The 269,835-nt window shown below is 49.4% G+C and overlaps 3 protein-coding genes across 5 annotated transcripts; 2 read left to right on the forward strand and 1 right to left on the reverse strand.

Annotated features, from left to right (window-relative positions):
- The first annotated feature begins 2,291 nt into the window (after nt 1-2,291).
- Card19 (caspase recruitment domain family member 19) lies at nt 2,292-12,301 on the forward strand. 2 transcript variants are annotated; one of them, XM_027950943.2, is made up of 6 exons: nt 2,293-2,391; nt 7,326-7,468; nt 9,513-9,666; nt 11,012-11,071; nt 11,256-11,327; nt 12,012-12,301. In XM_027950943.2, exons 1-6 carry the CDS (start codon nt 2,385-2,387, stop codon nt 12,125-12,127), a joined length of 552 nt encoding a protein of 183 aa, XP_027806744.1. In that variant the 5' UTR covers nt 2,293-2,384; the 3' UTR covers nt 12,128-12,301. The 2 variants fall into 2 exon arrangements, with proteins under 2 accessions (XP_027806746.1, XP_027806744.1); XM_027950945.2 differs by lacking the exon at nt 11,012-11,071 and having other exon boundaries at nt 2,292-2,391.
- Ninj1 (ninjurin 1) lies at nt 2,546-32,943 on the reverse strand. Of its 2 annotated transcripts, none has more exons than XM_027950948.2 (4): nt 32,794-32,943; nt 24,981-25,209; nt 23,754-23,917; nt 2,546-2,629 (listed from the first exon to the last, which is right to left on the reverse strand). In XM_027950948.2, the coding sequence occupies exons 1-3, from the start codon at nt 32,866-32,868 to the stop codon at nt 23,763-23,765; spliced, it is 459 nt and encodes a 152-aa protein (XP_027806749.2). In that variant the 5' UTR covers nt 32,869-32,943; the 3' UTR covers nt 2,546-2,629; nt 23,754-23,762. The 2 variants fall into 2 exon arrangements, with proteins under 2 accessions (XP_027806749.2, XP_027806748.2); XM_027950947.2 differs by lacking the exon at nt 2,546-2,629 and adding an exon at nt 21,337-22,256.
- Nucleotides 32,944-73,091: 40,148 nt separating this feature from the next.
- Nucleotides 73,092-192,779, forward strand: Wnk2 (WNK lysine deficient protein kinase 2). The gene is given in 30 exon segments (XM_027950983.2): nt 73,092-73,766; nt 112,302-112,474; nt 113,685-113,905; nt 119,186-119,343; nt 122,634-122,722; nt 123,678-123,897; nt 131,052-131,343; nt 136,279-136,478; nt 139,144-139,299; nt 139,558-139,749; nt 141,373-141,918; nt 144,047-144,340; nt 144,858-144,907; nt 145,637-145,805; nt 145,874-145,990; nt 150,179-150,349; nt 150,489-150,534; nt 151,108-151,227; nt 165,607-166,336; nt 166,338-166,461; nt 166,785-166,866; nt 168,584-168,672; nt 168,772-169,442; nt 171,529-171,743; nt 172,736-172,906; nt 173,721-173,819; nt 179,459-179,503; nt 181,084-181,322; nt 189,906-190,017; nt 192,615-192,779. Coding segments are annotated over 30 exon segments (6,492 nt in total). The 3' UTR covers nt 192,641-192,779.
- The last annotated feature ends 77,056 nt before the right edge of the window (nt 192,780-269,835 follow it).

A 269,835-nucleotide genomic window follows, 5' to 3' on the forward strand; every position in this document is an offset into this window, starting at 1 on the left:
AGACTGGCACTGAGGACAGCCTCCTACCTGCCCTGAAACTGCTCTGCCTTGTGGGGAAGCTGAACAGGGCTCTTCACCAGTTTTTGGGGAGGAGTGTGTACAGTAACCACCACAACTCTGCCCCAAAATTTGGGGTTCCTGGTGATAACTGCAACCCAATCTCAGGGTTACCCTATAAGCCCCCTTTAGAAAGAGAGACTGAAGCACAGAGGAGAACTGAGGCACAGTGATGCAGGTCACATGGACCGGAGAGACCGTTGTGCTGTCCCAGAAGTGAACTCTGAGCTTGGGCCCCCATTCCTGGTCAGCTTCCAACACATCAAATTAGTGTGCTCATTCGGCACAGCTGGCACAGGAAGAGAAGACAAGTAAAACCAAATACTTGTCCATTGTTGATGGCTCTAAGGCCCTGGTCACCACCTCCCTACATAACAGGTGTCCATTTCATAGCTGGGAAAGGGCCCATTTGCATCATATGGGGTTAGGGCTTCCTGTGGTGGGCATCAGAACTGGAAAGGCCAGGCCTATGACTGAGGGGGTAGTGGGCAGGAAGGTAAGAGATTTGTCCAAAGCCACCCATTTTATAGGTGGGGAAATTAAGGCTCAGGCAGGTTAACTGACTTCCTTAGTGTAAGGATGTCCTTAGGCCTGAGCAGACAACTCCAATTCAAAACTCCAGTCTGAAACCTGCAGTCTCACCAGGCACCCCTAATGGAGCCCTCCAGTGTGGCCCTCAGGCACAAACAAGTCACTTCATCTCAACCTCAGAGTGAAGTCTCTGGCATGTTGTCCTCGCCCCATAAAGGGGAAACTCAAGAAAATCAGGGTGGGAACCACCAGATCAGATACTTTAACCCCAGGGTAAATGACATTGCTGAGAGATCTGGTGGCAGCTGATAGGGATTGAAAGGGTGGTCAAAAGTCCCAAAATTTAGTATAAATGAAGGAGCAAATGAACAGACATTCAGCCAGCTGACACTGATGCCTTCATGCCAGAGAGCCTAATGAGGACCTGGACCGACATCTCAACTCTTCTCATCCTTTGCCTGATCCACTGCTCTCCAACTCTACAGCCACATCTTGACCCTGGTGAAAATGGTGACTTTTCCCTACAATGACCCTTTCTTCAACCAGCCCAGGAGAAGCCTGCCTTGGTTCCTGACCTGATCACCACGGTCTGAGTGAGTGTGCATCTTCTGGACTTAAAGCCTAAGGCATGAGATTTTTGATTTGACACTTGAACTTAGCATGCAGAGGGAATGCCTGTCATGAGCTGTCACGATTAGGTGTGTTTGCAGTGCTTAGAATTAATCTACAATTGTTTGCTGTGAATTGATTATGTCTATTGCAGTGCCTAGCATTAAGGATTGTAATTTTCTTGCTTAAGAACCTGTAGAGTGAAATTGTATTGAGTGACTTGACAAAGGCAAAAGTGCGTGGACATTCTTTATTTCTCCCCCTCGATTGCATAAGTCACACCTATTGCCATCGCGACACCTAGTTAGGGCCACAATGCCAGGCCAGTGTTTTCTTTTAAAGATGGGTGCCCCAATGGGAAACCACCACACCCAGGCCACACTGTTGAGTCCCAAGTCTCCCCTGGACTGGAGGAATGTCACTGTTCAAGCCCTACTTACTTTGGTTGACCTCTGGGGGCTACTGGATGCCCACTGGACTTTTGCCCATGGACTGACCTCCTGCTTGACCTTGGGTAAATCTTGTCTTCTCTGAGTGTCAGTTTCCTCAAGTCAAAGGTAGGTGCGGTAGTCCGGGGCGGAGCTGAAAGGCAGGAGACTGGCAGCACCCAGGCCTCCAGGATCTCAACCCGGCAAGCAGGCGGGGCCGTCGGGGCGTGGCCAAAGACTCGGAGGCTCGCGGCCTGGGAGGGGCTCTTGGGCTTTGGGAGAGGCTTGTTGGGGGCGGGACTTGGCCGAGGGGCGGGGCCAACGGGGGCCGAGATTCGGGGCTCCTCGCGGCGTCAGAAATGACGCTAGGGGAGCGGGACTCCGGGCGGCGCCCTCAGGGGCGGGCTTCGGCGAGGGGTGGGGCTCAGTGGTCCCGGCGGCGCCGAAGCCCAGGACCGCGAGGGCGGGTCTCGGATGAGGGGCGTGGCTTAGAAGCCAGGCGGTGCGCAGCCGGCGCTTCCTGGGCGTGGCCCATCTGGAAGGGGCGGGGCTAGGAGTTCCTCGCGGCGTCGTAGCCCAGCCCGCGAGGAGGCGGGGCAAGTCGAAGGGCGGGGTTTAGAGCTGGCGGCGACGTCGCCGTCGCATTCGGGCGGGGACTAGCGGGAAGGGGCGGGGCTTAGGGCCCGACCTGCGGGCGGCGGTCACCGGAGCCAGGGGGCCGGGCGGCGGACAGAGGGGCGGACAGCCGTGCCGGCCGCCATGACAGGTGGGCGCAGGGCCAGGCCAGCGGCAGGAGCCGAGTGACCTTGGTCGTCAGCTGTTGGCGGCCACTCGGGTGCAGCATCGCGCGTATCGGGGGTTTCCCTGGGCTCTGCGCGGTGGGGCGGTGGGCGCCGGGGGTCTTCAGGCACAGAGGGCGGGGCGCCAGGTTCGGACCGAGGAGGCAGAGATCACAGGTGAGCTCGGGCACAGTGCAGTACCACGGTCGGGCTCTGCCGCTGCATCTGTGGGTTGGAGAGGCGTCCCGGGATGGGATTGGGTCTGGAAGTAGGAAGTGGTACTCACTGCGGGGCTGCAGTGATTTGGGCAAGGAGATAACCAAACTCATCCCAACCACCTGGAGGAAGGGGCACCGTGGGCGTTGCGTTCCTGGGCACTGTGTGATACTCTTCGGACTCTAGCACTTCCTGCTCGCTCGGGTTCCAGCCGCACCCCTTTACCCCAGACAGGCTTGGGGAAATCGGAGACACCAGCTGGACTCTCCTCAAGACATTTGTGCTCCAGACTTAGTGGCTCCAGCCTGCCTACCCCATTCCCCAGGGCCTCTCTGGTTGGGGGAGCCACCCACCTTCTTTCCCATCTCCTGCTCTGTGGACTTTTCCCTGTGAAAGAAGTTCACGGGAGTGATGGGCCAGTGAGGGACCCCATGGCAGAGCAGTTGGGGGAATATGGGAGCTCCCAGATGCCACACCTTGTTCCTAAGAGTCTCACTTTTCTGCCACATGAGGTGACCCAGGGGGTCAGAGTGGCTCCAGAAGTCTTCACTCCCCTCCTCTGCACTCATTGGAGTCTGGGCCTGAGTCCTGCACAAAAATAGGAACTCATGAGCTGGAACCTAGTAACTTCCAGGATACCAGGCCAGAGGAGATCCCAGCTGCCACCTGCTCCCTTTTGTCATTGCCACACACCCTTCTTATTTGTGGTTGCCATTTCTGAGTACCTAGTATGTACTGGGTCCTGCATTGGGCACTTCCTGGGGAATGTTATGTCTGTATATGATCCAGGAAACAAAGTGGCGGAGACAGAGTGAGAGCCCTGGCCCCAGCGCCTTCATGCCCAGCTCCTTTAGCAAGTTCATCAGGATGCCTGAGACACACAGCTTGCAGCTGTGTTGGCCTTTAGGGGCTACGATAGGGGCTGGGCTCGCTGAATATAGAGGTAGCTCACTCCAAGGGGAACAGGGGGCCAGAGAAGGCTTCTTGATGAAGGGACCCTCCAACTGAGAGGCCACAGCCAGGCAGGGGTCCTCAAGACTGTGGAAACAGTGCACCCTTTCTTCCTCCCATCTCCTTGCTAGACCTCTAGACATTTCTCACTCCAGCAAGCATGCATAAGCAGGTGTCTGGAGAACACTGAAGACGGTGTCTGCCAGGGCAGGTGTTCAGCTGAAGTTCCCGGTGTGCTGTGGAGTTAGCTTAGTTAAACTGGGTGCTGGGACAAGAGGGGCTTCTGGAAGAGATTTGGGAAGACGGTTGATGCCTAAGGGTCTGGACCTGAGTAGGGTGGGGCTAGAGGAACTCAGGAGGACAATAGGCTGGGTACCAGTTAACTAGTTGTTCTCAACCCTGGCATGGTTGTGGGCTCTTGGCCCAAGCAGGAGGGCTCTGGGGCCTGTTGGGGTCTGATGAGAACTGCCCCAGGGCCCTAGATGCCAGGCTGAGGGCTTTGGTCCGGGATGAGGAGAAAGAATTCAGACTGGGGTGACAAGAGTGGCATCCATTTGCTTGACATCAGCTGGGCAGGAAGGCGAGGGCATGGGTGGGTCTTGGCAAAAGTATGTGTGGGTTTTTCACAGGGCAATCCATTTTCCTTTATCCTATGAAAACAGTCCTGGCCTTGTTTACCAGGGCCTGGCTCCGAGGCGGGGCCCTGCTTCTGTCTTTTGGTGCTTCCCAGTGGCTGTGTATGTGTGGTTTGCATGCATAGCTCACAAGAACCACAGGAAGCCCAGCCTGGAGCCATGCAGCCAGCCTCAGCCCCTGGGCTGTGCTGCCCGTGCCAGGTGACTCAGGGCTTCTATGACTCATGGCTTGTGGGCAGCAGAAGCCCTGCTAGGGTAGCGGCTTGCAGGGTGGGAGGAGGCTGCTAGAGGATGCTGGCCACTGTCCACCAACAGACCTCACCCGTGGGCCTTGGACCAGTACCCATTTATTCCAGAACTCCTTAGTGAGCGCACACTATGCTTGGCTTTGTGTACATGGCATAGTGCACCCTGGGGAGACAGCACTGGATAGGCAGCCTGGGGCTTGCTCCTGTTTGGCAGGGAGCAGACTCATATAGCCAGTTACACCATTGATTTGTATGTTAATGAGAGAGGCAGAACATCTGGACGCCAAGAGGTGGCCCCAATGCAACTATACCCAGTTCCTGACCTTGCAATTGTTACTTCCCAGCTGACTGGAGTCTTGAGCAGATACCTTATCTGCTTTCTGTGCCTCGGTTTCTCTGAAAACAAGAGCAGGGGTTGTGTAGAACTGGTGGAAGGATGGAGGGTATGGCTCACCCAGCATGGGGGATTGCTTCATGCAAATAGTTCATCTTCACTCTGCAATGAGAGATGAGGCCAGACTGCCCAGTACACCTGGCCATGTGACTTTGGTAGGTCATTGGATGACCCTGTGCTTAGGGCGACCCCTCACTGTGGCTGGGCTGTTGGCAATCCATCTTCCACGCAAGATGTTGGGCCAACCAGGCTTCCTAGTCCCCAATTGCCTTCGGTGTGGCCATGGTGATGGCTTAGGCAAATGATGGCATGGCTGATGTGCCAAAGCATGGGCCTGGCAGAGGCAATGGCTGTGAACCAGAGCAGGTTCCTTCCCAAGAATTGAAACTAAAGAAGGGGCCCACTTTTTCCAACACTATGACCCTATTTTATAAAAGATCAACCTTACAGAAGTAAATCTTATTAGTAAATGCAGTAGTTTTTAGTGGGTAGTTGGATAAGTTTTGACAAATGTCCATAGCTGTGTAACTATCAGCCTGTACAGAATCAAGACAGCTCATTTGTCACTCTGATCTTTTGTGCTCCTTCTTAGATAATCTCCCCTAAATTAGGGGTTGATCTGCTTTCTGTGACCCCCATTTTTTCTTTAAAATTTCTCTTTATGGTTTTGAGGAACTGTTATGCTGTTTTACACAGTGGCTGCACTATTTTGCATTTTCACCTGCAGTGAAGTAGAACTTGAACTTCTTCACAGCTTCCCCAACACTAGTTCTTTTAATATTTAGCTATGAGTATGTATATAGTGCTATTTTAGCATAGTTTTAATTTGCATTTTCCTATCAGTTAGTAATGTTAATCATTTTTATTTGCTTATTGTACATCTCACAGTGTCTGCTCAATTCTTTTGTGTGTGTGTATGTGGTGTGTGTGTGCGCGTGTGCATATGGGGTGTGTGTGTGTGTGTGTGTGTGTGTGCGCGTGCATGTGCGCACATATGTTAGTTATTGGGGATTGAAGCCAGGGGTACCACTGAGCTACATCCACAATCCTTTTTTATTTTGAGACAGGATCTAAGTTGCAGAGACTGGCTTCAAACTTGCAGTCTTCCCCCTGAGCAGCTGGGCCCAGCTTAATCTGTGCCTTTTTTATTAGAGAGATTAACCTATTTACATTTACATTTAAAGTAATTGCTGATAAGGAATGACCTATTTCTGCCATTTTGCTCCTTGTTTTCTGTATGTTTTGTAACTTTTTTGGACCCTCGTTTCCTCCATTATTGCTTTTGTGTTTAGTTCATTTTTTTTTGTTGTTGTAACACATTTTTTATTCCCTTATTACTTTTTAATTTTAATTTTTGGTGTAGTAGTAGATGGACAGAATGCCTTTATTTTATTTGTCTTTATGTGGTGCTAAGGATCAAACCCAGTGCCTCACACATGTTAGGCAAGTGCTCTGCCCCTGAGCTACAGCGCCAGCCTCGCTTATTTCCTTTTGTGTACGTTCCAGATACACACAGAAACATGAAGATTACCTATAATATCCTCAAGTTAAGTGGCCACAGTCCCCACAGGGATCCTGTGCTCTCTGTGCCTGCCCACCTCCCACCACCCCTCAGCTTTAAAGACCTGTCCTTCTATGAAGCGTTCTTTTTTGTTATGAGTTCATTTCAGTTATATATAATATTATGGGATGTAATTTGCTCTAATTCATCCCCTTTTCCTCTTTTCCCTCCCCTGTTCCTTTTCCTTTATTCTACTGATCTTTCTTTTATTTATAGTTTTTTTTAAATTAGTGCCTTATGGATATACATAAAGGTAAGATTCACTGAAGTGTATTCATATATGGAACATAATACAGTTTGGTCAAGTTCTTAATGGAGAAGACAATAGAACAATGATGATTTTAAAAAGATTCTGTAAGAGAAGAGACAAAGCATCCCAGCTCCCTGGGAGGGCTTGTTGTTGGTGGAAGCTTCTCAAGGCCTTCTAGACATGCTCTATGCCAGGGTGATGCCAGCACAGGCCCCTGAGCCCTGCATTTCTGCATCTGCGTGGCAGGGGAGCTGCACAGCCCCTGGGCCTTCTCTGAGCTGCCTGCAGCCTCCCTGGACCCGGACTAGTTCCAGATGGCCCCATGGAAAGAGGCTTTTTCATTTCTCTGAGTTTATTTCCTGTGATAAGCCCTTGGGCATAGAAAAGGGGCAGAGAATGCAGCCCCCCCCCCCCCCCCCCGGGGTTCCCACTGTGCTTGCCCCCATCCATCTCTGGCAAGCCATGTTGGTGGGCAGGGCACAGTTCTCCCTGCACATGATGCCCGCTCTGCAGCATAGGGGACCTGTGAACCTACAGGTGTGTCCCCTAGAGCGTGTTGCCTTCCCAGTGGGTGTGGGGCATCCTACGACCAGAACTAAGGGCGCTGTCTTTGGACCCCGTGGAGCTGCGCTGGCTCATGTCCTGTGCTACCTGCATCTGTTTCAGATCAGACCTACTGTGACCGCCTGGTGCAGGACACGCCTTTCCTGACAGTCCAAGGGCGCCTGAGTGAGCAGCAGGTGGACAGGATTATCCTTCAGCTGAATCGCTACTACCCACAGATCCTCACCAACAAGGAGGCCGAAAAGGTGCTGAGGAGGTGAGGGTGGGGGTACCCAAGATGCCTCTTGATCCCCTTCCTTTCCAGACTGGGGGGAGCAGGCACTGTGGTCATCTTCTCAGGGGATGGCACACCAAATGTTTCAGGGTAGCTCACAGTGACACCCCTGGGCCCGGACACTAGAGTTGCCTAAGTCAAAACTCTGTGGAGTGACCCCAACAGACCCAGAACATCAGCCTGTCTCTTCCTATGTCCTTACATCTTCTGCCCCTTCCAGAGTTGTGGAGGGGCTACAGGAGGTGACAAATGACAACATACAACAGCAGAGGACAGCAGGAGATCGGGAGGGAGAGCAGAGAGGGGCTGAGGAGGGAGGGATGGAAAGTTCCCCTGGCGTCGCCCTGGAGCCCCACAGCCGCTCCTCACTGCATTTCCAAAGGATGAAAGGAGGCGAAGACTTGCTTCCTTGCCTGTGTGAGGCTGGAAGCCCGGCCCCTCAGAGGTGGGCAGCGAGGTTCCAGGCCAACAGGTGCTGGCCTGCCTCATAGCCAAGCTCACTCTGCCCTGTTCCGCAATGCTGAGGGAGGTTGGTCCACTGGGACCTTAGCTTCCCATCTGGGAAGTGGGCATGAAGCCCTGGGTACTCACAGGCCATGGGGGGGACTGGCTCATATGTGTCAGGAAAGTAGTTCCTGGGTGCTCTCCATCCAGAAGGGTCCCTGCAAGTAGCCACCATCATCACCCTTTTACAGAAAAGGTTGCTGCGGCCCAAGAAGCTGTCACATGCCCTGGGTCATCCATCACAGGAGGTGAGGTCACACCCTGGCTTTCTCAGAGCTGTAGATGCCACACTGGCTGCACTGAATGTGACATTTGAGATGCAGTTCCTGAGCTCTGTCCCAGGAGGTCTAATCCTGTCCAACTCCTATGGGGCTAAGGGACACTAAAGGGTGCCCCAGGGCTCAGGGACACTGGATGAGAGAGTTGAGCATGCCCTGACCCAAGCCCCAGCTCCTCCCTAAACGCCCGTTCCCTGGCAGCAGTCACCAGGACTGGAGGGCTGGGCAGCTGGTGCCAGAGACCCACAAGATCTTTGGAGTTCAGGTCCTGCCCGTGGCCTCACCACTGGGTGACCCTGAATGAGTCCCTTCCCAACTTGGAGCTGTAATTCTCACTTGGTGTGAGAGTCACAATGCCACTTACAAGGCTGCCCTGAGGGGTGGGCTCTCCTGGAACAGGCAGGATTGGTCAGGACAGAGCTAGACCCAACGTGGGCTGCTGCAGACTCAGGTGCTGCTCTATTTTAAAAGTCACAGAAGGATTTAAAATGATCAACTCAAATGCATCTCAGGCCGTAACTAAAAGTCTAATTCATACCCATCTTTAAAATTTTGAAAGCTTTTAGGTGTTTTTACAGTGGAAAGGGGAACCACTCTACACCAGACACTCCTGTTGGCTCTTGTCACGCTGTGGTGGTTCCCTATAGCCATGTACGTCACCACCAGGGGGAAGCATCAGGCCACAGCCTCCTGGTCCCTGTCCAAGCCCTCTGTCCACTGACCTTTACAACCACATGTTCACCCATTACGCTCGTCAGAAGAGCCCATTCATTTCTCAACTCATTTTTAAATACTGGAAGCTTGTTTTCAGGGACTGCAAATTCGCAGAAGTTGTCACTTATGCCATGACTTCATTGATACCCTGTAACGATCTTTCCATGTGGGTTTACTATTCCCTTTTTATAAATAAAGAAACCAAGACTGAGAGGGTTGAAGAAACTTGCTGTAGTCCCACAGGAAGCCACATTACGTCCATTAGTGGCTGCAGGATGCTGTCCTCTGCCTGTGCTTTTTCCCCAGAATGTTTTTCCCCCACCCCCCGACCCAAAGAGTAAGGATTGGCAGCAATGCCCATGACTGTGGCATTGTCAGGGCCACGTGATGTGGCTAAGAGGCCATGGGTATTGCAGGCACTGCCATCTGTGGTGGACCCTGCTGCTGGGGGCTGTGAACCCAGCACCCTGCCCTGACCCACCTTCACCCCTTCCAGCCTGCTCTTTCTTCCTTTCCCAGTTTCGGAACCCCAAGGTGTCCCTGCGCCTACGACTTTGTGACCTCCTGAGCCATCTGCAGCGGAGCGGGGAGCGGGACTGCCAGGAGTTCTACCGAGCCCTGTACATCCACGCCCAGTCCCTGCACAGCTGCCTGCCCAGCCGCCACGTGCTGCGTAAGTCCCCCCTACTAACGCTCCACGAGGGCCGAGCAGGACATCCTGGCTGGCTGGTGATGGCGTGTACAGCATCAGGGCCATCTGAGTCTGCGGTGGCCCAGGCCTGGGCATCCCTCCTTCCTGCACCTCCACCTTGGGAGAGTGTCACCCCAGCAGGGATCTCTCTGCCTGCCTATTCCTGTCTTCCTGCTCCCCTCTCTCCCTCTGTCTCCCCACTTCTCCTTCTCTGCTCTTCTCTCTCCTCCTATCTCCAGGTCTCTGTTTCTCTCTTTCTCTCCCTACTCTCCTCCTTCAGTCTGTCCCTCCTACTCAGGTCAGTTTTCAGAGGCCAGCCTCCCCTACATCTGCTCCTCCTTCCTTTCCTAACTTCACTCACCACGGGTCTCTCCTGTCCGCACTGATGGCAGCCCTGTCCTACGGCTGCATGGTGTTCCCAGGCCATCCCTTCTTGGAGTGACCTGATTCATGGCAGACACTGACGTTGTCACCTTCTGCCACAGCTTGCCTGAGCGTGCGGGGGTTTCTACAGGGCATCCGCAGGCATGGATGGCCAGTTAGGGCTCGCACATTTTGATTTAGAGAGTTTTGTCTCAAAGACAGTGTATCCCCAGGCCCTGGAAGGTGTGCAAGTCCCAAGGGTATGGGGTCCTCTGAGCTTCTGGGACCAGGGAGGGTACAACAACGCTGGAATGGTGGCTCCATTCTGAGGCCACTGTGCTTGGGGCTGGAGGAGGAGGGGCTGTTGCCCCCGACCAGAGTGATGATGTGGCTCAGCCCAAGCTGCTCAGGCCTGTGTCTTTGCTCCCTAGAGGCCTACTAGACCTCACAGGTTCCACGCTATGGACACTTGAGGGCAGAGTATGCAGGCCCTCTCACCCCAGCCACACGTGTTCCTGGGGTCCTCAGAATGTAGCCAGGGCCTGTGCCATTGCAGAAAGTAAAGCACCTTCTGCGGCTCCTAGAAGCCCCCAGGGCCTGCTCAGCAGACAGACTTCCTGGAAAGAACCAAGGCGGGGCCTGGGGAGAAGCCCCAGCCCAGCTGCCCCTAGTAAGACCGTCTCCACCTGCCAGTAGCTGGCTGAACGATGGATGCTGCATTTGGTGTCTTGTGGCCAACAACAATGATGTCACAGCAACTGGACCAAAGAAGACCCCAAACCACAGGGCTCCCTGAGGGGGCTGACTTGCCAAGTCCTGGCCTGGCCAGAGCCACACAGCACGGTGTGGCCATGGGAGGGCCTAGTGGCCTCAGGAGGTGGCATTGCTTGCATTTCCCATGAGGTGACCACCTTGCTCTCGGGCTCGGCCCATGACTAACTGTGCTCTGTGATTTTGTTTCCAGAAAACTCAGATTGCACAGAGCTCGACTGGGGCAGCGAGAGCCATGAGCTGAGTGACAGGGGTAACGCCCCCCACCACCTCTCCCCCCCTTGCTTTCTCTCTCCTCCCACCCTCAGGGCTCCGGCTCTGTCCCAGGGGCTGCTCCATCCCAAGTCGGGCTCCATTCCTGGCTTTCTTTCGGTAGACAGGCCCCCTAAGCTGCTCTGGCTCGGGGCAGGGGCCTGTTCACACTTGTTTCTCCCCAGGACCCATGAGCTTCCTGGCGGGCCTTGGCTTGGCCGCTGGACTGGCCCTCTTCCTCTACTGCTGCCCTCCAGGTGGGTACAGGTAGGCCCTCAAGAGACCCCAGGAGAGCAGGGCTGCATCCCAGGCCTGCCTGTGCTCAGCCTCTGGCCTCTTCCTGCCTCAGTTTCCCCACCTGTGCAGTGACATGGTTTCAGGACCACCTGGCAGGGCTCATAAGGGATTGAGTGTGTGGAGCCACCACCCCCCAGCCCTTGGTGGCTCCTGCTTCCCCCCAGCATCAGAGAATGAGGAGCCTTGGAAGGAGGGGGCAGCTGCAAAGCCCTGCCACACCTGTGAGCTCGAGCCATGTGGGGCCCTTGAGCAGGCCACCTCCCCAGAGCCTCCAGTCTTTCTGCCCATGGTGTCACAGGCCTGGCAGGCAGGAGACCGCTGAGGGCCAACAACTGCCATGCAGTGCGGATGGCCCCGCCTCCTCTTTTCTGTGATGCCTGAATTTGTCGCCCCAGGAAGGGTGTGGGGCCCAGGTGCACATCCCCAGAGCCCTCACACTGAAGGCCTGTGGGTCTCCTAGGGAGCCCTGGGCTCCAGGGTCTGCCTAGATTCTTGTCTGTGAACTCAAACACCCAGACTGTGAATGAGAGGGAGTGACAGAGTGGGAGAGAGTGACGGTGGCTCCAGTTCTCTGTGACCTGGCCAGGCACAACAGAGTCCCCTTCACGGCTGGCTCTTACATTTTTCCTTCCTGTGTCTTCCAGACCCCAAAGTGCTGCCAGGGGCCCGGCGGATCCTTGGCTTCTCACCTGTCATCATCGACAGGCATGTCAGCCGCTACCTGCTGGCCTTCCTGGCAGATGACTTCAGGGCGCTGTGACAGACCCAGACCTGGAGGATCTTGCCCTCTGCTCAACCAAAGAATCCCGTGGCTGCCCGCCCCGGGGCCGGCACTTCTTTTTCTAAATGCTATTTTTCATTATTTATAATTTCTATATGAAGAACCTTTATCCCACAAGGTGCTTAATGATATTAAACGTTCAAGTCTGCTCAAGCTGTCTCTCTCCCTCGTCTCAGGATTTCCTACATGATTCTGACTGTAGCTGCTCCAGTGTGGGCTGAGTCAGAGGGTGCTCCTCGTACCTGAGTCCAGCCAAGGCCCAGGGCAAGGTGCCCCCCACCGAGGCTCACCATGTCAGATGTCCTCTGATGCTGTGCCCCACACTGTCCCCACTCTTGCTCCACCTCTGAGCCTTTCTGACTCTTCCTGCCTAGTACCCTTGGTAGTCCCCATATCTGGTCTCTGTCCAGCCCCATGGGCCTGGGTGGGGAAGGTGGACTTGGGCCGCTGGCCTAGCAGCTCTGCTGCTGACGCTGTATCCCAGGCCTGGCCACCATGGGTTGGGGGTAGCAGTGGGCTCTGTAGGCCTGTAGTGGGGGTATCAGCTGCTCTGAGCATTCACATGTGTTAAGTCTGATTCCTCCAACATACCTGGAAGGTAGGGGCCATTATCCCCACTTTCCTAATGAGGACACTGAGGCCCAGAAAAAGTGTCACTCAGGTAGTAAAGGGGGAAAGAGGATATTAGGCTCAAGTCCACCTTGTCCCTGTGCTTTCCTATGATTGTCCAAGGAAACACCCAGCATCCACCCTCCTTGCCAGGTCCTCTTCCTTGGCCTCTTGGACACTATCTAGCCACCAGAGCCTTAGCTCCTTCACACCCCAGGCCAGCCACTGTCACCTGGGAACAGAGGTCCCAACAGAGTTAGAACCCTCAAGCCCACCCCATCCATCATTAGGGTGAATGAGTAGTCGGTGCTGCCAAGCATGGGTTGGGCAGGTGCAGGGACCAGGCTTCAGCCATGTCAGATACATCTGTGGTCACACCTATGGCAGGGAACCACCCTGCCCACGGGAAGAAAGCTAGACTTTGGGAACAAAGCAGTCCACGGAATCTTTTAGATCTTTAAGAAGTGAAAAAGGCCACTATGCATCTGAGGTCCTGGGAGCTGGCTCCTCATGCCCTGCCCTGGGCCTGGAATTTGGCCACAGCCAGCCTTTCATGTGTCCTGAAACTGGGGCCCCTGTGCCTCTGGAACAGGGTCTGCTCCTGCGACTGATGGGACTGCCCATCTTGTTTCCACCACTGGCCTCAGCCTCAGGACCCATCCTGGAAGTATCCTTGTGGACACCAGGAGGGTGAACACAAACCAGGGGCCTGGTGCTCTGCCCTTGTTTCCATGAGCAGACACCCCCCGCCAGGGCCTCTTGCCTTAGGCGGTGTGAGCCACATTGACAGGCATCTCCTCTGAGGGATCCCCAAGGCTGAGGCCAGTGGACATTCCCCTGACCCTCAACTGCAACTCCACCCAGTCACAAGCTCTCTGTTGGGACATTGCTGCCCTCACTGTGCAGAAGAGAAAGCTGAAGCCCAGAGCCAAGAGGCCAGCATGAGGGGCACCCCTTGTGCCCTCTGCCCACACCACTGCCTCTCACCACTGCACGCTCATACACACAAGTACACACACGTGCACAGTAGTTATGCACATGCACGTGTATGCACACATGTGTCCTCACATATTGCACAAGTGTACACACTCCTTAATGTCTATACAGCATGCACACACATACACACGTGCATGTGAACACAGATGCATGCAAGGCCCTGGCTGCGGGACCTGAGCCAGGGACCCTGATGATTTCACCTGATTGCCTCTCCCTGCCGGCCCCTCCCCACCAGCCTTTTTTGGGGAAACAGTAACATTTGTCAGCACACAGAATCATCGTGAGTGTGCATTTTCCACAGGGGGTTTCCAAAGGCACGTGGAAGGGGCCATGGCAGGCCTTAACTCTGGGATGACACCACAAGTGGACACATGGGCACAGGGCCAGGCTCCTTTGGGAGAGGGGGTGCTCAGGACTCAGGATCATGAAGCACGTGAGAGTGGCAAACATGATCTGTGGGCGGTGCTCCCAGATGCCTCTTTGCCAACTCCTGTGTTCATTCAAGAGAACTGAGGGAGGGTAAGGGAAAGCCACACCTGCAGGGCTTCCCACCTGCCAGGACGCCATGTAGCCAGTGATGAAGTGGTTTTGGGGACAGCCCCCATTACCGTCTTGCTCCCCTACCTCCAAGCTGCAGGGCCAAGGCGTGGATTTCCCAGTCTCCGAGCCTCTGTTTGTCTGTCTGTCACATGGGAACCTTGCTCCGAACCCTCCTTGCTGAACACAGCTGGTAGAGCAAAGCTGTTACAGTGCTGTTCCCCGAGAGAGCTTTATGAATTTACCACTATTTACCACTGGAAAGCACCCCTCATGTTGCAGGGGACAGATGTGGCAGGGGACCGAAGATAGCAGGAAACAGTTTTATTTGGCTGCAGATAGGATCAGAGGGTTCAGCTTTCGCTGTAATCAATTAATTCCCTGAACCCCAAGTCTAGGTAGTTTCAGAACTTTATACCCAGCATGTAAGGGGAGGGGCTCAGAAGCTCACAGTCTGCAGAAGTTCACACAAAAGCAGCTCTTCCTTTCGCTGTTCTGGGCAAGTTAACCCTTCAAGGACAGCACCTGAGAAGGGGAGAGCTGCTCCTCCCCTTTCTTTCCTCCCCTGCCAGCTGTTACCATGGTGCCCAGTTGGTAACTTCTCTAATCTTAGAAATGTAGACATCTCCGTGAAGCCCAGCTCAAGGCCAGAGGCCTTGTTAAAGGATTTGTCTTTTTATTAACACACTTTGCATTTGCAAACACACTTCTACAAACTACTCTACTGGATAAATGTTTGTGAAATACTAGTAAAGGGGCCTTTGGCACCTGGAGTGCTGATTTCTTCCAGGCCAGTGGCCAAGTAAAATAGAGCAACAGGAAAACAGGAAGTTTACCCACATTGAACTCTTTTGTAGACTCTTCTGCTGACAGTCCTAAAATCTTCACCATAGTAAAGATTTCTGGAGAAGCTTAGTTAAGATTTTCTGTGGGGAAGGGGGTGCCACTACACTCACACTTGGGTAAAGGTAACAAGCATTTAGTGAAGGGACAGAGACACATGCGTGAAGGTGACACATACCTTGTAAAGGGCACAGACACTTGTGTCCAGCATGTGCACAGGCTGGACTTGTCCCTGAAGGTCCAGAAATAGGCAAGGCCACAGGCCAATGGCCTGGGAAGGTCCCGGGCTAGCCCCACCTGAGACTATAGAGAACATACCTCCTCAGGACTGTGAAAGGGCCTAAGGCCATGATTCCCTAGGCCCAGAAGGTCCCCAAGAGGACTTGAGTCCACCTGGCCCAGGATTGCTGACTTTCTGCTTCCGTTTGAGACCCACAGAGGCCCTGCCCTGAGGCCCAATCTGCCAGTCCCTGGGCTCAGATGGTCCTTGGCTGCCTCTCCCAGCCTCTAGTCACCTGGGTCCCACTCCTGACCCAGGTAGCCTCAGAGCCTGTGACTGTGGCCTTCAAAGACCCTCACTGCAAGCCCCACCTCCCATCTGCCACCTCCCACCTGGCTGGTCCTCCACAGGCCTCCCATCCGAGCCTGGAGCCCACGGAGCAGAGGACAGTGGAAGGGTTCTTGTATAGGCGTATGCACGCCCCCTGCTTGGAGATTCCTCCCCATCCACCAACAGACTCATCCTGGTCCTGAATAGAATGTCACCTACTCCAGGAAACACTTTTGACACACAAGTAAGAACAGTGGCCTCTCCAGGGACACTATTCCCAGAACTGTGCAGGGGCTGGTAGGGACATCCAGGATGCGGGGAGAGCTCCCATTACTAGAAGTTTGTCACAAGGGAGAGGAGGCGCAGCTGCAGAGGAGAGCAGGAGGCTTGGTGGAGCTCTGGGCTGGCTGAGCCCGGCCAGCGAGGACACAGGGCACATGAGCCCAGGGCAGGAAATGCATCTGCATCTTGCACAACACAGGGTTGATGACTGCACACATGTGCAGGTGCAGGGTTGGATTTGGGGGTGCACTGACACTGCTTTTCTGTAGTGTCACCATTTCCATTCCCACTGGGTCGGCACCTGCTAGGTGGGGTCTTCTCCCACTGCAGATGGTTCACAGGGGCCCTGCCAATGTCCCCTAGCCCCAGGTCCAGCCAGACACAGGTCACGGCTCACTTGGGTCTTGGAGGGGGTTAGCCTGTCGTGGTCCACATGGCTTCCAGCACCTGAGGGGTGCTCAGGAGCTGGAAAGAGAGAGGGATGCTGTTCTGTCACGGGGTCACCTCACTGCTGAGCCCCATCATTGATCAGAAGCTCCACCTCCTCACCTGTAATGTGGGTCAGAGAACAAGGACCTCTTTTGAGGCACAAGAGGACTGGTACATGTCCCCCTTTCTGACAGATGGGGCCTGGATTGGGGAGGCTCTGGTCAAGTGACCATGGGACCCCCAAATTTTAATCTGACCCTGAAGCATAACCCACATTATAGTGGAGCCTGAGGGGAATGGCCATGTCTCGGGGGTCCTCACACCCCACTTCCCAGAAGACCCATTTGCAGCCACAAGCATTGGGGGTAGGGTCTATCCTGGCCTGAAACTGGCCTGGCAGCCTCCATAGGCTGGGGGAAGGAAGAGGTGCTGGGCTGGGGACACCTACTCAGGCCACATCCAGATCAACAACCGGAATTAGTATCTCCCCAAAAAGTGAGAGTTTTTTGTTTTGTTTTGGTTTTTTTGCACCGGGGATTGAACCCAGGGGTGCTCAACCACTGAGCCACATCCCTAGCCCTTTTTTATATTTTGAGACAGGATCTCACTGAGTTGCTTAGGGCCTCGCTGAGGCTGGCTTTGAACTCATGATCCTCCTGCCTGAGCTCCCAAGCCTCTGGGATTACAGGTACGTACCACGGCACCTGGCCCAAAATGAGTGTTCGAGAGCTAAAGAAGAACACCATGAAAGCTTTGGACTCCCTGATTTCCAAAAGCAAAGCAGTTGAAATTTGCTTTGAATCTCACCCCTACTAAATCCCCATTAAACTCAGTGGGGAGAGAAGGCTCCTGGGAAATGGAGAGGAGGCTGGGCAGAGTGGGTGTGGGAAGGAGGACGACCCCCCCTGGGTTCAGCAGGAAAGGGCCACCTTCACACCCTAGATCAGGCCTTCCTCCTAGCCTACCCCATTCCCTGGTCCTGGCCCTGCTACCCATGTCAAATGGCCCAGGTCCTCAAAGGGTAAACAGTGGGGTCAGCAGAGCCACAAGGAACAGACAGCATGTGTATCCAACAAGGCTCAGAAGATACATCCAATGTTCACAGCCAGGTAGGAGGGCAAGCAAGGGCACTGAGCAATGAGAGACTGCACACCACTCCTGTAAGGGAGGAGGAGGCTGAGCTGGGGTTTCAGGCTGGCCCAGAGCTAGTTCCTCACTGGGGACACTGTCTGGGGATGGGCTTGGGATAACCTACTGAGCCTGACATCTGTTTATCTATCTATCCATTATATCTATCAATCATCTATCACCCATCTACCTATCAATCAGTCCATCTATCAATTATCATTCTATCATTCATCCTTCCACCACAGATATCTGTTAGCTTTCCATCACTATATTGAGATACCTGAGATAATTAGCTTATGAAGAGAAAAGGTGTACTTCAGCTCTCAGTTTTGGAGGTTTGGCTCCATGATCAGCCTCTGGTAAGGCTGTAAACATGGCAGGGATGCACAACGGAGCAAAATCACTCGCCTCAAGCTGGATGTGGTCCCAGCAACTCAAGAAGCAAGGGCAGGAGGGTCACAAATACCAGCCTCAGTAACTTAGCAAGGCCCTAAGCAACTTAGTGAGTCCCTGAGCTGGGGATGTGGCTCAGTGGTTAATAAGTTCTCCTGGGTTAAACAAACAAACAAACAAACAAAAGACTCATTTCAGGAGCCAGGGAGCCAAAAAGAGAACAAGGAAAGTTCTGGGGTTCCACAGTCCCCTTCAAAGCCCTGAACCCAATAGCCTAAAAGACCCCCACTAGGTCCCACCTTTTAAAGGCACACCACCTCCCCATAGTGCCACCTTGGGGACCAACCCTTTAATACATGACCTTCAGGGGATACTTATCCAAATTATGGTGCTATCATAACTATCATCCATATTATCTATTGTCCATAGATAATGTGGACAATAATATTGTCCACCCACTCACCCATCCACCTGCCCACCTGCCCACCTGTCCAACTATCTAACCTCTCCATCTATTATAGGAAAAAGACAAAAGAAACCAGCCTTCTGCCCTCAGCGCTTCATAGCCACTCCCAGTTCCAGGTGACTCTCACACTGTCACGCCCCCACCTTGCGGTTCCTGCAAAGCCAGGTGCAGCTCCTGCTGGCCTCAGGGCTCACTCCCAGGCTGGACCTCTGCCTAGAACCTTCTTCCCCATCCAACCTGACCTCCTTGCATGTCCCTCTGTGGGGTCTCCCTGACTCAGTGGCTCCTTCTCCTTGCTTCTCACACACCCTGTTCACTCTCCTGACACCCCACCCCTACCACAGCACTGTCCCTGGGCTCCTGGGTAGGGCTGGCTGCACAGATGAGTACAGGGAATTAGGACACATTAGGGACCAGCAATGGTGCTCACACGCACCTGGGAGCTGGCTCTAACAGTCTTGGGCCTCAGTTTTTCATCTGGCCCTCTGCCTCTGTGACATAGGGTCCAGCACCCTTGGAGGAGTGAATAGGTTCTACCCCAGACATTTATGGAACACCAACTTGTGTTCCAGACAGTGCGGGGACACAGGCTGCTTGGGGAGAGGACAGAGGCTGGTGGGAGAGGCCCAGGTGGTGGGAGAACCAGGCAGACCAAGGGTCTGTAAGGACAAGCACAGGCATGAATTGAGGGTGCCCACCTCCCCCAGCCCCAACAGAGCCCTTGGCCCTCAGGAGACCCAGGGGGCAAGACCTCTGTTCTCCCAGTATCAGCTCTGAGCTTGGGGCCAGGCTCAGACACCAGCTCAAGGGATTCTCTAACCACCTATTGACCTCTGCTGATGTGGATGGTGACTCGAATCCAAAGCATAAACCCAAATAGGGGCCAGGATAGCGCACAGGGAGGGCAACCTAGGACAGTGGTCAGGGAAGCCCCTAAGAGCCACCCGGAGCTGAGCTCTGACCGGCCCAGCCATGGCCTGAAGGCACCAATACACACTGGCGGTGAGGCCAGACTGCTCAGGAGTGAGGGGACAGCTGGCACTGACCGAGCTCAGGGGATGCCACCTGGGGATAGAGATGTGGGGGAGCCAAGAGCTGGCACCTGGGATGGCATGGGGCTTGGGACACACCAGGGGATGGGGCTGTGGATGTCCCCACCTCCTCCCAGGCATTGAGCTGCCTTGTTAATGACCAGCCTGGACCACCGGGCTCCAGACCTGTAAGCTATGCCCTGCCTGCCAGGACCCTGTACCAGGGAGGGGTGATGTTGTTGACAGTCCAGCCTTACTGCAGCCATGTCCGCACCTCATGCAGCCCTGTCTTGGTGAGTTTCCTCTCCTGGCAAAGGAGGAACTATGCGACGTGTTGGCCAACATCCGGCTGCTGACTTGGGACCAGGCACACGGGTGGCTGTTTGCCAGCCCACACCAGGGCCCCACCAGAGACTCAGCACCTGAGCCAGGCCCTTGTCACAGACAGTGCCACCTTGTCTCTGACCGAAGCACACTTCAGGCCCAGGGCACATCTTCCCACCTTGCTTTTTCATCTGGGAACAAATTCCATGCCACGACTACCTTTAAAAACTCTCTTTATAGGACAGACATTAACAAAAGCAGAAAGGGCAGTGTCTGAGCCCCCGGGTCTACAGATGTCAGCACAAATCCATCGGGTTCCGTCCATTTCCTCTACTTTGGGTCCCCGGGAGTATTTTAAAGCCAAGCCCAGATTCAGACCATTTTAGCCATAAGCACTTTCACTTGTCAGTCATTTCGGGACCTGATTGGTCAATCACACCTGAGACTGCTGGGGGCTTATGTGACCGGGTTAAGGCACCAGATGCTAGAGTCACTCCAGGTTTGACACGCAGATGGACAAGGAAAGAATGGGGAGTGGGGGCGTTGGGAGAGGCTCTTGCCCCCACCCTGTGTCTTGGGGAGGCTGCTTGGAGGAGAGGACAGAGGCTGGTGAGAGAGGCCCAGGTGTCTCATCTGGAGGGAATCATGATGGGGTATCCCGTAGCAGGGTGCAGGGGCAATGCCAGAGGGAGGTGGGGGGCAGAGGGGCTGGGAGATACAGTGGGGTGCTGGGGGTGGTGAGTGAAGGGCTGGGGACCTGGAAAAAGAGAACAAGGGCTAGGAGCCAGTTTCTGCTGGGTAAGGGATTCTACCAGGCAGGAGGCTCCAGTCTAGGACAGGATCCTAGCTTGTCTCCTCCCAAAGAGGATATCCCTGCTGACCAGGGCAGTGCTGGACACCACTGTGGGGAAGTACAAACAGACTTGGAACAGCAGAAAGTGGGCTGGCACAGCACAGACATGCATTAAATGGAGAGAGTGCTGGAATTCCATGAGGGGCCCCTGCCCAGGCCATAGATGACAGTTCCCCATACTCATTACACAGGCTGCCCCTCCCCCACTCCCTGGGGAGGGCAGCCGTCATCCAGCACCAGAGTCCCCAAGTTAAAAAACACTTTGGGGCAATCCTGATGAAACCACCCTCCAGTCCCCGACCCCGTGGTCTTAGAAACACTTCACCTGAGCAAGACTGAGGGCCATCGCAGGGCCTGGGAGAGTTCAAGCACCCGCTCTGAGCTCAGATGAGGTGGCACAGGCCATGTGGGATCCAGGCAAGGTTTTTTTTTTATCTTATGTTGCTACAAATGACACAGCAGGGTCCCTGGGCATGGGGACAGGGTAGTGTGCACTTGTCCCACACATCAGAGCTGATGGGACGGCTCTGGTAGGTCAGCAAAGGTCCCATCTCTACCACTTTGCACAGAAGCACTCGGCAGTCCAAGTACATCAAGCTGCTGGGACCCCAGGACCTATGGCACTCAGGCCCCACACCCTGGAGGCCAGCCCACCCTCTGCCACATAGTAGGTACCCAGTGTGGGTGGGTCACAAAGGCTGTGGAGGTGCAGGTTCTGGGACAGCTAAGGACACACTTGGCAAAATGTTCACAAGTGTGTAAGGGGATTCTTTATTCTTGCAAACTTCCTGGGGATTTTGCCTGTGCACAAAGAAATGAAGGCAAGCAAGGCCTTGGGGCTTCAAACCCTGGCCTCTCTGCCTCTAAATCTCACCCTGAGTCGAGATGGGAGCCAAAGAGCTCCCCAAACCCAGCGTTCTGGGGAAGGCAGCCCTGGCTGAAACTCAGTGCTCCCAGGCCCCTGCAAGGAGAGGGGGCCGTGGCAGGGTCCCACCCCAGGAGGGGGAGGATGGTGCACGGAGCCCAGCAGGGAGAAGCACAAGCTTTATTAATCATTCCTGATTAGAAAAGTGGGGTTTGGACCCCTGAGGAGGGGCTGGGCTTTGCAGGGCCACTGCTGGTTGGAGGGCACGGGCAGGGTGATGGCCCACACAGGCACAGCTGCCTTTTGATGGCCACTAAGCCCAGGCACTGAAGCCAGAGCAGTGGCCACCACTAAGGCCAACAGGTGGTGCTGGCTATCCAGTGTCCCCAGTTAGGAAATGGAGGAGGCAGCAGTCACCAGAGCCACCTGGGAAGGCCCCATGGGAAATAGGTCTGCTGGTGCATCAGCAAAGGGAGGGGAATCGCCTTGTCTTTCGCGAATGTCCTGAGATAGAGGCCACTGCTGGCCCCTCCATCCGGCCCATCCACGGACCTGCTGCATGTCTGTGGGACTGTCCAGTTCTGACCTTCTGGGCCTTACATCCAGGCCCCACATGACAAGAGTAGCCTTCTATGGGGCAGTCACAGTCAGAACAGAGGCTCGTCCCAGGACACAGACTAGTCGAGAGCAGCCTGGGCTCTGGCAGGTCTGGGGAGTGCTCCACACAGTGGTGGACATCTCAGGGCACGGTGGCTCCTGGGCTCTGGGCAGCCAGGCTGTGGGGCAGTTGCCATTCAGGGTTCTAGACAGAAGAGAGAAGAGGTGTGAGTTTTGCCTGGCCACTCAACAGAGCCCCGGGTTGGGGGGGCGGGGGCTCCAAGCCCATCCTGGTGACCAGCCCACAGGCACCTCAGGGCCACATACTTGGTGACTCAGACTCAAGAGGGAGAAGGTCACGTCTGGCCTGGCTGAGTTAGCACCTCTCTCTGAGCCCTCGATTCTCCCTCTGAAGTACAGTGTTCCTGGGTCCCTGTCAGGAGGTAAAGGCCTGACCCACCAAGGTCCAGCAGCAGTGACCACAACTACCCACCAAGTCCAAGACTCTGCTATGGCTACTTGCGGCCCAGTACATGCAGCAGTCCTGGACTCTGGGCCCATGAGGATACCCCAAGGATACCCATGGAGGGCGGGGACCAGGAAGAGTAGGCCCTTAAGTGCCCATAAGCCCAGAACCCAGCAGATGACCAGTACTCAAGGAGGGTCAAGGACTGTGTTCAGGCTACACAGCAGATGATTACTAAGGGGCCTGGTCATGCCATGTGTAAAGGGTCAGGATGGCACACAAGGCGCTCTGTGGAAGGACAACTTATAACCAACCAGGCAGCGAATCAAACCCTACCCAGTTCCTAGCCCAGAAGAGCAACCCTAGGCTCATGACCAAGAGAACTGGGGCCAGTGTGTCCCCCACAGGGAATATGGCTATCTCTGGCCCTCAACCATGTGGACTCTGGTGTTGACAGTTCCGGACCAAAGCAACAAGACTGTGGTGTGCATGGTCCCAGCCTCAGACCAAGTCACCTGGCCTTCCCTGCTCATCCTGCTCCCTGGCTAGGTGTCCTCGGGCAGGTGCTCACCCTCCCAGGGCAAGGACAGGGGAGGGGGAACATGGTACAGGAAATGCTTCTTACACTGCGTCCTATATTCCAGGAGCAGGGTGGCTGCAGTCTGCCCTGAATGGAGCCAGGGTCTGCCCTGAGCAGGGGTGACACAGACCCTCCAAGGCCCAGCAAGGGTAGATGAGGTGTCACAGGGCTCCACGTCAGAAGACCCTGAATACCGCCGTGGTGAGGCAGCCGGGTAGGCAGAGGCCATTTTCTCAGGTGAAGGCTCATATTAGGCACCACCTGCTGGGTGTGGCTGACATAGGGACAGAACCCCCGGGGTTCTCAAAAGAAGCCAGAAAGATAGATTTTCACATGAGCTCTCTGGGTATGTCAGCGGCAGCTCCAGGGGCCAGGTGTTTGGCCGTGGTAGAGCACCTACCTGCCCACCACCCATGAGGCCCTGGGTTCATCCCCAGCACCACAAAAACACACCAAACCAACCTGAACAGCGGCTTCAAAATGTGTCATACCTCAGCACTGTGGTCACTGGACCCCAGCGGGGGGGGCCAGGCCTGGATCAAGGTGGTGACCATGGGGAAAAGGGTGACCAGGATAAGCCAGCTGGAGGCTCACCTGCCCTAAGAGACTTCGTGGCAGTTGACAGCTACGGGTCCCACGCTCCCCTCCCGGCTCACCTGGCTGCCCTACTGCCGGGGTGCCACGTCCATCACGGGTTTCTGGACCCCAAAGGCCGTGATGAAGATGTTGACCACCACGATGATGAACACCAGGCCCGTGGCTAGGTTGTTGAGGAAGTCCAGCTTGGCGTGCTTGGCCGGATTGTTAAGGTCGTACTTGACTGTGGGCAAGAGGGAGCAGATGGTGTCCAGGGCGGCCCAGACCCAGGCCAGGGGAGAACCGACCTGGGGACCATGCTGTGTGGACATCACAGGGTCTTCAAACACACATGGGCTAAGTTTTGTCCCCAGAAAAAGTAATGTTTTGCTAAAACTCTGATAGTGCATCCCCTGGGTTTGGGGGTCCTGTCTTCTGTAGCCACCCCCCCCCCCCCCACTTTCTCCATGAGGAACTGAAGCCCAGGCCAGTCAAGCACCCAAGATCATGCTTCTCCTGGTCATCAAGCCAGACCAGGTTTGGTTTCTAAGGCAAATGTACTGTGCCCTCATGTGCCTTTCTCTATGGACTCTCCCTCCTGCCTGCCTGCCTCTGGTCCACCTGTCAGTCCATCCGAGGAAGTTGGTCTGATTTTGAAGGAATATTATTTAGTGACTCAATTTGGGGAAGACTGGAACACCAGAGGTTACAACCTACAATTTGGGTTTTTGCTCAAAACCAGCAGGATGGCTGGACATTCTGGCCATGGAGATAGTGGTCAGGGTCCAGGGTTCCCCCTCGCCTCCTGGGCCAGGATTTCCTTCTCACGTTGTGGGCCCAGTGTCCTTCCACACCTCCTGGTCCAAGGCCCTTCCTCACCACCTTGGGTCTGAATTCCCTCTACACCTCCTGTGCCTAGATTCCCTCCTCACCTCCAGGGCCAGGGTCCTTCCTCATTTCAGGGTCCCCCCCTGCCTCCTGGGCCCTCTTCACTTCCTGTGTGACTTGGCAATTCTTTTCTCACTGGACCATGTCACCAGGGATGGGCCTGGCTGATGCCAGTCTGTAAGAGCTGGCTGGCACAGGTCACCCTGTGGAGGGAGCTGGAAGGGCCTGGCGGGGGACAGGCCCCAGCCCTGAGGACCCGACCCTGCCGTATTTCACAGTGCAGGGTCTGGCTGGGGGTGGGGGATCAAATCCTGGACGACGTGCCCTGCAGAGGAGGGCTGGGGAAGGGGCAGCTCCGTGAGAACCAGGCGTGCAGGGTGGCAGGCGCCCAGGCGGGGAGCGGAGAGCCAGGCTCCTACCGAGGAAGATGAGCAGCACGCCCACGCCGATCTGCAGAGCCAGGGAGATGGAGATGAGGACCACCAGGGGCACGAAGAAGGCAAAGCTGGGGCCCTGCTCCACCACGGCCTTCAGCTGGGACGCATTGGCCATCAGCAGCGCGATGTCCAGCATGCTCTCGGCTGCGCTCTTCTTGTTGGCGTAATGGTTCATGTTGATGGGCTGGTTCCTCCGCCCCCATCGCGGCGGCTGTAGGGAGGGACCGTCAGTGAGCAGGGGAGGGGCCGGGGCCAAGTCCCCCCACAACTTCTGCTGCCCTGGCCATGGTAAGTGCGTCACTCCGAATGTGTTCAGCCGTTACAAAGGGGAGCCCAGGAATAAAGTCCCAGAGGGAGGGAAAAATGGCGACCTCAGCACAGGCACTCTGGTGTTCCAGGCCCACACCCTCCCACGGCAGGGGTGCTCCTCCCTGGCTGCCTGTGCCCAGGGCTCTCCCCACTCAGGGCCTGGGCTCCTGTTGGGTGCCAGGAAGGGAAACGGTGTGTGGGTGGACAGGTCCCTGAATACTGCCCAGGCCTGAAACAAGCCCTTCCTGGGCTGGGCCCTGAGGCCAGTCCTGCCTCGGTCACCTCCCCTCAGGCTCCTCAGTCCCCTGCCCCCACCCCCCACACTGCCCTGCAGAATGGCTTGGCCACCCAGCCTAGCTGCAAGCTGCTCAAAGACACAGGGCACCAAGAGTCTGCCAGTACACAGCAGGAGCTCAATAGATGCCTTGGCATGCTGCATACAGTCAAACTTCGCTGTGTCAACTTTCATAATAAGAACACAGGAATACACGTCCTGATCTCTTCTCTATGGTGCGTATCTCCTGGTGACGTCACTCTCCTATCTTAGGGCTGGTCCCAGTCCCCACTCAGCCCCATGCCATTTTCCTGCTGCCTCCTACCCCTCAACCCAGCCAGTCACAGGGGGCCTGTACTTCCCTCCCTGTCCAGCACCCTTTCCTGTTACCATGGACCCTCACATTCTGAGGTCCTGTCTAGAGGCCCTTGCCTCCAGAGAGCCTCCTGTGACCTCTACTAGTAGGAGAGACCTCTCCTACCATGGGAGGTCACCTCTTAAGCCAGCCTGTTTTATTCCAGGGCCCCTATAGGTACCTGGCTTCTTCTTTCCATGGAGCCAGGCAGCCCCCCTCAAACTGTCTTGGTCAGATCCCTTCTCAGCCACCACAGAAATCCCCGCCACCCTCAGCCCTGGTCCTCGGTCCAGGGCTGCCTGGCCCTGCTCTGTAGCTTCCAGGGACTGGGCACTGGATTGGAGGCAGTGGCCAGGGCCAATGCTGGTGGTGGCCTCCTGGGGCTACTCTGGGAGGGAGATCCTGTTTCCAAACTCATGAAAGATGCAGGGGTGAGAGGCCAGTGCTGCAGGTGTGAGGGAGGTGGACACAGGTGTCACATGGCCAGGGTTTTGTTCTGGTGGTATGTGTTTTTAAGTTGAATGTGCCCAAGAGGAAGGCAGGGTGCGTGCAGATACGGCTGGGCTCTGCTGCCTGCTCCTGGGCCGGAACATTCCAACCGCTTGCCTTTGGCATCAGCTGCTGTGTGGTACAGTCACTCAGGTCAGTCCTACACTGCAGAGCACAGAGCAAAGCTGTCTCCACCTGGGCTGGCCACCAGCACCAGCCCCCTGCCCAGTGCTGCTCGGGAATCACTGCAGGTGTGCCACGAGGCCCCTCTGGGGTGGCTGCACCCCTTGGACCCCTCCCAGGCTGCATGGGTCTGGGTGTGGGCAGTCTGTGTTAACTGGCCCATGTCTGGCACTGAGGTCACCTCCAGCTTTGCTTCCACAAGGCCATCCAGCTGGCCACACCCTGCCACACACATGTGCTCTTCTGGGTACAGAGCATCCAGGGGCTGCTGGTTCACAGTAGGCAGGTGCTCCTAATTTCTTAAACCCAGGGTACCAAAGTGCTTTCCCTCCAGGCTGCCCCCGGGCTTAGCCACGTCCCAGCCCAGGAGCTGTCCTTAAAAGAAAAGGCAAATATAGATCCTGTGAGAACCTTCCATAGACATAGACACAGATGCACACAAACATACAGCCCACAACACACACAGACAATATGCGCATGTGAACATACACAATATACATGTGCACAACCACACATATACACATGAAATGCACACATATAAACACACACACATAAACATACCATGCATAACACAAATACCCAAAATATACAATCATTCCAGATTGTACACAATACACATTCATACAATACAGCATGTAACACTTATACACACATGGACCCACACAGGCACATACATGTGCAATTACTTATATACCACTTAGAGGCACCCACATAAGGTGCACAGACACATATGTAACACAACACATGCATAAACACACCCACACATGTACACAGTATATACACAATAGGCTCACATAAGCACATACACACATACATAGCACACATACACATCATACATACATATGCACACAACACACATGTGCACACGTGCATGTACAAACAACACACACAACATACATTCGTCATGAAGGAGCACTGTCAGCAGCAGAGTCCCATGTCCTGGCCCCTGGCCTCAGCCCTCAGCAGCCCCCATCATGGGAGTCTGTGTCCCTGCTGTCCTGTCCTCATACCCACTTGAGTGGGGTAAACTGAGGCTCAGGGCAGGAGGTTCCTTATTCAAAGCTACACAGCAAGAAAGGACTGGCTGGAATTTGAACCCAGGCTCTGGGGTTCAGAGCCCTAGAGGATGACAACACTATCTCCATAGTCCCTGTCAAGGTGGGCCAGAGTATCCATGAAGCTCCTGGGGGACTCCCTGCCCCAGGCTCAGGACAGTTAGTCCCACTCTGAGCTTGTCTTTCATGGGATTGCGAAGCAAACACCCCGAATGGCTCAGAGCCCTGGGGCCAGCCGGGTCCCCAACCCAGTGTCCCTCCTGGTGAAGAGTACTTCTGGCCCACCCAGCCATCTGCTTCCTGTTCACTCTATGCAATGACAAGAAGCACAGGCTGAACTATGGTCAAGGCTGGGGAGGCCTCTGCACTGGCTCAAGCCCTCATTCCCCCCAGCCTGGCTCTAAGGCCCTAACCACAGCCTCCCTCTGCTGCCTCAGTCTCCCCACATGCACAACTGCCTACCCACTGGATGGGAGGGAGCATTACTTTCCCTTTCCATGACCAGGAGATTGAGGCTCAGAAGGGGCCTGCCCAGGGCATCTCAAGGAAGGAGATCAGAATTCAAGCCCAAGACGAGTACCCTAAGCCCAGGGCTGCCTTGGGACACACACTGGTGTCCATCCTGGGCAGGGGAACCACTAAGGCTATGTGGGCTGATGGGAGCTTCATGTGGTTGGGGAAGGGGACAGCACACCAGGCCTCCTGGGGCTCCCTGGCCTTGGGCCTGCACAACGGTCTCAAGATGGGCAGGCAGATAGACCTATCAACCATAGGTCAGGGAGCCCCACAGGCCTGACCAACTGCCAAGAGCATGCCAGAAAACTCCTGCTGGAGCCTGTGCCCGTGACCTGGGCAGTTCAGGGAACAAACACCCTGGTTAATGTGTCCCTGGGGCCAACAGGAGTTCCCTGAAACCTCAGCAGATCTGGGAGCTGGGGTGATGCCCGTTTTCCTGTAAATACTGGGAAAAAAACCCCAGGGAGAGTCAGCCCCATGCAGGGGGCTGCCTTCTATGGTCACATGGTCCTGGGCCACCTGCCTTCCATAGCTCAGGTTCGGGGGAAGCTGGTCCAGAGAGCATTTGAATTAGCCCTGCTGCACCCATAGCCTGGCTTAGTCATAGTGCAATGGGTGCTATGGGTCCCCCAGAACTTGCCTGGGGGGCCTGTAGCCCAAGCTGGGCCCATTATACCAGCTGCTGCCACAGAAGCCTTGCCCAGAGCTGGGCTGGGGCTGCCACCACACCTCCTCTGTCATCCCCATCCCAGTGACCAGAAGTGCCTCAGTTTTCTCATCTATAAAACAGGCAGACAGGGATGTGGAGAGGACTGTATATGGCAGTCTCAGAAGTCTTATGGCCTGTTACAGTGCCCTGTAGTGGGTGACAGGGCTCTGATGTTCCTCCACCCAATATGTGGCTGTTCCCATCGTGACAGGCTCTGCCTCCTACCCAAAAGCTCTACCAGCTCATAAATAATGGCACACAAATAAAACGGCAACCAAGAAAAGAAAGGACAGTTGGGCTTGGGTCCCTCTGGGCTGACCAAACCCAAGGGAGGCATCAGGTCAAGTTGCTGCCCTGGGTGACCGATGTCCAAGTCTAGTTAGATCCTGGCTGACTCCAGCCTGGCCTGCTCCCAGGCCTGCCTCTTAGGCTTAGCTAGGCACCAATAGCTAGTGGGGAGACCCGAGAATTCGGTTCCCACAACCTCCATGGACCGGTGGGCTTTGGGCATCTCTCATCCATGCGGGGGTAGGACTTCTGGGTCCATCCCCCCAGACCAGGACTGGCATGAAGCCACCAGGGCTGGCTTCCAGGTCTAGCCCTCTGAGGCCTACACCTGTGCCTCTGCTGTTCATGCCTAACCAGCTCAGGAAGCAGGGCCTGAGGGTCTCTGGGTTCCACATCTGCATTCCTGGCAGGAAACCCTAGCCAGACAGCAGGAAGTACAGGAGGCGGGGTCCTCCTAGCAGCTGGGCTATGGCTTGGGCTGGGCAGTACTACTTCCCCTAAGCTCAGTACTGACCAGGAGTAACCTCGAGGCCCATCAGGGTCGCCTTTAGAATTTAGCTAAGATCCTATCAGTCTCAGGACCTGCCAGGCAAGCAGAAATGAGAGAAAGAGGGGCTGGGGAGGTGGCTCAAGCGGTAGCGGGCTCGCCTGGCATGTGTGCGGCCCGGGTTCGATCCTCAGCACCACATACGAACAAAGATGTTGTGTCCACGGAAAACTAAAAAATAAATAAATAAATAAATATTAAAAATAAAAAAGAAAGAAATGAGAGAAAGAGGGAACTTCCTCTGGCAGCTGAGGCTGTGCAGTGTGAGTAAAAATCCGTGTCCTGGAGGCTAGAGAGGTGGCATTAGGAACCTCGCCCTAGGGACTGTGAGTGGCAGGGATATGGATTGACACCAGAGGGCTGTGACCCAGCCATGCTCCAGTCACTTCTTGGCCATCTCCCTCCTGCAGTGGGCAATGCAGTACTGGGCATGACATCACTGTGGGGCATTTCCACATTCAAACTGATGTTTACTCTTCCTGTGCTGCCAGCCCAAAGTGAGTCGAGGTACAGAAGGAGCGGGCTCAATCCCTGGACACTGACAGGGATCCTCATGTGAAGGGCCCTAGGGATGCCAGGAATGTGGGAGGAGGCATGGCGGAGCTGGAGAGGACCCGCCTGGGCACCCCTGCAGAGGAGGTACAGCTGTGACTCTGGCGAGCTTCAGCCATCTAGGAAGCAAGCAACAGTGCCCAGTGTTATAGAGGAGGGAGGCCCTCCTGAAGGACCCACCCTGGGGAAGGTGCTGCTCTTTTGGAGCCACACAGCCTGGTGTCACCACAAGGAAAGGGTCTCTGTGGTAGAAAGTTATAAGTTGCCAATGCCACTGTGTGCTGGGCCCTGCTCCACGCATTTCCTGTAGATAAGCACATAGGACTCACCATGATGTCACTCAGGGGGAAGAACTGTTATCTACAGATAGGAAACTGAGGCAGAGTGCTAACATGGTGGCTCAAGAAATGGCACCGCAGGGTCCCCACAGTAGGGGGGACAAGGCATTGAGCCATATGAGTGAGCAGAAAAGATTCGTAGGCTGACCACTCCTCATGGAAGCCTCTTGCTGGGGACCCGAGGTTCCTGTGACCTCGGATGGGCCTACAAAGCTTCTTCAGGGCCAGGCTTTTCAGCCCACCGCCTCAAGATGCATGTCTGTGGAGGTCTGGCCTCTGGGACTTTGCTTGTACTGTTCCCTGAGCCTAGGTACCCTCCATATGTAGAGGGTCAGACCTGTCTGCCTTCCTCCTCACCCTGGGGCTGGCGAGGACATCCATCATCATCTCCACAGGAGGCCTGACATCCCCCACCCCACAGTGTGGTGGCCCTCTAGCTCCTGGAATCCTACACCTTGGCCTTCATTTTTCCACCTGGTCTGGGCTGCTCTCTGATTTCTGAAGGTAGACTGAGATAGGGGTAGGAGGTTGCTTCTCTCTCCCTTTGGTCTCTACCCAAAATAATGACCCCTGAGCACCCAACCAGGTCTCTCCTGAGCCCAAGATACACCCAGAGCCCCTGGGAGGCAGGACCCACCCTAATGCCTACAGAGCTGAGCAGAGATGGTACTGAGTAGAGGGTAGAGTCTAGGCAAGGCCAAGGGTGGGGGGCGAGCAGAATCCCTTCCTTTAAACCAGTTTCCAAGTCACCTGCCTCTTTATTGACTTTATTTGCTTAAGATATATCCTCGAAGGCCGCCAGGGATCATTTGTACTCCCTTTTTTAGGTGGTGGTGGGGGGGGGAGTACCAGGGATTGAACTCAGGAGCACTGGGCCACTGAGCCACAGACCCAGCCCTATTTTGTATTTTATTTAGAGACAGGGTCTCAGTGAGTTGCTTAGCGGCTCGCCATTGCTGAAGCTGGCTTTGAACTCGCCATCCTCAGGAGCTGCTGGGATTACAGGCAGGCGCCACCGTGCCTCGGGTTCTCCCTTTTTAAGACCATGTATAGAAGGCCCAAAAGATGAGTGCCCCCCCCCATCCCCAAGGACACACAGCCAGGGTCTCCTCTGCCAGCTGCTTCAAAGTGCTCACACACTGGGGCAGAGCCAGGTCTCAGTCCTGCACATCTAGGTGAGTCCCAAGACTCCTCTAAGTCCTGTTTCCTCATCTCTAATCCAGGGACAAACATGTGTGTAACCCCAGGACTGACCCTACTTCCTGCTGGTGCCCTTTCTCCCAAACATGGCCTATCCCCAAGGAATACTCCTAGGACTGGTCACTCTGCCCCAATCATGCCTAAAGCAAGCCTGGAAAATCCCAACCAGACCATAGTTCCCCACCCCCATTCCTGGGGGGTCGGAAAATGAAAGGATGTCCAAAGTCAACAAGTCACCAGAGGGCCAGGCCAGGACGGCTCCCTGGCCGGCTCAGCCCTGGCAGGAGCAGGGGCTGGAAGGTGGGGAGGAGGTTCAGGAAGAGGGTGTACCTCCAACACAGGGGCAGGACCCTGCTAAGGCCTGCCCCATGCTCACAGCCTTCCAGGGCCCTGCAGGGCAAGCTCTGGGCAGGCCCCACTAGGGCCCACCAGTGGACACTCTGAAGGCTTTGAGTGGGTGACGTTCATTTTTCAGGGCAGGTGAGTGGAGCCTGGGGTTCCCCCATCAGGGCAGCATCCGACAGTGTGGTCACCCTGTGACGTAGCCGTCTGCTTACTGCTGGCCTGGAGCCCAGATGCCGTGACTCTTCTCCGCCCACCCCGGGGGCACGCAGGAGGAGATGGGGCGGTGAGGCTGAAGTTAGAAGGGCGCTGTGGGAGGCCGTCCCTGCTGGAGAGCGGCGCCCCAGCTCCGCCGCGCAGCTGAGCGTTGGTACGGTCCATGGGGCTGCGGACCGCAGCACGCCAGTCCTCCCCGCGCCCCTGTGACCCTGCAGGGGCGGCCAGAGCCTCCAGGGCCACTGCTTGGGTCCCGGATAGGACGAGCGGGACGTCGTTCTGGCGCATCGTCGCCCACCACCACCACACAGCATGGGGAGCTCACCAGGCGACGCACACAGGTGCCCGCAGAGCCGCGGGTGCCGGGCCCAGAGAGGGAGGTGCCGGCCAAGGTCACACAGCAGCGGGGGTGGGGGTCTTACCGAGGCATCGGGGGAGCCGGGCGAGCCCGGGCGCAGGTCGCCGTTGAGCTCGTATTCCTCGGTGCTCGAATCCATGGTGCGACCGCGCGGGCCGCCTAGCTCCGGGCCTGAACCCGCCCGCGCCTCTGCCGCCGGGTCCGCGGCTGTGTGCCCGCCCCCGCCCCGCCTCGCCTCCCGGCCCGCCCCGCCCCGCCGCGCCGCGGTACCGCCCCCAGACTCCGCCTCCGCTGGGGCGGGGCCGGGCCGGAGTCCCAGGGCAAGCGGGCCTGGACAGCGCCGTCTGATGCGACGCGGGGTCCCGGGCAGCGCGGCGCCGGGTCCCGTAATGGCACCGGAGGGCCCCCAAGTGCCCGGCCGCAGCAGCCCTCTGGCCCTCGGTGATGGCCACTTTATGACGTGAGGTCAAGAAAACCAGCCGTTCCCTGGCCACTTTGCAAACTGCAGGGCGCCGCTGCAAGGCGAGCGGGCGTGGCCGCCGCGGCCCGGCCAGGCTTTCCCGGGCGGGGCTCGCCCTCAGGCTGCAGGCAGCTCCGGCTCGGCGCCCGCTGCCCGCACGGCAAGTGGGTGCACGTGGCTTCCTACTTGTGGTCATCAGCTGTCCTACGTGGGAAACTGGGGGCCGAGGGGCCTCCGGCACAGCCTGATGGCGGGGACGGGGCAGAGTGCAGATCCCGGAGCGCGCGCCGCTCTGCCCGGAGGCGGCACCCTGTGCCCGGCCCGCAGAGCTAGTCGGTTCCCAGCCCGTGCTCTGTCGGCTTTGTTTCCCGAGACACCCTGGAACCACCTCTTCCGGGCGTGGGAAGCCAGGTGGGGTGGAGGGGAGAGGGAAACGTCATCTTCCAGGGCAACGCGGCGCTGCAGAAGCCTGGAGGGCAGGGGTGAAGGCCAGCTGCCTGTCTCCTCCGTCCTGGCCCTGACCTCTCCCAGATTCAGCTGCCTTTTGCACCCTTTCACTGGTTGCACCTCAGACTGTGCATCTCCTGGGGTTCACACAAGCCTCCCCTAAAGCCTTAGGAAGTAGTGAGCAGACCCTGTCACTGCCCCCAGGCCAGGCGCTGCCCAGATCTGCCACCTTACAGCCCTGTAGTCTCCAGTGGGTGGCTGGTCTCTGTGCCTTCACCTCCAGCACTGGCTCCTGGCCTCAGGTTAGGGCTTGGTCAAGGCCATGTGAGCCTGATTTCTTTTCTCTCTCCCCCAAAGAAATGAAGGGGCCAGAGGTTCAACAATGGCACCCAAGCTCACATGTGTGCCGGATCCTGCTGGAGACACTGGAGGCTGGACCAAAGAAAGCAGTGGGCCCCTACCCTATGGAGCTGAGAGACAGTGGGCAAGTCACAGAGGTCAGCACCGTGTGGGGCCTGGTGCCATCACTTCTGGTGTTACTAAGGGTCCTGGGGAGAGGCCTTTCTCCTCCCTCACTGGTCAGGGGAAGAAAGTGAGGCATGGCTGGGGAGAAGCTCAGCCCAAGGCACTCAGCCCAGGAGCCATGCTGTCCCCCAGGAGTGTGGCAGCCTGTCTGTCCCGTCCCCACCTCACTGGACATTCTCAGGCCGAACAGGCAGCCTTCTGGTGGCCCTGGGACCCAACTCCTGCCTAACCCACGAGGCCCCAAGCTTGTCTTCCCTGTTCCCGCCCTTGCCTCTGCCGGGGGAGGGGGCGAGTTTTGTAAGTGAAACCGAAGGCACAAAAAATGCAAGTCACCCTGAGGGATTTACCAGAAAAAGGGACTTGTCCCCTCACCCCAGGTCCATGCCCTGTTCCTGCCCCACGGCAAGTCAGCTGAGAGGAGGGGCGGGTGAGGGCCAGCGAAGTGGCCAGATTCCAACGGGGCCCCCACTGGTTGTGTGATGAGGGCTGGTTGCTTGGTCTCCGTTTCCTGGTGTATTCATTCTTCAGCCCACGAGAGGCTTCTGGGGGTCAAGGGCACTTTAGAGCCACCCTGGGAGAGTCAGGCAAGCTCACTCTGACCGCAGCCCCTGAGTCCTATGGCCCACAGGCGGACTGCGGAACCCCCACTGGACTGAGGCGGAGGGGAAGGGTGTGACAGGATAGCCAGGTGGTGCCCCTCCACCGGAGCACAGCTGAGGTCCAGCATCGAGGAGCTGTTTGGCCTCCTTTACAGCTGAGGAGACAGGCTCAGAGATGGTGTCACAGCCTCGACCCCGCCTGGTAACCACTGTTCTTACCTGACCGGGTCACTGTCGCCTCACTTGACCGTGCACGAGCAGGGGGAAATCCACGTCTTCAAATGTGGGCTCCATCCACACAAAAACTGCCCCCTGTGGCCACTGTATGGGACAAGCTCCACCCTGTGGGTGGCCCTGGCCAACACGGGGTGTGTGTAGGGGGTCCTGGAGAGAGGGAGAAGACACAGAGAAAACATGTTTCTGGTGGTCCAAAGGTGGCGGGCGGGAAGGCCTCCAAGGTATTGGGCGGAACCAGAGCCTATTCTGTGCTTTGGGCCCTTTGGTGGCTCCAACCTGTGAGATCCGTTAGTCCTGATTTCCAAGAGAAGACAAGAAGACTGTATTGAATGCAATTGAGAAATCAGACTCTGGGTTTGTAAACCTGCTCTGTGATGGTGGCCCCCAGCCTCAGTTTCCCCAGCGGTCACTGCATGTGAGTGGTGCATTCGCAGGCTGCCAGAGCATGGCCTCACTGGGGGCTGTCCTGCATGTCTGCACTGAGGGTTTTCCCTGGTGTCTGCTGTGTCATCCCACTTGGTTTCCCTACTGTGCTTAGGGCTGCTTACCAGGCTGTCCTCTGCTGGACCCAGCCCAGGACACATCTTAAAGGGACCGTGCCCCGTATGTCCCAGCCACCTCCCTGCTTCCAGGGTCTCCTGGAGATGCTGAGCCATTGAACTGTATACTCAGCTCCAGATGCTGGCCCTGATCCCAGGGTCCATGGGAATTGTCCCCAGGAGGGACACAGAGGAGGAGGGGCCCAGCAAGGGCCATGGCTGAGCCCCCTGGCTCTAACAAAGAGAGGCTGTGCGTGTGTATGACCAGTTCACATGAGGGCTCCAGGCCTTTCTGAGCACACAGACCTTCGTGCCTCGGCTTGTCATGTGGAGGAGGTCTTCGCAGGGCACAGGACGTTTTTGTCAGCCCTGAGGGAAGGCAGCCAGAGCCAGGGCCCTTCTCCCCCACCCCACTGCCAGGGCTGAGCACCCCTGTCACCAAAGGGAGTGTGGAGGTGCCACTGGGTTCCCAGAGAACATGGTAGAAAGCTCCAGTTGTTAGACAGCTCACACCGACTGCACGTTCCTGCAGGGAGCCTGGGAAGCAGTCCGTGCCTGCTCTGCACTTCTCAGGGCCTGGAGGCAGAACACTGTCTCTGTTCCACAGGGAGAGAACCAGGTTGGAGAGGCGGCATGACACGCCCCAGGCTACACAGCTGCAAGAGGCAGAGTGGCTTGCACAGCAGCTCCTGCCTCCTCCCAGGCTGCCCGCACATGCCTGCTGCCAGTCCTGGGCATGCCTGCCCACTGTAGGAGCCTGTGACCTGGCCTCATGGCGGGTGGGGGGCTGCGTGTCTGGCAGGTGTTTCCAGGAATCACAACTCCTGCAATATCACGCACAGAGGGAGGCGGCGTGCAGTGGCATGAGCTCTGCATTCCAGGACAGAGGAAGGAGGGGTGGAATGGTGACGAGGAGCTGTGCCATCTGAGCATGACAGGAGGGCTGAGGATCAGAGCACCAAGAGGTTTGCCGAGGTCACCAGTCGGGGTCCTGTGGGAGCAGGGGACACAGGTGGGTCAAGGATGATAACAGGCTGGTGATATGCAGGTGCCTGATGATGTTGCTCTGTTCTCCAGGGAGAAGTCACATGCCCAAGGCCACGGGGCAAGGCATAGCTGCCCCAGAAGTCCCCTGGACACCAGGAACCTAGTGGGAGTGACTGGTCATGGCCATGTGCCATCTGGCACATTGTGTGGCCATTCACAGAGCTAACAGAGCAGTCCACTGCCTGGTGGGACGAGCTGGTCCTTCACGCAATGGAATGGACAGGGAGAAGCGGGAAGCCAGCCCCCGCCTCCTCTGTTGAGTCTGGTCCTTTGATCTAGCCCTACCTGCTTGGACAGTGGACTCTCCCCCAGGGCTCCCCAAGGCCAGGAGGACACTGATGCCACGCTGCACCTATGTCCAGCAAAGCCCTGGCCAGCTGCCAGAGCACAGTGGCAGGGGGAGCAGACAGCTCCGCTCTCTGTCCCCAGACCCCAGCCACAGACTCCTGGTTTTTAAGCTTTTGTTCAGAGCTGCACTTCCCTGCAGCTCCGTGTCCTACAGCTATAATCTGGCAATGAAAGAGGTGCACACAACATCGAAGAAGGGGCCTTAAACAGGGAATATTCATTAGTTCTCCCTTCCTGCTGGCTGGAACATGGGTGAAATGGCTAGAGCTCCAATAGCCACAGGGGACCACGAGGAGACCTTGAGTATGGAAGCCTTGCATAATGCAGCCACTGATGGAAGAAGCCTGCATCCCCAGTGCTTGGAGCTTAGGCCCTCCCTAGGCTATAAGGCAAAAGAACCCAACAACAACAACAAACTATCTCATTTTGAGGCTGCTATAATTTTGTTTTCTTCTGATACTCGTAACTAGTTTGAAAAAATAGATTATGCCACTGGCATAAAACCCTCCTGGGTCCCTTCTGGACCCTGTATACCTCAGGCCCTGTGCTTCCCTCTCCCTCCTCTGGTCCTTTCCTCTCTAGTCCCTCCCTTCTCTTTGTCCCACTGGTCCTTTCTACCTCCAGGTCTTTGTGCTCCCAGTTCCCTCCACCTGAATCTCCCACCCCCCAGCCTCCACGTGGCTGGCTCCTTCCTGTCACCTGACGGCAGGACACCTGTCCCTGCACCTGAATCAGGCCCTCGTGGGTATGTTTGTGTGAGTCGTCTGCTGCCTCCCCCGGCCCAGCCAGAATCACAGCCCCCACGTGGGGAGGGAGGAAAGCCAGAGCCAGGTGCCACTGACCCTCTGGCCACTCTGGTGTCTGCCAGGGCACAGCCTAGCCACGTCCGCTTTGCTCTGCCTGCAGGCATAGTGCCCAGGTGTCCCTTGGCCCAACCCATGCTCAGCAAACCACTAATGACAGGGGCTGCTGGGCTCCTTATTCTTGGTCCCAAGAGTGACCGTTCACTCGGGCCACAAAGCCACTCGGCCAGAGAGTGTAGGCGTGAGGGCGGCCGGCTGGCGGGGCAGGTGGTCTGTGGTTTGGTGGAGACACATCCTGTGGCAGCCAGCTCTGGCCCTGACCTCCCCTGCCCCCATAGCCCTGGTCAAGCTGGGCCTTAGCTATTGACCTTGGTTCGTTTGGGGAGCTGTCTGAGGAGCTGGCCAGGCTGGACACCCAGGGTCTAGATGAGATGCCATCTCCTCCTTAGTGTCCCCTGGCCAGCAGTCCCCCTCCCACCCTGTGCACCAGGGTCCGGGGGGCCCCCCCTCAGCCTTCTCTCCTGAGACCCTTCCCTACAGAAGTTCAGGAGGTAAAGAGGGTCACCTGCATCTGGGACACTTCCCCACCAGTCTTGGGCCATTGGGGGCCCAAAGCTGTGAGTTACAGTTGCTTTCCTAAAGAACAGGAAAAATGGAGACTCACCGCCCAAAGGCCAAGTGCAGAAAGAGCTGCTGATGCCAACCAACACCAAGGTCATGGCTTGGGGTGCAATTTCTCGGAATGGGATTGTTGTGTCTTTGCAAGGAGGGGAAACCGAGGCTCTGAGAATGAGATGTGAGTCCACGTCACCTGAGTCCTCTACAGGGGCCAGGAGCCACCTCTTGTCTTTGGAGAGGCCGAACCCTTCCCTGTCTCCCTGGGGAAGTGCAGCCCATCTCAGATCCCAGGCTGACCCCAGCTTTGCTCCTCCGAGGCAGGGATTGGACAGCCCTCAGCCTGTGCCCTTTGACCCTCATCACAGTTCTATCCGAATGTCATCAGCCTTTGCTTGGAGGGGCCTTGCTACAGGTCTCAAATGTGGACACACATCAGAACCCCCACAGGGCAGGGAACCAGTTGGCAGGCCCAGCCTGGCCTCTCTCCTGAGGTTAGAGGCAGGTTGGAGGCCCCTCTGTGAGTCTGGGCAGGGCCGTCCTCAGCAGCCCTGAGGTCAAGATTGGGCCACATTGGACCAAGGGAGCTGGGCAGAGAAGTCCCTGTCCTTGAGCCACCGCCACTGGCAAGCCGTGCCCAGCGCCTCGCCTAGACCCTGTCCATTGTCCCTTAGCAGGAGGCAAGGGGCCCTCTGCTGTGGACAGTCAGGATTCAGAGGTGTGGCAACTTAGAGGTGGCCGTGGCTCAAAAGCACCATTTTTCATTTTCTTATTTGCATAACTGGGGAGGAGGAGGATGAAAGGAGGATTCTGTTAGGAGGCCCAGGGGTGGGCAGGCTCACTGTGCTCTGGGAGGTACTGGAATGGGCTGATGGCGACCACTGTGGCTGGCCAGAGCATCTGAGGGCTAACGCGTTGTGCTGTCTGGCAGGGTGAATGAGTGACCGATGGGCTGTGTGCGTGGTCAGGGAATGGTGACCTGGGCGAGCTAGGTGCTAGGAGTATCAGGGCAGAGTAGCCCGTGAGGGAGCCGGGACTCCATTTTCTCCACACCCTTCACCCTGTGCCCTCTGTCCATTGTCACCTGTTCTGATGGCTCCATCTGAACACGTGGGGCCCTTCACGTCTTTCCTCCCTGTTTGCCCCAGCTCTGGCCACGGCTGGGGATTCTGTCTCTTTCTTTTCTTTTCACCAAGGCTGATAGGAAGGACATGGATTCCACTGGAAGGAGGTGGATGGGAGGCCGAGGAGTCTCTTGGCCTATGAGGACAGGGTTCCCAAGTAGGCAGCCAGCGTGCCCTCGGGGCTCTGCTCAGGGGGTGCCAGAGGATTCTGGGGCCAGAGCTGCTCTGTTCAGGCAGATCCCACCAAGAACCAGGCCCTGAGCATGACCTGCTGGCTTCTCTTGGGGCAGCTGCCCAACCAGCCTGTGGGCGTTGCCTGTGCTCTTCAGACACAGCCTCTGGGGCAGTTCCCCCAAATGCCACGTTTCCTGTCCCCAGGTCAGATGGCATCTCGGCAGGCCAGAGGCCCAGCCCCTCAGGCCCGTGGCTGGGCAGAGCCCTGGGCAGCCTGCAGTTGGGCTGGGCGGAGGGTATCTCACGAGTGGATGAAAACCCTTCCAACACAAAGGGGCATTTATGGGATGGCGGTGGCAGGTCTCCATCTGAACACAGGCAGGACAGAAATAGCCTTTCACGGAGCGCCAGGAGGGCTGGGCTCGCCTGCTTGGGAGGGTGTCAGTTTTCCAGCTCTGTCTCCAAACTGGGCAGCCTGTCCATGTTCACAATAAGCTACTCACCCTGTCCTGGGCAGGGGACTCCCTGAGACTCTTCTAGCTGAAAGAGAGAGAGAGAGAGAGAAAGAGAGAGAGAGAGAGAGAAGGAAGGAGGAATGGAGAAAATTACATACAGAAAGACAGAGCCCAGATGAGGGGGAGAAACTAGATACAGGTGAGTCGCCACTGGGACACCCGCCTTGGAGGTTCCGGTGACGTGAATGCCATGACTTGAGGTCTCACCTGCTGTCCGAGGATCTCCAAATATGGCTTCGCCTTCCTTCTCTCAGTAAGGTGAGAGCAGACAGCCCCGTGCTCCAGGGGTGACCTAGGAGGCCCTGACGATCCCAGCCCCTCCAAGCCTGCAAGGCTTGTGTTATTTCTCCTGCTTATAATAATGTCCTTCAAAATATGCAGACCAAAAAAGAATCAAGTCCCCTGCAGTACCCCGTACCAGTCTGTTTTCTGTTGCCAATAACAGTACTACACACGGGGTACGTCACGGAGAAGAGAGGTTTATTTGAGCTCACCGTTCTGGCCCAAGGTGGAAGACCTGCATCTTGTGGTGGCCCTCTTGCTGCAGAGTCCCAAGGCAGCACAGGGCGTCAGGTGGCAAGAGACAGGGTGTGTGCATCTTCCGTTCTCTCCCTCTTCTTATGAAGCCACCAGTATTCTGTCATGGGGCTCCACCTGGGGGATTAACTTTCAACACATGAAACCCTGGGGACACACTTGAATCCCATCCCTCACATACCTACACACAGCTTTTACAATTTAGTGCACTAAAACCAATGCTGATGACGTTTTGGAGATGAGAAGTGCCTTAGTTGTGTTAGTAACAGAGATTGAAAAGTCAAAGGCTTAGCGAATGTAGACTTTATTTTTCTCAACATGAAAGAAGGATGGAGATAGGCAATCTAAACCTGGTTTGCCAAGTCCATAATGTTATTGGGGCTCTTTCTTCTCTGCTTTGCATAGTCTGTAGCTCCTTACTTCAAAACAACCTTATAATCCAAAATGGCTGCTGAAGAGCCAACTATCACAGCAAGAACTAAGCATAGAGGATAAAAAGGAGCTCATTTCTAGTTGTTTGTCCCCTGTTAAGGAGCTTTCCAGATGACCCAGTCAATTAATTCTGCTTACTTCTCATTGCTACCCCTTGCCGGAGGTTCAGCTGGGTGCATTGTCCCTCAGAATAAAATCAGGGCTCATTTTCTGAGACCTGCATTACCTGCCCTAGAATGTCACTTATAATTACAGCTTGGAGAGGTGTGTGGCTGGTTCCTTCTAAAAGGCAAATTTTCTAATATATACCAACCGGGATTCAAATATTCGTTTCCTCTCTTCCAGTTCCATCTGTGTCTTTATATTTGGGAAACAAAGAAGGGGGGGAAGACACGCGCAGGAGGATACCCCTTGTCCCGTGATCGTTGAGTATGACAATTCATGAATAACGGAATTTCCAATCGTGGGGAAAACATAAGCACACTGTACGGTATTTACCTGTCGGGATGGTCTGCCAGTCCCTGGAAGTGCCGGTCATCAAGGTTGCTATCCTCCTGGAAGTGTTTACGACGTAACTCTAAAGACAGGGCATCCAAACAGGCCTCCTGTGATTACCCCTAGATGACCACACGTCTGGGTGCCTGGCGAACAGACACAGCCCAGGGTTTCCTTTTAAACTCCCCCGAAGCTTGTTTTAAATACATGTATGCTTCAGTGAAATGTTCCTATTATAAAAATATGTTCAATGTAGAAAATGAAGGTAAGAAAAAGAAAGAAAAAAATTATTTTGCCCCCAAATCAAAACTGTCCCTGTTTGGATATCATATCATCAGTGGCAACGAGCACGGTGCCCTCAGGGGCATCCAAGGGGACTGTTTATGTCTGGCTCATGCACCTGCAATTTGGCTGGCATTGGGTTGACCTTGGCGGACCAAGACCCACGCTGCTTGTCAGTTTCACATCTGCTCTAAATGTGTCTCCTGTTCTCTTGGGACTGCCCTGTCCTTCTGTGTTCCTCCCATCATGAGTGTCAGAAGCTCCTGGTGCTGGGCACAGTGACACACGCCTGTAATCCCAGCAACTGGGGAGGCTGAGGCAAGAGGATCTAAGCTTGAGTCCAGCCTCAGCAACTTAGTGAGATTTTGTCTTGAAATAAAAAATAAAAACGGTTGGGAATGTAGCTCAGTGGTAGAGTCCCCCTGGGTTCAATCCCAGCAACCCAAAATAAATAAGTGAAAAGGAGGAGGGAATAAAGAAGCATTAGCTCCCAGAAAGGCAAGCACGCATGTTTTCTGAGAGTATAATCTTGGACCCAAGGGCTGACTGTTACCACTTTCCATGGATAAGCAAGATCGGCGTGGGGGGAAATGTCCTTCCCTGATAGTGGGAGGGGAGGGCAGCGGACATTCACTACCTGCAGCCAGACTAGCCTCATAATACCCACTAGCACCTCTCCTAGACTTTCATATGAAAACATGTTACCCCACTCAAGTTCACTACCCTCCTTCCAGAAGGTCATCAGCTCAAGGGCAAGTTGTTGGGGCCGGGCAAATGATTTGTCAAGGAAAAAGATACATTAAGGGAAAAGAGTTATTTGGAAAGCCAGCAAACCAGAGAAAACTGAGGCTGTGGTCAACGAAGACCATCTCAGGGGACTCAGGTCTGCGGAGGGCTGGAGGGAGGGGACGGAGTGGCCTGAATGGGTGACCGTCTTCAATAGTCTTATCTGTTAGTCACCCATGAGACACCTGCAGGTCCAAGCGAGGAGTCAGTTTCTTTGACAAAAGCGACCTTTAAGTCCCGAAAATCAACGCAGGAAACCCTTATCACCATGGCCTCACGTCAGAGGGGTTATCTACAGCCAAGCCATCGGGAGGCTTACGGTGGCTCGCTCAGCTGTGTGACCTCCCAAATGAAGGATTTTTGAAGTCAACTAAAAGCACATGAAACTAGAGGGTTTATTTAGGTTTTCCCTCTGTTCCAGACACATTCTGTACTGCTCAGAATCGTTCCACATGTTATGTCACTTACTGACATGGTTCCATGTTATAAAAATGCTCCTATGACAAGTTTAACTGCATGCATTTCTACTTTATGGTCATATCACCATTTATCTAATGTGATGAACTTTTATTTTGATTTTTGCTTTTTGGTACTGGGGATGGAACCCAGGGCCTCATGCATGCTAGGCAAGCACCCTACCACTGAGCTACACCCCAGCTCCTCCTCCTCCTCCCCTTCCTCCCCCTTCTTCCCCCTTTTCCTCCCCCCTCAACTCCCCCTCCTCCTCCTTTCCCCCTCCTCCTCCTCTCCTCCTTCTCCTCCTCTTGGGTTTGAACCAGGGGTGATTTACCACTGAGCCACATCCCCAGCCCTTTTTATTATTATTATTTCTATTTTGAGACAGGGTCTCACTAAGTGGCTTAGGACTTCACTAAGTTGCTGAGGCTGTATTTACCTTTCGGGATGGTCTGCCAGTCCCTGAAGTGCACCGGTCATCAAGGTTGCTATCACTGGGATTGCAGGCATGCACCACCACGCCCAGCTGTTTTTCTTCTTCTAAAAACAATGATACAATGGCCATCTTCTCTTAGTAGCTAAATCTTGGCACACAACCTTGATTGTTTTAAAAGCTAACTTTTAAAAAGTAGACTTACCGTGTGGGTGGCCAAGGGTCCTCAGCCGCTCAATGATCCTTTGTGGTCATACCCCACTCATTGTCTCCCCTCAAGGTAAATCAGGGCTGGTCTGTGGGGACAACAAAGGACAGCAGAGGTAGTGCCATGTGACTTCAAGGGCTAAACCATAAAGTGCCTCGTGGCTTCTGCCTTCCCCTCCTGGACCACTCTCTAGGGAGAACCGGCTGCCAGGTCCTGAGCATGCTCAGATGTCCCTGTGGAGAGGCCCATGTGGGAACAGCTTAGGCCTCAACCAACAGCCAGCACCCACTGGCCATGAATGAGTCAATCACCTTGGACGTGGATCCTCAGCCTCTGTCAGGCCTTCAGATGAGACCGCGGCCCCGGCCACCACCAGCCTGCAGCCTCATGAGACCCCCCACCCCATCCATCTTGCCAAGTCTCTCCTGAATTCTCCACCCACGGAAACGGAGACAGTAAGTGCTTCTTTGTTCAAGCCACTAAGTTAGGACAATCTGTTGCACAGCGAACAATAACTAAAATGGCAAGGACTTTGGTGAAAAGAAGCCAAGCACTGCTGCTGCATCAGGTCAGCCCAGCATCTTGGTGGCAGGCACAGTCAGGTTTATGTCTCACTCATGTGCCTCTGGGGTGGGTGGGAGGAGCTCCCTGCCTGTCAATCAAGTCCCAGCAACCCAGAGCATTCTCACACAGTCTCAGGGTGCTTCTGGCTTGTGGTGTGGGTAACCCCCCTGGCCTCAGGCTGGGTTCTTACTTGGACACCAGGAGCCCAGGGCCACCCCGTTGTCCCCCTAACATGCAGGGCGTGACCCAGGGCTTTCAGTGTGTCACTGCATGATTCCAGATCCTCAAGGAGAGAGAGACCACAGTGTGAGGTTTCGGCCTCTGCTGTGGGGTGTCGTCTGGTCAGCGGGCGGTGGCTGTCAGCATCACTACTGAGGTGACTGAGGAGAGAGGGGCCCCCAGACCGAGTCCTGGTCCTGGCGTAAAGGGTCCCAGGATTTGAGCCTTTTCACAGACAGGAACCTGAGGCAGGTTGACCTTTGCTCAAGGTCTCATGGCTGTGAGGGGCTGGGGTCCTCTCAGTGCGGGGCCCATGTCCCTAACTGTCACAGGCACAGGGAGGACCCGTTGTTGTGGCCTCCTCTCACAGCTGAGGTTGGCCACCAAGGATGATAGGAAAACAGAAAGAATGAGAGAGAAGACAGCTCGGGTGAGGCTTCCAAGGAACAAAGAAGGAGAGAGTGTGGCGGGGTGGGGAGGCGGGCAGCGGGCGAGACTCCCAGGCTGTCCCCGGGCAGGGCAGCGGCAGGGTGGCCAGGAGCTTCCTGGAGCAGGTGGAGCCCCTCAGGGCGGGGTGGGCCTGTACCCCACCAGGGGCTCCTGTGGTGACAGGTTTTCTGGGCTGGGATTCATCCTCTTCCTCTCCCCCAGTGGCCACTGGACATGGGAGTCCAGCTCTCCCACCGGTGTGGCAGTTTGCACTTCATACAGAGCACATTGTCACAGGTCGGCCACCCCAACCATCTGCCACCCAGTGCCCAGTGGCTGAGGTGGGGGACGCTCCTGGGATGCAGCACCGGCCTTCTAGAGGTGTTGGGGTCAAGCAGAAATGCCATCTCTGGTGGATGCTCACAACTGGCCCTTTCTCCCTGTGTCCTGCTACTGCCCCTCGGTGTGGTGACGGGCCAGGAGCTGTTACTGTCACTAGGGTCTGCTCCAGGTTCTGCTCTTGACCTGGGTGTCCAAAGGATGTTGGGACTGGAGATTGCAGAAGCTCTTTTTGGGGGCGGGGGTTACTGGGGATTGAACTCAGGGGCACTCGACCACTGAGCCACATCCCCAGCCCTATTTTGTATTTTATTTAGAGACAGGGTCTCACTGAGTTGCTTAGCGCCTCACTTTTGCTGAGGCTGGCTTTGAACTCATGATCCTCCTGCCTCAGCCTCCCAAGCTGCTGGGATGATGAAAAGCGGAGCTATGTTATAAAGTAGCCGTGTTGGTTTCTCTTTTTTGCCTCTTACAGTTTCCATAAATCTGCTCTAGAAATGCCTGCCAGTTTTAGTGGGCTAAGATGGTCCTCTCTCTTCCTTCTCTCCAGACTCGGCTCATGAGCCAGCCCAGCTGAGGATGGAGGGAGCCACCCCACTATCCCTGGGGTGGATTCCAAGAGCAATGGGAAGCCTCTGGTCATGGAAATACCCCAGGTCAGGAAGGCAACAAGAGGGTATTATTATTATTATTATTATTATTATTATTATTATTATTATTATTTTGTTACCCATGGATGCTTAACCACTGAGCCACATCCCTATCCTTTTTATTTATTTATTTTGAGACAGGGTCTTGCTAAGTTGCCTAGGGCCTCTCTAAGTTGCTGAGGCTGGCCTTGAACTTGTGATCCTCCTGCCTCAGCCTCCCAAGCTGCTGGAATTACATGCGTGCACCATTATATCCAGCAAGAGGGGGAATATTTTTAAGGCAACTGGTGCTATCAAATGTGTCACCCCACCCAACCCCAGGTGTCCAGCCTGACCTTGATGACCAGAGACAATGCTGCACTTACTAGGTCCCCAGGACTCATGCCTGGGCTGTCTGCCAGAGAAGGCTTATAAGCTAAACATGTCCACCCCTCTAGGAATAGGTGGAACTTCATTTCCTGCCTCCCATCACTGGATCAAACCTGGGCAACTGCTGAGTTGCTCAGAGTCCTGATGTGGTCGGGGCCATATCTCTGGGATGCTCCTGACTCTGTCCTTGGGGATACTGCCTCATGAGCTCAATATGGCTGCCCCGGTTCCAGACATGTCTGAGTACAGCCAGGGAGAAGCCTACAAGTTGTATCGCCCCCTTTGCTCTTCAGAGCAAAAGCCCCATGTTTCCCAGAAAACGACCCTTTAGGTCTCAAGGCCAACCACGGCTGCAAGGGAGGCTGGGAAATATGGAACAGCCTTGGTGCGGTCCTGATCTGTCACCTGGGCTGAATATATTGTTTTCTGGGTCAGAGTCTGTCACCATATCCATTCTTTCCCCCTTGATTTAGTAGCTGAATCCCCATTTTTTTCTTGGGCCCATGGTAACCCCAAATACAGATTACATTTCCCTGTCTCGGATTTAGCCAGGCATACCCATGTGACTACCTTTTGTCCAATAAAATGTGAGCAGAAATGATGCGTGTAACTTTAAAGGAAGGAATGCACCCTTCAGTTCCCCTTCCCTGTTCTTGTGTCTGGGAGGAAGGCACTGTGGCAGGAATAGAGGCAGCCATCTTGGATAACCTGGAGGCAAAGCAAGAACTACAAAGCCGGAGGGGAGGCTGGACTCTGAGACCATCAGCTCTTTATGTGAATAAGAGTGACTTCTCTGTTATTTCTCTTATTTGGAGAATTTTGCAAGAGTAGTGAGGGTTGAACCCAGGGCATTCTACTACTGATATACAACCCCCGCTGTTTTTAATTTTTATTTTTTGGTTGGACTCTGTTTTGAGACAGGGGCTTACTAAATTGCTGAGGCTGGTCTTGAACTTGAGATCCTCCTGCCTCAGCCTCCAGGGTTGCTGGGATTATAGCGGTGCACCACTGCACCTGGTTGACTCTGGGATCTTTGCCAGAGCCCTCAAATGATATTCTCATTCACAACCTCAACACAACTGGACTTTTGTTAGCAAGAAAGAGGAAAGGAGTGGCGGCTGGGGGGCACTCCCCTGGTGTTCTACTCAGTCAAGGGAGTGAAATACTATTCCTACCTTCCCTTCTTTCCTTGTTGGAGGATGTTGTGGCTGCTTCTCCTCTCCACACAAAACCTTCCTATTGTCCCTGAAAGAATGAGCCCCTCTGGCTTGTGGCCCCCAGGGGGTGAGGGTGGAAGCCCTCAAGGCAGCAGAGGGTATTAATGGCAGATTATAATGAACACACAATAAAGGCACCAATCAATCCAGGAGGGTCAGATGGGTGCATTTTAACAACTGTGGACAGACGGGACCATCACAAATATTTAGACTTAGTCCCCAGAGGGGCCCCTTATGCCCCACCCCACCCCCGTCAATTCCTCCCCCCATTGCTGATTTTTTTTCCCCCAGTAGAGACTGATTTTGCCTCTTTGAGACTCACGAATAAATGGGATGCTGTCTTCTGTGTCGGCTTCTTTCACTCACTAGTCGTTCTTGATGCTTCCCTGTTGCTATCAGGGCCCCTGTTGTTTTCCTCTTCACCCCTGAACAAGGTTCCTTTGTTGGGGTGCATCAGTGCATTTATCCACTCGCCTGGCAATGAGCTTAGGGTTGCCCCTGGCTCGGGCTGTTATGAACACAGCTATTTTTAAAACCCTTGTAAGTACTCGTGTAAACATGTTTGGGTTTCCTCTGGGTAAACACGGTGGAGGTTCTGAGTTACGCTGTAAATGTATACTAAGTTTTAAAGAAACTGCCAGGCGGTTCTCCAAGGAAGCCGAACCGTTTTACACCAGCAGGGCATGAAGGTTCCAGTTGCTCCATGTCTCGGTGCTGGCCGTCTTTTACAGTTTGAGCAGTTCCACTGGGTCTGGAGTGGCAAGACATCAAAGTGTTCATTAGCACTTCTCTGACAACCGGGAGCACAATGGCATGCTCACCAGGGGGTCTTCTGTCTTCTTTTGTGAAATATCTGTTACAGTCATTGGCTCATTTTGAAATTCAGGCTTTTCATCTTTTTCTCATTGAAGTTCTTGATATATTATGGATACATATATTTACATGTTTATATTATTTTTTGGAAGTTTTTTTATACATTATGGATACATGTATTTATATTTTTTATGACATAGGTGTCATAAATATTTTTCCAGCTCTATGTTCTGTCTCTTATTTCCTTCCCCCTTCCTTCTTTCCTTCTTTCCCTCCCTCACCGGGTCTTGCTATGTTGCCCAGGCTGGCCTTGAACTCCTGGGTCAAGCCATCCATGAGTACCCAGGACAACAGGTGGCTGCCATGCCTCACTTGTCTATTTTTCTTTTAATGGTGTTTTTGATAAACAGAGGTTTTAAATTTTATGAAGTCCAGTTCACCAAACTTTATGGTTATCTCTTATGGCTTCTTCCAAAAGCTCTTTTATGGTTATTTCTTCTGGCTTCTTCCAAGAGCTCTCTCTTCCCCCTAAGGTCACCGTGCGGATACCTCCTCTGTGCTCCAAGCCACTTCCATCAATGCAGCCCGGGAGAAGGTTTGTCCTTCCCAGCGAGCGCCATGCCGGCCTTCCCCAGTAGAGGGCGCTGGGGGCCGCGACAGGGGCAGGGGCTCTTTGGCTTCCCGGGGCGGGTTGAGACGGGGCAGGGCGGGTGCAGGGTGTCCACCAGGCCCCGGGATGCGCGCCCCCTTGCGACCTCGGCTGGAGATCCTTTTGCACGACCTGAGCGATCTGCTTGCAGGCCGGGCTGGCCCAGGCAACCCAGGGGACCTGACCCGAGGTGGGAGGTGGGCTCTGAGCACACCTACCCCCTTCAAGTCCGCCCTCCGGGGTGACTTCAAATCCGCCCTCCTGGGTGACTTCCTTAGCCCAGGATGCCTGTGCAGTTTTCTTACCTTTAATCCAAGGGGTGGCTCCTGTGCCCATGGGCGGGCTCCAGCGGTGCACAGACCCATACAGTCACAAAGTCCTCTTCTGCATGTTCTTTAAAACTTTTAGGGCTGTGATCAAGGGGACACATTTTTTGAAGTGAGCAATTTTCAAGCAATTTTGATCATATATCCAGACTGTCAGACGCACTTCCAGGCCTTTTTCATCTTCCCAAACTGGACTCTGTCCCCACCAGCCACCAACTCCTCCCCCCACCCCCGCAGTCCCCTATGTGTCTATGAACCTGGCCACTCTAGGGCCCGAATGTCAGTGGAGCCACACAACCTGTGGCCTCTGTGACTGGCTTCTTGTGCACGGTGTCATGTCTGTGAGTCATCTGCATGTGGCACGTGGCCGAATTTCCTTCTTTTTTTAAAGGCTAAGTCACGGCCGTGTGGAGAGACCACCTGTTTGTCAGCTCCTCCGCTGAGGGACACCCGGGGTACAGCCACATCCCGGCTATTAGGAATGACGAGGCTGGAAACGTGGGCGGACAGGACGCGACATCTCTGTGAGCGCAGCAGGGGACCATACGGAAATCACGACTGGCTCAGTGCCAAGGGGAGGCTGGGAATGGAGCCCTCCAAAGCTTGTAAATGAGAGGACAGGCCTGCTGGCCCTGTGCCAGCCAGCGAGGTCGGGAGCGCAGCTGTGATGAGGACCCCAGACTAGGGCTCTGACCCTGGGCTGGGAAGGGGGGTGGGGGACACTTGTCTCTGTGCATGCTTCCCCCCACATGGCAGGAGGCTGCAGCCCAGCGTCGGGCCTCCCTGCAGTCGCTTGTCTCTCTGCTGGCAGACGTCTGTGGAGCCTCTTCCATTCTGGGCTGCCATTCCGTTGGCACCCAGAGGGCTTTCCTGCCACCCAAACAGCAGATGGCCAGGAAATGAGGACTCACGCTAACGTCAACCAGAGAAAATCTAATGCAATTGGCAGAATATACGGTCAGAAAAGCATGTGTCCCAACACATGCCATCTTGTTTGGGCACCACCTCTGCCAGCTGAGATATTTAGTGTGGGGAACCACAGGCAGGGTGGCCTTTGAAGGCCAGGGGCCAGCCACTCAGCTGGGAGGGGCTTGCTGGGATTTTTGTGTTTACCGGTCAGTTTCTCTTCCAGGTTCACAGGAGTCTCAGGGTTTCAGACCTGGAGTCATTTCTCCCCAACCTTGGTCACAGCTTTGTGACCGGGTCCAGTGCTCAGCTGGATCCCAGTGCTCAGGATGGATGCCAGGGACTTTATATGCTCGTCAATCAGGGGCACTGAGACTATTGGTAACACCAAACCAAAGTACCAGTTCTTAAACAAAACAGAGGTTTCTTTTTTTAATCACAAAAATCATGTCCTGAATCAAGTAAAACAGGTCTGGGTGGCAGCGTCACATTCTGAGGAGTACAGTTTTGTCCTTTCTTCCGGCTCTGCCATTCTCAACATGTAACCTGCACCTCATGCCTTATGCCCAGGATAGTTGCTTTTGCTCCAGCCATCAAACTTGCATCCCAGCAAGCAGAAAGAAAGAAGGGAACTGGAAGGGTACACTCCCACTCCACCGGATATTTCTCAACAGGCCTGCTGTTTGGACATTTCCACTCACATAATAAAATAAATAAAACTTACTTTGTGGCCCTGCCTAGCTACAAAAGAAACATTCTCAATGAAAGTTCAGGGTTGCCATGCCTGAGGTAGAAGAGAAATATTAGTGAAGGACACTTAGCCCTCTTCACCACACAGGCCTATTTTCAATAACTTCTAATAATTTTTGGAGCTTAAATCTTGCTTGTGTGTTTTTCTTATAGTTTAATTACACAGTATGAAGTCCAGATGGTGTCCAGTAAAACTCTCCCTCCTGTTACTGGCCTCTGGCACCTGGTGTGACCAGAGGCTGTGTAGACCAGTTTGTTTGGTTTCTTTCAATGCTTGGATTCAACTTGAGGGCACTTTTATCACTGAATTACATCCCCAGACTTTTTGTTTTTAATTTTTTACTTTGAGACAGGGGTCTCACTAAGTAGCTGAGGCTGGCCTCAAACTTGCAATCCTCCTGCCTCAGCCTCCAGAGTTGCTGGGATTACAGTTTATATCACCAGATCCGGGTAGAACAGTGGTTCTTTTTTTTTTTTTTTTTTTGGTATTGGGATGGAACTCAGGGATGTTCTACCTCTGAGCCACATCCCCAGACCTTTTCATTTTGAGATGAGTCTAAGTTGTTTAGGGCCTCGCCTAATTGGTGAGGCTGGTTTGGGGGCTTCTGAACTCGTGGTCCTCCTGCCTCAGCCTCCCAAATCACAGGGATTACAGGTGTGTACCCCCGTGTCCAGCTAGATCAGTGGTTCTTCAAGTGGGCGCAGATCTGGCAGCACTAGCTCTATTGACAACATGTCAGAAGTACCGACTCTTGGGTCCCTGTCCAGACCCTCAGATCCAGAAAGTCTAAGACCACAGCCAGTGGTCTGTGCTCAAAAAGCTCCCCAGGGGCCCTGACACCTGCTGAGGACCGAGAGCCTGGTCTGTGCAGGGTCAGGCCAATCCACCTGGGTGTAGGCCTCTCTGTCCCCATCACAGAGTGGAAACCCACTGTTCATGCTGTCTGCCCCCAACTGTTGCACTAAATATAATCAGCACCAGAGAGAGCTTTGTCCTCCCCTCCCCTCCCCTCCCCTCCCCGTCCGCCCTCACCCAGGACTTAGCTCCCGTTAGCCAAACACTTTACCGCTGAGCTAGATCTCCAGCCCCCTCCTTCCTTTTAGCACAGCTGTATTGAGATAGAATTTACATACTACACAATTCATCCACGTAAAGTGTACAGTTCAATGGTTGTTAGTGTCTTCACCGAGCTGTATGTCTATCACCACAATTTTAAAACATTTTCAGCATTCCTTGTAATTTAAATTTTGGGGGGTGGGTACCGGAGGGACGCTTAACCACTGAGCCACATTCCCAACCCTTTTTATTTTTTATTTTGAGACAGAGTTTCACTAAGTTGCTTAGGGCCTCACTAAGTAGCTGGGGCTGGCTTTGAATTTGTGGTCCTCCTATCTCAGCCTCCCGAGCCTCTGGGATTACAGGCATGTGCCACCACGCCCAGTTTGTTTTAATTTAATTTTTGAAGAACTATGTTAAATGACTGTTCAAATTCTAAAAAGACCGTGCTGCCACATGAGACCCCACCTCCTCAGGCCCCCACTCCACCCAAGGTGACCACTGTGACTTATGGATGTCTTTGCTTCCTTTCAGAATCTCTCTTTGCAAATATGAACACGGTCTCTCTCCCCATGTGCACGGATGAGAGGAGGCCCTCCTCAGTCTCCCTCTGCTCACACTGTTCCAGTTCATCGCTGTGGAACCCTGGGTTTTCACTTTCCTTCCCAGAGCCTCAGTTTCCTCCACTGTAGAATGGGGATGAGAATCTTCCTAGTATTGGGTCAAAGTGAGATGGGAAATGGCCTGTGGTCAGCAGTGTCTGGGACTGGGGACTCAAACACTTTCCTTTTCTTCCCTTCCCAGAGCATGCCCTCAAATGTATCATTCCTGAGTTGGGGTCAGATGGCCTTGATAAGAAAGGACACAGAGGGTGGCAGGTGCCACTCCTAGGATCTGCAATACCCATGGTCACCAGCAGGGGCCGCAGTGCACAGGGCTCAGAGCAGGTCTGACAGGTGGGAGCCCCAGGAGGTGACCAGGGGCTGGGACAGGAAGCCTGGCTGGAGGGTGGGTGGATTGGGTCAAAAGAAAAAGTAGTTAAGTTGGACTTCCTCAAAATCAAGAACTTTTGAAAAGACAACCTACAGGATAGGAAAAAATGTTTGCAAATCATAGAAGGGATTAATATGCAGAATTTGTAAGGAACTCTCAACTCCAAAAAGATGACAAACAGTTTGGTGGTTCCTCAAACATGGACGTGGGATCACCTTTACACCCTGTAGTGCCACGTAGGCATCTACAAAAACACGGTACAAGAAGTCGGCGCGGTGTTAGACGCCTGTCATCCCACACACTTGGGAGGCTGAGATAGGAGGATTGCAAATTTGAGGCCAGCTTGGGCAACTTAGCTGAATAGCAAACAAGTGTGCTGTCACAGCCTGCCCTGCTGCAGGGTCCCCCAAGGTGTGACCCCGTCTGAGGCTTTGTCAGTAGCAAGACATGCTCCAGGACAGGGTGAAGCCTCCGTAGGACCAGCCTCCTGGACCCCTCACTGAGGAGAGCGCTCCCAAGCTGGGTGGTGAGCTGCTGAATCGTCTCCTTCCTCTGGACGCTGCAGGAGCATGGAATGCAGGCTGAGCTGTCTTCTCCTCTGTGATGACGGTTTCCATCTTGCAATGCAGGAACAAGGACTCAGAGAAGCTGCCCAGGGTCTCGCAGCCCTCCCATCGGGGGCCGGTTTCCTATTTTATATCCTGAATATGTTACTTTCTCTCCTTCTTTTCTTCTTCCTTCTGGTCTTGCCTTTTCGAGCCGACTGTACATCCCTGCAGCCCCCTGCCCTTCCCCCCTTGCTGATGGGCAAGGAGGCTGGGGAGGGGGTCACAAGGCCTGCCCAAGGCCTCCGAGCCTCGCTGGCAGGGCTCCCTGCGAGGGAGAGGTGGGTGGGGGCTGGGACCTGGGCCTCCTGAAGCTCTCCATTAGCTCTAAGGTGCTGATTGGCAGGTCAGGGGTGCGGCGGGGACACAGAACTCACTGGGGATCAGATTGCAGTTCGTGCTTCTCCTAGTGACTGACCCAAGATGGGCCCTGGAGACAAGGTGCCTGGGCCTTGTTCAATGCTGTGTCCACCCACCCCTACCCCAGCTCAGGCCTGCCACTCAGCAGGACCCAGGTTGTGAAGAATTAGAGAATACACTTGGAAAAGATGCATGCCCAGGCTAAGGGCGAGAGGAGTACCTGTCCAAGCATGGTGGCTGGTGTGCCCAACAGCTCAACCCACAATAGTCAAGCTACGGAGCCAACCAAGGTGCCTTCAACAGATGAACGGATAAAGAAAACGTGGTACAGATACACAATGGAACATTACTCAGCCATGAAGAAGAATGAAATTATGGCATTTACTGGTGAATAGATGGATCTGGAGACTGTCGTGTTAAGTGAAATAATCAATCCCCCAAACCCAAAGGCCGAGTATTCTCTCTGACATGTGGATGCTGACACACAACAAGTGGGAGCGGGTAGGGGAAGTTCACTGGATTAGACAAAGAGGAATCAAGGGAAGAGAGAGGGGCCAGGAATAAAAAAAAAAATGGTAGAATGAACCGGCAGAACTTACCTACGTTCATATGTGAATACCCCACAATGAATCTCACCATCATGGACATCCACAAGACCGGGATCCTATTTAGAATAAGATGCACCCCATGTTTGTATACATATGTCAGAATATCTCTACTGTCAGGTATAACCAAAAAGAACCGATTTTCACAAAGCATGGTGGCTGGCACACTGGGGTCCTGGGGTTGGAGGGGATTCCCCCTTCTCTGAACACACATTTTAACAGGGACAAGGATGTCTCAGACATCATCTGAAGTGGCAGAGATGAGCTGGCGAGCCAGGAGTCCCTGGGGCTTGCCCCTGGGATGTGGTTGTCTCCTCCCTGAGGCGAGATGAAGCCTCCCCACCTGGCCCCTTCCCGCCCACTGCCGCTCCCTTGGGACCCCATGAGGGACCACAGGTGCAGGTTCTTTGCCAATGGTGACTTTTGTGCACCTCTAAACCAGGTGCTCTGTGAGCCTCAAGACATCTGAGACTCCTGGATCCCAGTTAGTGCCATTTACAGTCATTGCCCCATGGGGCTGGGGACTCTGGCCTCCATTACTAGTGCTGGGCCTGGGGAAGGCGGGGGCACTCTGGGGGGCCCCTGATAACCTCTGCCTGGAGATAGGCCTCTTGGAGGTGCCTGGTGGCTATAGGGTGTGGCTGCAGCCCACAGGGACCCAGGCATGGGCTATGCCATCCCCCTCCCCTCCCTGTGGCCCAGGGCACAGCAGGGAGATGCCAACCCAGTCCCAGAGTTCTTGCTGTCTGGGTTGTGGGATTGGAGGACTCGGGGGATGGCTCCCACTTCACAGAGGTGGCACAGGCTGAGCCTGGGCGTGACACCTGGCTGTCCCCCTGTGGGATGGTGCCACATCCACACTGTGGATGCTCAGAGGTTTGCGTGTACTGGCTGAGGCTCTCTGGCCAGGGTGTATGCTAGGGCCCAGGTCACAGTGGGGCAGGGAGACGCCAGCGTGTGTGGGCAGTTGGCAGAGAGGAGAGACGTAGGAAGAGGCTGTGGCTGGCTCGTAATAAGAGACAAGGAAATTGCCACTCTTCTAATCCCAAGTACAATTAATGCACTCCGTGGCAAGACTATGGGAACGGATGCTCCCGGCCTCACCGGTGGGAGTGTGAATCGGTACAATCTCTCCCCGGGGCAATTTGGCAAAAAATCTATCAAAATTATGAATGCAATACAGTTTTTGACTCAATCACTCCACTTCTGGGAATTCCTTCTACAGGTGGTTTTGGCACGAGCAGGTCACAGGGTCACTGCAGCCTTGTTTACTACTGCCGAATGGGCTGGTGATATAAATCATGGTCTTGATGGACAAATGGTATATTATGCAGCTGTCAAAAGAACCAGGGCCCTCCATGTTGACCAGAATGAAAGGATCTTCAGAACCTCGTGTGGGGCTGAGCAAAAGGCCTAGATTAAGCACTGCCCCTTTCTCTCATATAAGTTGCAGAATCTGGAGATGGTATTGTCTTTGGTGAGGAACTGGGTTTAGGAGGCAAAATAGACATTCTTTCTTACACCTTTTCATATTTTCTGTCTTTGAATCATGAAACTATAATGCCTATTAGGCATTGAATGATAATGATAGTAATAATTAAAATATTTCTCCCAACCCCTCTCAGGCCTTGGGACAGTTTCACAGCAGATGTTCAGGATGTTACCTGAGCAGGACACAGTACAGCTGTGGCTGGTTATCTGCAAATATCAGAATAGCACAAAAGAAAAAAAATTTTTAAAGAATTTGCCCAAGTAGAAAATAACCACTGCTAATTTGCTGTATATTTTCTTGTAGTCCTTTTCTCTGAGTGCATTTCTTTTTCTTTTCTTTCTCTTTCTTTTTTAGTTGTTGGTAGACTTTTATTTTATTTATTTAAATGTGGTGCTGAGAATTGAACCCTGTGCCTCATACATGCCAGGCAAGTGCACTATGGCTGAACCACAGCTCCAGTCCTCTGAGAGCATTTCTTTATCTGTTCTTTCAACATTTTTTCATGATCTTCTATGACTTGCCAAATTCTCTTGCAGTGCCAGGAATCTAATGCAGAGTGTATCTGTCAGCACTTGCTGCATAACAAATGATCTCAAAGCTCCAATGGCTTAGGATAAGAAAGGTTTACCTCTGGTGCATTTTATATGAGGGCCATGGAACAGCTGCCCTCCACTCTCTGCACTTTCTCATCCCAAAGCCCAGGCTGAATGAAGAGTGGCCATTATTCAGAGGTGAGCAGGCACTGAGGTCAACCAAGATCCTATCTGAAGCTGTTGACAGGTGAGCTGCACAGCCCACATGACACAGGCCACTGGGCAGAGCCAGTCTCCTGATTGCTCCTTTTGATGGGTGGATTTGGGAGCATCTGCCCTTGAGAGGTACAGGTGGGGGACAGATGACAAGGTAGAATATATGGCCCCTTATAGCAGAGTGTACAAATGAACATCAGAACACCAGGACCTACCTTAGCATGCAGAAGCTAGTAGACGTATTACCTCTTCCCAAATAGAGAACTGGCACTGGGACCCATGGATTTCTTCATGACTGTAGAAGTTTCCTCATGCTGTTCCATCTGATAAGGGTTAGGATGTACCATCGTCTTCTACCCAGGCCCTTCTGCTGGAACCCAGGGTCACTTCCAACCTTTTCAGCCTTTAAATACTTCAAAGTCCAACAACTTCATGCCTCCAACTTTGCTGTCCTGGAGGTAAACTCCTAGAAGTGGAACAAAGAATTGGCAAGTGTGTGACATTGGCCAATGGCTCTCCTGACCAACTCGCTCTCAGGGACCCGTGAGGGCACGTCACCTGGCCTGTGCCCACTCCAGACCATGTTAGAACAGGAACGTTAAACTCCTATGTGAGGATGTTGATGAACTTCATGGCCTATTACCCAGTAGTGTCTGGCCAGACAGAAGTAGAGTCTCTGGGGTTTGGTGACCTTTTATGACAAGTCTATGCCTGTCTTTCTTTTGGTAATTTGGTCTTTCCCATATTGGTTAATATGAATTTTTGTGCATATTAATGATCACATCTCTCAGGTTTCATATGCTGATTGCAAGTAGATGCCTGCCTTTTAATATCATTTTGTATTTTTATTTATTTATTTAATTTTTGAGACAGGGTCTCTCTGTTGTCCAGGGAGTAGCTGGGACAGGTCCATGTCACCACACCTGGATAAATCATGTTTTTTTATTAGGTCAGTTTTCCTTGTCCCTTTTTAAGTCCTGCTTCACCCCCACCCCCATGGCTCTTGTTTTTTGGATTCACCCACAGATCTGGTCACCTCCGCTCATGAGTCACAAACTCCTCTGGGCTGAAAAGGGGCCTGCTTTGAACCTGGAGCCTGGAGCTGGGTTCTGCAGTGACCTGCTTATGGGACGCCCTGGGGCAGCTCCCTTATCTTCTCCAGGCTCCAGTTCTCCGCCTCCTAAGCAGGCCTGACGTCCAGCCCAGACTTTTGAGGAGAGCACCGTTGGAGGGACCGAGGGCTCTTTGCCGCCTCTCATCTCTGCAGTGTGTCCCCCTCTGCACCTGCTGGCTTTGCTCTGGACGGTGCAAGACCTGGCCTGACCTCTGCCCTCAGCTTCTGGCCCAGGGCCCCCTCAACACCCCAAAACCCAGATCCTCAGAGACACAGTACTAAAGCCACTTCCTGAGGTGGCAAATGACCAGAGGCGGGTGGAGGGCACGGGGGCATAGCCTGCTGGTGACCTGTGACACCACTGTAGTTCAGGTCTTTATTTAACAGAGAGGATGCTTCTCTCTGTCAGTGACCAGTTATCTTGCCAAACAACATGCTTTCTGTAAGATCAATATGTATTTCCTCAATAGAAGGGTCACCGTTGTGGTTTATTGATCAATGACTTCTTTCTTGCATTTTCAGTTCGCATAAAATCTTCTAGAAAAATAGAGGCTCCCTTTCCCATGGCCCCAGGAAGTGGCGATTTCCTCAGTAGACTCCTGCTGACTGTGGAGTTTGGGAGGACAGAGCCACCACTTGACGGGCACCCTGGGGTTGGTAGGTCCTTGTCTCGTCTGGGGACCTTTCTGGCACCCGCCTCTGCGAGCTATTTAATAGAACGAGCAGATTGAGGCCAAGAGGGTGAGAGCCATGCTGGGGACCCCAAGAATTAGTTCAGATCTTTGGGGTGAGCACAGCCCAAAAGGATCAAGGCTCTGGTCCAGTGGAATAGCAGCACCACCCCTTTCCTTGGGGCCATGCCCTCCTTCTATACCCAGCCATTTTATCCAAGTCTGCCCTCCAGTCCTGTCCATTGTGACTGGCTCAGGGGTGACCACCTGACCTAAGTCAGCCAATAAGATTCCTTCCTGCTGCTTTCCCTGGGGCTGTAGAAGTTGAGGTCAACCCAAAGCTTCTGGCAACTGTGGGAACCATCTCTAGGAAGAGTCAATGGGGCATGACACCTTCACAGAGGAAATGGAGCTAAAAGAAGGAAAGGGAGAGCTGGATACCACCCTTGGGCACCTGGATCCAGCCACACTTGAAACTGTTGCAGCTCACCAGATTTTCTATTAAATAAACCAGTAAATTCCCTTTTGGGCTTAAACCAGTTTGAGCTAGCATTTTGCTACTCCCAAGATATGCACGCTGCCAGACAGGGGGACACAGAATCAGCGGTGTCTCCACTTCTGAGCCCCGAGTCTGTGAGTGAAGAGAGGCCAGCCTACAGCTGTGTGCATGCCACTCATTAGGGGAATAACCCAGGTCAGTCAGGGACACAAAAAGACAGGCAGTGACATCCAAAGGCAGTCATTGCTTTGCAGGGATTAGGGTGCAATGTGAAGACGGAGAAAGCAAAAAGGCAAAAAATCCTGTCACTTTTCTTGCAGGCTTGAAACTCCTGAAAATAAGTTGAGCCAAACAAAACCCCAAACCCACCTTGTGGCCCATCCTGTGGAGAATGTTGGGGAGCTGCTACTTCGGGAGCTCTGCCCTGCCCTGCCCAGGCGGGCACCCTTGAGCAGCCCTGGCTTGTCAGAACTCAGCCTCCCAACAGCAGGACCTGAGCAGCTGGGTGGCCTGTTTGGCCCGCCTCGAAGCCACAGCCTCAGTTTGCACCTGCTTCCTGGGTGCTAGCAATGACCTTGACAGGTGACAGATGGTCACAGAGCCTGGCTTTTCAACTCTAAAATGCAGAGTCATGGTTCTTACTTCTTAGGGTCTTTGTGGCACCTTCAATGGGTACATGTGCATTGGGCCTGGACTATCCCAGCCCAGCCAGTACCCGTGGGATGCTGGGAGGTCAACTGAGTGTCCAGGGAAGACCACTGGGGGAGTTAACCGTGTGTGGTACCTGCAGGTGCTGGGCCTGCCGACGCTGTGTCTCCCCCTGCAGGCTGGGAGGAGGCACGCCTGTCGAGGTTCAGGGCAATGAGCTCACAGCACGCAGCTCCTGTCTGGGACTGGCCCCTCCCCAGCCCCTTCTCTGTGGTCCCTTCCACCCAGAGGAGACCCCCGTGAGGCAAGTGCACACCACAAACAGGTACTGGGGACTCCACTCGCAGATGCTATGGCTTGACTGTGTCCCCCCAAGTTCATGTGTTGGACAGTTAGTCCCCATGCAGCAGGGTTGAGACTTGGGACCTCTGAAGTGTGACTCGACCACCGGGGCTCTGCCTGCCCCATGCCTGGTCTGTTCGTGGACTGATGGATGAGTGGACTACTGGGCTGTGGAGAGAGTAGCCTTGTTATAAAGGTGCTCTCTGTCACGCTCGCTCTGTCCTCTGTTGTGTTACGTGCAATAAGGAGGCCCTCACCAGATGCCCAGCCTGTGATGGCACCCTGCTCTTGAACCTCCCAGCCTCCAGAACCGTGAGCCAAGTGAGCTTCTCTTCTTTATAATTACCCAACCTCATGTATTTTGTTACAGAAAATGGACCAAGACACCAGACCTCTGGGCATGGATATGGAGATAATGCAACTCCTGTACCCAGAATTCAGGGAACAGATTGAGCCCTGTGGAAATCATGGAAAGAGAGATAAAAGACATCATTGGTAATGAGACACTCTGTCCTTAAAGCTGGCGTGCAGTAGCTCAGGTGGACGTTGCAGCGCACACCCCTAGGGGTGGGGTGATGGACTTGAACTCCAGGGGATGTTCAGCACAAACAGCTGATTGCTGTCCCCCAACCCCCCAGCAAAGAATGGGAGGGTCTCCTCTGGGTGCACTTTCTCACTTTTGTCAACCTGATAGGTGGACTGTGGTGTCCTGGGAGACTCCCATTATGATTTTAATCAGCAATTTATTTTTTCAAGAGCAAAGTTGCATTTTTTTCTTTTTTCATATTTAAGAGCCATCTGCGTCTGTTTTTTTTTTTTTTTCCCCATGTGGATTCTCTCCTTCTATTGTTTATTTCTGTGTTGGCTTGTTGGTTTCCTGGGTTCTATTTAGTGCCACACTTTTTGCGCTATTAAAACGGTCCCAGGCTCAGTCCTGGGGTGCTGTCCAGTGTTCCCGAGTCCCCAAAAAGGCAGAAACCTGACTTGGGGAGAAAATAGTTAAGTAAACTTGGGTCTGGCGTGAGTGGAGGTGCTGTGGACTGTCGGTTCCATGTTGCTGAGTCAGCAGTCAATGCAGAGAGGGCAAGAGGAAATTGGCTGATCTGTACATGAGCTGATTGCAGTGCCCTGTTTCCTCCCCCGGGAACAATAGTTCTGAACTCATCCCTGTGAATAACCAGAATCAACTGTCTAGACTGTGTAGAGCTAGCTTCTGTATTATGTGCCATTTTTAAAAGGCCTCCCTACTTTGGATCTAGAAATTCACACTCCCCCCTGCCCCGCCCCTTCCTCTTCCATCTCTTAATCTGGGCCTCCTCTGGTCAGCCTCCTGGCTGCTCCAGGTAAAGATGCCTACCATGCCATCTGGCATGTGATATGGGTATTTTCTGGTATGAGCACCTGATCAGTTGCACAGTGGGCCCCACGGGTATCTGATGCTGCCCTAAGGTCCACGCGGGCACATCTTGTGTTTAAATGAGCCAGGTAACTTCCAGAGGCAGTGTCACAAGCAAGCTATGTCATTAACGTAGACCAAGCATGTTTGGTGTCTTTCCACAGTGTCAGAATTTATTGAAGAACAGTACTCATGGATCACCTGAGAGTCAAAAGCCGGATAATCACAAGATCTCTTATTCTTTTCTAATCTTAACTTCTGATATCTATGACCCTCAAGTCACATGTACTTCCTGACAATGATATAGAGAGATATAGGGCATGGAAGACAAAGAAAGGATTAAGGTGGCTTTGAGGTTACAGGACGCTGTGCCAAGAACAGCACAGAGATGTGAAGTCAGAGTCAAAGAGTCACTGCAGGTGGTCAGATAAGGATTTCATTATTTATTTATTTATTTATTGGTACTGCGGATTTAACACAGGGAACTCAACCACTGAGCCACATCCTCAACCTTTTTTTTAATTTTTCATTTTGAGACAGTGTCTTAGCTAAGTTGCTTAGGGCCTTGCTAAGTTGCTGAGGCTGGCTTTGAACTAGCGGTCCTCCCGCCTCAGCCTCCCAAGCTGCTCGGATCACAGGCGTGAGCCCCATGCCAGGCTCAGATAAGGATTTTAAGTAGTTTTGCAGAGTCTCCAAGGCAGAAGGTACAAATGGCAGCTTTTTTCAGAGGATCAGCTTGGAATGGGCTGGTGGTATTGTCATGGGCAGGAGAAACCGCACTGTGCTAAAGCCCAGAGGGACAGGATCAGAGGTTCATCACTGTGGCAATTTTTCCTGGGCAAGGCTCCTAACAGGTGACCAGGTGACAGGGGTCAGGGACCCACTGTGTCCAGTCTTGGGAATTCTTCTTTCAGTGAAGGGGTTATGGCTCAGATGAAATTGATAAGCTCCCGTGTCTGGTGCTTCTGATATGACTTGGGGTGCCCACATGGTTTAGGAGCTCCTTGATTTTGTTTGATAAGTTGGCATGTGTAAGTTATCTGTCAATTTTGTGCCTTAGAGTTGGGCCAGGCAGATGGTGATTTTTCATTTGTACAAACAAGGTGTACAAATGAAATCTGCCTTGGTACCTGGACTCAAAACGGAGTGACTCATGACAAACGACTGCTTCGCCAAGAGGAGTAAGCCAGGGTTAGGCACATGCTAACTGCTGCCATTCTATACATCATGGAGTAACTCAGAGCAGGCATCGCCTGCTCTTCCCCAGACAGGCACAGGCAATTCAGACTGACACTCCTGGGAAAAAACAGAAGTCAGGGAGGCCGTGTTTATTGCAAAGTGGAAAAAACCCTCATCTGCATTCACATGGCAGATGACGCAGCCCCTGGGGGTTCTCACGGGGACTCTGTTGCTGCAATTGCCAGGTGGCCTGGGGTCCTGCTGGGTGCAAATTGGAAACTCTGGGCACAGAGACCCCTGCTTGCCCAGGTGTGAGTCAGCCTACCCCAGTCAGGGGAACAAGCCAAGGCTGCGGTCAGAGATGTCCTGGGCAGCGGGTGTAGGCTCTGCTCAGAGGACCCTGCTGCAGGTACTGAACCCAGCCACTGCCTGGTTCCTTTCTACCCTGTCCACAGCCCCTGCTAGTATGTCACTGATCCCCCATGCACCTTGGTGTCTCCTTATGAAACAGGGAGATGAGAACTTGCCCTTGGCAAATTGAGTGGTTCTTCCAAATTGGTGGCTGTTCTCTCTTTCTGGGTAGGCCCTGCAGGCAAGGCAAGGGCAAGGAAACTGGGGTGTCCCAGCCAAGGTGGGAGTTTTTCCAGAGTTCACTGAAAGCAACTCAATAAACCTGCCCCCCCCCGCCCCCACCCCCACACGATGTCATCTCCGCAGCTGTAAAAGCCAACTTGCTTTGCATGCTTCCTGGGCTGCTGGGAACTTCCAGGGGATTTGGAGAAGTTAACAAAGGGGCTGGGTTCGAGTCTCAGCACCACATATAAATAAATGAATAAAATAAAGGTCCATCAACATCTATAAAAAGAAACAAATTAACAAAGGCAGATGGTGCCAGGACTCAACTGGGATCCATGACTCTCCACATGCTGCTCACCGCTGAGCCCTTGGCTCCTCTCCTAGCCTTGTTGGGGGCCTATCAGCAACCCCTTTTTAAAGGGCTTGATAAGTTGGCACGTATAAATTATGTAAGAGATACAGCCTGGATATTAAGTAGAGCTGCCTCTTCTACAAAGCACAGAAAAACGCACCAGATCGGAAACATTCCCAGGTGTTGAATTGGTGCGTTTCCTTCCGGTTTCTCGCCCGTGCGCTGTCACTCCCCATTATCTCTTTTTTTTTTGTATATTTATTTTTTAGTTATCGGCGGACACAACATCTTTGTTTGTATGTGGTGCTGAGGATCGAACCCAGGCCGCACGCATGCCAGGCGAGCGCGCTACCGCTTGAGCCACATCCCCAGCCCCCCCATTATCTCTTATTCCTTCCTTGTGCTGTTATAAACCTACAAACAGCACTTGCGTGGCTTGATCCTATTTGATTATGTGGGAATAACATGGTTTGCTTAATCATTTTCCCGTTGCAGAGATTTTAGGTGATTGAAGATGCTTATTCTAAATAATCTTTCAGCGAACATCTTTCTGTGTCACGATCCACATCGCTGGTCACCTCATTCATGCAAGTTCTCCAAAAGGACTCACTGACTTACACAGTCGGAGCAGCGTGCAGACTCTTGCTCCAGTCACAGACTGTTTTGCAGAAAGCCTGTGCTAGGCTGCACGGCTGCCTCCATTTAAGGGCAGGACAGGACGAGCCCTGGCCGCAGGAGCTGTTGGGGCCGGGAGGAAACTTACACCCAAATCAGGGCTCAGCGGTGGCAGCTGACCTGGAGGGCAGTGAACTCATGGGCTTGGGCTTGGGAATTGAGGGCAGGCCATGACTCACCTGGGGCCCAAGAGGACAGAACCCCAAGGGAGAAACCTCACAGGACCTGAAGGCTCACCCCAATGGCCTGAGGACACCAGATGGCAGCTTCAGGGTGGAGACGTGGCCAGTCCTCCTGGGCTCCCTTCCAGGGGCTCAACCCGCTGGGTGTGGCAATCGGGCACTATGGATGCCCTCTGCAGGTCATGGGTTCCCACCTGACCGATACCAGCACCACCTCAGGGTGACATGAAGGTATTTCCGCAAAGCATTAGCTTTGTCCAGTCACAGACCAAGTGCCAAGTGTTGGTTGTGATTATTATTATCGCCGAGTGCAGTGGCACACACCTGTAATTCCAGGGCTGAAGCAGGAGGATCGTGAGTTCAAAGCCAGTCTCAGCAACTTAGTGAGGCCCTAAGCAACTTAGCAAGACCCTGACTGAAAATAAAAAATAAAAAGGACTGGGGATGTGGCTCAGCGGTTAAGCACCCCTGGGTGTAATCCTGGTATCAATAATAATAATAATTATTATTATTATCATCATCATTATTATCAATATTATTATTAGCAGCAAGCTTTAATGGGGTTACACCACTCCCCAGACTTAGGACCCATTCCTAGACTCTCAAGATCTGTGGTTTTGATTCCTGGGGGCAAGAAGCTGCCCAGTGAGTGCGGTTTGGGAGACTGGTCAGTGGAAGCTGGGGCATTGGTGTTCTCCATGCCTGGTTCCTCCTGGCCCCCAGCAGGGCTCCTGGGAGGGAATCTCAAATACCTGCTCATCATAGGACATTTGAAGAGCTAATGCCTAGTACTCTAGACCAAAACAAAATAGGATACATGATCTTCTCTATTTAGCATATGCCTAATCAGGTAAAATTAAATAATAACCCTGTGCTTAGCAGAAAAAGATTTGAATCCCACTGTGTTCTTAAAAAGTCAATACGAGGGGCTGGGGCTGGGGCTCAGCGGTACAGTGCTCGCTTAGCACGGATGAGGCCTTGGGTTCCATCCTCAGCACCACATAAAAATAAATAAGTAAAATAAAGGTATTGTGTCCAACTATAACTAAATTTTTTTTTTTAAATTTGAAAGATGGGTTTGTATTTTATTTTATATTTATTTTTTTAGAGAGAGAGAGAATTTTAATATTTATTTTTTAGTTTTCGGTGGACACAACATTTTTGTTTGTATGTGGTGCTGAGGATCGGACCCAGGCTGCACGCATGCCAGGCGAGCATGCTACTACTGCTTGAGCCACATCCCCAGCCCCAACTAAAAAATTTTTTAAAAATTAATATGTCTGCTGGGCATGGTGGCACATCCTTATAATCTTAGGAGCTTGGGAGACTGAGGCAGGAGGGTCACAAGCTCAAAGCCAGCCTCAGCAACTTAGTGAGGCCCTAAGCAACTTAGTGAGATCCTGTCTCTAAATAAAATATTTAAAAAAGGGCTGGGGATTTGTTTCAGTGGTTAAACACCCCTGGGTTCAATCCCCGGTACCACCAAAAAAAAAAAAAAAAAAAGAAAGAAAGAAAAAAATCAATATGTCACCTGTCTTTAATCCCAGTTACCTGGGAGGCTAAGGCAGGAACATTGAAATTTTGAGGCCAGCCTTGTCTAGCAAGACCATGTCTCAAAACATGAAAAAGGCTCGGATGTACTGCCAAATATATATATGTCAAAATGTATAGCCAATGAAATATTATTTCCTATAAAAAGGAATCTCACACAACATGCAGAAACCTTGAAAATATTGTGCTCAGTGAAAAAAGACACAAAAGGTCAGATACTGTGTGATTCCATTTGTTTGAAGTGTCCAGAATACAGAAGCCCCTAGAAACTGAAAGGAGGTTAGCGGTTGCCAAGGCCTGGGGTAGGGGCAGGGACTGCTACCAGGAATGGGGTTTTGGGGGGGATGATGACATTTTCGGGAATTAGAGGTGATGGTGCTACAGCATCGTGAATGTACTTAAAACCACTGAATTGCACACTTTAGAAAGGGTGAATTTTATGATATGTGAATTATATCTCAATAAAGCTGTTATTAAAAAATCAACACGTTTTAAAACTTGGGGGCAAAGGAAATGATGTGTCATCTTTTTAATTATAAAAAGAGAAGAAAGGAAATAAAGACAGAGTTCTGCAATGTGCCTCCCTCCCTCCTGTCCCCCAGACTCCATGTCTAGCTCCGCCCACAGGCTGGCCCTGGTTGTGACAAGGACACATGTTCACATCCTCTCTCACAACCAACCTGCTCCCCAGCTCCCTCTTTCCCTGGGGGGGGGGCGCCACGGTCTCCCCCTTTTCTCTAAGCACAAGTGAAGAGAAATAGCTGGGTCACCTCTCAGGAAGGCTATACCTGGCAGAAACAAAATCCGGTCACTGGGGCTGGCTACAGTCCTCCTGTCACACACCACACGTGGCTTTTGGAGATATGCAGAAAGCAAACGTCACTCTGGCTGGTTCTCATCCCAACCAATACAACTCCCGATGTTTCCAGTCAGCCTCGATCCTTACAAACACAGCCTCAGCCCTGATTCTTGCCTCCTACGCCTGGAGATTTGTATGATCCCTGGGAATAGGATAAGCCTGAGATGCTGCAGAGTGTCCGTCATGAACAGTGGGGTCAGCTCAGCAACTGTGCTAAGCCAGTCTTTGGGAATCGTGGCCCTTGGAACACATTTTTTTTCTCAATGCTCTGTCTTTGAGGGACTGTCGCCACCCAGTCCTGCGCCGACAGACAGGCCAAGTGTGGCCCCTGACACTTGAGCTGTCCACACATCTTACTTTCTCCCAGGGGGTACTGAGCCCCTTCCTCCCTGCACTTTGCCAGCTCTGGGCCTGCATCTCCAGGGCCAGCAGGGCAGGGTTCCTCTGAATAACGGGTGCTTGGTGGCCCCTCCCGGGCCCCTATCATCTGTCTTCCCAGCTACATGGACTGGCTTGATTGGCCAGACCCACAGTAACTAAATCTGAGGTCTTCTGTGGGGCCACCTGGGAGCTGGGATCAGCATTCAGCCCCCACGATGTATGGGGTTCCAGGAACTCCCTCCCCACAAGAGAAATGAGCAACCCGAGAGCTCATGGCATGCTCCTAAACAAACACCAAGAAACAACCTGACCAGACAACCCCAGAGCTCTATCCAGGGTCTGTCTGTTCTGTTGCTTGTTCTGTGCAAGCACTCACCTGGCAGGTAGGCAGCTTCTGTTGAGCACCTACTGGAGCCACATGGGTATCAGGCATCACACTAGGATTGCTTGGGACCTTCCAAACTCTTGAGGCCTGGCCCACCCAGGCTCACAGATTTAGAATCTTCAGGTGGAGGGGGCTTCTCAAGCCTCAGGTTGCCGAACTGCAGGCACACGTGAGACATACTGGGATGCAGAGAGTGAGACAAGGTCACAGGTCTGACCTTGGACTTGGTGAGGCCTCCCCTCCAGGTGGGGAAACAGAGGCAGGCCTGTTGGGCTATGTCTTCTTCCAAAACTGTGTTCTTTTTTTTTCTTTCTCCTCAGTACTGACAATTTTCCTTCCTTCCTTCCTCTTTTTCTTTCTTTCTTTTTTCCCCCCTTCCTTCTTTCTGGGGTGCTGAGGGTTCATCCCAGGACCTCATATATGCTAGGCAAGTGTTCCACCACTGACCTACACCCCAGCTGGACAGTTCTACTTTAAACTCTATCTTCTGTGTTACCAGATAAACTCTATCTTCTGTGTTACCAGAATTGAGGATCACTCTGAAATTGACTTCCCTCTAGAATCACAAAGAAGGTTCTACATAGTAACCAGTTTTACTTAGGAGACTGGGGCCACTTTCTGATTCATGTATTGTACTTCAGAACGCTTCTAAGGGAACCCTGTTGTGGAAGGAAAGGGGGCTCCTTACCCATTCATCCCCCAGAGCTAGGTCACCTGGAAGTGTTGCCTCATTCTTCCCTGCCCTTCCTGTCCACCCGAGGCCCTTCCTGTCCACCCGAGGCCCTTCCTGACCAGGAGCTCCCATCTCACTGGGGAGCAAGACCTAGGGCTAGAAGATGCTCTGACTCGGTGTGACTCCGACACCCACTGCTGTCTGCCTCCTATGACCCACCAGCCATGCACCTGTCCTCTGCTCTTGACCACCCCTTGTGGTCTGGCTCCAACCTTCTCTAGGTCTCAGAAAAGCCTTCCTGGGTCCCCCAGGACACTCCCCCACCTCCTGGGGCTCTGTTCTCCCAGTACTATCCCCACCCATCTGCTGTCCCACTGGGGTGTCCTCCCTAAGGGGAAACTCAGAGGGGTCCTTACTGTGCTGGCCCTGAGCACTAGAGGGCTGATGAGTCCCTCAGAGGAAGACCTACCTGGGCAGTGCCTGGGGACCAGGCTCCTGAGAGGCAAGGTCAGACCCTCCTTCTAACCAGTAGCTCCCATGTACCCTAATGTGAGCAGAGGCAATGGAGCTGGCCCTGTCCTTCCCTACCACAGACACTTGTTGAGCACTTATTGTATACCAAGACTGTTGGGCACGGCCACTGTGCTCACCTCACAGGTGAGTAAACAGACCACATGGTCCTGGAACTTTATCTGCAGAGGCAGGTGTGTTTGCAGGTGCTCTGCTAGCTCAGGTGGGTCTTGGGGAAACTTGTCTCACGCAAGGGCTCGGGATTGGGGCACTGGGGGCCATGGGGCAGAATTGCTGTCTTCATTCTGTGACCTTGAAGAGTTACTTAAAAGTTGAGAAGTCTCTGGGCTAGGTCTCAATGTACACATCTGTGAAAAGGAGGTAATCACGCCTACCTGGCCTGTCAGCCTTCAGGATGGCTGTCCTCAGCATCAAAGACAGATGCTATAACATGACCCTGGGACATGGGCTTTGCCCTTCTACAGTCTTAGGTCATCGAGCCTCAGGACAACCAGCAAAACAGCAGGCAATGCTTATTCTCCCTATCTCACTACAAGGAACGTGGAGGCTCAGAGATGTCCAGTTGAACTGGCTAGGGCACACAGTGTGTCTCATCAAAGTCCTGGCTTACAACTGGGCACAGTGATGCATGTCTGCAATTCCAGCAGTTTGGAAGGCCAAGGCAGGGAGATTGCAAGTTCAAGGCCAGCCTCAGCAACTTAGTGAGGCCCTAAGTGACTCAGCAAAACCCTGTCTCAATTCTTTTTTTTTTTTTGGTACTGAGGATTGAATCCCTGGGTGCTTAACCACTGAGCCACATCCCTAGCCTCCTTTTATTTATTTTTTTAAATTTATTTTTTAAAATATTTTTTTAGTTGTTTATGGAACTTTATTTTATTCATTTATTTATATGTGGTGCTGGGAATCAAATCCAGTGCCTCACACATGCAAGGCAAGTGCTCTGCCACTGAGCCACAACCCCAGCCCCCACTAGCCTCCTTTTAAATATTTTATTTAGAGACAGGGTCTGGCTGAGTTGGTAAGTGCCTTGATAAGTTGCTGAGGTTGGCTTTGAACTCTCCATCCTCCTGTCTCAGCCTCCCAAACAAAATTAAAAAGGATTGGGAATGTATCTTGGTGGTAAAACAGCCCTGGGTTGAATCCCCATTACCAATAAATAAATAAATAAATAAATAAATAAATAAATAAAAATAAAAAATAAAAAAGTATGGCTTCCAATTTCTGATCAAGGAACCCTGAGACTCTACCTGCTAGAATCCCAGGAACTGCTCCTGAGGCTAGCTTGAGATTCCTTGTCCCATAGCTCCTGAGCTGGGGACTGTAGTGGTCATGAGCTGGCACAGGGAATGAGTTCTCCATCATGAGAGGCCTGTGAGCCAACTGTGAAATCATCCTCAGGGGGTCAGAGCACACACAGCCCTAGATCAGGAGCAGGATCTCCCTTCCCTCTGCATCCTGGGTTGTTCTCCCTGCTTTGCTGGTGTGACCACACTTCTCCACAAACATCAACACATGTGTGAGGGCAGTAGATGCTGGAGCTGATGAGAACTTCTGGCCATTTCCTCCATCACCAGGCAGGCATGATGCCACAGGCTGCCAATGCGACCTGTCAGAGCAGCAGGAAGCCAGGCTGGTGGGCATCAGCTCTAGAACTTGCTTAGCTCCATCCTATGTTGGTTTTCCCTTGGATAAGCCTGAACAAACTGGTCATGGGCAGGCTGGGACTCAGGATGCCCTTTCTGGACTGACCAAGTCCAGGAGGAACTGGCAGACCTTTAATGTGGCCAAGCCAGGATGATAAGGTCTGTTCTGCAGAGTGGATACTGAGGCTCAGAAAGGGCTGGACTTGCCCACGTCCTTCAGAACGCGAGGGGCCTGTAGCCTGCACAGAAAGACAGAATGCTTCTCATCAGCTCTCTACCTCTGCTGGAAGCTCCCACCCCTCCCTGGCCTGGGAGGTGCGGCTCAGATCACTGTCTCAGGGCTGCTCAGACCTGTAGAGCTGGCATCTGCTGATCTGCTTCCTGCTTGTGTGGGCTCTGTGCTCTTGCCTGTCCTGCAAGGTAGGTGTGGGATTAGATAACATAAATTAACAGGCATATGCCAAAGCCTAGCCCAGTGCCAAGCACACCGAACCACCAGATCTCTGGAGGGAAAGTCCTGATGGGAGATGTTTGCCAATTTCCATAGTGTAAATACTTCCAGTATTGCGACTTTAGGCTACGGTGTGGCATCTCGGAACTCAGAGCTGGGAAGACATTGAACGTTGGCCTTCATAAAGTTGTTTCCAGTTGGCACCAGCACCTGCTGCTAGCGCCCAGCAGGGCCCAGGAAGTCCTGCTGTGCTGGGTGACAGTTGGATTGGAACATGCTTCCCTCTAATTGTGAATGCTTGGTATCTACTCTGCTGGCTTTTATGCCACATGAGTTGCTTTGTGCCAAAGGCTCCAGGGCCAATAGGCCATGGTCATCCATCTCTAAATGGTTGTGCAGATCTGACCTGGTGCCACACCATGGGGGTGGATACTGAGATGAGAATACTCTGACATCTCCCTTGCGCCCTGGTTTCCTCACCTGGAAGCAGGTGCAGTGACTGTGAGATACAGGTCTTGGAGGATTGGGTGAGGGTGAGGTGCTAGTTCAACATGGTGCCTGGAGCAGTACTTAGAAATAAGTACAGTCTAGCCATAGTCTACCCGCTGCAGTGAGATTCAGAGATGCCCACAAGTGGGGCTTGCCTGTGGGAGCTGAGAGGAGTAAGCTGGAGGGAGAGATCATGCCCAGAAGAGGCAGCATTCTGCAGAGGTGAGAGATGAAGAGAACTTTGGGTCGACGGATTTCTGAAAGTCTCTCCACGCCCCCAGACACGGTATTCTAGCGCAGACTCGGTATTGGGAGCTCTGGAATTTAGAGTAGGTAGCTTCTGCCTTTGGGGCCTCTGTTGCTCCAGGATCACTGCTATCCGTCTCCCTGGGTGACAGGGACACCCTCGTAGACCGTGTAAATACAGCAAGGGCGGGAAGGACACTCTCATCCCTGATTGTGTTTAGCCCGGGCTTGGGCTCCTGAGGGTAGGGTACCCTGATCCTCTTCCTAAATACCCATTTTGTCGGGACACAGGTTCCCAGGTCTGTTGCTCTGGCTATGGTACTGTGAGGCAGGGAGCCTGCTATCGCCTCCCAGGGAAAAATGGGGGCCCTGCATGGCCAACAGCCCTGCGGAGTGTTCTAAAGAGCTTCACAGGTCAGGAGTTGGCCTGGATGCGGCAGCCGCCCGGGAGGCAACAGGAGAGGTTCCGCAGGTGTCCGCGCGCGCCCGAAGCCAGGTGGGCGTGCCAGGCCCCGCCCCGCGCGCCAGCCGGGGGCGGGACGAGCGGACGCCCCGCCCTCCCCGCGCGCCGGGTCGGAGCCGGTGCGGGAGCGGAGGCGCGCTGAGCCGGCAGGAGCACGCGGGAGCGCGGTCCCGCAGTGGCCCGGCCCGAAGGGAGCAGCGCGCAGGAGCGGAGCAGCGCTACGACCCCCGCCTTAGCGCGGACCCCGCCCCAGCGCAGACCAGGCCCCAAGCGCGGACCCTGGCCCTGGAGCGCGGCCTCGCCCGCCTCGCCCTCTCTGGCCACCCGGCCGCGGGCATGGACGGCGCCCGCTCGCCCTGTGAGTGCCGAGCCCTCCCGCCCGCCGCCTTTGTGTGCGCGCCGCGCCGCCGCAGCCCCTTCCCCGCGCGCCCCTCCCGCGCCCCGGGCCCGCGTCCTTTGTGGAGCAGCCGCCTGACCGGTGCCTCCCCCCGCCCCGGGCCTCCCTGTCCCCTTTGCAGCGTCCCCCTGGACAACCCAGCAGGCCCTCCTCCCGGGCCTGGGGGCTGGGCCCCTTTTCTCCGGCCTCCTGGTCCCTTTGCAGCCCCTCCGGGCCCTCAGGGACATCCAGCAGGTCCTCCCTCTCAGGGTCCCAGTGACAGCCCAGGACAGGCCTTCTCCGCAGCCCGGGGCTGAGCAGGGCACGTCCCCCCTTCCAATCCGGACCTCCCAGTGCAGTCTGCAGCCCCTTTCTCCGAAGCCCCCAGGGACAGCCCGGCAGGCCCCCTCCGAGGTCGGGGCTGGGCAGGGCGCGGGCCCCGGGGCGGCGCTGTCTCATCCCGTGGCTCGGGCAGGTGCGGCGGGACCGGCGCTCACGCGGGCCTGTGTGTCCTTGGCCCGCAGAGATGGACCGCGATGGCGGCCGCCGAGACGCCCCCGGCGCGCTGATGGAGGCCGGGCGCGGCGCGGGGCCCGCGGGCATGGCGGAGCCGCGGGCTAGGGCGGCGCGGCCCGGGCCCCAGCGCTTCCTGCGGCGCAGCGTGGTAGAGTCGGACCAGGAGGAGCCGCCGGGCCTGGAGGCCACCGAGGCACAGAGCGCACAGCCCCCGCAGCCCCTGCAGCGCCGGGTGCTTCTGCTCTGCAAGACGCGCCGCCTCATCGCAGAGCGCGCCCGTGGCCGCCCTGCCGCCCCCGCGCCCGCCGCGCCTGCAGCGCCTCCGGGTGCCCCGGGAACCCCCTCGGACCCCGGCCCGGAGCCTGCGGGCGCCCGTGAGCCCAGCCCGGACCCTGCTGCTGCGGCAACCGCGCAGGTCCCCGACGACGGCCCGCGGGAGGAGGAGGCGGCGGCAGCGAGGCAGGAGGACGCTGGAGCCACCGAGGCGAAGCCCGAGCCCGGGCGCGCACGGAAGGATGAACCGGAGGAGGAGGAGGACGACGAGGACGATCTCAAGGCCGTGGCCACCTCTTTGGACGGCCGCTTTCTTAAGTTTGACATCGAGCTGGGCCGGGGCTCCTTCAAGACAGTCTACAAGGGTCTGGACACCGAGACCTGGGTGGAGGTGGCCTGGTGCGAACTGCAGGTGAGGGCTCCCTGCCCACAGGTGGGCTGTGTGAGAATGCGTCCTTGGGCGCGTCCTTGCTCCTGAGCTGGCCTTAGGCAGCCCTGAGGATGGCGGGGGCTGCCGAGTGTGTCACCTTCTGTGTGGGTGGCCTGTGTGGACAGCGCACAAGAGGCCGATCTGTGTCTGTGCTGACTGGGGCTTGTCAGCCCACTTGATGGCAGAGGTCAATGTTGGGCTTTGTACTGTGTGTGTCCACGCTGTGGGGGGCGTTAGAGAAGGGGCACTTGGGGGCTGTGTACTTTGAAGAGCCCTCCTAACCCACTTCACTGTTCCAATAGAGCCTAGAGGCTGTGTGAGGGCGTCCAGACCTCTCAAAGGGTAGTTTGGGGCCTCTCAACTGCCCTTAAATTAGTAGCTTCCTGTGTCCTGGAAGGTGTAGGTGCCTCAGCCTACAGGCTACAGGACTTCCTCTGACCCAGGGATCTGTGACCCAGGGATGGTGCCTGGTGCTGTCCTGGGACCTGCTGAGCAAGCTTTGGAAGCCCTGTGCATAGCCTCTAGGTGCTCCCAGGACTCCATCTATTCACCAGTTGGATGTGTGAGAGCCCTTAAATCCAAGTCATGCAAAACGCTAGTGGGTTTTTTCCTTCCCTTCTTTTTTCTTGGATGCAAAGGCTCTGGGCGTGCAAATTTCTTAACCTTGCCCTCACGTTCGCTGTGTCAGCCCAGGCCCTGGAAGATTATATAAAAGGCAACCCTAGGCCAGCCTTGGAAGAGGAGGCAGCTCCTGTCACAGGGGGTGTTTACAGGCCCTCCCTCTTTGGGAGGGGGCAGCTGTCAGGCAGAGGCCGGCCTGGGAGAGCGCTGGCTGGAGGTGTAAGCCTACCCCACTGGCCTGTAAAGTTAGCTGGCCTTCCAGGCTGACGCAGGCTGGGCGAGCCAGGGCAAGCTGGGTGCCAGGGCCGCAGGCCACACTGCAGGATGCCTGCATTTTTGGCCCAGAAATGGGATTCAGTTACTGTGTCCTCCAGCCCCTGCAGAGTGACCTGCCGGGGTGTGCAAGCGGGGCTCATGTGGTGGGTGTTGACCTGCCGTGAGCCCTTCCCCCAAGACGAAGAGCTCCAAGGTCTTGCCTCTCCTCCGTGGTTCTGTGTGGCTTTGTGTGATGGGGGTCTGTGGTATCCTTCAGGGTCCTTCAGGAGGGGCTGAGGAGATCCTCTCTCCTCCCACCTGCACCACAGATTCTAAGCCTCCCCAAAAGGTGGCCTTGGTGGCAAGAGGTGGCCTTGATGGAATAGAATGGACATGTGGGTGGGGCAGGTTCCGAGGGCTGGGGTCCTGGGGTGTGTGCACCGTGTGTTCCTGCTACCTACGTGAGAGGCAGAGGGGAGGGAGGATCCAGGAAGGGGAAATGAGGATTCTTGGTTCTGGAGCCTGGTAGGAGCTTTGGCTCCCCACCTCCCTGCTCTGGCTAGATGACCAGCATGGCTCTCTGAACACGCACTGGTGCTGTGGCCTCAGAATGCCACTGCGGGTGGAGGGCAGAGGAGTGCTGCAGCAGGCTGGATGTGAGTTAGACCTCTGCAGCCTGAGCCTGCTGATCTGGCTGAGGCAGTGCAGGAGCATATGACTCTGGGAGCTTGTTAATTCTCCTTCCCTTTAAGGAAAGGCCGTCCGTCTGTTCAGTGGCTGGGTCTGCCTGTGGTGAGCAGGGCAGCGGGGTGGGGCTTGGCCTCCATCCAGGGGTCTTTTCTCCTTGGCTCTAGATAGGAGTGGAAAGGTTGGGGGTAGTTTCTGGACTAGAGAGTGCTGTTCCTTGCCCTGGGGTTACTAGGCACCCCCTCCCAGCTGGTGGGGAAGCTGCCCCACACTCCCCCAACAAGAGGTGCCTCTCCTGTTCACCCAGGCCGAGGTACATGCCGGGAGGCCACCTCCCTCTGCCTGGACTGATCTGGGAGGGTTTTCTCTGGCAGAGTTCTGAACCTACTTAGAAGAGCCCCTTTATTGAGAACCTCTTGTGTGACAGGTTTAGCCTGGGACCTCCTCATCACAAACCATGGGGTCATGGGGTCATGGAGTAACCTCCTGAGGCCACCCAAGAGGAGTTGGCAAGGGGCATTTTGGGACCAGGGAAGAAGGACATCAGCCTGGAGTGGAGGATGGAACCCACCCAGGGTCCCCTGTGTGGTGACTGGGCTGTGGGGCAGGGCTGAGTGGGGTGATGTAGGCAGCAGGGGTTCTACACGTAAGAAGCCCCTATGTCAGGACGGGGACTAGGGCAGGGGTGTTGGAGTCCTTGAGAGAGGGTCACTCCTGGGTGTGGTATAGAGTCAGGCCTCACCAACCAACAGTGCAGAGGGCCTGCCTGGCTGGTGGAGGGCGACAGGTGGCCACTCTTGCTAGCCAGGTTGGCTTTGTGCCAGGGGTGGGTGCCTTCTCGTTGCACAGTGTGGTGAGGTTCATTTTGCCTCCTGGTCCCCCGTGTTTCTGGGCACTGGGAGAGGGGCCTCCTGGGAGTCCAGGTTTGCATGGTGGAGGGACAGTCTGTCAGAGTGTTGCCTTCAGTCAGGGTGGCCTTGTGGTCTCTGGGTCTCTATTCCTCTCTTCTGGCCCAGAGTGCCTCTTTGGGAGTGGCCTCCCTTTGGGTACGCCGGAGTCTGGCTGGTGGCTGTTTCCTTTTCGTGACCTGGTTGGGCTGGGGTCTTCTGGGCCCCTTTCCCCCCACTGGAGACCAGAGAGGTGCATTGCTTGCTGACTCTTTCCAGGGTTTCCTGCTAAGGGGCAGAAATGTCCCAATCTTGGACCTAGCGAGTAGCTTAGAGGACATCTGATTTCCTTCCATGACTTGGTGTTGAAAGAAGTTTGCAGGGAGAACTGTGTGTGCTTATCTCACCTCCAAGGGCAAGATGCCACACCTGAATTCTCTAGAGGGCCAAAGCTGAAACTGGAACTATTATTATTGTCGTTGTTGTTATTGGTGTGGGGAGTAAGCCATTTAAAAAATAGCTTTTGAGTGAACTTTTAGTTTTGGCACCAAAGCGCGTTACAGTGACCATGAAGGAAGTGGAAATACTGTCAGACTCCCATCTCCTTCCCACACCCCTTCTCTTTCCTGGGACTATCCCATGTGGCCTTGGCCCTCTTTGGCCAGCTCTGGTCCTGTATAGATCCCTTTCCCATCAGACAGCCTGCGAGGCAGCTTAGGACTCCCCATGGCTACCTGGTTGCTGGGGTCTCACCTGGGCATTGCTCAGCCTCCATCAAGGCTCACCTCTGTGGTGTGGGAGACACGTGCCTGGCAGGGCAAAGTCACAGCACAGGGATGACAGTGCCTAGAAGCGGGTGGCACTGAGGGGCTCCTGGCGTGTTGTGGCCACAGAGCGGTGATAGGGAACCTGGTGCATCCCCATGGCTGCCTCTTGGGGTGCCTTGTGTTGGTGAGCCTGTTCCCGCCTCTGGATGTTGACTTTCATGTCTTCCTTAACTCTTGACTACATGGGTGACCGAGCTGACACTGTCCCATGTGACTTAGAAATCCCTCTTCCCTTGTTGGCCAGGGGTCCTGGGAAAACGCCCCGGCCACTGTCCAGAACCTGTTGAAGTGGCCTGCTGACTTTTCCTGGCCCTGCCTGCTTCTGCTCTGTCTCTCGGGGACCCTGGGGAAGGGGCGGAAGGGGACCCTGTCCGTGTCCTCTACTTTCAGGAGACGCAGGGTCTCAGACCCTTTGTAACCCTGCCTTCCACAGAAAGCCACTGTGCCCTGTTGGTCTGGGACCTGTGTTCCCTAGATGGTGACCGGGGCCCCATGCAAGGTTCGGGGATCCATCTGCCTTGTGGAGACCTTCATTTCTGACTCTCAGCTCAGCACTGGCTGGGCCCTGGCAGAGCAGGGCCTAAAGAGAATGGGGGCTGGGGCGTCCAGTTCTGCCCTGCTTGAGTCTTGCCAGCTGGAGAATCCGGTAGAGAGGTCCCTGGGCCACCCAAACATGAGAGGGGTCCTCCTGCGGCACTGTGCGGTGGTGATGGCCATCTCAGAGCTCTGTTCCCCCCTCTCAAGAGCCTGAATGCTTTGCATCGGTGGCCTTGTGTGGGGGGCCCTACTGCTGCCTGGCCTGCCTTCACCCCCACCCTACTGATGCCCAGAGGGGTGGGGGCAGGGATAGGGGGGACACGAGGAAGCAGTGGTGTTCCTCACAGAGACCAGACTCTCTGCAAGGGCTCAGGCTGATTTGACCGGTGGTCGCCTGCCTGTGTGTGTGTGAAACTTCCTGTTGCTTCATTCTGTTGAGGGAGCTGGGATTTGGCACTAGCGGGATGGCAGCGCTGAGTTTATGTTCTTGGGTGAGATGATTCACGCTTCACCCTGACCGAGGTTTTGTTTTGATTTGTGAGAAAGGCTGGTGCTGGGTGTCCTTAGGCCTGTGGAGATGGCTGTCCTGCCACAGACTCAAGGTCCCCTCCTCCCCCTGAGTGGTGTCGTGAGGTGTGTGTGGTCAGCAATGACTACGAGCAGCCTAAACTGTGGCTGCCATCGTGGGGGGGGGGGGCAGAAGAGGGTGTGGCACTGTGGCTTGTCCCCCGTTGCAAGCCATTTCTGGGCAGTTGGACATGTGCTTTTGAGGTGTCCTCAGAGGCCCTGGACTTCAGAGGTGCCCAGATGAGCCTGGTTTAGGGCCAGGTTGCTGTGTGACTCAGAGTAAGCTGCATTGCCCTTCTGAGCCCTGACAGAAAGGCCAGGATGGTCTCCCACGTGAGGGGCAAACCTGCATACGCGGCGTGTTTTTCCTGCTGTCCCTTAGCCATGTCTTCTCAGCTCTGTGACCTGTGAGGAAGCCTGAGAGGACAATCAAATATGCCTCCTGCAGCACCAGCACCAGAACTCTCTGTGGCAGTAGAGATGGCTGTCTCCGTCGTCTCTCTACATGCCCTGCTGAGCACCCCGCGGGGGCTAGGGCAGGTGGACATCGCATCCTTGATCTTTCCTACAAGAAGTGGGCAGAGCGGCCATGAGATAAAACTGAGGCCTGGGTGACCTTGATGCGGTCATAAGGATGCCAGCCAGGCAAGGCAGGGACCAACTGCAAACCAGCTAACGGAAAGGGGCCCAAGAGGCCTGGGGACCTGTTAGGGCTGCACGAGGCCCAGGCGGTGTGTGACTGTTGCTTCATTCTGTTGAGGGAGCTGGGACTCGGCACTAGCTGAATGGCTAAACAGCACTCCGGGGCGAAGGACCTGGGCTAGGTGATGGCTGTGTCAGCCTCAGGCTCCTGGAGTAAGTGTTGGCCGGGGATGCTCCCAGTCACTTGGTCACCTGGAAGGTTGGACCGTTCCTGAGGCTGTCGTCCCCTAACTTGCTTCATTGTTTCGAGGGGTAGCTCAAAGGTGGGGCCAGGCACTGTGGATGTGGGGCCATCTCTCTGCTAGCTAGAGGTGACATCAGAGGAAGGGGCAGGGTTCGGTGCAGGCTGAGCTCCAGACCTGGGAGCACTATAGCGAACAGGACAGATCGTGACCCAGAACACAAGATGAGTAGATGTGAGAACATATCAGCAGATCTGGTGGATACCATGGTGGGGGCAGTGCAAGGTACTTAGGAGAAGGCCCCGAAGAGGGAGGAGCGAGCCACTGAACAGGAAGGCAGAGAACAGACGTGCAAAGGACCTGAGGTTAGAGCCATTTCAGCACAGAGGAGAGCTCGGCCGGTATCAGCCATATAGGGAGATCTGGAGGTATGGCCAGGACTTGGTTTCTTTGAGGGTGGGAGCCATACTGGGGGCTTCTGAGAGAAGAGGAGGGGTGAGAGCAGACTGAGGTTTTGACAGGGTTCCTTGGCTGATGTGGGGACAGGTGGGGGACAAAGGTGGGGCAGGGGGCCAGCCAGCAGGCAAGGCAAAGGGTTCTGCACCTGCAGAGTGGGCTGGGGTGGGGAGCAGGGTCAGATTCTGGGTGTGTTTGAAGGAGGAGAGCACAGGATTTGCTGCAGGTTGGAACTGAAGGTGGGAGTTGGGGTAACAGCAGAGCTTTGGGCTGGCGGGGTGCGATAGCTGTCCTCTGAGAAGGAGGTGGGAAGTGGATCTGGAGGAGGATCAGGTCCTGGCTCAGAACGTGCTCGACTTCAACCTGACCATCCTGTAGGCAGTGAAGGTGCTCCTCTTGGGGAGCAGGCTCTCTTAGGCAGAACCTATCTTTGGGGGTCTGGGTAGTCAGCTCAGGAGCAAGACTGAACCCCAGAGGAGGGTGGGCCTCAAGTCAGGCCAGGAGAGAGGGGCCAGTTGCCGCAGCCCTGCCCGGAGTGGCTGTCATGAGGTTGGAGGGAGTGCCGTGAAGGGCCGCCTGGGCTTGTCCTGAGCCTGCCACTCAACCTTCCAGAAAGCCTGGATTTGCTGAGAGCGTGGCTCTTCTGCCCCTGTGGGTGTCTCTTGGGGCTTGTGGCTTAAGCCTGGCTTCAGGCCACCGCTGGAAGAAGCCCAAGGTGACGGCACGGGGCTCTGCGTTACTGCTGTGGCGGAGGAGAACTTGACCCAGTCCAGCAGAGTTCTGGGCTGTGTGTCTGGTCTCCTTTGCAGTCTACGTTGGTTGAGCGATTGTGGTGGGATGCGGGGCATTGGAGCCCCACAGCTGGACCAGGAAACTCCACCAAAGATCCTGGCCACGGGGTCCCTGTACAAGCTGTCGTTCCTGGGGAGAAGGTCTGCCCTGGTACAGCATGGGAAGGGCCTGCCTTTCTGAGCCTTGGTTTGCTCCTGTGTGCAGGGGGATGGTGCTAGCTGACCCTATGGCCACAGGACAGTTGAGAGAAGCATCAGCCAGAGCGTACCCTCTTCTCACCTCCTGAAAAAGGTCCGGATGAGATGTGCAGTGGAGAGCAAGCAGCTTGAACCTGGTGGGGCTGGTTGTGCCCCTGCCCTTGTGTGATGCAAGGGGCAGCAGAGCCTGAGGCACCTGGGCTGCCGTTGTCTTACCATTTGAGCTGCAGATAAGGAAAAGTGTGTGAACGGCACTTTTGAAAAGCAAGTCAGGATCTGCCTCTGACCATGGAGAATCTAGGACTATGAGTTGGGGGAACCCTGTCTGGGTAGAGAAGCCCTGAGAGGAGAGGATGGTGAAGTTTTCAAGTGTGGCAACCGGAAGGTTGTTGAACTAGATCCAGTGGTGAATACCTGTAATTCCACCTACTCAGGAGACTGAGGCAGGAGGATCGAAAGTTAGAGGCTAGCCTCAGGAACTCAGTGAGACCTTGTCTCAAAATATAAAAGGTTGTGATGTAGCTCAGTGGTACAAAATTAAAAAAAAAAAAAAAAAGATTGTTGTAAGTTTTCCTGTGCTTCCAAGAGTTTTCCCATCCAGTTCTATTCCTGGAGGACCGAATTCTAAGAATTTCTTTAAGTATTTGATTACTACCTCTGATTTAAGTTAGCTTCCATTAAATATATCCTAGAATTTTTTGGAAAAGACTAAAAGTGTTCAGTGTGGTATTGGAGGAAGGGTGGATGGATAGATCAATGGAACAGAATAGAGAGCCCAGAAATAGATCCACACAGGGAAAGCCAAGTGATCTTTGATAAAAGAGCAAAGATATTTCAACGGAGCAAAGATAGTCTTTTCTTTTTCTGGTACCAGGGATCGAACCCAGGGGCACTGCACCACTGAGCCACATAACAGCTCTTTTTAATTTTGAGACAGGGTCTCGCTGAGTTGCTAAAGGCCTCACTAAGTTGCTGAGGCTGGCTTTGAACTTGTGATCCTCCTGCCTTAGCCTCCCGAGCTGCTGGGATTACAGGTGTGCACCACTGTGCAGAGCAACATGGTGTTTTTCAACAAGGGGTCAATTGGACATCTATATGCAAAACACCAAATCTAGTGCTGGGCATGTACTGAGCAGTAAAGCACTCACCTAGCATGTGCAAGGTTCTGGATTCAGTCTCCAGTACCAGGAAAAAACAATCTAGACAGAGACCTTACCTTCTTCACGAAATTAACTTAAAATCGAGCACAGACCTAAGTGTGAAATTCAAAGCTGTAAAGCTCCTAGAAGATAATGTAGGAGAAAATCTAGGTGACCTTGGGTTTGGCAATGATTATTTTAGATACAACACCAGAGGCACAGTCCATGAAAGAAATGATTGATAAGCTGGATTGCATTAAAATTAAAAAAAAAAAAAAAAAAACTGGTCTGTGAAAGACACTGTTAAGAGAATGAGAAGACCGGTCCCAGACTGGGAGAAAATATTTGCAAAGGGAACTTCTGATAAAGGATCCTTCCAAAACACACAAAGAACTTTTGAAACTCAACAATAAGAAAACAAACAACCAGATTTTAAAAAGTAGGCCAAAAATGTGAACAGACACCTCACCAAAGATGATATCCAGATAGCCAATAAGCATATGAAAAGATGCTTAATATCATATGTCAACAGGGAAATGCAAATTAAAGCCACAGTGAGATACTGGTAGACCTCTAGTAGAACGGTCCAGCTCCAGAACTCTGACAACACCAAACGCCGGTGACGACGTGGAGCCAGTAAACCCTCCTTCATGCATGGTGGGAATTCAAAATGGCGCAGCCACTTTGGAAGACTGGCAGTTTCTTACAATATGAAACATATTCTTACCAAACAACCCAGCAATCTCTTTCCTTGGTATTTACCCAAACATGAAACATTGAAAACATGTCCACACAAAAACCTACACACGGATGTTTATAGCAGCTTTATTCATAATTGTCAAAACTTGGAAGCAACCAAGATGCCCTTCAGAAGACGCATGGGTAAATAAACTGCGGTACATCCAGACAATGGAATGCTACATAGCACTGAAAAGAATGGCGCTATCAAGCCATGGAGAGACCTGGAGGAATCTTCTACGCGGATGCCTAAGTCAGAGAAGTCAGTCTGGAAAGCCCACGTGCTGTATGATGGCAGCGATCTGACGTGCTGCAAGGAGTGAAGCCACCGAGGCAGTAAGGACGAACAGTTGCCAGAGGTCAGGGAGGACAGGGATAATGAGGTGGAGCACCCACCCGGGATTTTTAAGGCAGTAAAACTAGTCTGTGTGATCCAATAGTGGCAGCTACATGTCATTTCCATTTGTTCAAACCCACAGACTCTCTAACCCCGAGAGTAAACTTTGGACTTCAGTGAATAATGAAGTATCTATTTTGGCTCATTGATTGTAATAATGTTACCACATCAAGGCAAGCTGTTAACAGTAGGAGAGCCTGTGTGGGTGTGTGGGAGTGCAGGGAACCCTGTACTGTCTGCACAACCCTCCCGGAAACCTACAACTTCTCTGTAAAGGAATGAATTGATTTTTAAAAAGGAATACAACTGTGTGAAAGAAGTTAAGTTTGCAAACACTGGGGAAAAAAAAGTCACCTATAATTCTTGAATACAGTTACTTTTTTTTTGGTACTGGGGATTGAACTCAGGGGCACTTGACCACTAAGCCACATCCCCAGCCCTATTCTGTATTTTATTTAGAGACAGGGTCTCACTTGAGTTGCTTAGGGCCTCACTGTTGATGAGGCTGGCTTTGAACTTGCGATCCTCCTGCCTCAGCCTCCAGAGCTGCCGGGATGACAGGCATGCGCCACTGCACCTGGCTGAATACAGATGCTTTTATTTTTCATATTATATTCTTGTTCTTGTTCACATATATCTCTCTATATTTTTTAAAACAATGCAGCTGCAATGTCAGCTTTTAAAAATCGATTTTTTTTACTTGTTTCTAGATCATCTTTTAAAGCTGTTGGCTAGTGAGGGGGGGAGCAAGGATTCTGGGTTTGCTCCTGGTTTTTGACCTACTATTCTGGCCCCATGGGTTCTTTCTTTTTCAGAGAGGCCAGCCCTGCCCTGCTCTCGGGGAGGTGGGGGCAGAGCTGGACAGAGCCTTCTGGTCATGGGGAGGTGGTCCTGGGTCAAGGGCTCCCTGAGCATGTGCTTCCAGGGCCTCTGAGTCGAGGGTCTTTGTGTCCTCATGGAAACGCTGGGGGGCCCAGGTAGATGGCCCCCTCCCACCCACCTCCCTGAGCACCTGGGCAGCTGGCCATGAGAGTATTCAGGGTGCATTGTATCCAGGATGATTCTAGAGGTTAAAGATGTGGACAGGAATACTGTTCAAACGTGAGGGCCAGCAGGCCAGCAGGGTGGAGACGGGGTGGGCAAGAGGCTCGGTGACCTGAGTCCTGGTGAGTTTGCCCAGGGCTGCTTCTGTGTGGGGCCCCAGGGACCTCTTGGAGGGAGGTCCAGGCCTGGAGCCCAGACCTGTAGGACACCCAGGTGTAGCCAGGACATCCATTGGCCAAGGGCAGGAAGGGAAGGGAGGAAGTTCTGGTTTGCTGAGGACTTTCTTGGGTTCTGAGCTCATGTGTGAGCCCATTGGTCCTTAGAATTCTGTTTTCAGTGAGGAGAAAGGAGACCCAGAGGGCAGCTCACGTCCAAGCCAGAATCGCGGCTCACGCCCCTTCGTGCGGGCCCTTTCTCCTGCTATGTCCCATGTGTGTTCAAGGGTGCAGAAAGGGCGGCTGTCGCTAGATAGGCTTGAGGAGCGTTGGATGAGGCACCCCCACGGTAGACTTAGCAGAGTCTTTAAAACGCCCCTGTGTTGGGAAGCTCTGCGGGCGGCTGGGGGATAAGGGTCCCCACATCTTCTTTTCTTTGCACAGGTGTCTTGTGAGATCAGAGTGGGCTCTGAGGAGGGGTGTGACTGTGGGGATTTGCTAGAGGCGAAGATCTTCCTGCTGTTTCTCAGCACCACTGCAAGAAATGGGGCCTCCTGAATCATGGGTAACGGTGCCGTGGGCAGTGCTCGGAGCGACACAGGGACGGTTTGCTCTGGAACCCCCACCTGTCTCAGGCCAGAAGCTGCTCTGGAGGGACCATCCTCTCTCCAGTGTCCTTGCTCCCCTGGTTCTTTTGTGCTTGCTCATGGTGGATGGGCTGAGAAAATTCTCAGCTGTGAGGCAGTGGTGCTGAGCAGTGCCAACCTTTCCCTAGAAACTGAAATCTGGAGATGGCAGCCAGTTGAGGGCCCTCTAGGCAGCTTAGCAGTGTCAGCAGGGACATGGCATTTTCTCTTTCTCTTAAACTCTCCTCAGATGTCTTGGCAGTTGGTTGCCACCTAGTTACAAGAGGGCTGCCACAGCTCCAGGCTTGTAAACACTTTGAAGGCAGGAAGCAAGTGAGGAGCTGGTTAGGTAGGGGCTAGTAGAGTCTCTTTCTCAAATGACTCTGCCCATATTTTAATCCATAAAATATTTATCCATGATCCTACTTGATTTCTCTGGTTAGAACTGGATCCTATGGCCTCTCTAGCTGCAGGGGTATCTGGAAAAGGCTTGGTTGGTGTCGCTGGCTTTGATCTCTTCCCTGGGCTGGGCAGCATGGATTCCGGTTGGCTAGGAGGGAGTGGCAGGTTGTGTGGTAGGGAGGTGCCTGCCGTCTGTCTTGGTTAATTCCTCCCTCCAGACTCACCTGGTGCCTGTGAGCGAGGGCACCTCCTCTGCCCGGGCTCATCCCCCACACAGAACATCCTGCACCCCAGCACGCCTGAGTACTCCTCCCTGCCCACACCCTGACCCCCAGGCACCTACAGTCCTTTCCTTCTTGTGTGGGCTGCTCCCAGCTCGCCACCTGCCACCCCAGCCCGCTGTCACAGCTTTCTCTGCCTTGCCACCGTGCAGGCTTCTTTACCTGTAACCATTTACTCTGACAAACTTAAACCCAGGAGCCGTTGGAGTCACCGTCGTATTTCACAACATCTCCTCTACGGCTGCATCTCTGTGTCCGGGTTTTTTCTGACCTAGTTTTGATTCCCCCTGAATACTTCAGCAGGCGTCTCCCGACAGGAACGAGGACACGTCCCAGCAGAGCCAGGACACAGCCTCGCGCTTGGGTCTGGCTGGACAGATCCGATTGTGTGTTGTCTGGTGTGTGGACCATGCTTCCGGGGGGGGGGGGGCTCTTCCTGCTTTTCCCTGTTGGGATCTAAGAAATAACCAGGGGTTCTGTGTTGGGTCTGCTTGTCGTGTCTCTATTCACCCAGTGGTTGTTTTTCCACCTGTTGGCATTGTGTCTGGAGGGCTCAGGGCCAAGGGTCTCATAGAGACCCCCATCTGGTCTGCATGGAGCCAGTTCATGCATTTCTGGTGCTGGTGCTGTGCATGCAGGTCGCAGAGGCAGACAGGCCTCTCCTGCAGGGGACCAGAGTGCTGCAATTGCAGAAGTAACCATGCCGAGCCCCCTCTGTGCACTGGGGACAGGTCACTTCCCGGGGTCGGGGGGAGTCCTGCCATTTTCCCCTTTCTGAGGCAGAAACAGGAACAGGGAAACCAGGACGTCAGAGCGGGGACCTGCTCCAGCACAGGGCCATGGCGCAGCCCGAGGAGGCTGACCTCAGGCCCTGGCTGTATGGGCTCGGGCCTCAGCTTTGTCTGAAGCGGAATCATTAGTGCTGCCAGGACACAATGTCCTGGGGTGCTCTGAGCAGCTGGCTGGAGGACACTGTCCAGGAGACCATCTGCCACCTGTCCACCGGCTCTGGGTGGGGCCCTTGTGGCTTCCTCAGGCCTCACCGGGTGCCTGTCACCTAGGGCAGGGCTGTGTGTGGGGTCTGGTTGTCCACCCCACCTGCCAGTTCTGGGCCTGCTCCACAGAGGAGGGGTGCCCCGGTGTGGGGTTTCACAGGGGCCGAGGGTGTGGCTACCGTTGGAGGGGCTGTCCCTAGGGAGGTGATGGGACAGATACCAAAGAGCTGCAGGTGGAACTGTCCAGAAGCTCTCCTCCGACACAGCAGTTTCCATGCTGGTCGAAGCCCTTCTTGTCTGATTTGGATATTCTTGGGTCGTTTTTCACAGTTGTGGCATCTTTGCTAATGTGTGTGGTGAAGGTAAATGGTGCCAGCCACCCTAGGGTCCTCCCTCCCCTTACCTAATCCTGCCCAGCTTCTTGAGGCCTGGGCACTGAGCTGGGCAGCTTGGGCAGAGGCTCACCACGTTGTGAGTCGGGCCTGGGGTCAGCCCCGCCTGCCATCCCCTTACTGGTGGGTTTGAGGTAGACCAAGACCTAGCTCAGCTCCGCCTGGCTCCCTTTCAGCTGGACATAGACCTTTGCACCCTCTTGGCTGGGCCTGTGGCTTGCTGCCCTTATGTGGTCCTGATACTCATCCTCCATTGGGTGCAGCTTCTGAGCTTGGCTGTGCCAGGGCCACCCACACGTCCCAGAAGGTGGTGGCCAAAGCCTGGAGTCTTGGGGGAGGTGCCTTGGCTACTCTGATGGTCCCAGGGCTGAGCTATGATGCTTCCCGCATCCTCTGGTCTGGACTGGAGACCTCCCTGCAAGTATCAGCCAGGGTCAGTGACTACAGACGCTCCCCAACCCCCACATACCCCCTCGTGGTCAGCAGGGCTCATACCCCTGGTGGCCAAGCGGTGCCCTGGGCTGCCTTCTTGAGTCCTCACATCAGGAAACCCTCTGGCCAGGTCAGCCAGAGCAAGGCTGCTGACTTCTGCCCGGAGAAGTCCAGGGAATTTCTTCTCTTAAAAGGAGACGTTTGAACTGGGGAGTGAACTTGCCTCTTTTGAAAGAAATGGAGAAAGTTGATGTTGGCGGAGAGTGAGGAGGCAAGCACGCAAGGGTTTCAGAGTCCCCTCCTCCCGAGGCCTTTGTAGCCCAGTGACGGACCTAACCTGGTTATCCCTGGGCGAGAGTCCCCTGCCTCTGACCTTCACAGGCCACCAAAGCCAGAAGAAGGATGTTGTGCGCAGCTGGCTGCCTCATCCCAGGCCTGGCTGGGGTGCCTCCCGTGCCCACTGTGAGCACCCGAGTGCACGGGTAGCGTGTTTGGAGACGGGAGGCAGGGTCCTAGCACCACCTCTCTTTCTGCCGGCTGGGCAGTGTCCCGTGTGCAGGCTAGCCCCAGCTGGTGTGCTGTCCCTGTGTGCATGGCAGGGGCTGCATGGGGGCCTCTGATTGTCTCTGACCCCCAGGAGTGGAGATGATGCTGTACCCAGGGGTAGTCTCACTTGGGTCAGTAAAGATGGTGGGAGGGGCCATGATACACACCCTAACGGCTTGTTCTGGGGTCTCCCTGCTGCCCAGCCATGCTTGCTGGCTGCTGTGTCCAGAGTTGAGGTCCAGGGTGGGTCTGCCTGATGGCTGCCTGTACCCTCTCCCACCTGACTTAACGGCCATTCAAGTTCAATAGGAACACAAATGGCGGAACGGGGGCGATAGCATGTGGCATTAGGGTGCAGTGGCTGTGCCTTTGCCATTTGTAAAAAGAGGCACAAAGTGAATCCGCTGAGATAGCCGCACTTAGGAGGAGGGTGGGATGGGGTGGAGGGAAAAGGGTGGAACGCGGAGACCAATAGCTCGAAGAGAATGCAGCAGAACGAGGAAGAAGGAAAGCAGAGAATCAGGCTTTCAAGCTGAAAGGACCAGGCGATAATCTCTAGAAGTTTAGGAAGATAAGATGCCACAATGACAGAAGGGTCATTCTGTCTTCCCCTCTCTGGATCCTCAGGAACAGTCCCCATGCGTGCAGCCCCTCCCCCACCTGTGGACCCCTGTGCTCCTTGGGATGCTGTTTGCTGCCCACAGAGACCCTGAGCAGCAGCCTATTCATGGATGAACCTGCCCTAGCATTCCCTGGGGGAGGTGGGTGGACACTGTCCTGGTCCTCCACTGCCCAAGGCTGGGCACGCACTGTGAGTTCTCTCGAGAGGCAGCATGGAGGATGGGCCGGCATGTGCTGGCCCAGAGCTCGCGGGAGCAGGGCCAGGGTCTCTACCCAGCCGCGCTGGCTGCTAGCCCTGGGCACTGGGTCCAGACACCCAGGACTTGAACCCCTGGTGGGATGTGGTCGGAGGCCCTGGGGACAGTGACTTCCCCTGCAGGAAGCAGTCTGGCCTCTGGCCTGGGCCTCCTGGGCCTCCCACAGCCTTCCAGGTGTTTGGGACCGGCTGTCTCACCTGTGCCTCCCTCCCCACCCCCTCATCCTGGGAAGAGCCTGCTTGGCTCTCGACTGGCTGAAATGACCTGTCAGCCTTTGTAAATATTTGATGACGGCAAGGATAGAAAGACAAAGGCATGCTCTGTTCTCCGAGGGGAGCGAGACGAGATGGTGACATTGGAACGTTCCAGCCCTGCTGGCTGCTTCCCTGAGCAGTTTATGGAAGGTTTTCAGGAAGGCCCTTTGTGTCTCTCCGCTGCAGGCCACAGCACAACCCCCCAGGGCTGGGGGGGGGGTGCGGTTGCCAAGTCCCCACCTGGAGACCTGGTCGGAGGTGCCCCAGGTCACTGTGGGGTCTTGCCCTCTGACTCCACCTACCACATACTCTGGGCTCTGGGGGCGTGGGGGATAAGGGGTGATCTGGGTGTGACACTGTCCCCTCATAGTCCAGAGGGCCCAGTGCTCAGCTGTACTGTGGACCTCTGGTGGGCTTGGTTGTCACGGGTGCAGCTCACGCCCCTAGGCCTTGTCCTGTGGCCTACTGTGTGTGAGGGCTCCCTGCTGGCCTCTGCTGGGTGCTGTGCACACGTGTGTGGGTGTGTCCCCTTGGCTCTTCTGCCAGGGAACCGGTCTGTCCTGACGGTGTTTCTGTGGGAAAGAGGAGCCCTTTGATGGGGACTTGGGGGAAGCACCTGTCCTGTGGGCCTGGGGACACCTTCTGCTGGGAAGGGATTGGAACTACTGGGGGCCTGAGGGCACCACACTGGGAGGGCTGGGCATTTGCATGGCCTTTCGTCCCGTTGGTGCTGGATCAGGAAGGTGGATGGTGGCTGCAGCTGGCCAGTCCTCCCGTTGCCCGTGAGGTTGGCAGGCAGCTTTTCCAGGGCTTGGGGACACTGAGGCCTGGGTGGGTCACGCTTGCTATGGCTGGCTGTCCTCGTGGGGGTCCTGTAGGGTCCCCCTGGGTAGACATTGCCCTTTTCCCTTCAAGGACCACATCTGATGATGTCTGTGAGGCTGGTGTCCAAGTGGCAGCTGTTGGGGCTGGGAAGAAGGGCTGTCCAGGGTCTGTGTCCACATTGGCAGTGGGAGGGTGGGGCTGTGGTATGCATGGGCAGCCATGTCCCTGCTGGAGGGGCCCGGCCCAGGGCCTCCTGGGGGATCAGAGAGGCCCTTCCTGGGGGCTGTGGTCTGACTGAGCCTGGAGCCTGGGTGTCCTTTGCTGAGGGGCCCTGGTGTGCCAAGGGTTTGGCCCAGGGGGTAGTGCGCTGTTCAGGATTGTGGATGGACAGGGACTGCATGGGCAGGTGGCCTGGGGAGGCAGTGAGTGTGGTGACCCTGGAGGATGCTGGGGAGGTGGGGCTGGCTGGAGGGAGGTGCTGGGGGAGGATTCTTTCTTTCAGTGAAAAGCAAATTAAAGCGGAGTCACCTCCTGGCTGTCGGCTGGCCATAGAGGAGGGTGGGAGGGGAAGGAGTTGCCCAGGAGAGGGTCTGGTGGGGGCGGGGGTGAGGGAGCCCAGTCAAGGAAGCAGCCACGTCCTGGTCCCCAGAACCTGTGGACATGATATCATATGCAGTGAAAGGGACTCTGCAGATGGACTAAGGGTGTTGATACGGGGAGGTTGTCCTGGATACTGTGGGGCCTGGTCTCCTCGGCAGAGTCCACACAAGTGGGAGATGGGGGGCGGCCAGGGTCTGAAGGAGGTGTGAGTGTGGAAGAGGGAGCAAAGGGTCATCAGACTCCGCTCCTCTGGAAGGTGGAAAGGGGTGGGAACAGCTTCTCTGCAACCCCCCGGGGTCGTCACCTCTGCTAACCCTCGGCTTTGCCAGGTGAGACCAGCCTCACCCTCTGGCCTCCACGGGTGTGAGAGTAAGTGTGTGTTGTTGTGAGCCCAGTTTGTGGTGGTTTGTTCCTGAAGCTGGGGGACATTAGTGCAGCCTGGATGCTGCCCCTGCTGGCCAGCACCGCAGGCCAGTGGACAGAGCACAGCCCAGGGATGGATGCCTAGCAGAGTGGGAGTGTTTGGAGGGCGTTCTGAGCAGGACCTGGAGCCATGTGGGACATTCTTGGGAGGGAGTGTCGGAGGATGGCTGACTGGTGTGGGGGATGTTCTACTGAGTGCTGGAGAGGTCAGCAGAGAAGGCAAAACCTCACTCAGGGAGTGTTCGAACAGGCTTCCCAGTCAGGTGGGTAGTAGGGAGCCCTTGAAGGTTCTTGGGGGAGGGTATATGAAAGCAGTTTTAGGGACGTGTAGCTGTGTACAAGGTCCTGAGAGGCAGAGGGCGGGGAGCCCATTCCTCCTTCCCCACAGCTCATACTCACGGTCCTGCAGGGGAGGCAGACAGTAGTGGGCAGATGTCGAGGCCCTGCAGGCTGGAGGGCTGGTGGCACTACAAGCCCCAGGGCAATAAGCTAACAGAGACCAGGTGTGGACTGGGCCAGACCGGGGGTCAGTGAGTACAGGACTCAGGGCTCTCTGCAGGGAGTTCACATCAGAAATGTGCTGACATCTGAGAAGGACCCTGCTTCTTTCCTGCCAGTGACCACAGATTTTACTGCTGAGCAAACTGTCTCCACGGCTTTATCTGCTGATCACTTTCACCAATCCCTGGGAGAGGCACTGGAGGCCCGGAGGGCTGTGGGTCCTCCCTATCCCAGGGTCAAGCAGAGGGCCACTGTGTCCCCATAGTGTCAGCAGGGGGTCAGAGTCAGCCCCTGGTCGGGGAGGGGCGGCCATGGGGAAGAGTGGAGCCGGCCGGGCCTGCAGGTCCAAGGGCAGTGGACCAAGGCTTGGCCTCAGACCCCCATTGCCTGGAGAGGACCCCAAAGGCCAGCCCACTCTTCTCTCCCATTCCAGCTGCCCCCCTCCATCCACCTTGGCCCCCTTTCCACCTTTCCATTCCCCCAGTCCCTCTAGCTGTCCCCCTTGCAGTCCCCCACCAGCTGACCGGCCCCCTCTCTGTCCGTCTCTGTGCCCTGTCTGGAGCCTGGTCTCCATAGCAACGGTTGCTGCTGTGGAAGCTGGCGCCTGCTGAGCCTCATCCCATGGGGAGGTATTTTTGGCACTGCTGAGGGATTTTATTTTATCTTTGGTGTTGACTTTTACTCTTTGAGTGGCATAGAGATGGGACAGCGCTGGAGAAGACTCCTGTGGGGTCACCTGCTCCTGCAGGCCTTTCCCGCCGTCCCTGTGAGTGCAGGGCCGCTCTGTGATGTGCATACTTTTTGGACAGCAGGTCTTGGCTCCAGTCACACTAGAGGCCCTGGTCAGCTCTAAAATGGGTGTGACCAGGAGCACCCCAGGGCGGGGGCGGGGATCTGAGACCCCATGCTGAGCCTCAGGCTGCAGTTTTGCAAGATTCTGCCCTTTGCTCATTTTACAGATAAGGAAGTGGCTGTTGCTAAGAGTGGGGCCACCAGGGCTTCTCTGATGCCTTCCCATCTTCTCCCAGGATCCCCTGAGCACCATCTGTGTTGGGGTCAGTATTCTTGCCCCAGCAAGGGCCCATTTCTCCCGGGTCAGGGCTGTCCCTTTAGCTCTTGGTGCTGCTGGGAGATTTGGTGGATGGACCAACAGCAGATGTGAGTGCCACATTCTGAGTCACCTTCAGTGACTGGATGTATGTGGATCAAGGGCATGGGGAACTGCCTCCCTTTCCATTCTCCTGGCCTGCGTAGGTGAGGACAGGTGACCCTCTCCTTTACTACCTTGAGACTCCAGGGATGAGCAACAGCCCTGCCCTGTGGCCCCTGTTGCCATGTGGCCATGTGGCTTGTGGCCATGTGGCTGGTAGGAGTGGGTGGGGTGGGTCCTGGGAGCCAGTGCTGGGGGCATGTGTGCCTGCTGACCCTGAGTAGCACGTGCTGATTGTGGTCCATCCTGCACCTGTGCCTCAGGGTACCTACCTTTGGGGGAGATGGTGGGAGGGGCTGTGCCCTCTGGGGAGGCATCCTGGGTACCTCCTGTTTCCCAAGGTCCTTCTTGTCTCTTGGGGGATGTGCCCTGGCAGTGACTGGGTGTGTAAGAGCCAGGATAGTGAGAGGAGTCCTGGGTCCAGGAGGAGGCAGCGAGTTCACTCTGCCTTTTCCCCTCCACCTGCAAAGGCCCAGGGACTCCCCACGCCCCCACATCTCATCTGGTGAGTAAGAATGACTTGCAGCTTGAGGGAGCCATGAGCTGCTCACAAAACCCACCCTGTGCCAGGCCCTCTCTCGACCCGAGAGCCTGTCCCCAGAGGGTAGTGCCTGGGGTGCCCGAATCAGGCTGACTAATGACCAGAACACACAGTGACCACCTTGTTCTCAAGGGAAATCTCAAGCAGCTTGGCAAGAAGTGCCTGACTAACCTCAGGGCCCGCCTTCACGTAGCTACCAGGTCTCCCGGTGACTTTTATTTCTCACTCAAACCCTTAGGCCTAGATAACATCAGGTGGCAGAGACCTGTGTCAGATCTCTCATCTGCCATTTCCCCACAGGCAGGAGACGGACCCCCAGCTGTCCAGCTGCACTCAGGACCCTGGCACTGGGCAGGCCACGGTTGCTCCGTGCCTGCTTAGGGTGCTGGGTGGGCCTCCCAGGAGGAGACTGACAGGTGGCAGAAGCCCAGGGAGAAGCGGCCAGGGTTTTCCAGCGTTGGTAATTCTGTCTCCAGCAAGTGCATTGTGCAAACCCTGAAGCCATTTATAGAGCAGATGCCAAAGGGAGCACTTGAGGAATTAAACTCCATGGTAACCTCGCCCTGGAAATGAAAATAGCCTCGCTGTAAACACTCGGCTGCCGCCTAGGTCACGAGCTGGTCCCGGCGCCCATGTGGCCCTGGACACTTACTGGCTGGCTTGCTAGGTGCTGTCTTTTTTTGGTTTTGTGAAGTTCAGCAGACTGCAGAGAATTGGTGGCATAGAGGCCAGGAGAAAGCCCTGTGGGTTCTGGAGGAGCGAAGCGACCATACTTGGCTTTGGTTTTGCTCTGGGGTGTGGAGTTGGCGTGAGAAGCTCTGTGCCCTTTCCATATAGCACCCACTGCCTTCTTCCCTGTCCAGGGGCTTCATGACTGCCCCCAGGGACCCTTGTTTCTGTTGCCAGGCCCTCTTGGGTGTCCGGTTTTTCTTGCTGTTATAAATAGCAACACAATGACGATTCCCAGATAAGACACACAGGCTGCTCGGTTTGGGATGGTTTCCCCATGGAGGCGACCGAGGTCACATTCCCAGGTGAGCCAAGACTTTGGAGATATTGGGTGTCCCTATGATGGCGCCCTGCCGGAACAGGCTTTTACTGCTGAAAGGGGCATTTTGGGGTTAACATTATCTGACACCCTCTTACTCTGTATTCTAAGAAAAGTTGGAAAACAGTAGAGAAATACATTTTTCTAGAGAAAAGAGAACCACCCACACTGTTTCACCAAAGTGAGCCCTCGCTTCTGTGTGTCCTGCCACTCAAGTGGCTCTTCTCCCTGTGTGTGTGTGTCCTCTGAATGCTTGTGTTCCCCTTGTATGTGTCCGCATACACGCACAGGGCTGCTTTCCCTCTGACAGTGTCCGTGGCTGCCACAGCAGCCCCAGTGCTTTCACCATGATGCTTCCAAGGACACGGCGGCTGGGTTATGGGACAGTGGCCTTTAAACACTTAGGAGTAGCTTTTCTTGTTCCAAAACATTCCCAGAGAAAAGCTTCTGGATAGCTGAGCAGGAGGACATAGGCCTGTGATCTGTGGAGACTGGCCGTGGGCCACTTCCATCTGAGGTGGGTGCAGGGTCCTCTGGGAGCTGGGGATTTGGCACCGATGTTGTGTCTGCCTCTTGGTGGGGGATGACTCTGGCTCAGGGTCAGGAAGTGCTGGTCCCTACACCCACTGCCCAGCTGTTCAACTGCCAGGCGTGGACAGAATGGCTATCAGACCAGAGCCTGCTGGTCTCTGCTCTGGATGGCCTTGGGGGATAGGGCAGGCCACATGGCCCAGGGGTGTGGCTGGCATGCTCCTGCCAGCCCAGTCTCTTCCCTGAGGAAGGCCTCAAGTACCTTAATTTGGGACATTGTGGGTCTCTCTGGTCTTGGTTTATTACCATCACTTCCAGGGATTTGTAGGGCTCATGGTGGCATCTCTAAGGACAGCTGAGTGGAGAGTGGGGCAGCTCCTAGAGTTGTGCTCAAGTAGCAGGGACACATTTGCATTGTGGCAGAAGGGGGGCTCTGGTGTCCAGCATACCTACAGTTGGCCTTGGCTGTGGACCTCAGACTGGCCACCTGCTAGCCTTCCTGGGCCCCTCAGGTGAGGGTGGAGAGAGTGCTGGTGCCTTCCCTGACCTTACCAAAAAGGGGGGGGTCACTAACCATGGATCAGGAGGCCACGATGTGACATGATGTGACGTGTGACACAAGACAGCAGAATGCCATGTGCCCTAAGATGGCTATCGTGATATGACAGGATGCGTGGGACATAACACTGGTGTGATGGGTGATATTGTGTGCTGTGTACTGTGATGTGACAGTGTCGTGTGATACATGAGACAGGACACTTGACACAAGGTGTCATGATGTGTGATTGTGTGCTACCTGCTGTGTGGCATGCCATGTGTTGTGATAGGACATAGCATGAAGCATATGACACACTGTACATGTCAGGTACCTGACATGTGACATGAGCTGTGTGTTGTGATGTGTGACATGTGTGTAGCTTGTGATGCATGATAGGACAGGAGATGAGGGACCCCTGAATGTCCAGGTGCCTGAGGTTCAAGGATCTTCCACCTGTGGGACCTGGAGACTCCCCAGAGGGAGGAGGTGGCTGGGATTCACTTGCTGACCAACATCTTGAAAAACCAGCCTCTATCTCAGAGCAAAGCCTGTCCAAGGAAGGGACATGGCCTTAGTCCTTGGAAAAATCCAAAGAGTACTCCTAAGCACATTCCCACCCTGCTAAGTGGTTTATCTACAAATAACAGGAGAGATCTGCTGCGCCAGGTGTCCCTGACTCAGTCAGGCTAGGTGGGGATCCATAGCAGCCCCCTAGCAGCCACAAATCAGCATGAGACAGGGAAATACCTGGGATGCCAGATGACCCTCCCAGTAGTTTATGGTGGTTGATAATGTGTTGGGAAACCATGTAGTTCAGCACGTACACCCCTCGTGGCCTAAACCAATCAGTTCAAATGAATACCCCTTTTGTACTGACCAATCACCCCTACCCAACTTGTTCCCGCCAGTGAATGTGCTAATCATGTTTTAGAGTTGTTATTTGATTTTCCCGTGGTGTGTGATGATTTGCTAAGGGATGCTATGATGTATGTGAAGTCCCTGCCTTCTCCAAAAAATGTATAAAACTGCTGCAAACCCTGGGCTCGGGGCCTCTCAGCGTCACCAGTTGCTGTGTGTGTGCGTGGAGGACCGAGCTAGCTCGCAATAAACACCTCTTTGCTGCTTACATCGATCTTGGGTCTCTGGTGGTCTTTGGGGGTCCCGAATTTGAGCATAACAATCTCACCTCCCTCTGCTTTTGGGGAGGGTTGGCCTCCTCTTTTCATTCCATTACACGTTCACCCGCTCATTCATTCACTCGCTGACTTGTTCTTTTGCTTTGTCACTACTCATTTACCCATTCATTCATTCACCCATTCATTCATTCATTCACCCACTCATTCATACGTTCACCCACTCATTCATTCACCCATTCATTCGCCTACTCACTCACTTATTCGTTCATTTATTCACCTACTCATTCACTCATTCATTTATTTACCTACTCATTCACTCATTCATTCACTCATTTATTCATTCACCTACTCATTTACTCATCTACTCACTCATTCACTCATTCATTCACCTACTCACTCATTCACTCATTCCTCATTTGCGCTTCATTCATTCACTTGCTCTCGTTCATTAGACGGTCATTCACTCATCCAGTCTCACTTATTCTCTTTGCTCACTCATTCACTCATCATTCACTCACTTTTCACTTAGTCTTCATCTGATAGTCACTCATCCCCTCATTGACTCACTGTTCATTTGCTCTTTCACTCATTTATTCATTCACACTCATCACTTAATCATTCTTCATTCACTCCCCAGTTACTCCTTCACTCGCTCTCACTTATTCATCCACGCCTTTGCTTACTCTTTCATTGTATTTGATCATTCACTCATTCATTTTCATATCTAGCTCCCTCATTCATTGATCACTTAGCATTCAGTCTTTCACTCATTGTCATCCACTAGTCATTCACTGAGTACAGTTGGCCATTTGCTATCTCATTATGCTTCACTCATTGATGTTTGTTCACTAGTTCCTTCATTCATTGTTTACTGATTCTTGGGCTCTTTTGCTCATTCACTTGCTGTCTCTTTTTCCTTGTGGGGATGCCCTTAGGCCCTGCAGGGAATTACAGAATGGAGTGGGTTCATTCCCTTTCCTCCTGGGCTAGCTACTCTAGTTTCTAGCAAAGTTGGCAACTGGGAGATGCGACAAGGAGAGGTTGGCTTTAGGCATTAGAATGGATCCTGTTGTCCAGGCTTGGTGTGACTTGCTTGCCTGGTGGGTCACATGAGTGAGGATGGCCCCCAGCAGGACAGTATCCTAGAGAGACTGGCCTCTGCCCCATAGATTCTGCCTGTCCCTGGCAATTGCAGACACTCCTCTCCGGAACTTTCCCAGATGGCCCTTGGCTGTGCCATTTCAGTCAGGAATGCTCCCCACCCCAGGTCCCCCAGAGCTTGGTTGGTGCACACAGGCCTCTAGACTGGCCTGTGGTCCAGGCCACATGCTGTGGAGATACTGGAGTCAGGCTGTCAGGGCTCATGTTCTGCAGGCCACCTGCTAAGCTGTTGAGCCTGTTCGAATCTTAACTTCCCTCTCTATAAATAGGGAGCAGCATGACAGGCATAGCCCATAGTGCTGAGCTCCCAGGGCAGGGGTCCTCCCTCAGGGCCATCGTTGTGGGCCTAGTGCATGGCTACAAAGCGGGTCATGGTTGTCAGTGCCTGAAGGAAGAGAAAGATGAGGTGTGGAGGAGGGGAGGTGCTTCTCATTGTCTGGGATGTGAGTGAGGAGGAGAAAGACTCCCCAGACTCAGGTTCCCCGACCTGCATCCACAGGATGCTTACCCTGAGTAGCTCCTGGACCTTGGGGTTTTCTCTACTGTTTGAAACGCCCTGGGTAGACATGGAGAAGCACCTTGTAGGGCACCAGCCCTACACATTTCTAGGTCTCCGCCTTGAGGTGTGGGGCTGACTCTCTTGTGACTGGGTTACCAGCTTCTTTCTAAGAGGGGGCTGCAGGCTGAGCTCGAGTCACATGTGGGATTCCCTTCTGATCTTGGGAAGTGAGACCCACACTGTCTTCCCAGAGGTGATTGGAGGAACAGGGACGGCTGTGCTCTTGTAGTGCTGGGAAGGCCTGGGCTCTAAAGCAGGACCAACCAGGAGAGCAGGGTCATTGCAGTGGTCTGTGAGGATGTGCCTATTTCATTTGTCATATTTCATTTTGTTGCATCTTTGTCATTTTGTCCATTATTTTGTCATATACTTGCATATCCATGCAATGGTAATTTTAGCAATTAAGTGTGTTTGCAGAAGTAGCTGCCTTATAATTAAGCCATTCCTGGATCTCTGGGCTTTGGGCAGTTTTGAGTTTACACTTAGAAACTTTATTATGCATTCATTTATACATTTTTTATTGGGTAGGCTGGAGATTACAACATGTATCTATGAGTTACTGGAGTCTGATCTAAACTAGCACCTTTTCTGCATCCTAGGCAATACAAGCATCTGAGAACTTTTGAACTGTTTACCCACTCCTCTCTGCTTTATGTGATTTTGTAATTTAATCCCCCATCTGTTTTGTAACCCACACGACATTGTTATTATAGTCAGTATTGAGAATCATGGCTAATCCATTTATTCATTCCAGTGCTTTCTTTCTTTCCTAGAGTTCCATCTGAGATCATTGTTCCTTTATCTGAAGATTTCCCCTTTATGTTTCATTTAGCACCTGTTTGCCAGTGATAGCATCTCTGTCTTAAAACAAAAACAAGGGGCTGGGGATGTGGCTCAAGCGGTAGCGCGCTCGCCTGGCATGCGTGCGGCCCGGGTTCGATCCTCAGCACCACATACCAACAAAGATGTTGTATCTGCTGAAAACTAAAAAATAAATATTAAAAATTCTCTCTCTCTCTTTCTCTAAAAAAAAAAAAAAAAAAAACTTTATTTGAAGAATATTTTTGCTGGCTATGGAGTTGTAGATTGACGATTCTTTTTTCCTTTTCTAACACTTTAAAGATGTTTAAAAATGTTACTCCATGGTCTTTTTTTTTTTTTTTTTTTTTTAATGGTTTCTATTGAGGTCAGTTGTCAGTCTACTTATTGATCTTTTGAAGGCAGTACGTCTCCTCAACTCCTTTGCTGCTTTTAATATTCTCTCTTTTTGTGTTCAACTTTTAGAAATTTTTAAATGTAATATGCTAGGTGTGATTTTCTTTGTATTTAATCTGCTTTGGGTTTCTAGTATTTTTGGAATCTATGGATATCTTTCTTTAGTTTTGGGAAATACTTGGTCATTAAAGATAGATAGGACCTTTCCTTTGTCTTCTAGAGTCTACTTTTGTCTTTCCTGTTTCCATTTATCCATATATATATATATATATATATATATATATATATATATATATATTTTGTGTGTGTGTGTGTTTGTGTGTGTGTGTGTGTGTTGCTGGGAATTGAGCCCAGGGCCTTGTGCATACAAGGCAAGCACCCTACCAACTGAGCTATATCCCCAGCCCAATTTGTCCATGTTTTAATGTGGGTGTTTTCTATATCCTGTCTTCCAGTTTGCTAATCCTTTCTTCAACTATGTCTAATCTGCTGTTAAACCTGAGCTCCTAATTTTAGTTTTTAATTTTAGATTTCCACTGGATTCTTATTTTGTAGATTTCAGTTCTGGTGAAATAATTAATTTTGCTTTCTCTTTTCTTGACCACAATTATCCCGGTAATGTAAAAGTCTGTCTGATTATTGCAATATTTGGATCATCTAGAGATTGTCATTATTTCCTTTCTTTCTTTTTTCCTTTTTCTTTTTCTTTCTTTCTTTCCTTTTTTTTGTCATTTGGTTTTGTCTTCTGATCTGCCTGGTCATTTTTTATTGATGTTCTTAAAAATTGTGGAGATGATTGATGCTCTGGATGATTTTATCTATCTTTAGAGATTAGGAGGCAGTTAGATTAAGATCAAATCATCCTAACCCATTCTAGAATTGAGATGATTCAAAGCTGTGCTTCAGCCTTTGTGGGGGTTATTCCGTTCTGTTTTAATCCACTCTTCTAGCATTTAGCCCTTCTGGAAGGGCTGATCTGAAATCCTGCATATTTCCTTAGGCCTCTTTTCTTTGTCAGTCTCTGGGCTCGGATTTTTGTCTTCCAGCCTGGTGAGACTGTCCAAGTTCTGCTCAACCTCTCAGCTTTTAACCTACTGCTTAGTGCTGATGCCCTTAGGCAGCACAGTCTTGTAGAGATGTAATGTGAGCCACAAATGTGAGCCATATCTGTAATTTTCAGTTTAACAATCACATAAATGTATAAAAAGCTCAGGTGAAATTATTTTAAATTATACATATCCAAAATTTTGTTTTGTTTTGTTTTGTTTTTGGTACTGGGGATAAAGCCCAGAGGCACTCTCCCACTGAGCCACATCTACAGCCCTTTTTATTTTATTTTTTTTTTGTCTTGAGAAGAGGTCTCACTAAGGTGTTTAGGACCTTGCTAAATTGCTGAGACTGGTCTCGAACTTGTGGTCCTCCTGCCTTAGCCTCTTGAGCCACTGGAATCACAGGTGTGTGCCACTGTGCCCAGCCAAAATATTCTCTTCTACACATGTAATCAGTATAAAATCATCAATGAGATTTAAGAAATTCTTTTAAAACAATACTGTGTCTTTGAAATCTGAGGGACACTTACAGTACATCTCAGTGTGGACTCACCTCTTTTCAGGCACTCAGTAGCCACCTGTGTGGCTATTGTTCCGGGCCACATTGCTTTAGGTGGAGAAGCAGTGACACATATGGAGAGTGAGAACTGGGACATCAGGATGAGTACAGCTGGAGCTTCACCTGATACACACCTGTGCTGTGCCCCTGCTGTTTGCATTGTTGACCCCAGGGTTCTGCTGTTGGCTCTGGGAGGTGTTGAGGAGTCAGCAGAATGAAGGGGCAGACATGGGCGATGGGGCCTTCCCCCACTGCTGAGCCCTCCTGGAGGCCTCAATTGCATAAGGGGGCCATCTGTCCATGCTCGTCCACCCGCTGTCCCACAACCTGGCACAGTGCCTGGCACAGAGGATGTTATCTCTGGGAGGAGGTGTATTTGGCAGACACCCCAGCTGAGGCCACGTCCTGGTCTTGGGCTCCTGTAGACCGGCCTCTGAGGTCATCTTAGATCTTGGTGGGATCATTTGGGCTACCCAGGGGAAAGGGAGAAAGTGAGTTTCGATGACTTCGTTCTAGAGGTGTCATAAGAGGAATGAATCAGACATGGGGCCTCGAAGAGCAGCGGATGTCACAACCCCTCCCCTCCTACGTGCCCACAGCTTGGGTTGGGGACTCTCCCAGGGCTGGAGGTGTTGGGGGCAGGCGTCTGCTTTCTCAGGGAGGGTCCATAGCATTCAGTAGACTGTTCAGGCCCTGTACACATGGCCGTCTGTAGTGCCCTAAACCTTTATACCCTGTGTGGGGTGGAGCAGCTGCAAGGCAAGGTGGTGCCCCCTGAGTTCAAACCCCAAAGGGGTGGTGACCCCAACAGCCCAGCCTCTGTAGCCATGTGAGCAGAAATCCACAGGCCTTACCCTCAATTGTCCTGCCTGCCCCTCCCCATAGGAGCTGTTCTCAGTGGTTGAGCTGTTAATCCCACTGATCCATGGTGCTGTCCAAATCTATCTTTAGATGTCCCTGTAGGGAAGTGGCCATGGGTGGGGCTGCCATCCAGAAACCAGATACGTGGTGTGGTCAGGTGTGTATGTATATGTGGGAGGACTCTGCCTGGTGTCTGCCCACTGGGCCCTGGTTATCTCAGGTGTGCATTCAGGGAGGAGCAGGATGGGCTGTTGGGAGGGATTGCCAGGACAGGATGCTCCTGTGGCAGTGTCTCTTTCTGGCTTGTGTACCCACTGGGACCCCCTGCTCTCATGACCTGCTGGTCTGTGGATAGTCTGGGAGCTGGTGCAGATGCTTCTCTATAAGGAAATAAAATCAGCGTTCCCGCGAGGAAAGCCAAGGCCTCTTCTGGTGCAGCCCACCCTGCGTGGTGCTTGCCATGCTGTGGGATGTCCGTCTGTGGTGGTCGAGCTGGTCAGGGCCAGGGCTGCCCTGGCCTTGGGAAGTCTGTAATCTCAAGCTGATCCTTCTCTGCCCCAGTTGCCCCATGTCTGGGTGTCCCTATCTGTCCACCACTGGAGGTGCATGGCCAGGTGTCAGGCACCTGCAGTGTGTGCCAACACTCAGGGTACAGAAGCAGGATGGACAGCCCTGCTGATTTTGGCCTGGCCTTGGAAAGGAGGGTAGCCACCAAGTGACCATGCTGAGCCTTCCACTGGGTCCAGGACTGTGCCCAGGGCATAGTCCCTTACTTGACTCATTCTGGAAAGGAGGGGCAGCTGGGCACCTGGAGAGGCATAGGACAGCCCCGCCCCCTCTGTCTGAGGGCAGGTGCTCTGGGTGGGTGACCCCCAATGAGGCATATTTATTTCTCTCAGCCATTGCCCCAAAATGTAATGGCCTGTGTCCATGACACCCCAGTCCCCACTGGCCAGTGTACTGCAGGTGGGGCTGGCCACTGTCCTGGAGGGCTAGCAGTGAGCCTTAGCAGGTCTGGGCTTATGTTCCCCCCTGCCCACTATTTTAACAGTTGTACACGGACTCACAGTCGCTTGTCGGTTTTTCCAAGTGCAGGAGGGATGTGTTTCTAGAAGGTGTGGCTGTGGATCCTAGGCAGCAACCCCTTTTCCTGCCGAGGACCCCGTGGATTACACGCGTGACACTCCCAAGCGTGTTCTTGTCTTTTAGCTTGTGGCCGTCATTAAGGATGCTGGTCCCTGGGAAGATGGCCAGGTGGCACCTGCTCAGGGCCACGGTGTGGGCTGAGGCTCAGCCCATTTGTGGGACTGCAAGGTCAAGATGGGACCCCCCCCAGGCACCATCCTGCAGAGTGCCAGAGGCCGTGTGTAGACCAGTGCCTTTCCCCTGGAGTCCTAGGTCAGCCCTGAAGACTTCACAACTTGTTTGGGGATAAAATACCCGCCTGCTTCGTGCCCAGCTCCGCCTGCTGTCATGGCTTGCTCCCCTGGGCCTCGCTTGGGCTCCCCTGTTTTTTCTGAATTAGATGAGCATAGGTGTGCAGGGTCCCCACTTGCACTCCCAAGCACGGAGAGTCCAGACCCCTGTCTGCCTAGCACATAGCTCTTCCTGGTCAGGACTTCACTCTCCACCACCTGACACTGGAGAGACAAGGCCCAAGGGGTGTTACTCCTCATCTCTCTCCTGGACAGGAGTCCCTGCCCTGAGGCTCTGGCTGTGGGGCTGGGGATGGTTTAAGGCCATTTACCTGGGCTGTGCATGAGCTGGCAGGTCCTGCTAGCTGACCTGCTGGCGGGCCATGAGGGATAAAGCCTCCTCCATTTTCTTCGTGGGTTAGTTGCATGGTCCAGAGCCCACGGGGTTGTATTGAGGGTGCATCCCATCGGCTGGGGGCTCTGAACCCTTGGCAGAGCATATACTGTGGTGACTCACGTGTATTTAGTCACAAAGAAGGCAGCGAGGCTCTTTCGGGTGCCGCCTGGGCTGGCCACCCAGCCTTCCTCTCACGGGGTCTGTGAGCACCGGGATGTGGTCTTGCAGAGCCACCCCGTGGCTGTGTGCACTCTGAAGACAGTAGGTGGTGAGCCTCTCACTTGCCCTGTGTGCTGTGACCACCACCAGCCATGTATACGAGTAGACCACAGTGAAGCTGTCGGGCCCTGGCCACGGGGGCCTCCTCTCAGCCTTGCTGGGCAGCTCAGACAGGCCGCATCCTTGTCGCCGAAGGAGCTGCTGGACGGTGATGCCAAGGACCCTCTGGCCGCTCTTCCCTCACTTGCCATTCAGTGTCTTGCTGTTGCTCGTTGTAGCCCCATGGACGTGCTCCTGGGTGGTCCTGAGGCACACACTGGTCTGCAGGAAGCTGGGGCTGCTCATCGGAGCTGGCGTTGCTGTTGGGAGGCCTTGGGGTGTCCTCAGGGACTCCTGTCTGCCATTGTGTCACCGTGCTACCCAGCATTTGGTCCGGGTGGCTTCTGGTCCCATCAGCCATGCCCGTCATGGGCCTCAGGGGAGCTGACCTGTTGTGCCCCCACCCTCTGTCCCTTCTCCACTGTCCCCAGTCCTCTTCCTTCTCTTGCCTTCGTGAGTCCTTCCCCCGCCCTGTCCCATCCCTGCTGCATGGTGACACACAATGGCCCTGTCTGTGCCTGAGATGGTTTCTTCCTTGTGGGAGGTGGGCTCCTGCAGGGGATGTGGGGTCCCCCTCAGATGGCTGGCCCACAGACTGAAGTGCCAGGCCAGACGGCAGGCCCCACCGTGCCTGCTCAACAATGCCAAGGAGGCCCTGTGGGTGGCTGGCTGTCCTGATGGAGGGCGCGTGGGGAGTCCGTGCTGTGGTCTGGTGGACTCCCTCCACCATCTCCCAAGTGCAAGAGTTGTCAGAGTCCATGGATGTAAACCAGAGGTGGGCACCCGCCGCTGGGCCCGGGCTCTCTCCAGAGGTGATTAAATTCACCCTGGGTGCCTGTGGTAATTGGGAAAGAGCTCATGCAGCTGGGTACAGGAAGCGTTTTGGGTAAAATTTGTTCTCTTTGTTTTGGTCATCTGTGCATTGCTAATTGGTAATGGTCACTCAAACCAGAAAAAACATCTTTGGCCCCTCAGGGTCTTAGGATCACAGGAAATTAAAAAAAAAAAAAAAAACAGCTGTGTTCTAGAATGTATAGATTTATGGCAGAGAGGTGTTGCAGGCCGTCAGAAAAGACTTTTGAGAAAAAGGCACACCATGTCATTTTGTCTGCAGGAGTGGAAATATGGATCTGGACTGGAGTGAGAAGCGATTTTGCTGACGTGTTTATGAAATGGCTGACGGAGGTGGCATTTGTATTCTGTGAAAGACATTTCAAAGAACATTTTAAAAAGTCAACATTGCCAAAATACTGGAAATGGAGAAGGACCTTGGTGAAGCTGGTCAAGCCACTCCTGATATCCAAACCTCTGGCTTTACCGCTTACCCGAGCAGTTTAGAATAAGTAAGCCAGAATGAGTTCGTGCTTTTGATGTTTACATTCAGAATTAACCTAGATCATTTACTCCATGGCATCATGTGCTTCTCCTGTGTGTGGCTGCCTGGGGCCCTGTGTCTGTGTGGTGTATGTGTGTGGCAGGGGCTTGGGGGGTGGCCTGTGAGAGAGTGAGGCTTCCAGTCACCTGACACCTCCACCTCCTCCCCCTGCCCCGTCCCTCCCCCTTGAAAGAAAACAGTATTATTTACCAGAGAAGAGAGGGCTAGTCATTCAAGTTCAAGTTTCTGCCTCAGGGAATAATGGACTCGTGGGCACTCTTGACAAAGAAGACTGAGCTTTGGAAATGCCCAGCTGGCGACTTGCCACGAGCCCCTCGTCCTCAGCACGTGGAGAACTCAGCAGCTGCTGGACTTGGCGGACCGGCTGGGGATGTGCACGGCACTCGCGGCTCCTCGGGGCCAAGTCCAGTGTTGGCCACTTTCTCTTGGGAGTGGTGGGGAGCACGTCCAGCTAGATCATGGTGCCCGTTTTAGAAATTGCCTGGACCGGGCTGGGGTTTAGCTCTGTGGCAGAGCGCTTGCCTAGCATGTGTGAGGCACTGGGTTCGATTCTCAGCACCACATACAAGTCAATAAAATAAAGGTCCATCAACAACTAAAAAATATTAAAAAAAAAAAAAAAGAAAGAAAGAAATTGTGTGGACCCGCTGCGTTGCTTAGGACGGAGTGGAAGGGGGACTGGGGTTTGCACTGCGGCGTTAGTGGGAGCAGGCCCAGGAGCTCTCAGGCCGTGCCAGGGCCTGGTGTGGACAGTCGGCCTTGAGGAATACCATGACGTCTCCACTGAGCCACCCAAGTCCAAGGCCTGCCTGATGCCCAGGGCCTGTCCCCGTCCGTCCCTGTTGTGAGACACCAAGGGCTGCCTGAACCCCAGTCTGCCTGGAGGCCTCTTCCTGCACTTGGGGTGGGTGGGAGCTGCCTGCCGGGGGCGCTTCTCCTGGAGGCCAGGGTGCTCTGGCTGGGGCTCCTGCCCGTCCCTTTCCCCTGAGATCGGGCACAGTACATAATGACATGTTCATTTGTTTTCTGTCTGCTGCCTGCCATCTCCTGAGGTTTCCTCCCGGCCAGACGCCAGCCAGGAGCAGAGTGTGGGGGTGGGGTGCTCCCTCTGCCTGGCCGCTCCATTCCCTGCTGCTGGCCCAGCCTGATGCTCAGACCCCACAAGCATGAGCAGCGTGCACGCCTCCTGCTGGGGTGCCCTGTGCAAATTCTGGGGGTCTGGAAGTGGCAGGGAGGCCTGTCCACCAGAAAGGCATGGAGCAGGCAGGGTCACTGGAGTAGTGGGGACTTCCCCAGGAGGTGAGGGGGATAGAAGAGGCACATACATCAGTTGCAGACGTGAGCCACCTGTCCCAGGTGTCTGCTGTCCCTGGGATGGTGGCATTTTTGTGTGTGAGCTGAGTGAAGTGAGGGAGCTAAGTCTTTAGAGAGAGAGGCCTGAGCTTTTTTTTTAATTGTTTTAGGTGTTGATGGACCTGTATTTATTTATTTGTGTGTGGTGCTGAGAATTGAACCCTGTGCCAGGCAAGCGCTCCACCACTGAGCCACAACCCCAGCCCCAGAGGCCTGAGCTCTTTCATGGGCCTGGGGACCTCACAGTCCCTCCCACCCTGTCCAACCCTGCATCTGGGGCTCTGGCTGGGCCTATTCTCCACAGAGGACGGTTCTGGATAAGACCCTCAGGGCCCTTTTGTTTGGACATATGATCCTGGGGAGACTTCTCATAAGGACGCTGGCCTTGCTGAGGGGTTGTCCTTTGCTTGAGGGACTCGGGGTCCTCAACAGTTCTGATGCTCAAACTTGGCCCCAAGCTTTGCTGAAAGGAGGGTGCTGTGGCGTGCTACCTCCGCTGCTGTCGGACAACTTCATGTGGTCCTCGTGGGTCTGACGACATCAGCCACTAGGGATATTCCAGCCAAGCTGTGGCCTTGGGTATCACTGGAAAGGGCCAGAGAGAATCTCTGATCCTCCCAATCAACACCAAAAACGTCCCCCGAGGTGTGTCCCCAGGTGGCCCTAGGGTGCTGGACAGGCCTGTCAGGGCCAAGGCTTTGTTCTGCCTTGGCCATCTGACTCAAGTTCCCCTGAGTGGCCCCTGCCCAGCTTGGAGGCTGCTGTCTTGCTTCATCTGTTCCTGGAGTCCTGAGGCCAGGGTGGCCTCAGAATGTTGCTGTTGTTTACCCTCTGGTGGATTTTCACCATGAAAGAGGGAACCAGAGCTATGCAGACCCAGTGGGACGAGATCAGTGATCTTACCCTCCCATCCAGGTGGGACGAGATGTCTGTGCAGCCCCCTGGGGTGAGGGCCAGGAGCTCAGCCTTTAGCTCCCAGACCTTTAAGAACAGTGCAACTCTCATAGGATTTGGAAACCTCCTCATAGAGACGAGGTGCTTTCTCCCTGACCTTGCTTGCTGTCTTGAGCCCCCCCAGTAGATAACTGAATGAACTCGTCCCACCAGAGGGTACAATGTTTCACTAACTGGGTTGGTTCTGTATCAGGGAGTTACCAGGCTAATGGGGCTGACCATCAGTGGAGGAACATTTGAGGGTGACTTGGACAAGCTCTGTGAGGGACAAGGCCATGCCCAGAGGACACCCTAGCTAACCTTTAAATGACCAAACAGCACGTCACTTTGGGAAAAACAGCCCAGTGGCATAGAAGATACAATGAGGTCTCCTCCCCACTTCCAAGCCCATCCCAAGGCACCATGGCTGATAACTTCTGACCTTTGTGTCTTTAATTTATCAACTTTAACCTGGACCTGACCTTAAAAAATGAGGACTGCAGTGGTCAGGGGTATAGCTCAGCGGTAGAGCACTTGCCTAGCATATGCAGGTCCCACATTGGATCCCCAGGACTGAGAGAAAAAAAAAAAAAAAAGACTGTGGCCTATACAGAGTACTTTCCTCTACGTCTCATTTTTGTTAGTTATGTTTACAACAAGAACATTTTGCTTAGAAGCCACAAGGAAAAGTTTCACACATTGCTGTTGATTGATGCTGTAAAACACTGGCAAAAATAACTCATGTTATAAATGACGTCTCAAGTCTGTGACTAGGCCCACAGGAAGGGACTTGGAGAGGGAAGGTCGTTGCCTTGGGAAGATGTTTTAGTCAGCTTTTTTGCTGCTGGACCAAAAGACCCGGCAAGAACAATTTTAGAGGAGGGAAAGTTTATTTGGGGGCTCATTGGTTTCAGAGATATCAGTCCACGGATAGTTGGTTCCATTCCTCAGGGTCTGGAGTGAGGCAGAACATCGTGGCAGAAGAATGTGGTGGAGGAAAGAAGCTGGGGACATGGTACCAGGAAGGAGGGAGAGAGAGAGAGAGAGAGAGAGAGAGAGAGAGAGCGAGCGAGCGCCGGCCAGCACACTATACCCTCACCAGACAAAATATATATCCCATAGCCACATCCCCAATGACCCACCTCCAGCCACACCCCACCTGCCTTCAGTTACCACTCAGTTAATCCCTATCAGGGGATAAATGCACTGATTAGGTTAAGGCTCTCCTAACCCAATCATTTCACCTCTAAATCTTCTTGCATTGTCTCACACATGAGCTTTTGGGGGACACCTCACATCTAAACATCACATCCAAATAACAGAAGGCTTCCTGAGCAAGCTGGCCCAGCTGAGGGGCCATCTTCTTCCTGTGGCCTTCATCTTCAGGACTAGAGGTCACCTTGGCTGCCTCCTTCCTGCTGCATCGCTCTGTATTTTGTGACAAGTTATTCCAGGAGCTTGGTTTGCTTAGGGCATGTGCAAAGTAAAGTTTTGAGCTCCTGAATATCTGAAAATGAGTCTTTTTTTCTTTCTTTCTTGATACTGGGGATTAAATCCAGAGGCACTTAACCACTGAGCCTCATCCCCAGCCCATTTTTATATTTTATCTAGAGACAGGGTCTTGCTGAGTTTCTTAGGGCCTTGCTAAGTTGCTGAGGCTGGCTTTGAACTTCTGATCCTCTTGTCTTAGCCTCCCAAGCCACTGGGATTACAGGTATGTGCCTGATTGAAAATGAGTCTTGATGGTTTGGCTAGATGTATGTCTGGCTGGGTATAGAATTCCAGGTCAGCACTTGGACGATGCTGTTCCTGTCACCTGCACAGTATGGGCTGTTCCTTTGCAGCCCAGACCTGAGGATTCTGAAAATCCACTGGACCAGGTCCAGAAGTGGGTAATTTTTCATTTATTCTGATCTGGCCTCAGCAAACCTTTTTATCCTATTTTTTTTCCCTCCCAGTTTGGAGAAATATTATTCTGCTGTTTATGTAAACTTCACGTCTGTTCTTAGAACTCCTCTTACACAGTTGCTCAACTTACAGGTGATTCCTTCGTATCTCTTAATATTTTTTCTCTCATTTTCTTTCTTTCTTTTACCTTTCTCCTTTGGTCTTTGGATACTTTCACTTTTTTTTTTTTTTTTAACATTTGAAAAGTTGAAGTGTAATTTACACCTTAGTGTGATTTACACGGAGTGAAACACAGAGATCTTCAATATGCGAGTTGATGATCTTTGACAAAGGCAGGCACACGTGCAGCCCACATTCTCTGCTATGATGTAGAACATTTTCTCGCCCCTGTGTTCTCTCAGAGACTGACTTCTGCCCACCCAGAGGCAACAGATGGTGAGCCTCCTTGCCTTAGTTCCATCTCTTGCAGAATCTTACATCAAAACGGGACCAGACTGGACATATCCTTGTGTCTGGCTTCTCTCATTGAGCTTAATGCTTTCATCCGAGGTGTGGTGAGAATCAGGAATTGTTCCCCTTTGGCTGCTGAGTCACATTCCCGTGGCGATGGGGATACCATGGGTCGGCTTTCATGCATTTGCCCACAGATGTTTTGGCTGCTTCCAGTTGCGGACACGGTGAACAAACGCAGGTGCTGGGAACATCCTTGTGTCCGTCTTTGTGGGCTTGTTCCCATTCTCTCAGTTGGCTCTCCAGGAGGGGAACGGCTGGACACAGCAGGTGTAAACCTCCCAAGGGCTTCGCCCAGCAACTTGTGTGAGCAGGACTCAATGCCTCTGGGTGCTTCCGACTTCATCTCCCCACTCTGCAAGACCATCTCACCTCCAACCACCCCAGCTTCACCTCCTGGGCCTGGTCCAAGAGGCCCCCAAAGCACTTGCCTTGCCTCTTCCTGGTTGCTCGGAAGCTGGAATTATCAATCTATAAATCTGGCCCCTCTGGGTGGGTGTGAAGTGGCATCTCAGTGTGGTTTTAATTGGCGTTTTCCTGATGACTAAGGAGGCTCAGCACCTTTCAGGTACCATTGCCATCTCTGCACCTCCTTTGGTGAAGGATCTGTGTTCTGTTTTGTTATTGTTATAGGAGTTCTCTATATACGGGGTCCTGGTCCTTTTTGCTAGATACATGTATTAAGAATAGTTTTGCAAAAAAAAAAGTAGTTTCTCTATTTTGTGGCTTGGATTTTATTTTCTTAGATAAATAATCATTTTAATGAGTGGAACACGATTTCCCTTTTATTATCTGAAAATTAACTTTTTTTATACTTAATGGTTTGTTGGATTGTGGAATATCTTATTTTTAAAATAGATTTTTTTTTTAATTTGCAAGAATCTCTCTTGATTATTCCTTTTTAAATAGAATCTTGCTGTTCTGTATGCAAGTCTACTTCTTGGATCGTTATGGGAACATTAATTAATGTTGCCTTTGGTCCCTGAATTATTTGTTTTTCTGGGTTTGGCCACGTTGGTGGTTTCTCTTGGCTGCTTGGCACTGTTGGTGATGGTTGCTGTCTCGACTCACTGCTGAGTGAAGGGGCCCTTTAGGGCTTGTGTTGCAGGGGATGGGGTCTGGCAGGGTTGTTAATGGGTACAGCCATCATCTGGGATATGACTCCTTGACAAGACGACTCTTATCATGACCTCATAAGCCACCTCTCCTCCCATGCTGAGGTCCAGCTTGATGTTCTTCGAGGCCTTCTGGAAGGATTCCAGGGTCTTGGTTTGTGTTTCCGTTCAGCTCTGATCTCTCCCACCATCTATCCAAATTCACCTGCTTTCCGTCTCCCTGGAGTTCCTGGGAATTTCTCTGTTCTGTGTTCATTTGTTTATGGTTGCCTTTTGAAAATACACGTCTTTTTTTCTCACATTTCCGCGGCTCCTGGGTGGGAGGAGGCAGGCATTGCTTTGGGGGCCTCTTGGACCAAACCCAGGAGGTGAAGCTGGGGGGCCTAGAGGTGAGAAGGTCTCGGGGTGCTTGCAGAGTGGGGAGATGAAGTTGGAAGCCCCCAGAGGCCTTGAGTTCCTGTGTCTTTGGGTTTATTCTGAGGGCTTGGTGGTAAGAGTCCTGTGAAGGGTTTCGGGAAGGGAAGGGCCAGGTCTAGTGGGTCATAGGGGACAGTGAGGCAGGAGACCAGGCGGAGGAGTCCAGGAAGGGATGGTAGCTGCTGGGACCAGTGGGGGCGGGGTAGGCGGTGCTGGGGTGGTTGGACCTGAGGCAGTTGAACGTGGGGCAAGGTACTGGTGCCCTACCCCGGCCGTGGGCAGAGCTTCTGGACAGGGGACACCCAGCTCACACACCTGATGAAGGGCCCTTTTAGGCAACGGTGGTGTTTGTTTGCTGTTCCCCATTTTAAACTTGAGGCCAGTGGATTAGTTCTGCTGGGCTGGCCAGGCAAAGTGGCCTGTGGCTGGGGGGGCCGAGCTGCCCCCGCCTGCCCCAGGGGCCCCCGCGGCGGCTCCGCTGTGTTGCGCTTGTCACGGCTCCTTCCTCACATGAGCTCTGGTCTCTGGCTCTCGTCAGTGTCTCTTCTGGTCCATATCCTGGTCTCGAGCCCTTCCTGTGAGTTGTGTATACACGAGGAGCAAACTGATGTTTCATTCTCTTAACAAACACTCAGGAAGTAAATGATGACTGAGGGGACAAAGGTCTCTGAGGTGTTTTTATGGAAAAAGCCCATGGGCTTGGCAGTGGGGGTTGTGAAGCGTCTCAGGCTTCCCGGGACTTCTTTGGGTGGAGGTCCCTGTGCAGGGACTGTGTCCAGGGTGGCGGGCCTGATGGGTCAGTTGTCATGGACTGCTGGTGGCTCTGGGTAGAGAGGAAGATCTGGTTCAGCAGGGGAGGTGTGGCCGAGACGGGCTGGGCCTCCAAGGCCTCAGCGTGGCCTCCACCTCCTCCTGTGCCCCGGTCCCCACACCTGCTGCACTCCCTGAAGAGGCTGCAGGCCGAGGTCCACTGCGCTGCCCGCCTGGTTCTGTCTGTGTCTCACTCTAGGACCGGAAGCTCACCAAGCTGGAGCGGCAGCGGTTCAAGGAGGAGGCGGAGATGCTGAAGGGCCTGCAGCACCCCAACATCGTGCGCTTCTATGACTTCTGGGAGTCCAGTGCCAAGGGCAAGCGGTGCATTGTGCTGGTGACGGAGCTGATGACCTCGGGGACGCTGAAGACGTAAGTGCAGCCTGCTCTGGGCTGGAGTGGTCTCTGTTGTGAGCCAGAGTCATGACTGGAGGGTGACGGAGGCCCTGGACTGCCTGGGGCTGTCCTGGCTGGTGCCTGTGGTCCAGCGACCTGCCTCTTGGGTGTCCTTTGGGGTGGTAGGTCTTTGTCCTCTGGGCAGTGGGAAGCAAATCAAAGGCCCCCAATGGTTCTTTCTGCATTTGGCTCCCTCTGGCTTCCTCTGACAAATGGGACCTGTCGCCAGGACATAACTGGAAGACTGTCCCCTGCGTGGACATGGGGAGGTTGTTGACTTCCCAGGGAAGTGGTTCATTGTCTGCCCTTATTGTGGCTGACATCCTGCTTCTGCCTGGGAGCCATCGGCACATTCTGGTGGCTCAGTGTACACAGGTGGGCTTTAAAACCGGCTGGACAGCGCTAGGCAGGGCTTTGCAAAGGGTCCACTACTTTTAGGGTGAGTGCTGAAGCAGGTGTCAAGCACTGGACAGAGCAAGGTGGGGGTCAGGAGCTCCGTGGCCAGGGGTGGCCATGCGTGGCCATGCCAGTCTGTTGCTCCTCCCTGCGGCCCTGCCCTGCACTGTGGGCACAGGAGACCTTCCCTCCACAGCCTGGGTTCATCTGAATTGTTCTGATCCTGTGGTCTCAGACAGGACCTCAGTGTCCCTGTGCCACAGGACAGTTTCTTTCACAGATGAAGGCATGGCAAGGGAAGAGCCCGTTTGCCAGCCGTACCTGCTGCTGTCTTCTAGGGACACCCTAGAGCAGATCACACAGGTGGGGAGTTGCAGGGAGGCCTGGCCTTCTTGACCTCTGGCCCCCGTGGTTCCTCTCACCCCAGCCCTCACTCTGAGCATCCAGTGGCTGAGACCCTGACCTATCATGGTGGCTTCTATGTCAACCTCGGCCCCTTTCAGGGTGAGATCAGGGTTGTGCTTGGCAGGGGCTTTAGTAGCAAAGTCTCCAGTGCAAGGAGCAAGTGAAGGGTCACAGTCCTGGCCTGGCTGCCTCTGTCCTGGGCCTGGCTCTGGCTGCATAATCCTGGAACATAACTGCCTAGCCTTCCTCTGTCACCCTAAACCCATCACAAGTGAGTACTGAGTGCAAGTGGACGGGATGTGAGATAGGCTGGATGGTGCCAGGTGAGGCTTTGCAGAGGGGCCTCTGCCTGGGAGTTGGCTGGTGAGCCCTGCCCCCATCCCAGGTACCTGAAGCGGTTCAAGGTGATGAAGCCCAAGGTGCTGCGCAGCTGGTGCCGGCAGATCCTGAAGGGCCTGCTATTCCTACACACGAGGACACCACCCATCATCCACCGTGACCTCAAGTGTGACAACATCTTCATCACTGGGCCAACTGGGTCTGTAAAGATTGGTGACTTGGGCCTGGCCACCCTCAAAAGAGCATCATTCGCCAAAAGTGTGATAGGTAAGCCCATTTCTCCTCCCCAGGCCCTGGGAGCCCACGTGGGACCGGGCAGCATTCGAGGGGCCACCTTGGACTTGTGCAGGAGGTCCTGCACAGGTAGGGGGCATCTGGGCATGAGGCCTCAGGCTGGGTGTCAGAGCTGTCCCTCCCAGCCTCTGGTGCTTGGACAGGAGACCTGCCTGGTAGGGAACACACTGCCTGCTCCAGCTGGACATGCTGACTCTGATCCCCCATCTCCACCCTGTCCAGACTCGGGGCCTGGCTGGTCTCTGCAGTAACTCCCTGGCTGTGTTAGGTAACAGCTCTGATCATCTGGTGGGGTGGTGGGCCAAGTGCCAACTTCCTGTGGTATGTGTGGGTGTTGTGGTCACTTGAGGGAGGGGAAGGGGCACCACCACAGAGGAACTAGGGAGCTTGTGACAGTGATGCTGGGGCTGGTTTTGGCAGCGGGGGAAAGAGGACTCCAGGCTGTGGGGGTGGGGGTTCACATCTTGCTCTGTGTCCACTCCTGTTGGTCCTGGCACTGTGGTGCTCACAGTTCACCAGACCCCAGGAGGGTCCTTGTGGACTTTGGGAAGAATGTGCCTGGAGGGGCCGCAGGAGCATCTCCTTCTGGGAGTCAGGATGCCCGAGGGATTGGGAGAGTTCACTGCGATCCGTGTTAATCAAGACCCAGCCTGTCCCTCCTGCATGAGGGCTGGCTACACAAGGACAGTGAGTGGCTGGTCTCTGGGTTTAGTGAATTCATGATATTTCTGCACATTTGGGGAAAGAACTTAGCCTATTTGGGAAAACGAAACCCCGGATGATCTCTAGGAACTGCTTTGGTTGGAGTAGTGTGTTAGGACACCGGGGCAGATGCATCTGTCTAGGCGGAAGCCCTTTGGGCACAGGGTCTCTGACGGCCCCAGGGGAGTCGAGTTGTAGGAAGCAGAGACGGACCCAAATCTCAGCTTCTCTGACTGTGAAATGGGTGATACAGGGGAGGGTCTAGTTTCCATCCTGGAGGGGGCAAGTGCTGGGCTGCAGGACTGTGGGTGGCTCGCACCCCAGCTAGTTGGAACCTCTGGGCAGTTCCCAGGCTGGTTTGGCTAACTTACTCTTGGAAGTGACTCTGGTCTCAGACCCTGGGCTGTCAGGTGGCAGGAGACTGCTCTTGGTGACTTGCCTCAGAAGTAAACATTTGTGACAAAGGACATCCCACTGGAGGAAGCCAGGGCACCAGCGGGCTCCTGGGCCTCCACTGACCCGTGAGCTCGTCGCTGTCCTGGGAATGGTTTCACGTTGCCAGCTTGGATGGCGTGAGGCAGTTGAGAAGGAGTCTGGGTGTTTCTGGCAGGGGCAGCGAGGCCCTGTGCACAGTGGCACAGCTCTGCAGGGTATATCCCTCGTCACCCCGGCTCTTGCTCAGTTGGAGCCCAGGAAGCTTTGACGAGAGGGGCTGGGACCAGCAGTGTCCTTGGCTGCCTCTGCTCAGGGAGAAAGAGGCTCGGTTCATGGGACTTTCCTGGTCCCTGGAGGGAGAGGGCCGTCCTGAGCAGGGGCCAACAGCTGGTGAAGGGCTGTGGGCAAGTAGGGACCCCCCAGTCCTATGAATGGAATCCCTCCCCTGGGTCTGTTAGTAGGGACCCCTGCCTGTGAAGAGGGGTGTCAGTTCAGGCAGCCCACCAATGTGCTGCCCTGGTGGCAAATGGGCCAAGCCCTCCTGGAGTCTGTCATCCTGTTGGAAGGACAGGCCCCCTCTCTTCAGGATGAGGCCCCCCGCTAATTGTACGTCTGGGGCACCCGTGGGAGCGGTTGATGCTGTGGACCTATTTCTGCTGTGGCCATCAGGTTCCCCTGGAAGGCTGAGGTTTGCACTTTAGATGTGGCACATGTCAGGGTGGGGGTCAGTGGTCCTCTGGCTGCTCTAGGGGCGAGAGCATATGGTTTCAGGAAGGCACTGTCCTCATGCCACCCTCAACATCATGACCCCTGCTGTTCTGTCACCCTGGTCTCCATCTTTGTGTGCTCTTAGCTGTCCCCAACAGGATTTGATTGCCCGGATCTCACAGCCTCACTGTGTGTGTGTGTTTTCTGGTTTATATGAGCTAAACCAGGCTGGGTGAGGCCCTGAGGGATGGGGGACAGGGATGCAGTTGTGTCTGCTGTCTCCATCTGTGCAGGTGGCCACGTAGCGAGCAGAGCCCTGGGACTGCTGAGGTGCCTGGCTCACCTGGGAGGGCTTCCTGGAGGCAGTGACGATGGAACCAGGCCTAGAGAGAGTGAACTGAGTAGGCGGCCAAGGAGAACTGAGGGTGGTTATTCCAGAAAGAGCCAAGTGGATGGGCTTGATGTGCCGGGTAGAGGGTGGGAGAGGGACTGGCTGTTGGGCACCTGTGGCCATTACAAATAAGCACTCAGGGGCTCCAGGCTGTTGAGGACCCCGTGTCCATCTTGCTGGGGGAGAGGGACGGAGATTCTCCCTGTCCAGTGAGAAGATGGGTTAGTTTGGTTTTGTTCTAACATAAACCTTGAGGACAGATAGGGCTAGGATTAGGGCTTCCATTTCCATAGAGGAAGTCATTTGTCATTCAGGACAGTCCCAGAAATAGGCAGATCCTAATGCAGAACAGTTTCCACAGCTATAGTCGGGCTCCCTCCTTACCTCTCCTGCCTCATAGCCACAGAGCTACAGCCACTTCTCTGTTAAAAAGCAGAAGAGAAACTGTGGCCATCACTCTTCCTGCCCTCTGTAGGAGGGAGTGGGAGGGGGCTGCTCCAGGCGCGGTCTCTAGTGCCTGGTCTCACGCCCACAGCGGGGTTCGGGGAGGAGAGATGGGACCCAGAGTCTTCACTTGATGCAAAGTTTCATCTGTAGAGACCTGGGGGTATGGAGGGTGTGTAAGGGGTCTGTGGGCCTGGGCTCCTTGGGAGTGGCTCTGCAGCTGATGGCAAAGCACAAAGTAGGAGAGGGAGTGGACTATTCACTGGACCCATGTGGGTATGAGCACACACACCCCTGCACACACACACTCTTGCTAAAATTCAGATTTAAATGGCTGCTGTGTGAAGGAAGGAGAAGAAAGCCCCGGCATCCAGGTGTGTAGAATCAGGCATTCTCGGCGCCCAGAGTTGGTCCAGCCCCACCCCACCCTCAGAGCCCATTCCCTGGAGCCAGGCCGTCTGGGGTCGTGACGTCTTTCTTGAAGAACAAGGTTCTCCATTCCTTGAGGTCTCAACGGAGACCGAGACCAAGGACCTCCTCGTAGGCCCTGGTGCTGTGTGGGCAACTGGGTGAATGGGGTCCCTGCAGGTGCCAGGGAGTGGCCAGCTCCGCTCCTGGCTTCCTTCCCGCAGCCCTGGCGACCAAGCTCCCCTCAAGCTCTTCCCCGTGGTCCTGCGGTAGAGGTGGCCAGGCCAAGGCCTGAGGGTCCACCCCCTGGGCCTCCTGGCCGGCTCCTGCAGCAGGAAAGGGCTTTGTTGTGGCTTTTCTCTGCCGTCTCTGTGTGTTGTCCACTAGTAGCGTGGGTGGCACTGTGGGCAGTTGAAGTGGCCCCGCAGAGCAGGCCCTTCCTTCCTGCAGTGTGGAGCTTCCTGCTGACTCAGCGGCTTCATCTCTTGCATGTTGGGCCCTCAGGGGTCAAGATGGTCCAGGCCCAGGCAGTTGGTGACGAGCCCCTCAGATCTGCCAGGGCACCCCAGAGCATGTCAGGGGGTGGGAGGAGCCTGAGAGCAGGTGTTCATGTTGTCACCAGCCCCAAGGCTCAGGCCAGTGCTGTCTGTGACCTCCCTGCTGTGGCTTTTGTGGAGTCCTTGCTTACTGCCCCGGCCTAGGGAGCACATTTACTATTCTGTGACAGGCTTAGGGATGGCAGGAAACATAAAAATATTAACTTAATTAGCAGTGCAAAAACATTTTCAATGTAACCATGTGGTTCAAAAACCCAAGAGGATCAAAATTCCAGTGTCAGGTGCCTCTGACTCCATTCAGCCCCTGCTATTTCTGGTGGATTCTTCTAAGTTCTGTATTCCTGCATATACACTTACATATACATTCTTGTTTTACCCAAAATGTTAATGGTTTTGAAAATTGAAACAATGCAGAAGAGAAAACCCATTATGTGCTTTCTACTGCAATTAATAGGTTTGTATGATTTTACATATGCTTAAAAAAAAAACAAAACCAAGGGGCTGGGATTGTGGCTCAGCGATAGAGTGCTTGCCTGGTGTGTGCGAAGCTCTGGGTTCGATCCTCAGCACCACATAAAAATAAATAAATAAAATAAAGGCATTGTGTCCAACTACAACTTAAAAAAAAAAAAACAAACAACTAGAATGTTATGAAAAATCTTCCAGCAAATCTACAGATGTTCCAAGCAGCCTTACTCTGATGTCTCTTATCCTATATCAGCTCAACACTTAGTAGGACTTGTTTTAATGAAAAGCTTTTGTGATTATTAAAGCAAAATCTCATTATAGAAAAATTTGAAAACCCAGAAATCAAAAAAAAAAAAAAAATGAAAATCCAGAAATAAGTAAAAGGAAAATCAACCCCCCTATCCCCACTGAGCCATCTGGCTGGGAGTGCTATTTCACACAGGTGAGGCCCTGAGCAGTTTATTTTACAAGCCTGTCCTGCATTTCTAGATCCTTACAGACTCAGTGCCAATACTGTTTGGATCTTTCGTGTTTAATACACTGAGCAGTTCCCGTCTTAAGGACTCTGTGGACCATGCTAGGTAGTTGCCATTTTGCTATCTTTTGCCACAATAGCCACAGGAGCTATGTGGCACTCTGTTGTGAGGTGTGCCCAGCAAACCTAGCCATTCCCCTGTTTGGGAATACTTAGGGCCTCCTGGGTTTTTGCAGTTACAAGACATTCTGTGGTGACCACCAGGGTTTGTCTGTTCTGGATTAGTGGGTGCTGGCCAGTGCGGAGCCTGTCCTCAGGGGCACAATATCCACCCACAAGTGAGGGATGTGTCCGGGGTAGGGACGTGTCCTCTGGGAGGTCATGGTCTCTTAGCTCTGTGGGCAGCAGGTATGCTGTGAACTGATCACAGTGCTGGAATTAGAAGGCTCCAGGTGGAAGTTTTGGAAGCTTCTTCTGTACAGTATACCTGTTTGAATCATGGGGGCCAGAATGGACCTGGTAGAGCTGGGTGTCCTGAGAGTGCCATGGGGCGAAAGGGGAGGAGGTTGGGTGGCTCTGAGAGGCTGAGGGGGCTCCTGGGCACTGGCTCCTGTTGCTCTTGGGCTGTGGCCACCTGACCACTGCATCTGTTGCTCCTGGCACAGGTACGCCCGAGTTCATGGCGCCCGAGATGTACGAGGAACACTACGATGAGTCTGTTGACGTCTATGCCTTCGGGATGTGCATGTTGGAGATGGCCACCTCGGAGTACCCCTACTCAGAGTGCCAGAATGCTGCGCAGATCTACCGCAAGGTCACCTGTGTGAGTCCATCCAGCTCTTTGATAATGAGGATGTGGCCGTGGGTGTGGACCATAGCCTCAGCTGGCTCTGCGGGCTTTGGGAAAGTCCCCATGGTGACATAAGAAAAGGAGAGAGCATGGCCATCCTCCAGATGGGGACACTGAGGCTTGTCTCCTAGCAACCATGATGGTAGTGACCGGGCACCCTGGGCAGCGCTTTGCCTCAGAGGCTACCACACGTGCAGCATTGGGAGGCCCAGGATGTCAAGGAAACTGAGGCTCAGGAGGCTGAAGCTCCACCAGGGCCCCTGCAGGAGGTGTGCCTGGCCAGGCTGGCTGTCCCTGGGGGCCCGCTGTGGCTGACCAGGGTTGCTGGCTTCCCCATCTTCTTTATTTTGGAACCACAGTTTGTTTTCCTTTTCACCAAGCCATCACCCCTAGTGAAGCGTGTCTCTGGGCGGCTGTCACCATTGGCTAGCCTGGGAACTTTAATCCCTGTTCTGCTGTCACTGTGATTTTTGAGTTGATCAGATGGCTTCAGCTGTACAAACAGATGGGCCTTGTTCTCCCTCTGTGGTGGCCCCACTGGACAAGGGAACGAAAACAGAACCTGTGGAGGTGGAGTGGCCAGGCCAGGGCTTTTCTGTGCTGATTTCCGTGCTGTCCCATCTTGATTCTTGTGCTGAGGCCACAAGGTCCGCAGAGCCGCCCCTGACCTTGGCCACAGGTGTTGCTGTCCCTAGAGTCCTCACTGCCTCCGCTTCAGCCTGGGAGCACACAGCCAGAGCAGCCCACGTCGGGCATGTGACTTGTCCATGCAGCTGGGTGGCCGGAAGGTGGTTCAGCTTTGCCCTGAGCCATCCCTGCAGCTGAGCCCTCTTCGTAGATGGTCCCTGCTTTTCTCCTTGGGCGGTTAGTTCTAAGTCATCAGTCACTTGATGGAGCTCCTCTGGTGTGTGCTGTGGGCAGCGGCGGGGGAGAGTCTTTGGCTGGCAATCTCTTGGACCTGGCACAGAAGCCCACATGCTGGCACAGAGTTCCTTGAGGGGAGCGAGGGTGGTCTGCAGTGGGTGCTGGGGAGGGTGGGGGGAGGGGCCTCTGGGCTTCTGGTTTGCACTGTGGTGGACGGTGGTTTGTCCTGGGAGTGGGGATGGAAAGGCCCCAGGTTCAGGGCTGAGTGTGCTCCTGACTCTGGGCCAGTGGGGTGTGTGGCAGACTGGGGTCTGAGGTTCTTCACACATGTCCACGTAGCTGGGGGCTCCAGGAGCTGGGCTCTGTGTGCACATCTCTCTCAACCTCCTTGCCTTCTCCTCCCTCCCTGCTTCAGTCTCTTTGGGCAAATTCATATTTTATGGTCTTTAAATCACACACACACACACACACACACACACAAAGAGCCAGGACAAGGCTTTCAAAAGAAGGCTAAATCTTGTTGTGATAATGTTTTAAAATACTTTTTAATTCGTTTTCCCTGCCCCGTACCCCAAGAGCAGATTGCAGATGAACCCTTGGGGGCCCTGCTTCTGAGATCCTGTTTCTGTTGCGGGGCTGCATTTATGGTCCCTCGGCATAGGAGCAAGTGAGCATTGGCTGGCCGAGGAGCGACTGGCCTCAGCCTGGCACCACCTTCCCCTGCCCCTCTGCCTGAAAGTCTCCTGGCCTGGCCCTCAGCCAGCAGCAGTGACCACAAATAGCACTCGTGCCCCCTCAAGGAGGGGTTGTGGGGAGGAATCCCAGGTGTGGTTACAAAGGCTTGGTCTGTGGGAAGCGTCAAACCTACCGCGTCGCTGCGGTTCTTCCTCCCAGATGACGGGGCAGCTGGTGTGGGAGGCCCCGGAGGCTCCACTCAGGGGAGGCTCCGCAGCCAAGCTCTGATCAACACCTTTCCAGAAACTGACTGCTATATTTGAGGTGTCAACCCCAGTGTCAGATTCTGCAGCACAGGTGGAAGCTGCGTTGTGTGTTGTTGCCAGGGTGATGGTCACCATGGAGATGGGGATTGGGGCCATCAACCTGGGTGTGAGGCTGGGGGGCTGGTGTCTGTGGTGGCTGCCACATACTTCAACAGATATACGGTAGCTGGAGAAGGTGTCCTCCATACAGAGACCTAAATGGTAGGAAACCAGGCTCCTGGCTTCCCGCAGTGGGGGCAGAGATTAAAGAGTGGATCTCTGTGGCTTCACACAACTCTCTGATCTCTTCCCTGTTCTGCTTTGTGTCTTGCCTAGGGCTGGAGTGTGCTTCATCCTTGGGCACAGAATTTTCATCAAAGTTGGAAAATCTTTGGCCAGCATTTCTTCAAATTTTTTTTCCTATCCCAACCCCCATCCCTTTCTCTTAGTTTTATATGTGTCATGTGCCTATTTCATCCTTGCTATAGTGTCCCAAATTCTGAAATGAGCAGAACAGAGCCTCTGTGGCCATCTCTCTCTGTGCCCTGTTTCTGATGGATCTTGCTGCCGTGGTTTCCCCTCTGCGCTGTCTGATTGGTGGTTGATCTGCTCCAGTGAGACCTTCAATTCAGATGTCATGTTATTCATTTCTGGTCCCTCCCTCTTTTTAAATTTTATTTTAATATCCATCGTTTCTGTTCCTCATAATATACATTTTCCTTTAAGATTTGTATATGGCTGCAGTGAGTTTTAACCTCCTTGTCTGTAGGCTGTAGCACTCTCTCGTTTCTGTTGACTGTTTTTCCTGCCTGGTCTTGGGTCACATTTTTCTGCCTCCCAGGGTATCTAGTAATTTTCGATGGCGTGCTGTACATCATACGCATTACATTGTCTCTGCTCTGTGTGAACTCTGGGAATGGCTCTGCCTCCAGCTCCCCGGTAGCTCTCTAGCCAACCCTGTGGTGTTGACTATGCATTTGTGGTGTGGTACTAAGCAAAGACTCAGGGGGACCAAATGCAGACATCCACCTCTTTATTCTGCAGAGACCCTCTCCAGAACTCTGCTTTTGGCCTTCTCACCCTCCTGATTTCTGAGCTCCACCTTCAACTCAGCGGGACCCCTGCTCTACTGGGTTCTGTGCCTTACTTAGTCTGGGAACTGTCCCAGGCAGTGAGCTGGGCTGTGAGAGCGAGGGCTCCAGGGGTTTCTTTCTCTGAGCCCAACATCCTGCACCACCTGTCATCCAGTGTCCAACCGTGGCCATTTGGCCTGTTTTGTCCAGTGTCCTTGTAGTCTCTGTAGGGTGAGCCCAAGACTGGTTTTGCTATCATGCCTGGAGGCAATTTCTCTGCAAGGGGTGGAGATGGCGCCTGTCAGCTCCTGAATGGTGTCAGGTGACTCTGCTTTATCCTTCTCAGGGCATCAAGCCAGCCAGCTTTGAGAAAGTGCATGATCCTGAAATCAAGGAGATTATTGGGGAGTGCATCTGCAAGAACAAGGAGGAAAGGTGAGTTCCAGTGCGGTGTTGGGTTCTGGGTCTTTCTCCAGCTGAAACCACTCCAGCTGGTATTTAGAGCCACATTCTAACAAGAGAGAACTTCAGAGGCCAGATGGATTGGCTCAGGCCACAGCGACACCAGGCTGGGGAGCTGGGGAGCTGGGGGAGGGGGTGGGCCACCCTCAGGCTCATGTCCTTTTCTGCTGTCTGGGAACACATTCCCATCCCAGCCTATAGTGTTTGAGAACCTGGGACTTTCCTCTGCTCCTTTTTTTTTTCTTTTTCTCTAGTTGTTCCTAGAAGTTGTGTCCATTTCTCCAACTTCAGCGAATACCTTTGTGCCTGGGGCTTCCAGATCTGCCTCAGCCCCTTCCCTCCCTTCTGAATTCTGGGCTGCCTATTTTTTGTAATCAATTGTTCAGTCTATCTCTAAGGCGGCATGCCCACCTCGGGTGGGTTCAGGGAGGCCTGAACCCCCTCATGGCATTTGGGGGGAGTACATGGGGGTGGGGTTCTGACTCCTCTGGTTCCACCCAGCACCAAGTGGGGATGGAAGCTCAGTGCATATCAGGAGGGGCTTTGTCTGTATAGTGGACGGATTTAAAAAATGAGCCTGTTTTCTTTTTATAATGGGGGAGAAGATGGAAGTCTTAAAATGTAGTGCAGTAAGGTCGGTTCAGATATGGATCTGAACATTTTCTCATCTCCTTGTAGTCTCTTGTAGGAAGGCAAATGAATGCTGTTGGGTGCCATCCTCAGGGCCCACCAAGTAGTAAAGTCAGAGAACTTTCTAGTACAGCCTGCCCAGTGCCCAGCTGCAAGGGGTGGCAGCCTTTGCCCATGTTCAATATTATGTGTGAGTGTGTGGCCACAGCCCTTTTGTGGATGCAGGCACTGCACAGGGAGCCTGGGCACAGAAGCCCCTTGTCCCCGAGCCCCTGCCTGTGAGCTGTTCTCCCTCCAGGTACGAGATCAAGGACCTGCTGAGCCACGCCTTCTTTGCAGAGGACACTGGTGTCAGAGTGGAACTTGCAGAGGAGGACCATGGCAGGAAGTCCACCATTGCCCTGCGGCTCTGGGTGGAAGACCCCAAGAAGCTGAAGGGCAAACCCAAGGACAATGGTGCCATAGAGTTCACCTTTGACCTAGAGAAGGAGACCCCTGATGAAGTGGCTCAGGAAATGGTAATATGTGGGTACCTTGTGCAGCCTGATGTGCCCAGAAAGTGGGCTCAGACAGGCCATGAGCAAGTCTGGGGTGCAGGTGTGTGAGGGGCATGTGGTTTCTAAAGACTGGAATGAAAGCTGCCCACAGGGAGTTTCCCTAGTAGGAGCTGAGCCCTGCAGGGACAAGAGCCAGACGGGACAGAAGGAGCATGGGCAGTCCTAAGGAGGGGCCTGGGAACCTGGCTGCTTGTGTGTGTGTTCAGTGATGGAGAAGCTGGGATCCTCCTCTGTTGCCTCGGGAGAGGGGAGGCTGAGATATAGCATGAGGGAGGAGTCCAACAGGAAGGGAGAGAGTGAGCCAGGAGCTGGGACTCTCCAGGAAGGAAAGGCCTTGCTTGCTTTGACAAGATTCTTGCCAGATTTGCTTCCATGGTGATTCTTTTGGGATCTGGTATTTTCCCACCTAGAAAGGTAATAGAAGAGCTTAGTTCCATTCCTGTTTCCTGCTCCCTCCTTGCCACCATGCCTCTGTCTGCAGGGGAGGGAGAGTGGCCTCTTTCTTCCTGGGGTTCAGGGCTGTGCCTCAGGAACAGGCCTTGAGTCTGCAGGGGGTGAGGGCAGGAGATGGGACCAACAAGCACAGACAGCAAAAGTGGCAGTCCAGGCAGACACAGGGGGGCCACACAGACTCGAGCTGGACATAATGATGTACTCATGATTATGCAGAATGTATGGGGCGGGGACAGGTGATAGGGTTTAGAGCCATGAATGCCAGGCTGAATTATTCTGACTTGATTCTCTAAGCCTATGACATCAAGGCCTACGACATCCCAAATGGTAGCTCACATGTGCCTGCTAAAATTGTAGTTTATTTGAAATCTAATTGATTTCTTTTTTTTTTTTTTAGTCTTATTATCATAAGATAGCATCCCAACCCATTCTGCACATAATTGTGTATCTGCTGGGCAATTGCGAGTTACTTTTAACATACAAATACGTTAGTCCAGGAAGTATTCCCTTTATGTAGTGAGAGAGTGTATATAAAAGGAACTAATTTGGCTTAATCCATGAGCTCTTTGATGACCATTAAGCTTCTATATTGCATGTCAAGTACTTTGAATTGTTTCTAAAAGAAACTGTAATACTTTAAAATTAGATATTTTCACTTTGGCAGGGCCCTGGGTTCGATCTTCAGCACCGCATTTAAAAAAAAAAAAGTGGGGGGTGGGCTGGGGTTGTGGCTCAGCAGTAGAGCACTTGTCTAATTAATTTCATTAAAATGTAAAATTGACTCTCACTGGCAACATTTCAAGTGCTTCATGCACACGGAGCCTGTGACTCTCACATTGAACAGACAGAATATTTTTATGATCGGTGCTGGGAGGGGCTGTTGAAGTTCATGGACAGGAGGGGGATGGTCACAGCCTTGTCCAGTTAGGGCTTGTTTGCTGGGTGTTGTGGGCAGCTGACTTCCCAGAGGCAGAGAAGTGGAAGTCTTGTCCTGCCAAGGCAGCTATGGGCTTCTGAGAGCCCTGTGTAGGGCCAGGAGATGGACAGACGTCTGTGTTATTAATAAGATGAACTGACTTAGACAGTAAATCAGACAGATAGACAAGAAGGACATGGAAGTCTGTACCAGGAGGAGCAAAAGCAAGGAAGTCACCAAGGGTCAAACACATAGAACAGAGCCCAGAAAGGCCTTGGTTTTGCAAAATAAGAAAGTGGCACATTAGAAATAAACGAGCCACTAATATTTAGCTGGAAAACTGAGAAGGAACGAACCCATGCAGGAGACCCATCAGCTTGACATGTCATTGCCCCAAAGGCCTTTGTCCCTTTTAATTTGTTTTAAAATAAGCTTTTCACTGAACATAACACCTTGTTGAAAATGTCTGTGAGTCACAGGTCCTCAGGCTGGGGGTTCCTTGCTCCTCCCGTGAGCAGAGCTGGACATGTCCCTGGATGGGGTTAGGGATGGTGGAGGGGACGCCACTCTACACAGGTATACCTGCTACAATCCTTGAGGCCCTGCTCAGATGGGGAACCTGAGGCTTGATAATGCCATGGAAGGAGGGGGTGAGCCCTTGGAGCTGAGAGGGTGGCTTTGGGAACCTTCTGTTCATCTACCTGAAGACTCTGCTCCTCACGTCCATCTGCCTGCCAGAGCACACCAGGGGTCCGTGGGGCAGTGGGTTTGGGTTGTGTAGTGAGGTCAGGGTTCCTGTAGCCATGTCCCCTGGTGAGGGAAATGGGGTGGGACGGAGCTGCTCCTGGGGTTTGCCACATGTCTCTGGGGTCAGGGTGAACTAAGATCCTGCTGGGGTCCCAGGCTGCTGGGCTGCTGGGGGTATATCTGTGCTACCCTGGCCTTGCCACAACTGCAAGAGGGATTGCTTCCGGCACACCCCCTGCCTGAACGGTGTGCCCAGAGTGCAGGGCCTAGGCATCCAGGGCCTGGGGCAGAGGCACCTCCTGGGGCTGCCTGGGGCCTGGCTCGGGCTTGACCTTCCTTGTCCAATGGCCCAAGTGCACGACTGAGGTCTTACAGTGAGGGTGAGGGTGGGTGTGACGTCCCACTGCTGGGCTGGAGCCCAGGATGACTTCTCTGGGGGGCTGGCTGCTCGGTCACCTCCAGATGCTGCAAAGTAGTCACCTATGTTCCCAGGCCCGCCCACCCTCACCTGGCTTGCCTCTGCTCACATCCCTGCCCCAGACACAGAAATTGCTGCTGTGAGTAGATCTCAGGGAATCCGTTAGCTCTGTGACTGCTGGCAGGAGCTTTGTGATAGCGCTGCTCCGACGTGATGTGCAGAGGTTCATTTTCCCATTTAATGGTCCAGGTGTACTGTGCACTGCGTTCAGATGACCACAGCCTTACCCATCCTGGGCCTTCAGGGACACAACTTCTATTCACTAATGTGGCACCCCCCCCCCCAATGCTTTTTATTGCAAATAATATGGGTTAAGTGAGCTGCATGCCCGGCGTGTGTGGTGTGAGAGCTAAGCTTTGGTGCTGAGGGCCTATGCTGAGATTGCCCTTCTAGGGACACTGTGCTGGCTGTTGGTGCTGGGCTGGTGGTGACAGAAGTGGGAAAGCAGCCTTTTGGAAGGGCAGGAGGGAGTCTGACAGGTTCTCGAGGTGCTACACTGGTTCTGGCCTTGCAGGGACCCTCTATCAGGACTACCAGGGGCAAGAATAAGGACTGTGAGTGTCCTAGCTTTACTGGGGCCCAGGAGACTCAGGAAGAGCAGGCTCACAACGTTCTCTCGTTCCTTCTGCAAGTGAGCCTGTGCCCGGCTGGTGCTGGCCAAGGTGGGAGGGATTTGGGAGCAGAGCTGGGAGGTCAGGTACACAGGATGGCCAAGGTGTGACAGGGGTGTCGGGGTTCAGTACAGTGATTCCAGTGTGGTTGGTGCATCCTGGAAGGTTCCCAAGATCCCACACAAGTGGATTTTGAATGTCTGGGCTTCAGCAGGACCTTAGCCTCCCAGTTTGGCTTTGATTGTCTTGTAAGACAGCCATGTCCCAAACCCAGAAGTGCCCTGGCGTTCCTCCCCAGGCTCTGCTTAGCTGTTCCTAGATCATGTACTTCTCAAAACTCCCCTCGTCTCTGTTTGTCATCAGAGAGTGACATGGCGTCCTGCAGGACAGGGACATTGTGCACGTAACTGTCACCTCAGCCTGTCCCTGGCACTTGGCTGGACCCAGAGGCTCTGCCCCTGTGTCGGCTCCAATGAGGCCCACCCGCTCCTCTTCCCCACTCCCTCCCTCCCCCACCTCCTGTCTCTTACTACATATTTTCATCATGAGACCTGCCATCCGTGAAATAGCGCATCCACGCAGAAGGGCATGACTGCGTCCAGTTACTGAGCAATAACAAAGCCACACACACCCCACCCTGCCAAGGAAACAGAACAGGCCCAGCCTGTGACCAGCTGGAAGCCACCGTTCCCACAACAGCCCCACACTAGGCCTCAGGGTGGGTGCTGGACCCCAGGAGGCCTGTCCGGCTTCCAGTCCCAGCCTCACCCTCCTTTACACCCACCAGAGAATCCAGAATCATCACTGGGGGTCCAGCCCCCACCCCTTCCTGGGTTCCTGCCACCAACCCCTGCCTGGGCTGAAGCTGGAGGGGAACTTGCCATGTGGCATTGTATCATGATTTGGGGACACACCGGGCTCTGAGACTGCGCTTAACAAACCGAGGTGCAGAATCCAGATGCAGTCTCCTGGAATGACCTCCAGAGGAGCGAGGATAAGATGGGGACATGGGGCGGGGATGCAGATCAGCCTGGCACAGGACGGGGCTGAGGGAGGGGTGCATTCTGTGAGGCCCCCAGGGAGGAAGCAGAGAGGAAGGGTACCTGGCCCAGCCCTTCAGAACCCCAGTAACGGGGACACGCCAGCCCAGTACTGAACCTGGATGCATTCTTTCCTGTTTGGGAGGAAATAGAAATGCTTTTGTGAGGAAGGCTGGGAGACCCCAAAGACAGGTGGGGAAAGGCAGGCTGTAGCTGTGGTGTCACAGATAACAGAAATAACCTGGGGCAGGCAGTGGTTTCTTTGTCAGCCTCTGGTCCCATGGGTCCCACTGGCTCTGTGACCTGAGGTTACCTGAGGCCTGAGGAACAGCCTCGCCTATGAGCTCTGGGTCCTGCTGAACACTGCCCTGAAGGATCGATGACAGAGACGCCACCTGCTGATGGGGTTGCCTACTGCAGCCCACATCTGACCTTAGTCAGGCCTGTCCGTCCTCAGCCTCCCCATGAAGGTCCCTGTGGTGAGAGTCTGGGGTCCTTGGAAAAGTCCTCTCCTGACTCTAAGGCCAGAAACCGACCCCCAGCTGGTGCCCTTCTCTGGGAGTAAGGAATGTCCTGTGCCCAGGGAGCTTCCCAGGTAGATTGAGGACACTGTGCCCACCTCTGGCTTCCTGTCCACTGACCCTCCCCTGGCCATGTGTCTGGCTTGCTCCTGCCTCTCCCGAGTCACCGAGGTCTCTCCTGGGTGTGTTCGTGAGGCAGCTTCCTTCTCTCTAGCAGAATTCTCTTTGGAAATAAATTGTTTTGAAATTATCACAAACTCAAGGAAAAGTTGCACGAGCACTCCAAAGAACTTTTTTCCATGTAGCGTTTGAGAACAGGTTGCCAACCCCCTGCCCGTTGCCCCAAGTACTTTTATTCCAATTTCCCACAAAACAGAACATTTTCCTGCACAGCTACACACAGTGGTCCCCGTCAAAAGGGTCATCAACATGTCACCACTGTCCCATCATTGGGTTGCTCAGGTCCCCAGTGTCCCAGCAACACCGCCACACACAAGAGCTTCAAACCAGTGTCACATGTCCCCTCAGCCCTTTCTGTCCCTCGACTTCTGTGGTCTGATCCTCAGGAAGGCCCAGGCAGCCCTCAGGGATTGGCCCTGCCGAGTCAGGCCATCGTGCGTCTGTAGCCATCTCCCAGAACAGGTCTCCTTGCCACAGCCTGCCCGGGGCACACGGTTCTGACGGTCACATTTCCCAGGATGCCGCCTGTGACTTCTCCACGTGGGGTCTCTCTCATCTTGTGTCCCTGGTGTGTGACCTGTGGGGAGGTTCTTTGAAACTATGTAAATGTTATTGTCCAGCAGACTGTCCCCTCGTTTGTCTCTCAGAGACGCAGCCCAGGGTTCGGCTGGACCCCCTAGCTCATCTCCCACGTCTGAGCTCTCTTCGCAGCAGACTGCCCCAAGGCCGTGCTTGAAATGCTCTGTGTGGTCTTGAGATCAGGGCTGGGGTGGCTCAGGCGTCAGCCAGGGCGGTGGCTCAGACCTGATGGGCTTTCACAGACCCCGGTTGCCTGCCGTGGGGGCCTCAGCACGGAGCAGCTCTTGCTATGGCTTCAGCTGGAGCAGCGATGTCCAAGGGAAAGGGGGGGAGGGAGGGAGGGAGGACAGGGACACACCCCTGTGCCCCCAGTGCTGGCAAGGACACTCTGTCCCTCACACCCCACAGATGATTTGTACCAGCCCCATAGATAAAATGTGTGTCAAAATTTGAGGAAATGTCTTTCAAACCATCATTGTATCGCTGTTCATTTGTCCCAGATTTGCCAGTGAGTGACCCTGGCACAGGCGCCTGTGTCACTTTGCACGTCCCTGTCATCCCCCGAGCACGTACCCACAGTGGCTCATTCTCATTATTTTTCTGCCCCGCCCTGAGTCACCGGTCCTTGCAATGGCTCTGGTTTCCTATTGGGCTATGGGTGTTGCTCCCAGGCCCTCACGGTGGACAGAGCTCACAAGGACATACACACACCCACACACACACACACACTCTCTCTCATCCTTTGTGCATGCTTGTGTCTTTATGTCTGTTGTATAGTTGTCACCAATAGCTCCAGTTCCCACCAGCACCACCAGGTCCTGTTCCGGATTCTTGCCTTTCCATGGTGAGGAACCTGGCTGCCCTTGTTCCTTATGTAGGTTCTTGTGGGTCAGCGCTGCATGGTCATAACCTTCAGCCATGCTGCCCACCACATATGTGCTTCCGTCCACACTGCCCTGGTCCCTGTGCCAGGAGACCTCTGTGCACACTGCTCCCTCTCTGGGAGGCGCAGCTTGCCTAGCCCCACTGGTCTCTTCAGTGCTGAGGTCTCAGGAGGGGAGAGGGGGCCCCTATGGACTTGGAGTGTTCATGCTGATATGTGTCGTGTGTTGCAGTCACCACCCGCAGTCCAGCCAGCAGCCCCTTCAAAAGGAGTCTCTATTTTTGGAAAGTGGCTTTGCTATGAATATTCTCTGCAAGCTCACGATGCTTCCTGGAGATCTGGGGGCTCTTTGACAAATGTGCTCAAACACTCTGTGTGATAAATGTATCTTAGGATTTTGCCAAGCATCAGTGCACACTATTCCGCTCTCAAGTAACAGAATAGGCCTCTGCCTTCCAGTTAGAAGGCAGGTCAGTGCACCTGCTCTGCACTAGCTGTGGTTCAGAAAGCAGGGCCCTGCAGATTCGTTTCAAAGCTGGGTGATTATTCACGGGAAGACGAAAGCATCCTAAGAGGAACCACTCAGGTGGGAGGTGAGGGGACCCTCGGAAGAGCACCCCATAAGCAGGAGCCCACAGTGCAGGTGGCAGGGCACACGTGGGGGTCAGCTGGTTCCCAAGGCACTGACAACGTGACTGCCTCTGCAGATCGATTCTGGATTCTTCCACGAGAGTGACGTGAAGATTGTGGCCAAGTCCATCCGCGATCGCGTGGCACTGATCCAGTGGCGTCGGGAGAGGATCTGGCCTGCGCTGCAGTCCCAGGAGCCTAAGGACTCAGGCAGCCCTGATAAGACCAGGGGTCCGCCAGCCCCCCTGCAGGTCCAAGTGACCTACCATGCGCAGGCCGGGCAGCCTGGGCAGCAAGAGCCCGAGGAGCCTGAGGCTGACCAGCACCTCCTGCCTCCTACGCTGCCGGCCAGCGCCACCTCTCTGGCCTGTGAGTACATGGAATAGGGTCACTGCAGCTAGCTGTGAGACCAGCTGTTGGGCGGGGAGTCCTCACCCTTTATTAGCAGGCTTTGTAAGGAAATCCAGGTCGGCATAGTGGCAGGCTAGAGTGTGGTCTGGTGAGCTCCATACTGTCCTGGTGCGGCTGGATTATTGCTTCCAGCTGCAGGTGGTCCCAGGAGCTTGGCTGGAACCGTGTCCATGCCAGGCTCACTTCCTGCCAGCCTTCCTGGCTCCTGGGCACATCATGGTATTTGGAAGGGGTACGTCCCTGGGTGGTGGCAGATGATCCATAGACTCTGGGACATGCAGGCCTGATTCCTTGACCTCTGTGAGCCTATTCCCACCGCCTCCCCTGTGGGCTGCGGAGGGCAGATGCAGGTTTGCACTGTTCCAGGGGAAGGGTTTGTGGCGTTTCCTGCGTTTCCCAGTGACCTGTGACCTGAAAGGCTTTAAGGCTCCCTGGAGACTTGCTCCTCAGGGCAGATGAGGTCAAATCTGCCCCAAGCCAGTAGACCCTGATGGAGCCAGTTCAATCCCAGCTCCCCACTGCGCACTTGTGGACTGCCTGAAAACAGTCTGGGCCTCATGGGGGGTTGTGCACAGTCACCTGCTTCTTGGAGAGGACGTCTGTACCTCACCTGGAGAGCACAGCTGTCTTGGCTTGGGGCCTTTGATACCAGGATTATCCGATGTCTCTGTTCCAGGGGTAAAACGGTAGCTCTTTTGTGTGTTTTCAAGCGAGCATTACCAATGAATTTGGAGTCCCTTTGAAACAGGCTTCATCAAAGACCATTTTGAGAGGATCTAGTGTATTCTGCATGACAGGCAGACAAGTGTCCTGTGTTCACCGTCAATGTCTAAAAACTCAGCAGTGAGCTAAGGCGGCGGGGATGTGGCTTTGTCCACTATGTGAATTGGCCTGGAATAGAATTACAGAGTCCAATGACCTGCCCAGGCCAAGATTTCAGGTTGCTCATGTGGAAAGACAGAAAGTCTGTGTAATTTGTTTAACATGCACATTCTTTATCATGAAAATAGCTAAAAATTCTTCTAAGTGGGCTGTTTAAACTCACTTTGAGGGAGTTTTCCTACTGCTGACTTTAACCTGCTCAGGTTTGCTTTGGAGAATAAAGTAGCTACATCATTGCTCCATTTTCTGATAAATCTAAAAAAATTAATTTAAAAAGCACCATTTTCTGGGGGGAGGGGAGGTCCCCCGATCTGATACACCACCACAAGTGTCACACACTTTACAATCGTAGTTGGGTTAAAAAAATTTCTAGGATGGGAAATAAAAGATCCCCATTTGTCACACTTTGAAAAGCCTCAGATTGGGACCTAGAAATATGTTCCCATCTGCTATGAGAAAATCCATCAGAGATGTTGAGGGGCTGGTCAGTGCACATCAGGTGCAGGTCAGTTTAATGCCCTGAGCACCTCTCAAGGTGCTTGTACTCAGTTACTGTGATTTCTTTAAAATAGGTGATATGGTCTCGGAGTATAGAATTCAGAAATTCTTTTTATTGATTGATTAAAAAAAATTAAATAACAGGGCTGGGGTTATGGCTCAGCAGTAGAGCCCTCGCCTGGCATGTGTGAGGCCCTGGGTTCAATCCTCAGCACCACATAAAAATAAATAAAATAAAGGCATTGTGTCCAGCTACAACTAAAAAATAAATATTTAAAATAAATATATAAATAAATGACAGCGGAATGCATTTCAATTCTTATTACATGTATATAGCACTATTTTTCATCTCTTTTCTCTGATTGTATATAAATTATGTTGACACCAATTTGTGTCTTTATACATGTACTTTGGACGATGATGTCTATCACATTCCACCATCATTGCTAATCCCCTGCCCCCTCCTTTTCCCTCCCACCCCTCTGCCCTATCTGGAATTTATCTATTCCTCCCATGTTCCCCCTCCCTATCCCACTCTGAGTCAGCCTCCTTATATCAGAGAAAACATTCGCATTTGTTTTTTTGGGGGGATTGGCTAACTTAGCATTATCTTAGCATCATCTTCTCCAATGTCATCCATTTACCTGCAAATGCCATGATTTTATTCTCTTTTATTGCTGAGTAATATTCCATTGTGTATATATGCCACATTTTTTTTTTTATCCATTCATCCACTGAAAGGCATCTAGGTTGGCTCCACAGCTTAGCTATTATGAATTGTGCTGCTATAAACATTGATGTGGCTGTGTCCCTGTAGTATGCTGTTTTTAAGTTCTTTGGGTATAGTCCTAGGAGAGGAATAGCTGGGTCAAATGGTGGCTCCATTCCCAGATTTCCAAGGAATCTCCATAATGCTTTCCGTATCGGCTGCACCAGTTTGCAATCCCACCAGTAATGTATGAGTGTGCCTTTTTCCGCACATTCTCGCCAACACTTATTGTTGTTTGTCTGCATAATAGCTGCCATTCTGACTGAAGTGAGATGATATCTTACAATAGTTTTGATTTGCATTTCTCTAATTGCTAGAGATGATGAACATTTTTTCATATATTAGTTGATTGATTGTATATCCTCTTCTGAGAATTGTCTATTCAGAATTTAGAAATTCTAAGAAGATGTATACTAAGTCACCTAATCATCCTCCCCAGGCAAGGGATGCTCCAAGTCTTCTGACTGTCCTTCCAGAGATAATCTACACGTGTAACCCACCACACATGAGGACACACAAATATCCATGCAGATACACACATATGTGCATAGTGTCATACTCACATGCATATGCACGTATGTGCACAAAATGCCTGAGTGTACAGACACATGCATGGCCCCCATATGCACATTGACACGTGCACACACACGCAGACACGGATGCCTACCCACCCCATATAGAGACACACAGGTACATAGATGCAAACATGTGTACATCCCTTATGTGCCCTCTTACATATACATGTGCACATACAGGACCACTACACATGTAGATATGCACGTGTTTATGTGGACATATGTGAACACACGCACACCTCTGGGTCTCCCTCTGTCCTCCAGTGGATGGCACCGTCACATACTCTTCTGCATTTTGTGCTGGCTGTCCTGTTTTCGTTCTTCCTTTGGGCCACAGAATGTTCCACATTGGCCAAATGTGTTCTGCATGATGGGCAGACAGGTGTCCTGTGTTTGCTATCAATGTCCAAAACTTCCACAGCGAGCTGAGGACAAGGGGATGTGGCTTTGTCCACTATGTGAATTGGCCTGGAGTAGAATCATAGCATCCAGTGACCTGCCCAGGCCATTTGTTTCAAGGGGACCTGACAGGGACACCAGACAACCTGAATATCATCTGAGCAGAACCTGCAGGTAGCAGGATTGGTAAACAGATGCTCATTTCTGTGCTGGAATGTACAACACCATGTCACCTTTCACGATTCTCCCGCGTGTCTTCCCTTAGCTACCCACCAGTAGTCCTGATCAAACTCAGTGGGAGGGATTCTGCCATCACGAGCCGCCTTGGAAGCCGAGGACCATAGCAGCGCCATCTGTCAGTGGGCCCCAAAATGATTTCTAAAATTAATTTTTTGATTATACAAGTAATAAACACAGTCACTTTCAGAATCTAAAACGTTACACACATGGTTAAAGTTGCTTCGGTTGCAACGTATCAGGCTGTAACGGCCTCCTCCCTCCCCCTCCCTCCTCCTCCTCCTCCCTCCCTTCCTAAGTGGCAATGACCACTTTAATGACCAGTTGGCTCATTAAAAATCAGAGCTGCTTGTCTAATTGGTTTTGCCTAATTAAACCTCAGTGTTCCTCAGGTCTTCTTAAGGTTAAATAGATTCTAAGCAGTCCCTGGGAAAAATTGCAAAGCCAACCTGACTTCCCCTTTATAATGTCAGTGGTCACTCCAAAATGTGGCTTCTGGTGAAAGTAGCTGTATCTCTAGGTGGCATACCTGCGGAATCTGGAAGCAGTAAATCAAAAGTGCCATTTTCAGACCGTTTTATTTTAAACAGTTTATTTTTTTCTTATTTATTTTTTTATGTGGTGCTGAGGATCGAACCCAGTGCCTCACGCATGTGAGGCGAGTGCTCAACCACTGAGCCACAGCCCCAGCCCCCTTCAGACGAGTTTTTGATCTCCACTCCTGACCCGGGTGACCCTGCAGCAGGCTGTCTTCCCAGGCACGTCTTGGCGAGATGTGCTGGTGGACCTGCCTATGCCATCTCGGGCATCCAGGGTTGACGAGGCCAGGCCAACCTGACCCCCATGAGGTCAGCCTCTGGGTCGCCCAGCTGGAGCACTGGACTCCCCGTGCTGCCCCTGCCTCCTTGTCTCCTGCATGGCGGGTAAAGCCCCCTCTCCAGGCCTCTCTCTGAGACGTGGAGGGTTTTCAACTCCTGTTTTCCAACTAAATTAGATATGGTCTGAGACCCCCGTGTTCCCTGTGCAGCGCTGGGGCCTGTGTGTGAAGGTGATCAGTCTGGAAAACCCCAGCCCCTTATAAACACAGTGAGAATCGTTTTCCTCCACAATTAAAACATTAGCTTTTTTTTTTACAAGGACATTAGCTCAACCTTCTAAGCCACCTGGTGCTGTTGAGGGCAGGGATGAGCTAGTAAAGCGTGACAGGGTCTGCATCTGTGGGACAGGGTGGGGGTGATGGTGTCTGCTTCACAAGAGTGTCGGTGAGACATGCCCAGCCTGGCATCCGTGCTGTGTTGATAGCAGGCCATGTCAGGGTCAGGCACAGGTTCAGCCCCTATGGCTCTGTAGCAGTTGATCATTTAAACAATATGCAAGTATTATGTATGTAACCTGGAACAACCACCCTTTGAACAAACCACAGCCTTTGTCTTGTAGAGGAGAATATACAGATGAGCCACCTTGTGCATGGGTGTAGTGCTGTGGAGGTGGCATTCAGAGGGTCCTTCTAAATCCTACCTTTGTCTTTCCCAGCGGACAGCACCTTTGACAGCGGCCAGGGCTCCACGGTGTACTCAGACTCCCAGAGCAGTCAGCAGAGCATGGTACTGGGCTCCCTTGTGGACGCTGCTCCACCCCTGGCCCCATGCGTGTGCAGTCCCCCTGTGAGCGAGGGACCTGGCCTGCCGCACAGCCTGCCCTCGCTGGGGGCCTTCCAGCAGCCCACTGCCACGGTGAGTTGAGAGCCACCCCTGCCCTGTCCCCTTGGCCTCCTTGTCTGAGGGCCCTGGGGGATCCAGTCATGAGGGCCATCTGGGCTGCAGGGACTCTGGTCAGGGTTAATGTGGCCTGTGGTCAGTTCTCAGCCATGTTTTCCCTGGGGAGACCCCCAGAAGCCAGCCATAAAAAGCCCTATCTTTTCTGGGAGCAATGGAACCATGGCCATATAGCCTTTGACACACCCACATTACCAGGCAAGAGGGACATAATGTCTGGAAACAGACCCCAGCAGGCACCAGGGCTGAGGGAGCTGTGACCGAGCTGACAGGCCGCACCTTGGGGCAGGTGCTGGTGGTGATGAGGCGGACCCACCCCGGGCCTGGGCCATCTTCTCAGACTATGCCCCAGAGGTGACAGCAAAGCCTCGTTTGTAATAATGAAGCCCTAGACTCGGCCTCGCTGTCCAGCCTCCCAAGGGGATGTCCAGTAGTTCCTGGCATGTCTCGCCCACGGCAGCCACTGAAAATCAGCTATGAAAACAGGGTCGAAGTGTGGGGAACACTGTAGCCAGAGTGTTTGAGAAGGTAGGGCCTCAGGCAGGCAGGACGGCTCTGATGTGTAAGATCTGGGAAGCTGAACACCAGGGGGTCACACGGGGCATTTATTTTTGATTCTGATTTTTTTTTAAAACACTTGAAGGAAATTAAACAATCGCTTGCTTCACAGCCCAAGTGCTCAACCGAGGAGAATTTGCCCGTGACCTGGGCAGCGGAGCCAAGTCCTCAGAGGGAGCCTAGGCCCCTGCCCTGTGCGTGGGCTGTGTCTTTGCCCCTCCCCTGAGAGCCGCCTGGCTGGTCTGTCACTCCCTCATACTAGTCTGCCACCACGTCGTCCTCTTGGCACTGGCAGAGCATGGGCACTGCAGGCTCTGTCCCCTGCACATGGGTTCTCCCTGTTGGCTGCGGCCTCTCTCTCCCCTTTCTGTCCACGCGGGGCTGGGCTGTCAGAAGGGCCCAGATCGTCCCTTTGGAACAGCAGCTGAAGCTGTTGGGCGTGCCTGCCTTGGCTGCCGGGAGTCCCAGGGCTCACTGTCCATTTGCATTTGCAATTTTGTTCAATTCACAAAATGAAGTATGATTTTAAAGGGCAGAAAGAGCTCATTGAAGAGAAGACTCTTTGCAGCTCCCGAGGGTTATTCTTGTGAGTGTTGCTGAAGCTGGGGCTGAGCCAGAGTGTTCCATCTGGCTCTCATTCCTTCCTGCCCCTGCTAGGGCTTCCCATAGCCATAGGATACACTGGCTGCCTAAGTCCCCGCTGGGCTAAGTCTGTCCTGTGTGTCCTTGGTATGGCAGCTGATCACTGCTTCAGTGTGTAAGCTGGGAGGCCCGAGTGGGGAGGCCAGAGCTTGTTCTCCTGCCTCCCTTCCTATTGACACAGAGATACCTAGCAGAAAGAGTAGGGCCTGGAGGGGTTCCTCCTGTGTGCCAAGGGCTGGCCCCTCCCTGCTGGGCCTTCCTGGGGATGGTTGCTGTGGTGATGTGCCCTGGGACCCAGTAAAGAGCAAAGAGAGAGGAGGAGGAGGAGGAAGGGAGGGCCACCAGGAGTGAAAGGCTGCTCACCCCTCCATGGCCAGCAAGCCTGCCAGAGCTCCCAGGCGGTATACCGTGGCCAGGGCTGCAGGACAGTCTGGCCCAATTGGGCATGCTCATCTGCTCTGTGAATTCATCTAGCTGAATTCAGATTCGAGGCTTGATCCCAAGTCAAGCTGCTCTTTCCACCGCACCCCCCCACTGCCTTGCATAAAGCCCTGGCTGTGAAAGATGAAGCCAGGGAGGGCAGCTCTGGAAATCCCCGTCCTCCTGCCATCCAGAGAGTCGCAGGCGACATTCTGCAGAGAGGAGCCTTGCTGGTCTCGCATTCAGACTTCCTGTAGCCCCACCCGCTTCCCCTTCCCCTGTGGTGGAGGAAGTCCAGGCAGTGAGACTCTTTCCTTATAAATATTCCAATCTCTCTCTCTCTCTGCACAATAAGGACTCTTAGAGAACAAACTATAACAACATCATGACGCCAAAAAGGAAAAAAAAAAATTAACACATTAGCAGCAACTGCTTAATGACACCCAGGGGCTCAGGTTTCTGACCCTTTTGCTGACCCATCTAGCCAGCTGGGCTGACATCCTGTGTGCGGCCTGTGTGTTCCTCTGCTCCTGTAGCCCAGTCTAGAGGACCCTGCTTTGCTGAAGTCCCCACTGTACCAAGTGTGCTGCGGGCACCTGGATGGCCTGTTGCCTTCCACAGCGAGCCAGCACTATTTGTTTTCATTGCTCCATGTTCTATCTGAATTTTCTACATGAATTCATTTTCTGTGTGCTGAGCCAAACAGATGAGACGCTTCCCCACCCTATGTCCTAAGGGGCCCTTCTCTTTGCTTCTAAAAAGCTTCTGTGCTGATCTTTTCTCATGGTTGTGTAATACTCCATGGGGTTAATGTTCCAGAACATTCCCTGGCTGAGAGCTGTGGCTCTCCACGGCTTTTCAGTATCGTGAGTGACCCTGCAGGACTGGCACACCTGGTTTCTGCTGAGTCACCTTCCTGGAAGCAGGGTCCTTAATGGGGCTGGGCACCAGGATGAGAGGACTGAGGGGCAGCCACCGAGTGTGACCCTGGTGCTCTCCACAGCCGGGCCTCTCCGTGGGCTCTGTCCCAGCCCCTGCCCACCCTCCACTCCTCCAGCAGCGTTTCCCAGAGCCTGCAATGAGCTTCGCCCCTGTGCTGCCGCCACCCAGTGCCCCTGTGCCCACAGGCCCAGGCCAGCCTGCACCCACCGCTCAGCAGGTGAGTGGGACTCCCCCTCACAGCCCTGGAAGCGTCCCTTGTAATAGGTGGTGTGTGTGTGTGTGTGTGTGTCTAGGAGTGTGTGTGCGAGTGTGGCATGTGTAGACGTGACTGTGTGTCTGTATGAGTGGGAGTATGGGCGTGGAGTAGTGTGTAAGTGAGCGTGAGGGTATGCGTGGGCTGCTGTGTGTCTGAGTATGCAGGGTAGGCCCTGCCTCAGCAGGCTGGTGGTCGAAGGCCCTGCCTCTCTCCCTCCAGCCTCCTCCAATGGCCCAGCCGCCGGCCCTGCCACAGGTCCTGGCCCCACAGCCTATGGGCACCATGCAGCCCGTGCCCCCCCACCTGCCTCCGTACCTGGCTCCGACCTCCCAGGTGGTGGCCCCTGCTCAGCTGAAGCCCCTCCAGATGCCTCAGCCACCCCTGCAGCCACTCGCTCAAGTCCCTCCACAGGTACTTCTGGGCTGGTTATCTGCAGTGTCTTAGGGCCTGTCCATCCTGGGTGGGGTTCCAGGGCACCTGCAGGGCCCGTCTGCATGCGATCCCTGTCTGCACGCCAGGATGGGGAGGCGGGATCAGAAGGGTTGGATACGAACTCCACATGCATCAGCACCATTCTGGTGACTAGCGTGGCAGACCTGGGAATGTGGAGGCAGCCTCCGAGGGCAGGTTGTCCTCTGTGCCCTCTGGCCTCACTTTCTCCCCATCCTATTAGGCCTTCCTTCCAGACTGAGATGCCTCTGGGCTGTGATTGGCCAGATAAGGGGTCTCTCCAGGAGGGGGAGGTGGCCCTCACTGCACCACCACCTAAGACCCAACAGTCTTAGGTGCATCCAGGTTCTGGAAGAGTTTAGTCCAAAATCAAGGAAAGGAGTCACAATATGGCTACCAAGTGGATACGGAAAGCAGATGGGCTTGCTGCAGGTGACTGTCCATCCTGAGGTGTTACCCAGGGCTGGACTAAAGGTGGCTCCTTGGAGGTCTAGTGACCAGCTGGATGGCACCACTTCCTGCAAGGAGGGCTGGTTACTAAAGTTCAACCTGAGGAGCAGAGGTGACCTCTGGTGTCTTTCTGTAGGGACATTGTCTGTAACGAGGGGCTCATGATAGCATGGCCAGTACAGAGTGTAATTGGGGTTGGGCACCATTGCTCAGGCTACTGGACTCCATGATCCCAGTCATTCTAGAGACCCTTGGTGGTGATGGGCTATGACCTTGGTGGTAGGACAGGAAGTGGCCTTTATTCTGAAGATGGCGGTTCCTGCTGGGAAAGGGGTATTCCTACAATTTGCCCTCCCCCTGAAGATTCTTTTGTCTCGGGTATCTTTGTGATACCATGTTAGAGCTGGCTTAGGGTTCTAGTTAAATCACCTTCTTGCTCCTTGGTGGTTTGTGGTGTTAAGTTGCTTTTCAAAATAGAAATTGATTTATTCCTATTTGCTGCCTTCAAATGAATTGCAAGAAGGTGCTCGTTGTGTGATGCAAGAAGGCACCACTGTGGAGAGAGCTGTCAGGGACTGAGGGCTGAATTCCCGAGATCAGATACCAGCCCTCTCTGGGAGGTGCCAGAAGACTTAGAGGATGTTCCGGAGTTACTGCTGGTGTGGGGGTGTGGCCTCCGCCCGCCATAGGGGTCTGGAGGATGATTCCACTGAGAACCCTCCAGAAAGTTAAGTTTCCATTGGAATTTTCACAGTTGAGGCATCAGCCTGTGATTCCCGACTTGTGGAGCCCGTCTGTGGCTCTGATAGTCTCTGTCCTTCTGAGTGAAAGATTCAGGGTCCGTGTCCATAGATCAGGGTCACTCTTGGGCCCCTCGTTTCTGAGCCATCCCTGATTCCCTCAGAGTCCCCTGTGGGGCCCATGGACAGTGTGCACACAGGGAGGCCCCCGTGCCAGATTTCATTTCTCTTTGGCGTTTCCCGTGCTTGGGTTTCCCTTGCCGCTGGGTGTGTTTTGGGGAGCCCTTCCAAGCAGCTGCAGGATTGCGCCTGGGAGGCGGGGCCTGCCACCATCCCAGCCAACGGTGCGGGGCCCCTGGCAGCCCTGACTAACGTGTTGTCCTGTCTCTTCCAGATGCCTCCGATGCCTGTGGTCCCCCCCATCACGCCCCTGGCAGGAATCGACAGCCTCCCTCAGGCCCTCACTGACCTGCCCACTGCTAACGTGGCTCCGGTGCCGGCCCCTCAGTATTTCTCTCCCGCCGTGATCTTGCCAAGCCTCACCACGCCCCTCCCCACGACCCCGGCCCTGCCCCTGCAGGCAGTCAAGCTACCCCATCCCACTGCGGCGCCCCTGGCCGTGCCATGCCAGACGATCGTGCCAAACACGCCAGCCGCCATCCCTCTACTGGCTGTGGCCCCACAGGGGGTGGCCGCCCTGTCTATCCACCCTGCTGTGGCCCAGCTCCCGGCCCAGCTCCCCACCCCGCCCGTGTACCCGGCCACCTTCCCGCAGATGGCCCCCGGAGACATCCCGCCTTCCCCCCACCACACAGTGCAGAGCTTAAGGGCGACCCCAACCCCTCCGCAGCAGGCACCAACAGCACCCCCTCAGCCCCTCCAGCCTGGTGTTGTCCACCTGCCCGAGCAGGCTGCCGCAGTGCCTGCCTCAGGGAGCCAGGTAATACGCCCATGGGGCCTCGGTCTGCCTCCCAGTGCCTGGAGGCCCTCGGGACACTCACTTCACTAGGCCATGGCTTTCTCTTGGCATTTGGACTGAGGGGCAGGTTAGGGCTGGGGGAGGAGGCATCTCTGAGATGTGTTGGAGAAGGAGGCTAAAGACATCATGGGGCATCAGTTGTCACCTTGGGAGCCACCAGCATCAGGGAAGCATGTGGGTTCCTTTGTCCTACCTGACCAGGAGGTGGACAGCTGCTGCTCATGTGGCCGAGGACGCCCTTGCCCTCCCATGCTGGTCCTGTTGGCCCTCACCGGTTCCTCTATGGGCACCAGGGCTCACATGCATCTGGGGTCAGCCCCTCCCAAAGCACCATGTCAGAGCAACACAGGGCAGATGTGCTTCTGCTAGCAGAGAGGAAGCTGGGCCAAGAGGTGAGGGGTCTGGGGTCTGACAGGCTACCACCTGAGAGTGAAGCTGATAGGACCCAGTGTCAGGTGGGGACCCCTTGCAACCAGGCTATCCGCAGAGAGACCCTGTGGTACACAGGGACACAAGCCCTGCTGTGACCTGGGTGGCTTCACAGATCTGCACAGCACACTTGCATGTGGAGCTTCTGGGTTATTCTGTTCAAATCCAAGTGAGGGGAAGAGCTGATATGGGTGCATCCACCTGGGTACCCCACCCCGTAGCCCCAACCTGGGAACCCCTCACCTGGAATCCTCCTGTGTGGGACCCTCACACACACGGGCACCTCTTACCTGGGCATCTCCACCTAGGTGTCTTCCAGCGCAGCCCCATCCTAGCCCTGAGCCCTGACAGCTCTGTGGCCAGGGCATGTCCCTGCCTTTTGAGCCTCAGGGGCCAATGCCCCCTCCTGACTTATTGTGAGGATCTGTCCAGACAGCAGAGGAGGAGGCCAGGGCCGAGTGTTCCTGGTGCCAGGTGCCAGCCCGCTCACTTTGTCCTGATCCAGTCTGGAGTAGGACCCCACATTCCTAGTATACAGGGAACCCCCGGGCACTGCTTCTTGCTCTCTTACTTCCAGAAGGATTGTGCCCAGAGAAGGAAGGACAGTGTTAGTGGCTGGCAGGATGGTGTTTGTCTAAACAACCCAGCGGGAGGAAGCACATCAGCCCTGGGCTCCTACTGAGTGAGCGTCAGTCTGAGCAGGTGTCCATGGCAGCCTGGCCAGCTGATTCCTGGGTCAGGTGTGTTTTTGAGGAAAGCAGAGGCCAAGGAGTAGGAAGGCAGAGACCTGAGCTCCGTGTGCTCGGGACATTGCTGCTTGGCCCCGGCCCTGGCCCTTCTGGGCTCTCCATAAGTTGCTGCAGGCCTGATGGCCATTCCTGTTGTCTCCGTGGTGGAGATGGTCATTGATGAGCTGGGCTGAACACCCTGGTGACAGCAGCTGGGGATTCTGACCAGGAGAGAACCGTCCACCTGCTGGGCTGTGGCGTGGTCTATCTGACCCCACGTGGGTTGCTAACAGAAGGTCTCAGGCCAGCCTGTCCAAGTGAACAGGGCTGGTGCCGTTCCTGAGACGTGGAGAACTTTCAACCTTCTCCACCCCCAAGTGAGGCAGAGGACGGATCATCCTGGCACTTTGAACTCCACGCTGGCTTGTTCTCTACTTGTCTTACCTTTCACCTGGGAGGAGATTTCAGGGAGAGATGAGGACAGTGGGGGAGCTGGCCTGGGCTCCAGGTCACCCTGTGGGAGACGGCAGACGTCGGTGAGCGCTCTCAGGGTGCACTTGGGTTCCAGGTGACCCCTGTGAACTCTGAACTGACCAGGAGGTCTGACACAGGCAGGACACTGATGGCCCCAGGGAAGGCCCCAGGAGCCTGGTTGGATACTGTGGGTCACCTGGTGCTTTTCACCTGGGCTTAGACAGGGTTCCCAAGTGACGTCTGGATCTGGATATTACCACACAGATTCCCACAGAAAGGGGCGCGAGGATGCCCCTCTCTGTTCGCTTCTGCTAAATCCACATGTCAAATGTGCCCTGAAACCAGGACTCACTGCCCTGGGGAGTATGTGGGTTGGGGAGGAATGTTCCATGCCCCCACCACCACCCTGGCTGTGTCAGGTGGGGCCCTGGCATCTAGCGTGCATCCCTGTCCCCTAGGTCCTGCTGGGCCATCCGCCTCCGTACACTGTGGATGTGGCTGCTCCGGTCCCTGCTGTGCCCCTGCCGCCTGTTGTCCTCTCCCCGCCTCTGCCAGACGTGCTGCCACCTGCCGCCCCCGAGCTCCTGCCTAAGTTCCCCAGCTCTCTGGCCCCCACCGTGGTGGCAGCCGCTCAGAGTGTGCCCACCCCGAGTGCCGCACTCCTACCGCCAGCAAACCCGCCACTGCCCACTGCGCCTGTGATTGCCGGCCCTTGCCCAGCCGTGCAGCTGACAGTGGAACCTGCCCAGGAGGTGTGTGCCTTAACTCCTGCTTGCAGCCACCCCAGGGCTGCACTGGGAACCTCAGCCCTGGAGGTCAGTCCTGCCCGCAGCCCACCGCTCCCCGGAGGCGGAGTGTGGTCTGGGACAGCCAGACGCTCCCGTTCTGGCCTCTCTCACTTCCCATAAGCCCACAGCAAGATGGAGAGCAGGAGTTTTGTAAATGGGTTTGGAGGACGCGTTCCCTTGGAGAGGATGTGAAGAAAGCTTTTACAAAACCCGTGTGTCCTCTCTCAGGAATGATCAAAGTGGGTTAACGGTTTGGGAAAGGAAACAAGCCTGAGCTTTTTGGCATCTGCTAGGCTCCAAGCCTTCAGCCAGATGAAAACCTCCCTGTGTGGCAGCCCCCTGGCCACAGGCGGGCGAGAGGGGCTGAGGAGTGGGGAGGAAAGGCCAGCACGGCGGGGGGGGGGGGGGGGGTGGAGGGGAGTGCGTGCCACCCGCGGGTCGGAGCTGTGACCTGTTCTCTTTCCTCTGGTTTTTATTTCAGGAGCAGGCCTCCCAGGACAAGCCGCCTGGCCTCCCGCAGAGCTGTGAGAGGTACCGGCCCAGAGGGGACAGGTCGGGGGTGTGGGCCCAGTGCTGGCTCAGCCCAGCCTCTGCTGCTGCTCCGTGGGCCCTGACCCAGTTTGCCTCGGTGCCACCACCCTCTTTTCTAAACCTGACCTGGCAGAGCTTTAGGGACCTTCTCTCAGGGTCTTTGTCAGCCCTGGATGAAATCTGGTTGTCGGAGGCTCCCAGCTGTGTTTCGAGTCTGCCGGGAACATGGCCCTGGCCTGTGGGCCAGCAGGAGGAGGCTGTGGGTGGAGAGGCCCCGGGGGACTTCCTGTGAACAGCAGAGTCCAGCCCCTTAGATCCTGGGTCTCCCAGACTGCCACCTCCTGTGTTCTTGGGGAGGCAGCCTGTTCTTCCTGAGGGTGCTCATGAAGTGACCACGGGCCCATCCTCTGAGGGTGCTGATGCTTCACGGTCTTCACACCAGCTCCAAGTGGCGGCTGTTTCCTGCACAGATGGGGAAACTGAGGCATGGGAACCAGTTTTTGGGTCAGGATGTTAAGAGGGCTGGAGGTCTTGCAGCCAGTGACTGTGAAGTCCACCCTTCTGCATGGAGGCCACCCGGGATGGATGCTGCAGGGTCCCCTCACAGGCAGCTGCTGTTTCTGCAGGTCACAGCTTCAGGCCTGGAGGTTTTGAGGCCCCCAGGCTGGGCTGACCAGAGCACTGGCTTGTCACCCGTGGGTGCTGTTAACGTTCTTGGTTCTTACTCAGCTATGGAGGCTCTGATGTCACTTCTGGAAAAGAGCTGAGTGACAGCTGTGAGGGCGCCTTTGGAGGGGGCAGGCTGGAGGGCAGGGCTGCCCGGAAACACCACCGCAGGTCCACGCGTGCTCGCTCCCGGCAGGAGAGGGCCAGCCGGCCCCGGCTTACCATCCTGAATGTGAGTGGCTGGGACCCCGGGCACGCGGGTGCGGCGTCCTCCATGAGCTGACCATCCGCTTCCTACAGGTGTGCAACACGGGGGACAAGATGGTGGAGTGTCAGCTGGAAACACACAACCATAAGATGGTGACCTTCAAGTTTGACTTGGACGGGGACGCGCCTGATGAGATCGCCACGTACATGGTGAGGGTGGGCCTGGGCAGCAAGGCCATGTCTTGGGGCACGTGCAGGGTCCAGTGGCTGAGCTTGGCCCTGTGTGGGGGTGTCGCCCACCCCCAGTGCCTAGGAGCTGCCCCGGAGCCGTGAGGCTGTGGTGGGGAGCACTGACCCCTGCACTGGGTGCTGTGGGCTCCTCCCCACACTGGGCAGAAGCCTCTGGGGCCCAGAGGTCAGCTTGAAGGCTGTAACTACCCAGGAGGGTGTCTCAACTCCTCAGCTGTCCCTCAGAAGAAGAGGAGGAAATGGCAGGCAGGTGCCATGAATGAGCAAAGGGAAGCAGCACCCCAGCACCTAATGTCCCTGCTCAGAGCCACCTGTCACCCTCCCCAGTGGAAGGGCCAATCTCAGCCCTGCACCCCATTCCCGTTTCCCCAGCTACTGCATGCACCTCCACCCAGAGATACCCTCCCTGCCCAGGTAGACCACTCGTTGAGTACCTCATCCTCAGAGGCTTCACTCGTTCCCAAACCTTGCTCCCAAGGGATCCCACAGTGTCCTCAGCACCTGGCCCTTAGAAACTGTCCAGCGCACAAGGACACAGGCAAAAAGGACCCTCTTGTTTGCACCATGCTTACTGGCCCATGAGTGACCACCCCACAGGACAGTGTTCTTCCTAGAACATCACCACCAGCGGGGAGCTTAGGAAGCAGTCAGCATTGGTGGCTGGTGCTGTGACCCCTGCCTCCCCCCACCTCACACACACAGACGGCCACCACATACAGTGAGTGGGGCTAGCGTGACTAGGGAACAGAATATGAAATGCAGTTTAATCCAGCAATGCAAATGGCCCACGTGGCCAGTGGCCGCTGCATTCAACAAGCTGGCTCTGAAGGTCAGCAGAAAGCTTCCCCTTGGACCGCGTCCCAGCCGCTCCAGCCCCGGCTTCATTAAATTCTGATGTGGATTTCATGGGAAAGCCCCAGCTGCTTGCTTTTGGGACAGTTCCACAGAGAGATCTCAGATAAGACCTTCCTGGAGCCCACGCCCAGGGCACAGTCCCCACGATGTTAAGGAAGAAATTGTTCAGCCCTTTGTTGAAATGCTTGGGAGGATTTTTGGAGACTGTTGCAATAGGGGAGAGAACATGTAGTCAGCTCTGAACCCAGCAGGGACAGCGAGAGTCACAGCCCAAGAACAGCATGGGGGCAGTGGACGGAAGGTAACTGAGAGGAGACCTCAGGTGCCGAGCCCAGATGGATGGTCAGCTCAGGTCGTGGACGCCAGGCAGTCCTGACCTCTCACGTTCAGGATGGTCAGTGGGCTGGCTGGCCCTCTCCTGCCAGAGTGGGTGTGTGAACCTGTGGTGGTATTTCCGGGCAGCTCCACCCTCCAGCCTGCTCCCTTTCAAGGTGCTTTGAGAGCCATCGCTCAGCTCTTTCTGGAAGTGACCTCAGAGCCTCTGTAGAAACCCACTGCTGAACACACTGAGTGAGGCCCTTGCTGAGGGCCACCATCATTTCTGATGTCAGAGAGATGAAGAATTTGATCAGATGCATGGTGGCTGGTGGAGGGGAGGGTCAAAGTTGGCGGCTGGCTACTGTGGGGCCAGGAGGGGTCTTGGTCAGCAGCCAGTGACTGGTTCCTTTGTGTAGCCTTAAGCAAACCCTGGTCTTCACCCTGCAGTCTAAACGGAAACCCCAAGACATCTCTTATCTTACTTTGTTTTCTAACCCATGTCTCCTGTTACTCTGTGTGCATGTGTTCCTGTATCTCAAAGCGTAATCATGAAGTGGACACCTGTGAAGTGTCCCCTTGGCCTCTGAGCCTGTTCCTGTGGCCCTGCCCCCACCTTCCTTGCAGCACTGTGATTAGACAAGCGTTTGTTCACGTCCCCCACAGGGTCCCCGTCCAGGGACGACACAGTTCTTACTGAATTGTGAACATTGACAACTCCGCAGCTTCTCAGACCTGTTTTAACATGTGCTCACCGTCCTGATTCTCCTCCCTCCTGTGGCTGTCTCTCCTGTACCGTGTGAAGGTTTGAACTGGGAGTTTTTAAGCCCGGTCATCTAAAGTCCCTTTACAAAGCAAGCGTGACATAAATACACAAATTTGGCCCATCGCATGGCTGTCCACATGTAGCCTCTGCTGGGTGCCCACCCGTGCTCTTCCTCGCACCCTCCTGTCCCAGGGACAGAGGTGTCAGGGGGCTGGAGTGGAAGTCTGGGTGTTAGCTGGGGGGAACGAAGTGCTGTCCAGACAAGCTCCTCCCCACCCAGGGATGGGCCTCCTGAGTGTGGGGCACGAGGTTCCCTTGCTGGTGTGTTTAGCTGGGCCTTGGGCTCATATTGTGACAGAGACCCCCTTGCCACCCCCATGGTGAAGGGGAAATGTGGATGTTTGCTTTAAGTCAGCATCAATTCCCAGGTTATCAAAAGGCCCTATATCTTTAGGGTTTTCTTGGTTTTGCTTTTAATTTATTTTAATCTCTTTGAAAATAAATTCATACCTAGCAGGAAGACACTAAGGGGCACTAGTTCAGGTCTGTGCTGAGTTGGCACGCTGTAGATGTTCTCATGTGCAGCACCTGTGTCACAGCTGGATGATCTAACTGCCCATGGTGTGGCACCGTATGCTGTCCTCAGTTAACAGGTGAATTGGGAGGACAGCGTTGGCCAGCCCCTCCTCTGAGGGATATGCCAGTGCTTCTGGGCCTGGTATGGGGAGGGTCAGAGGAGCTCTGCTCTGCAGCCAGCTTATTATGGGAGGCAGATGGATCCAGCCCAGAAAGGAAGAACAGATGGCATGGGCAGGGCCGAGGCATCTGGGTGACCGCAGAGGTGTGTGGGTAGGAGAAGGATCCGTGGCCTGAAGTGGGCAGGGATTGGACCCTGCTGGGAGAGGGAACAATCTGACCTCTTTCCCTGGAGCTGTGTGTACAACTCTCCGAGATGCACTATGTCCCATCTGCTTGAGTGGCCAAGGACACAGCAAAACAGGGTGTAAGCAGGGGTGCAGCATGCCCACATGAGAGTTGGGGACAGTGACTGTCTTTCTACACCAAGGTCTGAAGGCTGCGGTAGTGAGGCTGTGGTGTGGGACCTGCTGGCCACCCTTCTCTCTCCCACCAGAGGCCTGGGCTGTCCTTTCTGTCCCAGGTGCTGGCTAAAGGGTAGAGATCACATGTGTGAACCGCATGGCCCTGAGAAGCCAGAGGGTGGTGCAAGATGAGGTAATCTTGGTCTCAGCCCCAGACTGACAGGAGAAAGGCAGCTGGCTTTAATGGGCCTTGTGCTCTGGAGGAATGGCCACCTACCTGGACATCAGGGTCCAAGGTGCAGTTAGAAAGGCCACAGTGCAGGGGGTGCACCTTAGTGGAACAAGAGCAAGGCTGGGACCCAGTTATGTGCCCTGAGTAGTTTCTCTATGGCCAACTTTGGGGACACCCTCTCTGGACTTGGCTCTGAGAAGAGTCGTGTGGCTGTGGGTGAATCTTGTTGAGCACAGACCACGAGAAGGCCAGCCTCAAGTAGCTCTGGTGAAATGCAGGCATGGGCTCAAGGACAGCGCAAGCTTGAGAAGGGTGGACGCCCGAGTGGAGAGAATAGGAGACAGACTCCCAGGGTCTCTGCCGAGGAAGCAGGGGACATCAGGAGCCTTGATGGGGGCCGCCCGCTGATCACTCTTCCACCCCCACCTCCATGCCAAGTCTGAGGCCACAGGTCAAACACTGAGGCCGGGAGAGCAGTGGGTGCAGGTACAGGGAAGGGTGTGTGGACGTCTTGCATAGCTTTGCCAACCCTGCTGCTCAGCCTGTCCCCAAACCTGCCCACCAGCTGGAACCTGTACCTTCAGATCTGCCTCCTTGTCTCTCATGGCCTGCCTGGTGCCCATGTCCCAATTGTCCCCCCTCCTATACCCTGGTCCCATTGATCCTGTGCACCTGCCAACCTTGAAGGTGACTGGACCAGCCTGGGGTTCCATGACTGGTCCTCACTCTGGGCATGGCAGTGCCAGACAGGCTTCTTCTCTAGGCTGAGCTGTCTTGTCACCCTGGGGCCATCTGCTCCCCTCCTGGGCTGGGCAGGGGGGTGCCCCTTTGCCGTGTCGTCCCCTGGCACCGAGAACAGAGTAGAGGTCCATATATCCCCCATCAGGCTCCAGGGCGCGGCCTGCGGCGGGTGGTTATGGCCGCTGTGTGTGCCCTTGCAGGTGGAGCACGGCTTCATCCTGCCCGCTGAGCGGGAGACGTTCATCGAGCAGATGAAGGATGTCATGGACAAGGCAGAGGACATGCTCAGCGAGGACACAGATGCTGACCGTGGCTCTGATGCGGGGGTCAGCCCACCACACCTGGGGTCCTGTGGTCTGGCTGTGGGGGAGGTGAGAGCCTGCGTCCCCAGGAAGCAGTGGAGGGTGCTGTGGGGTGGGAGGGTGGACCCTGCAGTTCAGCGGGAAGCTCTGAAGGAAGTTCTCCCTGAACGCGGGCTGCGCTGACCTCCGATCCCTCTCCCTCATGCAGGAGAGTGGACAGTCCCAAGCAAATGCCCCTGTGTATCAGCAGAACGGTGAGTCTGCCCCCACCTCGGGTCACACCTGTCAGAGCAGATGAGCCTGGGGTTCTGGGAAGAGCCATTCCCTAGTGTCCCTGTCCCCTGCTCTATAGCAGGTGTTTGCTTTGAAGCCTCCAATGAGCATAGTGTCAGGGTCTTGGCATTGCAGTGGGGGTGGGGGTGGGAGTGTGTGGTGACAAGGGTCCCCCATCTGGGAGTGGCCACCCCATCTGAAGTCTGTCACCTGTTGACTGGCATCACCACCTTCACGGCCGATGCTGCAGGCATCCTAGGAACTAAACATGAACCCAGGGCACTCCTGAGTCTCGGGCTGGCCGCCCATCCCTCACCCCTCTGGGTGAGAGAGGATATAGAAGCCCCTCCTCAGGGCCTCTTTTTCAAGGGGCCTGGGGACCATCTGTGTCATGGAGGGAAGCTCTTTTGGACTGTGACTGGGAACTGGGTTCCCTGCCCATGCCCTTCTGAGTAAATCCTGTGGGTGCAAAGTTCTGTGGAGCCCCCTGTGACGGTCCGGTGTGGCAGAGGTGTCACCTGGTCTCAGCATGCTGTTCTTGTTCTGTTTCTCAGTCTTGCACACGGGGAAGAGGTGGTTTATTATCTGTCCGGTGGCTGAGCACCCAGCAGCTGATGCCCCTGAATCGTCACCCCCACTTCCTCTAAGCTCCCTGCAGCCAGAAGCCAGCCAAGGTAGGAGCAGCCACAACCCCCACCCTGGGATCCCTCCCCAGGTAACCCACGGGCTTCCTTCTGTACATCCCTTCACTGGTGTGCACTGGGCACCCAGCACCATGCGAGGGGCCTTCCACACTGTCACCCCAAACTTAGGGCAGCCTACTGGGCTGTTTTCCCTATCCATCCCTGTTTTCTACCGGATCAGCTAAGCATAAGCTGGAACCTGCCCTGTTATCTCCACCGCGCAGGTGAGGCACAGGTGAGGCGCAGGTGAGGCTCTGCCCTGCCTCTGTGCTGCCTCGTAAGCTTTGCACCCTTCCTGTTTCATGGGGAAAACACACCCTGGGGTCCTGCTTGGCAAGAAGTGTGGGGTGGGAAAGGCCCTTTTATTTCTGAGCCTGATTCCCAGTGGTCCCCATGGATGGGGATCACTGTTGTGGATCTGCCTACAGAGGACAGTAAGTTTGCCCTCGGGCTGTGGGGGAAATCTTGATTTTTATGGTCCTATGGAAAAACAAAACTAGTCATTTAAGCCAGTTTAAGGTTTTTTATTCCCTATCACTTGGCCAAAAAAGAGTGGCTAAAACTTAAACCACCATTATGGTACATTGATTAAAAAAAAATATTTGTAAGACAACTTTGATTTCCTCTTGTGTTTCCAGTGCCTTCCATTGTACCTTTGGAGATTTGTTACCACCAGGAAAAAGTCAGCTTAATAGAAAACCCCAAAAGAAGCCAGGCCCTGAGATGGGGTGCTGTCTGGTCATGGGAACTGAGAAGTCAGGGACCAACAGCCTTATTTGAAAGACTCCCTTTTAAAAGGGGAATTTGACTCTTGACTGTACTGTGCACACTCCCAGGTGAAAGAAAAGCCTCTAAAAATAAATTTCAGTGCAGCATAGGGGTCAAGGGATCAAGTGATAGTGTGGTGTAGGGTCAAGGGACATTGTGAATATGGGGTCACAGAACATTGTGATGTGGGGTCAAGGGACACTGTGATGTGGAGGTCAAAGGCCAGTGTGGTGTAGGGTCAAGGGTCATTGTGGTATGGGTCAAGGGACAGCATGCTATAGGCTCAGGGGACATTGTGATGTGGGGGTCAAAGGTCAGCGAGGTGTGGGGTTGAGAGCCCAGAGTTCAACCGTCGTCCTTCGTGTGCATACTGAGAGGTCGACCTCTGGAAACCTTTCAGAGTCAGGGTATCTATTAAGACGGGAAAAGTGAGTGACAGTGTGTGGATTTGGATCAAACATCCACTGAAGATGACCAAAGAAGTTTGACAGGTTATGAGAATCACCTGCTCAAGGGCACTGGAAATCTGAATAGAGGGCAGTTACCAGGCTGGGGTCAGCGGAGGCAGAGAAGGAGGGCAAGGCCCTTTCGCCTGGAGCATGTCCCATCCACAGGAGAGGCTGAGCACAGCTTCAGCTGCCCCATGGCTAGACAGAAGGGGCACAGAGTCCAGGGCCCATGGTGGCCCTGCAGAAGCTGTGCACTAGAGGCAGGGCCCAATGGAGGAGGCAGAGCTGCAGAGGGAGGAGCCCAGGCTGGACATTTTGGCCCCTCATCAGGAGATCCCAGTGCTGTGTGCTCGGGCAGGAGCACAGAAGTCCTTTCTGAGGGAGAAAACATCATTTTGGATTTCAAGTGACTTGCACAGACAATTTTTTAAAATATAATATCTGCCACAAAGTAAAAAAAATAATAACTAGGCAGGGGAGCTGGGCTCTGGGTAAGATGGGGCAAGCACACACACCAGCCTTTGTCGCTACTGAGCTGAGCTGTGAATCCTGGACAGACGTGATCCAGCTCTCTGAGCACTCAGGGAAACGTTAGCAGCAGGAAGATGGGGCATGACCAGGATTCAGGTACCACTGAGACTGCTGAGAGTTTAGCACATTTCCCTTCAGTATGTCCCAGCCTGAACCTAGCCTTCAGGCCAGAGTTGAGCTCTATAGTACCAGAGAGAGACTCCCAGGGACACCCTCAAGTTGCAGCTCAGAGAACTGGAAAGGGAATTCCTAAAGCTCAGGAGGGAATCCCCCCCACCCCCACTTTTTCTTTTCCCCTCTTCTCTTGTACCAGCCCCTAGATCAGTCTATGGCGTGGCAGCAGGTGGAACCATGTCAGGGGACAGCCAGGTCTCTAGGGGCTTAGACCTCAAACTGGATGGTTTTTTTCTTTCTGTCACCCTACTTGGCACAGTCACGGCACTAGGTGATTTCTGGCCAGAGGTTCAGAACAGGAAGTTCCAGGGAACCAGGACACAGAAAGGGAGGAGCTTGGGAAAACAATCCCATCAAGCTGAATTCCTAGATGCAACTCCAGCCTGTGTGTGCATGAATCTGGTCCTAATTAGCATATAAAAATTTTGAGAACTAAATCAATAGATAAACCTACCTATGTTCCAGACTGGCCCTTAAGTGACACAGACCAGTTTCAGATAAGATTAGTCCAGCAAAAGCCCTGATAGCTGAACCAGGGCAGGCTGCAACTTGCAGTCTGCACTTAACCAGGTCATTTGCCTGCTAAAGCAAAAATATCAACATTTAGCATAGGATTCAACCATGACTCAAGGTTTCATAATATCCTTCAAGATGTTCAGAATTGAATCCAAAATTATTTGGGAAGTGAAAAATCATGAAAATGTCAACTCAGATGGAAAAAGCCAACACATCCAATAATAAGAAGACATAGATGAGGGAATGATCTGACAACAACTTAAAGCAGCTATTATAAATATGCCTGAACAAGCAATCACAAACATTCTTGAAACAAATGTTAAAGTAGGAAGTATCAGCAGAGAAATAGAAAATACAAAAAAGAAACAAATGGAAGTTTTAATGCTGAAATTAAAAACACCTAAAATCATCCAACTGGAAGATAGAAAAAGTGAACAGTTTCAAGGATCTGTGGATCTATAACAAAGGTCTAGTGTTTGTGTCAGATTTCTAGAAGGAGGGGAGATAAGAATGCCAAAAAAAATATTTGAAGATATAATGCTGAAAACTTCCCAACTTTGGTGAAAGGCATAAACGTGGAGATTCAAGAAGCTAAGCAAACTCTAATCAGGTTAAAACAAAGAAATATGTGCCTGTACACATTGCTGAAAACCAAAGCTGCCCTCCACCCCACTACCAAAACAAAACAAAATAACAACAACAAAATAGCAAAAGCAGCCAGAAAAAAAATGACGCACTCCCTAGAAGAGACAGGAATTCAGATCACTGCAGATTTCTCACCAGAAACCATGGAGTTCAGCAGGAAGCAGGACGACATTTACAACGTATCGAAAGAAAAGAACTGACAATCCAGAATTCCGTTTTCAGGGAAAATGCCTTTTAGATGTACAAATGAAATAATGCCATTCTCAAAGAAAATGAAGAGAACTTGCAGCCAGTACCCCTGCTCCAAAAGAATTATTAAAGATCTTTAGACAAAAGGGAATTGATTCCAGAAAGTAACTTAGAACATGAGGACTGAACCAAGATCATATTGGACGGATATAATAATCTATTCTTCTCTTGAGTTCTGTAGAATATTGCTGCCCCCCCCAAAAAAAAAAAAACTAAAAACAAACAAAAAAAAACATATCTAACAGTTGAAAGAAAAAAAAAGATTGTAATGTTTGAGGAGTTTTCAATGTTTGTAGATATAGTATATTAACATAATTATGATAAGGTGGATACAGTGACCTGTACATTTGTGATGTTTCTCCATTCCCATTGAAGTGATAAGGTACTGGTTCTAAGTAGAACTGAAAAGTTAAGTATGTGTTCTGGAACTCCTAGAACAACCATTCAAAGAATTGTTCGAAGTTATTGTAGATAAATTCAGATGAATTTTTTTAAACAATCAAATAACCACAAAGAAGGGGAGAAAGAGAAAAAGAGAAAGAAATAGAGTATCAAAAAACGAAATCTAACAGAACAGGGGGGCAATCCAGTAAACAAACAAAATGGCAGATCTTAATCTAAATATACCAATAACAAAAAGGAAAAAGTTCTCTCATGCCGGGCATGGTGGCACATGCCTGTAATCTCAGCAACTTGAGAGGCCAAAGCAGGAGGATTCCAAGTTCAAGGCTAGCCTGGGCAATTTGTGAGACCCTGTCTTACATATGTGAAGCCCTGGGTTTAGTTATCAGTATTGGCGGGGGCGGGGGGGGGGGGCCCAAAAAGTCTTACCATATGAATTAAAAGACAGATTATGAGAATGATTAAAAAACCCACTGGTGGTTCAGTGGTGGAGTGCTCGCCTAGCATGCATGAGGCATTGGATTCGATCCTCAGCATCACATAAATGTAGAATAAAGATATTGTGTCCACCTAAAATTAAAAAATAAATATTTTTTAAAAACCAAACAACTTGACCTAAGTGTATGCTATCTATTAGAAACTTCTAATAAATTATTTAGATAGGTTAAAAGGAGGATGTTAAACAACAGACTGTGCAAATCCTTCTCCAAAGAATGCCGGAGTAGCTGTTTTTATTTCAGACACAATATACTTCAGAGAAAAGAGATGATATTATGTATTCATAAGGTGATCAATTCATATAGTAATGTCTTAAGTATATGTGCACCTAATAACAGAGCTTCAAAACTAACAAGTAAAAACAGAAACAGATAAATCCGTAACTATTCTTGGAGACTTCAACACCTCTCTCTCAGTAATAGATGAAACAGAAAGAAAGTCAGCAAGGATATAGAAGATGTGAACAACACTACCAACCATCTTGACCTAACTAACACACTGAAAATAACAGAATATACTTTATTTTCTAGTACATGTAGAGCAATCACCCTATCTTGAATTGTGAAACAAAACCTGACAAATTTAAGTGAATTGATATTATACCAGATATAGTCTCTGATAATAATGAAGAATTAAATAACATTTATGAATTATCTATGGGTGAAAGAAATAGTCTCAAGTATTTAGAAATATTTTTGAGTGAATATGAAAATATACCATCATCCAAACATTTAAAAAAGATATGTTACTAATTGTACAAAATCTTTTCCAAAGAATACATGAAGAAGGAACACTTTCCAAATCATTTTAAAACCAGACAAAGGCAGTACCAAAAGAGAGAGCAATAGACCAATATCTATCATGAACATAAAGGGGAAATTTTCTCAATAAAACTTTAGAAAGTCAAATCTGGCAATATATAAAAAGAACAATACACCATGAGAAAGTGGGTATATTCCAGGAAAGCAACAGTCAAGATTCAATTAACCTGCCCTATTAATAGTCTAATGAAGGAGAAAAATGGATATCATTATATTAGTGGATATAGCAAAAACATTTAACCAAATACAGCATCCATTTATGATAAAAATTCTCAGCAGTTTAAGAAAGGAGCTTGCTCAACCTGATAAAGGTCATCAACACAAACAAAAGCAAACCTCCAGCTAGCATCATATTTTGTTGTGAAAGACCAATGCGTTCTCCCGCCCTAAGAATGTAAGAAGGCAAGGGTGCCATTTTCACCATTCTTATTCAACATTGAACCAAAGTCCTAACTGTTAGACTTCAAGACAGGCAAGAGGCAAATAAAAGACATATGAATTAAAAGGAAGAAATAAAACTCCCTATTATCAGATAATATGATCTTATATTTAGATAATCCCATGGATTCTGTAGCCATAACAAACAGCTTCTACTAAGTGAGTTTAGCAAAACCACAGGCTTCATAGTCGACGTCCAAAAATAACTATTTCGTGATCCTTGCAGTGAACAATGGAAAACCAAAACTTTGAAAACAGACCATTTCCTATAGCAAAATAAATAAGTTATAAAAAGAAGGAATGCATAGGTACAAATTTAAGACATTATATGCAGAAATTACAAAGTACTGTCGAAATGAATCAACGATGACGTAGATAAGTGGAGAAATATACTTCGTACATGGGCTTGAAGATTCGACATAGTAAAAATGTCAGTGGATCTATAAAGATTTAATGCAATATAAATAAAACTAAAACTAAAGCAATATTTTTGTAGATATGGACGAGTTGATTATTAAGTTTATATGGACATACAAAGGAAACAGAAATAGCCAAAACGATTTTTTAAAAGAAGATCAAGTTAGAATGATAACACTACCCAATATTAAGACTTACTATAAAGTTATGTAGTATGGCAAAGGCATTGACATACAGATCAGTGGGACAGAATAGAGAGCCCTGAAATGACTCCTACATTTTGATTTTTTTAAAAAAACAAGGATGCAAATTTGATTCGATGGAGAAAGGATAGTCTTTTCAATAAGTGATGTTGAATAGTGGCTCATTCATATGCAAAAAATGAACCTTGACCCTATGCTTCTCATCTTATAGAAAATTTAATTCACACTGGGTCAAATGTAAAATGCAAAACTTATGTGACTTTTAGAAGAGAACTAGGAAAAAATCTTTGTGACCTGTGGTCAGAACTCTTAGGCATGATATCAAAGGTATATTCCATAAAAGAAAAAAAAATGGATAAATTGGATGTTGTCAAAATTAAAATCTTCTACCCTGTGAAAACCCACTATCAAGGGAATAAAAAGACAACTCACACTCTGGGAGAAAATAACTGCAAATCACATATCCAACTTGGTATTTCTACAAGGAATATATAAAGAATTCATAAAACTCAACAGTAAGAAAACAATGATAAATAAAGAAAAAAATCCATACAATCATCACAGTAAATTCAGAAAAGCTATTTGACAAAACTGAACAACTATAAACACCCTCAGAAAACTTGGAATAGAAAGGAACTTCCTCAACTTGAAGAATAGAACATAAAATCCTATGACTATTATCATACATAATGGTGAATGACTGAATGCTTCCTCCAACTATCAGGAAAAAGACAAAGATGTCTGCTCTCACCACTTAATTCATCACGTTAGTGGAGAGTCTAAGCAGTTTAGTAAGTCTGGAAAAGAGAAGAAAAAGCATCTGGATTGAAAAGAAATAAACAGTCTTATATTCACAGAAAGCATTTGTATAGCAAGTGCAATGGAATATCTAAAACTACTAGAACCAGTAACCAAGCTGGGTTGTAGGATATTGGAGCAATATGCAAAATTTCTGTGTACTAGCAACGATCAAAAACTGAAGTTCTAACAAACTATTCTTTACAGCCTATGAACTATTTAGGGCTAACCTGACAAAATGTGTGTAAGGTCTTTACAATGAAAACTACAAAACAGTACTGAAGGAAACTAAAGAAAATCTAATAATTCATCAGGATTTTCAATGTCTACTCCTTGAGAGATACTAGGAAAATGAAAATACTAGCCAGACTAGGAGGAAATATATTTGTAAGGTTTGTATGTGATGAAGGTCTTACACCCAGGTAATACCAGGAACTATCAAAATGCAGTGGTAGAAAAATAAGCTAATGAAAAGATCTATACAGACAATTCACCTAAGATCTGTCTATCAAGTTTATGAAAAGGTCATTGTTCAGTCAGGAACTACAGAGTAAAAGTGCCGTGAAAGATCACTTATGCTTATTAAAATAACTAGAATTTAAAAGATCAAGTGTTATTGAGGGTGTAAAGGAGCTAGAATTCTTTGTTTTTTTAGTAGATGGACACAGTACCTTCATTTTATTTTATTTCATTTATTTTCATGTGCTGCCGAGGATTGAACCCAAAGCCTCACACAGTCTTGCTAAGTTGTACAGGTTGACCTTGAACTTGGTTCCTCCTGCCTCGGCCTCCCAAGTGTAGCCACTGTGCCCATCTATATTTTAAATAATATCCACATTATTGATAGGTACAATGTAGGTACTCTGTAATGGTTGGTATACTGTATTGTTTAGGGAATAATGACAAGGAAAAAAGACTGTACATGTTTAGTAAGGAAGCAATTAAAAAAAAAAAACATTTTCAACAGATGACTGGTTGAATACATGGATGGGAAACACATAGATTCAGAGGGGGGACTCTACTTACCCAAGAGAAAATAAAAGCAGATGTCTGTACAAAGATTTTTACAGGAATGTTCATAGCAGCTTTCTTTATAACTGCACAACCTTGAAAGCCCAGATCCCCATCATCAAGGGGACACATCATGGTTTATCCACACAGCGTAACACTACTCTGCCACAAAAAGAAATCAACTAATGGTATTTATTTCAGCATGCATGATTCTCAAAATAATTGTGCTGAACCAAAGATAACAGACAAAAGAATACATACTATGCAGTTGCATTTACGTAAAATACCAGGTAATGCACACTGATCTCTAGGGACTGAAAGCAGGCCACTAGTTATCTGGGAACAAGAATATGGCAGGGAAGAGAGGAAAGGAAGGACACAAGGTTCATAAGGATAACATGTGATAGCCAGGTACTGCTGTGCACACCTGGAATCCCAGCCATCTGGAAGGCCAAGGCAGCAGGACTGAAAGCTCAAGGCTAGCCTCAGCAATTTAGCAAGACCCTGTCTCAAAATAAAATAAAAAGGGCGGGGGTGGGGGGGAGGCTGGGGATGTGGCTCAAGTGGTAGCGCGCTCGCCTGGCTTGCGTACGGCCCGGGTTTGATCCTCAGCACCACATACAAACAAAGAAGTTGTGTCTGCCAAAAACTAAAAAATAAATACTAAAATTCTCTCTCTCTCTCTCTCTCTCTCTCTCTCTCTTAAAAAAAAAAAAAAAGGCGGGGGGATATAGCTCAGTGGTAGAGTGCTTGCCTAGTATGTTTAAGGATCTGGATTCAGTCTCTAGTAGTACATAATAAAAAAAAAATTAAGGCAAGGAAGGAGAGAAAAAGCAACACTGAACATGGACACATAGAAATCCCTAGTAAGATGATAGTTTTAGCCCAATTAGGTCAGTACTTAAAAGGTAAATGGGCTAAATCTCAATGCTTGTTAAAAGTAGACAAACAGCTGGACTCTGTGGTGCTCATGCCTGTGATCCCAGTGGCTCGGGAGGCTAAGGCAGGGAGCATCAGAAGCTCAAATCCAGCCTCAGCAACTTAGGGAGGCCCTGTCCCTAAATAAAATATTTTAAAAGGGCTCAGGATATGGTTCAGTGGTTAACTGCCCCTGGGTTTAGTCCCTGGTACCAGAAAAAATAGATTTTCAGCCAAAAGTATAATGTGAAAGAGTCTTACCAGGAAGATAGGATATTTCAGTATTTGCATATGTTTAATAAAATAACCTCAAAATACATCAAAATTAACAGAAATAAAGAAATAAATTTATCACCACTGGGGGAGATTTGTACTTTTAGAACAGAAATAGAAAATCAATAAGGATATAGAAGATATCGACCACAGAACTAGCAGTCAGTCTTATTATATACACAGAAGGTTTTTAATGACTGATTTAATTGTACAAAGTAGTAGCAAATAGATTTAAGTGGAACCTTAAAAGAATATGGCAGTGACTAAATTGTGTTGATTTCAGAGTTCAAGGTTGGTTTAACTTAATTTGAATTAAGAATGTGGTGAATTTGTTAAAGCATGTGATCATTTCAATAGATAGATAATTCTATTTTTAAAAAAGAAAAAAAAATCCCAGCTAGTGTTCTAATTGGTGAAATACTGAATACCTTCTCTATGAGATGGGGAGCAAGATAAGAATGTCCACTCTTGCCACTCCTGCTTGGTATCCTAAATCCTAGGTAGTACCATATTGGGGGAGGGGAAGGAGGGAGGACAAGGAGGCAGGCAGGACTGACATAGCCCCAGACATAGCCCCAGACGCTGCCCATACAGTTCAATCAAGATTTCTGGATTTGGTAGGCAGCATCATTCTGGTTCGAACCCTCCAGATGATTCCATTCTGAAGCCAAGTTCAAGAGCCAGTGGCCTGATCACTTGTGAATACATAAGAAGAGTTGGGGTCACAGCATAATAGCTTTAATTTTAATTTGAAGAAAATGCTTTTCATCTCAAAAGAAGTTTTGTTGTTGTTGTTTTGAGTAGTGCTAAGGAGCAAACCCAGGGCCTCACATATACTAGGCCAGCACTCTAACCCTAACCCCCAACCCCTCAAAACAAGGTTTTCCAAAGCAAACGTTGGCTTATTTGAGTTGGTACCAACTTGATGTAGCATTTCCTCTCATCCACTCCAGTAGGAATCATCTGTAAATGGAAACGATATATAGTGTGTTGTAATAGACCCACAGAGTGGGTGATCCTTCTGTGTCTCAGTGCAGCGCCACATTAGTGCTACATAAATGGTGATTTGTAAAATATGACTACTTTTTATTTAAAATTTGGGCAGAGCCAGGCATAGTGGCTCACACCTTAATCTCAGTGGCTCTTGAGGATCGAAAGTTCAAAGTCAGCCTCAGCAACTTAGTGAGGCCCTAAGCAACTTAGTGAGACCCTGTCTCAAAATAAAAAAGGGTTGGGGCGTGGCTCACTGGTTGAGTGCCTCTAGGTTCAATAGCTGATACCAAAAAAAAAAATTGGACAGAGCAATATAAGCATCTTTGACTCTAAGTCCTCACTAGAAGTTACTGGGCTAAACTTCTGTTCCTTCCAAGGAAACCTATTTGTTAAACTTTTCCCATTTTACAGTAGAAATTATTATTTTGGGGAGTCATATAATTTTTAACCTCTATTTAATAGCATTTTTTTAAATGCTGTTTTAAAAAGTGACAAAGACTGCAATGGAAGAGTTATAACAACCACTATTTGTTGATAAAGTGATTATGTTCATGGAAATTTGAATTCACAGATAAATTATTAGAATTAAGTGAAATGCAGAATGTAATTGTGCCATATATTACCAGCACACAGAAAATGAGAAACTTTGAAAAGTTCCACTAATAGTAACATGAAAATATTAAACACCAGAGATAACCAACACATGTGTAAGACCTCTATAGCAAAACTGTATAACATGGATAGAAAATTAAAAAGAAACGAGTGGAAAGATACCTACTATATTCATGTTACTGGAAGATCCAATATTATAAACACTTTACTTCTCCCCAGACGGATCCATAGATTCCATGAGATCCCAATTAAAATTGGAACTATTTTGTTTTGTCTTGTTTTTGTGGCAGTGGGGGTAGAACCCAGGGGCACTTGACCACTGAGCCACATTCTTAGTCCTTTTCTATTTATTTTGAGATAGGCTCTTGCTGAGTTTCCCAGGCTGGTCTCAAATTTGTGACCCTCCTGCCTCAGCCTCCCAAGTAGTTGGGATTATAGCCATGCACATTTGCACCTGGCTTGAGCCATTTGCAATGGACATCAGCAAGCCAATTATATGATATCTGTGGAAGTAGAAAGGCCAGAAAAAATCTAGGTGGTTTCTAGGGGAAGAAGACCGTTTTGCTGAATTTCATGACTATTATATAAACCTGCAATCATGGAAACAAACTGATCCTGAAACAGGATAGGAAAATTGAACAATGGAGCAGAAGAGATGCCAAATGTAGCCCGCATATTTGGCCATGTGATTGACAAAAGAGGTCTCACTGCCCAACAGTGGGGACAGGACGGCCTCTCAATAAAAGGAGTTGGGATATGGGCCTTTTGCATGGGGAGAGAATAATCCTACTTCCAACCTCACATCATATGCATATTCAGTAACAAGTGAATTTCGAATCTCAGTGTAAAAGGCAAAACAGTCGATTTCCTAGAAGTAATGAAGGACAATGTCTTATTGGGCCCAATGTAGGACAGACACATCACAGTTCAACAAAAACATTAAAGACTGGCTACAGATTGGTTAAATTTGACTACATTGTGCTGAGGATACACACACACACACACACACACACACACACACACGTCAAGTTTGATGGCATTAAAATGAAGCACTAATGGTCATCAAAAGATATCAGTAATTGCCAGGCATGGTGGCGCATGCCTGTAATCCCAGTGGCTCTGGATGCTGAGTTAGGAGGGTAGCAGGTTCAAAGCCAGCCTCATCAACTTAACAAAGCCCTAAGGAACCTAGTGAGACCCTAACTCAACATAAAAAGGCTGGGGATGTGGCTCAGTGGTTAAGCACCCTTGAGTTCAATCCCTGGTACAAAAAAAATAAATAAATAAAACACCACTAATAGAGCAAGTAGGCAAATCAGAGAGAGGGTATTTGCAATACGTAAACAACAATGTTTCTTATCTAGCAAATGTGATGCACTCCTATAAATCAAAAAAGAACGAAAACTCAATAGAAAAACCACCAAGACATGGACAGGTGTATCATAAAAGAATATATCTCAGCTTACTCAGGAGGCTAAGGCCGGAGGATTACAATTTCAAAGCCATGCTGGGAAACTTAGAAAGACCCTATCTCTAAGTAAAACTTTTTAAAGGTTGTGGGTATAGCTGAGTGCTTGTCTAGCATGTATGATGCCCTGGGTTTAATCCCCAGATCCCCCCACCCTCAACACACACACACACACCAGAAGCTAGTCAACTGGCAAATAAACATATGAAAATGTATTTAATTAATTATTTGTTAAAGAAATACAAATTAAAACCACAGTGACGTACCACCTCACTGTGTTAGGAGTGGCTATTATCTTAAAAAAAAACCATCAAGAACTGATAAGGATATGGAGAAATGGGAACCTTGTATATAGTTGGAATGTAAATTTGTACAGCCATTATGGAAAGCAGTGTAGAGGTTCCTCAGAAAATTAGGATAGAATTACCATTGGATCCAGCAGTCCCACATCTGGCTAAAGAAAGACCTGGAAGAAATAAATATCTGCTCTCCTGTGTTTATTGCAGTTCTATTCATAATAGCTAAGATATGGAAACTAACTAAATATCTATCAACAGATAAGTGGATAAAGAAAATGTGATATACATGTACATAGAATACTATTCAGCCATTAAAAAGGAAATTCTGCCATTTACAACAGCACAGACGAACCTGGAAGACAATATGCTAAGTAATAAAGCCAGTCATAGAAAGATAACTGCATGGTTCCATTTCTATGAGGTGTTTCAAATTGACTCAGAGTAGAATGGAGGTTTCCAGGGATGCAGGGAAGGGAAGTGGAGTTGTTCTTCAGTGGGCAGAAAGGTTTGGTTATACAAGCTTGAGTAAGTTCCAAAGATCTGGCTTATACTACAGTGCCTGCAGTTAGCTGTGGAGCACTGCAAGCTTCAATGTGTGTTAGGAGGGAGATTTCATGCTGTGTTCTCACTATCATTAGAAGTAAAAACAAATCTCAAGGAAACCCTAGCACACTCTCCCAGGCTGACTTGGGGAGGGCAGGAAGCTCTAGGAGCACCCAGGGACCATCAAAGAGACACAGGCCTCACGTGGGGAGGCCACTTAGCATCCTAAACTGAAGGTCAAAGATGCTTTCCGGCCACAGCACCTGGGGTGTGTGCCTGGCAGGATCTGAGACCTGCACACCAGGCTTCTGTGTCATTTGAGGTTCCACACCAGCAGCCCCGGTGTGCTCTGACACAAATGTGTGTGTGGGTGTGTGTGTGTGTGTGTGTGTGTACAAAACAACATGGGTGTGTCTCCCATGCACCATGGGGAGAGAGAGATGAACACACAGTCGTTCCGTGGATAGCATGTTCCATGCGGGCACGACACAGCTCGGGGTTTGGAAGGACATGGGGCAAAGCCACGAAGACAAGCAGGAGAGAGCACTTGTCGGGCTCCTTGACCTGGGTTGGGGCAGGGGCTCCAGGGTCCTGGGAAGCTCCACACCTACACTGTTCTTTGTGGTTTTCATTTTTGTTTAGTGTACGTCATTCATGTCGCTTTAAAAGACAAAGGTTTATTTTATTGTTTTTAAGTGAGGAAAGCCGGCTAATAGGCCAGGTAGGTTTGGGCAAGACTGCGTTGTGCGCTCCTCTGAGGTTGTTCCCACGAGCACCCCGAAGCTCCGGGGAAGAGGCTGTTAGGCTGCTTCCTGGCTGGGTTTCCAGGTCCCTTCTCCCCTGGCTCCACGCGGTGGCCTTGCCAAAGCCTGGGTGCCTGGTGGATGGGCAGCTCCCAGGTTCCTGCTCACTCTTGGCCGTGGAGGGATATATGGCCTGCCACTCAAACTCCTCAACTAACTAGACTCACTTCTAAGTTGTGCGGAATGGGCCAGGACAAGGGGTTTGCCAGCCACATTTATGGAGCTCACTCGGCAGGTGAGGATTTGGACAGGTGGAAGAGAGAGAGCAGCGGGAAGTGGCATTTGTGCCACCACCAAAGGGGACACTGTAGGATCAGAGACCAGGAGGTGAGGACAGCTGCTGAGAGGTCTGCAGAAGGCCATTCAGGTGGCCAGCAGTGCTGCTGAGACAGCCTGGGCAGGCGGGGACCTGGTGTATGGGGGGATAGGGAGCAGCGTGCGGGGTTGTGGCCAGGTCACCTGAGGAAGGCATCTCTGGACAGGACCAGGTGACTAGGACCAGGGTAAGGCAGAAACAAAGGCATCTGTCCTATTTCTCTAGACTCGGCACCCTTCACAGACCAGCGGACCTTGAAGGAAACAGCCAGCTCTCTTGCTGCTCAGCAGCTCCTGAGCCATCCCAGTGACCCTCCTGGAGGGGCACCGGCCCCCCTGGCCCCACCCTCCCCTCCTGTGACTACTGCACCTCAAGACACAGCAGCACCAGCCGCCAGCACTGTGTCAGAGCCAGCACCAGGGACTGCCATTCAGGCAGGGCGTCCAGGGACCCCTCAGGAGCCAGCCAGTGAGCACGAGGCTCCCCAGCCACAGGCCAAGACTCATGATGCCCAGCGTGCCGCCCAGCCCCTCAGCATGGGCCGAGGACCTTGCGCCCCTGTTCTGGAGGCCTCCCGAAGTTCTGCAAGTCTGGGGGAGCCTGCCTCGGCCAGGGAGGTCAGCATTCCCGCAGAGCCCCTGCCTGCTGTGGCACCAGAGCCCAGCCCTCCCAGTGGGGGCCTGCAACCTGCCCCTGGTCAGCTGCCACCTCAGCTCTCCACGGCAGTGGGAGCCATCAGCCTGGCTGCCTCCCAGCTCCCCAGCCCACCCCTGGGGCCCACTGCCCCTCCACAACCGCCCTCAGCCCTGGAGTCCGATGGGGAAGGGCCACCCCCGAGGGTAGGCTTTGTGGACAGCACCATCAAGAGTCTGGATGAGAAACTGCGGACCCTGCTGTATCAGGAGCACGTGCCCACCTCCTCCGCCTCCGCTGGGACTCCCATGGAGGTGAGTGACAGACCTCACCCCGGAGCCCCTGGGAGGAGACCGGCCCCGCAGGGAGGCGATGGGGGGTTTCTGGCCCCACCACCGGCACTGAGTGAAGTGGCCCCCACAGCTCACCATACTGCCTCAGCCCTCGGTGAGCAGCTGCACCCACCCCAGGGAGGCCGTCCTGGGTGGGGGCAGGGGGTGGGCAGGCATCCCAGTTATGCAGGGCCTCCCCCAGCCACGGCCTGACCTGACCCCCTCTCTCGGTGACCCACCCATGTAATAAGAGGCCTCTGTTTGGAGTCTTGCACGAACGTCACAACCCAACCCGACTGTCTGCACGGAGGCGGAGGCAGGGGCCAGGCCAAGGACTGCCCCAGAGACAGGAGGGGAAGTAGATTTGCAGTTGAGTTGCCAAGATGTCGGCAAGCCAGGCTCACAGCTCTTCCCTTTTGTGTTTCTTTCTTCATTCAGTTGGAAAAGTCAGAAGCAGCCCCTGCAGGATGGGGCCCTGTGGAGCAGGAGCAGGAGCAGGGCGCGTCCTCACCAATGACAGGTAGCCGGCTCAAGGTCATGCCTGACCCTGGGCAGGGTCTTAAGTGCCACTTCCTTCCTGGGCCTGGAACCTCCTGCATCTGCACCCTTACTCTCAAGGCTTGAAGGCATAAAAGGATCTAGCATCTAAGAAGGGGCCCAGACATGGCATTTAGTTAATACCCACTGAATTCTAGAAGAAACTACACAATTGCACTCCAAGCAGAGAAGCTTAATGGGTGGGTGCTAAGATATGTAGGGAGCATGTCTCAGGCCCCCAGTGTCCCTGATGACCAATGTCTAAACACAGTGGACGACGTCCCTGGGCCAAAGGATTCTCCAGCAGGGTTACCAGATATCCACAAATGGCCATGGTGATTTTGGCTAGCGTGTGGGTGGGGCGAGGAGGGGCTCTCCCGAGACCCAACGGGGGTTTCCTTGCACCTCTGTGGAAATTCTTTCATTGCCTGAACTCCTGAGTCTCCATCCTAAGTGATCTGGTCTAACCTCGAAGGTGCGAGGTTCCTCCTCAGCCTGGAGCTTCTTGGGGGGATTAGAAGGATGAGAATCGGGATCCAGCTAAGACTGGAAATAAAATGGATGTGTGAGAAGCTGGTGATATTTAGCCCAGAGATGGGGAGGCACAGGCAGAGGTGGGAGAGGTCTGCCCCCACCTCCGCCAGCTGCCCTACCTCTCCATGGGGCGCTGGCCTCACCTGTGAGAGGTGTCCCACAGACCCCTTCTGCAGATGAGGAGCCGTAAGCCCGCAACTTGCACTCCAAGATCCACCAGTGCAAACTCGGGAGGGAAGCTCCGGGAGGCAGATTCAAGGTGGGAACAAGTGCCTTTGTGGCCGTCAGAGCTGCCCAGAAATAAGAGAGAGCACACCCCTTACTTCTGGTAGTAGGGAGCCCCTCCTCATTCTTGGAGTGTACAGAGGTGGGTTGCAGGATGCCCCCCACAGGGATGCAAAGAGGAAAGTCAAGTATGGCCCACAGGCGCAGGATGATCAGACACAGAACCTGACATTTAGATGGTGGGGGTGCCTGGGGGCGGTCCCCAGCCTCCCTGGGGCTGATTGGCTCTTGTGTCCTTCTGTAGCACATGGGTTCAGCTCCAGCCCCAACCTGTTTTCTTTGCCACATGGGGTCTTGGCTCTGGCCGGTGCCCATGCATCAGCTCATGGGGCTTCTCTTATTGGCTCCTCATGGCAATCCCAAGAAAGTAGCTGGATACCATGCCATCCTCCACTCCATAGAGGGAGGACACTGGGGCAGCTGCAGGAGCAGCAGGCACTCCCTAGGCATCAAGGAGCAGGGTTGGCAGTTGGACCTGTTGACCTGCTTGGTGAGACCCTCCTAAAGCTGAAAGGCACCTGGGGAAACAGTGCGGGCCATCCGGAGTGCAGAGGGCGTGTCATGTTGGGGTGCTCCTCCCTTCCTCAAGTCTGTTCACCATGTATTTTCAGTCTTAGAACAAGTCAGCTGGGCTAGGGGTGTGGCTCAGGGTTAGAGCACTTGTGTGCGAGACTCTGGGTTCAGTCCCCAGCACTGCAGACCACACATGCACGCACGCATGCATGCACGCACATACACACACGCGTGCACACACACACACCAGCTGCCTTCCCTGCCCAGCAGTGGCGCTCCCAAGGGACTCACCATGGCTCTTTCCACCGTGAGCCCTTCCGGTCTCTTCCCCCGTCCCACCCCCAGTAATACTGTCAATGTTCCTACAGCAGAATCATCTTCCAGCAACACGCTGGGCTGTGACAGTGACGGAGGGCAGGTGGCCTCAGACTCACCTGCAGCACCCAGTGCCCCCCAGGTAAGGGTGGCTTTTTTGACATGATGTTAGGCCAGCTGGTGAGCTCTGCCCTCAGCCGGTATTTTTCACAAAATCTCTTCATTTCCGCTTGTATCCAAGGGTGTCCCTGCTTCCGCAAGCCCCACATTCATGGAGCCCACGGACCAGAAAGGCAGGGTCCCCAGGGAAGCCCCAGCAGAACCCATGCAGAGCTCTCTGGAGACAGACACAGGCGGCAGCCGTCCCAGCCACCCGCAGAGCCACGAGTCACCTCGGAAGCAGCCAGGACAGGATGGCAGCTCACCGGCCAAGACCGTGGGCCGCTTCTCAGTGGTCAGCACGCAGGATGAGTGGACCCTGGCCTCCCCCCGTGGCACGAGGTACTCCGCCCCGCCCGACGTCTACCTGGACGAGGTCCCCTCCAGCCCTGATGTGAAGCTGGCAGTGCGGCGGGTGCAGACGGCCTCCTCCATCGAGGTCGGTGTAGGCGAGCCTGCGTCCAGTGACTCTGGGGACGAGTGCCCACGGAGGAGGCCCCCGGTGCAGAAGCAGTCCTCCCTGCCCAGTGGCGGTGGTGTGGCCAGCGACTTAGTGAAGAAGGCCACTGCCTTCCTACACAGGTCCTCGAGGGCTGGTTCACTGGGCCCTGAGACTCCCAGCAGGGCGGGCGTGAAGGTCCCCACCATCAGCGTCACCTCCTTCCACTCCCAGTCATCCTACATCAGCAGCGACAATGACTCCGAGTTTGAGGACGCGGACATAAAGAAGGAACTGCGCAGTCTCCGGGAGAAGTACGTGCCGAGGCCAGCGTGGGCCCTGTGAGCCGTGCTGGATGGAGTTAAGGTCCTGGACGGGCAGGCATTCACTTGCAGCTGCTGGTCAAGGGGTCAGGCAGTGACGAGGCCCACTTAGGCCCATCCCTTTGGCCGGCTGGGTGAGGAAAGTCCCTCTTTCAGGGTGTCCTTCACACTGTGCTGGCTTGACCCTGCTGCCTGCCTGGGTTCTGGCTTCTCAGGGGGCCACTCCTCCCCTCTGGTCCCTTCATCCCTCCAGTCTTCTTCCTCAGTCACCCTCAGGAAGGACATCTCTCATGAGACACATGCCTTCCTTCCCGCTCTCTCACTGTCTGTCTCTCTGCTGGTCTCTGTCTCTGTCTCTTATCCAGCAATCATTCATTGTCCCTGACTCGCGGTTGGGGGTTACTGCCACCCTGAGATGTCCTTTGAGACAGGAGGGGGAGCCTGGACAGTGAAGCTAGTAGGGGTGGCTCATGGGACTCCACAGTGGCTGGAAAGCAGGCTGTTGATGCTGTCTGGGCTCAGAAATTGCACGTGCCCACAGGAGGAGCTACGCACCTGTCCCAGGGCACAGGGAGCGTTAGAGACACTGAGGACTCGCTATGTGTCTACAGGAGCCATGTGGGGGTCGAGGAAGGGCCAGCAGTAGCATGGAGCATGGGAGATCCAGGGTGTAAAGAGTTGCCAAATCCTAGGAATGTTCTAGAAGGCAGCCCCAGCAGCTTCACCCCCCAGTGCATCCAGACAGTGGAGGGGCCCAAGCAGCACCACCTGGAACTGGTGGGAGCAGAGGAGGAGGGACTCCTGGGCACAGCAGTCAGGTGCACAGGGGAACTGAGACACAGCTAAGCCACAGTCTCTGCTGCCCCTGCAAGGAGGCCTTGTGGAGGGGTGGGAGAACCTACGTGAGCAGCTGGGCACCAGGGAGAGCGGTCCTCGAGTCAGTGGCATGGAGTCAAATGAGGGGTGAGGCCTAGAGGTGGGGCGGGCCTCGTAAGGTGGAAGCCAGGGGAGGGGAAGGGGGAGTTCCAGAAGCAACTTGAAGGAAGGGATTCAGGGAAATGGAGAGAGTGGGGATATGGAGCCCAGGGGAAAGGGGTGATCTTTAGAAGTGGGCAGGGTAGAATTTGAGCCTCAATCTAGTATAAAGGGGACTTGGTTGCATCTGATAGGAAGTAGCCAGTGGTCCTGAGTCTTCCTTGCCTCAGAACCCTCTGGACCTTGTTAGGATGCAGGTGCCTGAGCCCCAGGGTTTTGATGTGCACATTGGGATTTCTTAAGAAAGACTTTTTCTAAAGCAAACACGGCAGATTTAGAGGAGGCAGGGGGTGATGTCAGAACTTGCTCCCTCGTGTCCAACCATGAAAATCATGTTTTCCCAGCATAAAAGGTGGGGATGGGCTGTGACCCCCTTGTTGGGGCAGCTGGTGGGGTTGGCACCTGGCCTCCCAAAGCTCAGCCCAAGGCACGGGAGGGTGGTGGGGAAGGCAGCCAGCAAGTCCTCAGGGAGACTCCCCAAGGGGCCTCCACCTCCTTCCCTTCAGCTGTCCTCGAGACTGTCCCAGCTCATGATCGTCACCCAGAACAGTGGACCCAGCAGGGCAGAGTCCAGCCTGGAGCTCCAGGCCAGTAATAAGTGTTTGGTCAACTCCTTCGTGTGGCACTGTCCTTCCTCTGAGATACCTTCCCTTAGCAGCCTTATGTGGGGCAGATAACTCACAATAAACTAAGGCAGCCTATTTCTCTTCACCTATGCTAGTGCTCTGGACTTTTGTCACCAGCCTCAGCCTAAGTGTCTATAGGGAGTCCTCTGTGCCGCCCTGGCCATCAAGGCAAGGGCAGTGGTTAGGATTCTGGATATTTGAAAACTTCAGGTTTCTTAGTTCCCCTGCATCAATGCTGGGGGCCCCTTGCCTTGGCCTGGCTTATATAAACAGTGCCATTTAAAGCCCCATGTGGCCCTTCAGTGGTCCAAGGTAGAGACACAGGCACTGCCACCCCACGTCACCTCTTCTCCCCCCACCCACGGGCCACCTCCTGCAGGGGAAGCCCACCTGCCCTGCCTCTCTCCCTCCTCCAGGCACCTGAAGGAGATCTCGGAGCTGCAGAGCCAGCAGAAACAGGAGATCGAGGCTCTGTACCGCCGCCTGGGCAAGCCACTTCCGCCCAACGTGGGCTTCTTCCATACGGCGCCCCCGACTGGCCGCCGGAGGAAAACCAGCAAGAGCAAGCTGAAGGCGGGCAAGCTGCTGAACCCCTTAGTACAGCAGCTCAAGGTCGTGGCCTGCAGCACAGGTCGGCCTCTGGGGGAGGGCTGCTGTGGGCCTGGGAGGGAGGGAGCTGGGGGACCCCCGAGTGAGCCTTGGGAGGCAGACTCGGTGCAGCTGCAACACCACCAGACCTGGAAGGACATTTGGGGTTCTCTTTCCTGATCGCCTTTCACTGGGGAAAGGAAGCTGTTGCAGGACCAGGGGGACCACCCCCACCTCCCTGGCCTCTGTGCTTGGTGCAGAGTGGTGAGATCCGTGTGGAGGCAGGGGCTGCTTGGAGCTAGGCCTTAGCCCCAGGTGATAGATGGCCAGAAGCCCAAGGTTGCTCTTCCCACCTGATCCTCCCTGCAGGAAGCTGCCTAGGACAGCAGGCTGCTTCCTCTGACCCCATCTGAGGCTGAGGTCAGTCTGCTCCCTGGGTGTGAAGCGGCTGCCTTTGGGAAAGGTGGAAGGATGGGGATGTCCTCCTGGCCTGGACATGGTAGCAGCCAGTCTCTGGGGCTACACTGGTCTGGCTCCAAGGCAGTGTCCTTGCATGTCAGGGGTTCCTCTGAGGCATCCTGAATGGCATTTCCAAATGCCACGAGCCCCAGCGTTCTGGGACAGAGATCCCATGAGCCCAAATCCCCAAGCATGCCCTGTGGGAAGGCATGGCAAACTAGCCGACCACACGCCGTCCACACAGTGCATGAGTCACACACATTCATTGCCAGATCCCAAAGCCAAGGGGAGACTTGTTTGAGCGAGAGGTACACAGGCTGCTTTGGGCCCAGATGTGTCTCCTGCCCATTATTTGCACAGCACAGGTCCGGCATGGCACTGGGGACTGGGGGAGATGGGGCACTTTCTTTGTCCCCCAACATTCCATCCAGGAGATGAGCCATGTGCCCGTTTTCTGCAGGAGTCTCTGAGCTTCCCCAAGGTCACCCAGCAAAGAGCTGAGAGCAGACCCAGCCCACACCCTCCCCTCTCCAGTGGCACCTCATGGTGCCTGTCACCTCTTCTCCCCCCGCCCAGGTCACTTGTCTGACTCCAGCAGAGGCCCTCCCGCTAAGGACCCTGCCCACGCCAGCACAGCCCCGTGCGCGAAGGCAGTTCAGACCCAGCAGCCCTGCTCCGTCCGAGCCTCCTTGTCCACAGACATCTGCTCCGGCTTAGCCAGTGACGGAGGCGGAGCGCGTGGCCAAGGTGATTTCCAGCTTGCCTGTCTCCGAGCATGTGCCAGCCACGTAGGGCCTCAGTGGTGTCCCAGGAGCACGCCCATATGTGTAGAGTGGACCAGAGCCGCAGCCAAGGCTGCTGAGCAGCTTGGTAAAGAAAAGGGCCGGGGAGAAAAAAAGAAGATATAGTCTGTGGATGCCAAAAATGTCACTGCCCCCATCACCAGGTCTTGCTGTAAGCTGCTCAGAGGCAGGTGATGGCTTTGCTAGATGGGCCTCTGGGAAGTGGCCAGAAATGGAAGGGGTCAGCCCGATGACAGGGAAAGGACAGGGCTTGGCATCTTGCTGTGTTCTGCCGCGCCCGTTCCTAGGCACCGGCCGCCCTGCCCCTGTCCGCTCCCTACAGCGGAGCCCAACGGTGCTAAACACCGGGTCCTTCCAAAGTCCACGGGACGGCTGGGGGACGAGGGCTCAGCTCTCAAGCTGGGAATTTGGCCCTGAGGAGGAAATGCTCTCTCGTCAACGCTGCCGTGGACGGCAGCAGCTGCTCGATAAGGCGCTCTCCTGTCCTCACCATCTCTGTCCAGAGAAATCATGGTGACCGACGCAGGTGCCCCGCCCCTCCCCCCACCTGCCCCTCTCCTCCGGGCCTCTTCTCTTCTGCTCCTACCGTTGCCTCCTTCCCCTCCCATGGTCAGTGGCTTTGGTGCTCGGGCTGGGCTAGGTGGAGCCGTGGATGTTAAGTTACAAGGCTGGTGTGGCTGTTGGTGTGGAGGAGGAATCGCAGCAACCTGTACTTGATGCGTGTCTCTCTGTTTTCTTCCCTTTATATTCATTTGCAGGCTGGACGGTTTACCACCCAACGTCTGAAAGAGGGGCCTATAAGTCTAGTAGCAAGCCTCGTGCTCGATTCCTCAGTGGACCCGTATCTGTGTCCATCTGTCTGTATTTGTTCTTTTGTATTTTCCCACCTCTTGGCCCTTGGTTTGTCCCTTCCCCGCCCCCGTCTTCATTACCTCTCATACATTTCATAGGATGCCTCCCCTACCCCTTGCAGTCACCTCCTCAGTTTGAAAGGTGGACCCCATGAGCCCTTCCCGTTGAACACCACCGTCTGCCCCACCCCCAGCCCCCAGAAGGCCGTGTGCATGCTCTTGGCTGCGCCTGGGCACCAGAAGCACGTGCAGCGGCACCCCCGCCCTGCCACAGGCCCCTCCGCCCCTCACGTGCCAGGGCACTCTGCATTTCTTCCGTCACCTCATTTATTTGATTTATTTTTCTTACGTTGGACGTAGTTTTCTTTTCTGTTGCAATTGTGGCCAGTATACGTGTCTGCTGTCCCCCAGTTCCAGCAACAACAAAAAGATAACCCCAACCTTCTCTAGATGCACGGTGTGTTGCACACGTGTCTAAACTCTGAAGACGTGCATGTAGCAGGCCGGTGCAGTCCTAAAGGTCCCTGGAGGTTGTGACCTCTGCCCAGGGGCTACAGCCCAACACCCAGCTCTGCGTCTGCCCACTGTCCTCGCCCTGCATGTGGAGATGCTGAGAACCTGCTGCAGGGGCTGGGGTTATAGCTCAGTGGTAGAGCACTTGCCCAGCATGCGCAAAGCCCTGGGTGCAGTCCCCAGCACCACAGAAAAATGAAAGTTACAATTTAAAAAGCATTTGCTCCAGCGAGGGCTTCCTGAGACTCCATACACACCCACGCCGGGAAGTCTGATCCCCCGCACTGCTCCTCACCCCCTCTTCAACTCAGAGACATGAGACTGACATCTGTCCCTCAGCTCTTCCTTGGGAGCCTGCATCCTGCTTGGCCCCTTTTTCTTCTCGACCCAACTGGAGCACTTTGCTGGATGTGCCTTCCTGACACCCCATCCCCACCCCGAAACCTCAGGGATGAAGTCATTGACACAGCTCCTTGACCTCCAACAAACCAAACCCTAGTTCCAGCTTCTCTCACACACCCTAGGACACACCCCAAGTGCCCAGGAGTGCACACCTGCATGGGCCACACGATGGTGCGGCTTATTTTTAACCCACATGATGATTGGCAAATGAATCAAAAATTGTGCACTTTTTAGGTTTTTGTCTTTTTTAACAGAAAAATTGAACTTTTTGACAATTGGATTGGAGATGCTGGTTTGGGGCACATGACTTTTTGCTTGTACAATAAAGATACATTGTGCTTGTGGGGACCCAGAGGCCATGCAGTAAGTAACCATTGCCATTGCCACCCCATCAGAGGCCCGTACGGATCATCATTTTCCAGGTGGGGACAGGCCGAGGGCACTGGGCCACTGTGGGAATGCCAGTGGCTTCCTGTTGGCCTTTTTTCTGTTTGATGGGCTGCCCTGTTTGAGCCACGGTGGTGCCCAGCTGGTGGCACATCTGTGTGGCTTCTGGTCAGTTGCCGAAGTAAAGGTGGACCTGGTCTGGGAGGCCTCCCTTGTGCATCTCTCCCATCCTTCCGGCAGGCCAGCCCTGTCCCTGTTCCCAGCCTTGTCCGGGCCCTGCTCCCCTGGTGCCTCTCTTGCTGTCCCTGGTACAAATGCAGCTCACACTGGGGTGGTCTCCAGGGTTGAAGGCACCTGGGTATCTGGGTGTCTCTTGTCCCCTGAATGGCTGCCGTTGGTCTTGGGAATCGAGCAGAGCACTCGGTGGCTTTCCCGGTGTGTTGGGTGAAGCAGTGTAGTGACAGTGGTGTGACTGTACCCCTGAGATTGGCACTGCTTCTCTACGCCAGGTTGTGTTTTTAAAGGGTTTAAAAAGTGAGACAACATGGACAAAGGCCACGGAACAGAGTGTGGAATGTCTGAGGCAGGTGTGGCTGGTCGGCCTCGGGTGTGGTGGCTGCTGCCTGCCCTGGCCTTGAGCATGTGCTAGTGTTTGTCCACAGCCTGCCCCTTTCAGGTACACTTGGCTGTTTCCGTCTTTTCAGATGATCACACAGCCCCATGTACTCTCAGGTAGCTGGGCAGGCAGAGCCCAGATGGGCACCAGCTCTGAGTACTTCTTAGTATAGAACCTGGTCTGGGAGAGTGCCGGCTCAGCAGCCAGGGTGGGCTGGAGGCCACCAGCCTCCCCTGGTACGCTGCAGGATGTAGCGGAGAGGCCTCCTGGCCGGTGTGCTGCTGGCCCCTGGGTTAAAGAGCTTAAGGCTTCTCGCCAAGCTCTCCATCTGTGTGTCTGCTGGCTCCTGAGTAACCACAGGGGTGACCAAGAGAAGGATGCACTTTGAGATCTGTGAGGACTGAGCACTAAATACAGGGGCTAGAGGGAAGGTCAAAGTCTCAGGAGCACACGAGGCCCAAGGTAGTCAGATTGCATGGGTCTGGAGGCCTGGAGGAGGGATGGGCCCTCCGGGTAGGGGCAGCCTGAGCAAATGGCGAGGAAGATGCCAGAATGTGCCCAGCTTTGTGGGGTTGTGGGGTCAGGGGTGATGCTATAAGGAGAGGAGGAGCTGAAGCTTAGGGACAGGTGTGGCCGGGGAGGAGGCGTCTGGCCCAGCCCAGCGCTTGCTTGATAAAACCTAGGGAACGTTTCTGTTCACTGCCTTCCTTAGTGTGGGACACCCTCACTTCCTAGAAAAGAAAAGCCTTCAGGACCATAAGATGTGCATTATATTTTAGCACATGGAAAGGTCTTGGCTTCCCTGAAGCTCAGTGGAGATGCTGCCCAGACAGGGTCAGTTGAGGTCAGAGGGTGGGCTGGGGGACCATTTAGGGCAAAGCCAAGTGGAAGAGCAGGTAGATCCAGAGGTGGGTGCTGACCCCAGGAGGAGGAGCAGGGAATAGGTTCGTGGCTGCAGTGAGTGGGCAGGCCCTAGGGGAGTGTGGACCCTGTGTCAGACACCCCCGTTGGCACTGGCCCAGTACCCAGCTGCTCACTCACCAGGCCCTTCCTTGTGGTAGCACATCCTTGGTTCTGACTTGGCACTTCCTGGGTAGATCTTGGTGATCTTCTCAGCTTGAGAATATGGTTCTTGATGTAGAGACAGCCCAAAGGGTGTTTTGTACTTGGACACCAGCACAGGGCATCTGATGCTACTCGGTTGAGTAAGACAGACCCTTTGGAGGTTGTGACAGGGTTGAGGTGCGGTGCCAGGGCCAGCCAGCAGTGAGGAGTCCAGGAGGGCTAACCCTTTGGAGTCTGTGTGGATGGTGCTGCTCCTGCAATTTTTGTGGACTTTGTCAATATTTGATCACTGACATAGAAAAAGCACATGTGAGGAGCTGCTCCAGGCCTGACCCACTTTTTATGCCATCTGTCCCCGTCAGACATCCTCAGCTTTGAACACTTCGTGCCCGAGGCATCCTCTGTGCCGCCAGCCAAGGTCTGGATGGTGGTGGGTGCTAGGAAGTGGGCTGTCCGCCTGTGAGCAGCATACTTTGTTTCAGAGGACTCTGCAGGGCAGAGCAGGGCTGGGGCCTCACAGGTGTCCCCAGAGACCAAGACAGGGTCTGGTTTCAACCATCACGCTCTGGCTGGCTGTGTCTGCTCTCCCACTGCTACTTTGGGGACAGGAGCCCATGCGTGTCTATCCTGACTCAGCAAAACGTGGGGGATCTGGTGGGGACTTGTCCATCAGATGCCCTCTAGTGGGCACAAGAAGGGCAGGGCCCAGGGCAGAGATGCTTTGGGGAGGTAGATTCCACTCCACCTAAAAGAGGGAGCTGCTCCCCTGAGAATTGACACCCTGTGCTGAGAGCAGGGGTGTCAAGGGACAGGCAATGAGTTTGTCCAGAGGGTCAGAACCATCTGTGCCCCTGTCATCTGGGGACAGGGTTCAGGAAGGCCATGGAGGGCTAGGCCATCTGCATTCTGGTTACTGCAGTTCATGTCAAGGAGGGATATGGAAGGTGGGAGCTATCTGTGTTGTAGCCACCTGGCGCCTGAGTTGAGAAAGGCTGACCAGCAACTGCCCTGTCTAGTGTTTGTCCCACTATGACAACAGCCAGGAATTAGTCCAGGGTGCAGGGCCACCAGCCACATTGAGGGTCACACTGCTGCAGCCGGGGAAGGGGTCCAGATGTGACATATCCCTCTGTCTTAGGCTGTCTGGATGGTTGCAGCCTACACAGAGCTACAACCCCACACAGAACCCTAGGGGACATTGGTGATTTGTTGATCGAACCCTGCATTTTGGGTTTGAGCCCAGCCAGCAGCTACAGACCTCAGGTTCTCTCCCTCACTTAGGAAACAGCCCTTTTGCCTCTGAAAATGCTCCCTCCTCCAGAGGGGATCTGTCTGGACCCCCTGCTCACCTCTCTCCTTCTCGTCTGAACAGTGGGGACTCCAGCAAAGCACCTACCCCCTTTTCCCGCAGAGACCACACAGAATGGACTAAAAGAATCAAGTCAAGTGCATTTGAGCCAAGTTGCCAGGCCCAACACACAAAGCCCGGGCTGGGCTCAGGCCTGGGAGCCCGGCTGACATTTGCCTGCTGTCCCTTAAAGTAAAAGGTGCAGCCTTCTTTAGAAGGAAGTCTGAGGTTGCCAGTAGTTGCAGTCCCTGGATATTCTAGAGTCTTGGGAAACAGCGCTAAGCAGGCCTTTGTGAGGAGGGTGTCCCTGAAGGGGAGGGGTGTGAGCTTTGGCAAGGGGGGTCCTACAGGCTGGAGTGTCGATCCTCTCTGTTAGCATGGCTGTGTCAAGTGACCTTGGGGAAGTCTGAGCTCATCCTGGCCAGTCCCAGTTCCCTGGGACACTGTGGGATAAGCCATAATGGCAGCACCTCCTGGCATAGCTCCTGGGCCAGCCCCAGGTGCCCCCACCCCGCCAGGCCCTGCCGGACATTCAGTTGTGATGCCTGCCTGACCAGCACCAGACAGTGGGGCCAGATCCACTTGGTGGTGGTCCAAAAACAAGGCCTCACCCTGCCACTTGGGGAGTGGACTTAGAAAAAAGGCAACAGTGTCCTCCCAAGTCAGGGTCAGCCCTGACACGGAGACCCTCCTCCTTTCCTACTTGATGCCCATCCGGCCTCATCCAGGGCAGCCCTCTGGGATCAGGAAGTGCCTCAAACCTGCGAAACAATGTATCTTTTTGCACTTGGAAAACCTTCAATGGCTTCAGTGGCCAGTTAGCCCAGGCTGTGCCCAGCTCCATTTGCGGACCCCATGGCTGACTTTTAGCGGGTTTTCCTGCCTCGACCCGTGAGGCTCCCGAAAGCCTGGTGACTGAAAGAAAGCCAAGCGGTGTGCTTTGTTGGGTTTTTTTTTTTTTCTTTTTCTTTTTTTTTCTTTTTCCTTTTTTCTCTCTCTCCCTCTCTCTCTCTTTTTTTTTTCCTTGGCATTTTCTTTTTCTGGAATATGCTTCTAGAGACAAACACTTCTCCCTGAAGCTTGGGGGCTTGCTCTGGCACCTCTGCCTCCTCGGTGAAGCCCGTGAGAGCCTGCACACTAACCCCGGGGGTGCCACCCCCAGGCCCCAGGCCGGGTCGGCCCTCCTCTCTGAACTGCTGCCTGTGTCTGTCCCTCCCTGCACACTGACGACTTTGGCTTAAGTGTGGTGGCGTGACCGGTGTGTGCTGTTCTGCCTAACCCTGTGGTCTTGTGTCGTTTGTTTTTCCCTTACAGGGTCAGCCCTGAAGCGCCTCTGCCTAGGCAAAGAACACAGCAGTAGTAATTATCCGGGTTTTTTACCCCCTTTGTCCCCTCCTCATCGCATGGGCTTTACTGTGGCTAGTGCGCATCCAGGTGTCCCGCGGCCGGGAGGCGAGGCCTGCTCTGTGCCCGCCCCGCCGGGCCCCCGCTTGGCTTCTGCCTGGCAGGATAGCTGCCCTCGGCTCCCCTGCGTGTCTCCATGGCTCCTAGAGCTTGTGCAGTCTCGCCAGTTCACATCTAACAGGCTTGTCCTTCTCCAGAATGTCCACAAATTACCCATCATTGATTGGCTCCTTTTCCAAAACCGTAGGAATCAGTATTTCCTTGAAGTGCTAAAGATGAGTGCTCCCCCGAGGAGAGATACCAGGACTGAATGGGTATTCGTCTACCTGGGCCACTCACACCTCTCTCTCTCTCTCTCTCTATCTCTATCTCTATCTCTCTCTCCCCTTCTCCTTTTTTATTTTATTTTTTTTAAGTTTTCTTTCATCTCTTCTGGCTGAAATTTTCATGTAGAAATAGCTTCATGTGTGTGAAATCTCATCACTAATTTTCGACTGTTTGTGTCCGTGCTCTGTCATTGCTAGCCACTAAAGTACACTGTATTTCGGAACAGCTTGTTTGAAGAGATGGTCATTACCTATTTTTTTTTTTTTTTTGGTGGGGGAGAGGGGTTGTTTTATTTTATAGCACAGAAAGATTTTTAAATTGGCTTACCGGAAGTTGCCAACTAGAAATTATGTGTGAAGGGGGGAAAAGGGAGGCGAAAGTTTAAAAACTTAAAAAGTCCAACATTGATAATCTTTAAAAAAAAAAAAAAATCTTCCCAGGAAGTAGCCAAGCTCTCTGGTTAGCAGAGAGGCTCCTGGTTCCCCCTGGCTCATAGCATCACCCCGACTGTGGCTTGGAGCATGGGGCACCCGTGTCAGGGAGCTCTGGGTATTAGTGCCTTTTATTCCTCCCTTCTTCAAATGCTCTGGTAAGGAAAGATACCATTTCTTTTTTTTTTAATTCCAAACAACCAAACCATTAAAATTCACAGGAATGCAAAAAATGCGGCCTGTGTAGGGGTCGCTTTAGGGTGGCAATGGATACAGATGCCCGGCCTTCTGCCAAGTCTTCCAGCCTCCACCCTGTGTCCTCCTGTTACACTGAGGACACTGAGGCCAGGAGCCCAAGAATCTGACCCTAGCTTCTGTGACCCTAGCTCCTGTGACACTAAAGCTCACGTGTCTGGTTGTGCTAGGAATTTCCCACACTCTCACATGTGAGCCTAGTGGGATGGGCATCGGTGGTCACAGAGTAACCTCTGAGTGGAGGCTGCCAGCTTTGCGGGGGCCTGTCCCCTGGCCTGGCTTATGGGATTGGTGACGGCTGCCTGTCTCAGCCAGGTCCCTCAATTTATGGAATGGCCCCACCATGTCCAAAACTGGGCAGCGAGGCCCCTTGATCCAGACCGCCTCTTGAAGCAAGGTGTTGCCCGACTGAAGTGAGGCCGTTGCCTGGGCCTTCACGTAAGAGTGATTGCAGCCAGCCCCCCCAGTGGTGCTGGGCGTGTGTGTGGCGTCACCAATCCTGGCCTGTGTGTGACTCCCCAGGGTCCTCCACCAGCAGCCTGGCCCCAGGCCCCGAGCCGGGTCCCCAGTCCACCCTGCACGTCCAGGCGCAGGTCAACAACAGCAACAACAAGAAAGGCACCTTCACGGACGACCTGCACAAACTGGTGGACCAGTGGACGAGCAAGACGGCGGGGGCGGCGCAACTGAAGCCGACGCTCAACCAGTTGAAGCAGACGCAGAAGCTGCAGGACATGGAGGCCCCCGGCGAGGCGCGGGCTGTGAGTGCAGGGCTGGTGCGGGCCCTCCCGGGGCAGGGCGTGTGACAGGGCGATGGCAGCCGCGCCTAGTAGGTGCTAGCACCCTGTGTGTCAGATGCGCATCGTGTTAAGCACTTGGCTCTTGTGAGCCAGAAGTTAGGCTTCCCCTTTTACGGGTCAGGAGGTAAGTGACTGGCCTGTGGCGCTGTGGTCACACGTGGAAGGGACAGGCTGGGCTGGGGCCGGACTCCTGCGCCCCAGCCTGGCCAGCCTAAGCCCCCTGCCCCCAGCCTAGAGCTGGTGGGTGTGGCCTCACCTCAGCAGCCTGACCTCCACCTGCATTCTGCCCATCCCAGGCTGGAGGAGGGGGCAAGCATGCACACCATCCTTGAGTGACAGCCAGCATTAGACCTTAGCTCACATGCACCCAGGCCGACTTGGGGCAGGGCATGGAGTCACTCTCTGAGGTCTTGGCATGTGATACATCTTGGGGTGAGGACTAGTGGGAGGAGGATTTCCTCTCTTCCAGTTTTTGCGAGGAGTTTGTTAAGGTTGGTGTTATTTCGACCTTAAATGTTTGGGCTGCAGTATTTTGTTGCTGTTTTAGTGTAGGAAACACCCCTCTAGGAACCTGTGCTTTGAAAAAATTTAAACACACAGAACCATTGTAAAGTCTGTGGTGAACGCCCACCTGCCACCACTCACACTCTGATTGACATTTTGCTGTATTTACCACATATCTGTCCATCCTTTGAGGGTGAGGTTTGTGTTACGGATCCAGGGTTTTCTACAGTTTTAATGCCATTTAGATTTTCTATTTCTTCTTGGCAGTCTTGCTTTCCTGGCAAATTTCTACCTTTCCACTAAATTTATCTAAATTTTCAAATCAATTGCCATGGAATTGCTGATAATATCTGTTGTTTTTACAGTTTGCAAGATTTACAGTGATGCCCTGTTTTTAATTCCTGATATCGGTGATTTCTGCTTGCTCTTGTGCGATCTCTCTCTCTCTCTCTCTCTCTCTCTCTCTCTCTCTCTCTCTGCCTCCTCCTTCTCTTTCCTCTTTCCTTATCTCCTTAGAGAGCTCATTTTATCTTTGATGTTATTCGTTATTACAAGCTTCATTGATTTCTTCCTTATACATTATTTTTTATTTCTGTCTCTGGCCTTATTCCATTCTAGAAATCTTAAGATGTATAGTTTGTTGATTTCTAGCCTTCCTTTGATAATGTAGGCATCCAAGGCTATAAAAATTCCCTCTAATGGTTTGGCTGCATCCCTAAAGTTTTGATATGTACCATTTTCACTAACCTTCATTCCAAAATAGTTTCTCATTTCCACTGTGATCTAAGTGTGGGTAATTATTTTCTAACAACCTTCTTGCCAGTCTTTTCTAGTTTAGCTATGCTCTGAGATGTGCTTCCAGTTCTTTGAAGTTTTCTGAGACTTGCGTTTGATCCACGTTGTCAACCTTTGTCTCTGTCCCTCGTACACTTGAGCTGGATCTGTTTCTTTCCCTCTCCACATCCACACCCCCCCAAGCTGCACTACCCTTATTTCTTTTCTGAATGGCAGCAAAGCCCTTGGGACCAGGCTCTCTATCAGTTCCACCCCTCTAATCCATTTTTTGTGGAATCACATTCTAGGACAAAGTGGGTGATTCTGAATAGGTTCCAGGGCCTGGAGGGGTCTGCACCTGAGCCTGAGCAGGCCCAGCTCTGGACTCCAGTCACATCAGCTAATCCTGCTGGTCAGACACTCAGCATTCTTAATAAGTTTTTTTAAAATTGTGATAAAATATATTTAACATAAAATCTACCACTTTTACCATTTTCAAGTGGATGAAGGGTTTCAGTGGCATTAAGTCCATTCATATTGTTGTACAATGTCGCCTTCCATCCACAGAACATTTCCATCTTCTCAAACAGAAATTCTGTCCCCATTGGAACCCTAACTCCCCATTTCCTCTCCCCGGTCCCTGGCACCTGCCTTTCTAGTTTCTGAGTTTGACTATGTTTGGGACCTTCCATGAGTGGAATCATACAATACGTGGTCTTTGGTGACTGGCTTATTTCACTTAGCACACTTTCAAGGTCCATCTGCACTGTGGCATATATCAGAACTCCATCCCTTTTTTCCCCATTATTGTATTGTGGCAAAGCTCACGTAACATAAAATTGACCATCTTAAACATTTTTTTAAACATTTATTTTTTAGTTGTAGGTGGACACAATACCTTTATTCCATTTTTAGGTAGTGCTGAGGATCAAACCCAATGGCCCACGCATGCTAGGTGAGCGCTCTCCCTCTGAGCCACAACCCCAGCCCTTCCAACTTAAACATTTTTAAGTACACACTTCAGTGGTGCAACCATCACTATCATCTTTCATCTCCAGAATTCTTTTCATCTTCCAAAACGGAAATTCTGTCCCTATTAAACAATAGCTCTTCGTTGCTCCCTTCCCTACCCCTGGAAACTACCTTTCTGCTTTTTGTCTGTTGACTCCTCTAGGTAGCTCCTGTGAGTGGAATCATACAGCATTTGTCTAACTGGCTTATTTCACCTAGCATGACGTTCTCAAGGGTCATCAGTAGTGTAGCATGTGTCTCAATTTCCTTCCTTTTTGTCTGTCCATTCATCCAAGCACTGCCATTGCTTCTGCATGTTAGCTATTGTGAATAATGCTGGGGTGAACAAATACCCCTTCTGATCCCTGCTTTTGATTTTTTCAAGTATATACCCAAAAGGAGAATTGCTGGATCATATGGTAACTCTATTTTTAATTTTTTGAGGAGCCTCCATACTGTTTTCAACAGCAGCTACACTATTTTACATTCCCAGCAACAGTGCAGAAGGATTCCGTTTTCCCACATCTCAACCAACAGTAATTATTTTCTGTTTGTTTGGTTTTGATAGTGGTCTTCCTGAGAGGTGGTATCTTGTGGTTTTGCATCTATTTCTGTGCTTAATAGCCATTCATAACATCTTCTTTGGAGAAATGTCTATTTGAATCCTTTGCTCATTTTCAAATGGGGTGGTTTGGTTTCTTGTTATAGTTTTAAGAATCATCCATGTATTCTGGACATTAATTCCCTATGAGATAGGAGATTTGCAAATATTTTCTCCCATTCTGTCCCTTTTCTTTTTACTCTGTTGATAGTATCTTTTAATACATAGAAGTTTTTACATTTGTCTTTTTTTTTTTCTTTTGTTTCCTGTTACCTTTGGGGACATATCTAAGAAATCATCATCACATTTAACATCACGAAGTTTTCCCTTCATGATTTCTCCTAAGAGTTTTTTAGTTTCAAATTTACATTTAGATCTTTGCTCCATGTGAGTTAATTTTTGGCTATGGTATTAGGTAAGGATCCAGCTTCATCATTTTGCACATGGAGATCATTTTCCCTGGAGCATGTTTGAAAAGACTTTCATTTCCTCACTGAATTGGCTTATTATTACGCTTGTCATTACATTTTAACATTTTAAGAACACTATCTTACAATTCTTTTTTTTTAAATATTTTTTAGTTGTCAATGGACCTTTATTTTATTTAGTGGTGCTGAGAATCGAACTCAGTGCCTCACACATGCTAGGCAAGCACTCTACCACTGAGCCACAGCCCAGCCCCAGTCTTACAATTCTTGAACATGGGATTTCTTTCTAATTTTATGTCTTCTTTAATCTCTTGAACTTCATTCCCCTTTTTTGTTAATACTATTTCATTTTATGGGTACGCCACATAATGTTCATACATTCATTAAGTGATGGACACATGAGTTATTTAATGCTACTGAGAACACTGGTATACACAGTGTACTCCCTGCTTTCAGTTCTTTGGAGTGTGTACCCCGAGGTGGAAGAGCTACATCACCTGGTGATCCTATGTGCAGCTTGTCTTTCTCTATCCCTTTACTCTCAGCTTCTTTGTGTCTTTATATCTAAAGTGAGTCTTTCATAGGCAGGTATAAACTTGCCATGGCCTTTTATTCATTCTGCCAATGTCTTCTTGTTCATTGTAGATTTAATCCTTTTGCATTTAAAGTAAATATAAATAAGAGTTCACCTTCTAACTACTTGTTTTCTGGATGTCTATAGGTTTTCACTCTTTAATCTTCCATTGGTGCCCTTTTAAAAAGTTAATGGTTTGTTGTTGTTGTATACCATTTTTATTCCCTTCCTGTTTATCTGTCTCTATATATTTTATTTTCTTAGTGGCTACCTTAGGGTTTTCAATTAGCATCTTGACCTTATTACAACCCATTTTTTAAAAATGTTTTTTTTAGGTGTCAGTGGACCTTTTTTTTTTTTTTTTTGGTTTATTTATATGATGCTGAGAATTCAACCCAGTGTTTCACACATGCTAGGCAAGTGCTCTACCACTGAACTACTTCCCCAGCCCTTACAACCTAATTTGAATAATGCCAAATTAGCAGGGTGTGTTGGTGCATGCCTATAATTCCAGCAGCTCTGGAGGCCGAGGCAGGAGTATTGCAAGTTCAAAGCCAGCCTCAGCAAAAGCAAGGCGCTAAGCAACTCAGTGAGACCCTGTCACTAAATAAAATACAAAATAGGACTGGGAATGTGGCTCAGGGGTCGAGTGCCCCTGAGTTCAATCCCCTGTACCAAAAAAAAAAAAAAAAAGGATAATGTCAAATTGGTTTCAGTAGCCTACTAACTCTGCTTCTGACATCTCCATCTCTTGCCCTTTATATTGTTTTTGTATAGACTGTATCTAATACATCATATGCCCATTAAAATCAATTTGTAACTATTGTATGATGTATTTGCTTTTTAACTCATATGGGGAAAAGAGGAGAGAAACTAAAAATATAATAATACTCATTTATTGTCTTATGTGACTATTTCTTCCTAAGGCTTTGCGTTACTGTCTATTGTCACTTCATTTTAGCTTAGAGGACTCCCTTTTGTATTTCTTGTGGGAAATATCTATTAGTAACAACATTTATTAGCTTTTGTTTTTCCAGAAGGCTTAATTTCTCTTTTACTAGTGAAGGATTGTTTTTCTGGATGTAGACTTCTTGGATGACAGTTTGTTCTTCCTGCACTAAATACATCATCCCTCTGTGTCTGACCCCCGGGGGTTTCTGTTAAGAAACCAACTGTCAGGCTTATTGAGGATCCCTCATAAGAGACACTTCACTTCTCTCTTGCTGCTTTCAAGATTTTCTATTTCTCTTTGGCTTTTGATAATTTGACTGTATCTCAGTGTGGATCTCTCTAATTTGTCCTGCTTGGAGTTCATGAGCTTTTGAGATGTGTAGATTCATGTCTTTGCAATTTGGGAGTTTTTTGGGCTATTACTTCTTCAAATATGGTTTTTGCACACCTCTTTCTCTCTTCTTCTGTGACTCCCCTAAGGCAGTAATTGGTCCACTTAGTGGAGCTCCCCTTAAGACCTCTTAGGCTCTGTTCACTTTTCTTCATTCTTTTTCTGTTTATGTTCCTTAAACCTGGTCATTTCAATGGCAGTATCTCAAGCTTGATGGCTCTTTTTTCTCTACCTCAAATTCTGTTCTGCCTCTCTAGTGAATTTTAAAATTTCATTTATGCTCTTTAGCTATTATATTTCTATTTAAGTCCTTTTATAATTTCTATCTGTTGATATACTCATTTTGTTTACATATAATTTTCCTGTTTCCTTCAGTTCTCTGCCAGTGGTTTCCTTTATCTCTTTCAACATATTTAATATAGTTCATTTAAAGTCTTTGTCTGGTGAGTTCAACCTCCTCAGGGACAGTTTCCATCAGTTAATTTTTTTCTTCTGAGTGGAACATTGTTTCCTGATTTCTTTTCTTTTAGCTCATTAAATTTCCCTTTGTGCCTAAACTAGTAAACCTATCTATTGAGCTTTTAATTTTGGTTATTGCCTCTTTCCATTGAAGAGCTTCTATTTGCTTCCACCCAGACCCACACATACACACACACACACACACACACACACACACACACACACACACCTGCTATTTCATTTTTTTAAAAAATTTCCAATTCCGACAAAATTCTCAATCTTGTAATCTTCTTCACATTATAATTTATGGTTTCTGCTTTCTCTTTTCCCTAATTTTTCTCTATAGTGCCTTGGTCTTTTCTTTTGTGTATTTAAATATTATATATGTAGGACATTGTATTTAAAAATTTATTTGCAAAAAGAATTTGAGGCATAACAGTAGCTTTCTCATTATCATTTTAATTTCCCCTTGAGTACCTTTTCATAGTCTTAGCAGCTATTTTCTGTAAAGTCAAGGTTATTAACCACTTAAACATTTACTTGCTTTTCTTTTTTATTGATTTGTGGGAGTTCATTATATCTTTTGTCATACATGTTGTGGATTTGTTCTGCCAATATAGGTGGTTGGTTTTTTTTTTTTTTTTTTTTCAATTTGTTTTGGCCAAAGTGAAGTGGAAGTTTTAATTTTTTTTCTAGAAGCTTCATAGTTTTAGCTGTTGCATGTAGGCTTGTGAGTCATTAAAAATCACAAGTGTATTTTTGTTTGGTTTGGTTTGGTTTGGTACCAGGGATTGAACTCAGGGCACTTAACCCTGAGCCACATCCCCAGCCCATGTTTTAAAAAATATTTATTTTTTAGTTATAGGTGGACATGATATCTTTATTTTATTTTTATGTGGTGCTGAGGATTGAACCCAGTGCCTCATGCATGCTAGGTGAGCACTCTACCACTGAGCCACAACCCCAGCACCCCTAGACCATTTTAAAAAAAATTTTTTTTTTTTTAATTTTGAGACAAGCAAGGCCTCACTAAGTTGCTCAGGGCCTCACTATTGTTGTTGAGGCTGGCTTTGAATCTGCAATCCTCCTGCCTTAGCCTCCTGAGCTACTGGAATTCCAGATTTGTGCCACTGTACCCAGCTGGAATGTGTCAATCTGTGTGTTTTCCTACATGCCTATCTGCTGATTTAGCACTTTTCTTTCCAGATGGAATTGCAGACATTTGTCAAAATGCCATATATGTGTAGGTCCTTTGCCGAACTTGTGCTTTTGCTCCCTTTAACAATTTTCTTGCCTTTATGGCAGTACTACACTCTCTTATTGAATTTTAACTTTATAGTAAGTATAATGGATGGTAGGACAAGACCTCCAGTGTTGATCTTCTTTAAGATGTCTTGATTTTCTTTGATCCTTAATGTTTGAATGTATGCTTTAAATAACCCACTGGGGTTTTGGTTGGAAGTGTACAAGTCTGTTGATCAACTTGGTGAGATTTGACATAATAAACATGTTGAGTAAACTTGGCAGCTATTTATTTACATCTTTTTAAAATTTCTCTTCAGTGTGAAGATATTATACATCTCTCATTAGATTTATCCCAGGGTAGCTGATATTTGCAATGCTGTTAGAAATTGCATTGTTCTTTAAATTTCATGTTCGAGTTGTGTCTTGCTCGTGTGTAGAAATATGGTTGCTTTTTGTACCCGGTAGCCTGCAGTCTTGCTGGATTTGCTTATTAGTTGGAGAAGTTGGTTTGGCTATTCTTGTGGGTTTTCTGTGTACACAATCTTGTCATCTGCAGATAAGATAGTTTTCCTTTTTCTTGCCTTGACTGGGCACGCCCCCCAAGCCAAGCATGGGGGACTTGCAGGAAGCAGTCAGCATTAAACCAGCAGCAGGACTTGGCTCCAGTTCCATAGGGGCTCCTCGCAGGTTGCTGAGCAGACCTCCCAAAGGCATGTGGAAGGTGGTGGTACCCTCCGCGTCCGTGGAGACCATCCAGTTGGTTTGATTTTGGTGTTTGTCTGTTGTTTGGGTTTGGTTTTTCATGCTGAGGATGGAACCCAGGGCCTCAGGCATGCCCTGTGAGCGCTCTGCCACTAAGCTGCAATCTTCAGCCCTTCCCTTGGGTTCTACTGGACTGAGGTGGAGTGAGTCCCAGTGGGTCAGTGGTCTGGCATTCCCCACCTGGTTATGATGTTTTGTCATATAAAACAGTTGATTTATTCAATTTGTTAGCTTTTTGGTTAGGATATAAAGGCTGTTCACCCTGGATCTCCTTTTTTGAGATAGTCTTGCCGGGTTTCTGTCTCACAAGGTGTTGGTCTTAGGGTGCCAGCGGCTCCTGTCCCTGTCTTTTAAGCCTTCTACCCTGGACAGAGAGTGCAGAGGACTGCCCTCGCCAACCCTCCCGCACACTTGTTCTGCCCCCGCGCCCACTGGAGTGCCTGCTCCCGCACAGCTCCTGGGCTGTTCTAGTTTCTGGTAACATCACTGACCAGTCTGGTGGGACACCATGGTACCCACTGGTTGGGAGAGTGTGCATTGCTTATGTGCCCTTAGGGCTTGCGGGCCCGTGGGTTCTACTCCAAGGCCCACTGTGGCCCATGGACAACCAGAGCTTGTGTCCCGGAGATGGCCAGGATGCAGCCTTGGGAAGTGAGGAGGGAGAGCAGCTGCTTCCCAGCCCTTGTCATTCTGTCATTCTGGTGTCATCTTTAGAGGGTGCCCATCCATGGCAAGCCCAGGGATCGCTCTTTCCTAGGACTGAGACACTTCAGGAACCACCAGGCCACCAGAGGAATGCAGCTGATCCCAGCCCCGTGCACCTCCCTCTTCTTGTCTTCTTTAGATGGCCACACCTCGAGCAGGAATGGGGACGCCGTGTCTGGCCCCAGTGCCCGGCCCTCTGTGCACCACGGCCATCCCTGGAGCCGCCCCGGTCTTGCCTGTGCCCACACCAGGTACTGCCCACTCCAGCCTTCCAGCCCCACCCTGTGCACTGCCTCTGGGTCAGTATGGAGGCCTGCTTCCAGCTCCAGTGTCCTGGGGGCCTTGGGCAGCCCAGAGGGGCCCGCCGGGGGCTTGGGGCAGCTGGAGCCCTGCCCAGGTGCCTGTGCTGCCAGTGTTCCTGGGGCCACCTGCTGTCGGCACACCTGGCCCCTGGCTGCACATCACTTAGCCCTCTGCCCGGCCACTGGCCAGGTGGAGCACTCTGGACCCTTGGAGGAATCCTGTTGTGTTTTGGCCTCTGGGTGCCCCCACCACTGTGGGCACAGGCCCAGCCTCCAGGGGGCACTCGTGGGTGGCAGGACTCTCTTCCCCACTGCTTCAGACCCCATTCGCTCTTAGGTCCCCACGGGCTGCACTCACCGTGTTCACACCCACACTGTCTGTCCCTGAGCTGAAGGTTAGAGATCCGCCTTCGCCCTACAGAAGTGCAGTGCCTTGGATTCCCGTCTTCCCTTCCCTGATGGAAGAGATGTTGGGGGGAAACCCATTTATCAAAAAAAGTGTATTTCATTTACCTTTGGCTTCTGAGATCGCTACCGTGTTCAGATGAAGACATATGACTGGCTTAAGAAGCTGAAGCAGAAGCCTTTAGTTTTCTGTTGTAAATTCCTTTTTTTATAAGAAAATTGAATTAATGACCTTGAATATTGAGGAGCTGCAAATGATAGGTCCTCTGTAGCGGGAAGTCTCCCTGGGCTCATTCAGTGACAGAGGGACGGTCAGGCAGGGTATGTTCCTGGAAGCTGGTCTCTCAGTAAGGAATGTCAGCAACCTTGACCACAAGGAACCTGCCAGAAAACACTAACTGAGCAAATGCCCTGGTAGCCTGCAGGCTGTCCTACCTACAGAGGGCAACCACCACCCCTCGGCTCAGGGCTTCCCCGCCCACTTTTCTTTCCTTTTCCATGATTTTCATGGAGGCTGTGATCTGTCCACTCTGACCTCCAAATCCCTCTCCAGGACAGCCCGAGTCCAGCCTGCTCAGGGGAGCCTCCTCTGGAGGTTTCAGTGGGACTCCCAGGTGGGAGGTGAAAGCCCCCCGCGTCCCCTGGGCAGACATTTTCCACTTTCTGCTGGAAGACAGGCTGCCTGGAGCTGCCCCATGTGAATCGTGCAGTTCTGCTGTTCTTATTAGAACCAGCTGGATTATCTTGGTTTAATATACCATTCCATCAATTCAGTTAGATCTGAATTTCCTAGGGGACTGTGCAGAATCTTCTGCCCGGACATAACACCGCAGTTGGAGATTTCTGTTCTCTGTGTCTGGTCCGAGAATCGCATGGGCCTCTTAGTGAAGTGGAGGCTGCCCTCCACCGCCCTCCCACCCATCCCCCTCCCTCGCGCCTGAGTCCTTTCCTCCTACAACGACAGTGGTGGCACGGGATCCCCAAGAGCTTGTACATGTGAAGGACAAAAATAAACATTTTTGCTTGAAAACACTGTGAAACACATCTGTTTCTTACCCTCTGTCCACACACAGGCCAAACTGGTCATAGAGAGGGCAGGGACAGGTGGCCCAGGAGGGCCTGACCTGGGCTCTGCCTTGAGCCTGAAGCCCCCCTGCCCAAGCTCTGGAGGAGGGTGCTGATGCAGTTGGGAGACTGAGAGCAAGGCCCCCAGCGGGGTCAGCTGCCCCTAGCACTGCTCCTGCCTGATGCAGCCTGGGCCCTGAGGTCACTGGGCTCTGCTGGCCCTAGGCCTGGATCAAGCTGTTAGCTGGGCCACCATCACTCTGCTTCTGAGTCACCTTTAGAAGTATAGACAGAGGTCCTATAGGTGCTGGCCCCAGAAAGCCATGCTCATGGACTGTGGTCCCAAGCCCCCATTTCTCTTCCTGGTGGGCTGAACTCAGGGCAGACAGGGGCTCTGCTTCAGGCTCATGGGCTTATGGAGAACAGGCTTGGGGCTAGGTACCATGGGTTACATGAGGGTGCCAGCCTTCCTGATAGGCCTGGGGAGAAGACCTGCCCTGTGTGGTCTCAGCTGGCCCTCTCTCAGTGGCCTTGTGCTAAATGGCTTTTTTCCCCCTCCTTTGCGACACAGTTGGGCCTGATCCTGACCAACTGAGGTCTGCAGCATCTCTGGGCCCTTCCAATTAGTGGGGATTGCCTGTGCTGCCCTGCTGCGTTCCCACCGAGATACAGCACCAGGCCTCATGCCTCTGCTTAGGGGACAAGGAAAGCCCTGTCCCAGACCCAGCGCAGAGCCCCACGGCTCAGGCCTGGACCATGCATAGGGTAACACGCCTGGATGCTTGGGCTCAACAGCACTGGGAAGCCCTGTCTGGGCTTGGGAGGTCATTTCATGTTCCTAGATAGTCACAGGAAGATACCTAGACCACACGCCACCAGGACTCTGCACGGGGCATGACCATTGTCAGGCTGGCCCCAATCCAGCTTTGCCATTCCACCTTCAATTCAGCAGCCCCCAGAGAGTGGGGCCAGGTGCCCCAGGGCAGAGCCACACTCAAGGGCATCAGGGCCTGGCCCTCAGTAAAAGGCCAACACCTCAGAGGCCTGTAACGAGCTGTGGTGGTTTTGTTTTCTAGATCCTGAGAGTGAAAAACCTGACTGACCCAGCCCAGATGCCAGGCCCACCACGCATCGTCTAAGTGAAGAAGTGACAGACCTTCAGGGCCAGCCCACTCCTCGAGTCCAGTTCACGCTGTTTTGTAACCACTTTCTAAGCATTTTTTATTCACAATTGGAAACACAAATGTAATGCAAGAATAAAAAATATTTTGGGGGAGAAAGGACTTTGGTTTTTCAAACTTCTCCTTTCTGGTAGCCCCTTGGCAGGCATGTGATGCCAACGCAGGGGTGAAGACACAGGGAAGTCCTCATTCCCAGGAGCCTGGCATGCCCTGACAGCCTGTCCTCTGCAGGACTTTGGGGGCTCATCTCTAAGCTCTCCCTCCTAGTCACAGGCTTGGGGTCCCCTTTGCTCACATTACTCCATGAAGGGTGGACATACACACACACACACACACACACACACACACACACACCAATGGCACAGGCACAAGGGCTGGGGTAGAATTCTAGGGTCCCATGCATCAAAACTGCATCTTGACGTTCATTAGTTTTCCTCCAGTGATGGACGTGGAGTCGTTGGCAGTCCCCAGGCTTCATCACTGCTAGAGACCCCGAGACGGCCATCACATGGGTGACTGCCAGCATCCCAAAAGGTTGCATCCATCACAACACAATGCCCAGCCCCTGGAATTTAAAAGTGCATCTCCTTAAAGAGCTGGTCAATTCTCTAGGACTTGGGAAAACCCAGCAACTCTTGGGGAAGTGAGTATTTCCTGGGGATTCCAAGGTCATACAATGCCACAATTGTGTCTGGAGCTCACAGTCTGAGGCCCTAACATGAGAGCCCAGTCTTGACTTATGTTGTTTCTTTAGGAAACAAGAACATGGTGTTTTAGTTAACTTGGGCTGCTGAACAAAATACCATAGACTGGTTAGCTTAGACAATAGAAACTCATTTCTCACAGTTCCAGAGGCTGGGCAGTCCAAGACCAAGCTGACCGAATGGTAGGTTTTATTTTGAGGGCTCTTCTCTTGATGTGGGTAGCTGCCATCTTGCTGCATGCCTGCTTGAGCTCTGGGTGCATGGAGAGACTGCTCTGCTTCTCTTCTTATAAGATACCAATCTTATCAGATTGGGCCCCACTCTTGTGGTTGCATTTAACCTTATTTAGGCCCTGTCTCCAGAGAGATTCACAGGAAGGGTTAGGGCTTCAATGTATGAGTGATGGGGATACGAACATTCAGTGCACAGTGCATGGCTTATTAAAGAGTTCTGCTCATGGTCCATTTCTTAAGTAGGAACTAGCTATACTTGTTTCTACTTGCACATGCTTAACTTTAAAACTAAAGTCAGTAGCCTGGGGGGACGGTGGGAGAGGAATCAAGACATCTTTGTGGCAGAAAAATTAAAGATAGAAATAAACCTGCTGCCTTCTTTCCTGGGCCCCTCTTAAGCTCATGAGATGGATCCCATGCAGCCCTTCCAGCCCAAAAACATCAGAATCATGGACTCCAGAGGACAGTGGCCAGGAGTGACCACACCAGGCCATCTGCACAAGAACTGGCCAGACAGACAAATGCCAAGGGATACAGAGTTCTTGGTTAGAACTCAAGCACACAGAACACAGAAGAACAAGGAAAACAAAGAACAGATGAAATAAATAAAAATCAAATAGCAAGAGGATAGACTTAAACCTAACTATATTTGGTGATGGTATATAAATGGTAGAATGACTTTAGTTCAAAGAAGTTGTCAGCCTGGCACAGTGGTGCATGCCTTGTAATCCCAGCGACTCAGGAGGCTGAGACATGAGGATCTCAACTTCAAGGCCAGGTTCAGCAACTTAGCAAGGCCCTGTCTCAAAACATTTTTTTAAAAAAAGGGCTGGAGATGTGGCTCAGTGATAAAGCACCTCTGAATTAGATTCCCAGTACCAACCAAAAAAAGAAAAAGAAGAAGAAATTGTCAGATGTGACTTAATGAACAGTAAATTGAAGTATACATAGGCTGCCTCCAATAAGCATACCTTAAATATAGGAATACAGGATAAGGTAAAACCATGGACAAAGATATACTATCCTAACATTAATCAAAGGAAAGATGAAGTAGCTCCGTTAAAGTCAAACTATGTAGGTTTCAGAGCAAAGTTTATTACCAGGGCAAAGAGGATCATTTCATATTGATAATAGGATCAACTCATCAAGAAAACATACAATTCTAAATGTTTGTGTACTTAATAATAGCTTCAAAAATATCTGAGGAAAATTGATAGAACTGCTAAGAAAAATAAACCATAATTATACTTCAATATCCATCTCAGTGATTGACAGCCCCAGTAGACACACAAGAGTCTGGTTCCAATATTTTGCTGTTTGACCACTGACAGCTTTTAAGCCACCTGTCTGTCTCTCCCCACCCCACTCCCCGCCCGGCTTTCTGTTCCACATCCGAACAAGCTGAGAAGAAAGCCTGCGTGCTCTTTCCTTTGGCACCAGTCCATGAACTACTTCATACCATGAGTCCCCAACCACCTACCCTGACCCACACAGGTACCTCAACGTGCCTCACCCCTGACCACTATGAAAGCCCCAACTCGGTCTCCCTCCCTTATTTCCTCAACCCATTTTGGACCTTCTTGGGTGGAGATCTATCCCGTAAGTGACCATAATAAATAATCACTGGGAATATAGAAAACTTGATGTCAACCAACTTGGCCTGGTTGACAATTTCAAGAATGTTCCACCCACAGCAGAATGCATTCTTTTCATATGCACGTAGTTTGTGTACCAAAATAGACTATATTCTGGGTAATAAAAATGAGTGACAATAAATTTTAAAGGATTCAAGAAACAAAATGTTCTCTGACCACAATGGGATTAAATTTGAAATCAATAACACTCCACTGGAGAATACTTGAATGTTTGGAAATGAAATAACACCCACGATTTGAAGAAGAAATCAAAAAAGAAATTAGAAAAAGAAGTTTGAATGAAAATGGGGAAAAAAAACTATCAAATGTCTGGAATAGTGCTAAAGGAGATTCATAGCATGACGAGCCTATTTTGGAAAGGAAGGAAAGTTCAGTCGATGACCTCATCTTCCACTTTAAGAAGCTAGCCAAAGAGAAATGAAATCCAAAGCAGACGATATTGGGCAGTAAAAGTCAATAGAACAGAAAAACAATAAGAATATCAATGACACAAAAAAATTGGCACTGAAGAAATAATAAAACTGAAAACCACTAGTCAGATGGGTCAGGAGAAGAGAGAAGGCAAAAGGATACATATTACAAGGGAGGCTAGATCAAGACCGGCCACAGATATTAAAAAAGAATTAGAAGGGAATACTATGAGAACCACATGCCAATAAATTTGAGAGCTTAGATGAAATGTGCGAATTACTTTAAAGACACAAATTACCAAAGCTTAGTCAAGAAGCAGATCATTTGATTAATGAGCTAATTAATCATTTGATTAGCTCTATGTCTATGAAATAAAATTTTAAAAAATATTTATCCTTTAGTTATAGTCGGACACAATACTTTTATTTATTTATTATGTGGTGCTGAGGATCGAATCCAGGGACTCGCACGTGCTAGGTGAGTGCTCTATCGCTGAGCCACAACCCCAGCCCGAAATAAACTTATTTTGTAGTTAAAAACCATCCCACAATAATGGAAGGACAGAAACTAATCTGACCTAACTTCCCAGTTACATACATATGTGACTGTACCACAGTGAATCTCACCATCATGTAAAGCTACAAGACACTAATTTAAAAAAAAAAAAACTATGAATAAATAGATCAGTAGAGTAGATGATACGGAGGAAAGGACCAAAAGTACTGGGGACTGAATTAGAGCAAATTATATTCCATAATTTTATAATTATGTCAAGATGAATCCTAATGTTGAGTATAACTCCATTTTAAAAATTCCATAAAGAAAGCTCCAAGTGTGGATGGCTTCTTTGGTGAATTCCCTATATCTTTAAAGAAGAAACAATGCCAATTCTGTATAAACTCTTTCAGATAATTCTGCTGCCTTCATTCTATGACAAAGACATTTCAAGGGAGTGAAGTCGGGGGACAAGTCCCAGAGCCCAATGTCCCTCACAAACCTAGATTTTAAAATTCTAAACAAAATATTAGCAAATTGAAGCAACGATACATGAAAAGGTCCATACCTCATGACTAAATGGGATTTGCTGTAGGAATTAGTGGGAGTTTTAACTTTCAAAAATCAATATACTGGGCACAGTGGCACATGACTGTAATCCCAGTCATTAGAGAGGCTGAGGCAGGAGGATGACAAGTTTGAGGCCAAGCTGGGGAACTTAGCAAGATCCTGTCTGAAAATAAAAAGGGCTGGAGATGAACATACTTTATATACAAACAGAGGTATGAGAAATTGTTCTATATGTGTGATAAAAATTGTGATGCATTCTGCTGTCATGTATTTAAAAATTAAAACCAATTAAAACAAAACAAAAAAAGGGTAATATCTAAATATGGAAAGATTAGGGGAAAAAAGGGCTGGAGATGTAGTTCAGTGGTAGAACATCTCGTGTTTCAATTACTAGTATGGAAAAAATAATCAAAATTACTATATTTAATTAAAAAACAATTTTTTTGGTACTAGAAATTGAACCTAGGGCACTTTACCACTGAGTTACATTCCCCTTTTACATATATCTTTTTCTTTTTTAATTTTTTTTTTTAATTTTTGAGGCATGATCTCACTAAGTTACCCAGGTTGGCTTGAACTTGAGATCCTCTTGCCTTAGTCTCCCAAATTGCTGGGATGTCAGGTATGCAGCACCACATCCAGTCAGCATTACCATTTATAATAACACCAAGGAGTGTGAAATATTTAGGGATAAACAGCTAAGAGAAATTTTTAAAAATTTAAATAAATGAAGAGACATGCTGACTTCACGGGTTGGAAAACTCAGCATTGTTCAAATGTCAATTCTCCCCGCAAACTGTCTACAGATTCAATGTAAAACAAACCCAGCTCCCAGCAGGCACTTTTGAAGAAATCAGCAAGCTGGTTTTAAAACTCAGAAGAATGCAGACCTAGTAGAGCTCCGGAAACACTGAGGAAGAGAGAATCTGGAGGAGGGCACTACCTGACTTTGAGGTCACAGTGATGGAGACTGCACGGCAGGGCTGGGGCTGGGGCTCAGTGGTAGAGCACTTGCCTAACTTGTGAGGCACTGGGCTCAATTCTCAGCACCACAGATAAATAAATAAAATAAAGTCCACTGACAACTGAAAAATAAGACTGTACAGAAATGGCATCCACAAGGGAGCTGATTAGGGAGGCCAGAAATGACCTCCACACATAAGGACACCGGATTTCAACAAAAACACAAAGGAAATGTTGTGAAGAAAAACATATAATAACTTTAACAACAAATTCCACCCTTCCGCATTATGATACTGCAGCGCTAAAAAATGTGGAAGAAAAAATATATACACACAATCTAAAATTGACCTACCTATTTTTAAGTGTATGGTTCAGTGGCATTATGGTTCAGGATTGGTGGGCAGCCATCACCACCATCCATCCCCAGAACTTTCCATCATCCCAAACTGAGCTGTATCATCAAACAATGACTACCTCACTCCTTCCCTCCAGTCCCTGGGAACCACCAATCTATTTTCTGTTTATATAAATTTTTTATTTTTATAATTTAAAAAATGGTGCTAGAAGCCAGGTGCAGTGGTGCACACCTGTGATCCCAGCTACGGGGTAGGCTGAGGCAGGAGGACTACAAGTTAGACACAGCCTGAGCAACGTGGCAAGATCCTGTCTCAAAGTAAAAATTTCTAAAAAAGGGTTGGGGATGTAGCTCACTGGTAGAGCATCCTGGGTTCAATCGCCAGTACTATGCACGTGTGCGCGCACACACACACACACACACACACACAGTGCTGGAACAACTGGATATCCATATGCAAAAACCCAATAATAATAATAATAAATCTCAATCCATACTTCACACCAGACACAAAAATCAAGTCAAAATGGATTGTAGATCCATTAAAAACCCCTAAAGTGTAAAACCTTTCAAAAGTAAACACAGGAAAACGATCTTTGTCACCTTGAGTTAGGCACAGATTCATTAGCAAGAACCTAAAAGCACAATATGCTTTATAAAAGTGATAACTTTATAAGAGTGATAACATCCAGGATGTGGCGGACTCTAATAATGCTACCATGCTATCGCCAATGTGTTAAATGGGCAAAGAATATTTAAAGAGATGCTTCAGCAAAGACAATGCAACAGGTAGCGAATGAGCATGAGGAGGATGCAGAGTTGGACCACAGGGGGCGCCACCGCACACCCACAGGAATGGGTACAACTTAAAAGCCGGCCATACCAAGTGCTGCTGAGGATGGGGAGGGACTGGAACTCTCAGCCACTACTGGAGGGAATGGGAAATGGTGCACATGCTTGGGAAACAATTTGGCATAACCAAAGAAAAGTTGAGCATATACCAGGCGACCTAGGCTTTCCACTTGTGGCCATTAACCTCAGAGTTGAACACAGACGTCCACACAGATTCTTGCATACTCAGGTTCACATGGGATGTGTCCGTGAGGGTCAAGAATTGGAAACAGTGAAATGTCCATCAGCAGGGAAGGTCATGAGCACACAGCCCTGTCGCCTTACATCCCCATACCACCCAGTAATGGGAAGGGACGACCCACTGACCTGAGCAACAACTTGGGTCAATCTCAAGGGAATTACATCTGCGTGAAAGAAACTCCACACAATAGGAATCCGTGCCACATGTTCCATTCATGCACAATGATGGAAAAGACAAGCTCACTTGTGATGGGAGATGAACAGTGGTGGGCCCAGCGGGGCTGGGGAATGATGGGTAGGAAGGAAGCATTTGGAGACAAAGGGTAAGGTCAGTGTCTTTGGTGCTCAAGTTTCCTCCAGTGTGAGTGTGTATGGCTTATCATATGCACTTACACCTCAACAAACTGTCACCCTCCAGCAGCCACACTTACCCGCAGAGTCGAGCCCAGGCCCATCTTCTCCCTGTCTTCACACAGTCGTCGCTTTGTTCATATGTGGGTCAGAATCTTTTCGTAGAAGGACACTAGTCAGTTGGATCAGGGCCCATGTTAATGGCCTTATTATAACTTAATCACCTCTTTAAAGAACCTATCTCCAAATAGTTCACATTTTGAGGTACTAGGGTGTTGGGATGCCAACCTATTGAATTTGGGAGGACAATTCAGCCCACAACAGATGGGACATGGGCAATGTATATAACAATGTTCTATAACAAGAGACCTGAGCTAATCAACTTAAGAAGAGAGGAGGTTTCTCTAGGCTCACAGTTCTAGAGGTTCCAGTCCATGACAGCGTGGACCTCTGTTTTGGGGCCTATGGCAAGGTAGCCTATCATGGTAGGGAGCAAAGTTCTCACCTCATGGTGGCTGGAATGTGAGAGACCAGAAGCACCAGGGTCCCACCACCCCTTCAAGGGCACACACCCAACCAGTGACCTCAAATCTCCCACCAGGCCTCATTTGCTGCACCACATCCCCATTGCACCATGGGCTGGGGACCAAGACTTTAACACATGGTCTTTGCGAGATAGTCCAGAGCCAGACTATTAGCCAGTCATTGCTGGGACTGGGTCATACGCCCAGGGGCTCATGATGATGCAGTATTTGCTAGTTTGTATATTTTTTAATATTTCCCCTAAAGTAAACATGACATCTCCAGGCCTGTCCCCCTATCTGTTTGCAGGCTGGCTCTGGGCCACAATCCCACCCATGTGTGGCCTCAGTAGAGAGGACACTATGCTCACTGCAGAAGCCAGCTTGGCCTGCACATGGGCTAAGCCATCAGACAAGGACTGTATGCGTCCTCTCACTTGCCTCCATTGGCCTAAGAGACTCCTCGTTCCTGTACAGAAACGTCTTCGCTCTTTTTATGACACCTGAACCCCAAATGCCATAACCAGTGTGTGAACACCCCCTACGGCCCTGCCTGCCAGTTTAGGAGGACACTGGAGTGACCATAGCAGGAAGGCCACCCTCTGAATCTCTCATAGGGACTGAGGGACGGGGTCTGTAACTAAAATATCCTCTGGCTCTGATGCCATTTCTTTCCAGAGGTGTTTGGCAAACTCTAAAAATAATTGCAGAGTGTATTTTGAAAACTTCTCAAAAGCCCCAGGATGGGCCTGTAATTATCTTTTCTCACAAGCCGTCGCTCTCTCTGTGCAATTATGTGGTCGGTGCTCATCAGAGGGAAACGATGTGTCTGTGCTCAGGGCCATTGAGCCATTATCCAAAGCAGCCCACCCCCCATGTGAAGAGGCACTGAACCCAAGCAGAACGTAATCAGAGCCCACTTCCTGTCAGAAGTGGGAGTCAGGCTGCTGAACATCCGGAAGATTCTCCAACCCTCTAGGGTCTGGATTCTTGGGCAACCTGTTCATTTACAGGAAGGGAAACAGAGAGACTTGTCAGCTCCTGCCATTACAGACATTAAAACACCCCGAAGAAGAGATGTTTTTTTCCCCTTACATTTAATTTTAAAGGAAGTGGGAGCTGTCTGGGCTGGGCAGGATGGCTGCGGGGGTCCGGCAAAGCAGCAGAGCAGGGAAGTGTGTGGGTGCCTGTGGCCTCAAGGTGGGGAGTGCGTCTTTCCCACTCCAGTCACTTGTATTTCCCCCACCCCTCCCTCTTTCCCTCCTTCCCTCTTGTGTGTGTGCACATTTGTGTGTGTGTGTATGTGTGTGTGTGTGTATGTTTCTATCTCTCTCTTTCAGCCCTGGCCCCAGTGAGGATCTCTTTGTGGCTCCTGAACTCAGGCTCTGGAAGTTTCTCAGGTATACAAGTGCGCAGGGACCCTCCAATCTCCCTGGTCATGCCTTGGCATGGGGGTGTCAGCCAAAGCTGTATCTTGGAGCTGGCTGGTATAGAAAGCACAGAGTGGGGCCAGAATAAGGCATTGTCTTAGTGAACTTGTGCCACTATAACAAACTATTGGAGACTGGTTGTTTTATAAAGAACAAATCAGTTCTGGAGGCTGGAAGTCCAAGATCAATCACCTGTGATCTCCTACCAGCACAAGAGCAATTAAGTTTCAATGCGTGAATTTTGGAGGGGACATAGTCAAGTCATAACAAAAAGGCTAGAGGTCTTGATGTACACTCTCCCAGTTTCTAAATGTTGGTTCTCATCCAAACCAACTAGGCTAAGAAGAACCAAGTTCTGTGCACCTGATTTCCTTGGGTGTCCAGTCTGTGATCTTTAGGTTAGGCCATGCTGAGCTTTACCCGAGGCCAGTGCTCCCTGAAAACAGCAATGGTTAAGAAATGCCACTTCCCCACTCTGTGTCCCCGGATGACCCAGAGGAACCTTTTGCTGTCCACAGGTCTGTGACCCTTGCTTACCCATGATAAGCCTGCCATGAGAACCTTCTGACACATTGTTCATTCTATCAGAAATTATTTTCTGGGCTGAGAACCATTTGTGCCCCTAAAACAAAGAGAAGCTCTTCCTGTGAGGTGGGCTGGCTGACTGACCCCACCCCCCTCACCGAGTACAAACTGTCCCATTGGAAATCATCCACTGGGAACCGGCCTGCTTCCCTGCCACATTGGCCTAAATGACACCAAATGAGTCACTTATTGGGTATCTTTGACAGGTTCCAATCTTGCAAAAGGAAAAGGTCAGAAGGGTTGGGATGGAGCTGGCAGATGGCCCAGCCAGGGTCAGATCAGCTACCCCCTGTGCCCTACTCCCCAGCTCACTGGTGTGACTGGCAGGGTCCTAGAAGGGGTACTTTTGCAGCCAGGCACACGTGCTGAGTCCCCTAGGTGCCAGGGCAGCTGTGGCTCAGATTGCTGGGGCAACTGGACTTCTTGTGCCAGCTCTTTGCCTCTCTTAATAATCACTTTTTAATATATGTAAGTGGCTGAAGAGGCTACACCTTTGTGAAAATTGTTTCCTGCTGAATCTGTTGCACAATCTTGAACTGAGAGCGCTTTTTTTTTTAACTTCTGAGAAGCTTTTCATTGCAGATTTTTATAGTGATTCATAAACATTAATTAAGCCTCCGCCAACTGCCGTGTGATCCAGGAGGATGAGCACGATCCTAAGCGAGGGACTTACAAAGTGGCCGTTCAGAGACTTCAAACGGGCCCAGCAGATGGATGGCCGGATGCGGCTGTGACAGCTGCCACATGCACACACCAAGGAGGTGGCTCTGCAGGTGTGAATTGAGAGCTCCTGCTTCAGGACTGCCACAGGAGACTCCCACAAGAATGTTGCTTTCAAAGGGACACTTCCTTCCTCGGGGGACTCCAGCAGGTGAGGCTCGAAGGGACCCTGGGAGTGGGCTCAGGGCTGGCCTGGCTGAGGCTAGATCCCTTCATGGGGATTGAAACTCATGGGGGCAGCGGAGCAGGAAGCAGCCACCCCAAAGTGGGGCAGCAGGGACAGCGCTGTGCGGGAAGCCAGGTGTGGCTGTGGCTTTCCAGATGGCTTAGGAGCTGGCATGTGCAGGCAGCATACGGTGGCCGGGTTTCCTGTGGGAAGTCAACTTTGGCCAAAGGCCAGCACCCAAATAACACCACCTTAACTTTAGCTCCATCCCTTAGAAGGATAACAAAGCAATCCTGGGCATTTTCCACTAACTTTTCTGTGAGACATGAGATTTGTTCATTACAACATTGTTTTGGGCTAGCAGGCCCAGCACAGTACCTTACCCACCATCAGATCCAAAGAAAAATGCAATAATTAAGTACAATAATCTTCCTTATCCAAGATCCCCAGTGGATGTCAGAAATCATGGGTAGTATCAAATCCTAATGTACATAATTTTTTCCTATACATTCATAAATACCTATGAAAAAGTTTAATTTACAAATTAAGCACAGCAAGAGATTAACAACAACTAATTATAAAATAGAAAATTAAAATACTCTGTAATAATATTTTGAACTTTAGGGCCATTATTAAATAAAATAAGGTTCACTTGAACATAAGCATTTTGATGCCACCACAGTTGATTTGATAACAGGCAGTTTCTAAGTGATCAATGGGTGGGTAGCATATACAGCTTGGATACACTAGACAAAAGTAAGATTCACAGTCTGGGTGGGACACTGAAATTTCATCACACTACCCAGAACAGTGCCAATTTAATCTTTTGAATTACTTATTTCTGGAATTTTCCATTTAATATTTTCTAACTATAGTTGACCATGAGTAACTAAAACTGGAGAGTGAAATTGAGAAGGGCTACACTGCACAAAGTCAAACTCAAAAGCAACCTGGGAGGCAGAGGGCTGGGTCCCTGAAGGATGGGGAATAGACCCAAAGTTCCTGAAGGGATTCACCAACAATGGAATATTGAAAAGGTGACCTGTGTTTAGACACAGGGTTTCTGCTTGGGGCAAACAGAGAGTGGTGAGCTGGGAAAGAGGCTCATCAGGAGCAGCTCCACAGGGTCCCCTCCTACCTTCCATCTTGTGTGGCCAGGCAACACCCACCAGGAGGCCAACCTCCAGCCGGGAACACAGAGCAGGACCAGCTGACAGGGGTCCCCTGGTTGGCAAGCAGGGATCAGTGGGCAGGCTCTAGGTGTCACCCACGTGCGTCCCAGATGCCGCCTCTGCTTCTCCTGCCTTCATTGAGGCGATGGCCGCAGCTCTCACGGTCTATCACGCTTGGAGGCTTGGAGGGACTCAAAGAGAGAGCCCAACATGACCTCCACAGAGGAGATCAGATTAATAGAGCAACAAGACCAGGATTTAAAAACAGAGTTAAAATTCTCGGAAAGAATAAAGATGAGAAAGGAAATAAGAAGAGACAGCTATAAAATAAAAAGTAGCTATGACAAGAAGTCAAGTCAGAGGCTTTAGGGAAAAAATTAACAATGTACAATGCTTGGAATTTAAAAATAACCTTATAAAGAAATTCCAGGGCTGGAGTTATGGCTCAGTGGTAGAGTACTTGCCTGGCATGTGTGAGGCCCTGGGTTCGATCCTCAACATGGCATATAAACAAACAAATAAAAGATCCATTGATAAACAAAAATATTTTTAAAAAAGAAATTCAAATAAGCCAAAGAAGGAAATAAAAAAGTCACACACAAGTCTACAAAAAATGAGATAAACATTGTTATGATTTTAGTGAGTTCTCTCCCAAATACATACACACACATACTTTCTAACTAAAAAACTGAATTATTTTATATATACTACATATAATGCATATGTACATAATTTATCCCTCATGTGTATATTTATATATATGTACATTTTATTTTATTTGTTTAAATGTTGTTATTTTTTTTTTTGTAGTTCAACACGATACTTTTATTTTATTTTTATGTGGTGCTGAAGATCAAACCCAGCGCCCTGCATGTGCTAGGCGAGCGCTCTACGGCTGAGCCACAACCCCAGCCCTATACGTACATTTTATACACGCATATTTTACCTGTTTATGTATACTATATATAAAAGTTTACACAATATGCATTTATTACTTGTAAGCTCTTGTAGTTAGCAGGGTACTACAGACATCTTTCTGTGGCTTCAGGCTTCGTTGTGTTCTGTGAGGAAGAAATCGTTGGTGCATTAAAAATGATAAGACTGGCAGAGGAAGTGATTGTAGTGTGACAGTTGGTACATGACCAAGAAAGATCACCAGAGTTTTGCCAAATAGTTTCTAGACCCAGAAGAACTAATTCCGAAAATTTCATAGAAAGAGAACCTATCTAAATCCACTGCCTGAGGGAGTGGGAAAGAACTTGAAAAATAAATCCCGACCATGTAATTGTGATTTCAGTACAAAATAAACCAACATGGCTAGGCAGAACATCTCTTTTTTAAAAAAAAAAAGAAAGAAAGAAAGAAAAAAGCTAAATGATAAGAAAAATGATGCTAAAGATGAGCAAAGAGGCTGGAACCAACCGCAGTCCAGCCAGGAAACAGGGCCTGCCCCGAGTAGGGGTGTAAGGAGGAGGGTTTCCTTACTGTGAGAGAAGAGGAGGAGAAAAGAGAGAGAGGGAGACAGGGAGACAGAGGCAGAGAGAAGAGCCATAGAGAGCGCGCACACACACGTGCATGCACATGCACACACACCCCCGGTTCTGCCTGGACAGAGGCTAAGTCAGTGGAGAGAACGGAATGCCAGGCCCCCGACTCTACACCTGGCGTTTTCCTCTATCAGCGATGAGTCCTTTAGTGCTGTGCACCCCACAAGTTGTTAGGTCTCACAAGCCCTCGCCACCCGGCCCAGAACTGCCCTGTCATTATGGAAGCTGAGGGCCACGGGTGGCTATTCACATTTAAATTCATTAAAATCTGATCAAATAAAAAATTCAGTTCCTCAATTGCACTAGCCACATTTCAAGGGCTCAAAGGGCACGATGAATCAAGGTCACCATCCTGGACAGCAGGAAACACCTCCATCAAAGCTGCAAATTCTATTGATGATGTGTTTCTCTATAGGGTTATTAAAATAATCCTTTTCTTTTCTTTTCTTCCCCAACCCCCACCCACCCCCGTACTACGGATTGAACCCAGGGTGCTTAACCACCAAGACACATCCCCAGCCCTTTTTTATATTTTGTGTAGACACAGGGTCTCACTAAGTTGCTGAGTCTGGCTTTGAACTCATAATTCTCCCACCTCGGCCTCCCAAGCCACTAGGATTACAGGTGTGCACTACTGTGCAGGGCAAAAATAATCCATTCTTAAAGTGAGTGATTATGTGAGGATACAAACACATGAAGTATTATCTTAAATGTGTTCACGCCCCTTCTCCTGCTCACTAGCAGAATTCTGACTTGCCTCATCAGCTCCGCTCAGCCCTGCCCTGACAAACTGAGGGGTGTCCTGGTTTCCACTGTCCTCTGTGGGCTGAGCACAGGGCAGGATGGGTTGCTTTCACAGGAAGTTGAAGATTAGGGCCCCAGGAGGGAAAGGAATAGGAGAATAAAGGGAAATGTTTTAAATAACATTTGGATTAAATGAGCATTTTCTAAACTTTAGTCACTAGGCATTCTGCTTAGAACTTTTTGTCCTAAGTGATCTGAGTTCTTATATTTCTGACATCAATTTTGAATCAACTCATTATTCTCAGCAGAGCCTTGTCCCAAACTGCATCAGTAGTATGTTAGCTTAGAATGTAATCATTTGTGGGGCTGGAGATATAGCTCAGTTGGTAGAGTGCTTGCCTCTCATGCACAAGGCCCTGGGTTCAATCCCCAACACACACATATATGTATGTATGTATGTATATATATATATATATATATATATATATATATATATATATATACACACATAATCATTTGTGCTGATGATATTCTCTAATTCACATTAAAACATATATGGTCCCTAACAAGATTCCTAAAGAGCAAGAAATAAAACCAAAAATCAGTAAGTGGGATGGCATCAAATTAAAAAATTTCTGCACAGTAAGGAAACAAGAGTGTGAAGAGAGAGCCTGCAGAATGGGAGATCTTTGCCGACGTAATGCCAGGTTCGTGGGACCCCAATAGACCTCCAGGAGCCGAATCCGATGCAATCACACAAGAGTCTTTATTGCACACTCCAGCCTGGACTCACAACCGTTTCTTTTTTCTTTTTTTTTTTAAGAGAAAGAGAGAGAGAGAGAGAATGTTTTAATATTTATTTTTTATTTTTTTTAGGCAGACACAACATCTTTGTTTGTATGTGGTGCTGAGGATGGAACCCGGGCCGCACACATGCCAGGTGAGCGCACTACCGCTTGAGCCACATCCCCATCCCCTCACAACCGTTTCTGACCCAGCGGTCCCAGGGAGTGAGTCCTGACCCTTATTTAGTTCAGCGAGGATTTATAGGTTTGGGGGGTTACTCTATGCATCACAACATCACACAGCAAATCATTTCACACCGTGGGAAAATCAAAGAACAACTTTTAACATTGATTAGCACATTCACTGGCGGGAACAAGTCGGGTAAGGGTGATTGGTGAGTTCAAGTGGTGGATACATTTGAACTGATTGGCTTAGGGGTTGCAAGAGTGTATATGAAACTGCAGGGTGACCTAATCATGTTATCAATCACCGAAACTATTGGGAGGGTCACCTGGCATTTCAGATATTTTCCCTGTCTCATGCTGATTGGTGGTTGTTAGAGGGTTGCTATGGGTCCTCACCTTGCGTAACTGAGTCAGGGACACCTAGCACCGCAGATCTCTCCTGTTAAACAACTCAGCAGGGTGGGTATGTGCCTAGGAGCAGTCTGTGGGTTTTTTCAAGGACAAGGGTAGAAGCTGGTTTCTCAAAAATGGAGTCACATCAGTTTCTCACCAGCTACTCCTCTGATAGAGCATTCATATCCAGGATATATAAAGATCTCAAAAAATTTAACACCAAAACCCCCCCAAACAACCCAATTAATTAATGGAAAAAAGAACTAAAAATATACTTCTCAAAAGAAGAAATACAAATGGCCAACAAATATATAAGAAAGTGTTCAATATCCCTGACAGTCAAAAATGCAAATTGAAATCAAATACAGATTCCATCTCACTCCAGTCAGAAGGATAATTCTCAAGAATATAAATAATAAGTGTTGGTGAGGGTGCGGGAAAAGGTCACACTCATATGTTGTTGGTAGTACTGTAAATTAGTGCAACCCCTCTGGAAAACAGTATGGAGACTCCTCAGAAAAAATCAGGAATGGAACTACCGTATGACTCAGCTATCCCACTCCTAGGTGTATATCAAAAGATCTAAAATCAGCCGGGCACAGTGGCACACGCCTGTAATCCAGTGGCTGGGGAGCCTGAGGCAGGAGGATCACGGATCACGGGTTTAAGGGCAGCCTCAGCAAAAGTGAGGTGTTAGGCAACTCAGTGAGACCCTATCTCTAAATGAAATACAAAAGAAACATAGGGCTGGGATGTGCCTCAGTGGTCAAGTGCCCCTGAGTTCAAACCTGGATACCCTCCTCCCCAAAATCTAAAATCAGCATGTTATAGGATGCAGCCACATCAATGTTTATTGCAGCACAAGTCACAATAGCCAAGTTATGGAACCAACCTAGATGTCCATCAACAGATAAGTGGATAAAGAAAATGTACATATAAACAATGGAGTATTACCCAGCCCTAAAGAAAAATGGCTTTATGGCATTTACCAGTAAATGGATGGAACTGGAGGTCATCATTGCTAAGTGAAATAAGCCAGATCCAGAAAGTCAAAGGTCAATATTTTCTCTGATATGCAGAAACTAGTCCAAAACAAGAAAAAAGAAAGAAGGAAAGAAAAGAAAAGGGTGAAGTAGAATTCCATCAAAGATCAAGGGAGGGGCTGGGACTAGGGCTCAGTGGCAGGCAGCTTGCCTAGCACACATGAGGCACTGAGTTCAATCCTTAGCAGCACATACAAAAATAAGCAAATAAAATTACAATACACTGTCCATCTACAACCACACACACACAAAAAAAAAAAAAAATTTTTTTAAATCCAGGGAGAAGAGGAAGGGGATTGGGGGAGGTGGAGGGAGAAGGGACAAGATAATGGGAAGAAGAGTGGAATGACCTAACTTTCCTATGTACTTACATGAATATACCACAGTAACTCTCACCATTATACACAAGACACAAATGAAAAAAAAATCATAAGTAAATAGCAGAAAGATCATTAGAGTAGTGGGAAGGGAGCAGCAGGAGGAGGGGAGGGAAAGGAGAGTACTGGGGACTGAATTAGAGAAGGTTATACCAAGTGCTTTTGTAATTATGTCAAGATCAATCCTGTGGGGCTGGGGCTGTCGCTCAGTGTACAGCACTTGCCCCTCACATGAGAGGCACTGGGTTTGGTCCTCAGCACCATAAAAAGGTATTGTGTCCATCTACAACAACAGAGATGAATCCTGATTATGTGTAATTAAAAAGAAACATCTAAAGAAAGAATCCCATACAATTCAGTTCAGTGTAGATTGCATGTCACATCAATGCCACTAGCACCAGAGTCTAGGTTCAATGAATTATTCAATACGTGTTTATAAATGAAAAAAACTGAGTGTCAATGTGTAAATAAACATGAAGCACTGCATGTTGCATAAAACTATAAAGAAATTGCACAACTCTGAAAGTAAGACTGTCCACCTAAAGTCATCTCACACTCCCCTGGGGATCCCTGTGACCTGCTCTGGTACTGAGTTGTTTTCAGAGAAACCAAAGTAAACGCCTGAGTTTTCTCATGGTCACTTTTAATTGCTCAGTTGTTTGAGTGGATGCCTTTCAGGCTGCGCATGTGGGTCCTGCTTTTGCAGAGTGACATCAACAGATCATCATATCGGTGACATCTTATGGCCAGGCTGTGAAAATGGCATGTGCACCATCTCTTTTAATCCTTGAGATGGCCTGATTTTCCCTCCAGTGAGGTGACATGGAGACCCCGAAGCTGAAAGAGGTGGACGGGCTTGCCGCGGGTCCTGAGGTGGCAGTTGGTGCTGCAGTCTGTGGACAGGGACCGGCTCCCCTGAATGCCCAATGCTCCCGGTGCCTGTCTGTGGACAAGGTTAATGGAGGGGAGCTGTGGTCTCACGTGTGTCCCTATGTGCCATGATATTAATCCTGTGTTCCATTTGAAATGTTGTGACTCTGGGTGGGGCTGAGTGTGTCACATGACTTTTTTTAACTTAATTCTTGGATTTGTTTGTTTGTTTCAGTCCAAAAGTGATTTTCCCCTCTCTTACAGCCTCTCCTGCTCCCTCCCTCCCTCAACTCCCCACCCCACCTTTAAAATGTCAGACTTGAAAGGAGAATGTAAACCAGGACATTTTGGTCAGTTTCTAAGGGAACAAATAGTTATCTGCAGAGGGAAAGGAATCCAGGTCAAGGGTCAGTAACGAAGGATGCTCACAAAGGACCCTCCTACAAATGTGAGATTTCTAATCTCAGAGGTCCCTCCTACAAATCTTCAGGGCTTAGGCCTCATCTTCCACATTTCAGCTCCCAGACTCAGGCTAGAACATGGGAGGGATGACCAGTGACAGGGACTGGCCGGTGAGAAGGACTGGCCAACAAGACTGAGCAGGGAGAGAGGTTGACCTGGGTCCCAGGCCAGTTCTTGCCCCCCTTAGTGCACCTGACCCATGACTTTGCCTCTCTGATCTCAGATTCTCTTGCTGAAGTTGGTTGATCATGGGCTAAATAAACCTCTGAAACCAAGGACCCACAACAGCCTTTGATATCATCTATCAATCACCTGTCTGTCTCCATCTGTCATTTATTTGCTATTTTAGAGGAGAAGGTTGGTCTGATCCCTGTTTTTCCACAGTAGCCAACAGAGTGAGTCTTTGGTGCAGGGTCCTCTGTGGCATGCCAGGACAGCCAACACCCTGGTAGCCAGCCGTGTAACCGTCAGAGTCCAGCTTCACAGTGGGCCCTTACCTAGGGAACTGCCTCCCCTTTGGGTCCTCTGTGTCCTGGAGGTACCAGCAGCAGGTACCTTTGCACAAATGGCCACTGTCCAAAGGCCTAATTGAGAGGCCTTGAAAGGTGTGTGCTCTGTCCTTTGAGCCTGGTTTTCCGTGTCCAGATTTCTTTTCTTTTCTTTTTTTAAAGAGAGGGGGAGAGAGAGAGAATTTTTTAATATTTTATTTTTTAGTTTTCGGCGGACACAACATCTTTGTTTGTATGTGGTGCTGAGGATCGAACCCCGGGCTGCACGCATGCCAGGCGAGCGCACTACCGCTTGAGCCACATCCCCATCCCCTCACAACCATTTCTGACGCAGCGGTCCCAGGGAGTGAGTCCTGACCCTTATTTAGTTCAGCGAGGATTTATAGGTTTGGGGGGTTACTCTATGCATCACAACATCACACAGCAAATCATTTCACACTGTGGGAAAATCAAAGAACAACTTTTAACATTGATTAGCACATTCACTGGCGGGAACAAGTCGGGTAAGGGTGATTGGTGAGTTCAAGTGGTGGATACATTTGAACTGATTGGCTTAGGGGTTGCAAGAGTGTATATGAAACTGCAGGGTGGCCTAATCATGTTATCAATCACCGAAACTATTGGGAGGGTCACCTGGCATTTCAGATATTCTCCCTGTCTCATGCTGATTGGTGGTTGTTAGAGGGTTGCTATGGGTCCTCACCTTGCGTAACTGAGTCAGGGACACCTGGCACCGCAGATCTCTCCTGTTAAACAACTCAGCAGGGTGGGTATGTGCCTTGGAGCAGTCTGTGGGGTTTTTCAAGGACAAGGGTCATGCCCCTTCCCTCTGGACAGGCCTTGCGGTAGAAGCTGGTTTCTCAAAAATGGAGTCACATCAGTTTCTCACCAGCTACTCCTCTGATAGAGCATTCATATCCAGGATATATAAAGATCTCAAAAAATTTAACACCAAAACCCCCCCAAACAACCCAATTAATTAATGGAAAAAAGAACTAAAAATATACTTCTCAAAAGAAGAAATACAAATGGCCAACAAATATATAAGAAAGTGTTCAATATCCCTGACAGTCAAAAATGCAGATTGAAATCAAATACAGATTCCATCTCACTCCAGTCAGAAGGATAATTCTCAAGAATATAAATAATAAGTGTTGGTGAGGGTGCGGGAAAAGGTCACACTCATATGTTGTTGGTAGTACTGTAAATTAGTGCAACCCCTCTGGAAAACAGTATGGAGACTCCTCAGAAAAAATCAGGAACGGAACTACCGTATGACTCAGCTATCCCACTCCTAGGTGTATATCAAAAGATCTAAAATCAGCCGGGCACAGTGGCACACGCCTGTAATCCAGTGGCTGGGGAGCCTGAGGCAGGAGGATCACGGATCACGGGTTTAAAGGCAGCCTCAGCAAAAGTGAGGTGTTAGGCAACTCAGTGAGACCCTATCTCTAAATGAAATACAAAAGAAACATAGGGCTGGGATGTGCCTCAGTGGTCAAGTGCCCCTGAGTTCAAACCTGGATACCCTCCTCCCCAAAATCTAAAATCAGCATGTTATAGGATGCAGCCACATCAATGTTTATTGCAGCACAAGTCACAATAGCCAAGTTATGGAACCAACCTAGATGTCCATCAACAGATAAGTGGATAAAGAAAATGTACATATAAACAATGGAGTATTACCCAGCCCTAAAGAAAAATGGCTTTATGGCATTTACCAGTAAATGGATGGAACTGGAGGTCATCATTGCTAAGTGAAATAAGCCAGATCCAGAAAGTCAAAGGTCAATATTTTCTCTGATATGCAGAAACTAGTCCAAAACAAGAAAAAAGAAAGAAGGAAAGAAAAGAAAAAGGTGAAGTAGAATTCCATCAAAGATCAAGGGAGGGGCTGGGGCTAGGGCTCAGTGGCAGGCAGCTTGCCTAGCACACATGAGGCACTGAGTTCAATCCTTAGCAGCACATACAAAAATAAGCAAATAAAATTACTATACACTGTCCATCTACAACCACACACACACACACACACACACACACACACACACACACACAAAAATTGTTTTAAAAAATCCAGGGAGAAGAGGAAGGGGATTGGGTGAGGTGGGGGGAGAAGGGACAAGACAATGGGAAGAACAGTGGAATGACCTAACTTTCCTATGTACTTACATGAATATACCCTGTAGAGTAAAGCCAGTGCTCGTGGGTCCCCATGGGCTGGAGGTCAGAGCGACCCCTTTCACAAAAGCCTCAGCCTCCCACTGGCTACAGAGCTTCAGGCAAGTCACTGAACCGCCCTGAGCCTTGGTTTTCCCCTAAGTTGTCATTAAGGGGAGCATGAAACTGAGTCCCACATGCTGGTTTAATCAAGGAAGTTTACTGTCTCACGGTTCTGGGGGACAGAAGTCCACGGTAAAGTTTTCTTCCTCCTGATGAGAAACTGATGTGACTTCATTTTTAGAAAAAACTGCCTGTACCTCAGAGCAGGGTCTGTCCAAAGTGGGGGGTGACCCTTGTCCTTGGAAAACCCCTTCTTAGGCACATAGCTACCCTGCTGAGTCATTTGTCCTTACCAGATGATAGGGTCTGTAAACAAGTCAAGAGGGCACCTGGCATTTTACCAGAGGGAGTGGTTTGTGAAGTAACGCCAGGGAGCCATTAAGTGTGGAGATTCCTTATTGGTTGACTGCTGTATCTAGTTTATTTTAATTAAGATAAGCTGTGTGGAATGTATATATACCCCTCCTGTCCTACAATAAACGGCTCCCACTCCTGCTGTATCAATGTACACAAGTTGCTCATCACCCCCTGGTTATTTTGCTGCAGCTGGACTGCAGCAGATGGTGGCCCGTACGGGGAGCCCTAGGACACTCGGGGGTAAGTGACGAAAAAAAGCTGCCCGTCCATAGATAGGACGGGAGCAAATCTGCTCGTCCCTAGGCAGATAGAGCGAGAGGAAAAATGGCCATTTTGAGAAAATGGAGAAGATTGATACAGTATATTTGTGTCTTGTTTTGTCTTGAAATGTTGTATTGTCTTTGTGAGGAAAATATGGAAGGGATGTTAAGTAAATTACTAAGGGAAGGAGGCACCCCAGTGGAACCAAGAGCAGTTAGGGCATACGTTGATAAAAGCCCAGGAACTCTAGTCAGAAAGAAAAAGAAAGTTCAGAAGAAGAAGGATTATCAGGAAAAAAGTTGCAGCAAAAGGCTATTACTGAATACTTTTCGTTACCAGAGGGTGCATGAATCGGCGTGGCGGCTGCCACGTGTACAAGCCAGTCATGGCGCAGCAAGGACTTTCCAAGGGGCGGCAGCGGCAGCGGGCTCTTCCCCGCCCCCCGCCTGGGGAGCGGGACGCCACTGCGAGAACCCAAATCCAGACCTGACCCGGAGGCACAGTCTCCGCAGGCTCTTGCTCCCTGTGCCCAGTGGCAGTTTGAGTCCGGAATACTCCCCGGACTCTCCCCAGGGCCATCTGGGGCTGCCCAGGAAGCTGCAGGAGGAAGACGACCGCGTCCCTGAAGTTTGGTCATTTCCAAGGCCAGTAACCACAATGGTTCTCCCACACCTGGAAGCTAATGAATAATGAGCACTATTAAGGCTTATTTCAAATGTAAAAAACCTTGAGATAATGTACTAAATTGTTCAGAAGGTTGTTTTATTAGTGCCTGCTGGAATACTACAGGATTTTCTTTAACATCATTGCCAGAGTTCCTGCCTTCATCCCAGTGCCAGTGAGGACGAGGGTGGAAGAATTTCCAGTGTTGCTGAGAACCGGACAAGACTTCGGATCAAGCTAGCTGCCTGTAGAACTTACCTGGACTGTGATTTAAGCTAGCTGCCTGCAGAACTTACCCGGACTGTGATTTACCTGGACTGTGAGTTAATCTATTGAGACACTGCTTTACCTGGACTGAGACAACAAACTGTAATCTACAACAAATTGAAACTCAGTATCTTTGCTAATGGTGTCATTGCTGGTATAATTTTTCCAAGGGCTTCTTGCATGGAGCCATCAATTGGCTTGGTATTGTGGCATTTTGTATCCTCCCCTTCTGCTTGTAGCAGATTATTTATGGTGTTTGTGTAAAAACCACTATGGTCGTTATTTAAATTAAACAAAAGGGGGAAATGTTAGGGTCTGTAAACAAGTCAAGATGGCACCTGGCATTTTGCCAGAGGGAGTGGTTTGTGAAGTAAGGCCAGCGAGCCATTAAGTGTGGAGATTCCTTATTGGTTGACTGCTGTATCTAGTTTATGTTAATTAAGATAAGCTGTGTATAATGTATATATACCCCTCCTGTCCTACAATAAATGGCTCCCACTCCTGCTGTATCAATGTACACAAGTTGTTCGTCACCCCCTGGTTATTTTGCTGCAGCCGGACTGTGGCAACCAGATATCCTTGACTCAGCAAATGCAAGTTCCTGAAAAGACCAAAATAATGCCTGAGGCCTAATTTGGACCACAGCAACAATGAATCAGAGACAGGGAACATACCTGAAATACCAGTTGGCCCTCCCAGTAGTTTTGTGATAACAAGATTAGGCCACCAATCAGTTCAAATGTATCTACCACTTGAACTAACCAGTCACCCTTACCCAACTTGTTCCCGCCAGTGAATGTGCTAATCATGTGTTAGAGTTGGTATTTGATTTTCCTGTGGTGTGTGATGATTTGCTAAGAGATGCTATGATGTATGTGAAGTCCCTGCCTTCCCCAAAGGGTGTATAAAACTGCTGCAAACCCTGGGCTCAGGGCCTCTCAGCGTCACCAGTTGCTGTATGCGCGGAGGACCGAGCTAATAAACACCTCTTTGCAGGGCTGGGGATGTGGCTCAAGCAGTAGCGTGCTCGCCTGGCATGCGTGCCGCCCGAGTTCGATCCTCAACACCACATACAAACAAAAGATGTTGTGTCCGCCAAAAACTAAGAAATAAATATTAAAAAAAAAAAAACACCTCTTTGCTGCTTACATCTATCTTGGTCTCTGGTGGGCTTTTGGGTCCTGAATTCGAGCATAACATGCTTGTGTGTGTGCCTGTGTGTATGTCTCTGTGTGTGTGTGCATGTGTGTGTCTATGTATGTGCCTGTGTGTATTCCCGTGTATGTCTGTGTGTGTGCCTCTTTGTATGTGCCTCTGTGTGTCTGTGTTGTTTGATGGGTGGCCGAGACCAAGGTGACAGTGTTCTTCTTTAGGACTCACAAAGGCCTCTCGTGCCCTTTCCTTCTTGAAGCTTTCCCTCCCTCTCTCCCAGAGGCCTGTTAGACTTGCTGCAAAGGCCCCTGCGCAGAGACTGTGGGTCTGTGTGGGCAGACACTGGCGTCAGTATGAACAGGGGGACCTGAGCCTGACCACATCGCACTACTGGCACCCAGTGCCTTGAGTCCTGGGGAAGCCTCAACTCACTGGCCCCTGAAGGGCCAATCAGATGGCACTGGACAGGAGAGCCACAGTGGTCTCTCCAGCAGAGCAGCTTTGGGCACCATGCCATGATTCCTCCCACAGCTGGAGCTGAGAGGTTCAGTCGCTCGGTGACCCCACACCATGCCAGCTAGTGACTGCTCTGGGCCTGCCCCTTCCAGGGCCTGGAAGAGGAGGAGATTTTCTGTGCCTTTGCCTGGTGCCTCTTGGGCCAAAGTTTCCATTCACTTAATTTTCTTTCTTATGTTCCATTAAAATTCCATTACAGCTACTTTACTATCAGCAGCATGTATGGAAATGTCCATGGCTGGGTGAACACAGATTGTGTTAGAAGTTCAAGCCCACATTTTAAAGAGTCAACATTTTATGTCATGCAGGTGATATAACCAGAACTTAAATTGGATTTCTTTTTTCTAATTCACACCTTTTTAAAAATTCCTTTATTTTAAGAATTTTTATTATAGAAAATGGCAAATACACAGAGAGAGGTAATGTAACGAGTCTCCACATTCCCATACCCCGCCCCAAAGTGATTCACTTTTTTTCTAACCACGTTCCGTCTTCCTGTCATTCTTTCTGCTTTTCCTTTTCTTTTTCCATGGCTTTTGAAAGGAACCCACAGATGCTGTGTCAGTTCACTTAGAATGTATGCAATGTATGTGAATCGCTAGCAAAAATAACGTTGGTTGCTTGATATCATTTTATCTTCAGTTCATATTCTAATTTCCCAATTGTCTCAACATTTTCTTTTTATAGATGATTTGTTTGAATTGGAATCAGAACCAAGTTCACAGGTTGCATTTGACTCAGGTTTTTTCTCATCTGTAGGAGTTTTTTATATATTTTTTAAATTGTAGATGAACACAGTATCTTCACTTTTATTTATTCTTATGTGGTGCTGAGGATCGAACCCAGGGCCTCACGCATTAGAGGCAAGCGCTCTGCCACTGAGCCACAACTCCAGCCCCGCCCCCCACTGCCATAGGAGTTTTTTAATACAGAGGTTCCTCAAAAGACTAAGCATGGAACCACCATATGACCCAGCTCTACCACACCTCGGTATGTATCCTAAAGAAACGAAGTCATCATATGATAGTGACACAGCTCACAATAGCCAAGCTATGGAACCACCTTGGGTGCCCATCAATGAATAAATGGATGAAGAAAATATGGTACGTACACACAATGGAGTTTCATTCAGCCATAAACAAAAATAAGGTGCTGGGGCTGTGGCTCAGTGGTAGCGCACTTGCCTGGCATGTGTGAGGCACTGAGTTTGATTCTCAGCACGGCATATAAATAAATAAAAGAAAGGTCTATCAACAACTAAAAATATATTTAAAAGAAAAAGAAAATTATCATTTGTAGGAAAATGGATGGAACTAGAGACCATTATGTGAAGTGAAATAAATAAACTTAGAAGGTCAAAGGTCATATATTTCCTCTCCTGTGGAAGCTAGAGAGAAAAAAAGGAAAAGAAGGGGGGGTTCACATTGAAAATCAAAGGGAGATCAGTAGAGGAAAGGGCCCAGGGGGTGGGAGATGGGAAGGAAGGCGGGAAGCCCTGGGGGTGATATTGGCCAAATTATATTGTTATACTATGTGCCTGTGTGAATATGTAAAAAAAGATCCCATCACTATGTACTACTATAATGCACCAATAAAAAGATGTGGAAAGACAAAAAGGAAAAAAAAAGAAAGAAAACAACAGGTCATTTTTGTCCTGTAGAAAGACTCATGTAGAGTAAGCTGTTTCCTCATGTTGTCATTTTGCCTGTTTTTTTTTTAGTCAGCTTTTTTGCTGCTGTGACCAAAAGACCTGACAAGAACAATTTTAGAGGAGGAAAATTCTATTTGGGGCTCACAGTTTCAGAGGTCTGCGTCCATAGACAGCCGGCTCCCTTCGTAGGGACCCTAGGTGAGGCAGAACATCATGGCAGAAGAGTATGGTCGAGGGAAGCAGCTCACATGATGATCAGAAGAAGAGAAATCAAGATCTCTGCTCAATCAGGACAAAATATGTACCCCAAAGACATGTCCCTGGACCCACCTCCTCCAGCCACACCGTACCCACCTACAGTTACCACTTAGTTAACCCCTATCAGGGTTAAGGCTCTCAGAACCCAATCACTTCACCTCCAAACCTTCTTGCACTGTCTCATACATGAGTTTTTGGGGGACACCTCACATCTAAACCATAACATCTGTCTCTCTATGTCCTTGATTAGATTTATGTGACTACAGTTCCTGTGTATATGCAATAGCTCCACCAGGGGCACATGATGTCCCATGTTTAGGGATGTCAATAAGTTGTCACTCTGATTGAGGTCATTATAAAGTTCCCCATAAATCTTCCACCTAAAAGTGACTTTCAAACTAGACACCACCACAACCCACTAGTTAGCTATGAAATCAATTTGATGGATCACCACAGCATTTTTTTGAAAAAAAGGAAATAGAAGGGGATAGAAAATCGGGTTAATTACTGACAACCAGGGTCGGTCTTCTTTCTTGGCCTTTAGTGTCAGTGACTTGGATTATATAATTGTGTGTAGTAGTTCATGATATAAAGTGTATTTCTTCTACTTAATAAGGGTCATGGGGTCAAAAACACCTTGGAAGACCACACGTCGAATCTGTGTTCTCAGTAGCCTCTGGGTAAGATTTATTGAGGCAGGATGTGAATAGGGTGGAAGTCAGGGCAGTTTGGAAATCCGTCAGCGTGCGTGACATTGCAGCTGTCATTTGGGGTCAGAATAATCTAATACAGTGCAGTGTGAAGCCAGGACATGGCCAGGCTTCTGGGCAGCTGAGAGTGTGCCACATCCAGCTGTCCTCCGCAGCTACTTTGTCAGAGCTGCAGATGGGGTGGCCACATGTCCCTGGGACCCAGTACACTCTTGCCACTAAGGATGCCACCTGGTCAACTTGCCACAGGCCATCTATATTCTTCATGGGGCCAGGACTTACTGAGTCTTTGCTGAGACTCAGATCCCTTTGCTGCCGAGGGCATTATTAGGACAACTGGTAAAACACGAATGGATTCTCAGAATTGGGTAGCAGTGACTGATCACTGTGCACCTCTGCATTCTGATTGTTGTTTTGCGTGTGTGTAGAAACCACCTCAAATATTCAGGGGTATCAGAATTGGCAACTAATTTTCAAGTGCTTCAGGAAAAACATTTTTATTCTGCTTTTAACTTTTCTGTGAGTTTGTGATTATTTCAAAAGTTAAAAAAAAAACTATTTTCAAATGCAGTCCATGTAAGCAAAAGCACATTTATACACTCAAATTTGTAGACATTAAGGTGATAACATGGAAGAATATTAATGCAGAGAAATGGTCACAGAACCAAAAATGAAAAAAAAAGCAAGCAACAAAACCATATTTGTAGTATGATCCTGTCTCTATTTAAGAAATTCTATTTACTTGTATGCATAAAAGGAAAAAGCTACAAAGAAATCTACTGAAATGTTAACGGTTATCATTTCTTAATCTAAGGATTATAGGTGATCTTTTGTTTTTTTTCTTTTTTGCTTATCTTTCATATTTTATAATTTTTCATAATGAACAAATTATCTGATTAAATGATTAATTTTTTTTTCAGTTCTGAGGGTTGAACCCAGGGCCTCCCTCATGCTACACAAGCACTGATCGATAGCCCCAACCATTAGTAACTTTTTAAAAAGCAACTTTATTTACTGAAATTGAAATTGCAGCCCAATTGTATAGCATGAAACACTTTTTTTTTAAATTAGGGGGTCTATATTTAAGAATTGGGGAAAAATTTTAAGGGTGGAATTTTAGAGTTGAACTAGATACTTATTTATCCATTTAAAATCCCACAATAAGATGGTATGACTTACTTTTGTTTCCTTTATTTCTTCTACTGTCTATTCTGGTGACTTGCTGTGCTTGCGATGTCTTTGGGCCTTCTTTGTGTTGAAGTAGGGCCTGGGTGTGGCTGACAGTCCTGGGTAGCTGCTCACAGTCCCCATGGGATGCTCTTAGCACTTGCTCCCTCTATTTATTGCCCTGAATGCAAGCTGTATGGCTGACACGTGATTTCACAGTTGGTGGCACTTGTAAAAATAAGCCAAGACTGCTGTGCCATCCAGGCAGAGACAAGCTGCAAGCCGCACATCTCAGACCCAGGGGAGCCAGGGCTGATTCCACACCTTCTGATGGCCTGATGCTCAAGGGAGTTGGGCAGGGAGGGCCGTTCGATGGGGTGAGAGGTGAAGTCATGCTCTAATGGCGCATCCTCAGCACTGGGGCTGGGGCAGAGAGGGGTGGCAAGGCACAGAGAGTGGTGCTGGCCCAGAAGCAAGCCCACCAGATGGAAGACGCATGCCATGCAGCATCTCAGAGGGACTAATGGTGCTTTGTGCACACACCAGCCTGGCATTAGGAATGTGACATTCATTTACCTGGAGTTGAGGAGCTAGCCCCTCCCACATGCCAAGAGAGAATTAATACCATGTCATTCACAGACTGCTGTGTCTCCATGTTTATCTTTCTTCCAAACTTCCTCTCTCTCCTCCTGCATCAAGGTTGCTGGGGGGATGCCAGAGACTTTGACCTTTAGGAACATGCATGAAGTAAAGAAGAGCGTCACTTCCCCTTCACTTCAGGAGGCAGACTGCTTTCAGTGCTTCCTCTTTGGAGCTGAGGATCAATTTTTATGGTGTGCAGCCCCATAAATGCCACTCATTAGTGGAAATACACTCCTTCCTCCCCTCTTAAGTGAGACATCATGGGACTTGATTAGGGGCCAGTGTGCAGCTCTAAGGAAAGGAAGTGTGTACTCTGGGGAGTCTGTCGCTGGTGGGCTGGGTGGGCTCCATGTGTCTCGCTCAGTGCTCTAAGGCCTGCAGTGCACATGTGGCCACATCTCATGTTCCCAGTTACCTGCTTGAGCTCTCCCGGCCTTACCTGTGAGAAAGACATTGTTCCCCACTTAAATGTTCCTTCTACCTAAACTCACTAGGAACCCTGCAGCACACCAATTAGAGGAGTCTGGCTTCTCACCCATGTGAGAAAGTCCAGCCAATGACCATCACCCTGTCATCCATCACCACAGCAACTGGCCAGCTGGTCGACCATGGTGCCCGAATCCGGTGCCATGCGTTCTGATGCCAAGATGGCTACTCTTAGTGCTTAGTTCTCTTGGACCTGTTCTTGTGTTAGAGTCTGTAAACAAGTCAAGATGGTGCCTGGCAATTTGCCAGAGGGAGTGGTTTGTGAATTAAGGACAGCGAGCCATTAAGTGTGGAGATTCCTTATTGGTTGACTGCTGTATCTAGTTTATGTTAATTAAGATAAGCTGTGTATAATGTATATATACCCCTCCTGTCCTGCAATAAATGGCTCCCACTCCTGCTGTATCAATGTATGCAAGTTGCTCATCACCCCCCTGTTATTTTGCCCAGCCAGCCGGACTGCGGCATTCTTGGGCCTAGCAGGATCCCAGCTGACCTGGGGAGACCGACAGGGTCTCCTTCCAGCAGAGCAACATAAAGAACAATATTTCCAGTACTAGTGGTTGTTAGCACAATGAAGGAAAGAGATCACTGACAGTGAGGAACCCAAGATGGTGAGCCCTGCCTGGCATTGGCTTACTCTCCCCCAAGACAGTGTCCAGGCAGCAGCAGGGGCAGGAGGGCCTCGGCAAAGCCCAGAGCCTCCGGGAGTAGAGCTGGAATTGAGAGTCCAGGGAGCACAAAAAAATGGAGTTCAACAGGACAGAGTTCAGCAGGGAAGTCAGAGGAAAGGCCAGATCTATGCAGGGCCCCTGAACATCGAGTGAGCAATAGTGCCTGTTCCCACCAGCCCGACAGGAAGGCACCCGTCATTCACAGGACATTGCATAGGCCCCTCAGGGAGAGGTTGCCTCAGTCGTAGGGAACAGCGAGTCCAAACTCGGCCCTTTCCTGGGTCATAAAAGCAAGACCAGAATGGATCAAATGACTCACAGGTAACTGCAACCCAGAAAAGGCTCCAGAATATGTACAGGAAAACAGAGATACTCAGCATTCAACTCGATCAAATCCACCATTGCTGGAATCCAACAAAAACTCACCAAGCAGACAAAGATGAAGGAAGGCAGGGTTCTGCAATGAAAAGACTAGCCAGTCACAGGTGGCCCCAAACCATCACCCCTGTTAGAAAAAAGCAGACAGGATATTAAAACAGTGATTGTATCCTGCAAGTTTAAAATGTTAAGTAGAGACGAGGAAGATGTAAAGACCAATTGAACTATTAGGGATGAAAACAAAAATGTGTGAGATAAAAATACGATGAATTGAAGCTGGAGTTGTAGCTCAGCCTCATACATGTGAGGCACTGGGTTCGATTCCTAGCACCACATATAAATAAGCAAATAAAATATAATAAACTAAACAACTAAAAAATAATAAATAAATAAATAGGTTGGATTAGTGCTGGGCATGGTGGCACAGGCCTGTAATCCCAGCAGCTCAGGAGGCTGAGGCAGGAGGATTGCAAGTTCAAAGCCAACCTCAGGAATTTAGCGAGGCACTTAGCAACTCAGCGTGCCCTGTCACTAAATAAAATATAAAAAGGGCTGGGGATGTGGCTCAGTGGTTACGCACCCCTGGATTCAATCCTCAGTACCAAAAAAAAAAAAAAGTTGGATTAGATTCATACCACATAAGAAGTTGTAGGGGGAGAAAGATTATGGAGCATAAAGACAGAGCTACAAAAATTATTTAAAATAATAATGCAAAAGATTTTTTAAAAACAAAGCATTAGCCATCCGTGAGAAAACTTGAAGTAGTCTAATTTCTATGTAAATGCAATCCCAAAAGATTGGGGGAACACAAGTTTAAGGTGCTCAGTGCTGGGTGCAGGCGAGAAAGTAAACAAAGGCAAGACTTCTAGTTTCCTGTTTGATATGTAAGGAGCTTGGAAATCATCACTCTATCTAAACAACGGAGAAAAAACTGAAAACCAACAACTCTTTGATCTATCAGAGAATTGACTCACAGGGCAAACGGCTGCTCCTCAAATGGGGGCGATGGACACTGAGAATCACAAGAGTGGCCGCTTTGAAACCCCATGGTGAGAAACTCTGAAGGAGCCCAGAGCTGCGGGAGAGCCAGAACTCTAACGGAATTCCTGGAGCCTCAATGTAGACAGGCTGGGAGTTAGGAACTCCAAGGGCACCAGTCACAGGGGACCTTGTACTTTTATGAGATTTATCTCCTGGAGCCTTACCAGGTTCTCATGGTGAATATCAGAAAAATTCCTTCTTACCTCAGCAGGAGGAGAAGAAAGGGACCTGCCTTTAAAAAACATTTTAAAATATGAGAGCATTCTGCTCTTATCAAGGCCTCACCCTTGAGAGAAACCTAACCCGCTGTGGTTTTATCAGAGCTAAAGCCAAATGACCCCCAGGGAAGGGAAACACACAACTCCAGTGCCCCCACCACTCTGTCTCACCTAAGTGGGGAGTTGGGCTGAGAAGCACCTTGAAGTTCAGTGCCCAGGTGAACTCACTAAGAGACTGAGACTCATCCTAGGACAACAGAATTCCTCCCTTTTCATTGGGTCTCTGCACCACATACCTGAAGAACTATTCCCTTTTGCTCAGACACACAACAATAACAACAACAACAAAAATGCTCGCATCAAAAAATGGACCAATGAACAATCTGTCTCTCAGATGTATTCAGTGAAACAATTTGTTCCTAGGTATTTGTAAACTGTTAACTAATAACAATGTTCCTAAAGTTGGAACATTGTCATTAGTTAACAGGAAATTGTTCTGGTCTAAGCAATAAAAGGAAATTGAGATCATTAATTCCAAATCGATCAAACCATGAGAATTTTAACATTGTGTGTGTGCGTGTGTGTGTGTGTGAGAGAGAGAGAGAGAGAGAGAGAGAGAGATTTTTTTTGAAGAGAGACTCGTGACCACTGGCAATTGTGGTGAGCACATTTCTACAAATGGCTCTTTGCATGGTGGGTACCACCCACTGTATTGGCTGGTGATGTGAGGAACATTCAGGAGCCACCCAAGACTCCTTCAACAGTCAACAGCTGGTAAGTTTCAGTCATTGACAATAATAGACTGCAGTGTATCTGGAGATTAAAAAAACATCTAGCGATTGGGAGAGGTAAAAGGAAAATTTTCTCAAAAATAATAACCACTAAAAAAAAAAAAAAAGAATTTGTCAAGTAGGGTTGGATCACCACGGAAGAATTTGAGCCTCAGGGATTATTTGTTTAATTGATGGATCTCCCAAGATTACAGGATATAATGAAAGATAAGCAACACAATTTAAAGAGGTGGAACAATTATTGGAAGCAGACGCGGCAGGGATGCTGGAGTTCAATACCACTCTGAAGCATGTGCGTCAAATGAACAAGTAGAGCATTCCAGAATAGACCGGTGATGTAAGCAGAGAGATGTGTTGAAGGAAAATAATGACCCTGCTTTAAAGCAGATAAGATATTCTGAGCCAAACACGAGTGACCATGGCCTTGAAACACAGATTCAAGTTGTCCTAAAAGAGTGCTCCAAAGAAAAAGAAGTCATAACAAGTTTTACAGGCAGAGAACAGGGTGACCATAAATTAATACATTCAGTGAATACACGGGTCAGGGGTCACCTAGGCAGGTTATAGGAAGTGAGAAAATCTGACCACTGAACTGAGATGGCCCCTTACTGCGTTCTTGAGGAGATCAGTTAAGTCAGAGGTCCATTCTTTGTCAACCTAAGAGGGTTAATCATACACCCCGGAAAGTCTACCTCACAGTCACGACAATGATAGGTCTGATACAGAAGGTCGGATGTAATTACTGGTTTCCCAAAAGCCCAAAGCAGCGGTTACCTCCTGGCCTGCCTGCCCTATCTCCTTCTGAGAAGCAGCTGTCCATCTGGTATTTGAAGAATTCTATTGTAATACAGTTTCTATGAAAATGCTTAATTTCACTGATGGGAATTCAAAGAAAAAGGAAATGCTAGAAATTCAAACAATTATAATAAAAATGAAGAATGCCTTTAATGGGCTTATCAGAAGACTGGACATGGGAGTTTGCTGGCTGCGGTGGTGTGTGCCTGTGATCCCAGCTACTTGGGAGGCTGAAACAGGAGGATCCCAAGTTTGAGGCCAGCCTCAGAACCTTAGTGAGACTTATCTCAAAATAAAGTATTAAAAAGGGCTGGGAGTGTGGCTCAGAGGTAGAGCACCCCTTGGTTAAATCCCCAGTACTGCCAAAAAATAAATAAATAGTGATAACAATACCAACATGATGAGGATACTTATGGCTAAGTTTGATGATCACTATTCCAAGGAAAGGAAAGAAGGAACTGGAGTGTAGAGCGGGCCCCATATGGCTATAGTTAGGCTCCCTCACCACAGCATCTGGTGGGCTGTGTTTTCAGTGTGGAGCCAAGGTCAGTAACTCTGACTCAGCTACATATTCAAGGTCGTAAACATCTCCTAGTGAATATGCACCCACGATGTGACCTGTTGGCAGTGTGCCTTCTGTGTCTGACCTGCATATAAAAAAGGCCTGTGGAAAGGACTCAGAGGGCTGAACAGAACTTGCTAGAGGCTGAAGTTGGAGCTGCAGGCTGACTAGGGGCCTGAATAAAGGCTTCTGCATAAAGGATGACCACTATTCCGACTGTGTCTTGCACTTAGTCCACCTGCTGAGCTCCCAAATCTGTTTATTGGGTCCAAGTCTCCACCTCGATGGGGGCTACTCTGTTCAGAGGTATCTGTACTACCAATGTGGTGGCTTAGTGATACTTCAAAGTAGACAGGGAAAGCTATAAATGGAGGTTAAGTCCTAGAAAATTGTCAAAATGTAATATAAATGATAAAAGAAGAGAAGAACGGAATTACATAAACTGCTTGTCATGGCTTAGACCTGAAATGGCCCCCAAAGGCTGGTGTGTTGAAGGCTTGGTTCTCAATGCGGCAATGTTCAGAGGTGGAGCTTTGAAGAAGTGATTGGATCATGAAAACTCTGAGCTCCCCATTGATGATTTCATAGTGGAAGGACCTGTTAAGAGGTTATGGCCTCCAAAGGCAAAGCTGTAAAGGCTTGCTGCCTGCCCCCCAAATGTTTCCTCAGATGCTTCTGGATCAGCTTGCTCTACTAGTGATGTGCGAAAGCCTGAGATGAGTCTGGGAGCCCTTGGGTTCTCCCGGGAGTTCCTGTGTGCACTGCTGGGATGTTGCCTTTGACATCGTGAGACCAGAGGAGATCCACGCGGTGGAAAGGCACTGTTCAGACCTCTAGAAGAGTCTGATTTTTACTTTCTCCTTCCCCTGGCCTACATTGTGCTAGCAGACATTTCATACTGAGTATAGGAAGGTGCTGACGTGGATGGAGAACACAGGATCCATCTCGCCAGGAGTTGATATCAGTCAACTCATCAAACCTAACAACCAACCTCTGCTTCTGGGCACAGGAAACTGGACAAAGGTCACAGGAAGGGAGCGTAGTGTGTGGAGAGCATAGGAAATGTCCCTGTGTAGTTAGGGTTCTGGGGGCCAGGAGGGGAGGGCAGTGGGGAGGGCAGAACCTGGAGGCAGAGCAGAGGTTCACTGCTGCCAATTATTTTCTCAAAGTTCCTGGGGCCACTTGGTGGCTGGGCTCAGACACTGGGCTTGTTGTTCTCTGTACCCAAAACGTCTTGTGCCCAGTGTTCTACCTTCAGACTCCCTCTCTCTCTCTCCATGTGCATACCATATGCCCTTCCCTGGACCACTGTTTTTCCTAGAAGAGTCCCTTTTCCTGGGAACCACTTCATTCCCGTCCTTCCCATTTCTCTCCTTGTGGCAGCCAGATTGGACCCTTTATTATTATTATTGTTTTCTTTTGTGGTTCTGAGAATGGAACCCCGGGAGCATTCTGCCTATGAACTACATCCCTACTCCCTTTTTAAAATTTTCAATTTTGAGACAGGGTCTTGCTAAGTTGCCCTTGTGGGCCTCAAACTTGAGATCCTCCTGCCTCGGCCTCCTGAGCAACAGAATGGACCCGTTAACCAAAGACTTGAGCATATCAGGTATCACGCGAGACCTTGTCATGCACATGTCAGAAGTGCAGCCCCTGTTCTGACCTGTCTCATGAATCTGGATCATAAACAACAAATGTCCTGGTGTGAAATGGACAGGCTGGGTTGAGGCTTGGTTTATACCTAATGTGTTATTAAGAGCTCCCCTTTTCGCTCTCAAAGTTATTCTACTTAGGACAATAAATGATAAGGGCACACAATGATAGTCTACTTGGGTTCAATTCTTTCCAGGAGAATTGCAAACATTTCCATAAACCATAAAAGCTCAGGAGCAGGGTGGATAACATGAATTAAATCTGTCTAAATGCATCCATGGGGCTGGGGCTGTAGCTCAGTGGGAGAGCGCTTGCCTAGCACATGTGAGGCACTGGGTTCCATCCTCAGCACCACATAAAAATAAATAAATAAAATAAAGGTATTGTCAATACACACACACACACACACACACACACACACATGTATACACACACATCCATGGACAAAGGAATAATTTTTTTTTCCAACTTAAGCATCATGCTGATATCACATTTTAAAGTTAAGATCATTCTATTTAATTGAAGGGTCAGTATAAGCTATTTTAGTTTTGAGGAAATCCTAATAAAATCTGGATGACATTCAAAATGAACATCACCTGAGCCTGCTTGGGTTAAAGTAAGTTTCTTTGTTCATCAGTTTCTCATTGCTGTGACCAAAATACCCGACAAGAACAATTTAAAGGAGGAAAAGTTTCTTCTGGGCTCTTGGTTTCGGAAGTTCAGTCCCTGGTCAGCCAACTCCATTGCTCTGGACCAAGGTCATGGCAGAGGGTGTGGCAGAGGAGAGCTCTTGGCAGTCAGGAAGTAGAGAGAAGTGGGGGGGGGGGTATCAGTTGGGACAGATGCAGCCCAAGGCCTTGTCCCTAGTGATCTACCTCCTCCAGCCCGACCACGCCCCACCTGTATACACCCACAGTCCATTCAAATTATTAATTCACCAAGTGGATTAATCCACTGATGTGGTTATAGTCTTAATCATTTCCTAAAAGCCTGCCTCTGAACCTTACTGCATTGGGCTCATGCATTCAAAAACTCGTTCTTCAGGACATTCCGTACCAAGCCATAACAGGTTCTTCCACTTTCTCTTGGAATTGGAAGAGACTGCAAATCTTTCGAAATCTTTTCATAAAAGCCCCTGATGGTACAAAGTTCTTGTGATGCAATGTCCATTTTAACTGTAGACAAATGCTTCATGTCACCGACTCAGATTCAAGGAATTTTTTTTATGTTGAAGTGAAACATTGCTTCTCAAGATATGAAGTTATGACTCCAGATGTAAAAGCACTATTGAGAGAATGAGCAAAGACGACAGTGCCATGGTGAACACTCACCTTCTGGGTCCTGCCTACAAGTCTCTGATGCATTGCTCTTGGGGGCGCCTGGATCTATACATATTTCCAAGTTCCTCTTATGCTTCCAATGTCCAGTGAAGCTGGGGACCCACTGAAATGGGATGTCCATCAACCGTAGACTTACAGAGAAGAGACCTGTGTCTTTCACCTACACCCAGGCATATCATAGCCAAGCTGCAGGAAAGGCAAGATAAAGGAAAAGTCCTGTAGCTAAGGGGAAGGAGCTGAACCACAGGGAACAAAAATAATAGTTCCATCTGACTTCTCCTCAGAAACCATGAGAGCAAGAAGAGAGTGGGGTGGAATATTTAAAGTGTTGAGAGAAAAAATTCCACCCACCAGAATTCTGTAGCCTGAGGAATTATTCTTCAAAAGTGGAAGAAACAGAGAATCTGAGAAGACGTGAGAGTGGGAAGTACCAGGGATCTCTCTTTCTCCACTGAGATATCGATAGCAGCACCAGAAGAATCTGTTGGGTGTTAACTGTTTTAGAACTATGGAGTCTGTTACTAGCTCAGAACTTTCAGGAGTAGGCTTGGGTGGCTACATGGTAGTTAATTTCAATTTTGGCTCTTGTGCAGTAGCATCCACATGTCCCCTGTCCCCAGACCTTGTTGGGTTTCTGTGCACATGTCCCTGGGGTGATTTCATGCAGCTTGTGGGAGAATCAGCCTGTCCTCCTCCAGATTCCAGGGATGTGTGTTCTGGTCACCGGCTGCTGCTTCTGAGCCCAGAGGCTGGAGGTCACTGTTGCAAGCCTCTTCCCTCCTGCTGAAGTGACTTCCGGGATATTTGAAATGCTAGCACGTTCTCCTCCCTACTTCATTTTCTTCTTCTTCTCCATTTGGGAGCCAGACATTAAAGACTAGAACATTCAAAACTAATTGCATATGCAGGGAAAATCAGAAAAGGACTTCACAAACCAGGGGAAAATGAAGGCTCAGAAAAGACCTAAGAAGTATTTAAGTTTGTAGCTCAGACTGGTCCTTGGCACACAGACAACCTACCACACCTACCACATTTAAAAAAACAAAAACAATAAACAAAAGCAAGCAGCTGTGCAGGCCTGGAATCCCAGAGGCTCAGGAGGCTGAGAGGAGGATCGAAAGTTCAAAGTCAGCCTCAGCAAAGGTGAGGCGCTAAGAGTGAGAACCTACACCGCCCTCCCCCCAAAAAAAGAGAAAGTCCTGAGGAATAGAGTGAATCTGTTTGTTTTCCAGCATTATTACCATGTTGGTAGATTAAAATGTTCAATTATGACCCATTCAAAGGGAAAAAAATAAATCAACACAAACGGTCCCTGAAGAAGATCTGATGGCAGGATCAAAGGGACAAAACTTTATAACAACTGTCTTAAAAATGATTGAAAAACTGATGTGTTGATAAAGTGATGCATGTGCTAGAGAGGACGATGGGGGGGGGGAGAGAGAGAGAGAGAGAGAGAGAGAGAGAGATTCTAAAAGGCAGCAAAAAATAAATGAATATTCACTAAAGGGACACAAAGGCATAAAAAAGAACTGGTAAATCTGAAGATAGGACAATTAAGTCTGAGGAACAGAAAGAAAAAATTAAAAAATAGCAAATGGATCCCAATAAAAGACCAACCTATCCACTGTCAAAGTCCTACAGGGAAAATAGAGAAAGGAGCAAAGAGAATATTTGAAGTAATAATGGCAGAAAAGTCCCCAAATTTGTTGAGACATTAATGTCAACATCAAATGAATGCCGAGTAAGATGAAATCCAAGAGACAAAGCAAGACCCATCATAACTAGACTATGAAAAGCCAGACACAAAGGAGACTCTCAAGAGCACCAGGAGAGAGGTGACCCCTCACCTACAAGGCTCCTCAATAAGAGGTGCGACAGATTTGTCGTCTGAAATTTTGGAAGGCAGAAGACAGTGGGCTGATATATCCAAAGTGATAACAGAGAAAAACTGTCACCCTAGCATCCTATATCTGGCAAAACCATCCTACAAAACAGTGAGGGAGAAACACAGAGGGTCCCAGATGACAAAAGAGTTCATTATCTAAACTGGCCCCTGAAAAAGTGCTCAAGGCGTCCTGAAGGATGAACCGAAAGGACACGAGACAGTAGCTTGAAGCTGTGTGACAAAAAATAAACGCCCTGATAAGGAAAATACAACAGCAATTACAAAAACTCATATTGTAGCAATAGATGGTAATTTTGATTCATGTTTCCTACAGGAGATGAATATATTTTTTAGATTTATCAGTCTGAAAGATGCTGTTATTGTGATTTTAGTTTGTAACTCAACACTTTCTTCCACATAATTTAAGCAGTGTGGGGGGGTGAATTTAAAAGAATTATTAGTTTCTGTTTAGGGGCATAATATATAAAAAAAATGTAATTTTGTGACATCGCCAATTAAAAGGAGGGGAAAAGGAGCTGTAAGGTAGCAGAGTTTTTAATGCGCTATTGAAGTGAATCTGGCATAAAGTCAAATTAGAGTGTGACAGCCTTAGGATGGTAAATGTAATCCCCATGGTAACCAGAAAGAAAGTGGTTATAGAATATGTGTTAAAGGAAATGCAAAAGGAGTTTAAAAAATTCACTATAAAAAATCAACTAAACATAAAAGAAGACAGTAATGCAGGATATGAGGGATAGACGGGGTATTAGGCATACAGAAAAAGATTTTTAAATGACAGAAATAAATCTCTTCAGGGTGCTTTATAAGTAAACAGATGAAGCCTTCTGGTGAAAAGTCAAAATTGGAAGAATGGGTGAAAGCACAGGATCTACACTGTCCCCAAGAGACTCACTTTAGATCTACAGTCACAAAGAAAAAAATTAAAGAGTCTGAAAAGGTACTCCATGCAAAGAGCTACCAAATAGAGCAGGGAAGGTGTCCCAGACACCAGACAAAAGAGACTTTAAATAAGAAAAGATTACAAGAGACAAAGAAGGACTTTATATATAGAGGAATACAATTTCAATCCGGCCAGATGTAACAGTTTTAAACATTTATGCATCTGGTGACAGGCCATCAAAACAGATGAAGCCAAGACTGACAGAATGGAATGGAGAAGTCCTTTCACAGTAACAGGTGAATGCTCAATACCCCACTCAAAATGGATACAGAGTGACAGAAGATAACTAAGGAAATAAAGGGACTTAACACAACAAATCAACTAGATCTAGCAAACATGTACCAAGCTCTTCCCAGAAGCAGCAATATATATATATATTCTTCTCAAGTGTACATGGGATGTTTTGCAACACAGACTATAAAGTAGGCTGAAATTTTTTATTTTATTTTATTTTTTAGCGGCTGAACACAATATTTGTTTGTTTATTTATTTTACAAACTCTAAGATATTCCTGTTGAGTAGTTTCCCCATTGGGTGACGGCTACAACAGGTACCTATGGAGCTAATTCTTTTTATTTTTCCACATTGTTATTGGTGCATCATAATCGTACATGATGATGGCATTTGTTGCTATATATTTGTACATGCACATGACATAACAATATAATTCGGCCAGTGTCACTCCCCAGCACTGGCCTCCTCCATCCCCAACTCACATCCCTTGTCCCTTTTCTCTACTGAGCTCTCTTTGATTTTCATGAGATCCACCCCCACCTTTCTCTTCCTTTTTCCTCTCGAGCTTCTGCATATCAGAGAAAATATATGACCCTTGACCTTCTGGGCTTGACTTATTTCACTTAACATGATAGTCTCTAGTTCCCCCCTTTTTCTTACAAAGGTCATAATTTCATTTTTCTTCATGGCTGAGTAAAACTCCACTGTGAATATTTTACCTCATTTTTTAATCCATTCATCCATTGATGCACATCCAGACTGCAAATTCTCAGTAGACTTTGAAAAAACAGACATTGTACAAAATATCCTCTCTATCAACAATGGAATGAAGTTGAAAATGAATAACAGAAATAAAACTGGGAAATGTCCATATTTGTGGGAACTAAACATGCAATTTATTTATTTATTTAAATATTTGTTTTAATTGTAGGTGGACACAATAATCTTTATTTTATTTTTATGTGGTACTAAGGATCGAACCCAGGGCCTCACACATGCTAAGCAAGTGCTCTACCGCTGAGCCACAACCCCAGCCCTAAACAGGCAATTTCAAATAACCAGTGGGTTATTTGAAATTGAGTTAATACTCAGAGACGAGTGAAAAACAAATCACAATGTGCTGAAATGTATGGGACACAGCCAAAGCTGTTTTAAGGGGGAAATTCATAGCCATAAATACATTAAAACCCAGGAAAGATTGGAAAATGAACAACCAAACTCTACAATTTAAGGAACTAGCAAAAGAACAAACCAAAACCAAAGATAGTAGAAGAAAGGATATGATAAAGATTAGAGTAAGCTGGGCCTGGCAGCACAGGCCTTTATCCTAGCTAGTTGAGGGACTAAGGTGGGAGGGTTACAAGTTCAAGACCAGCTTGGGAAACTTAGTGAGAACTTGTCTCAAAAATAAAATAAAAGATGACTCAGTGGAAGAGCACTTCTCTGGCATGTAAGAGGGTTCAATCCCAGCATCACACACACACACACACACACACACACACACACACACACACACACACATATTCATGCGTTCACACATGAGCAAAATGATTAGAGATCAATGAAATAGAAAATAAATCAATGTAACCGAAGTTTAATTCTTTGAAAACATTGACAAAATTGTTAATCCTTTAGCTGTTTGGACTAAAAAATTAAAGACCCAAATTCCTAAAATCAGAAATGAAAAATGGGACATTAGTACTGATTCTAGGGAAATCAAAAGGATTTTAGCAAGACACTATGTGCAACTTATACTAAATAAAATGCACAAATTTCTAGAAACATAATATCTATTAAGACTAAATCATAAATTTTTTAAAAATCTGAATAGATTCATAACCAGTAAGGTGATTGAATCTTAATTTAAGATTTGCTGATCCATCCATTTTCTGGCAAATGTCATAAAGTCATTCTTCTTTAGAGCTGAGTAATATTCCATTGTATACATATACCACAATTCCTTTTTCCATTCATCTGTTGGAGGGCACCTAGGATGGCCGCTTGTGCTGCTATAAACATGGATGTGGCTGTGTCACTGTAGTATGTTGATTTTAAATCCTTTGGATATCATGCTAAGTAAAATAAGTTAATACCCCCCAAACAAAAGTCAAATGTTTTCACTGACATGTGGAAGCCACAATAAAGATGGGGGGAAATGTTAGTAGATTAGACAAAGGGAAATAAAGGGAAGGAGAGGGGTAGAAAGAGGAAAGACAGTAGAATGAATCTAATGTAATTTTCCTATGTACATATATGAAAATACTTAAGTGAATTTCACCATCATGTACACCCACAAGAAAGGGGTCCTAATTAGAATAAGATATAGTCCATGCTTGTATAATTGTAAAGGATTTTATTGTCTATACCGTTTCATGATTTAAAAAGTCAACAAAGTAGGAATAGACAGAAACTACTTCAACACAATAAAACCATATATGAAGAATCCACAGAAAACATCATACTTAATGGTTAAAGACTGAAAGCCTTTCTTCAAGACCAACAATGGGCTGGGGATGTGGCTCAAGCGGTAGCGCGCTCCTCTGGCATGCGTGTGGCCCGGGTTCGATCCTCAGCACCACATACAAACAAAGATGTTGTGTCAGCCAAAAGCTAAAAAATAAATATAAAAAAAAATTTTAAAAAAAGACCAACAAAACCACAAAAATGAGCATTTTTCCACTCCTATTCAACATAGTACTAGAAGTTCTAGCCAGAGAAATTGTTTAAGGAAAAGATATAAACTTATCCAAATTGTAAAGAAATGAGTAAAATTATCTCTCTTCATGGAAAACATGAATGCAATATATATGATCTAGGTATAAAATTCTATTACACACACACACACACAGTAACTGATACAAAAATTGTTTGCATTTACATATACTACCAATGAACAACCAGATCCATTTACAATAGCATCAACAAAACAAAATACTAAAGAATTAATCAAAGAGATGAAAGTCTTGTATTAAAAAATTATAAAATATTACTGAAATAAATCTGAAATTACATAAATTAATGGAAATAAACCCTATGTTCACAAATTAGAAGACTTAGTATTAAGATATCAGTGCTACCCAAGGCATTCTGCAGATTCAATGCCATAACTTTCAAAATACTAATGACATTTTTTTGTGGTAATAGAAAAACCCATACTAAAATTCATATGGAATATCTAGGGACCCATCAATAGCCAAAACAACCTTTAAAAAGAAGACCAGAACTTCAGGATTCACAAGTCTTGAGTTCAAATCTTGCTATAAAGGTATAATAATCAAAACTGTTGTACTAGAACAAGGAAAAATATATAAAACAACAGAGTTTAATAGAGAACCCCAAAATATGACTTCACACATACAGTAAAATGATTTTTGACAAGGGTACCAAGAGCAGAAAATGGAGAAGGGCAGTCTTCTCAATAAATGGTGCTTAGAGAACTGAATATCCACATGCAAAAAAAGAAGAAGAAGAAGAAAAAGAAGAAGAAGTTGGACACTTACGTAACATCACATGAAAATGAGCTCAAAATGTATCAAATATATAAAATTTTACAACTCTTAGAAGACAACATAATGACAGCATTTCACAATGTTGGATTTGGCAATGATTTCTAGGATATGACGTGGACTATATCAATGGTTACGCAGGCAACAAAATTAAAAATTGGCAAATTTGACTTCATAAATATTTAAAATTTTTGAATCAAAAAAATCATACAAACCAAGTAACAATGAACCCACAGAATGGGAGAAAATATTTGCAAATAATACATCTTTCTTTTCTGCAGTGCTGAACCCAGAGCCTTGAGCACACTAAGCAAGTGCTCTACCTCCCCAGACCCAAATCATACATCCAATAAGGGATTAATATCCAGAATATATAAAGAACTCTAAACTCAGCAAAATAAACCCCACACAACCCAATTCAAAAATGGGCCAAGGACCTGGATAGGTGCTTCTCTAAAAAAGATATACAAATTGATAACAAGCACATAAAAAGATGTTCATCATTATGAATCACTAGAGAAATGCAGATCAAAACTGGAATGAGATATTACACCCACTGGGATGGCTACTACTAAAAAAAAAAAAGTGTTGGTGAAAATGTGGAGAAATTGAAGGTCTTGTGCACTGTTGGTGGAAGTGTAAGATTCTCTCTCCTTGGGGGCCGCACAGTCAGCATGCTGACTTTTCAGGAGCTGCCCAACGGACTAGTTTATGGTTTTCCTGATGCAATGAGCACTGACAGGAAAGAATGCAGATTGGGAGGTGCTGAAAATAAAGGCACTCTTTGCAGTAGTGTTTGCCTACTGGCTGCAACCTTTCTTCCACACTCAGTGTGGAATGAGCTAGTGAAACCCCAAATCCTAGCCTCTCTCTGGGGATGGTCGATGTGGGCACATCCAGTCGGCAGTCTGGCCTTTGTGGGGTACTTCCCGAGGAACTAGCTTTTGTTTTGTCCATCTCTTAGTATTGATAGAACCAGGCATATTCTAAATAGGTAGGGAACAGTCGGAAACCTCCCCACCCTTGGCTAAGTGCAACAGGATTGGGAAAATTCACAGCCCCTAGCTTCTCCCTGGAGAGAGAAAGAGAAGACTGCAACACAGCAGATGTTCAAATTCTGAGGTTCTGCCTGAAGAAATGGTTTTTGCCTCCTGTGGCAGACCCAGCATGCACTTCTGTAGCTAAGGATTGCTGGAAAAAACACAAACAAGAGAGGGCCCTGGGCTGCTGCTCCAGAACACCTGCTGTGCAGCAGCCGGCACCAGGCACCAGAGAAGGTGAGAGATTATGACCTGGAAAAGGGAGCCTGTAAATTCTTTTCTTTTTAAAAATTTGTTCTTTTTAGTTATGCATGACAGTAGACTGTATTTTGACATATCATATATACATAGAGTATAATTTCCCATTCTTGTGGTTGTACGTATTGTGAAGTTATACTGGTTGTGCATTCATACATGAACATAGGAAAGTGATGTCTGATTCATTCTACTGACTTTCCCATTCCCATTCCCCCTCCTATCCTCCTTCTTCCCTGTCCAATCCAGTGAACCTACACTCCTCCCCCCCCCAGCTTATTGTGAGTCAGCATCTGCATATCATTGTTTTTTGGGGGGATTGGCTTATTTCATTTAACATGATAGTCTCCAGTTCCATCCATTTACCCACAAATGCCATAATTTCACTCTTCTTTATAGCTGAGAAATATTCCATTGTGTATATATACCACAATTTCTTCATTCATTCATCTGCTGAAGGGCAATCTTGGTTAGTTCCATAGCTTAGCTATTGTGAATTGAGCTGCTATGAACATTGGTGTGGCTGTGTCACTATAGTATTCTGATTTTAAGTCTTTGGGGTATATGCCAAAGAATGGGATAACTGGGTCAAATGGTGGTTTCACTCAAAGTTTTCTGAGGAACGATACTGCAAATTCTAACAAGATGATTGGTGGAGGTTGTCCCCTGTGAACCGCCCAGTTCATAAGGAATGAGGGGTGGCTGTCTCTTTAAGTATGCAGACACCAACACAACATGTCAAAGAACATGAAAGAAGTGGGGAAGCATGACCCAAGCAAAGGAAAAACATAAATTTCCAGAAAACAACCCTAAAGAAGTAGAGCCACATGAATTATCTGACAAAGAATCCAAATCGACTGTCATAAAGATGCTCAATAAGCTCAGGAAAAGAATGCACAAGTGAGTATTTCAACAAAGAAACAATGAAAAGCCCAGTCTCAGGTGACTTGTACCAAGCATTTTTTAAAAATCAACATTAATCTCTGCCACCCCGATTTTTTTGCGGTCCCAAGGGATTGAATCCAGGACCTCACACATGCAAAGCAGGTACTCTACCACTGAGTTACATCCCCCCATTTAATGCTAATATTTTAAAAACTTTTCCAAAAATTCAAAGGAGAGAACACTTCCAAACTCATTTTATGAGGCTAGCATTGCATTGATACTGAATCCAGGAAAAGATACTACTAGTAAACTTTAAACTAGGATCATTAGTGAATAATAGATCAAAAATCCTCAACAGAATATTAGAAAACTGCACCGAACAGGGCACTCAAAGGATCAGGAACCAATACTAAAAGAGTTTTATTCCTGGGATGTAAAGATGAAAATTTATCAGTGTAATACACCACATTGACAGAAAGAAGGGGAGAAACACATGATTTGTCTCAATAGGTAGAAGGAAAAAGCAGGTAACAAAATTCAATTCCCTTTCATGATAAAAACTCTCAGCAATTGAGAATAGGATACATTTACCCCAAGATAATAAAGGCCATAATCAAAAAGCCCCTCACTAATATATAAAATGGTAAAAAACAAAACATTTTTCCTCAAAATCAGGAACAAAGCAAGAATACTGTCTTTCATCACTTCTATTAAATGTAGTACTAGAAGTCCTAGCCAAAGCAATCAGGCAAGGAAAAGATATAAAAGTGATTTAAGTCATAAAGGAATAAATAAAATTATCTCTATTTGAAGATGACATGATATTTATATAGAAAATACTAAAGGTTCCACAAAAAAAGGATTATAACTACTAAACAAATTTAGTAAAATTTCAGAGGCAAAATCCACATTTAGAAATCAGCTGTGTTTCTGTATACTAATAAGTAGAATGAAAATAAATTGATAAAATAATCACATTTACAGTAGTATCAAAAAGATTAAAATGGTCACAAACTTAATCAAAGAGGCAAAATACTTGTACCCTAAAACAAGAAAATAGTGATGAAATTAATGAAAACACAGACATGTGTGTATTCATGGATTGGAAATTTTAATATGTTAGTATAAACATTCATATTACTCCAAAATAGTCTTCAGATTCAAAACAACCCCTATCACAATTTCAATGGATTTTTTTTTTTTGTACCAGGGATTGAATTTAGGGGCATTTAACCATATCCCCAGTGCTATTTCATATTTTATTTAGAGACAGTGTCTCACTGAATTTCTTAACATCTCTCCATGGCTGAGGCTGGCTTTGAACTTGCAATCCTCCTGCCTCAAGTTCAAATCCTCCTGGGATTACAGGAGTCAATGGATTTTACAAAACAACAGAAATACAAAAGATAATTTTTAAATTGATATGGAAACACAAATGACCTGAAATAACCAAAATGAAGAAGAATTAAACTGGAGACATGAATTTCTGATTTTAAAACACATTATAAAGATATAATTTTAAAAGTGTGGTACTGGACTATGGATAGGCATATAGACCAATGGTACAGAATAGAGAGCCCAGAAATGAACCCATGCATACACGGTGAACTGACCCTTCAAGTGTTCAATCCTCAGTACCACATAAAAATAAATATACTGTTTTTTTTTAATTATTTAGTTATGTGGATGAACAAAACTAAATAATTAAAAAAATACGTAAGTTGACAGATTGGATTAATAAACAACAAGTGAGTCAAGAATAGGGGAGATGAGGAAGATTAATGTAATGTAAGGGGTGAATTCAGGGAGAAAATACAAGAAGTGAAAGATCACTTCAATAAAGAGAGATTTTTAAAAAGAATCAAATAGAAATCTCAAAATGAAGGAATCAATAAATCAAATTAAAACTTCATTGGAAATCTTCATCAATAGATTAGACCACTTTGAGGACAGATTTTTCAGGCCTCAAAGACAAAGTGTACAATCTTGAAAATAAAATTGACCATAGAATTTAAGTTGACCATAGATATTAAGAGACCACAACAGAATATTTAAGAAATCTGGGATAACATTAAAAGGCCAAATCTAAGATTCACTGGGATAGATGGAGGGTCTGAAACAGTAACTAGAGGAATACACAATCTTTTCAATGAAATCATATCAGAAAATTTTACAAACCTTGAGAATGAAACGGAAATTTAAATACAGGAGGCATACAGGACTACAAACATACAAAATCACAATAGATCTACCACAAGACACATTTTTGTGTGTGTGGGATAATGCCTAACATATGGAAAAAGGATAGAAGTTTTAAAGCTACAAGAGAGAAACAGCTGGTCACATTTAGAGGTAAACCAATCTGGATTTCAGCCAATTTCCCAACCCAGACCCTAAAAGCAAGGAGGGTTTGGAATAATATGTACCAAGCTCTGAAAGATAATGGATGCCAACCAAGAATACTATACCCAGAAAAATTAAGCTTTAAAATTTAAGATGAAATTTTAAAAAACCTTCCATGATAAATGAAAGCTGAAAGAATGCATAACTAGAAAGGCTGCGCTACAAAACATGCACAGTAAAATATTTCATGAAGAAGAAATGAAAAATAAAAACGAAAATCAACACAGGAGACATCTTCTATTATAAAGAAGAATAGCTAATGGAGAATCAAATCCAACATAAACATTAGAAAAAAAATCAAACTGGCAGGAAATAAAAATTGTCTCTCAATAATAACATTGAATGCATATGATCTAAAGTCTTCAATCAAAAGACATAGGTAGGGGCTGGAGCTGTAGCTCAGTGGCAAAGTGCTTGCCTCGCATGTGTGAGGCGCTGGGTTTGATCCTCAGCACCACATAAAGATAAATAAAGACATTGTGTGTTCATCTACAACTAAATAAATCTTTTTTAAAAAGACCTAGGTTGACAGATTGGATTAATAAACAACAGCAATAATCACAGGCATAGACATCCACAGACTGAAGGTGGTAAAAGGATGGGAAAAAACTCACATGGATCTTGTAAACAAGAGGGGTCACCATTCTCATATGAGATAAAGTAGACTCCAAGCCAAAATTAACTAGAAGAGAAAAAGAAGGACATTTCATACTGCTTAAGGAAATCATGCATCAACAAGTTATAATAATTATAAATATTTATGCCCCCAAAATAGAGCATCTCAATATTAAGAATCAAATAGGGCCACGCATGGTGGCACACACCTCACCTCAGGAGGCTGAGGAAGGAGGATTGTGAGTTCAAAGCCAGCCTCAGCAAAAGCAAGGCACTAAGCAACTCACTGAGACCCAGTCTCTTTAAAAAAAAAAAAAAATAGGGCTAGGGATGTGGCTTAGTGGTCAAGTGCCTCTGAGTTCAATCCCCAGTACACAAAAAAAAAAAAATCAAATACCACAATACAATAATACTGGGTGACTTTACCATGCCTCTCTCATCACTGGGTAGATCATCTAGACAAAAAGTAAGTACAGATTCTATAGGACTAAAAAGTACAAATTAGAACCTAACAGCCATCTTTAGGATAGTTCATCCATCAACGACAGAATTCACTTTCTTCTCAGTAGCACATGCAACAATTTCTAAAATAGACCAAATTTTAATTCACAAAGCAAATCTTAGCAAATATAAAAAGAATAGAGATAATATCTTGCAGTCTATCAAATCATATAGCATCAGGCTTCTTTACTTAGCATAATGTCCTTTATGTTCATGTATGTTGTTGGAAAAATAGGATTTCCTTCTTTCTAAAGGATGAAAAATATTCCATTGCCAATATGAAGTCAGATTTTTAAATCTAATTAATTTATCCACAGATGTTTCTGCATATTTTTTTTGTTCTTCCCAGTATTGGGGATTGAACCCAGGGGTGCTCTACTATTCCTTCTTTTAGATTAGTTGAATAATTTTTTTAGATTAGTTGTGATCCTATTTTCTCATACTTGCTGCCTTATTATATACAATTCTGTTGTATGCTTCACTGGTTGCTCCAGGTTTTGCAATATGCGCTTTCCATCTACAACAGTCGGCCTTGAGATAGTATCATGTCACTTTGCTTACATCTTACAAGAGTGGACTTCCATTTCCTGTCTCCTGGTCTCTTGGATAATGCTGTCATGCCTTTGTTCCCCCTACATATGTAATAAACATCATACTGCTTTATTTTTAGTTTTATTTTAAACAGCCAATTCTGTTATAAAGAGAACTTTTTAACAAAGGGGGGAAAGTCACAAATTTACCAATTTCTTTGCTCTTTATGACTTCGTATTCATCTGGGTGAGCTTCTGGCATTTGTTTCCCTCTTTTGGGAATGTTGAAAACCACATTTCTAGTAGTACATGTCTGCTGTTGATTAAGTCTTTGTTTATGTGTGTCTTGAAAACTCTTCGTTATGTCTTCATTTGTGAAAGATATTTTCATGAGCTACAGATTCCTAGGTTGAAAGGTTCTTTCCTTCCTTTCTCCTCTTTCTTTCTCCTCTTTCTTTCTTTCTTTCCCCCCCCTCTCTCGCGCTCTCTCTCTCTCTCTCTCTCCCCTCCCCCACCTTCTCTCTTTTTTTCCCTCCTTCCTTTAAAGATATTGCTCCATTATACACAGACCAGTTTTCTCTGGCATGGGGAACCCTGGGTGTTGTCCCCACCTATGTTCCTCTTATGTGACTTGTCTTGGTTTATTCTGCTGCTCCTATTATTTCCTCATTGTCACTGGTTTTAAGTAATTTGACAGTGATGTGATTTGGTTTTGTTTTCTTCATGTTTCTTGTCCTTGGGATTTGTTGAGTTTTCTAGGTCTGAGAGTTTATATTTTCATCAAATTTGGAAAGTTTTTGTTTGCTATTTCTTCCAATGTTTTGTGCATTCCTCTCCTTGGGGGGACTCTAGTTACATGTGCATTAGGACACTTGAAGTAGTTTTGCTGTTCATTGGTGTTCTGTTCATTTTTATTCTAATATTCTCCTATGGTTTACTTGTCGACAGTGTCAAGTTCCCTGTGATTGGCTATTGTTCCATTCCACTGCGATTTCACTTCAGACTTTGATTTTGGGTCCTTTTTGTCATCTTCTCTTTCATGTCATCTTCTATGTCTTTATTTAACATGCTCAGTCTTTCCTCTATCTTGAACATGTTGACTATACTTTACACTTAGCATTATGATTGAATAGATGACTTTTGAATATCTGTCTACTGATTCTGTCATCTGTGTTATTTCTCTTTTTATTGGTTTATTTCTTCTTATTATTATGAGTCCTATTTTCCTGATTCTTTCTGTGCTTGGTAACTTTTGGCTACATGCCAGACATTATGAGTTTTTACATTTTTGGGTGCTCAAGGTTTTTGTATTCCAATAAACATTCTTGAACTGTTTTCTTGGATGCAGTTAATTTACTTGAAGCACATTGATTCTTTGGAAACCTGCTTTAAGTTTTGTTAAGCAGAAGCAGAACAGCCTTAACTGCAGAGTGGTGATTCTCAACAGGACATGATTTCTTCCTCTGGGAGAATTTTTGCAATGTCTACAGATATTTAGTTGTTCTAAGCTGGGCAGAGGGTGGGGAGACAGGTGCTGCTGCTGGTATCCAGTGGGTAGAGGCCGGGGTTGCTACTAAATATCTACAATGTATAGGACAGTCCCCACTGCAAAGAATTACCCAGGGCTGGGGACATGGCCCAGTGTAGAGACTTGCCTAGCATGTACAAAGCCCTGGTTTCAATTCCAGTGCTACATTAAAATATATATATATATATAGAGAGAGAGAGAACAAAACACCATAGTTCTAAGGTCAAGAAACCTTGAGAAAAAAGAGTTAATTTTTCTTTATTACCAAATGCTTCATGGGCTATGAAGGTTTCCAGTCGGACTGGCTGGAACAGAAAGTATTCTGAGCCCTGCCTGAGCTCTCAGGATTGTTTCCTGTGTTCCTCTTAGAGAGTTCTTTCCTCAATGTCCCATAGTTACCATGTGTGTGAGAGGTGTGTGTGTGTGTGTGTGTGAGAGAGAGAGAGAGAGAGAGAGAACACTCACTTATGATCTACCTTGTTAGCAAATTTCTGATAAACAATATGTTATAATTTACTATAGTCACCCTATTGTATGTTAGGTCTCCAGAACTTATTCATCTTACAACCACATGTACCGTTTGATCAACATCCCATTTCCTCTAATCTGCAATCCCAGGTAACCACCCTTCCATTCTGTTTGTATGAAGTCAATACTTTTAGGTTTTACATATAAATGAGCTCATGCAGTATATATATATATTTTTTTAGCATCTGGCTTCTTTCACTTAACATAATATCCTTTAGGTTCATCTATGATGTTGGAAATAAGAGGATTTCCTTCTTTCTCAAGGATGAAAAATATTTCATTGCATATATGAAGTCAGATTTTTAAAATCCATTCATCTATCCACAGATGCTTAGGTTGTTTATCACTTTTTTTTCTTCCTAATACTGGGGATTGAACCCCTACCACTGAGCTACATTTTACTTTTTATTTGAGACAGGATCCTGCTAAGTTGCCCAGGCTGGCCTTGAACTTGCCATCCTCTTGCCTCAGGCTCCCAAATTGCTGGGATTACAGGCATGTGCCACCAGGCCTGGCAGTTATTTCTACATCTTAACTATCGTGAATAGTCCTGCAATGAATACCAGAGTGTACATCTCTCCTTAAGGTAGTAATTTTATTTCCTTTGGATATGTACCTAGAAATGAGATTGCTGTGTCATACTGAAATTCTATTTTTAATTTTTTAAAAGTTTTTAGTTGTAGATGGATACGATACCATTATTCTATTTATTTTTATGTGGTGCTGAGGATCAAACCCAATGCCTCACATGTGCTAGGCAAGCACTCTGCCACTGAGCTACAACCCCAGCCCTATTCTTAATTTTTTGACAAACCTCCAAGAGTGTAGGAGTTCCCTTTCCTCCACAACCTCTTCACCACTTCTGTCTTTTTACTTTTTGATAATAGCCACTCTAACAGGTGTGAGGTGATATCTCATTGCAGTTTAGCTTGGCATTTTCCTAATGATTAGTGATGTGTAGCACCATTTGGAGTATAGGTTGGACATTTGTATGTCTTCCTTTGAGAAATGTCTAATTAGATCCTTTTCTCATTTTTAATAGTTATTAGGGTTTTTTATTTATTTATTTTTGCTATTGCATGAATTCTGTATAAATTTTGAATTTTAACCCCTTGTTGGGACATGGTTTACAAACATTTTCTCCCATTCTGTGGGCTGTCTTTATTTTGTTGATTGTTTCCTTTGCTGTGCAGAACATTTTAGTTCATCATAGTCCCACTTACTTACTTTTACTTTTCTTGCCTGTGTTTTTAGTCTCAAAAAAAAAATATTGTTAAGGTCAATGTCATGGAACTATCCCCTGTGTTTCCTTCTAGGAGTGTTAAACCTTTTTTTTTTTTTTTTATGCCAGGACCACAGTGTTTTGAATACCATAGCTATAGCTCTGTATACATTGAAATCAGGGAGTGTGAGTCCTCTAGTTTTGGTCTTCTTACTCAAGATCATGTTAGCTATTTGATCCTTTTTGGTTTCATACAAATTTTAGAAATTTTTTCTCTATTTCTATGAAAAAAAAAATGCCGTTGGAATTTTGGCAGGGATTGCATTGTAATTTTTATCTTGCAACTTTACTCACTTATTTATCAGCTTTAACCAGTTTTGGGGGGCATCTTTAGGGTTTTCTTTATGTGAGATTTGCAATGACTGACAATTTACTTCTTGCAGGAAAGTGATTTGGATACTACTTATATTTTTTTCTTGTCTAATTGTTCTTGCTAGTACTTCTCATTCTATGATGCATAGAAATGAGCAACCTTGGCTAGCTATAGTGGCATGCACCTGTAGGCACAGCTACTCAGGAGGCTGAAGCAGGAGGATCACTTCATCCCAGGAGTTGGGGGCCAGCATGGGTGATGTAATGAATCTCTATCTTAAAAATAAATAAATAAATAAATAGACCAAAAAAGTAGGAAAGAAAAGAGTACCTTGCTTTGTTTCTGATCTTAGAGGAAAATTGTCCAAGTGTTCACCATTAACTATGATGCTAATCATGGACTTGTCACACACATCCTTTATTATGATAAGGTACATTCTTTCTATGCATAATTTATTGAGAGGTTATATAATGAAAGAGAGTTTGGGCTATAATCTTGAAAGACACAATTGCAAATGCCTAATCCTTAATGCTGAAGTCCTGAAAGATCAAAATCCCTAAATTCTAAAGTGCCTTAAGATCAAAATCCCAAGAAAAAATAATTTGAAAAATTATATAAGGGGCATTTGCTTTTATTTTTTATGAAAGAATTTATTTAATAAACATACAAAATGCAATAGGACAGTTTATAGGCCACTTTTATTATAAATAACTGTAATAATATACATGTTTTTGCAAGTATAAATACTCAGGGTGCAAGTATAAATACTCAGGGGTACATGATATGGTCACATATCTAAACAGATATACCATATAATAAAGAAATAGGTAAAAACCAAAAATATATAAATACATACAACTTGGTTGGTAACAAACTGCATTCATCTTTATAACTACGGTCATCTGAAATACTGTGATGTACAACTTAAGGCTTTTGACAAAGTTGATTGAAAACGACATTGGTCATTACCACACATGTTGTCCAAAGAGTCAAGATCTCAAGCAATTAGATGCGTTGCAAATACAGATGTACAAGAAGAACATTTCTTCCTATACTGAGGAAGGGTCAACATTTTTCTATACATGCAATGGTTACTCTCAAAGTTAGTATTGCAATAATGCATTTCCAGAGTCATCTTGCAAAAAAAAAAAAAATGCAGAAAACAACCTAGAATGCTGTAAAGGTCTTCACACAATTTATACCTTCAGTGTTGAAAATAATGGGAAGATGAACTACACACTATAATGAATTGAAAAAAAAGTAATGCTAACAACTCAAGACAGTGGGGGGAAGTCTTAAAATGAAAAAAGGCTAAAATGAAAATTTGACATGAAAAAGTATATTACAGGGATAGTTTTTAGGAGTGGTTGAATGGAAGGAATCCATAAGAGATGGCTGACTTTCACAACCTGTTATGGTTTAGATGCGGTTTCCCCTCAAAACTCACAGGTGAGACCACATAAGAAGATTTGGAGGAGAAATGATTGGGTTGTGAGAGTCTAACAAGTGAATTGATCCACGGTGCTGTTCACTGAGTGGTAACTGGAGGCAGGTGGGATGAGGCTGGAGGAAGTGGTTCATAGGGGGCGTGGCTACGGGGCATATATTTTGTATCTGGAGAGAGAAGTCTCTCTCTCTCTCTGCTGTGTGAACATCAGGTGAGCTGCTTCCCTTGGCCACACTCATCCGCCATGATATCCTGCCTCACTTTGAAAGCTGAGGAATGAAGCCAGCCACTTATGGACCAAGACCTCTGAAACTGTGAACCTCTAAACAAACCTTTCCTCCTCTACAATTGTTCTGGTTGGGTCTTTTAGTCGCAGCAGAAAAAAAAAAAAAACTCACTAAAACACAACAAATAGCTGAGCTTGCAGTCTTGCATTGTAATGAATATGTTTTTTAGGGGGGAAGGGGGACATGGCTCTCCTTGAAGAATACATTCTCATTCATTTTCCATGTGATGCTACCCTTCTTGAAATACGTCTTTCTGTGTTGCCATGTATTCTGACATGATCATTGTCTCTTCCACCTCCATGTTCTGTGCTGTGCTTCTATGCTCTCTGGGGCAGGTGGAAATCCATTCCACATGCAATCACAGACAGACCACAAATTTAGTGGAGACAATACTGGGATCCAAGAGCAGCACTGTTACATATTTTCTTATCCTACCATGCACATGACATTTTTGGAACAATCAATAACTCCACTGGCTTTTTGTAGGCCTGTCCAACTCTAATTCATTGAAAACTTCCAGAATTTCATCAGTGGGAAGAAATGCCAGTGCAGACCAAGAACACATTTTTAAATGGATGTTTTCACTGTTGCCACATCACTGGGCCATCTCTTTCCCCAGAGTTTGGTTCTCTACTCCTCTTATATAGCTCCCCCAACATGAGAATTGCATTTTTCAAGATTCCAGCTTCAGAATTTCAACATTATGGATTTCGGTTTTTCAGGATTGTGAATTTCAGGATTTTAGAATTTGGAGAAGGAATTTTAGATGTGAGGGGACTTGATCTTTCAGGATTTCAGAATCTGGGATTATGGCATTCAGGATTGTGTCTTTTGAAATAATGATTGGCACTGAATGTTCAAATTTGTCAAATGATCCCTGCATCTGTTGAGATGATCATATGATTTTATCTTTCATTCTGTTATTGTGGTTATCAAATTTAATGATTTGCCTACATTAAAACATCCTTGCATCCCAGGAAAAAATGCCACACCAGCACAGTGGATGATCTTTCTAATATACTGTTGAATTTGGTTTGCTAGTATACTGTTGAGGATTTCTGCATCATTGTTCATCAGGGATGTAGGCCTGTAATTTTTTTCACTAGTCACATCTCTGTCTGGCTTTGGTGCCAGGGTAATGCTGGACTCAAATGAATTTGGGTAACTGGGCATGGTGGCACACACCTGTAATCCCAGCAGCTCAGGAAGATGAGGCAGGAGGATTTCAAGTTTGAGGTCAGCCTCAGCAAATTAGCAAGGCCCTAAGTAACTTAGCGAGAATCTGTCTCAAAATTTAAAAATAAATAAAAAGGACTGGAGATGTGACTCGGTGGTTAAGTAACCCCGAGTTCTATCCCTGGTACTATGAAAAATCTGGAATTTTTTCCTCTTCTACAATGTTTTGGAAAAGATTGAGACCAATTGGTATTCTTTAAATGTTTAGTAGAATTCATCCATGAAACATCTGGACCTCAGCTTCTCTTTGTTGAGAGATTTTTATTTTGTTTAAAAATTTTTTTTTTTATGTGGCGCTGGTCTGGAGGTCAAACCCAGTGCCTCACATGTGCTAGGCAAGTGCTCTACCAATGAGCCACACAACAGCCCTTGTTGGGAGATTTTAATGACTATTTTAAGATCTTCACTCATAATCATTCTTTTATATATCATATTTCTTTGTGATTTGGTCTTGGTTGATTATATGTTTCAAGGGATTTGTCCATCTTTTTTTTTCTATGTTCTCCAATTTGTTGAGATGATCATATGATTTTATTTTTATGTAGTTGTTCATAGTAGTCTCTTATTTCTGTGGTATCAATTGTAATGTCATTTATTTCATTTCATAATTTATTTGTTTCTTTTTTCTTAGTGGATCTAATGAAAGGTTTGTCAATTTTATTTTTTCAAAATTCCAAATCTTGGTTTATAGAATTTTTCTAGTACTTTGAGTCTATACTTATTTCTGCTCTAATTTTGTTATTTCCTTCTGTATACTAACTTGGGACTTAGTTTATTCTTTTTTCTCTAGTTTTTTGAAGTGTAAAGTTAGGTTATTTGAGATCTTTCTTCTTCTTCTTTTTTTTTTTTTAACTATAGGCACTCACTGCTATGAACTTTCCTCTTAGAACTGCTCTGGCTGCATTACACAGGTTTTGGTATGTTGTATTTCCATTTTTGTTGCAAAATTGATTTTTACTTCCCTTTTTATTTCTTCTTTGACCTATTAATCTGGAAATGTGTTGTTTAATTTATACATGTTTGTGAATTTCCCAAAAATTTCTTCCGCTATTTATTTCTAGTTTTAAGCTAGTTTTCCATTATGTTTGGAAAAGATATTTGCTGTTATTTTAATTTCCTTAAAAATTTTAAGGCATGTTTTGTGGATACAGATGAGGTATCCTGGAAGGAGTTCTGTGTACATTTTGAGAAGAATGAGTATTCTGCTGCTTTTTGATGTAATGTTTTGTATATGGCTGCTAGGTCTACTTGGTTAAAGTGAAGTTCAAGTCTGTCCTGTTCTTAGTGCTCTTCTGTCCAAATGGCCTGTCCATCAACAAAAATTGAGTCTGAAGTTCCCTATTACATTATATTGCAGTCTATCACTGCCTTCATCTGTAGGGTTTACTTTATATATTTAGGCAGTCCTATGTTAGATGCATATATGTTTACAATAGTTATAGCTTCTTGATAAGTTGACCTTTTATGATTACATAATGTCCTTCTTTGTCTCATTTTACAGTTTTCCACTGAAGATTTATTTTATCTATTGTCCCATCACTTTCAGCCTGTGTGTGTCCTGAAATAAAAAGTGAGGTATTTATAAATAGCATACAGTTGCATCTCATTTTTGTTTATATTCATTTAGTCACTCTTTTAATTGGAGAAGTTAATCCACTTATATTTAAAGTTGTTATTGATACATAAGTAGATATTATTGTCATTTTACTTTCTGGCCATTTCACAGTTTCTTTTTTCTTTTCTTTTTTTCATTCTCTCTTGTTGTCTTTCTTGGTCATTTGTTCGTTTTCTATAGTAGTATGCTGTAACTGTTGTAAACCTATGTGCATCTAACAAGTGACCATCTAAATATATAAAGTCAACCCTACAGATGAAGGGAGAGATAGGCTGCAGTACAATGTAATATGGAACTTCAGACTCAATTTTTGTTGATGGACAGGTCATTTGGACAGAAAAGCAGAAAGGTAGATGGTTCCATCATCATTCCCGGGCCCGTGATAAAGCAGAACCGCAAAGTGGAAGCACATGGCAGAGGAAAGATCTCATTTAACAGGAGCCAGAAAGCAAAAAGAGAACAAAAAAGAGATAGAGGCTGGGGACAAAATATACTATTCAAAGTCATGACTTTAATGACTTACTACCTCCAGTGAGGCCTCACCTCCTAAAGTTTTTACCACTTCCCGTGGTCCATTAAGTCATGAATCCAGCCAGGCATGATGGCATCTGCCTGTGATCCCAGCAACTTGGGAGGCTGAGGCAGGAGGATAGCAAGGCCAAAGCCAGCCTTAGCAACTTAGCCAGAAACTGTCTCAAAATTAAAAAAAAAAAAAGAGTTAGGGATGTGGCTTAGCGGTTAAGGACCCTTGAATTCAATTCCTGGTACCAAAAAAAAAAAAAAAAAAAGGTCATGAATCCATGAATGGATTAATTCATATGTGAGGGCAGACCCCTCATGATTTAAACACTACCCAAATGCCTGTATCACAGTTGAGCTGAACTGGAGCTGCTTACAGGTCCAGGTTCACAGTTGGGTCTGTGGTTGGCAGACCTGTTACCATGGATATAGATGGATGTGGGTCATGCCAGAACCCCTGGTGGACATGACTTCCTCCAGGACCATAGTTCAGCAGGGTTATGGCCATGTCACAGAGCTATTTCCAGTCTACAGTCAAGGCCATAGTCAGGGGGCCTGCTGCCAGAGGCACAGATAGGTATGGCTCCCACCATGTCCCTGTATGGGCAAAGCTGTCTCTAGGACTGGAAGGGCAGGGCTGGAACTGAGTCACAAGGATGCTTCCAGGCATCACACTGAGCCCCACATTAGTGATCCTGCTCTTGGTGGCTCACATAGCTGGTCTGCTGCCAGTTTCCTGGGTGAGCAGGACTGCCCCAGACCCAGCTAAGATGGGTACCAAGTATCAAAGCCATATCAGGGTCCAGAGCCATGACGGAATTGTTGAACTACTAGTAAAGGTAAAAATGAGTGTCCCTCGGTCTCTGGCTAGGTAGGACTGAGAGCAGGGCTGGACCATGTCACAGGGGTACTTTAGATCCACTTGGTTCCATGGCTTGTGTGCCTTTTATTGGGAATATGGATGGGCATGTCTCCTCTTGGTGGATGGTGCTGGTTACTGGGCTGTGGCAAAGTGGGACAGGAGCAGAGCCCTTAGGGACATGGAGTTTTGCAACCTCCTACCTGGATCCTGAAACTTCCACCAAAACACTTTAGTCCATGAATGGTTGCTCCCTCATTGTTTTTGTGAACCTGTTCCACAATCTCGCTGCTGTCCCAGGAAATTCTTTTAGTAATTCTTGCAAAGCAAGAATTATTAGCTGGAAAGTTATCTCAAATTTTGTTTGTCTTAGAAATCCTTTTTTCCTTTTTTTCCCATTAATTATTTGGATTTAAAAGTTTTTTTCTTTATTTCATAACTTAAAAAAAAGACATTCACTTTTGGAGTGATTTTAAGTTCACAGCAAAATAAAGAAGGTGCAGATGATATGTCAAGATCATTGTACTGTCATGTGTAACTAATTAAAACAAATTAAAAAAAAGAAGGTGCAGAGATTTCTGGTACTTCTCACATAATGCACAGCCTCCCTCATTATCAACATCCTCTGCCAGAGCCATACATTCATTACAATGGATGAGTCTATATTGATACATTGTTATCACACAAAGTCCTACCTTTATATTAGGGATTACTCTGTGTGACATATTATATGAATTTGGGCAAATGTATAATCATGTGTATCTATTATTATACTATTACAGTGTTAGTCACTGCCTTAAATTCTTTGCTCTCCTTTTACTCTCCATCCTCCCCCACCCAAGCCCCTTGCAACCACTGATCTTTTTACTATTGCCATAGTATTATAGAATGTCATAGAGTTAGAGTCATCCAGTAAATAGCCTTTTCAGATTCGCTTCTTTCACTTAACATTAACCATTTAAGTGTCCTCTATGTCTTTTCATGACCTGATAGCTGATTTCTTCCTTTTTTTTTTTTTTTTGTACTGGAGATCAAACTCAGGGGTACTTAACCACTGAGCCACATCCCCAGCCCTATTTTATATTTTATTTAGAGACAGGATCTCACTAAGTTGCTTAGGGCCTTGCTAAGTTGCTGAGGCTCGCTTTGAACTTGTGATCCTCCTTCCTCAGCCTCCCAAGCCACTGAGATTACAGGCATGCACCACCACTCCTGGCTGATTTCTTTGTAATGTTGAGATATTCCATTGTCTGTATATACACATTTTATCCATTCACTACGGAAGGGCATCTTCGTTACTTCTAAGTTTGGGCAATTATGAATAAAGTTGCTATAAAAATCCATGTGCACTTATTTTTGTAGACATAAATTTTAAATACATGAGCTATTTTGAATACATAAAAGAAGTCTCCATTTTGCAAAATAAAAAGTTATGTGGTTGGAGGGTAGTGATGGTAGCAGGTTAATGTGAACATGCTGAATGTCACTTAAAATATTAACTTGGTAAATTTTGTTATATATAGTTCGCCACATTTTTTTAAAAGATAAGAACACATGCAAAAATCTACTATCTTGGTTTCTTGGTAAAATTCCTTTGGCAAAATGTTAACATTAGCAGGAATCAAGATATGAACATCCTTTAATCCAGCAATTCCATCTCTAGAGATATGTTCTAAAAATTCAGACAAGTGAATAATATTGTATATATTCACATATTTTCCATCTATTTTTCCATCAAGAAAAGTGATAGAACACTTACCTAGCATGCACAAGTTTTGATACCCCAAACCATAAAAACAAAACAAACAAAAAACAAAGGAGAAAAAGGAGGAGGAGGAGGAGGAGGAGCAGAAGAAATCCCTTAACTATCCCCAAGTAGGCAATTTATTAACATGTCTCTAACACCAGGCAATGTGGCTACTTTAGAATTATTATCTAGATATATCATTTTGACATGAAAATTTCTTCCCAAATTTTGTCATGTTGAAAAAATGCAGATTGCAAAACAGCATACATGGTGTGTGCGTGAGTGCATGTGTGGCTATATATTGGTTTTCAAGTGATGGATCTGGACAATTAGCTGACAAGCATCTAGAGATCATATCAAAGCTGCCTGATGAGCTGGGGATCCTGCCCAACGCTGTGTCACACAGAAGAGCACAGCGGCCACCTCCTGAGTGTATGTTCTGGGCCGGGCTCACCAAACCCTCAGACAGCCCTTCATGGTAGGCACTTCCTTTCCTCCTGTTTCATAGATAAGGACTCAGGGAGATTGAGTGCCAGGCCCAGGCTCACAGCCAGTCAACAGCAGGGTGACAAGACTGGAGCCCTGGCTGTCTAATTCTGAGACGCACCCTCCAACTGCTGCCCCATGGCACCCTCTCTGCACCCAGGCCCCCGTCTAGTTCAAGAAACTCAATGACTGGTTAGGAAAGAAGCTGTGACCACAGGGTGGCAGTCCAACTCACAAAGAGGTCCCTCAGCAAGAGATTGTCAGAGGCTTTGGAAGCTGGGGGAACACCATGCTCAGCAGAGAGCAAGGGAGCTTCCAGGAAAAGGGGGAGGGAAAGGGCTTACATGCCTAGATGATGTCACTCAGCAGCCTGGTGGGGAGAGTCTAGGTCACAGAGTCCCCAGGGGCAGGAGGGTCTTAGGGTTTTCATAGCGAGCATTTAATTTTATCTATGACCAGTGGACGTTGGACAGGGTATGCAAAGCAGGCAAGCTCTAATGGACTTAAAATAAGCTTATTTGGGGTATATTTAAAATAGGAGGATGTGTGAAAATTTGAGCCTGGTATCAGTAGCCATTTGACCAATGAATTTCAGCTTGTTGTGAAGAAATAAAAACCTTAGGGGGCAAAGTGCAAAAGCCATCTTTGGCTTATATCACAGACAAGCTCTTTGAGGGATGAGGTGGTTCTTGAGCTAGGCGTCCTGACAGGTTCTGCCTGTCAGGGGAATGGTGGATGGGAAAGCTCTGCTGCCAAACTGGAGACTTTGTGGATGACTGGGGGGCCCCATACCTTTCTCCTGATGCAACTGGACATGTGGCTCAAGTTAAAGGCAAGGAGTGCCGCTGCTGTGGGGGCAAGGGAAATATTTTTTTAAAGTCTTTTCTTTATTTTGATAAAATATATGTAACATAAAATTTATCATTTTAACCCTTTTTAAGTATAAAATTCAGTGGCCTTAATTACTTCACCGATGTTATACAACCATTATCATTTCCAGAACACTTTCATTTTTCCCAACTGAAATTCTGTACCCCTTAAACACTAACTGCCCATCCTCCTTCCCCAGATCCTGCTAAACTCTCTATATTTTTTATCTTCATGAATTTGCCAATTCTAGATACTTCAGATAAAGTGAGTCATACAGTATCTGCTCCTTGGGGGTCAGGCTTGTTTCACTTAACACGGTGTTTGCACATTTCATCCATGTTATGGTTTGGACCTCCAACGCTGCCCCCAACCTCCATCCCCCAAAGCTGTTGAAGGCTTGGTCCCCAGCTGGTGGCACTATTAGGAGGAGAAGCCACTGGGAGGAAGTTTGGCTACTGGGGTGTTTTTGAAGGGGATATTGGGACCCTGGCCCCTTGATCACTCGCTCGTGCGCGCTCTGGCACACGCTCTCTCCTTCCTGGGTGCAGACCTTCTCCACCATGTGCTTTCACCACAGGCCCATATCAAAAGGGCCAAGCAAACGGAAATCTGAAACTGTGAGCCAAAATGATTTTTCCCTCGTTTCATGGTGACTTTCTTTAATATTTTGCCACAGTGATGGAAAGCTAACACAAACCACGTGGTAACACGTGTGAAAATGTCATTTTTTTATCATTAAATAATATTCCATTTTATGTATATGACCCATTTTGTTGGTAGTACAAATCTGTATTTTTTTCTATCTTTTGATTATTAGGAAGACAAGGAAAAAAGTGTTTTTTCCCATCTTTTGGCAAACGGGAATAACACTGCACTGAACACTGGCAGACAGGCATCAGAATATCTGCTTTCAATTATTTTGGGTAAATATTTAGAAGTGGAATCACTGGGCTAAATGATAATTCTATGTTTGGCTTTTTGAGGAACCACCAGACGCGTTTTCCACAGCAGCGACACCATTTTACATTGCAATCAACAATGCACAAGGGTTCCAATTTCTCTGCATCCTCGCTCACCACCGTGCTGTGGTTTGGATGTGATTTGAGTGTGTCCCTCATGTTTGGGGAGCTTGGTTACCAGCTGGCAATGTGTGAGGTGGCTCTGTCTTTAAGAGGGAGGTCCTTAGGTCATCAGTGGGGTAGTCTCAGAAAGGATTCAGCTAGCTCTTGTGAGATTCAGAGTTATTTCTCAGGAAAGCAAATTGTTTTGTAAAAAGCCTCTTCCTACTCTCTGGCTTCCTGTCTCCACACATGATCTCTCCTCTTGTACATGTTCCCACCGTGATGCCATCTGCCATGATGTGATGCGGGCTGGGATATGACTCTATGCTATATTGTTTGGACTCAGCCTCGAAAACTAAATAAACCTCTTTTATTTATAAAGTACCCAGCCTCAGGCATCTGTTATAGAAATTGAAAGTGGACAATAATCTGTCATTTGATCTTTTTATTGGTGTGCTTTTGACAATAGCCATGCTAACAAATGTGAAGTGATATTTACTTGTAGTTTCAATTCACATTTCCCTAACTAATGATGCTGAGTATCTTTTCGTGTGCTTTATTGGCCATTTGTATATTTTCTTTGGAGAAAAATCTATTCTTTTTTTTTTTTTTTTTGGCACTGAGGATTGAGCCCAGGGATACTTTTACCTCTGAGCTACAACTTTAGTCCTTTTTAAAAATTTTTATTTTGAGACAAGTTCTTGCTAAGTTGCTGAGGATAGCCTCAAACTTTCCATCCTCCTGCCTCAGCCTCCCGAGTGGTTGGAATTACAGATATATGCCACACACCTGGGCTGTTTGTTTTTTTGATTGCTGAGTTGTGGGAATTTTTTATATATTCCAGATATTGATCCCTTATCAGATATATGATATTTTCTCCTATTCCTCAAATTGCCTTTCCCTCTATTAAATATGTCTTTTAATGCACAAAAGTTTTTTTTTTTATTTTGAAGACTAATTATCTGTTTTTGTTTGTTTGTGTTTTGGTGCCTATGCTTTAGGTGTCAAGAAATCTTTGCCAAATCCAATGTCACAAAGCTTTCCCTCATGTTTCTTTTTTTTTTTTTTTTCCTTAAGTAACTTTGTAGTTTTAGGTCTTATGTGTAAATCTTTTATCTATTTTAATTTTTGTATGTAGGGCTTCATAAGGGTCCACCTTCATTCCTTTATAATTTATATCTGGTTTTCTTGGCACTATTGATTGAAAAGACTCCTCTCCCCATTGAATGGTCCCTGTACACGTGTCAAGAGTCAATTTTCCATATATGTGAGACCCCATTTCTGGAATCTGTGCTCTGTTTCATTGATCCTGTGTCTGCTTTATTGCTTTGATTTCTGAAACTTTGTAGTAAGTTTTGAAATCAGAAAGTAAGTCCTCCAGCTTTGGTCTTCTCCAAAATTGTTGTGGTATTTGGAAATTAGGGTGAGTTTTTTCTTTTTTTGTGGGATAAAAAAAGTCATTGTGTTTGATAGGAACTAAATTGAATCCGTATATCACTTTGAGTTGTATTGCCTTAGTGAAGTCTGACAATCTATGAAAATGGAATATCTCCCCATTAATTTTTGACTTCTATAATTTGTGTCAGCAATATTTTGTAGTTTTTTTCAGTGTATATAAGTCTTTCAACTCCTTGGTTATGTTTACTCCTAAGTATTATATTATTTTATATGCTATTATACTTGAAATTGTTTTCATCCTTTCCCTCTCAGATTCTTCCTTGTTCGTGCATAGATTGTTATTATTATGTATAGATGCAGCTGACTTTGTGGGCCAATGTGTGCCCTTCAACTTTTCTGAATTCATTTAATAATTCTGATGTTTTTTTTTTTCATGGACTCCTTTGAGTCTTCTTTAATTTTGCTTTGTTAGTATATAATATCATATCATATACAAATAGATCTATTTTACTTTGTTCTTTCCCATTTGGATGTCTTTCACTCATTTTTCTGATTGCTCTGGCAAGCTCCTCTGACACAGGTCAAGTAGAAGTGGTGAAGCCTTCCTGAATGTCTTACTTCTGATATTAGGGGGAATATTCACTCTCTTTCTCCAAAGAATATAGTGTTAGCTGGGTGGAGATCTTAAAGAATTGTTTTAGATTTTGCCTGCCACAAGAAGATGCAGGGTCTGACATAAAACTCTATTTAAACAATTACCTACAAACACTTCCTGGCCTCTGGTATCTTCCCTCCAGGTCCTTGCTCCGCCCCCTCCCCCTTGCTCTGTACCCCCACAGGGCTGCTGCCCCTGTGGACTCTACCAATGTATTCCTTTGTCCTCTGGCTTCCTTGTAGGTTGTAGGCACCAACAAAGGTTAGTGGAGAGGAGGAGAGTGATGAAAGGTATTTATTCCCCTTTCTCCTCCCTTCTGGGTCAACACAGGTTGACCATATACCTTTACGGAAGGCCTTTCATATATCCCTTCCTACAGCTGTTCTCTGAAAATTCTAGTAACTATTCTTTCTTTTTTCCTATTAAATCCTAGGGACAATAATGCTGCTGTATCACCCTTTAAACCTGCCCACACCCATTTAAATAACCCTCATTTCATGCCACCTAATGACCCCACTTCGGCTATTCCATCTGTTTCTCTTGTGACTCTGCTGATAAGACCTATGTATACCAACTTCTCCAAACCACCCCTACTCATTTATACATCATGCAACAATTTGTTTTTGATCATCAACTATATGCCAGGCACTGTTCTAAATATAGAGGATAAAGCACTTAATGAAAAAAATTTAAAACCCATTTCTTTGGAATATAAATTCAGATGGAAGATGAGTAAAATAAAATAAGCAAAGTATATACAATTATTACAAATAAGCAGAATATATTATCACAAACAAGTAAAATATATACCCTGATCCCAGATGTGATGAGTGCCATGGAGTAGAAGAAGAAAAAGGGTAGAGAGCATGGGAAAGACTTGGAGATAGGGTAGTCAGGAGTGAGGTATCTTAGCAAAGATCTGAAAGAAAGGAGAAGTCATGCCACTTGGTTATTTGGGAGAATATCAGATAAAATCATCTTTTTTTTTTTTTTGGACCATGCCAAGCCAATTCCAGAAACTCAGGGGGCCAATGTGTTTGGAGCAAAGCAAGGGCAAGTAGTAGGAGATGAGGTTGAAGCAATCAAATCCTCAGAGTGGCTGGACTCCTCCCTAAGACTGAACATTCAGAATAATGAAGACAAAACTCCATGTATGAGTCACACAATCAGGTTCCTGAAATCTATGTGCTTATCTCTATGTTTGGCTGATTCCAGCTTCGACAGGGACTCTGTCCATAAGGAGGTCAGGAGCTCACTCAACTAGCATTAGGTCAGTCTTGCTTCTCATTCAACACTGATGCTGATATCTACTATGATAACTAGAATTTTGCCTTAAACTTGTGGGCAAGATCTTGCCTGAAGTCCACACCTGAGAGCAGATCCCTGGCTTTGACATCACATGGAAGTCCTGGTCTGGCTTCCTCCCATGAGCCCAGTTCCTCCAGTGCTGGAACTCTGCTTTTAGAGAAAAATAGAGCCTTATATTCCCACGTGAGGCTACTGTTCTCCACTGCCCACTCCCCTGCAGGGTCACACCTCCTGCTCCTGCCCCCTGTTGAGCCTGTCCCTGGACAGGAGTCCAAGGAGGTCCCTCCAAGGGAGCATTGGGTCATCAACTCAGGCTCGGCTTGAAAGCAAGGCATAAGCAAGATGTATTTAATAAAGGTATGTACACACCCAGAGGCAGGATGCGGTTGTCTTGCCTCTCAGAGAGGGGATGAGTGACACCCACCCCACCCCAGGTTGAGCTTTCTGATTATAGAAGTGATTTTCCTGGGCAGGGGTGGGGGGAGCGCAGAACAAGCAGGTTCTCTGGCAAATTTCTTTGAAAATCAAATCCCATGACCATCATTTGATATTTGGGGTTCTTAATGTTTCTTTTTGATTAAGAAGTCTAGTTGTAACTAAGTTATGGGTGTGGCAATTAAGTCTGAATCTGGCGATATTTGTAGTGTGTTTTTGTTCTAGTTGGTCTGTTACAGGCACATGCAGGAAGTTTTGTTCATCTAACTGAAGGGTCAAGCACCACTGGTCATGCTCATAGATCTGGGTCTAGTAAGAGTCTCCTTTTCCCTTTCCTGGGATCTGGGTCTAGTAAGAGTCTCCTTTTCCCTTTCCTGGAGAGCCCCTGATTCAGGTCCTCACCTGTACCTGCTCCAACCCCACACAGCTGTCTGTTTTCTGAGTTCTTGTCCTCTTATTTGACCCATCCATCAACCAGTCAGGTTCCAACTGCATTATTATTATTATTATTATTTTATTATTATTTGTAGATGGACATGATAACCTTTGTTTTATTTATTTATTTTTATGTGGTACTGAGGATTGAACCCAGTGCCTCACACGTGCTAGGCAAGTGCTCTACCACTGAGCCACAACCCCAGCCTGGTTCCAACTGTTTGTTTTGTTTTTTAAATATATTTTTTTAGTTGCAGATGGACACAATACCTTTATTTTATTTATTTTAATGCGGTGCTGAGGATTGAACCCAGTGCCCTACACCTGCTAAGTGAGTACTCTACCACTGAGCCTCAGCCCCAGCCCTCCAACTGTTTTTATTCTCTAATTTTTATACCTGTTTTCACTGCAAAATTTCTCTTTTTTCAAGAAGTATTTTTTTTAGTTGTAGTTGGACACAATACCTTTATTTCACTTTTTTATTTTTACGTGGTGCTGAGGATTGAACCCAGGGTCTCACACGTGTGAGGTGAGCACTCACCACTGAGCCAAAACCCTAGCCTAAAAATTTCACTTTTTTAAAAAACATTTATTTATTTTTTAGTTGTAGTTGCACACAATACCTTTATTTATATGTGGTGCTGAGGATTGAACCCAGGGTCTCACACATGCTAGGTGAGCACTCTACCACTGAGCCACAACTCTAGCCTCAAAATTTCACTTTTATTTGATGGTAAAATAAATTTTTAAAAGTATTAATCAGGGAAACTTGAACAATGATTGGATGTTATTTTAGGTAGCAGAGATATATTTTTAAATTTTTTATTTTATAGTGCTCATATGGAAATACTTACATGTGAAATTATATAATGCCTTAGATTTGCTTTAAAAATATCTGTAATAAGAGGGGAAGTGGATACAGATAAAACACAATTGCCCAGGAGTTGATACTTATTGAACTGGGTGATGGGTAACAGGAAATTAATTACACTGATCCCTTTATTTATATATATGGTTCAAATACTCCTTAATTAAAGTGTTTAAATAAATAAGGGTCTTAGTGCACAGGCTAACTTGATGGAAAAAATAAAGTTAGGTACATCATATTTTATACCAGGCACCAAAGTAAGTTCTAGAATACTTCAATGTAAGTAACAAGTAAGGCAGAACCAAAGGAAAATGTGGGCAGATATTTAATAAGCTCAACGTGAAAAAATATTCTTTTAAGCATAAACTAAAGGAAAATATCAATTGATCTATGAAAAAATTAAATTTCAACATGAAAACAAAAAAGCCCCCTCAACAAGTCAACAAAAAACTGTAAGATAAAGCATTGTTATACTTAATATAAAAGAGCTTTTAGAAAGTGATAAAAGAATAACATCTCAATATAAAAAGTGTCAAAGACCAAAGGAAATAAATGAGAAAAAATATTTATTTATTTATTTATGATACCGGAGATTGAACTCAGGGGCACTCAGCCACTGAGCCACATCCCCAGTCCTAGTTTTATTTATAGTCAGGATCTCACTGAGCTGCTTTGCTGAGGCTGACTTTGAACTTATGATCCTCTTGCCTCAGCCTCCTGAGCTGCTGGGATTATGGGAAGTTTATTTTAAAGTACAAAGAAATGACAAATAAATAAGTATGTATGCAATGTACATGTATATAATTATATACGTATATAATTATGTATATAATTATATACGTATATAATTTTTATGTATATAATTATATAATGCAATCTCAGATCCAAAATGGTTCCTCTTATTTTTACTATCAGATGAACAAATCTTTTAAAATAAATCTTGGAGTAGATGGAGGGAAGGAACCAGGTACACCCATCCATGATATTATTTGATGATATAATAATACCACCTTTTGGGAAGATAATTTGGCAATGTGCATCAAAAGACCAAGAATAGTTATCTTGTTAACCTGGAAGTTCTATTATTGAAATGTATCCTTCAGAAATGAGTAGAGAGAAATACATTGATGTCTGATGAGGTTTATTACAGTGCTACTTATAATAACACACTAAAAACAAATGGAAACGACCCCAAATAATGGTTTAGTCCATTCAAAGAACACCATGTGGCACATTCATAGGACGGAATGCTATGCAACCATGACACACAACACAACGAAATCTATATAATACTCAACATAAAAGTGTGACTGTCTCTGTGTATCCTGATGTATTTGTTGGAAATGTGATTATAATGTTTACTGAGTAGTCTCTCGGACGTATCTCAAGATATTTAATAGTGGTTACTGAATTAGCAGTTGGGTCGGTTTTGCCAACTCTCTTCATCATACTTTTCTGCATCTTACAATTTTTTTTTAACTTTTATTTTATTTACTTATTTTTATGTAGTGCTGAGGATTGAACCCAGGGACTCGCACATGCTAGGCGAGCATTCTACCGCTGAGCCACAATCCCAGCCCCACATTTTACAAATTTTTTTTAAACAAATTGTTTTCTTTTTATATATATATATAATATATATATATATATATTATATATATATATATATTATATATATATATATTAGTTGTAGTTGACAGAATACCTTTATTTTATTTATTTATTTATATGTGGTGCTGAGGGCCTCGCATATGCTAGGTGAGTGCTCTACCACTGAGCTACAATACCAGCCCCCTTTTTACAAAATTTTGATGAGCATATATAGTCAGATAAATAAGGCCATAACTAACACAAGACAGAAAGACAAAGAAAAAAATGAGCGAACATTTAATGAATGTTTCCACCGGAAATCAACAGAGCCATTTAGATTTGGGAGAAGATGACCAAAAGGAGTCTGGCATATCCTGCAGACCTCCTCACTCATTTGATAGGTGATGAATCCAAAGCACCAGGGGTGGGCTGATCCGGGGTCGCACAGCTGGTCAATCAGCAGTTCAGGCAGTTCAGCCACTGGCTCCAGCATCTGGGCAGTGTCTGCTCCTCTTGAGGGGATCTTTATGGGCGCACATGGAGCTCAGTGGTTTGACAGATGCAGTTTTATTAAGGAACACTTTTGGCAAACTTCTATATTAAGAATCTAACAAATCCTTTATTTTCTTCTCCAAAGCTTGGTGGATATTATAAGGTAACTGAAGTACAAGGAGCAAAAGTGAATTTGTGTGAAGTCCATATTATTATTAGACCTTAAAATGATACCTTCCATACTGGCTGCTGGTGAGCAGCTGAGAAGCCTGCTGGTGATTTTAACCCCCTCAGGGACTCACATAGTACTGCCAACACAGTGGTGCCCATTAGGGTTTTGTTTGGGGTTTTTGTTGTTATTATTTTTTTATATTTTCTTTTGCTGTTATTTTTAAAGAAATATGAATTTTAATGTTTATCATTTTAATTCTGCATATAATTTTAAAACAAGTAGTAATAGTAATAGAAACAAAATAGCATCCCTTGCCCCTCCATCCCTCTTACTCTCTGGTTTTATGCAGTTGTAAGAAGAAACCACATCCAACCCGTCAAGTCATTTCTCTGCCACTTGCCTCCATATTCCTTAGGTGTAGGCATATGCTGCTATTCTGCAATCTCTTTACTTTGGATATTATTCTGTGTCTTCCTCTCTTGACAGATGCAGATTTAACCCCTGGGATGACTAGACCACAGCTTTGTGTTTATGTTCTTATTTTGTATCCTGTAGATGCCATTCATATGAACCTGGTGGAGTATGCTTCTTTTTATAACGTGAATTATCACTTTTATAAAAGTAGGTTAGTTTGCTTTCTTTCTTTCCTTTCTTTTTTTTTTTTTTTTTTTTTTTGGTTCTAGGAATTGAACCCAGGGGTGCTTAACCATTGAGCTACACTCCCAGTTCTATTTATTTATTTGTTTGTTTATTTAATTTTGAGACAGCGTCACACTAAGGTCACACTTAGAGTCTTGCTAAGTTGATAAGGCTGGCTTTGAACTTTGGATCTTCCTGCCTCGGCCTCTGGAGCTGCTGGGATTACAGGCGTGCATAGATTAGCTTTCTACACACTGTTCTTGTAGTCATCTGAGGCTCCATGTGATCTGTCTCTGAAGCAGCACATTCATTGGTTCTGTTACTTCCCATCAGCCCTCCACCTTCCTCTTTTAGGCTGACTTGAGAGCCTCTGGGGCCTGCGGCACCCTTGCTGAGCGCTGTACCTGATGACCCATATCTTCCCTGCTCTTGGCATACACACTGAAGTTCCTGGAGGGTTTCCTTCCGTAGCATTCAAGGACACGGCAAAGACCTTAAACTTTTGAATGCTTCTGTCTAAAAAAAAAAAAGTCTTTGGGTTGGCAGGAAGTTTAGCTGAATGTGAACTGCTAGGGTGATTCTTTCTCTTTGGTTTCCTAGAGTGGCTGGGGAAAATGCGACATCCTCTGGCTTCTGTGTCCTCATAGGAGGGACCGTCTGCTTCTCTCCACCCTGCTCTAGGAGATGTGTGACAGGTTACACTGTAGCTGCCTTCAAACGAAATAAAGTTTCCTAGTAGCCACCTTGAAGTAGAAATAAACAAGTGAAATTGATTTTAATGACATGTTTTAACTCAGCTAAAAATATGTTATAATTTCAATATGTGGTCCATAATGCACATTATTAGTGAGATATTTGATTTTTTTTCCTTCAGGATCTGGTATCTATTTCACATGTACAGCACCTCCCAGTTCGGACCAGCCTCATTTCAAATGGTCAAAAGTCACCTATGACTTCTGACTGTCATTGTGGACTGTGTGGCTTTGCAGGCCGTCAGCATTTTCTCTTGGTCCCTTGTACACTCAAGTTTCAGGTCCATATATGTCTAGTTGTGGGTTCTTTGCCTTGTTATACTCTCTCAACCTAGAGACACACTGCACTTCTAAGACACTGGCATCTCCACCCATCCTTTTTCTTAGTTCCTCTTTTTGACATAGGTATTGGTCAGATACCAGACTTCTGGATTGGTTTTCTAAATTAATTCTTCTTTCTCTACTTTTCTTTCTTTTCTTTTCTTTTGAGACTGGGTCTTGCTAGGTTGCTTGAGCTGGCTTTGAGCTTGTAATCCTCCTCCCTCAACTTCTGCGTCTGGAATTACAGGCACGAACCAGTGTGCCCAGTTCTATTTCATTTTCTTTTTATTCTGTATCCTGGGAAATTTTTTAAAATATTATATTTCAACTCTTTGTTGATGTTTCTAGTTCAGCTGCCATAATTTTAAGTTCCTTGAGTTTTTTCCTTTCTCTCTTACATCATCCAACTGTTCTATTGCATGAATGCAATGTCTTCTTTTGTTTGTCTGAGGCTTTCAAAGGTTTTAAAAGGTTTACGCTGGCCAGGCCTGGTGATGCACAGCTGTAATCCCAGTAGCTTGGGAGGCTGAGACAGGAGGATTGTGAGTTCAAAGTCAGCCTCACCTGAGGTACTAAGCAACTCAGTGAGACCCTGTCTCTAAATAAAATACAAAAAAGGGCTGGGATGTGGCTCAGTAGTTGAGTGCCCCTGAGTTCAATCCTCTGTACCCGCCCCCCTCCCCCAAAAAAGTCTTACTCAGTTCGTATGCCCACCGTTTCCCCTCGGTTCTGTCAGCTTTCCTTCACACAACAGTGATGCTTGTGGCCTTCCCTCATCCCTAAGGGAGTGACTGACAGCTTGTGGGGGCCTGTGAGGACAGCCAGGGCTTGTCAACTGAAAGACCCCTGAAGTCAGAATTTGGAGACGTTCCCTTGACAGTCTTTTGAGAGTGGCCTCGTGGGCTTTCCCTTTGGGCAGCCAGGAGGCTTGGGGTGTGCTGTAGTTTGACTACCAGAAACAATCCAAGAGCCGCTGAAGGAAGAGGGTGCGGATTTTGTGTTCAGTATGCAGATTTAATTCCACCCTCCGTCTGCTCTTTCCTTCCTCCTGCTCTCTCTCTTTCCTCTTTTTCTTTTCTCTTTTTTCGTCCACATCCTTTTTCCTTGAGCTCAGAGCCTACCTGTCCTCGGTGTCTGGGGTCCAGGTGTGGAGTGCATCCTTCCATGTCTCCATAAATCTGTGGTTTCCCTCCTGGGCAAGGGGAGTGGTAACCTGGATGTTCAGTTTCGGGGGAGGGATCAGGGCAGCCGGCACCTGTCTGGACCACCACCCAGTCCTGGCTGAGGACCAATGCTGGCAAGATCCTGACACTGGAACCCCACAGGCCAAGAGTTCACCCTTCCATTCTGTGAAGACAGTTCTCTCTGCTCTCTGGGGTCCTCCTCTCCAAAAAAATAACTAATTCCCATGTCTGTGGATATTCTCTTTCCTGTTTTATTTATCACTGTAGATTTAATGTATTTTTTATTCGGTTTTTCTAATTTTAGTGAGGTCTCTGGTGGAAGAGATGAAAGCAGTTGCTCTGACACAAGGAATTGAACATCCTCCATTAGATTTTGTGTATAGTCGGTTTCTGATTTTTTTGGTTAGGAAAAGTAATAATTATAGTATCCACTATTAAAGCTGTGTGTACGCTATTCCAATATAATTTGCAAAATGGTCTATCATCATATTAGTACAACACAGCAAAACCAATAAAACATGAGATATTTTATGGAATGTTTTATTCTGCATAATTAGGTAATAAGGAATTATTTGCTCATAACACTATCTTTTGACAGATATGAACAATATCAAAAAAGCTAATAAGTTTTTTCACCTTCATGGTTGCCATCACAATTTGATTGGTTGACAACAAACCTCCCAGGAAAAATTTTCCTTCCTTTACAAAGCAGCAATGAAAATTTGGTTGTCAGCTTGCAATGTCCATCTGGGAAGTAATTTTCTACATTAAACAAATACAAACTAAAATTCTTAGCTTTATCTTATACGAAATTAAATTTGTTTAATTTTATTGACCGATTTAATATTTTGTTATCTTTAACTGTAAGTAATTTTTATGTACTTATCAGAATTCTTGGGGGTTGGGGAAATAGCTCAGTTGGTAGAGTGCTTGCCTAGCATGCAAAAAGCCCTGGGTTTGATCCCCAGCACCTCCAAAATAAATAAATAAACAGAATTCTTCAGAAAAGGAAATTCTTCAAGGAAAGCTGAGGGACCCTGGGGTCAGAGGCGTGGCCTAAGATGGCAAGAGCAGGAAAGGGTCCTGGGGCTGTTCCCTGACAGGCAGGAGGAGCGATGTAGAAATAACCTGACACCACTTTCTTCTTGCTCTCAGGCCTTCACTGTTAAACAAATTTAGCCAAACACAAGAGAGAAAGTGTGGGATGCAGCCTGCAGGGCTCAGTTACAGACCCAGAGCTGGGGAAGGCCTTAATGAACAAGGAGACCAGGGGAGGAAAAGGGGTAGAGTGAGCTGCCAAAGGAGTGATGTGGGCTTCTTCTGGAGAGAACCTGGAAGCTATTTGGTGACCATGGACACTTGGGGTAATGGTATCCCCTGTCTCAACTAATATCCAGCTTTTTGCTTCAATGTCCCCACTGGGGTTAGGAATGCCTGTGCCAAGGATACTTGGTCCTGCTTGAAAAGAACTCATAGCTGCACATTTAAGAATTTCTAAAAAGAGATGGAAATTATAGTCTCTTTGCCGCTGAAGTAAAACAGAAATGCTTGTATTTTTCTTTAAATGCTTTCTATAGGATTAACAGTTTAGTTTAAAATTGAAGAGAAAATCCAGTTCTCAAGTCTGTATCAATGCTGACCTTCCCATTTAATTTGGCTGACTAATTTGCAGATGTGAAACCTGATCATCTCAGTGTTAGTGTTTTGTTATGTAAGAAGGTGGTACCTTTAGCAAAGTCTTAAGCCTGTTAATAAAATTCATTTTACCATTGTTTTTCATGTTGACTTCAGTGAGCTCTCTTGGGTTAATTTTTCCGCCCTTCAGTGGGTGTTATGTGCAGGGAAGAACTTGAGAACTGGGTCTTTGGTTTATTTCTTAACTACTCACTTGAATTGCCTCTGCCTAGTTTCCAAAAGGTGGTTTCCTGGATCTCTATTCATCTGTGCACTGCACCCTCTCTTTCCCTTTGTGAATCTGGACAATTCATACCCCTGCTTTCTTTTTGGTGTCCAAAAGTCCTAGTCTATGAAGCATTGTTGCTTAGCAACAGTTTAACGGTTCTTCCTCTCTGTGGCTATGACAAAAGAGCTGATCAGCATCTCCACAGCTCTTATTTATCCAGCAAAGATAGTTTCTTATCCTAGTTTACTAACAGTATAATTTTGTCTATCTTGAAGCTGCAACAAGATAAAAAAAATGTATATTTTTAAGTAAAACTTTTTTTTTAATTGGCTTGCTTGTTTGAACTTGATTTTGAAACAATCTTTTTGCTTAAAAAGACTCTTCTCAATGAAATAAGGTAAATATTTTTCCTCTAAATGTAAAGCAAGGAAAATAGATATGATTTTTAAGCTGATTGAAAAACCTCCTCCAAAGTATTTTTTCTTAACTCAAATTTGCTTCACATAGTATCTGGAATATACCAGTGGGGGGAAAAAAATCTTCAAATTGTCTTATGTCACATTTAAATATCTAGGAGAAGCCAATCTGGGATTCACAAAAACATAACTGTGACACTTTGGGAAATCAAAAGCTTTTAAAAATATCTTTAAGAAATTCTAAAGTTCTATGCTATTGATCTTTCTCCCTCTTTCAGCGGATCACATACCTGTGTTATTTCAGAGAATTTCCCTTCCAGGTCTCTCCTCTCCAGAATATTCTGAAACTTCCTGGCTCTCAGGGGGGGCCCCCTTTCCTGGTGCTGTGGCTAAATATTACCTTCCTGGAGTATCCTCTGATTTTCCCAAAGGAACTTCTCCCAGAAGAAAATAGCAAAAAATAAAAATGAATTCCCTCTGCATTCTTCAGACCACAGGGCCACTTATTCCAGTTTCCTATGGCTGGAAAGATCTGTTTTTTCCCTTCAGATGTGTAGTTCACTTTGCCAATGCTTTGGCCTTGGCAGTACTTCATCATGACTAGGGTTATCAGGACCAAAAGAGAAAAAACAATTTTAAAAGCACAACAATAACAAAACCCCCAAACAAAACCAAAATAAAACAAAAGCCCAAAAGAAATTATTGCCATGCTCTCTGGTTGGCAGGGACCCCATTTACCAGAACATTTTAAAGCCAGTTCCAGAGTCTTTTTCTGCTAGGAATGTCTAAGAGTTCCAGTTCCTCCTCATTCTTCTCAGTACTTGATAATGAACAGTGTTTTAATTTCAGTCACTCTAATAGGCTAATAGGGGTGAAGTAGTTTCTTAGTGATTCCTTTTGTTTTGTTTTTGGTACCAGGGATTGAACTCAGGGGCATCCAACCACTGAACCACATCCCTAGCCCTGTTTTGTATTTTATTTAGAGACAGGGGCTCACTGGGTTGCTTAATGCCTCAGCTTTTGCTGAGGCTGGATTTGAACTTGCAATACTCCTGCCTCAACCTCCCCAGATGCTGGGATTACAGGCATATGCCACTGTACCCGGTTTAAAGTGTTTCTTAAACAGTTTTATTGAGACTCATTTACACATAGCTCACCCACTTGAAATGCACAGTTTAATATTTTTGTTATATTACCATATTAATTTGTAAATATTTTGGTAAAATATATGTAACATAAAAGTTCCCATTTGACCATCTTTGGATGTGCCATTCAATGGCTTTAATTCCATTCACAGTGTTGTGTAACCATCACCACTACACAGCTCCCTAATTGCCACCACTTTAAACAAATTCTGTACAATTATGCAATGACTCCCTATTCTCCCTACCCCAGACCCTGGTAACCACTGACCTACTCTCAGCCTCCATGAATTTGTTTATTCTTGATATCTCACAGAAGGGAATTATATAATATTTGCCCTTTTGTGTCTGGTTTATTTCATTTAACACAATTTTTTTTCTAGGTTCATTCATGTTGTAGCATGTGTCAGAATTCATTCCTATCTATGACTAAACAACATTCTCTTGTGTGATATATCATGTTATATTTATTCATTCATCTGTTTACAGGCATTTGGGTTGTTTCTAACTTTTATCTATTATGACTCATGTTGTTATGCACACTGGTGTTTTCATTTGAGTCTTTGCCTTAAATTCCTTTGGGTATACACATCTAGGAAGAGGAAGCTGGGT

Source organism: Marmota flaviventris, chromosome 16, assembly GCF_047511675.1.
Source record: "Marmota flaviventris isolate mMarFla1 chromosome 16, mMarFla1.hap1, whole genome shotgun sequence".
In the NCBI taxonomy this organism is placed as follows: domain Eukaryota; kingdom Metazoa; phylum Chordata; class Mammalia; order Rodentia; family Sciuridae; genus Marmota; species Marmota flaviventris.

Excerpts from the sequence above, each read along its gene's own strand:
- Card19 (XM_027950943.2), top strand. Across the intron at positions 9,667-11,011 it reads GCCCAGCCGCCACGTGCTGC|AAAACTCAGATTGCACAGAG; the intron begins GTAAGTCCCCCC and ends TTTTGTTTCCAG. Across the intron at positions 11,328-12,011 it reads CCTCTACTGCTGCCCTCCAG|ACCCCAAAGTGCTGCCAGGG; the intron begins GTGGGTACAGGT and ends TGTGTCTTCCAG.
- Ninj1 (XM_027950948.2), bottom strand. The coding sequence starts at position 32,868 with ATGGATTCGAGCACCGAGGAATACGAGCTCAACGGCGACCTGCGCCCG. Across the intron at positions 25,210-32,793 it reads CCGGCTCCCCCGATGCCTCG|CCGCCGCGATGGGGGCGGAG; the intron begins GTAAGACCCCCA and ends CCCTCCCTACAG. Across the intron at positions 23,918-24,980 it reads CGTGCTGCTCATCTTCCTCG|TCAAGTACGACCTTAACAAT; the intron begins GTAGGAGCCTGG and ends TCTTGCCCACAG.